Raw genomic sequence first — 288358 nt, forward strand, 5'->3', positions numbered from 1 at the left:
GCGGTAGTTTCTTTGTACTGTCATATTGAGCTGCTAAGCAGTATGAACATAGGGATCAACTATTCTTAATTTCTATGCAGTTACACACAATATACATGTTAAGGAGGTATTCCCATCTCATAGTGTGTGTGCTTCATTTTGAAAAGTTCTAGGAAGTTTGGTCCTATACCTTTGTGTATCGTCAGTTGCTGTAATATGGTAATGTAAGGCCCCTTTCACACTTGCGTGCTTTTGACGCGCAGAACTTGCATTGCACTCTGACCCATTGTAGCCAATGGGTCTTTTCAGACTTGCATTCTTTTTCACGCACACACGTGCGTTTTTTTTTTTTTAGGTTTAAATCTCGACATGCTCTACTTTTGCAAGTCACGCGCGTGAAAGAACGCACCATACAAGTCTATGGAGATGCATCAAAAACGCATTGCACTCTGAGACACTTGCAAGTGCATTACAGCAAGTGCAATGCGTTTTTCACGCATCAATTGCCATAGAAAAGATAGAGCTCAGTCCTGAGTCCATTTCACGCGCATTTTCTGCGCGTGAAAAACGCATTGAAATTGCATCCAAAACGCGCATGAAAAACCGAGACAGTGACTGAAAACTGGTTGCACTCTGATGCAAAATGTGTGTTTTTCACTGACCAAACCCTGATCGCACCTTGATCAAACTCTGATGTGAAATGCAACGCGAGTGTGGAAGGGGCCTAAGGGTTGCTGTATAGTCATACACATAGTCATACCAGAACCCAAGCCATAAAGTTTACATCGAAAATGTTCTCCATGTAGATCACCATGGTGATGTGATGGGTCCACACTATTGCTGGCAATGAGTTCCCATGTACAGTACTTGATGGTCTTTGGCTGTCATTCTACCACCACATTTTCATTAATGAAATTTCTAGTCTTCATTGTGCAATTATTTAACCAGTATCTTCTTATGATCATCTGTTACCCTCAACAGATATGGACAAGATGTTCAAGATGAGCGAAAAGATCCTACTGTTGTGTGTTGGAGAGGCTGGTGACACTGTGCAGTTCGCAGAATACATTCAGAAGAATGTACAACTGTACAAAATGAGGAATGGTGAGTAGCATGTTTTATATGTTGATGGCCTGTACTGTCTCAAGCTTTCAAATCAACTAGACTTATCACGGTGTCTGCTACTGGATCATAAATCTTGGCAGCTTTAGACTGTCAAATCAAAGTGTATACCATTTGTTAGGTAGCTTTATATGTACTTTAATTCTGGAACAATTGTCACACACAGGTCTAATTATATTTGTGATAAGTGCTCCTTCAAAGTGTGTGTGCTAAGGAGTAACTGTAAAATTAATGAGAAAAAATGGTTTTAGCACAGCTGAAGAGAGCCTTTGACAATTATTCCAACAGTATCTGTATCATGCTACTGGCTTCTTCCTAGTTTTCTTAAAAAAATCATATTGAGCTATTCCTCAAGTGGTCAGCACTTCCTGGTTATGACATCAGCTAAGGGCACTGAGGGCATTCACATAAATCAGGTAAGCATGTTTGTAATTGGCTAACATAAAGCATTTGATGACCTCAAATGCTTGTGACCTCACCCAAGGTCCTGTTTTCTTGCACTCCTCTACTATTGTCCCTCCCAAAAAGCCTCCTCTCATCTCCACCTCTCCTATATGGATTCCAATGGTTCCCAGGAAGCTTAGCCTGGGAAGACATGGTAAAGCCTCTGCTAGCAGCTAAAAACCTGCAGATGGCTAGTTAGAGTATATTGGAGTATTGCTTATTTTTGCTTAGTGCAGAGGCAGGCAAAAGTTTTTATATATTAGTTGTTCTTCAAATAAAATTTGCTGCATCTGCTCAAATTTGCACTTCAACCTCCATTTCACTAATGAATGCACATGTAGTAAAATCGTATAAGGGTATATTGCTCTTGTCCTGCTCGGACGCCCCTCCCGTCTAATACTCCCCTTACCTTATGCCTCCTTACTCATCACAGTTTGTCATGTGACCAGAGTGACATCATCTCAGGGCCTTTACCCTCTTAACAATAGTAAACTGTACCTCATGCATGTATCTGACCACATGAAGTCACAGCAACCTCCATGGACTTCTACTCCCTTCCATCCTCTATGGAGGATGCTGTGATTTTATGTAATCACATAAATGGTGTACAGTTTGCTACTATTAGAAGGCTAAAGGACCTGAAATGTCACTCTGGTCACATGTCATGAATGTAACACAAGGCATTGTGTAAAAAAAAAAAATTGACACAATATTTCCCATCTGTACATAGTGCTTTATGTCACTCGTTGAATATTAGCAGACAGTGCCTAAGTACAAGGGGCAAAGCAGTTATTTAAAGAGACGTCAAGCTGTCAGTCAGAATAAGGGTGCATGGTTCATTGCCAGAGAGAGAAGAGTCACAGATACCAGATATAAGCCAGAAGCTGATATGCATATCAGAAAAATGTCTAATTAAGGTACAGTACCTCACTTGCAGCTAATTTTAGGTGATATGGGGAGGACATGTAACCCTTTATCATGGGGCATTGTTAGTCAAGGTGGTGAAAATCTGGTGACCGTTGCTCTTTAAGGCCTCTTCCACACTTGCCAGTTTGACGCACTGAACTTGCATCACACTCGCAGCGAGTGCTTCCTGGATCTCCCGGCCCGAACGCTGCAAACCGGAACTGAACTCGGCATGTCAGTTCAGTTCCCGTTTGCAGCGTTTGGGCTAGGCGATCCAGGCAGCACTTGCTGCGAGTGTGATGCGAGTTTAGCGCATCACACTCTGGGAAGGGGCCTAACTCTGTTTTCTTTGAAATATTGCATAAAGGGTGTGCTTGTAGAGCTGCACGGAATATACTGAACAAAATCACTCACGTTTACTACAAATTCCATACTCTTTCTACAGTAAAAATGCTGCTCAGAAATGTAGAAGAGTATTTTTACTCTGCCCAAAAAAAAATTGTGACCTCTGCTAGTTTAGGTTTGTCTCCTATCCTGCTGTCAAAGGGGCTGTTTATGCCAAAACCTGGTGTACGTGTCTGTCACTTTGTTTGTATGCAGAAACAGGACTGAACCTGATTTGACAACCTGATATGGAAAAGACAAACCAAGTAATAGGTGTAAACTTTTCATCTGTATCAACTATTGATAAACCTGTCTATTCCAGATGAGAGGGTGTTGGTAAATCTCCCTCCATTATTATTGATCTGTAATCTCATGGTGTTATTACTCACACTGAAAACCTGCTTTTTGTTTTAGGTTATGAGTTGTCTCCCTCAGCAGCTGCAAATTTCACACGCAGGAATCTAGCGGACTATTTGAGAAGTCGGGTGAGTTATTAAAGATTTTGTTTCCTTACCCAACTGCTCAACTAAGCTGAATTTACATATGATGTTAAAAGTTCCAGAACTTGAACTGTACTGTACACCCAGCATCATGTAGGCAAATAACAGAAAAGATGAGATTGTTGTGGCTAGAAATACAGCCAATACATGAACTGTAATATAAATGTAAAAGTGTCCTGGTGGGAATTGGTCCAAATTGGAAGACTAAAACTGTGATAACCGCAAAGCCAAAATTTTAATCAATGTGAGAACCTGTTAAATTTCTACGGTACAAAAAAAAAAAAAGTAAATAAATAAATGGTCTCCCATCAGTGTGTGCTGCTTGGGAACTATGAGGATTTTTAATGGGCAGGAACTTTTTAAACAAAATCTCTGCAGAAATTCCATTAACTATTTAATCTATTAAGAAAGACAGTAGCGGATAAAAGTAGGCTTTGTACCCACAATTCACACCGGACCGAATTTGAGCAATTGACTGTTTTGGTGAAATCCTGACAGATTAAAAAAAAAAAGGGGGGGGGGGGGTTGAGCAAGTGTACCAGTCTAAGTTTGTGGTCTTTAGTATGGTTTTACAGGGCAGCTGCAGATACGTAGAAAAATATCTTATTGTGTACCCAGGAAACCAACAGAAGGGTGGTTGGAGATGTGTGTATGTGCGTGCCATGAGATGGACTCTGTCCCAGATGGACTGGATGATTGGGCAGGACCAGAAGCTTTGACACATGGCAGCCGCATCTGCCCCATACATGGAACATGCTGGTGACGTGATGTTTCCACGTGGTAGGTGCCAAGGCATGGGACATGTAGCCCCTGTGGGCAATCTTAAGAAACAGCAGACTGTATATTGGGTATTTGGCATGGAAATGTAAGATGCCACGTGATTTAAAATCAGTTGGTCCAACTATAGCCACACCTTTTTATTGCACAAGTCATAATATTGTCTCTTTCCAATATGTTCTTGCAAGTGGCCTTCAGATACAGAGCACCTATTGAGCCCTAGAACAGTATTCATGCGCACGCAAGTTCTTTAATTTTATCTGCATCTTGTCCTATGCTCGGTCTTTGTGATTGGCTTATATTTGTCCTTGTATATTTGGTCTGTAATTTTTCTTTTTAATTGCCTTCTGAACACAGAACAAAGTATTGACCTGGCTTGACCCATGATTGGACAGAGCATGGGAGTGGTAAAGCAGCAGTGTTTGCACAAAGTGATAGAACCTGATGGGATTTAATCCTCTACTAAAGATTTTTTAACATGGATCAATGAAAAACTATATATAACTTTAAATTATTGCACTACCTACTTAAGCTGCTTTTACAGAAATATATGCCATGATCAGGTCGGGACCACAATATACGGTCATGTGAAAGGGACCTTACTTTGTATACTGTTTCCTTGTGCTGAAATATGAATGTTTATAATGTAATCTTACTACCGATCTCTGGGGCCATAAGGTCAAAATTTACAACACTGGGATCTTTAACCCCTTCCCGACATTTGACGTAATAGTACTGCATGGCGGGAGGTGCGTTCCCGCAAAATGCAGTATTATTACGTCAAGCTTCTGGCGCCGGCTCCTGAACGGAGCCGGCGCCAGAAGCTGCGGGTGTCGGCTATATATTATAGCCGACACCTGCCTCTAACACCCGCGATCGGAGATTTCTCCGATCGCGGGTGTTAACCCCTAACACGCCGCGGTCGCGCTGACCGCGGCGTGTCAGAGGCATTTAAATGTAATGTGAGGGTAATCGGACCCCCCCGCGGCGCTTACCGGGGGGGTCCGCTGCTCCGATCGCAGCCCCGGGACTGCCGGTGCCCGGGGCTGCGAGATCTTCATCCGGAAGCCGGGTCCTGCCTTCTGGCAGGACCCGGCTGTAAGACACTGGGCATGCGCAGCATGCTCAGTGTCTTACATTACACAGTGCAATACATCTGTATTGCACTGTGTAACCTGTAAAATAGCTTGAACAAGTGATCAGAAGATCACTTGTTCAAGCTTAGATGCCATTATCTGTAAAAAAAAGTTAAAACAATAAATAAAGGTTTTTTAAAATAAAAATAAATAATAAAAGAAAGTGAAAGTCCCCCCAAACACCACATTTCCCTTTACACAAGTAATAAAGTATAAAATACACTAAATCACAAAAAAAAAACACTTATTTGGTATCGCCGCGTCCGTAACAATATGTACAATAAATCCTAATCATAATTGGACCCTCTAGGTGAACGTGGTAAAAAAAAAACCCCAAAAACTTGCCAAAAATTAAAACTTTTTATCAAATTGCTTTACAAAAAATGTTCTAAAAAGTGATCCGAAAAAGTTACAAGCGCCAAAATGATATCACTGAAAAGAACAACTTGTCACGCAAAAAATAAGCTCACAACCAGCTCCGTCAACCAAAAAATACTATAGTTATGCCACTATAAAGATGGCAATACTAAAACAAATGCAATTTTTTCTATTCTAGTTTTCCTTCAATAAAATTGGACAAATAAAAATAAAACTATATAAATGAGGTATCACCGTAATCGTAGTGATCCGTAGAATAAAGATAATATATTATTGTTATGCTACAGCGAACACCCCCCCCAAAAATGCTAAAAATCCAAAATAAGAATTGATGATTTTATTTTCCTCCACACGAAAAAAGTTAATAAAATTGCTTTGATAAGCTAAACACCCTCTAAAATAAAGTTTTTTTTTACAGTGCATCGCGTCTCGCAAAAAATAAGCCCTTATTTGTCTAAATTGCTTAAAAAATAAAGATTGTATAGCCTATTCCCAACGCGCGTTGTAATAGAACGGTGCGGCGGGTAGTGACTTGCCAACACCGGTCAGACACAGTGATCGGGGTAAGACTGCGGCTGTTCCTGACAGCCATCCATCCTGCCCCATGGACCAGAAGGGTTACGTCCCCCCCACACACCCCCAGTTTATTATCGCTGCTATTGGCTCATCAATTCAGACGAGCCAATAGCAGCGAATTTACTTTTGACGTCAGTAATACCGGTCACCATGTCTGTAGACACGGTGATCGGAGCAGGGTGGCGGCTGTTCCTGACAGCCACCGATTTTACCTTGTGGTTCAGAGGGGTTTTGTTGCCCCCCTCTGTCCATGTTTGCCGCTATTGGCTGGTCGATTTGGTCCAGCTAAAAGCAGCAATATTCGTCACAATGGGCATCGCTAGGGTGAATAAGAGCAACACTTGGCGATAATTTCCCTACTAAAATGAAGATATGGTACAAAAGCGCTGGCCGTGCACATTGTACAGATTACGCTGTACAACTCTTATGTGCTGTTCCAATGTGCACGCCCTGCCGTATCATTTCTCCGTTTTCAAGAGGAAGATATTAGGAAACTAATATTGGGACAAGAAGGACGGGGCCCCTGTACCTCTGGTTTAGATGTTCCTGTATTTTGTCAGGGCAGCATTTTCACGGTAAATTCTGCTGCTTCTAAAGGAAGGACTCAGAAAAGAGTTTGTTCCAAAAGAGGAGTAAGGATGGACACTATATACTAAGGATGGACACTATATACTAAGGATGGACACTATATACTACTAAGAGACCTGCGACAACTCCAAGTGTGACAAAAGTTTAGATGGTCCCCTGGTCTATTCTACCTCCTTATACGCAACACATTCACAATTCACGCCCAACCTGTTGTGAATTCAGTAAAATGAATAATTTAACAACTGGTAGGTCACGTTGCTCCCTATACCCCTCCATTATTTCATAAGGGGCGCCACATAACGGGCACTGAACGTTCCAGAAATAATTGCAATTTCCATCTTGGACTGCATTGCACATCATATTTGGAAACCACCTATATGTTCAAATGCTCATTTCACGACGTGTATTACACTACACCACATATTACACCTTGCTAAATTCCCCAAGGGGTGTACATTCAACAATTAGGGTCACTTTTCGGGTTTTCCTCTGTTTTGGTACCACTACGGCTCTCCAAATGTATCCTGACACATGTGAAGGATTTCTTGCAAATTTGGCCTCTAAAAGACAAACATCCCTCTTTTCCTCTACTGTGCGCCCATAAAGCATTTTATATGCACATGTGGGGTACTTCTACACTCAGGAGAAATAGTTTTACACCTTTTTCGGGGTTATTTAATATATTATCCCTTGTGGCTTACAAAAATTAGGAGTAAAGTGACATTTATAGGAAAATTTTCACCTTTTTAATGTTTAGGGCCTAATTGGATCATTCACCTGTAGGGTCAAATACATATATTACACATTGCAAAATTCTCTAAGGGGTGTGTGTTCAAAAATTAGGGTCACTTTTCGGATTCTTATCTGTTTTATACCACTAGGGTTCTCCAAATGCATGTCAAACATTTCTGTCAAATTTGGCTTCTAAAAGGCAAACATTCCCCTTCCCTTTTACTGTGCGCCCATACAACATTTTATATACACATGTGGGGTACTTCTACACTCGAGAGAAATAGGTTTACACATTTTAAGGGGTTATTACATTTTTTTTATCCCTTGTGGCTATAAAAAATTAGGGGTACAATGACCTTTATAAGAAAATGTTCACCTTTGTCCTATTTAAGCCCTAATTAAATCAAACACCTATATGGACAAATACTCATATTACACCTTACTAAATTCTCTAAGGGGTGTGCTTTCCAAAATGGTGACACTTGTTGGGGTTCCCCTCTGTTTTGGTACCACTACGGCTCTCTAAATGCATCCTGACACATGTAAAGGATGTCTGTCAAATTTGGCTTCTAAAAGGCCAACGCCCCTCTTTCCCTTCTGAGCTTCACTGCGTACCCATACAACATTTTATTTGCATGTGTGGGGCAATTTTATACTCGGGAGAAATGCTAGTACACATTTTTTGGGGTTATTTTATCTTTAATGCCTTATGGGATACAAAAATTAGCCGTAAAAGTGACTTTTTTGGGAAAATGTTCATCTTTTTCCTTTTAGGGACCTAATTGAAGCAAACACCTGTGGGGGAAAATACACATATTACACCTTGCTAAATTCTCCAAAGGGTGCACTTTCCAAAATGGTGACATTTGTTGGGGTTCCCCTCTGTTTTGGTACCACTAGGGCTCTCCAAATGCATCCTGACACATGTAATGGATGATTGTCAAATCTGGCTTCTAAAAGGCCAAAGCCCCTCCTTCCCTTCTGAGCCCTACTGTGTACCCATACAACACTTTATATGCAAAAGTGGTGCAGTTCTGTGCTTAGGAGAAATAGTTTTACACATTTATGGGAGTTGTTTCATCTTTTATCCCTTGTGGCTTACAAAAATTTGGGGTAAAAGTGACTTTTTTGAGAATATTTTCAACTTTTTTCCCTTTTGGGGCCTAATTGAATCAAACACCTGTTTGGGCAAATACACAAATTACACGTTGCTAAACTCTCCAAGGGGTGTACTTTCCAGAATGGTGTCTCTTGTTGGGGCTTTCCTCTGTTTTGGTACCATTAGGGCTCTCCAAATTCATCCTGACACATGAAAACTTTTTCAGCCATATTTGCCCTGCAAAAACGAAACAACGCTCTTTCCATTCCAAGTGCCCCCCTGTGCCCGTACAGCAGGGTACAGTGACAAAATGGGCATTGGCATGCTCAGGAGGAATTGCCCTAAACATGGTAAAATGCATTTTCCTTTTTAACCCATTGTGAAGGTGCAAATTTTAGTGTTCAATGAATCTATTGTAAGATAAAATTACATTTCTGTAATTTCACTTTCATTTATCTTTCACCCTCATGAAACGCTCAAAGGGTTAACAAAATTCCCAAAGGTTGTTATGAATATTTTGAGGGGTGTAGTTTCTAAAATGGTGTCATTTGTGGGGGTTTTCTATCATGTAGGCCTTATAAAGTCACTTCTAACTAAACTGACCCTCCAAAAGTAGGTTTTGATGATTTTCGTGAAAATCTGAAAAATTGCACCTAAAGTTATAAGCCTCCTAGCATCCTAAAAAAAGGAAAAGATGTTTGAAAAATGATGCCAAGTTAAAGCAGACATATGGAAAATGTTAGTTATGAAGTTATTTTAGTGATATGACTAACTTTCCAAAAAGTAGAAAATTTTGAATTTTGAAAACATTGTTTTTTTCAAAATTTTTGGCAAATTTCCATTTATTTCATAAATAAATACTAAACATATTGATTAAATTTCTCGACCAACATGAAGTACAATGTGTCACGAAAAAACAATCTCAAAATCAACTGGATATGTTAAAGCGTTCCAAAGTTATAACCACTTAAATAGACACATGTCAGATTTTAAAAAATGGGCCGTGTCAGGAAGGTGAATAGTGGCTTCAGCGTTAAGGGGTTAATAGACTAATTTGGTAAGCTCTGTTCTGCGCTGCGGAATCTGTTGACGCTATATATAAGGAATTATTATTAGTGATTTCAAAATGCATTAATAAGATTGATATATATTGTGCACCAGGAGTTGCAACTTGACAAGCCATGATAAATTCTGTCTCAGTCTCTCAATCCATTATGTCTACTTTCCTGAGTACAATTCTCTGTGTGCACACACTTACATGGAAAGCTATCAATCAATGAGTAGAACTGCCCATTGGACTCCTAATCGGAGGTTAGATACTAAAATTACCAAATTATCCATCAATCTGTTCAGCTAAACTTGGTCTACAATTTTCAGACTGGCCCTTTTGTTAGGGCTCATTGAGACAGTTGTGTCTGTGTCATGTCCCCAAGAAACGCGTCTGGTTGCAATGCATGTTGTTTCTGTGTCAGTGATCTGTATGGTATCTGTTTTTTCTGAAAAAAAAAAAACTCATGTTTTGGACAGAAAAATACCTGATTTTCAGAGGAAAACTGCACTCCAAGGTTTTTTTTTTTTTGGTATATGCAGACCCATTGACTATGTGGTCCGCATGTCAGAAAACAGGTGTAAATGGCCACATAGAATGGGTCAGTATGCTATCTGCAAAAAGCATAGGTAGCATACGCACGTCTGAGAGGGTCCAAATCCCGGATAAAGTTATTCAACCAAAGGTTTTACAGTGCATCATTTCACCCTTTCAATGACATTTCTGTAGTTTTGTTGTAAATCTATTATGTGGTGCTTCTTCTGCTTTCCATAGACAGACTGCTGTTTGGAAACGGAACAGCATGCCCCTCGTATGCCCTCTCCCCCTGTATTATTTAGCTACAGTTTAATGTTATTGTGGTGCTTACATGACCCCGAGAAACAGATGGTGCAGGTAAAGCTGTGACTTTTAAATATCCTGTCTCCCAAGTGCTGAAATCCATTTGCTCCACACCGAAAGTTAATATCGCTAACGAGGGTAATTGAACGCCCGTTTTGGCAAACACATTTAGCAGGATGTGATATGGTGCCACGTTCCATCTCCTACTCTTTATTCATAGGCATGGTCACCCTCCCCCCAGTCTCCATAGAAGCTCTGCTTTGCCCATCTCGGTCTCCACTATGCCTACACTCACCCCACCTGTTCCAGATGGGCAACTCAGTAGGGGGACACTGGCAGAGGCAGATGTGTTTGCATGCCGGAGATGCAGCTCTCTACCACTGCAGATGGTGATGCCTGGGAGGGAGTGGGGTGTGTAAACTATTGTTAAAGATCACATGGTGTTCATGGTTCCTGCTGTTATAACTATATAACCTCTGATGCAGCAGAATGAAGCTGTGTATTCAAATAAGGTTCATCCTAAAATTAAGTTCATAAAGCTGCTATGGGAGAACTGAGCAGGTGACATGCTCTCTTATATATATATATCTGCTTAAAATTTGGTAACTGGAATTGGAAAGTCCGTGACTTGAAATACATGGATAACTCTGAAGTACCAAATTTTCAAACATACCCTAAAAACCCAGCTTTTCAGTCAGGACTCTCACATTCCCTAACTGCATGTAACTTTGTACTATTACATAGGTTTCTCTGCATACTGATGCACCCTGTTTTCAGTACATATCTATAGCTGATCGTGACTGCTTCAGTCAGCATTATTTATTTATCTATTTAAAGGGGTATTCTCGTCTGGGCACTCACATCTAGATTCATTAATCTGCCATATGTAAACATTTTTTCAATTAGATGTTATTAAAAAAAATGTTCCTGTGTGAAGATAATTTCTCACAAATGTAGTCATATTGTCCCTTAAAAACAAGATGGCTTCCTCGGATACGGCCACCTCTGCTGAAGGGATTGCACAAAGAAACAAATTGTTTTTGTATGTGAAATATCCAGGAGTTACTGCATGTCCCCCAGCCGTCCTGTGGTAATGATTGCTGAATCCAGGTGGTCAGGCAGGACTCAATAGTGCATGTCTGGCCACCGCTGCCAGATTGGGAGGTGGTCGTATCCGAGGAAGCTATCTCGTTTCTAAGGGACAACATGACTACATTTGTGAGAAATTATCTTCACACAGGAACATTTTTTTTTTAATAACATCCAATTGAAGAAATGTTTATTTGTGGAAAATGAATTTAATTAAATGTAAATGCCCAGATGGGAATACCCCTTTAATACTCAAAAGAATGGCCCCTCTTCAGGATAGGCAGGGCTCTCACTCCAATTGTTTGTTCCGATTATGTTATTACTCGCTAATGTCTTGTAATTGTATTTTTAACCCATGATCTCTACAGCTTTGTCTAATCTAACGGCACTATGTAAATGAATACAATATTGAGAGTTTGGGATTTAGAGGGCACTTGCTCAATAATATTTGTAGTTTTCTTCAGTCTTGTTCTTTTATTGAAGACAAAACATATGCTATTGTACATATCAAAGGAGAGGGAGTGATGCATACAGTGCATAGTTCAAGCTACTGCTGTTTCGCGCTTCCGTATTGTGACTCCAGTCCAGCAGTAACTTAATATGGAACTTAGAAGTGCAGCTCCCTTGCTGTATAGTGGCTTTTGCTGCAAACTGCACTTATGGGACTCTGAACACTTCCCCAGACGTTCCATAGAAACAAACTTGTTCTATACTTTGTATGGGGAACTTTCAGTTTCCAATTTTCTCCCAATTGCTGAGGTTCCCAGTGGTTGGAGAATCTCGGCTTTCAAATCAAAATCAATACTTTTTTTTTTTAACAGATTGACATAAGAGGGAACTCTAGAAAGGCTATCTCTTCTTGTTCTACCTGAGGGTGCTGCTAGTTTAGTAGGGTAAATGCTGGTGAAGGAGTCCCTTGACTTAATATTCAAGGGATATGAAAATACACATAGTCAGAGCCAATAACACACATTTCTCTGTGTATTCTCATTGAGTTTGGCACAAGCTCCAACCTGTAATGTCATAAGTTGGATGTTTGTCTCTCTAACCATTGCTGACACAGTTGCAGTATCACAGGTGTAAATTCCCCAGCCCCTACGTGTCTCTCTGGGGGATCTGACACTGAGACAGCGTTGCTATCTCGCTCTTGGAAAGAGACGTGCTAAGCAGTGAGTACCTGCTGAGTGTAGAGGAATCGCAGGATCAGCAAAATACGCTGAAGACTTTTTTTTTTTCCAGGGGTTGCCGAATAAAGACGACTCCCTAAGTAACCATAGCAGGTAGTATACAGTATGATTGGTGGGGCCTTCGTTACTGACAGCTTTTTAATGTATTATTATACATATGTGGGAGATTTCTATTTATTTCTATTAAGTGATCACATCGGTACTTTTATGTCCATTGAACTAGATAGTAATGCTGATGGGTTTAGCGATGAGCAGAGGAAGATGCTCTAATTCCAAGGATACCATTTTAATTGTTCTCCAACCTGTATTCAAGGAAGCAAATGTGGCTAAGGTCAACACATTTCATGTAGTAAATGTTTCTTTGGTCAGTATCATTTTACAACTTTATATAGCATCATTCTTACTTGCATGTATTTCTTATCTGAATTGCATAAAGTCACACCTGCCACATAGGTTCCATCAAAAGCCTCCTCAGCCTATTCAGTCAAAAATCTTGAGGAGAAAATTCCAGTAATTTACCCATTTTGCCAAGGAAATAGGTTGACCACTGACTCTAGCTTAACGCAACAATAACTTTGAGTAACCTACTACTTTCGAATAATGAAACTCATTGCATTTTTTTGTTTGTTTGTTGCCTCTTTCCTATGTGCCGATTCCGGCTCGCTGAAACACTATGCATATTGCATTGTATAAGCAATGAGGCAGGGATGTGCCAACTTTTGACCTAGGTTGAATAAGATTATTGTTACTTTGCGCCCGCCCTTGTGTGTGTCACTTTCTCTGTGCTGGCTTCCTGCTGTGCTAGTTTCTTCCTGTTCCCTCTCCCCATTCTCTGTTGCCACGTTTGCTACTGTTATTTTGCCTTCCGCCAGATGTCTCACCGCTGTCAGTCACCACCCCTGTGCCGCCTCACCGTACGGCATGTCTTAGTGTCTCTTGTCACCACTGCACCCCTGGAGCTGAGAACTCGGTGGAATTTCACGCTCTGCTACATCACAAACGTAATTCAGTGTTGTAGAAAAAATAATGGGCTTCAGAGGCTTGTTTATATTGCATTATAAGATGATATGAATCCTGCTATGTTTATGGAACATTGAATATGATTTTTATTTTTTATATCGCCAGCCAAAAAAAAGACAGCTTAAAGCGCTTAGATCCTGCTTGTTGCCATAGACTGTTAATAGAAGGGCAGGAGATGTGCTTGACCATTTATACCACTACCTGGATGTGAATTTGTGACCAATCCAGCTGTTGACAACTTTGACTACAAAACTCATTCATGACTAGTCTTGCAGGATTGATTAGGGTGTAAAAAAAACATGGATACTTTCCTTTTAAAAACAATTCTTCTCCTGACCATGGTTAGTGCGTGGTATTGACACTAAGCTTTGTCCATTTCTATACAACTAGGCTGCCATACTGGATGTTTCATCCCCAGACAACCCCCTTAAAACTGCAAACCTTTTTACTGTCTACAGAAAAGAATAATTGTTTTATCTGTGTGCCACCCTTTTAATTCAGTGGATTGCAAATGGACATATTAATTTCTATTGGCTCACACACCTGGTTTCCACAGCTCTATGTATATGCAAACTGCACACCCGCAGAAGCCAGAGGAGGTCCTATTCCTACCTGAATTTGCGGCCGGGGACTGAGTGGACTTCATATGTGGATGACAAAAGGGCCACAAACAGACCTCAAATCTGTTCTTTGCAGCACAGTGTTCTTGTACAAGTCGGTTAGACATAACGGCATTCTTTGTTATGCTATATGCTGCTTTATTATGTAATGTAACAATAAACTGGACATATGGATTATAGGAAGTGGTCAGAAAGCTATCATTTAACTATTGCGTGCTTTTGGTAAAACTCAGACAGTTCATCCCTTGTGCCCGAGCATGTCAAACGGAAGTCTGACATGGTAAGTGGCACAGATGTATTGGTTTAATTAAAACTGCCTCACACCCTTTTATTTATGCCTGAGCTTCTCACACATGCAGAAAGCTGGCATCTCGAGAGTCGCACAAACCTTTAGCGAGACATCTCCTGCACCGCTCTTTAAACACTGAGACCCCCCCTCCTCCCCATTCCTCCTCCTGTTAATTGTGATTGAGTCTCGGATGTGTAGGCATAAATAAATGTTAGAGCGGCTAATTAAATTATAGGATCTGGAGAGCCAGTGCTAGAACTGCAGCATCTTGTGCCCACGCCTGGCCTAGCTACCAGAGGCATCAACATCTGACCCTCGCGGCCATGTGCTACTGTCATTTCTTTTATAGATGCTCCACCTTTTTTTATTTAATTTTTTTTTTTTTAACCATTTTATGGATAAGTTGCCTAGGAAGAATAGTTGAGCAGGTATTTAGACATCAGCTGTGTAAAGTATAGTCACCGTAAGGTGGCTGATGGCAATGATGTAGTCTGGAGCAGACTTACTAAAGTCCCTAATGCTGGATAACACTTTGGTGCAGCGTAACTTTACACCTCCTATAAGTTGGCTTGGTTTACGCCCTAAAAATGTGCACTATTTTTTGTGCCTTTACACATCATTGTCATTCGGGCCACTCCCATTTTCTGCAAATTTGTGATACACATAATAAGTTCCAGAAACCCTTCATAAATGTGGTAAGCAATTCTTCAACAGCTTTTGGTGCATTATTGTGAACAGGTTGATTTTTATAGTGTTTCACAGGGGTGTGAAACAGATTTAATACCAGACAGTAGCCTAAAGGCTCTGTTTTTGGGGCAATAATGCACCGTGCCTTACCCTACAAACCCTGCTTTGGTATATGAAATATATTGTTATTTATAGAGCACCATGGAATTAATGGTGTTCTATAATCGGTAAGAGGTTCACGTACATTATATTTAGACAAGAACAAATGCAAGTACAAATACAAAACTACAGTTATCAGGAGCCAAGTGAGATCATTTACAATGTGTGCAGAATTATAAGGCAAGTGTATTTGGGAGGAAAAGGTTTTATTTTCGGAAGTTGAAGTGTGAAATTTTTTATTTTTTTTTTAGATTTGGCTATCTTAGGAGTATATCTGTGCAGGTAACTATTACTGTGCAGAATTATTAGGCAACTTAAAGGGAACCTGTCAACAGATCGATTTTTGGCACTCCCCCAGTCCCCACAGAACATAGTACATAAACTGCTAATGAGTTTTTATATATAAAAAATAGGTTTTACAGAAAAAAGATATGTTACATAGTACCTTTCGATGCCATGTGCTCTGTGACTAGGCACTTGTCCCCTGGGAGTGGGGTATAGAGGAGCATATCCACCCCCCACTCTTGGGAAACCGCACCTCCACATGTCCTTTTCAAATAGTCTGTTCTGTTTAGTCTATGTTAAGTTTTAGAAAACAGGAAGAGAAGGAGAATATGGCTGATGGACACACTGGAATGCTGGCTAGATGGAAGGAGATATCTGGACCAGAAATAACAATCTGTGTGTCTTCTGCATAGGAGTGGTATTAAAAGCTGTGGGACTTAATGAGGTGTCCGAGACCAGAGGTGTAGATAGTAAAAAGTAGGGGTCCCAGGACAGAACCTTCAGTGCAATAGAGAGATGGTACAACTTTAGGATGTGTCCACTAGAAGTTCCTTCTCTATATTTCTTTTGGGAACATTCTGCCAACTTGTTGACTATAAGTCTTGTTTTCTAAGTTTAGCATTAACCATGTTTGCCTGCAACACACATCGAGTTTAGTTCGCATCTAATGCCTTCCCACGTTGTGTTGTTGTATCATGGCTACCTTTGCCGGTGAGACAGCATTTGGGTGCTGTCCTGCCAGCTCCGAGGTTGCAGAATAGATCCATAAAGATGTCTGATGGAGTGTTGTACAGAACAAGCACAGGTAAATAGGTAACCTGAAAATAGTAATAGTAACTTTAGTACTCCTCTGTTCATTGGAATTATAATTTCTGTAGTAAAAATGCATCAACAGTAGGTTGAGTAAATAGTTGTACTATTCATTTCTATCTTTGCAGACCCCCTACCATGTTAACTTGCTGCTGGCTGGTTACGATGAACATGACGGGCCATCACTCTATTATATGGATTATCTAGCAGCTCTGGCAAAGGCACCTTTTGCAGCTCATGGTTATGGAGCCTATCTTACACTCAGCATCCTTGACCGCTACTACAAGCCAGGTATGAACAGCTTTCTACTTGTGAAAATGGGTTGTCTCAAATAATCCGGTCTCGTAGAAACGAGGTGTACCACAACAGATTGTGGCGAGAAAATAAAAACTTATGATACCCTTATGATGGCATTAAATTGACAGCACTAAATTTTTCAATGAAAAAAGTAAGTTGTACTGACCCATGAAGTAGGTCCAAAGTGTGATATGAGCTATTAATGTCAGATATTTTCGTGGTATAGGTTTCCAACATCATGGAAATTAAATACTGATGGTGATGGTCTTGTGTTCTTCTTTCATTCACCATAGGGTAATTTATAACGGACATAATGCTTATGTGACCCTGGCTTTATTTTGCACCCTAGGTTTCAAGACACTTGTGGAGTTTTCCTTTGTTTTATTTACTTAATTTTTTTTTTTTTATATGATTATGTTGATGTTAATAGGAAACCAAATAAAAAAGGAGTTGGAATAAAAATATGCTAATGTGCTGTTTGACTTTAAAACCTTTCTTTTATTTCTTTATAAGCTAAAATTGCACAAATACTAGGAACGCTCAGAAATACACTGGCCAGCTGATTATCTGTCCAGTCTGTGCAGACGTGACTGATGGTAGAATGGATTTTCTGATGACAGATTGTAAATTTTCTCATGAACTGAGTAAATATCACAGTTTCAAAGCTAATGGTTTTTATCAATGTTAGTTTTGAAGCAATTTTTTAATGGTTATCACTCAAGGGAATGTGGGACCTAGAGGTAGCAGTGTATAGTTGGTTACAAAAGATTGCTTTGCGTTGCAGCCCTCCAAACATGTTATACCAGTGCTGAGAAGTTAGTGTGATAACACCCACACCTTGCTGGGGCACAGAGTGTAGAGAACCCCCTGGTGGGACCTTGGTATCGCCTACACCCTCCAGTCCCTCAGGTCTCATTCTCTGTCATGCTATCAATCAATCATTGCTAGTCTCCAGCACCCTTTCATTGCTGTATACTCTTGATTACAAATAGGAGGTCCGTCCTCTCCTTTCCTACACAGACCTGAAAGAGAGACCTTTATTACTACAGAGTAATTATTAATGAAGCTGAGTTTTAACCTATGGCATCGCCTCATTGATTATGGATGGTAGTCAGTACCATTTAATATTACAATTTCTGTATTAAATCTTGGATGGACAGGTTTTCTCATAAGTTTTGGACCTGGGAAAGTGTGCAGTAAAGGGTTACATAAAGATATTGTTGGGCTTTCCTTTGACTTTTCCCTCAACTTATTTATTCAGTAACTAATCCATATGATAAGTTACATGAATAAACACAAGATGTAGAATATAAATATTTTATTGAACAAATGGAAACAAACACTACAGCGGTTAAAAACTATTAAAATCTATTTTAAACAAGCAAATAACACATTGGGGTGAGTCTGTTGGGTACAGCCCACCAACCACCCTTCCCACTAGAAATTATGGTTTTGTATCTTACTTGTACATTTATCATTTTATATTTCTATGATAACACAGTATATTTTGTGATTGAATAAATAGGACAATAGAGATCAGCGAATGCAAGTATTGCTAAATGATCATGATAAAAAGAAATGTATGTGACTATATCAAAGCCCATACAAAATAGATGCGCCTGTGAAGGTCCAATACATGATCACCTAATGGGAACAATGAAATGCGAATGATATCATTATATAAAAAGATAAGAAAATTACAACAGTCATAGCCTGGATCTATGAGTAAGTGTCCCTGGATTATCATGCTTGATTACATGGTAGTCTTAGTTTGTGCTTGTATCCTTGGAGCTTAAACCTTATCAAATTTATAAGGGCATTTCCTATAAATATAGATAGACTATATCGCATGGGCGTCCTGGATATATATAACTGGGGTGTAGTATATCTTATACGCAAATTTGGACTGAATTTGAAAATCAAGAGTACAAACAATGTTATGAATAAAGGGCCCCTCTACCACCGCCCATTCCTCCTTTATTAAATCTGATATATTCCCCATTTCAAAAAGACTCTAGCAAAAGGACTGGACCCTATGCTCTCCACAGAGAAAATGTTTAAAAAAAAAAACAAAAAAAAACCATAAGATTGTATAAGCGGTTTTACTAGATCAGTGGTCCTGGTAGGTCCTCTAATTTAGAAAAGCCAGCCTATAGAGACAGCGAGCCAAATTGTGCGTTTTTTCAGAGCAGGATATGAAAAAGGTGTATAGTTAGAGGACAGAATTGGACCAAATTAATATAGGATGTTTTTTTTCTTTTTTATAGTGATAATGGGAGTCCTAGGGATCAGGCACCTATCCTCTGGTTGGGGGATGCGTAGTTCTTTTAAAGTTGTTTCTACTGATACTAGGACTTTTTCTAGTAGTCAGATGACGTCACATGTTGTTTATCCAACTTTTTATAGTAGCTCTGCCAGAAAACAAACAAGCCTTAAATCAATACTACTCAGCATGAAGTGGATAGTAAAGTCGGCTGCCCCACCTTTAAGCCACTCATTGTAGCCTGGGGTGGTGCATTCAAATTATTTGGTAGCTCTCAGAAGGTGGTGCTTTCCTCCCAGAAGTCCAAGATTGGAATTCCGTCATGCCTCCCTCACCTACATAACTAATTGATTAGCATTAAGGTTATTGGAGGATTTGTTACATATGGAACAAATTTCTTTCCCATGAAAGCCATAAAAGGGAACTACAATCGGAATGTGTGCACTTTATGATGGCGGCAAACTTATGGTTTCCTATTAAAGGTTTCACTCTGCTGATCCTTCTCCTAAAAATCTGTCTGCTGATTTATTTATTTATTTTAATGTGATCTCTTCTTATGTGATTTTCCCTGGTAAAGGTCTCATATAGGAAATGACTAACTAAAAGGGATTATGGTTTCCACATTCATGCTTAGTTTGGTTATGCATGCATGTGTTTTCAATGGGGTAGGGGAATTAACTGCTGTCGGCAATAGCAGAATTTCTCCATTGGAAGCAGAGGTCCGTGGGTGTACCTTCTCATCCTCTACCTCCATAGTTGGCACTCCTCAAACTTCTTTTATTTTATCAGTTTAATAGACATCAGCTAAAATTGTTGAGCCCCAAATTCGTTCCATGTACCCATTTCTGACTCGCAAACAAGACAAAGGACTTGTGAGAGTCAGAAATGTGTAGCTAAAACTAATTTTGGGCTCTGTAAATTGGTGTAAATATCATTATTCTGTTTATGGATTAACTATTTTTAGACTTTCCCCTACATTTGTCAAATTAGCATATATTCATTGGAATTAAGTTACTGGGTACAAAATCACCTTCTGGCTTATTTTTTCATTCCAGATCTGACGCGTGAAGAGGCAGTAGAACTTCTAAAGAAATGTATTGCAGAGGTAAGAAAACTGCTCCTATTACAAAATACTTCATATACCATGTGTTAAAAATGGCGTAGTTTATTGAAAATTACATTCCTCTGGAGCTGGATTTATGTGCCTTTCCCATAGCCCGATATCAGATGGATGATGTGGTTGTCCATCTATACTTTTATCCAGGGGCATTTTAAGAGTTGATAATAATTATGGCCCTGCAGGGTTTTGTTTTTTTTAAATGGTGCCGTATAGGCTGCCTGTAAAATAGATTTAGTGTAACTGCTGGGTTAAACATAAATTCAACACAGTAGATCATTTTCAGTCAGTTTCTTGGGATAAGCAGAAAAAAACACAACCAATTATAGAGGTGCTATTTGGGACACTTTTGACATTGTGATAGGCTAGCACTACGTTTATAGTATATTAAAAAAAAAAAACATGTTTATCCCATAATAAAACCACCTATAATAATCTTTATATGGTGCCATCAAATTCTGCAGCACTTTACAAATCATAGGGGACATGTACAAATATAATATTACATTATAGAGTACAAACAGTCATAAGGAGTGAGGGCCCTGCTCGCAAGAGCTTACAGCCTAAGGATAACAACTGCGAAAATAACCCCTAGCTTTTTTTTTCAGCCTCTTTGGAGTAGCGTAAATGGCTATATCTCCTTAACACAGTTCTGGAGTCCGTATAAAGAGAATTTCCTCTTTAATTTTACAACAGAAGTACACAGTACAGAAGTTTCAGCCAGAAGAAGATGATTAGATTTGTATCAATTGGAGTTTTGTTCATGGGGGAAAAACACCTCCATGAAAATAAACTTATTTTATAGAGCAAAAAATAATATAAGGCCCTGTCTAATTTTCAAAGAAACTCCTGTAGAGTAAGAGGCATCCTCTTACAGCCTTGTACAAGTTCAGCTTTTGAGCCTAGTCATAATATTTGTGTTTACCTGCATAATGCAATGTTAACAACCTGCTATTTTTAGCCTTTAACCCAGTTTCTGACTCCTTTGCATTCATTTAATTTATGTTAACACCTTGTGAGAAGGAGCTGCTTGCTTACGCACACCTTTTTTTTTTGTTTTTGTCTTTCAGCTCCAGAAGCGGTTTATCCTGAGCCTTCCTTCATTCACTGTGCGGGTCATTGATAAGGATGGGATCCATGAGCTGGACTCCATTCCTGCATCAAGTGTATAATCCTTTTGCTGTTTTTTTTTGTTTTTTTTACTTTGCTTTCTACCACTCTTGAAACTTGTTTCAATAAAGTATTTCAATGAAGTGTGGAACTAAGAAAATATTGAATTGGTCTGATTTTTATTTAATAACCCTCTCCTGCCTCCAACCTGTTAATCCACATAATAATTAACAGAGCCCTGAGCAGCCAGGGAGTAAATTTACAGTCCTCTTTAACAGCAGATTGTACTTTGTAGGAAGTCTCCTGCAGTGTGGGTAACTGATATTATCAGCTTCTTCTAAAAAAAAAAAAAAAAAAAAAATTTGTTCTTTGCTATAATAGCTACTTTGTATATTGGCAAAAGCATGCATGTTTGGTATCATTGTAAATGAACAAAGGGATTATGCTGTACTGTCAAGTGTTTTTTTTTTTGTTTAAAGAATTTTAAATTGTAAAAGGCAAACTGCTGTTCCTATTTTTGTTAAGTTTCTCCTAAAAGCTTAGGCAAAAAATATTTCCAACGATACCTGTAACTTGCTGCTGACTTCTTCGTAGCCTTAGGTACAGCTTCATATCTATAATCCCTTCTAATGAATTCATATTTGGCTTCTTTTGAAGTGGGCAGGGCTTCCTGGTTGTAACATCAGCTAAAGACACTGAGGACAGGACAGCATGTTTGAAATTGGATGACCTGATGAATGTGATGAGTCACATGCTTGTGTCATCACTCAAGGTCCTGTGTGCTTTTTTTGTTTGTTTTTTGCCAGCAATTGTGAGGACTGCTATTTACCTTCACATATAGCAGGCTGCCAATGGAAATATGTCCTTCCCAACAGGCTCCGCCCAAGCTCCTTTCGTTTTCAGCAGTTCAGTGCGGATTCCCATTGTTACCAGGAAGCATAACAGAAGGATTGCAGACTGCGGTAGGACAAGGTAGTCGCCAAATGCCAGTAGATGGCGATTTAGAGTAAATTAGAGAATTGCTTATTTTTGCTTGGTGCAGAGAATGAAATTTTCTTTGATTCGGGCATAAGAAGATCTTTTTCCTGAAAGGGTTACGATTTGTAGGTTACATACAATCATCAACATTTTGAACTTGAGGGTTTTTTTTTAAACCCATCCTTTCAAAAGCCATATTTTTTAAAAATTATTCTCCGATGACTGGGACATTGAGGGTTTGTTTTGCACGTAACAAATTTTACTTCCTAGTGGCTCAATTTAATATTCCATGCAACGTACCAGGAAGCTGAAAAAAAAAAAAAATTCTAAATGCGATGACCATGCTCTATTTTAATGGCTTTCACTGTTTGCTCCAAATGACTCCGTGCTGCAGCGTTACAGGCTGTTTCAGTTAGCAGAACATCACCCCTGCTCTCTCCCTCTTCCCTCTGCTTGTGTAATCTAGCAGCAGCAGGAAGGGGGAGATGCCTGTTCTGCTCATTGTAATAACCAGTGAAAAGACATCACTGATTGGTTGTCGTAACTCCCCCAGAACCCCTTAGGCTCGCTCATTTTAAAAGTTGATTGGAAAAGAATGGAGGCCATGGATAACAAATATATGATGATTGCCACTGTCACAGTGTCTATATCTGTGAGCAAGTGTCCCTGGTTTATCATACTTGATTTTGATGGTAGATTGCATTTAAGCATCCACCATGTATGAAGAGAGCTCAGCCTGTGAGCCCTCTCTATACCCCCATTTTGGCCAACATGATGTCACATCAGTTAGGGCCCTCTTTGGAGCCTCATAGAGTTGGATAGTCTTGGCTCCTCAGAGAGCTAAATTATCATGGGATATTGCTCTTCAACCACCTTTCCCTTTCTGAATAGTGATTACCGTGTGTCAGATACTCTACTCTCCACAAGAGAAAGAACAGCAGAAAAAAGGGTACAGAGAAAGCTGAAGTAGCAATTTGCTGCCTTTTTGACTTTCAGGCTAGATTTGTTGGCAGTGGTTTGTCACTGATACTGACACAGACTACCTTCTGTTAACACCTAGTGATAGTGCTAAGAATATCAGGACTACTCACATGAGTTTCAGTGTTCTCTATAGATATTCACTTCAAAATTTCTATAAGCAGGAGGAACTGTTCCTACTTCCACAAACCCTAATTTGCATATTGTGCTGCTTCACTTCGTACAGGATTCTTATGTGAAGCTCTTCATATGGGGGAGATTAAGACACCGATCTGAACCTATTCACCTTTTATAGAAATGTTATTCATTCCTTAAGTTCCATAAGGTTTTTGCTTTGTTAAATGATGGGAACATGACATGCCGTTCTTTAATGTCTAATTTCTAAAACTGTTCTACGAGAGATGTATAGTCTGTAAGATCCTATTTATTAGATTTCAACTTCCAGAATCTCACTTTGGGGATGGCCTGTTAGCTCTAACTGGAAGTTCTCAGACTGATTTCATTTACTGTCATCCACAGCAGGTGATTAATAAACATAAAACAATTACCCATTTCCCACACACCACCCTCTATCCTCACGCCCTGGCAGTAGCAGAGGGCGGAGGGTGATGGAGCGAGGCAACATATGTTGTGCCTGGGGATAGGATCTCAAATGTCCCTTCCCCCACTGGCAAAGAGAAACTGGGGTGACACTCTTACAACCTGTCTGGTCGACACTAAAATAAAACGTACTACTTCATTACAGTGCAAATATTATAAATATTCAATGTATCCAACTGTATCTTGAGAGCCACAGCAGTCTCGAGTTCATTTGAAAGTGTTTTAACAATGTATTATATAAAGTTACACATAGATTGGGGTTGCAATTTGATTTTCTAAAGACAAGCCATTTATGTTAAGTGTGAAACGGCCTCACCTCCATGATCTTCATATTTTTGTGTCCCAAATCAAGAAATTTACTGGGCGTTGTCGTACAGGAGCATGTTTGTAGATGCATGTGGAGCGTGGCACTTAGAAATGTTGTTCTGCAAGCCTGCAACCTGTGATATGGAGGGCCTGTGCAGGCAGCACAGTCATATTATTACAGCCGCTTGCACAGGGTCACAGGCGGTATAGGACTACTTCTACCAGGGCATTTAAAGGCGTATTCCCACGAAGACCAGATTCTTTAATATATTCAGGATAAAAAAAAAAAATAAGATTCTCTTAATTCACTGTTAAAAGAAATACAGAATTTCACAAGTTTAATTCCAACCTGCCTCTATCAGTCCTGGTGGTTAAAATTTTGGTTGTCCCTGGATGCGACTAAATCTTCTGACTGGTTGGATTCTTCTCATGGATAGCTTCTCCTGTTTGCACACTGCAGTGCTCTCTGCATCCTTTCCATCCCCCCTGCATTACAAGACCTGCTCAGACACAGACACTAGCTGTGTGCAGACACTTACTCTACTAGCTACAGGCAAGATAAGGTCTTTATCCAGGAGGGAGGCATATAGCAGAGCCGACTCTGTGTGTGCTATTGGTTGATTAAGCAGAACAGGCTGTGCGTTTTATTGATTAGGTGAGGGAGCAGAGTGTGTTATTGTGTTAGCATTTCATGGATCTCATCATCACTGATCTATGTCTACTAGCATCTGACACAGAAAAAGAAAGATGAATTTTCACAAGCTAAATAAAAGTGTAGATGAACATTGTACCCTAACAATCCAAGCACAGTGTCTGCACACAGCATTTCATAGCAGAGGAATCATGAAGTCTCTGCTTAGAGAGTCCCCACCTACACTCTGGAATATTACACTGACCATCACTGAGTTATAGGAGCTAAAACTTCAATAAAACTGAGCAGAATTGTAAAGTATGGGGGTTAAAAATTATCTGTATTTTGGAAACCTCACTAGGGCATTAGTGATTTGAGTACTTTGTTTCATGGGCAAACCGTTTTAATATATTGTATTATTTGGGAGAACTTTGTATATTTCACAAAGAATATTTGTGGCACTGCTTACATTATAATTTGTTAATCTATCATCATTTATTTTGGTGCACTGTTAGGCCCGTTTGAGACAATCAGGCTCCAATCACAAGTGATAACCCCTTACACACCCCGATCAAACATGACCGTGGTGTAGAAGGGTGCACCCCCTAAGGATCGCCCCCCCCCCCTCCTCCTGGGTCTGAATGTAAAGTGTCTTGAGCATGCATGAGCCTGCCAGACAGTTTACACTGCTCTACAATGAATTAGTTTTGTAGAGCAGTGTATTGGACTAGAGCATCACTAGTTCAAGTTTCTATAAGTAAAAAAAAAAAAAAGTTTAAAACATCAAAATAAATAAAACTATAAGGCCCTAAAATGTCACTTTCCCATACAGATAAAAAAAATACAAATCCAAAAAAAAAAACCCACATATTTGGTATTGCCGCGTCCACAACACTCTGTATAATAAAACAGAATCGTTACTGGATCCGCTTGGTAAACCCAAAAAAACATTCCGAAAATTATAATAATGATTTTTAATTAATACCCTAAAAATGCTGTAAAAAGTGATTTAAAAATGTTATGCGTGCTAAAATAAGACCACTAAAAAGAACTCTCGACTTCCGGTTCCGGCGCTGATGGAAGCGGCACCGTAGTTCAGAGCTCCGGAACTCCACCGCCGCAAACCCGCTCCCGACCGCTAAATTACACCCGCCGGTCACCTCTGACGGAGGAGCAAGACCTGCACCGATCTGCCAGACAGTATATGGAGCGCTATTTGCTCCGCAGCGGCCAGAAACCCTCGCAAACCCTGGGTAGAGGAGACACGGCAGCCAGCCCTGCGCCGATAGAGCAGAACCACGCGCCTATTGACCAAGTGAGTTATACGCAGACAATCAGCGTCACCAGATGAAGAGACAGAAAGGAGAAGAGGAGTTAATACTGGCATAGATTACCAGCTACTGGCTAGTGAGGTCAGCAAATGCCTGGCACCAGACCTAGAATAAATATATAAATAGCGATACAGCATAGAAAAGGTTAGCAAGAAGAAGACTCAGACGGGTTACGATACAGCTTCAGATGGCTACAGATGTTCTTAGTGTATCATGTGTATACGCCCCAAACACAGACCAGGAATCTTTCTTCATCTCTCTTAGAGACGCATTAAATGGTGACACTACAACTTGGAAAATAGTGAGAGGGGATTTTAATGATGTAATGGAGGCACAAGAGGACCGTGACAGAGGGGGGAGACCGAGGAGGGGCCACGTGGAGAAATCGACCCCACTTTCTAGATTACAACAAGCGGTGGCTCTGGAAGATATTTGGAGACTGCAACACCCCCATGATAGGGAGTACTCCCACTATTCTCACCCCCACAACTCATGGTCTAGAATAGACTATTTCTTTATCTCGGATAGTCTGCTAAGGAGGGTCCAGGCAACTCAGTTGGAAAACATGGTAATTTCCGATCACTCCCCAGGGACATTAGATCTAGCGGATGTGTGTCCCAAAGGAGCGGACTACCTGTGGTGATTCCCGACGTTTTTAGCGTGAGATGAGAGCTTCATAGTCTTAATGAAGGGGTGGTGACTGGAGTTCATAGAGGGAAATGGGGTGCACGAGACTGACTCCTCACTATATTGGGAGTCTGGCAAAATGTACCTTAGGGGTCGCATTATGGATTATGTCAAAGCATTAAAAAAAAAAAAAAGCAGAACAGTACAGGAAAACAAGCGGTGCGCAAAGCATATACAGCTTTCTTGGGAAACACAACGCAGGCTAACAAGGAGGCATGGACCCAGGCGCAAAGGGATTAAATGATTTGGGCAGAAAGGAAGGAGAGTTTTGTCAGGTCCCAGCTGCAGCTAGATCTGCACAAATTTGGTGACAAGTCCGGAAAACTGCTTGCGAACCTGGCTAAGGGCAGAAAATCGGGGTCTCGCATACTGAAACTCAAAAATAGCGGAGGAACACTACACGCAGACCCGGTAAAGATTACTTCCATTTTGGGAGACTATTATGCCGCACTGTATGTTGACACACTAGGGGGAGAACGACGGGGGGAAGGGTTCCTCCAACGAGTAAAACATGGTGACTCCTGAGCAATTGCAGTTATTAAATGCCCCGATTTCCGCAGAGGAAATTCAGCACACAATTAAAAACATGCCGAATGGCAAAGCACCGGGACCGGATGGATACCCGGGAGAATACTATAAGGCCATGCACGAACAAGTAACACCGATATTTACAAGTCTATTCACTAAACTAGGACAGGGTGCTCCCCTCTCAAAGCATATAAACACAGCATACATAAAACTAATTCCAAAAGAGGGGAAGAGCTCAGAAGAACCGGCCTCGTACAGGCCAATATCATTAATAAATGTGGACCTAAAGCTCATATCTAAAATATTTGCAAACAGGTTGGCTACGATGTTACACGCACTACTAACACCATACCAGGCAGGAGTTACTCAGTGCCGCTCGGCGGTCACAAATGTTCGTAGAGTTCTAGTGGCCCTGGACGTGTCTTCCGGACTACCTCAAGGTGCGAGGTCGCCTGCCCTGGTCACTCTAGATGCAGAAAAGGCGTTTGATAATGTGCGTTGGGAGTGGCTAGGGCAGGTGCTGGATGTAATGGGCTTTGAGGGAGCTTTTCACACATACTTGGGAACACTTTACCGAAATGCGTGGGAAAGGATACACACTCCAGGTTTTTTATCGAAGCCCTTTCCACTACAAAAGGGTACACGTCAGGGGTGCCCCCTCTCCCCGCTCCTTTTCAACATAGCCCTAGAACCGATGGCATGGTTATTGACCGAGACACAACTTTTCAAAGGAATAAGAGTAGGTAACTCCTCACTCAGGGCAGCTTTTTTTGCAGAAGACATTGTCCTGTTCATGGCGAATCCACAATCACAGTTACCGGCACTTTTACAGGTATTCAATGAATATGCAGAGATCGCAGGGTACCGCTTAAACAGGGAAAAATGTGAGGTCCTCTTTCTAGGGGGTTCACACCAACAAGGAACACAGGCCACTAGGATAGGAGAAATACCAGTCGCTCCCTAGATACTTAGGGAAAAAATAGGCAAGACTCCGGATTCTATATATCGCCTAAACTACCCACTCTCTTTAACAAAATATCACAGGAACTGCGGCAATGGCAGACGTTGCCTCTCTCCTTATTGAGGAGAAATCATCTGGTAAAGATGATGAGTATCTCCAAGTTGCTATACCCCATGCAAACAATCCCGCATTTACTGAGACACAAAGACATCATGAGCCTTAACAAGGAAATATCACACTTCCTGTGGCGGGGGAAACAACCACGCATCGGGTTTTCAAAACTGACCATGACAAAGGACCAGGGGGAATGAACATGCCCGATATTAGATGCTACAATCTAGCTCGTTTAACACGACGCGTACTGGACTGGCTAAAAGACAGTAATTACTACTCAGACACGAAACTGGAATCTGAATACTGTTCCCCATGAGATCCCTGTACCGTATTGCATGTCCAGATAAGTTCCCTACCACCGGAGATCAAATCCTCGACCATTCTGAGGGACACAATGGCGGCTTGGAAGGCGTTAAGGAAAATTTTCCATCTCCCATGGATGATTTCAAAATACTTGCCCTTATGGAACCATCCGACCTTCCTGCAGGGCCGCCAAAGTAGATTATTTGTAGCATGGAGGGAGAAGGGGATTCATACAATTAAAGACCTACTTCATATACAGGAGCACAGATGGATGACGAGGAGGAAGTAATACAGAAATATGACCTGACGGGTGATCAGACAATGCAGTTTGCACAGGTGACAAATTTCTGCCTGAACAGGATCCGAGACATGACACTAGAAGGAACAGAAAATGACTTTGACTGGATTCTGAAATTCCCCATGCAAACGGGAGGCATATCCATATTATATCAATACATCCGAAAGAGGCTGGGAGCTAAAGAACTCGCTTTCACCATTTGGGGCAGACAGCTTCGGGTGGAAGGCATAGGGGAAAGAATCCTTAAGGGGTGGCAGGCGGTCAGGAACAATGTAATTAATGAAAGGTGGAGGGACACCCAGTTCCGCATAATGCATAGGGCAATCTATGCCTTCAACCTGGCCCCCTCCCCAGCATTCCCAGAAAGAAAAGTGGAATGCCCAAATGCCGGGAGCCAGGTACTGACTTGTACCATGGTCTATGGGATTGCCCTCAGTCCAGAGAGTTTTGGACGGAGGTGCATAGATTGGGCACCTCACTGTGGGGCAGTGAGATCCAAACGGACCCGATCACATACCTGTTCCACTATGACATAGGTCAGGAAGATGAGTCCCAACCCACGTCAGGAGTGTTGCCAAAACTATTTCATGTAGTCAGCCTGGTAGCAAAGAGATGCCTCCTGCAGCACTGGCTGGAGCCAAGGGTCCCCCCGGTATCCACAGTTCGGGATCAAATGACCCAACTCTTTTACTTAGAATGGTTGGAGGCAGAAAAGGCCAAATCCAAATTGACGGGGAAGCTTTTTAAGAGATGGAAGGGTTTCCTGGCACATCACGTCTACCCAGGGGAACGAGATAGCATTTTCCAGCCATTCACGCTTACTCAATGGTATTTGATGGAACAATTAAGGGGCACACTCAGGAACTGAGGGATACCTGCTTAGGTACTACTGAAGGGGAAAAAGAAGACTTCGGAAGGTTTAGGTCTAGGAGACCCCTATATGGGTGTGAACCTCTCACAGGTGTATGGAGAAGTTAAGAAGTTGGACAGACAAATTAAATATCGAGTTCGAGGGATTAATGCAAGGATATTCAAAGTAATAAATATGGTGTTTTCAAACTCGATAAATTTATATGTAGTATACTTTGTTGCTCATTTGACCTGCAAGTCAAATACCGATACTATGGCACTGCTGAGTTCTATGTAATGAATGGCCTGTGAGCCATATATGTGTGGAGTAATTGTTTGTACTGAAAAATAAAAATAAATAAAACATTTAAAAAAAAAAGAACTCTCCTCACAAAAAATATATTATTTTTATGATTTAAAAAGTACACTCACATTCCCTGGCTGGTCTGTGTATCAGGGTTTTCCAATAAATGAATCATACCATGATTGAGCTGAAACGCGTAAGTCTCTGCCACTACAACCTACACAATTCATGCACATGACACGTGCATTTTTTTAAATGGATACCGAATAAAGCTATTTTGGATTTTACCTTCAAGTGCTCCGGCTTTCTTCATTTTTCCTTGGATCTATTATTTGTATGGTATGGTGAATCATCAAAAATACAAAACAAAAAAATCTTACTAAAAATGGATGATTTTCCATTTTCTCCACCAACAAAAAGTTCATAAAATCTTATCAATTAGCTATATATACACTCACCGGCCACTTTATTAGGTACACCTGTCCAACTGCTCGTTAACACTTAATTTCTAATCAGCCAATCACATGGCGGCAACTCAGTGCATTTAGGCATGTAGACATGGTCAAGACAATCTCCTGCAGTTCAAACCGAGCATCAGTATGGGGAAGAAAGGTGATTTGAGTGCCTTTGAACGTGGCATGGTTGTTGGTGCCAGAAGGGCTGGTCTGAGTATTTCAGAAACTGCTGATCTACTGGGATTTTCAAGCACAACCATCTCTAAGGTTTACAGAGAATGGTCCGAAAAAGAAAAACATCCAGTGAGCAGCAGTTCTGTGGGTGGAAATGCCTTGTTGATACCAGAGGTCAGAGGAAAATGGGCAGACCACACCACATAGTGAATTAAATTAGTTATCAATAGCAGTAATCTTGTATTTGTTATCCATGGCCTCCTTCCTTACAAAATAAACTTGTAATATTATGCTAATGTGTCAGAAGTAGTGATGAACTGAGTCGAATGTTCTGAGTTTTACTGAAAAATCTATTGCTAGAATGGAGGTAGAAAATAGAGAATTACAGGAGAAGGTTACTGACTTAGAGGACCGCTCTAGAAAATGTAATGTCAGATTGGTGGGCTTCACAGAGGATGTTGAACATTGCGGGTTGAGGTCTATAGAACTCAAACAGAAGTCGGGGTTAGGTTTACCCCATCTGGTAACAACCATAGCCCTTCTAGCTCATTAGCATAAATCAGATTTTAAAAGGAAGGAAGCAATGCATAACAAATATAAAAAGACCACAGTCACAATGTCTGGATTGAAGAGTAACTCATAGATCCAGACACCATGACTGTGATAACCCTCTTATATATGTTATCCGTGGCCTCCTTCATTCAAAAATCAACTTTTAAAATTAAAGTAATGAGCGTGAGGATGATGGTAGAATTTATTTAAGCTTAAAGGGGTATTCCCATTTCAGCAAATAAATGTTATTGTTGGAGTAATGAAAAGTTATACAGTTTTCCAATACACTTGCTTGCTGTCCTGCTATTCATTACTCCCAGTGGATATAAATCTGACCATGGTCGCACCGATGCAGGGCACTTTATAACCCGCAGCTCTGATTGCTCTCTATGAGACTAAAGAGCCGTGGACCTGTGTGACCAAGGTCAGATTTCTGTCCACTGGAAATAAACAATGAAGCTTTTTATAAAATCTAAGCAAACAGATCCAGAAAATTATTGGAATTGACACATTGGGGGTCATTTACTAAGGGCCAGATTCGCGTTTTCTCGACGTGTTACCCGAATATTTCCGATTTGCGCCGATTGTACCTGAATTGCCCCGGGTTTTTGGCGCACCGGAGCTGGCATGCGCGCGACAGAAATCGGGGGCGTGGCCGAACGAAAACCCGACGTATTCGGAAAAACCGCCGCATTTAAAAAAAAAATTGTGTCGCGAAAATTTCACTCACCTTCATCCTGGATAGGCCGGTGTATTTCGAGGCATTCCAGCAGACTTCAGCGCAGCAGCGCCACCTGGTGGACGGCGGAGGAACTGCTTTGATGAATCCCGGCCGGCCCCGAATCCAGTGCAGAGAACGCGCCGCTGGATCGCGAACGGACCGGGTAAGTAAATCTGCCCCATTATGTTGGAATATTGTATCATTTCTCATTATACAAACAATAACGTTAGTTTACTGAAATGGAAATACTCCTTTAAGTTGTAAGACCAGACACAGTCTATGAACAAGAGTGGTACTGTTTTGTTAGAAAAAGCAGACTTTTTTGTTTGTAATTTAAAGGAAACCTAACAAAACAGTTCCACTCTTGTTTATAGGCTGTGTCTAGTCTGAACTACAGTGGTAGCAGCCATAGCAGCTACTGTGGGGCCTATAGTGTCAGGGTCCCCCGGCATCCAATATTCCAAGAATATTGGAAGTACATTATTATATACATATTATGCTGCACATATTATAGAATTATATATATATATATATGTATATGTATATATATGTATATATATATATATATAATCAGTGCACGTCTTCTGCAGTACACAGTATAAATTGGCAACTCATATGTCAGGCAAGAGGGAGGGGACAGTAGAATCTCTTATCTCTAATTCCTGCCATTTACTTCCCCCATGTGGTCAGCTGCTACTGGGACAAATCTGAGTAGGTATATAAATGTGTGAACATACAAATTTGTATATTTCTGATGGCATAGGGGGGCCTCATGCAGAAGTCTGCCTGTCTTTCCTAGTTACGCCCCTGTTAGTATAATTATTAAAGTTGGTTTTAGAAAAGAAGGAGGCCATAGAAAACAAATATACGTAGATTATCACAGTCACAGTGTCTGGATCTATGAGGAAGTGTCCCTGGTTTATGAGGCTTGATTTTGATGGTAGTTTTTCTTTAAATACCAAACACAGCCTATAGGCAAAAAAGGTGTTAGTTACAGACAGAAATTGGCACAGACTTTTTAAAAAACATTTTTATTAATAATTTTTGGGGAAGTTCTTTCATTTGTGTGTTATCTTTTTTTTTTTTTTTAAACAACAACAGATATCTGTGCTATAAGAAACCCTTAAGGATGCATGGACACCCCAAACACAAGAGTGGGGAAATATCCCAAATTATAATACCCCCAAAACTCACCTAGCTTATAAATAGCTTGCACTGAACATCGTTACAATGTTCCCATTGAATTACACATAAATAAATATTTACAAAAGTCTCTGTTTAACAAGGGCAGAAAGTGGCATATTCTCTTCAGTGGAGCTTCCAGTCTTGACAGTGCTTGCCAGCAGGGCTGATGTCTGCTGTTCATGCAAAATGGAGAGTATAGTGGTGAAAATCACGGCATCTTGGAGAACATTCCGCCCAGTACGTTGCTGTCCCAACATTTGGGGTGCAAAGTAACATGTATAGAAGATATTTATATAGTCAGACTTTCAGATCAGTAGGTCAACTCTGATGGTCTCATATATAAATAGGAAAATGTATGGCTCTTCTGTAGGTAAAAACTATTTTCTGGCAGTGACATATTCTGGAACACATATTCTACATATTGCAAGCAGCATGGATACTTTTGGCTGTTGAGATTTTGAGTTCTTCATCGGAGCAGTTTATAAATGGTGCCTTCAGAGGCTTTCCCAGTATAACCACTTCTTTGAATTAATCCTATCATTCCATATTAATCTTATTAAACAGGAAGTAACTCACACTCGAGTAATATTTTAGTATGATGAAATATTGCACATAGATGAGCTCTTTAAAGCCTACTTTTCTCTAATCAACACTGTGGTTTTATGATACACTGCTTGGTTGTTTATATCCCCCTCCTTTCATGGTTTTATTTGCTGGAAACATCCTAACACCCTAACATGGCAGGATCCCTCCACTAATAGTTTTTACTCAATATGAGTAAAAAGTAAATTGAGAAGAGCTAAATATCTCGATTCATTCCATCAGCAAAGTTAGAATAATCTGGAGTAGCTGAGGATTCAATTACTGACTTCCAAAATAGTGGTGTACAATAGAAATGTCAATTTATGTCTTTGACCTATATGACCTTAATGCAAGTAGTTCTACTGGGGGGGTTACATTTTGAAGAAGGTGGGACATATTTAGAGATTACGTCTGTAGAATTCAACCTGTTGTTTTGCAACGCTTCCAGTGTGCCACTTAAATAAATAGGTCTTACGGGGGAGATTTATCATCGAGCTCAGCTTTCATTTTATAAACAGCCATGGGGATATGAAAGCAGAGCTCTGTATAGTTGTCATGGGCAACTAGAACAGTTATTCTCTAAGAGAATTATGATAAATATCCCTCTATGTGTCTATGTGTACTGTGGATGTGGCTATAAAACTTTAAGAGTTGTTTACTTTGGAAGAGTCACATTGTTCATTGCATGGATGGTGTGTTTATCATATTGTTACTATGTAGTAGCAAGTACAAGTTATTTTTGCTGTCTGTGTGCATGTAATATTACTGAAAGGTGCAAGTAATGTAATGTAATGTATCTTCATATCTTCCACAAGTACCATGATATTTTGAGGTCTGCTCAGTTTTCTCTCTCTCTTTACAATATGGATCCACCTTACAAGGTATATCTGTAACTCTGTGATATGAAATCATTCTGCCTTTACACATTAGTTTCCACCACTGGGACTTAATCTTGGTTTCCAAGAGATCTATCTTACTTTCAAGCCCTCTTCAGGAAGGTTATATTGGATTATTTCCTATGTTTAAGTTCTTTCTCTGTAGGTTTGGAATCCCCTGCAGAATGCCCATTCCCCGTGCTGTTCATGAAGATTTTATCCATGCCTTTAAGAGACTCAAGTAGGTAGTTCTGGAAGGCAGTGAGCGCTGCACATATGGCTGGTCCTCCAAAGCCATGAGTGATTAGACTGAAGTGAGTCAAGCAGCTCTGTACTCCAGGCTCCAGGATAATAGATGGACGGCTGTTTCCCAATGGAGAGCGATCCTGGGCTAATAAGTCAGAAAACTCTTTACAAATCTGCCTAAAATGTATAACTTTGTATTAGAAAATGGCATGTCCATTAAGTACATGAAAAATAACTGCATCAAGAACATCGACAATTACCAACACATTCCATAGTTTTACTACAAACCATTTGCTGTCCGGATTTCACCGACCAGCCACTGTGTAAAGGAATAGTGATATATGATGCAAGGAGCCCCTGCTTCTCCTATAAAAACAGGTGTGTTAAACTGCAGGGAAGCAGGGACTCCTTGTATCATATATCACTGTATCATATATCATCCTCTGCATTGTGGTTGGTCTGTAAAATCTGGGGAGCGCATGGTCCATTTTTCATGGACTGACCATGGCTGTGTACCATTGGATTAACTGTAAAGATCCATATCCTATACATATTTTGTTTTATGTCGTGTGTTTTTAGTACCGTATGTTTCAGATTTTTTTATGTCTGTAAATTAGGTCATTATGTAAATTGTTTAAATGTTTGGTTGTGACAAACAAAATTTTCCTTAGGGGATAATAAAGTATTATTATTATTATTATTATATGTTTAACCCCTTAACGCTGAAGCCACTTTTCACCTTCCTGACACGGCCCATTTTTTCAAATCTGCCCTGTGTCACTATAAATGGTTATAACTTCGGAACGCTTTAACATATACAAGTGATTTTAAAATTGTTTTCTTGTGACGCTTTGTACTTCATGTCAGTTGAAAAATTTTGGTGTTTTGTTTTGCATTTATTTATGAGAAAATCAGATGTTTGGTGAAAATTTGGAAAAATTCTTGATTTTCGAACTTCAAAATGTTCTTCTTTTTCCATACATAGTCATAACCGCAAAAAAACGTAATAACTAACATTCACTAAATGTCTAATTTATGTGGACATGTTTTTTTATGCATACTCTTATATTTGTAGGATGTTATGGGCCTTTGAACGTTAGGTGCGATTTTTCACATTTTCATAAAAAACGCTAAATCCTGCTATTGAGGGACCTGCTCAGGTTTTAAATCACTTTGAGAGGCCTAAATAAAAGTAAAACCCCATAAATTACCCCATTATAGAAACTACACCCCTCAACGTACGTAAAACAACTTTTATGAAGTTTATTAACCCTTTAATTATTTTACAGGGGTTAAAACAAAATCGGATACAATTTTGAAAGTAAACTTTTTTGGCTAAATGAATGTGTTTTTCAAAAAATTTACAAATTCTCAGTGGATAAAATACCAAAACGCTCCACAAAATTTGATACTCAATCCCTCCGGCGTATAACAATACCCCATATGTGGTGGTAACCTGCTGTATGGGCACACGCCAGGGCATCGAAGGGAAGCTGCGCCATTCAGAGCAGATTATGCATTGTCACTTTTTATTGGCTATACAATCTTTATTTTTTTGGCAATTTGGACATATAAGGGCTTATTTTTTGCGACATGAGATGCACTTTACAAATAATTAATTTTCGTGGGTCATTAGCTTATTGAAGAGATTTTATTAACTCTTGAATGTATGGTTGAAAAGAAAATTGTCAATTTTGGTTTACTTTTTTTTCGTATTTTTTGGGGGTCGTACACCGTACACTAAAAATACTATATTATCCTTATTCTATAGGTTATTACGATTATGGTGATACCTCATTTATACAGTTTTTCATTTATTTTTACAATTTTACTGGATAAAAACTAATATAGAGGAAATCTCATTTGTTTTTGCATCGCCATCTTTTCGGAGACGTAACTTTAATATTTTTTGGTTTACAGAGCTAGTTTTGGGCTTATTTTTTACAAGTTGAGTTGTTCTTTTCAGTGGTACCATTTTGGCGCACATAACTTTTTTTGATCACTTTTTAGAACATTTTTGTGTAGAGATTTTATGAAAAATGTACATTTTTGGCGTTTTTTACGGGTTTTGTTTTTACAGCGTTCACCGAGCGGGTCCAGTAATGTTTCTGAGTTATTGTACGGATTATTACGGACGCGGCGATACCAAATATGTGGGTTTTTTTGGCGATTTTGTGTTTTTTTCACTTTATTGCATGTGTATAGGGAATATTTGTGTTTAGGGGACTTTAACTTTATTTAATTAATTCTTTTTATTAAAAAATGATTTTATGTAGTGTTTTTAACATTTTTTTATTAACTTTTACAGGTTAGCTTGAACAAGTGATCCACTGATCACTTGTTCAAGCTCTTCTTCACATTACACAGTGTAATACAGATGCATTACACTGTGTAATGTAACACACTGAGCATGCTGCGCATGCTCAGTGTGTTACAGCCGGGTCCTGCCAGAAGGCACGGACCCGGGGCTGCGATGGGAGCAGCGGACCCCCCCGGTAAGCGCCGCGGGGGGTCCGATTCTTCTCAAATGCCCCTAGCACGCCGCGGTCATCGCGACCGCGGCGTGTCAGGGGTTAACACTCGCGATCGGAGAAATCTCCGATCGCGGGTGTTAGAGGCGGGTGTCGGCTATAATATATAGCTGACACCTGCAGCTTCTGGCGCGGGCTCCGTTCTGGAGCCCGCGCCAGAAGCATGACGTACTATTACCGCACTTTGCGGGAACGCACCTCCCGCCATGCAGTAATAGTACGTCAAATGTCGGGAAGGGGTTAAATTATCTTTTCTAAGGCCACATTATATGTTCCTGGTCCCTAGAACAGTTTTTTGCATTAATCACACATCCAGGGTGCGACAAAAAGGGCGGAATGGTGGAATATCTCGTGAAAAACACATGTGATTGAAAAACTAAAAAATCCCAAAAAAAATTTTGTACAGGAGGTTTTAATTTTTGTAAATGTATGAAAACATTATAAAACCTACACAAATTTGCTATTGCACCGACCGAAAGAATAAAGTAGACATGTCACTTGGGGCACTAACTGAAAGCTCTAAAAAAAAGCTTTCAGTGCATGGCATAGAATAATAAATACTGTCACTATGAAGTGCAATTTGTTGAAAACAAGACCTCACAGAGCTCTTTACATGTAAAAATAAAAAAGTTACAGATTTTTTGAAGGTGGGGAGTGAAAAATGGAAATGGAAAAACAAAAAAGGGCCAGTTCGTTAAAGGGTTAAAATCTTAAATGGGAACCCTTCTTATTTAAATTGCAGATTTGGATTTTTCCAGGAAAAACTACATTGATTTGACCTTGGTCTTTTTCAATTTTGGTGACACTGGCACTGTAATTGGCAAAAAAATCGAAAATGGTGCAAAAACGTTGGAAAGGGGAATATTTTGATAGACATCAGATCCAAAATCTGAAATAGACGGATGCAATATTTTTCTCAAAGCTATTCAATGTTACCAAATTCGAGCACTTAATCTAGAGCATTCAATATTTGTAAACTTTGTAGCCAGCAAGAAAAATCCCGATCTTCAGAGGGGAGGAGACTTCAGTTAATCACGTTCTCCTATGAGTGAGAGGCAAGGGGACTCAAACCAGCAACCGAAGAGAACAGGAAACTACTACAGTCTACGTCGTTCCTAAGTTAAGCTGAATGTAGCTTCTACATAAGAAATTACACTCCCCCCACCTCACCCGTGGGAGTTGAAAATACAGGGTCAACTTTAGCATAATTGGATAGATTTTTAAGAAATATTTGTCAATTATTATTTTGTTTTTTCATGTGTATTTCTCTAGATATCCCCATTTTGGAACATTTTTTTTCCATTTTGATTTTCTGCCTTTACAGCTGAAAATGTATTTTTTGCTGGGGAATCCGAATCTGCGATAAAAAAAGAGGGGGTTCCCATTTAAGATTTCCAAGGGGTAGGGGACCTTGTTTGGTATTATTGGATAGTTTAAAAAAAATAAAAATAGACAAGTATATTTTTGGTTTTAGCATTTTTAGCAGTCTTTTTCCAAGCTGAACAAATTTTGTTTGTTTTAGTCTCTCATTCCACTTTATCTAGTTGTGTTATTTTCCGACCCTCTCTAACTCTTCTATAAACCTTTTAAAATGTGGAGGCCTACTCTAGATCCCATATTCAAGTTAATATGCTACAAAGGGACCTGAGATTTGCATTCCTCAGTTTATACATCCTAAAATCTTAATTGCTGCTGCAGCTGCAATTGAGATTAAGTATTGACATATTCATGTTTATACTTTTACTTCATAAATGTAATTTTTCATTATATGTGGTAGTAATAGATATCCACTCCATACCCTTTAGTATTATAGTCATTAGTTAATACTTACTTTGTAGCAAGAAGCATGTTTTTCCGTGTGTGGAGCTCAGTAGGATCAGAATGTTGTCTACATAGGTATTCTGCAGCAGCTTTTGCTGGAAATTCTGTCTCGCAAACATAGCCAAAATCTCTGGCTAGATGGACAGCTTCACCTTCAAATGAGAAAAATCTTATGAGTACCATATTATCAAGTCCCATCTAAACCAATCCCTACATCTAACCCCCCACAAAAAAATAATACAAGTCAGTCTTTTGTGTTGGCATATTTACATTCATTGGAGGAATTTATCAGGCCCTGGTCTTCAAAATTTTGGTTAAAATGTCACAAAAACAATGCTTTAGAAATGTTGAGCAAGTTATAGTAACACAAAGTTGAGCTAACTTTAAAACTTCCCCTTCTTATAAATCTTCACCATTGTGTGTTAAAGAATATAGATATTTGCATTAGTGCTAGGTCATTACAGCACCAATTGTAGGGAACTTTTATAAATCATCAAACTAACCCATTCTGCAGACCTTAGCTAATTCATTATAGTTTCACAATGTGAACTTTCCTGGAGGGACTCAGCTTGCCCTTGTCTGGTGACCCCTAAGTAACATCATCATCAATGGTGCGGTGTCATTGAGGTTAAACCAATCCTTCTCTACATATGAAGTACTATATTTATATAATATTCAGTTTTACTCTCTGTTTATCTCTTTTTATTCTTCACAAACTAACTACACATGATTAAAAGTAATTCTGCATATTAGCCCAAGGCACAATGATTTGCATAAACACTGAATGAAAGAGAGGACATATTCTGTCTGCTGAAAACTGCTGTTGATTAGGAGACTGGTGTCATAAACTAAGCGGCTTTCATATTCTGCCCAGGGTGCCACAATGATAGATTAACACTACACTGTCTATCTTGCACACCACTTCCTCTGGAACTTATAGTTAAAAATTATTTACTAAAAAAAATGGGTGATCAACACTGAATAAACTATTCCTTCACAGAAAACTACCTGAGAAATGACAAATCAGGTTTTTTACTACTTTCTGCTAAAGTCTGAGCTGTGACTCTATGCTAAGAAAAATAAGAAAAGTGGCTATAAAGTAAGGACTGACATTTCCCTGTGATAAATAACTGATCTCAAGCTTGTTCCAACACAATAAGGAATGTGAAACTGTCTAAAAGTTAGACAGTGTAAGGTTACACTAGACAGTCTTAAACTTTTAAAGAGTATCAAAGTATCTCATGCTGAATGATCGCTCACGCTAGTCTAGACTAACTCGACTAAGCAGAGCCAGATTAGGGCTGCATTCACATGGAGTTATGCCCGCCCTGCCGTAGCCGGGCGGGCACACATCAGGAGTTCTGGAGAGGAGGAGAGGTGAGTGCTGCTAACCCCTTCCCTCTCCATACAAACTAATGCTGCATGGAAGTTCTTTTGGCAGAAGATCTTTTTTTGCAGCCATGGTACTCACCGTTGCCATAGTGCCAATGGCGTATATCCGACCGGCTGGATATATATACATATATATATGTTAATCTGAATATACTCTAAGACTGCCGTGGGCCTTGGGCAGTATGAATATTCCTACACTTCCTACATATGGTACAAGAATCTAGCTTCTTTAGGAATTGAGGATGTATCCCTTCTGCCTGCCTTCAATCTGCAATTTCAGAGCTCTTGTGTACATGTGTATAGAGAGCAGGAACATGTGTACACCGATTTTATGGGTGAAGGTCCTTCTAAGTATAAAACGTTGTAGGTAGTTTGGGTGGCAATGGGACCCCAGAATGCTTGGGTCCCGGCTACCACCCAAACTACCTATATTATAATCCCCTACTGCGGCTAAGTTTATGCCATAAAAAACCAAAAAAATGTGATGCCAAGCACATTTTACTTAGTATTTCTCAAATGAGAAGGAGTAAAGATGAGTCAACTTCTGAAGAGAAGACTCAGGTTTCCTGCAGGCTGTCAGTGAACCACGCCTACTTCTTTAGATTGACAGCTCAGTGTGTCTTCAAATCTCAGCCTGAGCAGACAGATATTTATATTTATATTTGACCCATGGTATTTCTTACCTTCAACAAGAGAAGTCAGTAGAGTCACATTGGCAGCTTTACGTCTTCCAGCTGGCAAATTCAAACCAATTTTTTCCAACCTCTCCCGAAGACAACGACCCCCATTCTTTGATTTTGCCCTGCAAACAAAAAGATGTACCTGTTAAGAAAGCTAAATATCACCTCGTACATATTATTAATTTAGACTAAACTCATAAGGACAGGGTTAATAAACAGCATTCTACAGTTTTTTTTAAATCAACAATAAACTTTATTAAGGACACTTTGGAGATACAATTTACAGAACAGACAAGAACAAATAATAATAAATCAGATCCTTTTTACTGAGCCTGGACAATCCTTTTGATTTAAACCTCACAGTTTTTCTTTAACAGTGTTCAGCAATAGTCAATTTATAACATGTAAGATCTTCATTATGAATTTCTGGCTAAAATACCCATTTGGTTACACACATTTCAGACTATCTTCAATGGTAAAATGGCCTGCACAGGTATTTAAGTAGTGGGTGCATTGTGATTGTGTCGCACGAGACCCTTTTCTTGGTGCAGCGACCAATGCGACACAAATTAAGGGGGGTGCCATCGGACAGACGGACTGATTTGGACTGAGCGCGGGATTTAACTTTCAAATTGTGTTGCAAGCCCAAGCACTTAGATGCACCACTAAATAGATGGTGAACTCTGTTGGACCTGAGCGCGGAAGCGATACATTCATGATATTAGGCGCACAATCTTAGTGAATCGCGGCAGAGTGCATTAGAGTCGGATAATACACTCTCTGTGAACTCCGGTGACCGGGTAAATAAATGTGCCCAAAGGCTTCAACCTACTACAAATTACATTTAAAGGAAATCTACCATCAAAATCCATCATGATAAACCAGGGACACTTACTCAAAGATTATTGTGGTAATCTTCTTATATTTTTTATCCATGGCTTCCTTCTAAAATCAACTTTTGAATTTAGGCTAATGAGCGAGAAGGGCTCTGGGGTGCATTACTGGGGTCCCTCCATGTTGAAGCTTTACAAGTTGTTACACTGTCTCCTATACCACTCCTTCAGCACTTCCTCCTTCCCTCCGCATGTTGTAATCTCACAGCAGCAGAGAAAGTTTCAGCTCTGCTATCATCCCTCAGAGCTCTTTGGTTTGGTTAATTAGCATATTTTTAGGAAAGAGGCCATGGATAACAAATATAAGAAGATTCCCATAGTCACAGAGTCTAGATGTATAAGCAATGGCAGTATTTTAGTGTGACAGTATATGAATAATATTCACTTACCTCCTTAATACTCCTCCTAGCAAAGAAGCATTAAGACACTCAGGTGGTGACAGACGTCTCTGGACCTCACCCACTGTGACCTTGTATTTGGAAGTGGAACTGAGTAGAGACAACCTTCCGGGGACAGAACAGAACACCTCATTTGGATTTGATACACCTCCTATGAGACCTTCTTTATTCAAACTGAGGGAGGACATCATGCTGCTGCTGTTTTTGGATGGCATCGGAACTGTGGAGTAAAAAACAGATTGGGAATCGGTCAGTCTCTTCCTCAACTGGTCAAACATTAGATTAGACTATTTATACATGAGATGTTCAGATATGTATACTGGATAAATGAATGCATTTGTCATTTATTCTGTCGTTCCTGTAATGTATTGCAGTTAAGCAATATTTTTTTCTACAACCTTGAATACACCGTATACATTATAGAGAACATATACGTGCACCATTAGCTTTTGGAGAGAAAAGGCCAACCCTGCTTGGTCCTATTCCTACTGCCAGTGAGTAGGAACAACTCAGTGCATTTAGGCATGTAGACATGGTCAAGACAATCTCCTGCAGTTCAAACCGAGCATCAGTATGGGGAAGAAAGGTGATTTGAGTGCCTTTGAACGTGGCATGGTTGTTGGTGCCAGAAGGGCTGGTCTGAGTATTTCAGAAACTGCTGATCTACTGAAATTTTCACGCACAACCATCTCTAGGGTTTACAGAGAATGGTCCGAAAAAGAAAAAACATCCAGTGAGCGGCAGTTCTTTGGGCAGAAATGCCTTGTTGATGCCAGAGGTCAGAGGAGAATGGGCAGACTGGTTCAAGCTGATAGAAAGGCAACAGTGACTCAAATCGCCACCCGTTACAACCAAGGTAGGCAGAAGAGCATCTCTGAATGCACAGTACGTCGAACTTTGAGGCAGATGGGCTACAGCAGCAGAAGACCACACCGGGTGCCACTCCAAGAACAGGAAACTGAGGCTACAATTTGCACAAGCTCATCGAAATTGGACAGTAGAAGATTGGAAAAGCGTTGCCTGGTCTGATGAGTCTCGATTTCTGCTGCGACATTCGGATGGTAGGGTCAGAATTTGGCGTCAACAACATGAAAGCATGGATCCATCCTGCCTTGTATCAACAGTTCAGGCTGGTGGTGAGGTCATGGTGTGGGGAATATTTTATTGGCACTCTTTGGGCCCCTTGGTACCAATTGAGCATCGTTGCAACGCCACAGCCTACTGAGTATTGTTGCTGACCATGTCCATCCCTTTATGACCACAATGTACCCAACATCTGATGGCTACTTTCAGCAGGATAATGCGCCATGTCATAAAGCTGGAATCATCTCAGATTGGTTTCTTGAACATGACAATGAGTTCACTGTACTCAAATGGCCTCCACAGTCACCAGATCTCAATCCAATAGAGCATCTTTGGGATGTGGTGGAACGGGAGATTCGCATCATGGATGTGCAGCCGACAAATCTGCGGCAACTGTGTGATGTCATCATGTCAATATGGACCAAAATCTCTAATGCTTCCAGCAACTTGTTGAATCTATGCCACGAAGAATTGAGGCAGTTCTGAAGGCAAAAGGGGGTCTAACCTGTTACTAGCATAGTGTACCTAATAAAGTGGCCGGTGAGTGTATAAAAAAAACATAGTTGTGAAGATGAAGATCATTCTATTTGTATATGCTTATATATTATACCAACTGTATATCCATAGGGCTAAATAAAATAGTGTGGCAGAATCAGTAAGGTTCCTTTTAGGGAAACTGTATAACAGAGGCTGCAATGGAGCAAACATGACACAATAACAGTGAGTTCCAATGATGAATGTTTTGCATTTTGCATAAATTGCATAAGAGTTACATTTTATTTTAAGAACTAATATGGAAACTCACAGTACTACTTGCATAAAAGTATTGTGAAATAAAGGCAGCAGGGGGAGGCAGTTATAATACAGGGCCATTGTACAGGAACAGTACATGGGCCCCTTATTATCCCATATCTTTTCATAAAGCATTATTCCTGTGTAGCTCTGACAATATGTTATTACTTGATTGTAATTACTTGACATGTAATTCATTAGCTCTGGCATTTACATACAAACTAGTAGACAATAGGAAGCATTACAAGGGGAATAAGGGGCTAACTTAACTATTGCACCCGAGTATCTCTGCCCATATAATTATTTCAGAATCTGGAAAGTAGTGTAGTAGTCAGAGATTTAGTAAGTTGTCCTGTCGTTTGATTTGCAATTTTCTTATAGAGCTACCAATAAGGCTGCTTATCTACAGAGGCAATGTCTACATCTGATATGACTGATCACTGAAGCCACAATGGGGGAATTTGTCATATCTTGTACACCAGTCTTCTGGCATACAAGCCATGAAAAAGTTGAATTTCCTGGAGCATGACAGGGAATTGTGACTTATTTTCCCCCTATGCCACTGGCATGCCTTGTGGACTCGGAGTGGGCCCCTACCCAGCTCATTAACTATAGACAAGAGCCTGGCACAAGTTTTAAAACAATTCTAGTACCTTGTGAAGAACTAATCCAGGCTGTAGCCTCTTAGTATATCCGGCACAATGTATGTTGGTGTGGGGAGTATGGTGATTGTCGCACAATGTAACCAGTCATAATAAATTCTGCCATAATCTACATTTACTGTACTACTCCTATCCTTTTGCTACCAGAGATTCAGTCATCTGTCTGGATGCATGACCCAAATTAGACATTTTATCAGTTACCAATGACTTCGAACCAGCACTGATAAGTATGAGACATGGATAGATCAGATGTCACTATTTGCTGGCACTTTCTGTAGATATCCGCCTGTCTTGATAGATTTAATATACCGACACAGACTATGATACATACATTACTTTTGGAGAGCCTGGTAAAGATTTAGAATTGGATTTATTGGATATTTTAAACTTAATATTAATATTTTGCGGCGATTACAGCTGCAAGATCCTTGGGGTATCAGGTCTCAGTTTTGCACATCGAGAAACTGAAAGTCTTGTCCATTCTTCCTTGGAAAACAGCTTGAGCTCAGGGAGGATGGATGGAGAGCTTTTGTGAACAGCAGTTTTCAGCCCTTTCCACAGATTCTCAATTGCATTCAGGTCTGGACTTTGACTTGGCCATTCTAACAGCTGGATACATTTATTTGTGAACCATTGCATTGCACATTTTGCATTATGTTTGGGATCATTGTTTTGTTAGAAGATTAATCTCCATCTCAGTCTCAGGTCTTTTGCAGACGCCAACAGGTTATCTTACAGAATGGTCCTATATTTGACTCCATCCATCCTCCCATCAATTTTAACCATCTTCCATGTCCCTGCTGAAGAAAAGCAGGCCCAAACCATGATGCCAGTAAGGATGGTGTGTTCAGGGTGATGAGCTGTGTTGCTCATATCGTTTGGCATTGTGGTCAAAAAGTTCCATTTTGGTTTCATCTGACCAAAGCACCTTCTTCCACATGTTTGGTGTCTCTCTGGCGGCTGGTGGCAAACTTTAATCAAGACTTTTTATGGTTATCTTTGAGAAATGGCTTTCTTCTTGCCACTCTTCTATAAAGGCCAGATTTGTACAGTTTCCTATGGATAGACTTTCCCACCTCAGCTGTAGATCTCTGCAGTTCATCCAGAGTGATTATGGATCTCTTAGCTACATCTCTGATCAGTGTTATCCTTGTTTGAGATGAAAGCTTAGAGGGATGGTCGGGTCTTGGTAGATTTGTAGTGGTCTGATACTCCTTCCATTTCAATATGATCGCTTATGCAGTGCCCCTTGATATGTTTACAGTTTGTAAAATCTTTTTGTATCCAATTCAGCTTTACACTTCTCCACAACAGTATCACAGACCTGCCTGGTGTGTTCCTTGGTCTTCATGATGCAGAAACCTGAGGCTTTCACAGAGACTTCATTACACAAAGGTGGATTATATTTATCATCATCAGTCATTTAGGACAACATTGGATCATTCAGAGATCCTCATTAAACTTCTGGAGTGAGTTTGTTGCACTGAAAGGGGCCAAATAATATTGCACACCCCACTTTTCAGTTTATTCAGTTTAGGTTTAAATATCCAATAAATTCTGTTCCACTTCACAATTGTGTCCCAGTTGTTGTTGACTCGTCACCAAAAAATTACAATTTTAAATCTAAAATGTGGCAAAAGGTAGAAAATGGGGCAAAATACTTTCGCAAGGCACTGTATGTAGCTGTCAGATTAAAACCTCAAATATTGGTATTGGATATCCACAATTAATATGAATATACTGGGATGTTATAAATCTTAGTATGTCTCATTATCCAACAATTACATAGAAAGATACAACAAAGTGCAATTCAGTTTCCTGTAACACAGACAGGTGAGCAGGGATGATGCAAGAACAATATGACAATGGATAAGCCAGCAATTTAATTGTGTCTGACAATTATAGGGGTTGTGATCTAATCACTAAGGGCTCTTGGGCAACAGCTACACACATTAAAGAAACACATTTCCCTGAAATGAAGGAGGAGACACTTGCAATTGATAATTTAAGCTGTTCTATGAATAAGAATTACTCCAGGATTAAACTTACATTTGTTTCAGAAAAACAAAGATACTTATTTCTAAGGTATAATACAAAGTTTACTATTATCATCTGGACTATTGATTTATGCAATATGGTTAAAAGTTAAGATACACTTTAAATATGTTTCATTCTCATTATTTAGAGATCCCTTGTGAATTGCATCATCTTTTTAGAAGTGAAAGAGATTTGGAGCAGGCCAATGCTTTTCGTTCACAGTAACCTAATGTCATATGGTTGTAACATCCTACTGCTGCAGGCTACAGTGATCTATAGTAATGTAATGTCATACAAACACACTTTAAACACAGGTGCTGAGGGGTTGAAGGAAAGGGTACTCATGGGACCAATGCAATTTCGAGTTCCTGTCTAATGTTACAATGGTAACTAAATACGGTGAAATGATGTGTTTAAATATCATGTCAGATAGAAGCAGTTAATGTTGCACAATGCATAAATACATATAGCGCTTCTTACTATAAAATGCAGAATAAAGAGTGAATTATGCTTTTGTCGGAGGATTGTTATTTTCACCAGTTTTGTAAAATGTGTAGGTTATTAACGGCATATAACAACACAGTTAAAGTGACTGCTCCAATGAGTCACATATCATCATTTCCTCTATTCTATAGTCTTGTGTAGGGTTTTATTACCTTAGTTACTGTCAATTTCATCTGGACTAATCTGAAAGATATTCATGTTAGTTAGATGCCGTTGCTGACAGTAATAACTGTTAACAGTGCTGTTTGTTGGCCAGAAGAATGAGTTTTATCCACTTATACAATGTTTTTAGTGATCACCCTATAAACTTTCAGCCCTGGAAATGATAGTGTTAACAACCTACACTGTTTGATGTTTGTTACTGATTTGCAGCCAATTAGCCAAGAAGCACTGCCTGGCAAATTTCCATAGGCCTATGACTTTAACTCTTAAATTCCTATAGTATATATTGTAGATGCAACAGGAGGTTGGATTTTTTCAGAATGAACAAATTTTGGGTTTTGTGTACAGCAGGACCTCCTGGAAATGCCTTATATAGATGGATGCCTTTGATTTTTACAAAGCCATCCTATACTACATGATAATTATTATCAAAATTATGAAAAGACTACAACTTATAACACAAAATTAGAATATAGTAAACAAAAAGGAAAAAAGTTGTTATAAAAAAGCTTTTTATACCCTTTCTTTACTGACTAACAGCTACATTAGTTATTAAATATAAATGAGTTATATACAAATCTAAATTCTGAATATCTGAGAGACAAATCTGCTGTAATCCATCCCCTCCAGCCATCCATTACCAGTGGAATTTTTCCATCCATATACATAATAAATTGAATAACAATGTGTGTACATTCAGCTATTACAGTAACAGTATTGCATATTTCACATGCTGGAGGGGTTGAGCAGGCAGATACATTACATCAGGTGCTATGTGCGCTGCTCTAATTGATAGATCTTGGTCCCAAGAGTTTGTGTAATGTGAGAAATAACTCCCCTTCTCTCTGCTCCACTATCTCCATTGCTACATCTGCCATGGGAGGGACTCTGACTAACAAGGGGCCATAAAGATGCAAGTACATATATTACTAGATGCTAGATATTCTGAGATAATAATATATACTAATGCATGTGAGGCAGAAAAAGCACAAACCCATGATATAGCCCAGTGACCACCAATTATACATCTTATTTTCCATATTGTAAAAAGCTGTAAAATATTTCTTGGCAGATAAATTTTATGTGACAATAGTGTATAGTAGCATTGCTGGACATTTTTACTTCAGTTACCCAGTGTGTACTCCATTTACCTTAATGTAAAAACAGATGTTTCTCTAAAAAATATATGATTTTCATTTACTTTTTCCACTCACAGTACACATAATTCAGGTGTGCATTCCATGGTGGACTAGATGGTGGGCTAAGATGCCAATGTGAACACGCTTATAGTAAACTGAATATTGTATGTTTAACATTTTGAATATATTCAGCAGCTATGCAATCCACAAGTTTGCATCATAAAACATTAGGCAGAAATAAATAAACTGAATGGTTGTGGATTTTATAGCATTGAAGAGGATGTCATCTGCAATAAGCATGTGTAAATTGATATATGCTGATTATTTAAAATCTGCACCATGTGTCAATTTATGCTACAGGAAAAATCTGTAGATGAGTGCACATGAGATTTAGTAATGTTATTTACTATGCAAGTACAGTACTATAATAGACTACATTCCTAAATTGTGTGAACAAACCTTTAAAGGGGAATTTGAGAAGAGAAAAACCGATTTAAAATGCTGCTAAATAAATGACCAAATACTCACCTCTCCCCAATCCCTAGTTGCTCAGGGAACTGCTGGACTTTACTTTCTCATGTGTCATCACACATTCAAAATGGCTTCAAAAGCATTTACTCTGTATTTAGAGACATTGGAAAGTAAGGGCCAGCAGGACCTGACAGCATCTGAAAAAAACTACACATGAATGAAAGAATGTGTTTTTAGTTGCCACCTTTTTGCATTTAGAGAAATGTTTGCTTCCCTGGGACTGCTTTTTAGAGTAGGGTCGGAATCACCAAAGGTTAGGTTCAACAAGATTGCAGGTGGCTAACCCTCAGTGGTTTACAGTATCAACCTAGTGAATGGGATTTACACAAATCTCATCCATATGCATTAAAGGAACTGCATAAAACTCTTGTTTTAAGCTGCAGCATGTCAATAATTGCAATGCAAAGGTTGAAGGCCAAGGCCGCTTTCTCCTTCTCAATAACTACTCTAATGGGTATGACTAAGGACAGCTTTTGTCCGAAACGCATCACCTGTATTTTTTCTCTCCCTTTACTCTCGTGATGTCACATTTTTAATATGTAACCAATAAAGCTCTAAAGAAGATTTTTCACTTTTAACAGTTGCCTGTGCGGATTTCCTTTATATTTTTCTCTATTGTTGAAGGCCAAGGCCTGTGACAAAGGATGATCAAATGGAAACCTGTCCTCAACATCAATTGACAAAAATAGTACCTAGCCTAGCAAACCATCAGGAATTGCATTTATTTTCCCCTTTATGCTAACACCACACTGAGGGATTGTGGCTGGGATTGAAACCTCAATGGTCCCTAGTTATAGGACTTGGTGTACAAATATATGCCAGCGCAATCAGCTACCCTATACATCATTAGACCAAAGCCTCCTGATGTATCTGGTGGCACCAGAAGGGGTGGGACTTTCATCATACACCAATGCACAAAGCGCCGGCGTATGATAGATGTCCCCCTTTTGCCTAGACCCACCCAAAAGGACATCTGGACTAATGTCTACCTCATGGTCCTTGAATGTACAACAATTTATGTACTAAGAGACAATGATTATATGCTCTACACTGCACTTTTTATCACCAATTGTGATTGTATATTCATGGATATGACATTTAAAATACATAATCAGAAAAAAAAATATTTTTATCAAGGAATATACACTTAATCTGTGTGTAACCAGTAAAAGCATATCCTCAAACAATTGCATAATATGGGCCTACAGACACATGAGCTTTGCCAGACCGTAAGCTCGTAATTCAGACTTTATCTTTATCAAAGTTCCCTGATGTCTGCCCAGGACAAAAATCCTTCTCTGCTCCTGATAATTACTACCAGATCCATAAACCAATTAAACACTTTATAAAGGAAACTTAAAGTCTCCCAAATATATACACAGCTTGCAAATTGTGTCTATCTGGCTTCATTTATATACCATTTAAAATGCATTTGCTTAGTTATATTAGCGTTCCTAATACTCTAGCTCATGGACTCTTTAGACCTCTTCTGTCTTAGATACTATAATGCATGCATCACATGCATATACAATAGGCATATCTGGGCACATAAATTGTGTAGCTGTTACAGAATAACCAGAATCCACTACAGCAAATATACCATAGTGCAGTGCAGCTAGCCAGCATTACAGATGTTAGTCAGCGAACCTGTAAACATATGCGGTTCATACAATGTAAGCCAAGAATGACTTTCAAATTGTTTTTGGCCCACACCACTAAAATCCAACCGATTAACTAGACTTGTAAGATTCCTGGCACATTGCATAGCCAAAACGAAGGATACTTGCTGCCTGCTCCAGGCCTGTATTCCTACATTTCAAAATCTAGTCTTAAAGAAATGGACTTGGGGTATCTAAATGGATCAATGGAACTACATCTAAGAAGCCAGACTATTCTGCCTTGGCATAAGTAGGGTTAAATAGTCAAAAAGAACAGCCATTTTCCTAGCCTCTACTAATCAGCTCTCTGGAAGTCCTTAGTTGTGACATTGTTAGTGGTTTATGAGGCAGTAAATGCAGGGGAACAGAGGGGAGGATTTGGGGATATGAGACTGGTCTCCCGTAATTAGTTTTAATAGCAAAATCCGGGACTCTGTGAGAGGCCGGAGGTTTGATCATAAGGCTGGGCAGGAAATTGAAGCAGACAGTACAGATTGGAAAAGTATTCCCCAAAATCTTGAGCCTGTAAGCACACAGCAAGGAAACGAAGCAGTGACGAAGCACCGACACTGCTGCACTCTACATTCCAGGCATGTCTTGGTATTTTACTGTAAAGGCCATTCCATAATCAGTTACATACATTTAGCTCCAAGAAAAAGAGGACAGGAAGGAGGGACTCTGGGTCATCCTGAATGTGGGTGTCATATGTTCTCAAAAACTCGCATGTTTATGTTTCTTATTTCCCTATATACATTGATACCCCCAAGTCATTGACCAATGAGAGCTCACCAAAAACAAAATGACCAAATACAACAAAACAAAATTGTTATAAGCAGAGATATGAATTAAAATAAAACTTTAAACTCTAATAACAGTATACATAAAAATGAAAATAAACACAAATATGGTGGATAAAATAAACTAGTATATAAATGCATATCTGCTGCACAGCCAACAAAATAACAGTATTATATTTGGATGATGATTCTTCTTTGACAAATAGTATAAAAGCTTTAGGACAAATTTATGTATGTTTCTTCTCTTCTAGGAGACATTTATTACGTTTGATCACAACAGACTTATAGTGACCATAAGACGACATTATTAGCTTTATTTTAGCATCTATAGATTTTTCCTGTGACATAAAAACTTACTATAAAATTTTTGACAAGTTAATATCTCAACTAAAGTCCCATATTTCAGTAAAATACATTTAGAGAAAATACAGAATAAAAAACATGTTATCAAATTAATATCAAAAATAGTATAGTAAAATGTATAGAAAGATGTAACCCTTGTGTACAATATACATTATATGTGCTACTGCTACCACTCCTTTACTCTACTAATATTAATCATAATTTTATTTCATTACATTACAGGGATGATTCTGTAAGTGTTTTATTTGGTAATGAAGTTTCTTGTGAAAAGAAGGTTCTAATGCCTTCTACATCTCTTCTTGTTTACAATATTTCAGAAATAATGAGTGTGTATTATTATTGAAGAATCAGGTGATATACTATCAATTGCAGATTCTACTTGTAAAGGGAAATTATCCATAAAGGTACATTACTTCAGCCTGACTGGTCATCTCTGGTAATATCAGTAGAACACTTACCTTTTTTGATGACAGACTGGTCCAGTAAACTGATACCTGACTCATCCACCACCTGGTCAATAAGGAGATAGTGTAAATGTATGTTTTTTTCCATAAATTGTGAAATAATATAAACAGTACAAGTATATAAGAAGGGAAGATAACTGGCAATGTAAAGTTTACATAAGAATGCACATACCCATGCAGACCAGTTTTGCAGGAGAGTATCTATTTACCATTGTTTGTGATATTTATAATATACATTAACATATTCATAACTGATAAATACCCATAATTAAAATAACCAATGAATAGACCTAGCAAAGGATCTGATAACACCCGGAAAAGCAGAAGGGTAATAAAGATGATTATGTGATACCTAACACTGCTACAGCTGTGCACAGGCTATGCTATGCTTTAGAATGCTAGTATGTCTATTATTATTCTGGTCAATAGGTATATGTACACATAGTTCACTCCCCCTTTCCAACCTCATGACCCCCTCTCCCTCATATGGCCTGGGATGTCGGTATGCTATACAAGTATCTACTCACTATAAGAAGTTTTGACACCTGAATTCTGGTAAAGATTATGATTTCCTTGGTGATAGGATAAAAACATACAGTTTCTGGTTGAATAAATGTATTTCTATAAGGAATTAAGAATACTTCCCTTAACTCAACATATAGCAACAGTATCATATATCTGTTTGTCTATGAAATGATTACATACCCAAGTTATTTTAACATAGACAATCCCATATAAACATATCGCATTCTTCTTATTAGACAACTACTGCAATTTTTTTTTAATAACGACTGTTTTAAATGTATCAATTAAAGTTTTTTTGTTAATATGATGATTACATCCTTTTAAAGAAAAACAAACTTAAAAATAGATTTTCTATAATTTCCCGTAGTTTATTGTAGGTAAGTAGAAAACATAAATATCAAAGTGTCGTTGTATGAAGAAATTTTTTTCGGAAATATAGATTTATAGACGTCAAGTACAGTATTCAACAATTACTAACTCAAATATGAGAAATGATCACATTTTAGGACAAAAAAGAAAACTAAAGGATGCAGATAATCATCCCAAAATACATAATATGCTAACATGTCCAAAATAACGAACACACAAGTTACTAAATAGATGTAAGGGAAAATGTGCCTTAGTATTATATGTGTAAATACATAGCAAAATGCGAAAGAAGAGTGAAAGCTAGAGAGATGAAATAGACTAATAGATTGTTAGATAGATCGTTGGTAGGTAGATAGATAATTGGTAGTTGGGTAGGTAGATAAGACTGGTAGATCGAACAACAGATAGATAGATAGATAGATAGATAGATAGATAGATAGATAGATAGATAGATAGATAGGCAGATAGAACACTTGATCGGTAGATTAATTATTGGTACATAGATATATACTTTGTTACTTTGTTTCCCTCAAACAAAATGATAATTAATTATAACGGGAAATTATAACTGCAAATTCAGGGGATATGAAGCTAACGTTGTGTTAAATGTCGCATTGACAAAATGAATAGTCGGTCCTGATATCTTCAGATGATAAATAAAATGAAATAAAATACGGTACGTGTGAGAATTCCTTTATAGGAAACAATATTGTATAATTGGCTACATTTGTCTCATCCCCTTGTTTCAAAAACTGAAAGTTTGTTTATTTCGTTGTGCTGTGCCCCAGGGCTTAGCATGAAAGTAGTCTAAGGAAAATGTGCTCAAAGAGTTAAATGATTTTCTGTAAATTCCCTAAGCAATTAGATAATTATAAAGAAAGGAAGGATGAGAGCAATAGAGCAACACTACTGCACACAATCTACAATCTACCGCACTACGCAGAGTTCACTACACATGCAATGCGATATATACTTCTACATGTAAAATAATACACACCATACTTTCTACAGCAATACACAGAGTACACAACGCATACTTAGTAAATTACTCAATAATATACGTACTCCTGTACATAATAATACAGGACGTATTCCTACATATATAACTCACACACATTCAATACAGGACATACTCCTATAGTTATAATTCAAACAAATTAAAAAAATAGGTATACTGCAAACAAAAGAAAAAAATGTATACATATATAATAAAACAGCTTGAAGTTTCAAACTACTTGAAGGAGCTAGCACCCACAGTAACAGTTATTTATTTATATATACGTACAGTACATATCACATACAATACCAGTCAGATTTTTACAGACTGTTCTTCTGAACGTTGTAATAAAACACGTTTGAGAATATACTTGTACATGTGTATACCTCACTTCTATATCATATAATGTTATAGAACAGAATATAACTGATATTTATCAACTACTACATACGATATAATCTTAAAACATGTCTATGTAGTATTGAACCATAATAAATTGGACCCGGTATCTGTGGCATTCCTCTAAAGATGAGCATTATTAGATTATATATTATCCATTACTAACCACCGGGCAGGGGACATTATATGCTGCGTTTATTACTAGTGGTAAGTAGGGTAATGTGAACACTGTATCCCCCCACCATGTAACATGCTTATATACGGTTATGCTCTTGGCTATAGGTCTTGTATCCTTACCTGCATGTCTTCTATGTTGTGATGTGACAGCGCATGTAGAGACAGGGCACTCTCTGCCAAGCTGTGCCCACCATCTCCCAGCCCGGACAGCAGGCGGGGAACCCCCCCATAGTCCCTTCTTGGGTCCAGACTGAGCCCCCTGTGAGCCTGAGAGAGCAGACCTGCGTCTTCCTGGCGACTTCTCTGCGTGTGCCATGCCTGCTGCTGGTGCTGATGAATTGGGTTTATGCCAGAGTAGGGGTCTCCCAGATGGGGGTATCCAGGCTCCTGGGTCTGGGAGTAAGACAGTGGAGGCTGTGGGTACGGAGGAGGAAAGTAAGGGGGCTGGAAATCAGATGCTGGAGTGTGGCAGAGCGGGGGAGCTGAGGAGTATGCCCCCTGGTTCAGCGAGGAAAGCTGGGACAGGCGCCCACCGCTGGCAGCTCCATTCAGGGCATCAGAGCGCTCCTAGAACACGGAGGAAGATAGGATTATATTATGAGCCTGTCTGGGTCCAGAAGCTGACAATCTAATCACATCCCACTCTGTCACCATATATAGTCACATCATCCCAAGACATTTTTACTGCTTATAGAACTTTCTTAACTGTAACAAAGCAAGACCATATATAGCACATAACCTGTAGTCATAAAGCAACTAGTACACTAAAAGCCACCAATAATAGGGACTTCTTATGTCACCATCACGTCTACAACACTTCAACCTATCTATCCCTTCAGTATCCATCTTTCTATCATAGTGAATCATGCATCTGTGTATGACATCCTCTCTGGCTTCATCCTGTCAAATCTCAAAAGTAAAATTAGAACATCACAAAACACCAATTAAAAGCAGCTGCCATCTGATCATGTTGGCCCTTCCTAAGTAAATATAAATATGTATATAAAGGTAGATAGAGAGATAGATAGATAGATAGAGAGATATCAGATAATAACTAGTTATTGTTTCAGAAGTCACCCACTACTCACCATGGCAGAGTATGCGTGGACTAACATGTGGGCAGCGGAGTTGGCAGCAGGGTCCCGTAAAAATGGATGAAGAATAAGAAGATCTGGTGAGAATGTGACTACAGGTCTTTAGGATCAGAGACAAGGAGCTGTATCCATAGGGATGAGTCTAGTACAGAGGCTGTTCCCGAGTCCTCCTGCTCCTCTGCACTCTCTTTCTCTGAGCCTGAGGCATCTCCATACACTCCAGATATAGACGCGGGAGCGCGCCGGGGGGTCAGGAGCGCGCCTTAAAGAGACAGCGCCGCGGATTTCAGCACCCCCTTCCCATGTAGAATTTTTATTTGGTTAGTCTACGGTAAGCATGTCTATACAAAGGAAAAGGGGCTGATTAACCCGGTGATCTAATGGCTAGGAATGAGACATTGCTGGTAGTGTAAATATTAATTATTATATCCTTTTGTTACAATTTATAATTAGAAAATTGCCATATAATGGATTTTTATGCCATTTCCAAGATAATTATTTTGTAATCTATGTATTATTGATATTTTTTATGAAGATATATTCCACGACTAGGATATAACTAAACAAGTATTTATTTATTTATTTATTTAATCAACAGTTTAGCGATCCCATTCTTGCAATGCCTCCTCTGTAAGTAATGTACCGATCGCCGGAGGATAATGGAGTCAGCATTGTATTTCCTAAACAATGTTAGTGTAAATCTGTGAAAGGAAACCTCAGTTAACATGTCAGTGTATGGTGGCTGGATACTCTGGGTTAACATATTTGTCCTTCCTCTGTGCTGGGGATAGGGAATCATCTGGTCTGAATAAAACAGATGCAGATCTGGGGCTGACACAACCACAAAACATCCCAACAGTTACTGTAAATTGGGCTTGAATCAGAAGAGACGTAGGAATAAACTATAGAGGGAGCAGGGTACATCCCGTCTCTTATTGTGGTGCTCTTAGTAATGATAGACACATAACATCTCACCCTATAGAACTGAACTGAAAACATATGCAGAACCTCAGGCCAAGACAGAAATTAACATAAAATATATGTATAGCTGTGAAGCCCTATAGACATTAGATGTCATTAGATGTGACATGCATGTCTGACACAGATATGCTACCATACACATATATGATATATGATATATATATATTACATACTTTATACTGTTTATGAATGAGAGAATACAGGATATTGCAGCATGACAGACAATCAAGTAAACTGACATCTTGATGCATAATCGGGACTTTGATACAACCACTCAAGATGAAATTCCGCCATGATGGCAAGAATAGTGGAACTAGGCTGGGGGAAAAGGGCAGGCTCAGAAATTTCTATAATAAATATTTATTTAACTAGCACCATCATATTCTGCAGCACTTTACAGATCATGGGGTACATAAACAAACAACATAAGATTTTACAGAGCCATAACATGAATTTTGGGGATAGAGCAATATGTAATAAAAATATTTTTGTATTAATAATAGATGGAAGTTGGAGAAATATAAGAAATTATAGGAAGGAACTCACAAAAATGCTAACTGATGAGCAATAAAAGCTTCAATTTGTGAAATTAGCCCAAATGATATTACAAAAATACAAAATTATGCAGAACACATGGTATAGCACAATACAGAGCATTTAAATAAAAGAAAAGGGCAGTCCCTTTTCTTTTATTTAGATGCTCTGTATTGTGTATATACACAATAGCTAAATAATGCAGCCCTTTATTACATGCAGTATTAGTGAAGGGATATAACTTATAAGGAATCATTACCACAAAGCATAAAATGCAAAAACAATATTACATCAACCTCCCTAGTAAAGTAATATTGCCAATATGAGGAGCTCAACACATACTCTTGTAAACTTGGCTGATCAGTTGCCACCCCTAGCAATGGCATGGTTATATGAAGCAATGGGGATAGGAAGAGTGCCCTGCTCACAACAACTTACAATCTATGAGATATGTCCTATGTGAATGCAACTAATTTTCCCTGTAGTCATAAGGCAATATTTTAATGAATCCTTATATCAGAATGGAAACTTACACAGAGAAAAAGTTTCATGGAAAGATGCACCTCTATGGTATCCTGGATCCAAGTCTCATTTTATTAAAAGAGGAATTTTGCACCAGTATAATGGACAAGCATCATAGTTCAATTCACACCAAATTACACCTGCTGTCAGTGGAGAGTTGGAAGGGTTTTATATCCATGGGTGGTTGGGTGGTCCTGCAATTGGCAGGTTTGATCAGTATACAAAGGTATGTGTTTAGCCTAATCACACATACAGTTCTGTGGAGGATCTCGGTATAAATTTTAAGATAAGCACAACAGCAGATATACTGTAAAAGTGAGAAGTGACCGTCTTTCCACAACAGCTTTTTTTGCAAAAAATAACGAAGCAGTTATTAATGCATTTGCTTTGCGCTAAATCTTGAAGTGTATCCAGCTCAAAGGTGTCATTACATTCTCATTTTCTGATAATAAAAGAATTAATACAGGTTGTCCAAAACTTTACACCTCCTATTGGTTGACATAGGTAATGGCAAAAGTTTGGAGCAGGATATTGAAAGCCACAATATTTTCATATCAGCCATGCTAAACCCTTATAAAAGTGAAATTGAAGAAATGTCCTTAACTTAGATGCATCAAACCCTGTAATCTGTGCCTAAATGTGCTATTCCTCAAAAGTTGCATGGAAAACTGTGACATTTTGCAAAAAAGGTTGTCTATAAAACCAATCTTAGTCTTCTTTCTTTTTGAATACCCACCCTGCAATAAGCTAATAAAAAATTGCAAGTGTGAATCCAGCCCAAATGCGGAAAGATTATGTGGATACTAACAAAAAGCATATTGACAATGAAGACCACCAAAACAGCATACAGCAGAGGCTCCTTAGCTGCATACTTGCTCGCAGTGCTTTGGAAAGTGGGGTTTCTTGTGAGATATTTTGCAGTTAATAAATTGGAGAAACATTGCATTACCTCTTCCATAGATTTCTATTAGACATTATATTTTCTGTGATTTCTAATATTAGGCAAGTATAAGTAGGCCTTTAAGTAAGTAATAAGCTTCCAGGACTGTAATATATAAAGAAATATAATATGTTCATGGACAGTACAGAACATAGAAGAATCCGTTACACTCAGCTCCAATATTTTACTGTAATTGTTGGCGCCCCAGGCAGCACTAGCAGTTATACAAAGGGACATGTGGATTCTTCTATCCATTTATTGTGAATAGATTCACACCCCTCCCATCCCTAATCCTTTGAAGTCCCTTGTTGTGAATCCCGTGCATTTACCACTCAGTGAGCGCCAGAGGGCTGACTTTATACTTGGTCACAAGTATTGTGTACGGGGAGGTGGCCTCTGCTAAACCCACACTAGAAATTACTGTGTACTTCTTTATGGTTGTTAGTTTTATGCTGTTTACGCATATAGATTAATAGATAGATGTAATACATTGCAGAATATTGATATTATAAGAAAACTAACAGCAGCAGTAAGAGAGTAAAAGATTACAAATGTGGGACCTAAATGCAGAAGGAACCATTAAGCATATCGGATTAATGCAAGTTTTAGCATTGTATGGTGCAATGTTTTATGACTAAAATAGTTCTTGTTTCAGTTTGTCATTGCAACACATTTAAGATATTTCTTTTCTTTCAATGGAGGAAACTCAAATCTTGGCAGAGATGATGCTACTTTTTTATGATATAGATTAGACCAGCAATGGCTGACTTGTGTCTTTTCCTTCTGAAAGAGAATTACTGGTGAGGGTATTATACCAGGTAATGTCAAAAAGCTTCTTGATAGTCAAACATTGATCTATTAGAAGCACAAAAGGCATAGTTTTTATTTTTTCCACTTTGGATGTTGTATTTGTAAATGTTATTCCTCAAAGGCCTTCAAACTCATTAAATGAAACATTTCTGAATCTGCCAATCTCAATTTGGCTGATCATCTAATGTGTTTGGGGCCACCTGGCTCTCCACTGATGGTAGATACAAATCAGGCCAATTAGAATTTAACTGCCTGAGCCTGAATTTTACACGGCCAGTTTCCACGCTGAACAGGCCACGTCCACGCTGGGCAGGTCTGTCAAGTGGATTGAAAGAAGAGGGAGAAGCCATGGCATGGTGAAAATAGTTCTTCCCGGGGCACTCCTGGTGTATGCATGTGAACAGGATCCCCAGGTAGATGATAGAGGGGAGGCCCTTGATCTTAGCGGCAGCAAGGGATCAAACGTAGACAAGAGATGCAGAACATCAACTCACAGTTCCTTTATTCTAGAACACAAACACAGCAAAGGTAACAGACCAATGTAACAATCCAATCTGTCCAGGTCCAAGGTAGCTGGTTGGATAATGTCTGGCAACGGATGCTCACAGCCTAGTTTCTGTAGCTTTAGGCTGGAGAGTTTAGGAGCTGCTTTGGCAGCAATCCTAGGCAGGCTCTGTCAGGGATGCAGAGCTGCAGGCAGGGGCGCACCTGCCATGAGGCAAGTTGAGCATCTCGTCTCAGGCGGCGCGCCTCCTGCTCAACGAGGGGGCGGCACCGGCCGGCACTGAGCTCCCGGGCCGCACGCCGGACGGGACCGCGTTGCAGCCCACCTTGCTCCCCGACGCTGCCGGCACCTTGCGCCCGCCCCCCGACGCCGCCGGCACCGAGCTTCCGCCCCCCTGCCTGCATCAAACTCCCCCACTCCCCGTATACTTTTGGTCCCGCCCATAACTCCGCTCCCGGCTCCCCCTCCATTCCCTTCTCAACCCCGCTGCGCTCATGTCTCCCCTCCCCCCTCCAGGCTCCCTGCTTCCCCCGCCCCCGCTCAAGTTCCAGGCTCCGTTACCGCTCTCCCCCCCTCAAGGCTCTCGGCTCCCGGCTCCCCCTCCATCCCGTCTGAACCCCCGCTCACGCCCCCCCCCCCTTCCCCGCTCCTGGCTCTCGACCTACCCGCTCCCGGCTCACGCACTGCGCCACCGCCGCTGCAGGACAAGGCCCCGAACTTTCCAAAAACAGGTAAGGTTACTTTATATTTATATATTTATATATATGTGTGTGTAATATGTATATATATGTGTAACATGTGTTTATATATGTGTAACGTGTTTATATATATATATATATATATATATATGTGTGTGTGTGTGTGTATATATATATATATATATATATATATATATATATATATATGTGTGTATATATATGTAATGTGTGTGTGTATATATATATATGTGTGTATATATATATATGTATGTAATATGTGTGTGTATATATATATATATATATATATATATATATATATGTATGTAATATGTGTGTGTATATATATATATATATATGTAATATGTGTGTATATATGTTATATATGTGTGTGTATATATGTATATGTGTATATATGTTTGTGTGTGTATATGCTGTATCTACTGTTTGTTTATGTGTATATATGCTGTATGTATATGCAGCATTTGTACTACATGGTGGTATTCTGTATGCATTTTATACTACTTGGTGGTACACTGTATCTATTTTATACTACTTGGTGGCACGCTGGATGCATTTTATACTACATGGCGGCACGCTGGATGCATTTTATACTACTTGGTGGCACGCTGTATGCATTTTATACTACACGGCGGTATGCTGTTTGCATTTTATACTACATGGTGATACGCTGTATGTATTTTATACTACATGGTGGTACGCTGTATGCATTTTATACTACATGGCTGTACTCTGGATGCATTTTATACTACATGCGATATGCTGTATGTATTTTATACTACATGGCGGTATGCTGTATGTATTTTATAGTACATGATGGTACGCTGTATGCATTTTATAGTACATGGCGATACGCTGTATGCATTTTATACCACATGGTGATAATCTGTATGCATTTTATACCACATGGGGGGAGGCTGTATGCATTTTATACTACATGGTGATACGCTGTATGCATTTTATACTACATGGCAGTACGCTGTATGCATTTTATACTACATGGCTGTACGCTGGATGCATTTTATACTACATGGCTGTACTCTGGATGCATTTTATACTACATGGCGATATGCTGTATGTATTTTATACTACATGGCGGTATGCTGTATGCATTTTATAGTACATGATGGTACGCTGTATGCATTTTATAGTACATGGCGATACGCTGTATGCATTTTATACCACATGGTGATAAGCTGTATGCATTTTATACCACATGGTGATAAGCTGTATGCATTTTATACCACATGGCGGTACGCTGTATGCATTTTATACTATATGGCGGTACGCGGTATGCATTTTATACTACATGGCGGTACGCTATATGCATTTTATACCCGCTGTATGCATTTTGCATTGCTTTATTTTTACACCAAACCAATATGATGGATCTGGTCCTGACACTCCCTGATATATCACATATATTGGCGGGGGGGGGGGGGGAGGGGGCGTCTCTCTATGGCTCGCCTCAGGCAGCAGACAGGCTTGGTACACCCCTGGCTGCAGGAGGCCTGATGTCTTTAGACCCTGTGTCTTACAAGCATTCACAGACACTCCTCTAATCACTGGATCTCCACACTGCTCTTATATGGAACTTTCCAGCTACAGGGAGTTTGAAATAAACTTCACCTGTGGGGTAGAGAGTCCAGCATCCAACAAGGGAGCTTATCACAGGATTGGATTGACATAGATCAAACATGACACATCATTGGTCAATATAAATTTTGTCTTCTCAGGAAGATATTGCAGCTGTAATACCTGTTATGGTCAGTAGATACATTAAGGAATTAAAGAGAATCTGTCAGGCAAATTAACCCACCAAAACTAAATATATTTCATAAACTGGCATTAGAAAGCATTAGAAAGCATTGCCCCTATCCCTACTGGCTCATTTATATAATAAAGAATGATTAATGTATGAATTGACTATATAAAGGCTGGGATGGAATCCTTGTGAGCTGATCTAGCAGGAAGTGATGACAGAATTAGTTACAGAAACCTGATGACAGGTGTCCTTTAACCCCTTAAGGACGCAGCCATTTTGCAGGTTAAGGCTCAGCCCGATTTTTTGGATTCTGACCTGCGTCGCTTTATATGGTTATAACTTTTGAACACTGTTACTTATCAAAACGATTCTGAGATTGTTTTTTCCCCACATGTTGTACTTCATTTTAGTGGTAAATTTTGGCTGATAAGTTTTGCGTTTATTTACAAAAAAAAAGAAAATATGATAAATTTTTTGAAAAATTTGCCATTTTCGAAATTCAAAATCATTGCGTTTTCAGGCAGATAGATTTACCACCTAAATAAGTTGCTGAATAACATTTCCCATTTGTCTACTTTACATTTTCATAATTTTTGATATGTCTGGATAATTTATTTTGATGTCACGCGGCTTACAAAAAGAATATCGCTTTTCCGGATTTTCAGAATTGACTATTTTGGGGATAAATACAGTTTGGAATGAAATTTTACATATTTAGCATCAAAACCCCTATATAACCAACCCATTTTCAAATCTGCACCCCTCAAGCTATCAGAAACCGCTTTTACGAAGATTGTTAACCCCTTGAGATCTTCATAGTAATTGAATCAAAATGGAGGTGAAATTTAGAATGGTCAAATTGTTCCCTTATACGTTCATTTAGCACTAAAATTTACACATTTCCAAAATATAAAAAGAGAAAACTCACCATACAATTTGTTCTGCAATTTCTCCTGAGTACAAAGACCCCCCACATGTGGCCGTTACTTGTTTTATGGGCGCACAGCGAGACGCAGAAGGGAAGGAGCGCCCTGCAGCTGCCAGGATTTTAGTTTCCTCATTGGCCCCTTTTGAAGGCTATAAAATTTTCGCTTTTGCGTTATTGGGGCCATGTGATGCCATTTTTTTTGCGCAATGAGATGCTTTTTCCATTGTTACCATTTTGGGGTTGGTATCACCTATTGTTGAAAATTTAGGAACTTTTTTTGAGGGCAGGAGTAGAAAAGCATCAATTCTGTACTGGATTTTTTACTCTTTTTTTTTTTGGTGTTCACCGTATAGACTAATAATCATGTTATCTTTATTCTATGGGTCGATTCGATTACGGGGATACCAGACTTGAATATATTTTCTTACGTTTTACTAAATTTGTCAAACAAAACCCTAATGTGGGGAAAAATCTATCATTTATGTATTGCCGTCTTCCAAGTGGCATAACATTGTTACTTTTTTGGCTACGGAGCTGGTTGATGGCTTATTTTTTGCGGGACATGTTGTGCTTTGCACCAGTATCATGTCGGAGTACACATGGTTTTTTGATCGCATTTTATAGCATTTTTTGTGGGATTGAATAGCTAAAAATCATAATTTTTGGAAGGTTTATAGCAGTTTTTTTTTACGGCGTTTATCGTGGGGGTTCAATAATGATTACTTAGTTACTTACTAACATTTCCCATATCTCAACTTTATGTTTTTATCATTTTCTTTTCAAGTTCTTTTTTTCTTATTTGATATTTTTCCCCAAAATGTCTACATTTAAATTTTTGGGATCATTTTTGCTTTAAATGAGTTTGAAATATAAAATTGTTAGAATCCCACTATGGATCCCCCCTTTTTAAAAGTATACCCTTCAAACTAATAACCATTTGAGAGCTGCATATTAATTAAAACAAAATGGAGGATTTTATCCCTAAAATTTACATATTTCCAAAAGATAAAACATAAAACCCATTTTAAAATTTGTTATGCAATTTCTCCTGAGTAGGGCACACAGCCAGCCACAGAAAGGAAGGAGCACCCTGCAGCTGCCAGTTTTATCCTATAGAACTAAGTGGATTTTAGTTTCCTCTTTGGCACTCTTTTGTAGGCTATAAAATTTAAGTTTTTCCATTACTGGGGCCATGTGTGGGCAATTTTTTTCCTCAGATTCTCATACCCATATGCTGGTACGGTCCTGGTCTTCTTCTGATGCTAGGCTGGATTGCGTCAGTATTTCCTGCATGATGAAGGCATTGCTGCTGTGGACTGGCCTACCTGTTCCCCAGACCTAAATCCAACTGAGCACCATTAGGAAAATCATGTCTTATTCCATCCACCAACACCTTGACTGATACTTTGATCCAGGTCTGGGATGAAATCCCTCAGTAGAAGATTATCTTCTTCATCATGAGAATGCCTAGTTATTGTAGTAAGGTCATACAGGCATATGGAGGTCCACAATACTGAGCATAATTTCCTTGTCTTGAGGCACTTTCACTGAAGTTGGATCAGTCTGATATTTGATTTTGATTGATCGTTTTTATGTACTATTGTTCTCAAAACATTCCACTGTCGGTGATGGCGAACCTTTTAGAGACAGAGTGCCCAAACTACAACCAAAACCCACTTATATGTCACAAAGTGCCAACATGACAATTTAAGCAGTAACTTATTTATCCTAGCTGTATCACAGGTTTCAATCGTATTTGCATCCCGAGGACATCAATACAATAATAAGAAGATGGAGAAATTTGGATTGTAGCTTCCCTTCAGGGTCTCCTGAAGAGGCAAAATCAGGGGACCCAGAGCAGGAGCTCCAATGACAATTCATCTCTATTCACACCTTCTCACTCCATCTGTAGTACTGGCAGCCAAGGATTTCCCTTTAAAATAGCACCGAGCATGGCACGTCCAGGGCCGTCTTGGACCACAGGAGCCTTGAGTCCTGCCTGGCAAACTCTGTGGTGGGGTAAAGACCTGGGTGCTCACAGAAAGGGCTTTGAGTGCTACCTCTGGCACCCGTGCCATAGGTTCGCCACCACTGACCTATGTAATAAACTAGAATATTTCATTAATTTAAATCTAGCATGTGGTATTTTAGTTTTTCCTTTATATTTTTCAGCAGTTTTGTGAAGTCTTTACTATAAAGGATACTCACATCAATGTACATAAAACTCTTCTGTAAAGAAATGAAAAAGTACAATGCACTGTATATTGCTAATTTTATTGTGTGAAATAAAGGGAAAGGTCATATGACATCGGAGAAATTGCGCTGATAATATACACAAGAGAATGAGAAAAGTGTTAAATAAGAACATTTTCAGTGGAATGTAAAATTGGAATGAATAATTGGAGCTTGAATGAATGTATAAATGTTGTTACTGGCCAGTATTATATTGATGTGATCTACTATATTAAAAAGAAATCTGTGTTATCTGAGGTCCTCTGCAGAGTATTGGTTTCTAAACCGGTCCTCTAATATCATGTCTCAGTGCACAAGGATATTAACACTTTTTTATGTTCAATTCACACTAGCATTAGATCCCATGAGAGACAGAACTGTCTAGTTATTTTTATTTGGAATTGTGTTCCTTACTTTTCGTTTTTCATTTATGAAAATTGTGTTGAGTCCTTGGAATATAATGTGTCTGTAGCCATACTCTATTTATGTGTTGTAAATCATAAATTAAAATTATTGCTCTCAATGATATGGTAACTGAATGTCTCTTCACACTCTTCTCCTTGTTCATAGCTGCTGTCAAATTTTTCTGTTTCACCTTGTTAAGTTTTTCCCTTTAGGAATACCTATATGTATCATATACAACCTTCTGCAACCACAAAGAAATACACATTCCACCTGCTATAGCTGTAAAGAGGAAATAACAATTACGAGGTTCTGCAGCAGCTGCAGTATGTACTAAAGGCTATTTTAGGGTGCAGTCACACGCAATAGTAGCATTCAGGGGTGGTTTTCTGCTTGATCGCTTATGCATTTCCAGAGAAATTCATGCAAACTTTTTTCTTTTTTTTTCTTTCTTTTGTGCGACTTTTTAGCAAACTTGCGCCTTTCCTTTTGAGATTTGTGTTGTCATTTCACAATGTTCATCATGTTTTATTTCAGTGGAGTGCCTGATTTCCGGATATGAACGTCGGAAAAAGTCACAATTTTTGCAGAAATAACCTCCAGTCCATAGAAGGTGTAGGCGAAGGGTTGCGTAAACATTTGAGACTTTTGTGCAGCTTTTCAGACAAAAGTTTCAAAAAAAGCAACACTCACATGCCTCATTTATCAATCACTAAGATAAATCAGGTAAGCCCAAAACCTTACAAAAAAATCCTAAAAACTAAACACACATTTCCAGACTTAAGATAAATGTCCCCCCTGGTGTCTTGTATTGTTCAAATGCAAGCCACTGCGCACTAGTTACTGATCGCATGCGTTTCACTAGGAACGCAAAGGTGATCGGGTTGAGGCCAGACAACGGGCACAAGTGTTGTGTTTGTAAACGTAATTCTAACACCATATGCAACCGCACCCTTAGTGTGATCCAACACGTAGCGTTTTGATTCCGTTTTGTTATGGAATCAAAGCGCACTGGGGTGCTTTGTACAAAATTAAGAGAGAGTATTATATGTTGCTGAGTTGCATTAGAGTGTGTTATATTGGTCCATTAGAGGGTTGGCCGCAAAAAGGGGGATTATACTATGAAGCCATTAAGGTCAATATTATACTAAATTTGATGGGCAATAGGTGTGGTTTGCTGCACAAAAACTTTTAGCACCGAATATAGGTATGCACTTGTAACTACTTGTTACAGTTTTAACAGTATTTTTAATAAAGAAACATCTACAATCATTTACTTTCACTGGTGTGTGGAGTCGAAGCTTACGTATTGCGGGAACATTTTTAATACTTATGTTTTGAAAATAAGTCTTATTTCAGACGAACTAGCGCCAAAAATAATGAATGCCCCCCTAATGTCTATATTAATATTGATGACCTATTCTAATCATAGGTTGTTAATATGTATTACCTGGAAAACTCCTTGTAAAGAGAATTGAGAATGGCGAGGACAACCAAACAGTCTGAGATCTGGAAGACAAGAATAGAACATTTTATAAACCAGAACATGACTATACAAGACCATGGAAAGATGCCCTGGATACTGTACCTGAGGGGAAATAAAACAGTACTGATACCCATTGTTCAGGGAACATTACTTCTCGAAATGGTGATGAGAGACAACATTGTTTTAAGGTGAGGTATTTCATGAGGATGATGTGAAACTCAGAATTACATGGACACATTGCAATATGAGCTCACATGACATAAATTAATGTCAGTGCCTCTTATCCACAGAGCTCAGCGATTACATATGTGTCACCTGTCCATGCTGAACATGGTCTTTAAGTAGAGATGAGTAGACCGGTTGTCTACATTTCGGTTTAGTTGCATGACCTGGACATAATACCGGATTGGTGATCAACCAGCCCCCCTCCGGGCATCATAGTCATGGCTAGGTGCAAGAGGCGTCTGTTTGCCAGATTGGCTGTTCGGCAACCAGTCCAGCATTATATCTGAGTTGTTCCGCCAAACCCGAACATGGACATCGGTTCCGCTTATATCTATCTATAAGGCATGTATCTCAAGTAACATTTTCATTGTATTTCACAGTGCACAAATTATTTGTTGAAAGCTGGGGGCTTCCAAAAAAAAATCTCTAGTTATGAATGAACAGTGAAGAATATAGAAATAATCATCAGAAAGTATTAATCACAGGACTTACTTCTACTACAAAATTGTTTATTCAGTCCTTTAGCTATATCTTCTCATAGGATAGCTGGAAGACAAACTTTATGACAGCCATAACTGTTTTACCCACTGTTCAAAAACTTGTGAACGTTAAATTCCCCTAGTAAAGCCATATTACAATCCCTGCCGTAGGCTACATTCACACGAACGTATGGGGGACATATATACGGCCAACGTCAGGGGCGTTGCTAGGGTGGTAAAAGATCTGGGCCATGGGCCCCAATGCATGTGTATCGCACTTTCAGTATTGCCCACTCCTGTACATAACCCCCTCACATTTGGTTGTGCCAATAACAACTTTACTGAGGGTATATACAGCTACAGAAACACCAGAGAAATCCCTACTGGTTACATCCAGTGCCTGCAGGTGACGCGTTCTCCATTAGGCCCTGCATCACCACATCTTATGTTCCTCATTGTCCCTACATCTTGGTTCAATGACAGTGTTATCCTGCTGCTGCCCCTATCAAGCTCCCCCAAATACTGTAAGGCAGCACTCACACTTTGTCTTGCATTTAAACAACACCAGGTGTTTTTTACCCATTACACGTATTTCACTGGAAAACATGAGATAAAACCGAGGCCTGTCCTAGGGTCACATGTGAACGTACCCCAAGAAATGTGCCCCTCAAAGTTACCCCCAGTAATGTGCCCTAAACAGCTAAACAGCCCCCCGAGTAATGTAATCTAAACAGCCCCCCAGTAATGTCCCCCACACAGCTACCCCCAGTAATGTCCCTCAAACAGCTACCTTCAGTAATGTCCCCACACAACCCCCCCAGTAATGTCCCCACACAAACCCCCAAGAAGTAATGTTCCCCACACAGACCCGAGAAAGTAATGTACCCACACAGCCCCCCAGTAAGTAATGTCGGTCATGTGATCATGACATCATCACAGGTCCTTCAACCTCCAGGAGAAGACATGTCCTATCTTTCAACGAAGTACGGCGCTGGGCCCTATGTTACTCTATGGAGAGGGGCGGGGTGAGCGGTGCTCTCCCCCTGCTCCTCTCCTCGGCGCTGTATGCCCACTGTACTACAGTCCCTACTCTATTTATCACAGCATGCTTTTAGAATAAAATACTTTTAAGAAACTACATATGATGGAATATACCTTTATTAATTTGGGAAACTCTTATTGTGCCTCTTTATAAAGTAACAAGGATGTGATGGTACAGTAGTTGGTTAATACAATTTAACAAGTTAGAATTGCTGCAAGGTATTTGTGAAATTTGTGGTGTGATTATATATTTTTACCACACAATTTCCCAGAAGCAACAGGTTATTTTTTTAAATCTGACATTGTTATGCATAATGCAGGACTTCAGGGGGTGGTAAATTACACAGGACTCTTTGTTCCTTTAGGCATGACCCTTAAGACCCTGCAGTGGACCAACAAAAATATGTTGCAATTCTGATACCATTTGCATCCACATTGCATTTATGCCTTAAAGGAGTATGCAGAGTAGCCTCTGCAGTTAATTTACATATTACTAAAATAAAGTTTTTAACAAGTAAGGTTAGGTTCCAGGATTATTAAATTACATTTTAGGACAAAGGCAAGCAGGGGGAATCTACCATCAGATCTACTTCTGATGGTAGAACCCTCATGGTAATTAAGCATTTTGGATACTTGGTGATAAAGCAGGAAGTCTAACACCATGCACCAAAAATTGTTCAACATTTTGTGACTAAATTCAATGAATAGTTTGTATAAACTTAAACTACAAAGTTTAAATTGTCATCCTGCACTGCCATAAAGTTGGAACACTGTTATGACTGTTTAGTTTGGACAGGATTAGTATTTTCATTTATTTTAGAGTTTTTAAATATTTTAGTATTTTTAGTTTAGTATTTTTAGTATTTTTTAAGGTTTTGGTCTTTTCTTTTTTTTAGGATTTTTAGAAAGCTCTATTATTTTTGTTTTATTTTAGCTGTCATACAAACCAGGTATTTGCATAGGGCAGATGTTACATACCGATAGTGAAAATCCATACAAACATCCAGAGCTTTCAAAAAGTTGCATGAACATGTGATGATCACATCATTTTTTCATACAATGGATACACTACACGGCCACTACAAAATGGTACAATTTACACACATACTTTGTTATGAGACTGTTAAAATTCACTTACTATGAGAAAAAAAAGTTGCACCAGTAAAATCATGTGCAGGTCATATGGGTCTTATGTCATCCAGGCCTGCTATACATAGTGTATAGAGTATACAAGTCAGGGTCACCATCAGAAAGGAAGTTCATATTTCATCAACTAGCTTTAACATTGTGTTCATATAAATGAAAGGAGCATATGTAAAGCATGAAGCTTTCCAATGCACATGTAGCCAGAGAGCAGAGAAATTCTATTGTTCTACTGTTCAGCTGTGTAGTCAGCTTACATATTGACTAGATCTCCAATTAACGCTTCGTTTCCCTTTGTTACACTGTTATTAATTAACATCAGCCATCCCAGTGAAATGAGCACAAGTTGCTGCTTCTGGTATCCAAAAGAATAAGAACGTGGCATGCCCCATTGAACTCTGTGAGCACAGAGGTTGTCTTTCCTGAAGGCACTGCCCCTGGGTGAAAACATCTCCATAAACATGGAAGACTATACGGCAATGCGCACAGTCTGCCATGTGCATGAATGACTACAGTAACCATAGATATGATAATATTTTACACAATAAAACTATGTTACCATAATGATGGAATCCTATTAAAGTCATGTATTAAATATGTAGGAACATGTGCATTTTGTATTTGATTTTGCACATGATACGTTAATATATGTTCTTACAGGAATCATTATTAATATTGGTATTACAGTGGATTGACGGTTAGTGTTTTATTTAAATAGAAACTTTGCAGAAAAAAGCGCCTCATTCTCCACTGAGACTTTTGTCATTATCCTTTTTTCACATCTTATTTGCTCTTCACTTTAATATTTCTGCTGAATTCTTTCTTGCAGGTAAAATGGACAGAAGCTTACCGAGGTGTCAAAATACACAGTATTAATCCAACCACTGCTGCATTAAAGGTTTGTGCATTTTTTTCTACGCCTCTGTGTTTTCTCCCACACTCCAAAAACAAAATGGTTTTCTATAAACTTGGGTTTAATGTGTCCTAGAGAGAGAAATTAAAATACAAGCCCCACTGGGGACAGGTACTGCTGTGATAAAAATCTCTGTTGGCAACAAGAAATAAATAAATGACTGCCCGTCTATCTGAGGCATAACCACAGGGAGTGCAGAGTTTGTAGTCATGCTGGGCTGTGGAGCCCTAGAGGTCCTTTTGCCCAGTAAAGAGGCCAATACTATAAATGACTTGTGTTAGCAGAAGGGAGATTTTACAGATCTACAAGTTTCCCCTATGAGAGTATTTTTATTTTAGACAACGTAGCCAACCTCACATGAACTCCTTGTTTTTGTTTCACACATCAAAATATAATGAATGAGAACAAGCTAGAATCAGCGTTTTCCATCTGCGCTGTGGCAGTGGCACGGCCCACACTAGTCAGTCGTCCACAGTGAAGGCACACTTGGCTTTCAGGACTAATTCGCTGTGATGTGTGATAGGCATTAACAAACACAGCCCACATTACATTTAATTTCATCCCAGCAATTCCCCCTGCAGCTAGATTTGGCTTCATTTTCATTTTGCTACAAATTCCCACAACTCTGCTCCCTTTGATTTCCAGGTTTAATTAACAATGCTCATTAAAATTAATTTTATTCTTGTCTTTTAATATCACTCTAGCACCTGTCTATTGATCGAGGTTTTGCTAGTTCCTAGCTCAGCTATATGGTAGGAATGGCTTGCCAGTCTTGTTAGGCTATCATTTTCAGGGGGAACTTACATTTTGTAAGAATCTGTTTCATTTGAAGAGAGTAGCATTGGATTTGACATGCTAAAATGGATGCTTATTTTCCACTTAAAGCTTGAAACCACCGCAGCTACAGGGACTGTTTATCTATGAGCGTCTCTGTGTTTTCCGGCTGTACCAAATCTAGAGTAATGTTTGTAGAAATTCCAATTTAACACAAATTCCCACAATCTCTGCGTATTAAATCTGGTTATTATGAGAAGCGTTTTCCTTTTGTCTTCTGTCTTGGTTGTCTAAGTCAGCAATGCCCCTGCCCTTAGGGCTCACATCCTGTACCTATCCGTAATGAATAAGAAACAGACAAAGGGAACATTTAGGAATAGCACAGATAACTGTGTAATATTGGCACACTGTTAACCAAAGAACAGAGATCAAATATTTCCTTTAATTGTAATGGAAAATTAGAAATTGGGACTTATGTAAGATAGCTCTTATAAAAATCAGTATGTATGATGGCTTTATGTGGTGCTATGTGACATGCATTTATCATACAATATTTGAAAATCTTTAAATTTGTCAACAGTCATATTATAGCATCCAACTTTTACCACACACATGGATACAGACAAATAAAGAAATCTAAATAGCCTTTCACTAAATTCAGGAATAATGTTAGTGGAGTAATCTGAATGAGCTCTGCTATACTTAATGATTAATTCACCCTTGTCTTTTTTTTTTAATTAAACTTTAGGCCAACTTCACACTTAGGTAAAATTGGACATGGAAGCTGCAGAAGATCTAAGGTTACTTTTATGTGTTTTCTGCTACAAGACACTGATGTTATACTAAAGTTATACAAATTGTTCATAATGCATATAAATTACATAGTGTGCAATGGGGCAAATTTACCATAAGAAAGTAGCATGCTGACAAATAACCTAAATAAGATGCTTTTAGAAGGTGTTGTGGCCTATGCTAAATAATATCTAAACTAAAGCTTTGAGAAAAATAAAGTAAACTCTGTTTGGACTATATGTCAAATAGAAATGACAACAGAAATGATCTCAGAGTAGCAATTGCTGCAAATAGATCTGGTAAGGGTTATATTGCCATTTCCAAACAGAGACTATCATTCTACAGTAAGAAACATTATTCACAAGAGGAAAACATTCAGGAAAATGAAAACTGAGCCAATTCAACCCACAGTGGGCTAGACATTTAAAACAAGGGCTATGTATTAATTTCAATTGGTCTCAGTTATAATGTTGATGTTTTCAGGTTATAACATGGAAAATATAAAGCTCAGAGCCACATTTGGGAAAAAAACACACAAAACAGAATGCCACATAGCACCTCGTAAGCAAATGGCGGAGGGCTTATGCAGCCATACCTTGTAATTATTGGGACAATGTATCCAACAGTCAGATGTGAGGCCATCTATCCAATAGCTAAAGTGTGCCAAAACTGGACAAATCTTCAACAGAATGGCTGAAAAAGTTCAGACCTCAGAGAATGTACATTTGCTCCACATGATGTGGGAATGTCCCTGTCTGGGCTCATTCTGGAGGGAGGTACTGGATCGCATGAAGACTTTGTATGGCATAGAACTTCACACTACCCCTACAGTATGTATCATGGGTCTGCTTGGGCATCGGATGAAAGTGGTGTTAAGCTACAAAGGGTTCGGATCCTGTATCAGGCGAGGAAACGTATTGCATATCATTGGATCCAGGCTGCCCCTTGTTCTATACAAGAATACATAAATAAGATGAATAAGGTTATAAGGTTAGAGGTAGAAGGGTTACCTAAAAAAGAAAAGGAAGGGGGAGAGTAGGTTTGAACAGATTTGGGGTCTCTGGTTGGACTCGCCAGGTCCAGCATCTGACATTTACATGGAAACACGTTTTCTGCATTGCTGTAATTTGTATTATTATGTAAATGATCAAAGTGACCCACAATGTTGGATTTTCTATTGGCAAACACCCGCTTTCTCCTCTGGTCTTACTGACACTTGTACTTCTCTTTATATTCCTGTATGTGATCCTGGACCCATTGTACATTGTATGTATCTCCTGTGATTTTTACTGTATTTGTCACTGCTGTGCGGCTGTCTCTAGGCATGGGTACTGTGTTTTTTTGTTTGTAATGTTAAATTTGAAACACATTCAATAAAAAAGATTTGATTAAAAAACGAAAAAGTCCAGACCTCAACCAAATTACAGGGTTGTGAAATGCTGTAAATGAACTAATGCCTGCAAAACTCAATCACTTGAAGAACAGTGGACAAAATTCCTATAGATCAATGTTTGAAACTAATACATTTATACAGAAAATAATTACTTCAAGTTAAAGTGATTTTACACATCATGGATCTATAATCTGAACTTGGTGTTTTATTCACAGTTTCTGCATGTTGGAAAGATTTTGGTAAATAAATAATGAAATGGTGAAATCTGTGTGTTGTTAAGATATTTATCAAATGAAAACAACACCGAAGGGAAGGGCAAATAAATTTTCCATTTAGGGGCCCAGGAAAGCATAGCGACAGTTTCAGATTCAGCATTTTGCATGTAGCACAAAAAATTAAGAAAAAAACAGTTTATCATACACTATATGTAATATAGTTACTGTAAATGTACCTGCAACTTTACTTTTCTAAACTATAGATTGGGGAAGGTGTTCATTAAAAATTTAGAGAGTCACTCAGGGTTGTACTGTTTTTGTGAAGGCTTGTGGAAACTATGGTGCAAGGGCTCCCTCTTGTGGAAACATGGAGGAGTTGCAAGATCATAGTTGAGTATCAGATGTTTTTGTTCAGATTTATTAAGCCAAATTTTGCACAAACCAGATTCTCACATAAAACTACAACTTGTTCTTATCCTTATCCTTGCTCTTTGCCAAGCTTAGATACAAATATAAATACAGACATCAAGGGCCCTTTTAGGCTGCAATTAAAACGGTCAGGTCCATACCACCTGTGGATCTCAGTGTATGCAAAGTCTTGCAAACCTCTTATCATCCTCAATGTGACATGGTGTTGGAGTAGAAAGCTAATGCAAAGTCGGAGCTGACTTGCCCCTCTCATGAGAAAGAATCGATGTTAGCCACAAGGTGTCTACCGAGAGGGTCATAAAATTAGTGATGCTCTGGAAGCTCAACAGGTTAAGCATGACTACAGTTATAAGAGGGCCATTGGGGGAGATATTGCACAGACAAACGAGCACATTCAGACAACCTACAGGGGGGAGACAGGATCCGGGTGGGAAGGGTTTACTGAGGCTAGAGGGGGCAAAGGGTTGGGTAGGTAAGGTGGGGGGGGGGGAGTTGTGACGTTGTGGTTACAGGCCTGGCGGGGAACCTCCTTTTAATAAGTCTTTGAATCTCTTGGATTCAATTGCATTCTGAGATATTGGGAGATATAACACCGATATAGTATAGATGAGGTAAAGAAGTACTGGGCCACTAACTTCCACCCCAAAACAGACAAACAACAAAAAATAGCACCAAAAAATTATAATGGAATAATAATAAATATTCAAACACCGTGGTCAAAATCAATAACTTTTATTAATCGATGTTCAAGTTAAAACAGACAAACACTAGGAGCAGCAGGTTGTAAATTAGTAGAACATGTGGATGTATCCCTGTATATAATAAAGTGCCATACAATATAAAGACCAAATAGGTTCTGGAATAACCTGAATACAATGCAAACAGGGCAACAAGACCCTTAAAACCCCTTGATTGGAGAAGGCATAAATAGAGGGAACATAAAATGGAGTACATATACAAACCACAAAGGCTGTGAGCAACCGCCCCGACACATGTTTCGCCCTACGCTGATTTTTAGTTGTCATGGAGAAAGCTACACATTGATTTCTTGTTGCATGACACGGAGCAGTTCCTCCCCTGTGTGACTTTGTTCGCCCAGGCAAACCGCTGTGCCCTGCACATGTATGGTATGATGGAGCAGCACTTGTGGAGGCTGAGGTGGTGGTGGAGAAGGAGGAGGCGGACACTGGTGCAGGAGCAGCAGTTTGACAAAGTGGAGGAGAAAGCACCGTCTCTTGTTGAAGCTGTTGGTGTGGCTGGGTGGGAAGCACATTCACCCAGTGGGCTGTAAAGAAAATGTACTGGCTCTGACCATAGTTACAGCTCCACACGTCCGTGCTGGCGTGCACCTTGGTAGAAACTGATAAGCTCAAGGACTGGCCCACCTTCTGTTGTACATATTGGTGAAGGGCTGGCAGTGCCTTTTTGGAAAAAAAATTGCGGCTTGGAACTCTCCACCTTGGTTCGGCACAAGTCATTAATTCGCTGAAGGATGCAGAGTCCACGACTTGGAAAGGGAGAGACTGCAGTACCAACAACTTCGACAAGAGCACGGTCAGCTTCTGCACCTTAGGATGGCTGGACGCATAGAGTTGTCTCTTTGTAATCGCCTAGCTCAACGACTGCTGGCGCCATGCGTAGCCAGGAGCAGGAGCATCTGGACCGGGAGATGATGTCAAAGACAAACAGCTCCCTTCAGCAGACGTGCTGGAGCCTTGACTTGCTGAAACAGCATGTGTGCTACTAGGTGCTGCTGCTGTTGCTGCGCCTGCAGGATGGACCACATCTGATACCCTTTTTATCCCAGGCAATTGGATGGTGACGCTGCATGTGTTGGTGCAGGGCCATGGCACCAATGTTAGTTCCCTGGCCACGCTTCACTTTCTGCCCGCAGATACGATCAGCTTCATCATCGTCAATTTGGCGTTTCCCGGTCACTGCTATTCTCCTCACCGGTGTCAGTATGCACAGGCTGCCTACTGCAGGAAGCAGCAGAAGTCTGCCCCACCTCTTCACTGCCAAGCAGCTGCTGACTGTCCTTAAACACTTTGTCCTCGATGAATAGTGGTGCTGAGCCCAGACCACCTAGTAGCTCTCTGGCTGCGGGAAAGGAACAGGACAGAGGCTGGTTGAGGACAGGTGAGGGCTGCTGACCTGCTCCTGGGCCATGCCAACTAATTGTTGTATCTGAGGAACCCACGGACTCTGGGGCTGGGGTTGTCAGATGTTATATTTGAGGAATTGGATGACCTAGTCAACCATTCAACAACTTTTGGGTTGTTGATCAACACACTGGCGCTAGATGACAACAGCAGTTCTGCCCTCACAGAGTCACCCCTGCTGCGACATCCCCTTACTGTGCTGCTGCCTTTCTGCCTGACATAGTGGTTTATAAACTATGTGGATTTCACACGTAAACCTGGCTGTAAACTATAGCCCCAAAAAGGTATGGCAATGTGTGTTATACAGATATCCCACAACTGACACTGTAATTTCAGCAAAAATCTCTGTATAAACTATGTTGATTTCACATGTAAATCTGGCTGTAAACTATAGCCCAAAAAAGGTATGGCAATGTGCAATATACAGATACCCCACAATTGACACTGTAATTTCAGCGCAAATCACTGTATAAACTACCGTATATACCCGAGTATAAGGCAACCCGAGTACAAGCGAGGGCCCCAATTTTACCACCAAAAACTAGGAAAACCTATTGACTTGAGTATAAGCCGAGGGTGGGAAATGCATTGGTCTCAGCTTCCCAGTATATAGTATACTTTTACCATATTTTGACTCCAATAACTTGGAGTTGGAGTTGGCCGAGGTACCATTTTTTCAAGGATGAGCTGACACTTCCAATGCTACTTTTTATTATCTTTTTTATGCGTTGCGAAACAGCAAAAAAGTGTCAATTCGGACATTAGTTTCGCATGGAAGTCAGTGAAGCTACGCGTGCGACACAAAAGCGACACAGACACTTCATAAATACCTGTGCAATGTGCAACGTTTTAGCCTAGAAGAATGTGCACAGTCTGACAAAAGTCCGGCACAAAGCCCTTAGTAAATAAGCCCCATTGTATTGTGTGATGCGGTTGTGTAGGGCACTGTCATGGTTCTGCTGTTTATGCATTCTATCTCCCTCTAGTGGCAAGCACGCAGATTGCATGCTGTCATGATTCTGCATTCTGACTCCCCCTGGTGGCGAATATACAGATTGTTCACTGTACTCCCTGTGGTGGCTGGTGCTCTGCACTGCAGCCCTATCATGCATGGGGATGGGCTATAAATGTGTTTCCTGTGCCAATTGACTTTGCTCAAGTAGTAGGTCAATACCTGGTGCTCTCACCCTCTGCCTGCTCTGTGTTACTGGGACTTCCAGCCCTGGTGTTTGTGGCCAGTATCCTGCAACTTGTTCATGCCCGACTCCAGAATCTGCTCCACCATCTATTTTTCCTCAGCCCGGACTCATATCAGCCAAAACCTTTCAAGCTTTTACCACCTGCCGCTTCCCTAAAAGCTTAGCATCCTACAAGCCCCTGTTAGCAAAATCCATCCTGTTTTGCGGCGGGCTTTGGGGGTTGTAGACTCTACACGTTGGCACTTATAAGTGCTTAGGGAAGCTGGCAAAACGGATTTTCGTCTGACCTGCAAGGCAAGTGGCTGCCGGGACAGGCACAGATTTGCCCCAGCACAATAATAAAAAATTTAAAGTTCTTGTGTGTGCTTAGGCCCAATTCAATGCTATAATCAAGGATGTTACTAGCACTATGAGTTTAATCACTGTTGAATACAGTATCTGGAATCTAGTAAAACCACCAAAAATACTTTTCTCTGTGATGGTATTACCGTAAATGCTATTTCTTCCATTATCTTAGCCAGCCCAAACTAGCTAATGTTTCGAATACCTAAGTTACCTAAGTAACTGTTCTGTTGGGGCAGAAGTCAGAATATCATCCAGATACGAAATTAATCCCCCTTAAAGAGGAAAAACGGCACTAGGAGCTGTTTACTAGAGTAAGCAGCTCCTAGTGTGAAAACAAACGCAGCAGTGTTGCAATGTTAGCGTTATCAGAAACCTCCGATAACGCTTACAAACACTGCTGCTATATATATTAGGCAGTGCCTGAAACCGCCCCCTCATGAATACGCCGGACTACTTTGAGAGCGGTCCGACGTATCTGGTACAATAACTTCCTTCTAAAGCAATGTGAGTATTTCTGTCTCTATCACTGTCTGATTTGTTATCATCATATATCTTCTTAGAGGAAGATTGCTGAATTTCAGTCTTTAGCCTGTGGCTATCAGTGCCCTGATCTTGGGTAGGAAGATAAATCTTCTCAGTCTTGGTAAAACCAATCCCACCGGAATCCTGGCACCATTGGTCACTTCTGTTGGAATTGTAGGGGTGAAACAGAAAACCACTTCCACAGTGTCTCTCCTTTTGAAATGACCTTGAGTCTTTTTTTGCCCAGGAAAAGACGGACCCAGGTGGTAATATCTCAGCTCAGCTGGAATACTTTTTTCCTAGTCTAAAGCCTTTTCCAGTATATTGTCCAACTCTTCTTAAAACAGACAATCCCCTTCACACTGTAGTTTGCAGAGTTTATTTTTTGATCTTATAGCTCCACTTTTAAAGCTCAACCCATATCACTTTTCTAGACGTTCCTGATGTCATGTGGTGCGTCAATACTTTGGCGCAGAATGGCCATGGAATTTCCCCACTATTTTTTAAGTAGGCTTTCTGTTTTTTATTCATCCGGTCTTTTAGAAGACCTAAAACTTCAAATAGCAAAGACATTTTTCTGGAAATCTTCAGGTGCATCTTCTTTCTGCCTCCCAAATGCTTTCATCATCTTATGCAATGTTTTTCAGGATCTCTCCACTCCTTTTTGATTAAGGCATCCACAATAGAGGTTGTGGCAAAGGAATAGGTGGCACTCTAGATTTTGAGGGATGAGGCTCTGTGGAGGCTTTTTTTCTACAAGTAGAACATTTGTTAGGTAGTTTAGGAGGCTATAAGGTATCATGTATAAAACAAAAAGAATATAGCATGAGTAAGGGAAAATAATCTATTTTACCCAATATACTCGGGGGACTCAGGGAAGCAGCAGCAGGACCCCCAGGCTGAGATGTGTCAGTAGGAGCAGGTACACTCAACATAGCACTAATAGCACTTTATATATTTTAATTTGCCAGTAAAATCACGCCTCCTATCTGACCCGCCGTGAAGCAACCAGACCACCAATAGCAGGCCATCTCCTAAAAACAGCTGGGCTGCGTCACAGCCCCGCCTCTATTAGAGAACAGAGCTGCATTTACGGCCAAGAAAAGGCCCTGCTCTGAGTTTTTTCTCACATTATTGTTTTCAGCTTAATGACCAGACTCACTTTTCAGAATCTGACATGCGTCACAATAATTGGTTATAACTTCGAAACGCTTTAACATATCCAGGTGATTAATATTGTTTTCTTGTGAAACATTGTACTTTATGTTAGCTGAACAATTTAAGTGATAAGTTTTGCATTTCGTTTTGAAAAAAAAAAATGAAAATTTGGAAACAATTCTCAAAAATTCTTAATTTTCAAAGTTGTAAATGTTCTGCGTTCCAGTAAGATAGTGAGACCACCAAAATAGCTTAACTAAACTAACTTTTCTAGAATGTCCGCTTTATGATGACATGGTTTTTTATGTGTCATCTAATTTTTCTAGGATGTTATTGATGTTATGGCTTAGAAGTTTAGGTGCAATTTTTCTCATTTTCATGAAAATCGTCAAGACTCGCATTTTGAGGAACAACTTAGATTTCAATTGAATTTGAGATGCCGAAATAATAAAACCCTATGAATTAACACCACTATAAAAATAACATTCCCCTTAATATATGTAAAAAAAAAAACTCTTACGAAGTCTTAACCCTTTGAGTGCTTCAAATGGGTTAAACCCATATGGATGTGCAATTTAGAAACTTTTTTTGGGGGAAAATACATTCATTTAGGCCAAGAATTACACTTTCACAATGAATTAAATGATGAAATGCTCTGCAAAGTTTAATACCCAATTCTCCCAAGTGTACAAATCCCCCATATTCTTTATTTTCTGGTTCACTACAATTACATTAATAACCTTATTTTCTTATTTTTGCTCAATTTTACTCAGTAAAACCAATATTGAAGAAAATCACATTTGCTTCAGTATCAAAAACTTTTCAGGGGCAAACTTCTGTAATTTTGTTTTTTTTGTTGACAGAGCCGGTTAATGGCTTATTTTTTGCAGGTTGTTCTTTTTATGGATACCATTTTGGGAACTTTTTTTAATAGCTTATTAGAAAAATTTTTGTGAGGGCATTTGATGAAAAATTATATACCATGTATACTCGAGTATAAGCCGTCCCACATATAAGCCGGAGAACCAATTTTAACACAAAAAAAAATGTAAAACCTATTGACTTGAGTATAAGCCTGGGGTGTGAAATGCATTGGTGCCAACCCATGCCCTCCATTATATAGCCAGTCTCCTGTCCCCCGTCGGTATATAGCCGGCGCGTACCCAAAGAATATAGTCTGCCTCCTGCTCCTAGTAGCCAGCCCATGCCTCCTAGTATATAGCCAGCGCCCCCCAGTATATAGCCATGCCATTCCTTCAACCAACAAACACCTAGTATGTAACCAGCCAGCCCCTGCCCCCCCCTTCCTCCTACCCCCGTATATAGCCAGTATCAGCCGCCGTTAGCACTAAAAAAAAAAAAAAAAGGAAAGCCAAAACTCACCTTTCCGGCACTCTTGCGGTTCTTGTGCTTCTTCCTCAGTAGAGGCAGGTCCATGCGCGCCAGCCACACACACTATGACATCAGCCGCCGCTGACATCATAGGTTTTTCTTGACTTGAGAATAAGCTGCGTTTGTTTTCAGCTGAAAAACTCTGCTTATACTCCAGTATATATTCGGTATTAAAGGAAGTTCCTTGTGTTGTTTTTTTTTTTTTTATAATGCCGTTCACTGTGCAGGTTCAATATTGCTTAGGATTCATTGTACATGTATTTCTTTGCATTTTATATACTTTATGTGGTTGTTCTATGTAACGGAGGTGATTAGGGGATTTATTTATTTTTTATTATATAATTTTTACTTTTTTTTTTTTTTACTTTTTAAATTTATTCTACACTTGGGCTTAAACAAGTATTTGTCCGGTCGCTTGTTTAGGCCGTTACACTGCAATACACACATATTGCAGTGTGTAATGTAAGTAACTAAGTATGATGACACATGCTCATTTAGTTAAAGCCAGGAGGCAGAACCTGGCGTGCAGAGGACCTGGCAGGATCCCGAGTTGCAGCAGGATGAATCGGATCCCCTGGTAAGCTCACCTGGAGGGGTCTAATCCAGAAGTCATACACGGACATGCTTGACCGCAACGTGTAAGTGGTTAAACACCCAGGATTAGAGGTTTTCCGAGTCCAGGTAATGTGATAACACAGCCCGACACCGTCGCTTACAGGAGGCAATCTCCTGCAATCATCTTCTGGTGAGCCAACGTAGAAAGCACCTTTAATGGCCACCGTAAAAACACAATACGGCAGTCATTAAGGGGTTAAGGAATATTTCCCAATAAGAGAGAATTGGGATATACTTCAGAAATTTAGCAAGGGACTGTAAAATGACAAAGGGGGACAAAACAGTATACTGAAATATAGCGTTGGGAGTCTTTCACAAAAGGGGTCATCCCAATTAGTCTCCCTCAGTTGGAGAGAGAAGGTCATATCAATGAGGTCCCCGACTTCTGAACAAGTGCCACTGAGCCCACCCACTTCTAAGCATAGATGATGTCACTACTTATTAACTCTTAATATGGGGAAAAAATGTGGGAACAATTCTCCAAGAGACTTTATTGGTCTGCTCCAGACCATTGTCTATGGGCATAAGGCTGCTCTAAAGCATATAACTAAATGCTGTTAACACAGCTCAACCAAGATGGCAGCCAAATAATCATGTACAGAAAACAAAATCAATAATTAAAATAAAATAAATTAATACAGATTAGTACAAAGAGATGTATTTTGTTATCTGGTTTTAATAAGTCAAAAGGAAAATGAGTGACTAAAAGTAAAAAGTAAGTGCTCAGACCATTTCAGATAAGCATTGTTCCAGGGCAGCCATGCCGTATACATTTGCCTTCTCTGCACCTCCATGATGCTGAATGAGCTCTCTGCAGGGTCCACTGATCTGAGCCAACTGGGTCAGAAGGGTCTGCAGTGAAGTTACCAGCTCTAAGTCCACAGATTGTGGCGAAACTTTTTCCAGCAGAAGCAGCAAGTCCTGAAACCAACCAGATGTAAGCACCAGAGAGGACAACCAGGGCAACAAAGGAAGACAGGCACAGAAAGCTTGTAGCCCCAGGAACCACAATTCAGAGATGTCGGCCCATGCTACAGCATAGTCATCGCGGAGGGCAATGCTTTGTTTGTCTTCATCAGGTTCACCCGACACCACGTGGCAGCGGCTTAAGAATTTAATTACTGCCAAAAAGAAATCTCGAGAGACACTTTCTTGACAAACTGAAACAAGAAATTGGTTTGAATGTTTAATTGTATCAGATATAATGAATAAATTACATAAAACTGTATAACTAAATAGAAATAAATTGTATTCCCTGAGCAATATAGCGGAGAACTTGAATAATGGGTTTAACCCTTCTGTGACTATGGATCAATTTTTGCAGTTTTGTTCTGCTCTTCTTCTTCAAATGATGATATCTTTGGAAATGCTTTACAAAATAATTTCTTGGGATCAGCTTCACATATCATAACAATGTTTACTTTGTTATTTTCTTGATGTGAGACTTTAACAATGTAGAATAGTTTTATTAATTAAATATTTATTCTTTATACAATAAACAAATCTAAAAAAATATGCTTTTTTGTCCATTTTCCCAATAAGTTTCAAAAGTAACAAAATTTTATAAACCTTTACCAAAATATGTAAAAAAACAGGTACAGCATCAATCAACCTTCCCCAGGTTTAGCTAGAAATGCATAGGGTATAGGTGCTTCTGCTGTGTCTCACTGCAGCTCCCTCCTTCTCCATTCTGCCTACAGTGGACATGCTGGAGGGGGGGCTGACTTCAAACAGTTATATCTTGTGAACCATGGCAGCTGGAAACACATATAAAAATATATTTAAAAAAAAGGAAACTATACTTTAACCCCTTAACGACCTGGCCCTTTGTTTTTTTCATTTCCATTTTTCACTACCCACCTTCAAAAATCTACAACTTTTTATTTTCACGTGTAAAGAGCTCTGTGGCAGCTTGTTTTCTGCGCAACAAAGTGCACTTCATATTGTTGGTATTTAATATTCCATTCCGTGTAGTGGGGAGCAGGGAAAAAAATTCCAAATGCAGTGGACTTGGATTTTATGGCTTTCACTGTGCGCCCCAAATGACAGGTTTACTTTATTCTTTAGGTTGGTACAATCACGCGGATACCAAATTTGTTTAGGATTTATAATGTTTTTATACAAATACAAAAAGAAAAAACGTCATTATATTTTGATAGATCAGGCATTTTCGGATGCGGCAATACCGTTTATTTATATTAGTTCTAGGGAAAGGGGGGTGATTTGAATTTCTATTTTTTATTATAATTTTTTTCTTAACTTTTTTTTTTTTTTTTTTACTATTTATCCGACTCCCTAGGGTACTTTATGGTAAGATTGATCAGACAACCTAGGCTTATACTGTCATACTAAAGTATATGGGGATTTCCCTCCTCATTAATTATAGTGTGCAATTAGCACATTGTAATGAATGGGTTAAAACAAGACAGCCTCGGGTCTTTGGAAGACTACGATCTCCGGCAAGATGGCGGCGCCCATGCTAGCACCGATCGCAGGTGTTACCGGTAAGTCTTTGCTGCAATATGCATCAGGAAGAGGTTAATATCTCTTTTAACATCATATAGGATCGCGTTTCTATGTATCACAGAACTGGAGATATCCAATGTTAAAGTTACTGTCGGGAATGGAGAGTTGAATATAGAAATCACTTTTTTTTCTTTAACAGTGAAAATCTCCAGTTATGTGCATAAGCCACTGACATTAAATTCATACACGTGCAGTTAATGCATATATACCTGTATGGTAGTCATTTATGGGTTAAACATGCTTAATCTATTGTTCTTTTAAAGGTTCATTTTTTTGCCCATAAAGCATGGGAATTTTTCTGAGCCTTGTGTCCACAGATACAAACAGTCGGTGTGCCACCCAATTTTGCGGATTCACAAAAAACAAAAAAAAAGGGAAGGCAGGCAGATCACGTCAGTAGTTTGTCCAAACCCCTTGGAATGTCACATGATTATGTTACTTAGCAACTGATTTGCAAATAAGGACAGCACATGAAGGACACCTGTGTGGGATTTGTATTTTTCACATTCCCATAGACCAGTGGTGGCGAACCTATGGCACTCAGAGACCTGTCTGTTGGCATACGGACTGTCTCCCAAACATGGCATCTTCCTGCAGTCTCAGGCAGTGCCCTGCTTTTTTAAAGTGACCCATCCTGTGCTCTCTCGTCCTTTCCAAAGTTTGACAAGTTGTGGACAGGGTCAGATTGGAATTGCTACTGTCTAAATTGCTGTGTTGCCACTTTTGGAAAAGCTAGTGTGTCTCATTTTGAGCACTCTATGTCTAAAATGTTCGCCATCACTGCCATAGACCCCTATAAGAGGGCAGAACTGCAATCACGGCTAAGAGTAAGACCTGCTCCAAGTTTTTTCTCAGGGGCACTAGGCTCATGGGACTGAGAAAACCACAGCAGTGTGTATGAACGCACAGATATACTTCGGAATCTAATCTAGCCACAAAAACAACGGCTAGAGCAGGAGTGAAATATACAATTGTGTGCATGAGAGCCAAGATAAGTTTCATCAGCTGTTGTTACCTGGAGACGAAGCTAGTAGCCGGCTCATCATCAGTCCCAGAGTGGACATATTCGCCACTAGAATGAGTTGATTTTCCTTTATCAATTGCAAAGGAAGAGACTGCATGAGAAGTTTCAGAAGGTCCACGAAGCAGGGTTCCTGACTGGAGGATGTGAAAACAAAAGAAATGAATTATATTGGTGAATCCATGTAAGTAATAATATGAGTATAACAGAAATAATGTAATTTCCATAATTCATTTATGTGAGGTGTAGTGAACCTTTAATGAACAATAGACTGAGACATATGATTATAAGCCGGCTCCACCAGTGGGATCTTACAAACGTGCCTGAAGGAAGTATGCTGGCTGCAGCAACATGTCCTCTGCATAGAGAGGATCTAGAATTAGGTTTTTGCCAAGTGGGCATTAACTAATAAGTGGTACTTGGCTGCATCCAACTTGACTTGTACTTCTTATACTGTATTATAATGGAATAGTACCAGTGAAGCGCCTATTTAGGCATACCTCAGAGAAATGGCTTAGAAGTCACATGGCACACAAACATTGAGCAAATAAAGAACAAGTACAACAGGTAAGACCAGTGGAAGAGATATATACTGCTGGAGGCTGGATTTATACATGTAGATAAACAAAAGACAAATTTAAGAGCTTTCATTATAATTCCACTCTGGTTTTTACTTACAGCAAGAAAAAAATGGACTTTAAAAACTTTCAAATTAGCCTTATCTAGTGGACACCAAAAGAAAGAAAATTAACATTTAGCTTTCATATCCACATTCATATTGCTCAAAAATCTGCATGTAAAAGTATATCCCTAAATTCTCCAGATAATGTGGAATTAAAACTATGGGAAAGTGTCTGATCTCATACCTACCAAACAAGAATTGGCTCTGTCACCACTAGATTGAGGAAGACCCCACAGCAGCTCTGCAGACTCAGTTGGGCTTCCGATTTACTTTCAGGGGTAAGCTCTTCTTCACACGATAATATCTGCCACTTTAGCTGGTAGTATTCACAGAGCAGGGCAGGAACTCCTTCCGAGATAAGGATTTTTCGTGAAGTCTCTTCAGCGCTCAGGTGGCATAGAGCAGGTAGAAGGAACCTGGAGGAAGAAGAAATAACAGGTGCTTTATCTTGTTGAGAAATATAATTTGATATGTTATAGTCAAGAGGTGTAAGACTTAGCACTCATGCACAATAATGATCTTTTTCTGTGTGGTACCATGTGATTTCCATGGGCTCAAACACTTGGCACTGGTTTCCACAACCCATATGCAAGCTTACTGCCTGAGCTGCAAAACTCAGAGCCGGTCCTATTCCTGTCTGTGTTTGTGGCTCAGGCTTTTCAGTAGTCAATAGCATCAGAGAGGACCTCACAAAACTTTGACAAATGGGTGGCAAACAAAGGACCATGGATCCATTGTTTGAAGTCCATGAAATGCACCCATTCACATGGATCTGTAGCACACTAGTATAGTATAGGTGTAGCTTGCACACTAGTATAAGGGGATCCTGCCGCACTCTGGATACACAAGAATATATATTAAATGCAGCAGGAAGGCCGGGGTTCACATCATAAGTATGGTTCCCAAAAGCCCTTTCACGCAAGGTCTCTTAAGATTGGTGCTCTGTTCAATCCTAAAAAGACAATGCCGTTCAGGGAGAAGAGGAATGGCACTCATCCTTGAAATCTTCAGGCTTTTGAAGCCTGTCAATTTGAGTGGCATCAACCACCCACGCTGCTGAATACGGCAAGTAAAGCCCTTGTAACACGCACGCCTGCTCCTCTGGCTCTTCCTTCTCCCTCTGCCTGCTGTAATATTACAGCAGCAAGGAGTATTAGTACTGTGCTGCCACAATATTTCTGGCAGACAGAGGGAGGGAGAGAGACAAGTAAGAGGAACAGCGCTTCAGGTGGCATGTAACAGCAAGAGCCCAATGGGGTTCTGTTACACCCCCTTCAGCGCTTACACTTCATTTGCATAAGGTTAAAAGTACATTTTAGTACCTTAAGATGTCAGGATTGTGTATGGAAGCTTCTCAGAACTGAAGATATCCACTCAAAGTTACAGTAAAAAATGTAAATTTTTATATAAAGATTTCTATTTCTGAGTGTAACATTAAGGCTACATTCACACTAACGTATGGGGGACGTATATACGGCCGACGTATATACGGCCGATATACGCCCCCCATAGGCAGCAATGGGCGCACGGCGCCCTACGGGAGCGGTACAGTGCAGCACACGTGCGGCACCGTACCGTTCCGTACCCGGGAAAAAGATAGGACCTGTCCTATCTTTTCCCGTAATACGGCGCCGTGCGCTCACCTCCTCCTCCTCTCCCCGTACACTGCCGTTGCCCGCTACGGTACGGGCGGGCAACGGCAGTGTGAATATAGCCTAACAGTGGACATCTCCTTTTCTGTGAAACACAATCTTAATATTGAATAGAGGGGGGATTCTCCTATTTAATAGGACACCATATGTTTTATATATGTTGTGTTTTATACATCTGTAGCTGAACCTGAATAAGGTGGATGGGATCATGATGTACATATGTATAACATATTTTACTAAACTTTATTAAGTTTTACTACTTATTACAAAATCTTTAATCGAAAAAAAAAAATAACAAAAAATTCTTATTTTTTTCCACATTTGTAGTCATTTATTTAATTTTCTAAAGTAAAATAAAAATGCAATTAATAGACCGATCCTATCAAGTGAAAGTCTCACAAGTCATGAAAAAAAAAAAAATCGTTAATTGATTGTTATAATTGTATGTTGTGATGTAAAGCTTTACCAAATATATTGTCAGATAAAAAAAAAGAGCAGGACAGAACAAAAGAAAAAAAAATGGCATGGACATTCAGGAATCAATGACCATTGATCAAAAAATGGTTAAGTACAGGAGCAATGCTCCTGATAAACATATTACTGTGTTCACGCTGCTGGGAATGAATGGTTGATACCAGTCAAATATTCCCTTGTGAGTTTTATATTGAACAATAAAGAATTCATGAGATTTTTTTTTAAAAAAAAGGCTCCATTGGTGTTAATGGCACCTGGAGCCCCTCAGGCTCATATGCACACAATCTTTCATCCTGGTGGTAGACGCCCTTTAATGGAAGAAATCTTCAAATAATCCATGGCACCTTTGCAACAACATACTACACAGGTCAGAAGAACAGGTTAGAAAATTAGGGTTTAGATTAAACATATCTTACTACCTTATGGCATCTCCAGGCCACAAGCCACCCCAGCTGCTGCTCAGCAATGCCATCTCAGATGCTTCTTTCAGCTGGTTCCTGTAGGCAACTCCTCGTTGAAACCATGTTTGCATGTAATGGACAAGAAAAGGCAGAAGCTGGATGACCTCCTGCCTAAGACAGGACGTTTCTTCGGCAAGCCAGACTCCAAGCAATCTGACTGAAGCCAGTAGAAATGGATCCTCCATTCTCTCCCAACCCACCTAAATTGAAACAAATCATAATTAAGGTAATCTGCAATACAGAACAATACACATTTGTTCAGTGAACAACCATGTTCCTGTCTCACAAGGTGGGGCTGGCTGGGCTGGCTGTATACTACAGGGGGCTGGTTGGGCTGGCTGTATACTACAGGGGGCTGGCTGTATACTACAGGGGGCTGGCTGTATACTACAGGGGGCTGGTTGGGCTGGCTGTATACTACAGGGGGCTGGTTGGGCTGGCTGTATACTACAGGGGGCTGGTTGGGCTGGCTGTATACTACAGGGGGCTGGTTGGGCTGGCTGTATACTACAGGGGGCAGGTTGGGCTGGCTGTATACTACAGGGGGCAGGTTGGGCTGGCTGTATACTACAGGGGGCAGGTTGGGCTGGCTGTATACTACAGGGGGCAGGTTGGGCTGGCTGTATACTACAGGGGGCAGGTTGGGCTGGCTGTATACTACAGGGGGCAGGTTGGGCTGGCTGTATACTACAGGGGGCAGGTTGGGCTGGCTGTATACTACAGGGGGCAGGTTGGGCTGGCTGTATACTACAGGGGGCAGGTTGGGCTGACTGTATACTACAGGGGGCAGGTTGGGCTGGCTGTATACTACAGGGGGCAGGTTGGGCTGACTGTATACTACAGGGGGCAGGCTGACTGTATACTACAGGGGGCAGGCTGACTGTATACTACAGGGGGCAGGCTGACTGTATACTACAGGGGGCAGGCTGACTGTATACTACAGGGGGCAGGCTGACTGTATACTACAGGGGGCAGGCTGACTGTATACTACAGGGGGCAGGCTGACTGTATACTACAGGGGGCAGGCTGACTGTATACTACAGGGGGCAGGCTGACTGTATACTACAGGGGGCAGGCTGACTGTATACTACAGGGGGCAGGCTGACTGTATACTACAGGGGGCAGGCTGACTGTATACTACAGGGGGCAGGCTGACTGTATACTACAGGGGGCAGGCTGACTGTATACTACAGGGGGCAGGCTGACTGTATACTACAGGGGGCAGGCTGACTGTATACTACAGGGGGCAGGCTGACTGTATACTACAGGGGGCAGGCTGACTGTATACTACAGGGGGCAGGCTGACTGTATACTACAGTGGGCAGGCTGACTGTATACTACAGGGGGCAGGTTGACTGTATACTACAGGGGGCAGGTTGACTGTATACTACAGGGGGCAGGTTGACTGTATACTACAGGGGGCAGGTTGACTGTATACTACAGGGGGCAGGTTGACTGTATACTACAGGGGGCAGGCTGACTGTATACTACAGGAGGCTGGTTGGCTATATACTACTGGAAGCTGGCTGGCTATATACTACTGGGGGCTTGCTGGGTATATACTGGGAGGCTGTGATCAATGCATTTCCCTCCCTCGGCTTATACTCAAGTCAATAGGTTTTCCCAGTTTTTGGTGGTAAAATTAGGGGTCTCGGCTTATACTCGGGTCGGCTTATACTTGTGTATATATACGGTATATAAAGCAATACAAGTAATCTCATCAGGAAAGTGGAGAACTGGAGATATGGGCAGTTAAAGGATATCTACCACCAGAATAACTGATGGTAGACTGCTATAACTTACTTGCATTTTATCTCTCCTAGGGAGAGTAAAATGTTTTCTTAAATACTGGAAGAGCAGGATTCTTCAGGAAAGTCACCCAGAAGTCTGAAAGTCTTGGCGCATGCAAGTTGATACTTTCTTAGCATAGCCGGTTGGATAGCAAGGAAAGTAACAACACACATACGCGAGACTCGCAGACCGATTGGTTGCCTCACCGCCTGTCTGTGAGATCGACGGGCAGGACCAGGTTATGATTGAGAGTTAGGGCGTGCGTTAACAGACAGTGACGTAAAGTGGTTTATTTACATATTTTTATAAAAGTTGTTTTGTCCCCTAAAAGAAATACCAAGCAAGTAAGTTGTGCTTTACTGCCCAAAATAGGAGCTCTCAGCTTGTTTGAGCTTAGGCAAAGGGCAACTCTTTTCATATGACTTTGGGGGAGATTTTTTTTTCTTTATAGGTCAAATGGTGAGAATACACATAAAGAGGGAAAGAAAAAAAAAAAAAGGGAAAATTTTCTACCTGACCTTAGGGAGCTAGTGAAAGGTTCCTTTTATAGAGTTTATCCACTTATTTCCCCTCAACAAGATAAAGGATACACGGCTGACCAATTGCACCCCATGAATGGTCAATATGTTCTTGATGGGAAGCAATGGGCCATTCATACCAGTGTTCCATTTATATGGAGCACTAAGGGGCTGGTAGGATATTTGTTTTGCTAGTTGTGCGAGATATGTTATCATATAAACAGTTGATCCAAACACAATCCAAACATACCTGCTTCAAATAGTACATTACAGCTGCACAAGCCTCCTGCATGACCTGGAGGAGCTGCAGCTTCTGTTCTTCTCTAAGCAATGGATGGTACTCTTCTTTTGTACACTCATGAATACCCATCTCAATAAGGGCATAACATGCTGTGGCTGCAGCTTGTCTTGAATTCAGTGGCATGGGGTCTTCCAGTGCCATTCTCACCTCCACACATGCCAAGTTGACCAACAGAGACAAGAATTTAGCTTTTTCTACTTTGCTGTCAATCCTGATCCAAGAGGATCCATAAGTGTTGGAAAGGCATGCTGCCAGCTTAAATGCCGGGTCCCGTTGCGAAACACTAAGCTTACTACTAAGGATTTTAAGTAAACCTTTTGATAGATGATTTAGGCAGTTTGTGCCCCAAGAGGTCTCAATCAAATATGGAGAGGGAGGAAGGAATACCGGAAGTATTTCTGCTAAGTGAAATTTACGGGAGTCCCCCTCATTGTCAAAGTCTTCACTAAGTTTAACCAGCAAACACTGAAGTTCATTACGGCTTCTCTTCCAACACCTGTCTGACAGAGACGTGAGTAATGCTGTAAGTATTCTGAGGGCTTGTGTCCATCCGTGACTCTGCTTTATATAAGCTTCACAAAGAGAAGATACAGTGCCAGCAGAAACTAAGTGCTTTGGCCCCTCAGGAGAGGCAAGGATCCCAAAAATACATTGGTAGGCATCCTCTATTATACAGGTCAAGTCTTTCATGTCTTCATGGCAGGAGATGTTCAGAGTTTCATTCAGAATTGGAATTTTATTGATAACTTGTATATGTGAAGCAAGAGATGGGTCTGTGCAGAAACAAGCTAAAAGAGTCAACCCCAGGCCTCGATACAAGTAGTCAGGGCATCCTTCAGGTGTCACCTTGGAAAATAAAAGGCGATTTGGGAAAGTGAAACCAACTGCATCAAAGATCCGATGTCGTGTTTCATTGTCCAGTTCTTGTGCACGGGCACATTTCGTTACCTGAAGGAATAATTAAAAGAATATTTATACCAGGAACGGTGGCAAGTTTGAACTTATAGGTCACATTTAGACGCATTTACAAGATTAAGGCACTCTTATTCAAACTGCTGATACATCAAACAGTGCAGATGCAGGTAGCAAGAGAATCTTATTCTGGAAATCAAAGGTCTTGACAGTACAGATATTTGCTCCCTAAACAGCCAGATCATACACACAGACTTGTGCAATCTTTGTGGAATTAATACAGACATTTGTAGAAACCTATCCTTGTAAATCTAATAACCATACTGTAATAATGTATTCAATATGAGATGAAATTGCTGGGAAAAATCACAGAAGACTACAATGTGGTCCCAGCACTGGTCTAAGTTATGAAAAGATATGATGATTTCTATACATGACTATGTCTGCAATATATGAACTATACTCTACTTGTCAATTAACCAGGCCAGGATGCTTGGGCCTTAAAACAGCACCCACATGAACAAGACATGCTATTAAAACCTAATAATTTGGAGGTCAGGAAAAGGTGATGTCCTGTATAGCTGAGATCACATCTGGAAACATACATCTTGTTATACACATAAAAGAAAATGTTACATAATTCATATTTCAGCCACCATCTTTTCTCTAATAACTCCATCCAAGGCCAAGTAGTTACTGTATCAAAGGCAAACAAATGGCTCACCAGCAACAGGGAAGAATTAAAGGGGTTGTCCGAGACCTATGAAAAACAGATATGTGGCCGAGGGGAGCTGCCTAAAAAAATACACTAGTACTTACCTCAGTTGTCCCTCCCGGTGTCCTGCACCGCTGCCTCTCCGGGCTGTGCCACTGTTTGTTTACAGGGACACAGTAGCTGCACCAGCCACCTGTCCACCGCCCACCTGTCCCCATATTTCAGGGCCTGATACAGCATTGGGAATGGTTTCAAGTGGCAGGCTGGAAGCTGGTCTAAAGGCTACTTCCGTGCCCCTGTAAACAAACTGGGACATCAGGAGGGACCACGGTGGTAAGTACAAGTTTATTTTATTAGGCAGTGACCCCTCCAGCCACATAGGTCTCAGACAACCCCTTTAAATAATTCCCATGTTATTACCGTTCACATTTAGTATGTATGTGTGGTGGACATTATGAGAGAAACGATTTAAGACCAAGTTCCTAGGATGCCTACATGGAAAGATATTATCAGAAGCATAAAGGCATAAAACATTAACATACACCATGGGGGGATGTTGGAATCTTACGGTACCAAAGCAAAATTTTTTGGGGGAACCATAATGGATAAATTGAACGCTTAATTTCTGCTTCCCCAGGTACAAGACTTATAACGACATGTTATTTTTGGTACGATTCTCTTTATCTTTTAGTGTGATAACCCCTTGTGTGATAATCCCACTGTCTAAAACCCTTTATAAATGTGGTGCAGGCAGTTGTTTATTGCAAATTACCATAAATCTTCCCCCTGTGTCTTACCTGACCACGTACGAGCCTGGCAGCCGCTGCTCAGAACATGGGACATGTCCTATATTTTTCTGTTTTACAGTGACAGCCATTCGGGCTTTATAAAAAAAAAAAAAAAAGGTGAGGAAAGAGGAGCACTCACCTACTCACTCTCCTGCAGCCGGGCATGCTCACCCAGGTTACGTCCTGAGCAAGTACACATTCGGGTGCAAGAGGCTTTATAGTGTATTAGGCATTTTCTCAGTGTAAGGTATCTCCTCAGCCTTATACGAGTAATGGCAGCTAAAATCAGGTCTTGGAGGGAGGAGAGATGTGAGAGGCCGATCCAGTGTGACCTGGCTGGCTCTCTTCCAGTACCTATGTCTTTGATTCTTACACTAAATTTCCCATGTTCCTAAAAATGCAGAATATCACAGTAACATGTGACTATTGACAGCAGAAAGTAAACACACAACATAAAGGGGACACCGTCTAAGTTGTTGTTTTACCAAAGAGGACCTGCCACCCAAAATTTCGGCACTAGGAGCTGCTAACTAAAGTAAGCAGCTCCTAGGGCTTAAACAAATGCCGCAGTGTTCGAAGGATAGCGTTTCTGGAAATCTCCGATAACGCTATCTAACACTGCGGCGGGGTACAATGTAATCATCGGACTGCTCGCAAAGCGGTCCAATATATTCATGTGGGGGCGGGGTTGGGCCGGGGTTAGGGGCGGTGACTGCCGCATGATGCGCGGCAGTCACCACCGGCTTATGGAGCGAGCGGGGCGGTCCGGGATAGAGGACCCCGCCTCAGTGTTAGATAGCGTTGCCGGAGATTTCCGGTAACGCTCTCCTTCTAACACTGTGGCGTTTGTTTAAGCAGTGCCGAAATTTTAGGTGACAGGTCCTCTTTAACACCAAACCTCACAAGGTTACTGACTAGTGTGTGTGTGTGGGAAGGTTGTAGAGTTTAGAGACTAAAGTCATATTCAAGGGTGAAAACTGATGTGTGTTTCAGCAGCCATATTTATTTAAGGACAATACTTTCATGTATAATCTGAGAGAAATCAAAGACTGTCTTATACATAGAGCAACATGTCCCAAGTATAGGCTATCAAATAAATAAAACCAGCTCTGGCACTGCCAGCATTAACCACATGTTTACAGCTTCAAGGGAGAAACGAAAAAATATATTTTAGCCCTGGATGTGGAAAATAAAAAGAACAGTAATATTGTAAAAGGTTTTCTTACCAGAAGCAGAGCCGCAAACTGCTCACTGTCATTCTTTGCTGTTCGAAGAACTTCCAAGCAACGTTCAAGGGTAGAATTCTGGGTGCTGTCACCTATTGGTGCCTCCGTTCCACTAGACATTTTTTAGCTATCATAAGATGAAGAAATCAGCAACATCAGCAGCCATAACACAAGAGACCATGGGGGAGATGTAGCAGAAGTGTCAGAGCGCAGCTTTAATTTTATAAACAGTTGTGGGAAACTGAAAACTGAGCTTTGATTGCTTTCCATAGGCCACTAGAATAGTTCTGCTCTTAGACATCTGATAAATCTCCCCCTATAAGCATCTAAGATAACCCCCTCCTAAGAAACCTAGTACATTACGTCATCCACATGGTCAATACAATTAGAAAAAAACTATGCTAAAATATCTACACTGAAAAGTCACCTGGAACACAGCACCACAAAGGTCTGGATGGATTGCTATAAAGCATCCAGGTTATAAGAGCTATAGGCTATGTATACATTTGTATGTATAGGGAAAGTCATGTCCCCAGCAGGTTTGCATCATACATTTTGCTTTCCTCTAGACTTCTCCCAGTTGTGGCCCAAGGTATATATCTTCTTGGGGCTGAATTCTGATCAGACTGACCACCTATCAGCTAAGCTTCGGTGAGAGGTGACAACCCATACGTATTACAGATCATCCTGTCACTCGCAGTTCTGCCGCATGGATATCTCTATTACACACCCGAGGCACATACCTTCCGTAACCTGCGAAATCCGCGCTCCGTGCACTGACTCCTCCCGGCTCCCGTCCCCTCTCCTCCTGCAGCTGCACATGTGTGTTCCGGCCTCCCTTCCCTACAACACTTCCGCTATACGGCTCCACCAATGCCAGAGGTAGACAGTGTCCTGAGGGGGTACCATGGTAACCGACGCCATGCTGGAGACAGTGAGAGGAAGCCCTGGCATTAGCACAAGCCCCCACTTCCGGGAGGAGGAGGAGGGAACTGGCTGGGGATAGGGGGAGGGGCTCCGGGTGTAGCTGGTGGACAGCGACAGGTACGGCAGGACAGCGCACCACATCCCAGAGCGTCCGGCCACTGAGAGGTATGTGTGGTGCATGGCATCCCAGCACGGGAGACCTATGGCAGTGCTGCTCCCTTATTATACAGTTTTTGCAGTGTGGAGTCTCCTGCACCTGTTGTGTGTGACATAGGATGGCTGGCAGGTAATGCCCGCTGTGTTTAGGGGGATAGTGTGCAGATGTCCTTAATACAATGAACGCCCAACAACATGTACAAGGAGCCACAGTTTTGTGATTAACATCTTATACTACAGGCTGGCTGACGACCCCCTTATGCCACAGGCTGGCTGACGACCCCCTTATGCCGCAGGCTGGCTGACGACCCCCTTATGCCGCAGGCTGGCTGACGACCCCCCTATGCCGCAGGCTGGCTGACGACCCCCCTATGCCGCAGGCTGGCTGACGACCCCCCTATGCCGCAGGCTGGCTGACGACCCCCCTATGCCGCAGGCTGGCTGACGACCCCCCTATGCCGCAGGCTGGCTGACGACCCCCCTATGCCGCAGGCTGGCTGACGACCCCCCTATGCCGCAGGCTGGCTGACGACCCCCCTATGCCGCAGGCTGGCTGACGACCCCCCTATGCCGCAGGCTGGCTGACGACCCCCCTATGCCGCAGGCTGGCTGACGACCCCCCTATGCCGCAGGCTGGCTGACGACCCCCCTATGCCGCAGGCTGGCTGACGACCCCCCTATGCCGCAGGCTGGCTGACGACCCCCCTATGCCGCAGGCTGGCTGACGACCCCCCTATGCCGCAGGCTGGCTGACGACCCCCCTATGCCGCAGGCTGGCTGACGACCCCCCTATGCCCAATTTGCCCCGTCATTCCTGGGCACTAATTCTGTCATGACTTACACCTTATCCCACCTAGTTGTGGGCATACACAAGACATTTGGATTCTTTTTTGGTGCCAGTCCTCCACGATGGCTCATATATTTATGGACTACAACCAGTTAGTCTCTTAAACTATCATTTTTTAACAGATTTTCAATTTAAATTTTAAGTAGTGGGTACAGTATGTCCAATGGAATATACACAAGGGGTAGATGTGGACATGAAGGGTGATTGTAAATGCACCCACAGCTATCCATTAATGTGTGGGGGCTCTTACACTTTATCAACCCTTCCAGTGTATCAGTAAATTATCCTGGTTGTTGCTAAAGTTGTGTTTTATAAACATGGAGCAAGTCACTTGGCACAGGACCCCGTACTATAATCAACGCTATAATCTTCGGTGCTCATAGGGACCTAAAGGATTTACCATTGTTCCCTAGAGATCATGGGAAATACTTTATACTTGTTATGTGACGTCTTCTTTCTATTTTTATTTTGCAGCTCAATAAAGATTTTGATGCTGAAGTAGAGTTTTACTCAAGAATCAGAATTCCTGTTGGAAGCTACTGTCTTACTGTCATCTCTTTGGGGTTAACAATGGTTCCACTGCCACCCCATGAATAAGATATTGTTGAGCAGCTGACATGATTCAGGTGAGATATGTAGTTGTTTTCTATTCCTTATGGACAGGCTTTTCAAATCACTTAAGTGTATGGTGGCTCATGCCAAATGTACATTGGATTATTTTATAATTGTGATACATATACTCATTGGGAAGCTGTAGTATAAGGATCTATTCACATACACTGTACTTTAATGTGGAAAAATGCAGTATGGAAAATACAGGCGGTCCCCTTACCCAACTTACAGACGACCCCTAGTTACAAATGGACCTCCGGATCTTGGTAATTTACTGTACTTTATCCCAGGCTAAAATGAACAGCTGTAACAGTTATCAAAGGTGACAGCAATGAAGCCTTATTGTTGATTCTGGTTCATATGAGAATCCAATATTTTTAAAATAAAATTGTCACAGAGACAAAAACATTTTGGCTGGGGTTACAATTCTAAAATATACAGTTCCGACTTGCATACAAATTCAACTTAAGAACAAACCTACAGACCCTATCTGGTACGTAACCCTGTACAGGCAAATTTACCCAAGAAGGTGTTATGATCCCTATTATTATTGACACAAGGGAGCAAAATATGCTGATTCACCATGCATTTTGCTCCAGATTTTATAAATGCTTCTCCTCTTCTGTTGAAAGGAAAGATGTGCTGCATATCCCTGGCAGAATTTAAAACTTTTTCCCTGTAGAAAAATGAATACTATTACAAATTTACTGCAGATTTTCCATGCAGTATATTCACTGCATTTATTCTGCACACTACACAGACAAATTGAACATAATGGGGCACATTTACTTACCCGGCCCATTCGCGATCCAGCGGCGCGTTCTCTGCACAGGATTCGGGTCCGGCTGGGATTTAAGATGGTAGTTCCTCCGCCGTCCACCAGGTGGCGCTGCAGCGCCAAAAATAATCTTAACGCCCCGGAATGCACCATCCCATAGAAGGTGAAGGTGAGCGCTCCCCAAGCGACACATTTTCGGCATTTAAATGCGGCGGTTTTTCCGAATACGTCGGGTTTTCGTTCGGCCACGCCCCCCCGATTTCTGTCGCGCGCATGCCGGCCCCGATGCGCCACAATCCGATCGCGTGCGCCAAAAACCCGGGGCAATTCATGTACAAGCGGCGCAAATCGGAAATATTCGGATAACACGTCGGGAAAACGCGAATCGGGCCCTTAGTAAATGACCCCCAATGCGTTTCTTCATGAATCTGGCGCTCCCTGCACTGCCCCGACAGAATGCACTAACTTTGTTTTGGTGTGCCTTTAACACAGGGTTGCGGCACACTTTTGTTGGACTTTGCATGATATGAACGCCCATCAGTGACGAAATATGGCAGCAAAGACTTACCGGTAACACCCGTGCTAACCCGCATGGCGGCACATGGGTGCCACCAGCTTGTTGGAGATTGTCACTCCCCGGGACGTCATCGGGGAGTGCCGATTGGTTGCCATGACAGCCTCTGGTCTTCGTTACAATTTGCTAATTGCATAGTGTAATGAATGAGGCTGAAAACCCCATGAACTGCCATACTGTAGTATGGCAGTATATGATAGGATCAATCAGACAACCTAGGGTTAAAGTACCCTAGGGAGTCTGAAAAATAGTAAAAGTAAAATTCAAAAAAAGTAAAAAAAAAAATTTTTTAGAAAAAAACCCTAAAAATTAAAATCACCCCCTTTCTCTAGAACTGATATAAATAAACAGTAAAAATCATAAGCACTCAGGTATCGCCACATCCGAAAATGCCCGATCTATCAAAATATAATAACGGCTTTTCACTGCGTTTAACCCCGTAACTGAAAATAGCTCCCGAATTGCTAGCATTGAAAACTTCATCAGAAGTCGCTAAAAATGACACCACCCACAGCTCCTACACCAAAATATGAGAAAGTTATTAGCGCCAGAAGATGTATGAAAACATTATAAAACCTATACAAATTTGGTATCCCCGTAATCTCAATGGCCCAAAGAATAAAGTAGACATGTCATTTGTGAAAATTAGAGAGAAGAGAGCATGTGTCATGTAGCAAAAAACAATAATACTTTATTTCAATACATATATAGACATAAAGCAAACATCAATCAAAAAATAATAATAATTAAAATTCTTTGTATAGCGCACACAGATCACGCAGCGCTGCACAAAGCATGTCAAATTGGTTAAAAAAGGATAAAAACATTTAAAAAGGATGCAAACATGGTGCACCCATGAATGAAGAACCAACTGGAGCCTGACACCTGATAATGTCAGGTCATCCAGACCTGGGCCCCCAACAAACAAACCCCACAACACTAACTACAAGATATAAATGCATTGCAGGTGTGTATAAGCTGGAGTAGAGTCACCACAGCCAGCAGATCTGGCATGAGGGTGTGCAACAATCTGTGCACTCACTGTGCATGATATCCGTCCATGCCCGCACTGACCAATGATGGAATATGATGCAAAGATCCAAAAACGCAAGCCAATGCCAATAAGTATTACCACAAAAGGTGCGAGATGGAGATGAGGGCCCAGGAGGACAGTAACACACTGAGCCGGGCAACTCCCCGCTGCCGCGTCTACCCTTCACTGGCTTGAAGGTGGCGGATTGGGGAATATGATTACAAGTGGTGAAGAGTCCCTGATAAATATCCCCCTACGTCCATATGGGATCGATGTTCGGAAGATTTACATTCTGGATTTGTATAAGAGCACAAGTAAAGTGAATGACATTTGAACAAAACTGTTTGGGAGGAAAATTACTTGAAATTGACTTGCGCGGATTCTAAATGTACATTAAATTTATGGTGTAGATTTTTTGCTAAATATTTCACAATTAGATTGAATTTAATGATATGATACATGGTAAAATCTTCATAATTGGACATATGCTGAAGCTGCGCATGTGAAGTGGAATGGTTACTGGAGAACAGGACCTGTAGCTAATGGAGTATGTTCTGACAAGATCTGGAAAATCCTGCTGCGTATACATACATTGTTCTGTAAAACTTTGGCTGAAGAAGGTACAAATGACTGATCTGATCAACTGCTTAAATAAGGAAGAGCTGGCCATTTCTAGCCAGTGAGGCAGTCCAAAGATATCTACCTAAACATTTGGGTACTAGTATTTCTAGGCACATTGGGGCAGATTTAACATTCAGCAGGTATTTAAGTTGTGTTTGGAAGCCTTTTTGGAGTATTTTATACGACAGTGTTATTACACTGCTTTAGGCAGTGTGGTACATGTTGTTTTATCTTGACATGTTGGATTACTTCTTTACCTGTTCTTGTGAATGTAAATGTGTCTTGCAACACTAAAGAAAAAAAATTGTGATAAGATGTCTCAAAATGGAGTGGATTATTTAATCCCAAAAAAGGCAAACTTTATTTTTTTTACCTTAAAAGACTAACAAATGATTGGCTGTTTAGCTTCTATCATTTTTAAAATAATGATAAAGTTTTATTTCTATAGCACCATCATTTTTTAGCTCTGTACAGATCAATGTTTAGCTGTATTGTAAGAGGACTTGTCTCAATCACAAGAATCTTTGTTATCTTCATCTTATCTCAATCTTAAGAGACCTGAGAGAAGGCTTTATTATTCATTTTGTTCTCCCGTGACTGCGCCTTTTAAACACACCAAATTGTGTTGGATGATAGTATTCAATGGTATATGGAACTTTCTACGTGCAGTTCATTTGCTTTTGTTTATTTTAAAACCGTTTTTGACTTGCATCTGAAACAGCTCAAGGATCCTTTTGTGTTGTGAGTCATGTATGACAGAATATTTACCATAGTGTGTAAACAAGGAGGTGGAAAATAATTGTTCCACATCAAATAAAGGTAACTCTGTTTTATAATGTAATATAAGGACACACCTTTAGAAATGATGCCACTTACACACTGAGCGTCTCTAGTAGATCTACTATCTAGGAACATGTTGCTTTGTATTGTACTATGCAGTATGTCAATCTAATAGATTCTGTCATCATCAGTTGTCTTCATGTCTTGGAGCTGTTAATACATTGACAATGGATGCTTCTACTGACCTTCCTGTGTATCAGTATAGTTAGTTTACTCTTGCTATTCTTACTTGGAAAATAACTACCCAATATATTTAAGTACATTTATTCACAAGTTTAACAAAGCCATGGTTTATTGAATACATTGAATTTCTAAGTAAATTTCACTCAGGGGATGAAATGTAAAGCCTTATAATCAGACCATGGGATTTTTTTCTTGTAGCTGTAAACCCCAGGAAGCAGGCAGACCTGCTCTGAGTGCTGAAACAGGATGAGGATACCACAGAGTCGGATTTCAGCCCTTAGAAGAACCCTTAAGCCTTCCATCCCTGCCAGGCAGATGAAAAGATTAGCTTAGTGGATTGCTTTCATATCAAGTATTAGGAGCTAACAAAGCTCAATTAAAGGGCATTGAGCATTTAGAACCATGTTTACCATGTACATATTCTTACAGTGTTCTTCTCTGTAAATATGTTTATAATCTGGCTAATGAAGAGTCCAGAATACAGTTGGCCATCTGTGTTGAGATGTTTCACACATGTTAGAGGAGGATGGCATTAAAGGGATTGTTTAGTTGCATCAATGTTTCCCCTATGCAAATGATAAGGTATAACTTGCTGATTGGTGGGGGGCTTGTTGAACGTAAACAATTAATGAAAGCTAGTCATATATCTGTTGTAAGAGTTTGTGTAAGATACTGACAAAAGATGATGTCCCAGCTTATCTACACCTATCTATAGACCACAGTGCGTTAACTCCATCATCACTATTGCTGGCTATGGCCATGAGAAGGCTTCAAAGTATCACTAGATGCTGTTACTTGAGCACAGGCAAGATAGAAGCCCATGTGATAATAGAAGAAAAATAGAAGAAAAAAATAAAGTCCGAAAATAAAAGCAGTTTAAAAAAGTTATATATTTTGTCACCTGGTTTACTATTGGAGACTCATTCCCTTTAAGTATTTGGCGTCCGTTGTGTTTTCTTAGCGTGTCAATTCTTGTGTTATGATTTCTTGTGAGAACCTTTTCATCTTCAGCACAAATTTTAGGGGATCTTGGTCTTCCCATATAGTGTCAGTAAGCAAGTGTGTGGCCTGGTCATCCGCCTCACTGTGGCTTGTGGCCCTGAGAAATATAATATTTGATTGATGTATAGTTCTGCAGCATATTTACAGTGTTGGCCACAAAATATGTGTAAGAGCTTATTTGTATGTTACACCTTCAACAGAGACCAACTTTGTGATGCCATGTTCAGCTAGGAAATGAGGAGAAGGGCAAGTACTTTGCTCACTTTGGAGCACTAGTTGTGCAGACCCTATCGGACAGAAGTTACAAGGGATCACATCCTCATGATCAGTGGAGATTTCATTGTTGGATCCTCACGGATCGAAATGATCGCTTATGCTGTTATGGAATATCTAAGTATTTAAGTGAATTTTGGGAATAAATGGCTGCCTTCTGTTGCATTGTAGCAGGTGTACATTGTGACATATATTGCTTTTGGAGGAAAATGCAATCCACTTGAACTATTTTATTGTGTTTCTCACTCTCCATAAGCTACATGTGTGCTTTTAACTGTAATTGTTCCATCACTTGGCAAATATTTATTTCACAGCGGCACTCATACCATCTGAAGTGATGTGCTGAACATTGTGCTCACCTTGAACAGCTCCTGTCATCACCTCTTCTCTGACGCCCAGTGATATGTAACTAGGCCCGGAGCAGCCGCCATGCACCTGTACTCCTCATTGTCTTTAACTGGTGTTTTCTGGGTAAGCCTGGAAAATCTTTTCTTGGAAAGAAAATTGTACTTTAAATGTTTGCAAATTCAACATTTGAAAGTCTTGGGCCTATTTGGGGGAATTAAACTATGCAATTACAATTGAGAAATGTAGTGAAATTGAGGTCATAGACAAACTGATTGATTACTTTATTAGCCAAAGGGATCTGACTGGTGGTCATACACATATGTCTGTGGTGTTAGGGTAGCATATTAAGCGTAATGTTAAAAGTTGATTTTAGAAGAAACAAAGCCATGGACAACAAGATTATAACACAATTACCGCAGTCATAGTGCCTGGATCTATGAGTAAATGTCTCTGGTTTATCATGCTTGATTTTGATTTGTAAATTTCCTTTAAATATTTCTAGTTGCCCATGGCAGCAGTCACAGCTCGGGTTTCATTTTACCAGTGCTCATGAATATTTTAAAGGGGAGCTGTGATTGGATGCCATGGGCAACTACAAATATTCTGACTTTCAGACAGCTTGATAAATCTGCCCCTTTATGCCGGCGCTGACTGCCAGGCTTCATACGGCGGTCAACACCTCCTCGTACCACTCCCTCATGAATATGCTGGACTGCTGTAAGCTTGGTCCGGTGTTCTGAAGGCTACATAGGGCAGTGTTTGCTACCTTTATCGGAAGGTTCCAATAAAACTAGCAATTTAACACTGCTATCACTCTGGTAGGGCTAGGAAGCTTCTGACTTTAGTAGCTGCTCCTAGATAGGTCCTCTTTAACCACCAGCATCAAAGATTGTTTTTATCAGAATTAATTGTTCTCATTGTCTAAAAAAGACTGGTTCCCTTTTAAGGGTTTTTGGACCATTTCTAGGCCGTAGACAAACTAATAGCTGGTCTAAATAAGACTTCACAGTCTTAAACTACTTCAGACTAATCATCCAATATTTAAAACGGTTGCATAAACATCATAAAACATACCACCAATAATTAAAAGTTGGCACTTAAACCTCAACAACAGTCTGGTCTGTATTTATTATGGTAAAGTACAGTGACAGAATTGTTCATTTGTCCTTAATCTTTAAAGGTTGTTTAAATCCTATAATAATTCTGTATTTTACCTCATTTACATGTCATCTTGTTCTTCCAAAGCAGTGTCCCAGCTAACTCTCTAATGCCCCTCCAATCCAGCCTTAACTCTGCTGCCCGTCTAATCCATCTCTCGCTTCACTTCTCTCTGTCTCTCCACTGGTTACATTTTGCACAAATTGAGTTTAAAATATTAACCAAGAGTTACAAAGCCGCCCATAACATGTCCCCTCCGTAAATATCTCTGATCTAATCTGCCAATACCATCCCGCAAGAAATCTGCACTCATCACAGGATCTTCTGCTTCACTCTGTCTACTTTTCTCACAATTATCTCCAGGATTCCTCCAGTGCATCCTCCGTACAAATTGTGTTAGACTACCCACACCTTCCAAACCTTCAAACGTAAGCTGAAAAGCTATCTGCTTAGGACCTTCTGTAAGACACAATTGAGGACATTTCCATAAAGTGTCGGTGTCTATTTCTGGTGCCAAGACCATTTTCTGTCTCTGGGACCAAAATCTGTCCCGAGCTCCAGAAATATGTCTAGCAGTCGGAGAACCAGCTGAGCACCCTGCTCTGGAGTGGTGCAATGGCCACTGCGGCAATGCATAGTGGTTGACCTTGTCCAGCAGATAGTCCAGTCAGAATTGGACACCAGAAGGACAGGCAGCAGAGATCCTAATGTGGTGAGTGTTTTGCCAACAGCATCCTAACAGCCATCTACACTTAATCGTACAATTAATCCAAAATCTATGATAACAATTGCAGTGGAACGCAATTTGATTTTAAACACCACTTTTCAATAGTAAGTTCCCTGCAGCACGGTTTTGTGTCCCTGCTAGACCAAATTTCTTTTGGTCTACTTTCCGCCAGTTTATAGCATCCAAAAACTGCTATGACACACATTAATTGTGTCGGAGCAGGCTGTAAAAGTCACTTTTTTTTCTGGCAGGGGAAAACAGAACATGTGGTGAGAGTACCACAAAACTGGTGGAAACGCCATAGTAAATGTCCCGCAATAACCCCATTACTTTGCTCCCTCACCTTGTGTCTCCATCTTTTCTACCATATAGATTGTCATCCCTCACAGGCAGAGTCCTCCTCCCTCTTGTTCCAGATCTCTGTAGTTTTTGTATTTTGTAATTGTATTTCTTCTTGCCTTAATGTAATGTATGTGAACCCCTTTCTTAGTGTATAGGATCATGGAATTAATGGTGTTTTATAAATAATAATAAAAATGATGATTCCCCTCAAAAAAAGGCCATAGATAAGCATTGTGACCTCAGTTTCTAGTATACCATTGTTTGAAAATGTTTATTTCTGTGTTCGTAATGTAATTATAAGTAAGGAAACCTATGTAAACCCTTGAATATGTTCCAATGGTGTTTTGTAATTTTCTAATCTATTATCCACAATTTTTTTTTTGTATGTTTAAACTTTCGACATGCAAAGCAAAGATAATTGAGTTTGCACTGCACCACAGGAATAAAACCAGGAGTGGGGAGCATTGGCAGGCTGCCTGGCACAGATCATCTTCTCCTTGGACAGATAATCTGTTGTCCTGTGTGTGCTATGTATAGGAACTGCTGTACCAGCAGACACAGAGCACAGGCTAGTGCAGCTTGTCTGCCCTTTTGTTGTGTTTAAATTGAGTCTATGTATTGTGTTGATTCCCTTCTTCCGTCTGCCTAGTTAAACTATTACCTGGAAAAAGGAGACTGTAGATCAGAATCATTTATTCATTTGTGTCAGAAATGGGGCTACACTTCCAGGCTGGCTGTGTTTGCTATTGCAGCCTAGTTCTATTTAGTTCTGGTACATTTTGTCTATCCCGTCCCCTCTTGTATGAAGCTATGCACCATTTAAAGCAAACTCGTCTAAAGCTAGACACTCCACAATTTACTACATTTTATGCCAAGGTCGGGTTGCAACCACAATGATAAATCTGTTGCTACTAAAGAATACTGACATGATTCTATTTTGTTAACAAATGAAATAGGAAATTGGGATTGTTGATCTTGAAGTGATTTGAAGTGTTTAATCTTCTGTGTTTTATCAGATCAGTATCTTGATCCTAGTGACTATTCTAACGTAGTTTTAGAATGATTTATGATTACTTGTATTATTATTTGGGTATTCTGTATGAATCCCAGAAATTAGCCTTATTGTGATATTGTTATCAGCAATGTATTTATGCTTCAGTCCTATCAACTTGTAGCATTATTCCTGCACTATTTATTGGGTGAACAAACTACAATTTCTAGCCCAATACTCCCTGTAGTCCCATTATTTATATGAAGTATTCTAGCAACTTAGAACCAAAATACTATGATACAGTAGATGGAATTGTAGTACTGTAGTATTCCCTGAGTAATATGCTTAATCAACAAACTCCACCGTAATTAAGACTAATATTCTCACTATACACAACATCAATTGTATTTTTATATGTAAAATCTGGGGAAAGGATTTTTTTCTTTAAATAAAAGTGGTTTTAGTAGCCAGTCAATGGATAGCACATACAATAATTCTGTGTTGCAGAATATTGTTATTTTGATAAGGTACAGTCCCTTCCTTCCTGTGCCATGTTAAAAAAGTCACTTTTTACCGGAAATGTGTCTTGGACTCTGTAGATCAGTGGATCATGCTGTGACCCCGCAATACAGTTCCTCATGCTGTGGTGACCCCAAACCATGCAAGTCACAGTAAAATTGCGGCTCCGATGGCTTTAGGCGACCCCCGGTTTTGTCCGTTCGACCCCCGCTGGGGTCCCGACCCACAGGTTGAGAACCACTGCTGTAGATCCTAAACACATGCTTCTTTAACTCCCTGTATCTCCACTTCCATAGCTCACAGAATCATGATCCAATTTGATAGATGAGATTCTCACCCCTAAAATTATATCCTAAGTTTGGTTCTAGGTGCTTTAGAGACCAAGTTAGTGGTAATTCCCCCTTCAACCTGTCAGTGTGACTCCTTGCATGTATATGACTTTGGAATGAGTTTGAGTAAAGAGGGGCGACAATTTTGTTTTGGAGATAAGCAAGGCAGATGCATATGAAGAAGAAGAATTAGGATACTTTTATTGCACAGGAATGAATCCCTGTAATTAGAGTTTTTTCCTTTACGAGTAAAATAAAAGAGGGAATACTAAACATGTGCCATATGTTATGTGTGGAGGAAGTGTTTGTTTAGTGGTTTAAAATTTTTTGACAGGTTGCCTTTGAGAGTATGTTATAATAGAGAGTTGCAAGTTAAAGGGACAATCCAGTTAAATTTAATTCATTGAATAATCATGGTACAGGGTCTAAAGGAGGAACATTTACATTCTAGAACTTTGCTAGAAACTAGCATCATGCTCTACACCAGGGGTAGGGAACCTATGGCTCGGGAGCAAGATGTGGCTCTTTTGTTGGCTGCATCTGGCTCTCAGACAGATCTCTAATAAATAGTGATGGCTGCTGTGTGTCTCTTAGACTGTTCACAGGCAGCAATGTTTCTGCTGCCTACGTCCTTTGTATGACCCAGGTGCCATCGCCGCCATCATCTAAGACTGGGTCAAAGAGAAGAGCGTGGGAGCGATGAGGAACTGGCTGCAGGGAGTGCTGGGAAGTGAATATTCTTTTTTTTTTTTTTTTTTTGCTGTGCCTACCTATCTACTGGGAGTATGTGCTATGGGCAGCACCAATCAGCGGCGCACTATCCCTTTAAATATGCAAGCACCGGCACTCGCCTACTGGAGCCCAAAAGTGGTGAGTTGAGTGAGCTCGGAAAGGGGCGCCGCCACGGAGAGGGGCACGGGTGTGCATGCGATCGAGACGTAGATCGCAGGGGCACCTGTGACGCTGGGACTACCAATCTACTGGGGGGCATATGGTACGGCTCTCTTGGAATAACATTTTAAAATGTGTGGCGTTCATGGCTCTATCAGCCAAAAAGGTTCCTGACCCTTGCTTTACATTGTTAGATTTTGGGAGCAGGGTCCACACTCCTATTGTTCTATGTGACTGTTTCTACTTTATAATGTCCTATTTTATTTGTATATGTACCCTATGAGTTGTAAAATGCTACAGAAAATGATGGCACAATATAAAGAAAGATTATTACTATGCTCCTCTTTTTGGGCCCTGAACAAAGGTATATCCAATTGGTAAGATCACAAAGGTTCTTTTTTCACTCATTAATGTACACTCTGCACCCCATCAGAAAATTTGCAAAAGTATCTACATTTTGTTTTTGTTTTTTTCTGTCAAGATTGGGTGCAGAGTGTACATTAACGATTCAACCCCCCCACCCCCCTTTTGTGCTTATCAAATGGCTACAATCAAACAGAGTGAAAAGTTTAAAGGAGTCTGAATATGTTGCGTACCCACTGTATTTCATTAAATCAGCTGTGACTGGAGTCTTCCTTTAAGTTTGCAGGATTCCTGTCAGGGTCTTCTCTGCTTTTTCCTTGCTAAAATAACTCATAGAATTACTAATGATACGTATAGTAATAACTTCCTGCAGGGATTGAATGTAACTTATGTATAGGACAGTGCATAGGGGATATCCCTGTGTATATAAGCCCGAATGGTTGGGAGCAAGTGTAGAATGCCCTGAGCATGTTATGTGTGCCCTGAGTAAACATGTAGCAGGTGTCTATCATACTAGGGCACTGTGACACTGCACAACACATTGAGATCCTGTCTACAGTCGCTCTATTACTGATATGCTCAGCCCTTTGTGCTCTCATGTGACTTAACCATTACTCATTTTTCTGGAATAAAGTTCACATTTTCAGCTTCCCATATGCTTTATTTACCTCACAAGATATTCGATCATTCTAAGTGTGCACATTTAGTTGTGCAGTTGTATATAGTGTCAGAAATCATAGGAGTATTTACAGGGAAAGAAGGGCACATAAAAGCACATCATGCACCCTTTACATGAGATGCTGTCTCCTGGGATTTCCTTCATTACAAGCAGCTGTTCCATTCGAGTCAACATCCCAGGGGAGTTCAAGTTTGTTATTAACTATTTGCTATTCCAAACCTATAAGATATTTCCGACAATTCCCGGATCCAGTGTAGCTGTACATCCAATAAACCAGATTTCTTTGTTTTTTCCATAAGTTTCAGAATATTTGTCAATAATAATAATAATCTTTATTTATATAGTGCCATCAAATTATGCTGCACATTACAAATCATAGGGGACATATACAAATATAATATTACATTACAGAGTACAAACAGTCATATGGAACAATTTGAGTGAGGGCCCTGGTCACAAGAGCTTACATTCCATGAGCATGAAGGGAAAGGACATATAATGGATTACTAAAGAGAGAGTTGACATTTCATGCAGTTAGTGAGTGTGATAGGCTTTCCTAAAAAGATGGGTTTTAAGAGCACGTTTGAAACTTTGGAGGGTGGGTATTGCAGAAAATTGGTGCAGCTCGGGAGAAGTCCTGGAGACAAGCATGAGAGGTTCGAATTATGGTAGAGATTACTCTAGTATCAGTGGCAGATCATGGGTTGGGTGATAGACTGAGATGAGAGAAGAGAGGTAGGGAGGTGTAGCATTAAGCAGTGCTTTGTGGATGAGGGTTATTACTTTAAACTGAATTCGGAAGGAGACAGGCAGCCAGTGCAGTGATTGGCACAGACTGGAGGCAGACCCTGGCTGCTGCATTAAGAATAGATTGTAGAGGAGAGAGTTTAGTGAGTGGAAGACCAGTTAGTAGGGAGTTACAGTAGTCGAGAGTAAATCAGCGCAACAATTAGCATTTTAGAAGTTTCAATTGTCAGAAATGTTAAATATCTGAAAACGTAAAATATCTGTAGAAGCTGTATTATAAAAATATTGAACTATTAATTTGCATTTAGGAAGTTAATTTTCTGAAAAAACGTCTACTCTTTACATATGATTTTCCTTTTTTTAGACTCAGAAATTCATTGGAAGACACAATGGAGAATTTCCTCAAAAACATGCTGACATCTGACTCTACAGCAAAATCAAGACACCCTCGAGTGAGACCAGTGACCTGCATGACGCAGCTACACCTGCTGTACTCTTTAACATGCTTCAGCATTCTCTTCTCCATAACAGGTGATTCCTTCTATACGAAAGTAACCTAGGAATTCTGTACTGTTATTAGTCTACATAAAGCAAGCAATCCAAACTGTGGGATTGTTCTTAGTACGCAGCATGCACACATTGTGTTTGAATTATGTGTTAAAATGTAATTCAAGCGCATCAGGAAGGTGCTACTTCCAAATAATGCAGATGCCTTTAAACCAAAACGCAATGCATGTTTTGACAGTTAATACAAGACATGTTGCTTGGTTCCAAACACAACAGTTAGGTCTACACACATCTAAGTTCCCTCCGTGATTGAATTGTGTTTCTAGTACAGTTTGTGTCATCAGAAACTGAATGCTTATGGAGTACAATTAGTGAGACAGGCAATTGTGCTAACACTTCTAATCGAATAGCCAGATAGAAGAGTGTAGTGAGTGAGTTTTGGAGAAGGGAGGCTAACTTGAATTGTTGCCCCCTCCATGTGAGAGGGATGGGAGCTAGAGAACGGGTGACACTAGAAGTAAAACACAACCTATGAGATTACTATCTCTCTGAATAAGGGAAACACTGACTACTCACTAATCAACGTTAAAATATATGTGTAGTCAGACTTGTAACAATAACTCAGCAAAATGATAATTTTAACCTTATTTCTTTGGCTAATGTGCACTATTTTAACTAATAAAAGTTATTCTTTAGTAACAAATGGGTTAATTTGCCCTATTGGGGTCTTGGTTGAAAATCCTAATAGCAATTCAAACACAACAAGAGTACATGGCATTAGTTGATCATTTATACAATGTGCCTGGCACAGATTGCAAGTCCTTCACAAGAGAGTCCTCCCCAAAGGTGTCTGCGTTTTGATTACATGTTGCTACATACCATGGTCAAAACATATATGTGCTTGTGGGGTTTTTTATTCTGATGTGCTTGCCTTTAAAAATGCAATCTAAGCGTTTAGTGTGAACCTAGCCTCAGCACTTCTACCACGACAGCTACTTGCTCAAAAGCTTCCCCTATCATATAATGTAACCTTTCCCTCTTCAAATCTTGTCCATGTGTACTACCTTTTTCTGTTCTTTGCCTCTTTCTACTCGCAGCAGTTGCACAAGCTAAACCAGAAGTGGCATCAGCAAAGAACTCTTGTCACAGCTTCCAGTTTAGCTTCAGTAGCCTTGGTGGATAGAAAGAGGCAGCGCACAATTAAAGATAATGCACATGCACAAGATTTGAAGAGAGGTTACTTTATGAGATGGGGGAAGCTTCACTGTGCATACAGGCCATGGGTTATTTATTCTTGGAACAATTGTACCTATTGATTCCAGTTCTTTTTGTGGCTCTCACAGGTGTTCCTTGGAAAAATCTTCTAATAATTATTTTCACTTTTCTGTCTGAAATTATGCAGGAAGCGCCTAGTCATAACAAGTTTATAGTAAAATAAGGTTCTTTCCAATTCTGGGTTATGATCCCAACAGTACTCACTGGATCCTCCAGTAGTTTAGAAATGCGTTTTTTTTTGGGGGGGGGGGTGGGGGGTGGGGGGGGGGATACAGGTCCTCTTTAAATATTAAAAAGGTAATTTATTAAAAACTTTTATTAGCTTTTCCTTCTTTATTAGATGATAGGGTAAGTACAGGAGGGAAAACTGACACACCTGTAAAAGCAAAAAGAAAGGAAGAATAAAAGGACAAAGAAACATTTTATAAATTATAAAGTTCACTATTATTATCTGCACTATTGATTTTTGCAGTTTGGGTAAACATATCGTTTGTAAAATAAAGTAAAAGACAACTGCAACAGAGTGCAGATACAACTACATCAGAAAAAAATGCATTGTGTTTCTGAAGCAAAGTCAAAATGCATCCTGAGAAAGGTCATTTCAAACCTTTTTTTTTAATCCATACCCAGTTCTAGTGGGCATTGTGGACTGAGCCCTCTCCTTATAGTGCAGGAGTCTGCTCTATTATACATATAACTGCTCAATCTGTGCTAGCACTAACAGTTGCGGCTTGTGACTACTATCATATTTGTTCTTGTTGCTGCCCCCATGGCTACTGGATACCCTAATGGCAAATAATTAAAGGGGATATTCTCATCTGGACATTCACATTTAATTTAATTCATTTGCCATATATAAACATTTCTTCAATTGGATGTTATTAAAAAAAATGTCCCTGTGTGACGATAATTTCTCATAAATGTAGCCATGTTGTCCTTTAGAAACAAGATGGCTTCCTCGGATAAGACCACCTCAAAATTTGTCAGCGGTGGCCAGACATGTACTATTGCGCCCTGCCTGACCACCTGGCTTCAGCAATCATTACCACAGGACGGCTGTGGGATATGCAGTAACTCCCGGACATTTCATATACAAAACTCTTTTGTTTCTTTGTGCAATAACTCCATCAGAGGTGGTCATATCCAAGGACACAGTCTTGTTTCTTTGGGACCATATCACTACATTTATGAGAAATTATCTTCACACAGGTAAAAACATTTTAATAACATCTAATTGAAGAAATGTATATGTATGGCAGATTAATGAAACTGAATGTGAATGCCCAGATGAGAATACCCCTTTAAGTGATAAACAGCATGTGACGTCCCGACCCCTTAAGGGTACGCAAAGTCAATTAGTTGACCACACAGGGTCCAGTGGCACAGGAAGTGAGACAGGGTTGTCCACACAACCTCCGGTATGTCACAAAACTTGCTCACAACCCTGAATGGCTGACAGACCCCTTTCATATGGATCAGTGAACTAGAGCCTTATCAGCGTTGTAGTCTGCCTCCAAGTTTTGTTATACAGAAGACCAGTCCATAATGGGATTATATCAGGCTAGAAGTCAACCCAGATAGTGTATCTAAACCTGCGATATGGAGCTAGAAATTCATCGACTGAGATAAAAGAACAACTCAGATTAAATTTATATATTTAATTGCATTAAGGCAACACTAGAAAAAACAATGCACACACTTAATTTCTAATCAGCCAATCACATGGCGGCAACTCAGTGCATTTAGGCATGTACATGGTCAAGACAATCGCCTGCAGTTCAAACCGAGCATCAGTATGGGGAAGAAAGGTGATTTGAGTGCCTTTGAACGTGGCATGGTTGTTGGTGCCAGAAGGGCTGGTCTGAGTATTTCAGAAACTGCTGATCTACTGGTATTTTCACGCACAACCATCTCTAGGGTTTACAGAGAATGGTCCAAAAAGAAAAAACATCCAGTGAGCGGCAGTTCTGTGGGCGGAAATGCCTTGTTGATGCCAGAGGTCAGAGGAGAATGGGCAGACTGGTTCGAGCTGATAGAAAGGCAACAGTAGCGCCACCTGTTACAACCAAGGTAGGCAGAAGAGCATCTCTGAACGCACAGTACGTCGAACTTTGAGGCAGATGGGCTACAGCAGCAGAAGACCAGGGTTCCACTCCTTTCAGCTAAGAACAGGAAACTGAGGCTACAATTTGCACAAGCTCATCGAAATTGGACAGTAGAAGATTGTAAAAACGTTGCCTGGTCTGATGAGTCTCGATTTCTGCTGTGACATTCGGATGGTAGGGTCAGAATTTGGCGTCAACAACTTGAAAGCATGGATCCATCCTGCCTTGTATCAACGGTTCAGGCAGATGGTGGTGGTGTGATGGTGTGTGGAATATTTTATTGGCACTCTTTGGGCCCCTTGGTACCAATTGAGCATCGTTGCAACGCCACAGCCTACCTGAGTATTGTTGCTGACCATGTCCCTCCCTTTATGACCACAATGTACCCAACATCTGATGGCTACTTTCAGCAGGATAATGCGCCATGTCATAAAGCTGGAATCATCTCAGACTGGTTTCTTGAACATGACAATGAGTTCACTGTACTCAAATGGCCTCCACAGTCACCAGATCTCAATCCAATAGAGCATCTTTGGGATGTGGTGGAACGGGAGATTCGCATCATGGATGTGCAGCCGACAAATCTGCGGCAACTGTGTGATGCCATCATGTCAATATGGACCAAAATGTCTGAGGAATGCTTCCAGCACCTTGTTGAATCTATGCCACGAAGAATTGAGGCAGTTCTGAAGGCAAAAGGGGGTCCAACCCGTTACTAGCATGGTGTACCTAATAAAGTGGCCGGTGAGTGTATACAGTGTATAATTTAAAAGCAGAGTATAAGCATCCAATAAAAGTATGGTCAGCACTTTTTTCCTACTTTTTTTATGTGATCTTGTGTTGTAATTATCCCCCAGACCAATGGCCAAGGTAGCCCATTTATTTTTATGGGCTGTTTTGCTACACACACCTGCTCCAAGTTGGGTGCAAGGAGCGCCTCTTGCCTGGATCAGCTCAAGAGCCATGGATAATTCTAACTTCTCAATGGGAGGTCATTGTACTACGGTTCTGGTCTCATCAGACCCGTCCGGATCTCCAATATCTTTTAAGATCCTGAACATGATCCATGTAATGTGCTCCCACTCAGAGTACTTATCTCTTCATCCAAGGCCTCCACAATAGTTAGAGACGCAGGTGCACATTTGCCCCACTGCCCAGATCTCAGAAATGTCCCTCGTATCAGGCTGTGGTGGACAATACTTCCATAACCGTCACATTAAGTTATTCACCAGTTATTCAATGATTCTGCCCAAGGTATGAATTGGCTTGCACCCCTAGATAATTAGCCTATCAATTTTGTATTCAGGATTAGGCCAGGGGAGATGAGGGGTGGTTCTGTTCTATTAAAAGACCTGACAAGTGCCCTCCGCTTTGCTGTATACTTCTATATCTTTATCACACAACATATAAGAATTAAAGGGGATGTGAAGTGGCACTTCTAGGGTTCTGTTGTACGGCACTGCTTGTAATGGCCTATTTTTGTCTATTGAGCATTATATGTTCTTCCTGTTGTCAAAAACTAGTGGAAATCATATTTAATTCTAAATTTATAAAACGGTTTCTGTTCTTCAAGCATTTCAAGGGTTAATGTTTCCTTGCAACCATGGGCATCCTAAATTCAGACTTGCACACATTCTGTCACCTCACATGAACATCCCTGGTATATGAAGTGGAATCAGGTCACAGCCTCCCCCTAAAGTGTTTGTGTGGTGGGGGAAGGGCCCAATCTCCTTGTATTTTACATCCAAGTCTGTCTGATGAGCCGTGACAGAGAGATGGCGCCAAGTGATGTCAACATGACTGACTGGGGGGATTTTTTAATATTTTGAAATGGAGCTGTTAGGTATAGTCTAGAGATGGGGCTATGGGCATGAAACCAACCCTGCCAATATGAATTTGGCTGAGACTCCAACTGAGGCTTGTTCTCTCTTTACTTTTCACTCCAACATAGGTGGGAGAAGTAGTTCTTTGTATGGGTGGACTGACTTACAACCAGCTAAAAATATCCAGTCTTATCTAAGAGAAGAAAATAATCTCAATCTACACCCACTTACCTGCTGTGAATAGAAGTTTTGTTTGACTGTGAGCAAGCATACATTTATGTATTCTTTCACCATTTATTATTAACAGCAACAATAAGGCTTTCACTCACTCAGGAATTATGACCTGGCACTTTATTAACCATATCGAAAAGCAGTATACAGCTATGTAGGCTGCATATGTCTGACTAGACACTCCGTGGATGTATATAGTTTGGGTTCACATGTGTGATACACGTGTGTGTGTGTGTGTGTGTGTGTGTATATACCAGAGTTGATTCACTAGGCTCACAAATTTATTTTGTGGATCTAGAGTGCAGTATGTATTGTCATTTGAACCTTACAATTTATTATACATGTATATACTCGAGTATAAGCCGACCTGAGTATAAACTGAGGTACCTAATTTTAACACAAAAAACTGGAAAAAACTATTGACTCGAGTATAAGCCGAAGGGTAGGAAATGCATTGGTCCTAGCCTGCCCCAGTATGCAGCCAGTAGCCCCTGTCCTCCAGTATACAGCCCCTGTCCTCCAGTATACAGCCCCTGTCCTCCAGTATACAGCACCCCTGCCCTCCAGTATACAGCACCCCTGCCCTCCAGTATACAGAACCCCTGCCCTCCAGTATACAGAACCCCTGCCCTCCAGTATACAGAACCCCTGCCCCCCAGTATACAGAACCCCTGCCCCCCAGTATACAGAACCCCTGCCCCCCAGTATACAGAACCCATGCCAGCCCCTGCCCCCCCAGTATACAGAACCCCTGCCCAGCCTATAAGTAAAAAAAGTGTAGTCACCTTCCGACGCCATCCCGGGAGGTCCTCTTCTGTCCAGCGATGCTCCGCCTCCCTCTCTCCGTGCGGTGCCATCGTTCGAGCTATGACATCAGTGGTCATCGCCTTCGGCACACACTGTGATGTCAGCAAGCCGCTGACGTCACAGCTCAATCAACAGCAGCGCACAGAGAGAGGGAGCCGGACAGTCATTGGACAGTAGAGGACCTCCCGGGGTGGTGTTGGAAGGGGAGTGCGCTTTTTTTTTTTTGGATAGACTAGAGTATAAGCTGAGTTACGGTTTTTCAGCACATTTTTTTTGTGCTGAAAAACTCGGCTTATACTCGAGTATATACGGTAGTTTGGTTCTTTATGGTGAGCCTGACAACACTTTAATACTTGTTGGTTATTAGCACCTTAAATAGCCATGGATCTGAAAACCAGTATTTTATTTCATAATGACAAAGAATTGCAACATAGCCTGGAGACAAACTTTCAGTATGCAGGCCCATTAGTACACAGACATGTGCATACAAATCCCCTCCATAGTGTATATTACATGTGCATGCTCTGACATCCTTACATCATACAGGAGCTCCAAATATTGCTATATCTACTTTACATCCATCCTATATAAATCTACACCATATATATGTAAGTGGAATATGATGCAGGTTCAAGAGCTGATGTGTTACAAAGTAGACAACAGTGATTTCTAAAACTCATTGTGACAGTTGTGTGTGCATGTTCAGTATTTTTAGAGTTTTATATATTAAAATAGCTATTTTACTATCATATTTGCTGTGTGTTGTGGGTTGAGGTAAGCTATTTATCTGCATAATGTCCTTTGGCAATTAAATGGGTTTTTCCATCAAGCATAAATATAGTGTATGTTGTGTCACAGAATAATTTCTATAATGACAGATCTACTTTGAATGTTATAACCTTTTAGTGTTAATTCACTTTTTTTGTTTTCACAGATGCCATCCAAAGCAGTTCTGCATGCCAGAGAGGTAGTATTCTATTTGGTTTTGGTCTGAGGACTAAGAATGATACACACTACTTGAGTGTGGCTGATGGGCCCCACTCTCTGCACTCCTGCCATGAGTCTTGCTGTCAGAGTCACTCCTGCAATGTATTCTGGATGTTAAAGGGCATGTGCATCCTTGCTAACTGTAGGACTCCACAAAATTGTTTAACAAGAAAGATAATCTCTAGAGACTCTCTGTTGGTTCAAATTTTTAAAGACGGCACATCATGGACTTCACTATTTTACCACATTTCAGATAATTTAATAAGTAGAGAGGCATATGATGGAAGGTTACACAGGAGCATGTGGAATACAGGGGCACATCGGAGACATAAAAGACAAGTAGGGGATGGAAAACGGGAAAAAGAACAACAAGCTTTAGAAAAAACCCTGTCAGGGCAAGAACTGACAGCAAAGAAGAACCAGCAAGATGACTTGAAAAGCTTGGGAGCAAACCAAATAGCAAAGGTAAGTAAATTATTTTCTTATGTAAACTGTATACATAAGGGGATTTAAAACATTACCCCCAACTGTTATGAATTATTAATGAAAAATACAATGAGATAACAGCAATCTTTTTAGTCACTAATCGCTGTTCCACTGGCAAGAAAGTTCTAACCTTGGAGCCAAGGTCTCCACAGGACCATAAAATGTACCCTTTAATACCAAGACTCTAACAGCAAGTCCCTTAAAGTGTACCACACCTTTTTTCATCAGTTACCCCTTTATAGGTAATTTGTAGCTGTCAAATATGTAATCTGAGGACACCTAGCTCCTGTGACTACTTCCTTTCACTCCATCAGCGTAGAACTTTGAATTAAAGAAGAGATTCATCAAAGGTCTTAGAGAGAAAGGTAGGGAGAAAGTTTTCCAATTTACCATATATACTTGAATATAAACCGACCCGAGTATAAGCGGAGGCCCCTTAATTTTGCCACAAAAACTGGGAAAACTTATTGACTCGAGTATAAGCGTGTAAAGTAGAAGTGTAAAATACAGCCGCTACAATGTAATAAAATATCCAGTAGACTCCCCTCATTAATAAAATGTCCAGTAGACTCCCCTCATTCATACAAAGTCCAGCAGGGGACCCTCATTCATACAAAGTCCAGCAGGGGACCCTCATTCATACAAAGTCCAGCAGGGGACCCTCATTCATACAATGTCCAGCAGGGGACCCTCATTCATACAATGTCCAGCAGGGGACCCTCATTCATACAATGTCCAGCAGGGGACCCTCATTCATACAATGTCCAGCAGGGGACCCTCATTCATACAATGTCCAGCAGGGGACCCTCATTCATACAATGTCCAGCAGGGGACCCTCATTCATACAATGTCCAGCAGGGGACCCTCATTCATACAATGTCCAGCAGGGGACCCTCATTCATACAATGTCCAGCAGGGGACCCTCATTCATACAATGTCCAGCAGGGGACCCTCATTCATACAATGTCCAGCAGGGGACCCTCATTCATACAATGTCCAGCAGGGGACCCTCATTCATACAATGTCCAGCAGGGGACCCTCATTCATACAATGTCCAGCAGGGGACCCTCATTCATACAATGTCCAGCAGGGGACCCTCATTCATACAATGTCCAGCAGGGGACCCTCATTCATACAATGTCCAGCAGGGGACCCTCATTCATACAATGTCCAGCAGGGGACCCTCATTCATACAATGTCCAGCAGGGGACCCTCATTCATACAATGTCCAGCAGGGGACCCTCATTCATACAATGTCCAGCAGGGGACCCTCATTCATACAATGTCCAGCAGGGGACCCTCATTCATACAATGTCCAGCAGGGGACCCTCATTCATACAATGTCCAGCAGGGGACCCTCATTCATACAATGTCCAGCAGGGGACCCTCATTCATACAATGTCCAGCAGGGGACCCTCATTCATACAATGTCCAGCAGGGGACCCTCATTCATACAATGTCCAGCAGGGGACCCTCATTCATACAATGTCCAGCAGGGGACCCTCATTCATACAATGTCCAGCAGGGGACCCTCATTCATACAATGTCCAGCAGGGGACCCTCATTCATACAATGTCCAGCAGGGGACCCTCATTCATACAATGTCCAGCAGGGGACCCTCATTCATACAATGTCCAGCAGGGGACCCTCATTCATACAATGTCCAGCAGGGGACCCTCATTCATACAATGTCCAGCAGGGGACCCTCATTCATACAATGTCCAGCAGGGGACCCTCATTCATACAATGTCCAGCAGGGGACCCTCATTCATACAATGTCCAGCAGGGGACCCTCATTCATACAATGTCCAGCAGGGGACCCTCATTCATACAATGTCCAGCAGGGGACCCTCATTCATACAATGTCCAGCAGGGGACCCTCATTCATACAATGTCCAGCAGGGGACCCTCATTCATACAATGTCCAGCAGGGGACCCTCATTCATACAATGTCCAGCAGGGGACCCTCATTCATACAATGTCCAGCAGGGGACCCTCATTCATACAATGTCCAGCAGGGGACCCTCATTCATACAATGTCCAGCAGGGGACCCTCATTCATACAATGTCCAGCAGGGGACCCTCATTCATACAATGTCCAGCAGGGGACCCTCATTCATACAATGTCCAGCAGGGGACCCTCATTCATACAATGTCCAGCAGGGAACCCTCATTCATACAATGTCCAGCAGGGGACCCTCATTCATACAATGTCCAGCAGGGGACCCTCATTCATACAATGTCCAGCAGGGGACCCTCATTCATACAATGTCCAGCAGGGGACCCTCATTCATACAATGTCCAGCAGGGGACCCTCATTCATACAATGTCCAGCAGGGGACCCTCATTCATACAATGTCCAGCAGGGGACCCTCATTCATACAATGTCCAGCAGGGGACCCTCATTACTATAATGTATAGTAGAGGCCCCTTAAAAATAATATTCTCTGTACTTGCCTTCTCTTATCTCTATACCTTCTCTTCTCCCTGTCTTTGACATGCCTCTGCCAGGAAGCTGAAGAGAGAGGAAGAAGCCAGAATAATAGATATATATAGTGTAATAGATAGATATACATATATTTGTCTCACACTCGAGTATAAGCCAAGTGGGGGCTTTATCAGCAAAAATTATGCTTGGTATGTACGGTAAAGTTAGGGACTGATAAAGTACAGTTTTGAGATATTGGGGTTTATTTACTAAGGGCCGCATTTGCTTTAGTTTTGCCGACTTTTCAGGGATCGCACTTGCAATTACGCCGGGTTTCACACGACACAAATCTTGGGGCGGGCCGTCAGACAATCTGACGAATTCTGACTATGCGCAGGATTTATCATTTTTTCTTGCATCCACTGCACTTAACATACACCGGGAGGAAGATGGTGAACTCCGGCGGACCTGAGCGGGGAAGCGACACGTGCAGGAAATCGGGCGCATATCTTCATGAATCGCGGCAGAGTTCATCCACGACGGACAGTCCGGATTGGGGATTGCGCAGGGACCAGGTAAGTAAATGTGTTCCATTACATCCCACACATACTGAGTTGGATTTGATGGCCCTGTCACCACATTGAAGTTTTACTGTGTTCCTATTACCTTTACTGAACATTTTTTGCATTTTTCTGCTTAAAGAACCATTTCCATTAGGGAATATCATACCGTGCCATGAACTGGCTTACTATGTTGGTATAAGTGATGAATGTAAAAGTAACATCCACATGTACCCAAGTTTTCTCAGTAGAAGGATCATTTTGATCCTGCCTCTGCCAACCTTGCTGTTTATCCTGCTCCTATCTCTTCCTTATACAAGTGTAACACATGGCACTAAGCCATTCCAATATTGTGAAATTAAACTTGATTCCTTCAGACCGTGCTGCCTGCCTCTATTTTTCCCAGTTCTGATACTGATGTGACCATTGACACTGTGGGGGACATTTATCATGTCTTGTCTACCAATTTTCTAGCAAACAAGGCATGAAAAGTTGCAATCCAGAAATTGTGTCTATTTGTCGGTTTTCTGACCCGCACACCACTTTCTCCAAGAGTTGGAGGACTGTTGCCCCCTTCCCACCCTGAGTAAAAAAAGTAGACATCAATATGTGAATATAGACAGGTTCTCTTTCAACTTATTCCACCTTAGTGCTCCTCCTGGAATAATTAGAATATGTAGAGTGCCTTCTGGATTGAATACTTTTACAGTTGTCCCCCTTTCCCTGAGTTAACTATAAGATAAATCGTGCCCCCCACAATAATAAACTGCCCCTCCTTTGCTAATATATCCTTAACTGGAATCTCCCTCAGTTTATACTGACCCTTATGGAACAACACATGTTGCAAAATGATTTCATCATGTGGTCTGTGCCACAAAGAGGTATCCGCATCAACTGCAGTCAACTGTATCTGCATCTTAAAGTTGTTAATACAATTTCTTCATGTAGCCATACGAATAAGTAAGTAGCCTATTCTAGATGCATTGAGTACTATATACATACCCTCTTAAATGCATTATGTTTACCCCCGCATAATGGACAACATCTGTGGCCCTACTCTAAATAGTCTAATGGTGGGATATATATGCATAATAAAGCTTATTTGACTAAGATGTACGTTAAGATTGAGAAGTCCATATGCTACATTGTTGTGCACTGTGATGAAATCCATTGTTCTTATTGTAAACATAAATGAAGAGCTACCCAGAATTTTATTAGTTTTATCAGATGTCATCTTGCAACCAGGATGTGGGTATTAGCCAATATAAATAACATTGGGCCTCTCAGAAACCGGACCTGCTGAAGTTGTGCAGTAACACTGCCTGGCATATAATAGCACTGGCACATGTAAAATGTTAACCCTTTGCGTTGCATCCCTTTTCCGTTTTTGTGTTTTCGTTTTATGCTTCTTTTCACCCACAAGCCAGAACTATTTTTTATTTTTCCGTTTACTGAGATGAATGCAGGCTTGTTTTCTGGGGAACAAATTGTACTTTCTAGGGGTGCCATTTAATATTCCTTGCAATGTACTTGGAAAGCTGAAAAAAAGGTTGTAAAATTCTATTGTGCTATTTTCTTTGCAAAGGACTGCCTCCCATGGGGCTCCACAGAAGAATACCTTTAATCTGTTCACAAATGACCCTGTGGATGGATAGTAAAGGGTCCTTCTTTGCAGATGATATGAAAATGTATTGTAAAATTTAACATAAAAACTTCAATATCCTGAGTACATGGCAGATGAGATTTAGTGTTGATAAATATAAAGTAATGCATATAGACCTCAGTTAAGATCATAAATGGTGGAGAAAAAGAGAGACTTTGGTATTCTGGTTTCAAGCTAAGCAGTGGTACTCAATGGCAAGCTGCAGCTCCAAATAAAATGTTAGGGTGTACAAAAGGAGATAAAAACTAGGAATCCAGTTTTGGGTCTGTTATGTTTGGAAAATCAATTCATCAGAAGTGATCTGATCTACATGTGCAAACATCTTGCACATAAGTTATTCTTTCTGAAAATGACCCGAGGATATACACTGTGTTCTGAGGAAAGAAGGCTAAGACATTTTACTTAGGAACGGATTTGTTATAGTTAAACTATGGAGGACCCTACCGCATGCCGTAGTAATGGTAGAACTTGTGGTAGCATTTAAGAAAGGGCTAGTTGTGTTTTTAATAACAAATGGCATTTATAGTTATAGATCCATCAATGCACATTGGTAATGATTAGTTTGTTGCAGTTTATGGCAACAAACTATGAGAGTTGGGCTTCTGGATGGAAATGTTGATCCAGGGAATGTTCTGATTGCCACATTTTATTTAATTTTTGCTTGCTACCTAAAAATATTATTTTTTGTTTTATTTGTAGTTAAATTTACAAAAAGTGGAAAAGAAGCCTTTTTTGTAATTTTCAAATTAGAATTTTAGAATTTAGAATTTTCTAGTGTGTGACAATCATTTTGATATATAATATGTATAGTCTCTGGCAACCATGGTAACTATTGAGATGTTTTATAGTATAGAAGGGGATTGTTTTTTCTTTTATTGATTAAAAATTAATGCATGTTTTAAAATATTTATTAATATGTTGTGCTTGTGTGTGTTTTTACTTTGAACCGTGTGTACTCGAGTATAAGCCGACCCAAGTATAAGCCGAGGCCCCTAATTTTACCACAAAAACCTGGAAAAAGCTATTGACTTGAATATAAGCCGAGGGTGGGAAATGCATTGGTCACAGCCTCCCCAGTATATAGCCTGCCAGACCCTGCCCCCCAGTATATCGCCTGCCAGCCCATATCCCCCAGTATATAGCCTGCCCCAGTATATAGCCAGCAGCGGGGGAAGCCGGAAAGGTGAGTCTTGATATATTTTTTTTACTTGAGTATAAGCCGAGTTCGGGTTTTCAGCACATTTTTTTTGTGCTGAAAAACTAGGCTTATACTCGAGTATATATGGATGTCCCCTATGAGCTCACAAAAAGATGTAGCAATAAACTCAAGGGTCTGTGGCTTCACCTGACACGAAGAGAACTGATCATTAGTGCAGGAGCAGGAGAAACTGAAGTGAGGTTGCTTTTGTCTTTTGTCAGCCGGGAGTCTCAAACTGAAAAATCTAATATTCAGTTCTATTCTCTAAAAACTGTTGCCTTGACATGTTGTAGTTAAAAGTCAACCAATTACAATAAAAACTGTTCTACCTATGGATGATAATAAGGCTTTTATTAGGAGGAATTTGGTCTTTCCTGTACCCTAAAATGTATAGGACTGGGCCCATAAATGAGAGCTTCAATTAGCTCCCTTTATTATAGCCCATCTGCATCAATTTACTTTACAATTACACATGGTACAAGACAGGGGTGTCCTCCAAAAAGGGGATTGTGATTGGCAAAGAGGCGCGCAAATGTGGATGACTTTTTTTTTTATATCATCGCTTAGTACCTCTCTGCCTGATGTAATGGCTAAATTTAAGACATGCTCAAGACTATATTTATACAAACGTTAACAATAGTAAATCGGAATTGTGAAACATCACATTAGGACACAGAGACCTCTCTTGTCTAAAATAAAATTACCAGTTATGTGGTCCAATAGCTCAGACATATCATGATAATATACAGTACAAACCAAAAGTTTGGACACACCTTCTCATTCAAAGAGTTTTCTGTATTTTCCTGACTATAAAAATTGTAGATTCACACTGAAGGCATCAAAACTATGAATTAACACATGTGGAATTCTATACTTAACAAAAAATTGTGAAACTGAAAATGTCTTATATTCTAGGTTCTTCAAAGTAGCCACCTTTTGCTATGATTATTGCCTTGTACTCTCTTAGCATTCTCTTGATGAGCTTCAAAAGGTAGTCGCAATACTTTAAGAAATGAAAGTGTCCCCAACTGCAGTTGCAAAAACCATCAAACGCAGCAGACACATCTCTACAACGACTGTTAAGAGGAGACTGTGTGCAGCAGGCCATCATGGTAAAATAGCTGCTAGGAAACCACTGCTAAGAACAGGCAACAAGCAGAAGAGACTTGTTTGGGCTAAAGAACACATGAAATGGACATAAAACAAGTGGAAATCTGTGCTTTGGTCTGAGGAGTCCAAATTTGAGATGTGATGCAAAAAGGTGAACGAATGGACTCTACATGTCTGATTCCCTCCTTGAAGCATGGAGGAGGAGGTGTGTTGGTGTGGGGGTACTTTAATGGTGACGGTGTTGTGGATTTATTCAAAATTGAAGCTGTACTGAACCAGCATGGTTACCACAGCATCTTGCAGCGGCGTGCTCTTCCCACCGGTTTGCGTTTAGGTGGACCATCATTTATTTTTTAACAGGACAATGACCCCAAACACACTTCCAGGCTGTGTAAGGGCTATTTGACCAAGAAGGATAGTGATGGGGTGCTATGACAGATGACCTGGCCTCCCCAGTCACCAGACCTGAACCCAATCGAGATGGTTTGGGGTAAGCTGGACCGCAGAGTGAAGGCAAAAGAGCCAACAAGTGACCTTTTATCCCTGGGAACTCCTTCAAGATTGTTGGAAGAGCATTTCAGGTGACTACCTCTTGAACCTCATCAAGAGAATGCCAAGAGTGTGCAAAACTGTAATCAAAGCCAAAGGTGGCTATTCATAGTTTTGATGCCTTCAGTGTAAATCTACTCTCTGAATGAGAAGGTGTGTTCAAACGTTGGTCTGTACTGAACTTCCAAGAATGTTACCTATTTGCAATCTCTCCTGATTCTTATACCAAAATGTTTTTTGTTAAAATATTCATAATAATAATGTCCATTATTTGGCATGAGAACAAAGCTTGAGTATCTAAAACTAATTCACAACTACAAGAGGGGGGATAATCGGTACCAGACACATTCAAATACTATATTGCAGTTCAATACCGATGAGTAGGGAGCTATAGTAATCTAGGCAAGAGCAAGTCAGTGCGACAATTAATGTTTTAGAAGTTTTAGTTCAGTCTTTGAGAGATTAGACAGAATATGTTAGGGTCCTAACAACATTTGAGCATAGGTGTTTAGGGAAGGGAAATATTGTCCACTTATTGGGGGGGGGGGGATTCATTAAGACTGGCAGTCCTGCACCCATATCCATTAAGAGGCTTCGGTCTCTTAGTAAATTTGTATGCAAACTCTATAGTATCCACCAGCTTTCCTGTCTGCTTCTCGCTCAAAGTGCTCCAAAGTGGCGTACGGGTCTGGGAAACCGCAAATCTGGCGGGGAGGGGGAGATTCAAGTGCCTTCAATGCTAGAAAACTGTCTCAAAAGGCATAATAAATCTCCCCATTGCCTATTATATATGCAATGTTGATTACACCACCCTTAAATACTAGGCTGGGATTTATAAATAAATGGGGCAGACCAGAGGTTAACAATCTCTGAAGCTCAGTAAATTAAGGAGGAGTAAGGAGTGACCTTATTCAGGCGAGCATTGATCCTTGTTTCAAGTGATTCTTGTATCATTCTTATGGAGGGGATCAGGAGAGAGAAGGTTTTTTTTCTATTTTCCTCTTTCTTTGTTAGGGTGTATTTTTTTTCTTTTGATGTATTTTGGGGTGTAATGTCATGGACTGATGTATATATGGATGATGTTACTGTCTATGCATATGTACAATTGTGTAAATATAGATGTTTTAAATAAAAAAAAACAGCTAAAGCAATAAAAGAATTTTACAATGAGTCCAGAACAGTGTGACTTCATCAGGGAACATATAAACTTGAGTAGAAGTGTCAACAGATCGGACACTTCAACCGTGTATCATTTCTCTTGTGGTTTGTTTTCACATTTTGCTAACAGGGTAGTTGGGTCTCCAAGGTCATGTCCTTGGCACCCCAGGCACCACTATTTCTTTCTGGACCACTGCCCTCTGAGTCGGATAAACAGGAGATTTATCATGTGAGATGCACAGGTGACACTGAACGAAGAGGAAAGTGTCAGGAATAGCAGTTCACTATGTTCTGAGGACATAAACTGCCTTATTAACATACAAATTAGGGGATCTTGATAATGGACCATATATAATCTTATAGCTGAAAAAGTGACCTTTCTGGAACTTTACAGTATTTTTACAGTATCTTATTTTATTTTTGCAGCCAAATATCTCCTCTTTGATGCCGACTATTGTCCCACCATCTGAACGCTCAGTCACTAGAAGTCTGCTAAACAGTATCAATGCCACAGATTCATCGTCACTTGATGGCTCACCAACTACCGATAGAGGGAATCCCATTGTGTTTACTCTTGCACCAAACTTGGTTCCAGGGAACAGCAGCACTCATCCATCCTCTGTTCCCACCAGCTCGACAGCACCAGGTAGGCAAACTGTGACCTTTCTATCATGCGTGGATGTTATATTTATATTTCTGACACATGTACCAAGTATATGGTTCGGGCCTTTAAAGGAAATCTCCTTTTCTTCTTTTTTTTTTCTTCGCATAAATCATGTTTACTGTTTTCTAGAATATACAGGGAAAACAAAAGGGGTACAAAAATCCTCAAGAAATTGTTTCTCATAATGATAATGCATATATCTATTCCAAATGCATCTCGATTTTGGGGGACTGAGTGGAAGGAAGGTGGGGGGGGGGAGAGGGAGGGGAACATGCATGTAGAAAACCTCTTTGTACACTTTGAAACATACATAACATATAAACACATGAATATTATCATGCTTGATGTTGATGGTAGATTTCCTTTAATTACGGAACAGTGGATACAGAAAGTATTCAGACTACTTTAAATTTTTGTTGCATTGCAGCCAATTGATAAGATCAAAAAAGTTCACTCTACACCCCATCTTGACAGAAAAAAAAAACAGATGTAGATATTTTTCTCATTTATTAAACAAGTAAAATCACAAGGTCATAACTAATCAAACCCTTTGCTCATTATTGAGTAGAAGCTCCTTTTGAGCTATTACAGCCATGAGTCTTCTTGGGAATGATGCAATTTGTTTTTTACACCTGGAATTGGGCATCCTCTGCCATTCTTCCTTGCAGATCCTCTCCAGTTCCCTCATGTTGGATGGTGAACATTGGTGGACAGCCATATTTAAGTCTCTCCAGTGATTCTCAATTGGGTTTAGGTCATGGCTCTGGGTGGACCAGTCAAGAATCGTCAGAGTTGTTCTGAAACCACTACTTTGTTATTTTAGCTGTGTACTTAGGGTCATTGTCTTGTTGGAACCGTTGGTCCAGTCTGAGGTCCAGAGCAATCTGGAAGAGGTTTTCATCCAGGATATCTCTGTACATGGCCGCATTCATCTTCAATTGCAACCAGTTTTTGGTGTTCCTGCACCATGTTTCATTGTTGGGATTGTATTTGGCAGGTCATGAGCAGTGCCCGGTTTTCTCCTCACATACCACTTATAATTAACACTAAAAGTTCAATCTTCATCTCATCAGACCAGAGAATCTTATTTCTCATAGTCTGGGAATCCTTCATCTGTTTTTTTGCTAATTCTATGTAGGCTTTCAAATGTCTTGAACTGAGGAAAGGCTTCCCTCTGCACACTCTGCCATAAAGCCCAGCCGTGTGAAGGGATGCGGTGATAGTTAACTTTGTGGAACTTTCTCCCATCTCTCAGTTACATCTTTGAAGCTCAGCTACAGTGATCTTGGATTTCTTCTTTACCTCTCTCAATGCTCTTCTGCCACAATTGCTAAGTTTAGCTGAGTTGTGGTCGTCCCAAACTTCTTCCATTTATGGATTATGGAGGCCACTGTGCTCTTGAGGACCTTGAGTGCTGCAGAAATTCTTTTGTAGCCTTCCTTAGACCTCATGATACTTGTGCTCTGACATGCACTGTGAGGTCTTATCAAGACAGGTGTGTACCTTTCCTAATCAAATCCAATCAGTTTAATTAAACACAGCTGGACTATAATGAAGGAGTAGAACCATCTCAAGAAGGATAAGAAGAAAATGGACAGCATGTCAGTTTGGCTCTTTCACATTGGCTTTGGTGCTTAGCTTCAGTCTATTGCGTTTTGTCTTCATCGTGTCTCTCTTTTTCTTCTGTTTTGTCTCTGTGTCCGCAAAATACTGAAGGTTTAAAGGAGTATTCCGGGAATATGAACGTCTGACACAAAAACCCATGAATAAATGAATACAACAATACTCAATGTCATTAGTCACAAAACAGAGCTTAAATAGTTTGATTTTATGATTTACAAAATTTATGTCCAAAGTAGGTGGAGTTATCACTAAGATGGCCGCCACTGGAAGCTCCAAGTTCCATGATCCTTTAGTTCTCAGTAACTCATCCTCCCTCTTATCCTCTGCTCCCGGTGATGATGTAACAGACTTTCTTGCTCTATTACCATAGTAATGATGTGTAACTGCCATCCCTGCACTTCGCCACAACACTGGTCATACTGGATGCCCTGCAACCAACCGACTACAGCCAAACGTAGTAGTGATCACATGACCTGCTCAGGCAGGTGCAGGACATGTGATGTGGACATGTGACCAGCAGCCATCTTCTGTCATGTGTCTGCTCCGCAACGGACCGCGCTGGGGGAAATTAACGAACTGATTAAAGGGCCAGTAGTATTTTGATTCTTCATTACAGTCTATGTCACCGGCATTTTCTGCTAAGGGGGGCACAATTTTAAATAACAACTAATTACACATTAGCTTATATTTTGAGTACCCATTTGTATATGAATAATGCTTATTCCTGGAATGCCCCTGTAACATTGCTTTGAACACATCACACCTGGTGTTTCAGCCTCCTCAGTGAAAAAAAAACATGTTTCATAATTTTTTTTTGCAGATGCATAGACTTCTATTGCATTCCGTGATCCGCATCCGTGAAAAAGAAAATTGGACATGTTTCATATTTTTTTCAATTTTTTTTAATGATACAAGCCAATGTGAAAACACCCATAGAAAACAATGGCTTTGTGAGGCATCCGTGGAAATCACTGAACCTTAGATGTGAAAGAAAGGGTCTGAATACTTATGTGAAATGTCAATTTTCTTGTTTAATGAATTAGCAAAAATATCTAAGTTTCTGTTTTTAGGTCAAGATGGGGTGCAGAGTATACTTTAATGATTTTACCAATTGGTTGCAATGAAACAAAGAGTTACAAATTTAAAGGGGCCTGAATACTTTCTGTACCCTCTGTATGTTGTTGCATACATTAGCACATAACCTGCCTCAGAAGTGGATTTAGTTGCAAAAAGCAAAATCAGCAAAGTGTGAATAATGTATTTTGAGGTAACCTACCAAAGGGATTTAGATATTTGACATATCTTGGGGGAGTTCCTTTTCAGCCAGCTTTGTTGCAGGGAGGACACCATTAGCTTTGAAATGGAGTACTTTTTTTGTTCCAGCTGTTCTAGGGAATGACTGCTTTCCCATATCCCAGACCAGGGGGCACCCCTGCAGCCAATAATTACCATTCAGGATCTGCTTACATTGTCTTATGTCCCTGGTGTCCTGAAATTGATTGTCTTCTGCATGAAAGACTTTCTTTTTGTTCTTTATCTAATATTGCAATAGAATATTCCCTTGCCTTTTGCTTGATCCTTTTGCCAAACCATAAGTAACAAAAAATGAGGAAGGTAGGCATTTTCTCATTTATTTGACACACTTTCCTTTGCGTTTCCTTCCTTCCATACCTTTTATCTTCCCTTGAGATTTAATAGTTAATTGAGGTGTTCCAAATGCAGTCTTTTTATGATGAACATACTGCAAGTCTTGGGATTACAGTGTGGACCCATATTCTGCTGATTTTGCATTTTCTTATATTGTGACCATCTATAGAGGTAACTATTGTTTTATCACATAAAAGGACATATTGCCAACACCAGAGCTTAATGTTTACAATGGTGAAACATTTACTATGCAAAGAGTTGTCTTCTTATGGTAAATATTTAATTATATCTTCAAAATATATTCCCAAAATTGCAATATATTATATAGAGAATTTATGAAATCTGCCTAATAGAAAAAGCAATCAGTAATGGTGCATTTTCTATAATTGATTCTTAGAAAGAAGTATGTATTTTTGTCTGTTTCATAAATCTCTGCTTTTGTATTTAAGAAAAAAGGTTTACATCTGTAGCCACCATGTGCACCACTAGTACAACAAGCTGTGTTGGAAAAATAAGCTTACTTTACCCATTGAGGGAGATTTATTAGAAGTATCTTACAGCAGAACTGTTTAGTTGCCCATGGCAACCAATCAAAGCTCCGCTTTCATTTTCCCACCACTGTTTACAAAATGAAAGCTGAGCTCTGATTGGTTGCCATGGGCAACTTGAACAGTTCTGCTCTAAGGCACGTATGATAAATCTCCTCATATGTGGATAGGGCCTTTGTTTTGTATGTAGATTGTAGTTGATTTGACGATAAAAATACCACGATTCATCATTTTATTCTTTATATAAATTCATGATTTAAACATATTTTAATACTTGTGGGTTTGGCAGAAAATGAGATGGAGCCTAAAAATGTTAGTAATTTTGGCTAATTTCGTGACAAAGACTAAGCCAACTAATTTAAGATGTAATGTAAGACTAGTCATTCTAAAGTTATGTCAAATTATTTATTTGGTATTAGGCCTTCTGCACATGACGGAGTGTGCCTTGCACGCAGCAAACAGGGAAATGCGATAACTTGCGGAGTAAGCTGTCCTCCCTCCTATCTTCTTTGGGCATGACCACATAGAAAGTAATGGGGCATTGTGTTAGCCACAAAAAAAAGGGCTAGCACATGGCTTCGTTAGACGTTTGTGTGCATGAGGTCTTAGATATTGATAAACGTGGTGCGGCTTAAAGGAGATCTACCATTTGTTTTTATGCATTGTGAACCAAACATACCTTGAGAATGCTGTAGCTACACTGATGCAGGTACATATCTTGTTTAATCCCTGAACTGAGTGGCTTCAGCCTTGTCCCGCCCAGCATAAGCCGAGAATACGTCATCACTATGTTGTCCCTGACAGGAAAAAGTAATCAATCGCTGCACCATCCCCCATCTGCTGTGTATGAGTCATCCAACTCAGGTTGATTAGTCCTGTCTGGACAGTTCAGGCAACTCTTTTATGTACAACAGCCAGCCTGCGCCCAGATATCCCAAGTTCCTGAATATTATAATTGTTTTTTGAGCAAAACCACTTAGATCAGGGATTAAACAAGATATTTTTCTGCATCAGTGTAGCTACATCATTCTTTAGGTATGTTTGGTTCACATGGCATGAAAACAAATGGTAGATTTCCTTTAAAACCACCTTGTCTGATTTAGAGTATTTATAAATCCATCCTTTACTTTCACACAAATATGAAACACAAGCAAGCGACATTCCCTTTATAAACCCGTATATAAAGCTCTATGGTACAGCTAGTAGCATATAGTAGATTGTGTTATCCTTTATCATTGTAGTGTTGGTTGAGTGGAATAAAATAATATTTATCGTCAGCTAAACCTGTCAGGGTAAAGTGCTTTCATAAAGGTTATATTAAAGTTTAATCATCTTCCCCTGTGATGCTTTATTTGGTCCTTGGTGAAAGGTTTCCATGTCTGTAGTTAAATGTCAGCTGATCCCATAGCCCTTCACCCTGCACTTTGGTATGTTTGGATTTTATTTCTGTCATGTTTTCTTCCTGTTATCTAAAGATTGTGCTGCCTTAATCGTGCGCTATATAGTCTACTAATAGGCCTCACAAGACCATGTTGATTTAAGACCATGTATCTAGAATAAGCTGGATCCCTGTGTGTGCATTGAAGGGCATATAGCAGTGATGGCAAACCTTATAAAGACAGAGTGCCCAAACTACAACCAAAACCCAGACATGTTTTGCAAAGTGCTAACATGGTTATTTAAAGGGATTGTCCACTATAATCAAATAATTGATAATGTTTGTGTAATTAAAAGTTACACAATTTTCCAATATAATTGCTATTTCACTTTCTCACACTTTTCTAGATCTTTGCTTGCTTTCATTTTATAGAAAGTTTGTGTTTACTTCCAAAGGATAGAAATTGTTACATAGTCTTTGTGATGGATACACCAATTGCTCATTGGGATAATAACGGCTCGCGCACCTGTGTGTCCATTACATGATCATGGACATATCTCTATCCGCTGGAAGTAGAGGATAGAGGACTGTAAGAAGAGATCTAGAAAACCATGGGGAGTTGATACAGAAAGTATATTGTAAAATTGTATAGCTTTTCATTACACAAACAATATCAATTATTTGATGAAAGTAGACAACCTCTTTAAGCAGTAACTTATTGCTCTGCCACATGTTTGAATTGCGTCAGCAACATATGGACACCAATACAGTAGAGAAAAAGTGGAGAAATTTGGTGGAATCATTGTAGATTTTCTCCACAGTCCCCTAATCAAGAGGAATCAGGGGTTCTAGAGCAAAAGCTCACATGGTAATCCAGCTCTGTTCCCCTCCCCCATGCATGGAGCGTTACTTGCTCTGGAGCAGGCAGAAAATGAAAAGCAACACAGCTCAACTACGCAGCATCAGATAAATAAAATGGCACAGCTGGAACCCCCAGCAAAGATGCACGAGACAGGTGTGGACGTGACACAGCCGGAACCCTCTCAGACAAGCGATAACATAGCAGGGGACCCGGACTATCAGACCTTAGCCAAAGAGGTGGCTGAGTGTTTGGCGCCAGACCTGATTAATACCCTGACCTCAGCCCTACAGAACACACTGGCAGAATTGAAAGAGCGGGTACAAGGAATTGAGACACGAGTTACCACTACACAGGGCCAAATACAAGAAACTTTTGACAATATATGCTCCCTGCAAACAAGCCAGCAACGTTTTGAACAAATAACCAATGGCTTGCTAAACCGTATTGAGGATCTGGAAAATGGGTCTTGTAGGAGCAACCTGCGTATAGTAGGGCTCCTAGAGGAGATATATGCTAGCATGCTGAATCAAATATTTGAGAAGGATTTGCCCCAAGCCCTTGAAGTGGGACTGCGAAGAACTGTCGGGACCGTGTAGGTCCTATTAGGTGGCCATAAGCAGAAAATTCAGCTCAGACTACAAAGCCACGACAGGCCATTGTGAAGTTCTTAAATTACTTTAATGAAGTAAAGTTCTTAAATTAGATTTTGAGGGCATATAGGAGCCTCCGTCTACCACTACACATCAGAAATCATAAAGTGCTGTTATTCGCCGACTTCTCTCAAGAGGTGACAAGACGTGAAAGATGTTTGGCCCACTATGTACTTCACTAGCCTCAAAAAATGTATGCTTTCAGCTAGCATATCCAGCCACTCTCTGTATCCAGCGATGGGACTCGATACTCGTTCACTGCCCCGCAAAAGGCAGCAGCATTAGTGGACAGGTTGCTGTTGGACGCCCTACCTCAAAAGAAAAGAGCAAGGAGATGATCCACCTGCTTGAATGACGTTCACAGGGACACAAGAGTTAATGTCTGTGACAGGGGTAATTCCTGTAAATCTAGGAGCGGATAGGTGATCAACTGAGAGGGTGGAGGAGGGACAGTTAAGGCAAGCCTAAATCTACCAACTGTATCGCACCAAGGACGATCCGAGCCATGCGTTTGGTCTCTTGGAATGTGAAGGGACTAAGATCCCCACAGAAACGGATATTGATCCTTGACGTCTGAATCAGACAGTGTGCCATAGAAAATAGTCGTCGGCGACTTTAACTCGGTGATGGTTCCACAAGAGGATAGGGAAAGGGAAGACCAGCTATCACGTGACATAAGAACCTCCACATCGCATTTGCACAGCCTTACCCACTAGAATGGAGAATACATGGCGGTTTCACAACCAGCATTTACCAGGGATAATGCGTATACTCAGGTTTCAGGATTAACCACACCAAAGTGAAATACTATTCTTGGGACACAGGAAGCTTGGCGGGCCCCTCCCAATGTCAGTTTGGGTCATACCTGTAGCAGGATCTTGGGTAAGGTATTTGGGGATCAAGATAGGAAGTACCCCTGACTCAATCTATAGACTCCATTATTCCCCCTTGTTCCAAAAAATAAGCCAATAACTTAGGCGGTGGGTAAATTTGCTGCTGCCTCTATTGGGGAGAGTGAATTTATTAAAAATTATGTCCATCTCTACGCTTCTATATCGCCTACAGACGATCCCACTACAGTTGACACATAGGGACATACTGACCTTGAACAAAGAGTTTACACTCTTTCTTTGGCAGTGATGCCGTCTACGTATCAGCCTGCAAAAGCTAATGCTAACAAAAGAAAAAGGAGGTCTGAACTTACCGAATGTTAGGGGGTATAACTTGGCTTGTATTCTCTGACACATAAAGGATTGGTTGATTAAGACTAGTCACCACTCTGATTTACTGGCTGAATCGGAGTATTGTCACCACTGGGATTTGCCCACACTGCTACATGTACCTCTAGGGAAAGTTCAGATCAAAAGGGCAGTGACATACAAAGATACCTTAGCAGCTTGGAAGGCGGTCCATTTCTAAATATTTACCTACCCTTGGAATCCCGAGTTCACGCCAGGTAGACAAAGACGACTATTCGTGGAATGGAGGGAGAAAGGCGTCCAGGTGGCCAAAGATTTGATGAACGTGCAGAAGCACAGGTGGCTCACTAGAGAAGAGGTTGTGTCCAATTATTATTTAATGGGGCACCAATTTTTTTTCATTATGCTCAGGTGGGGGCTTCCTCCCTTTGCATCTTAGAGAGGTGAAAGAGGAGGCGAAGAGGGCAGATTTTGATGTGATGCTAGACCTGCCCATTTCGAAAGGTAGTATTTCGACCTGGGACAGACCTCTACCATGGGCTGTGGGATTGCCCACGATCAAAAGACTATTGGGAAGAGATACAGCAAATGTGAAATAGGATGTGTGGTTACACGATTCCTAGAGACCCGATATTGCACATATTTAATTACACTGGGAGAGAGGAGAAACAAACCCCACAAATAGAGATACCAGGATTTTTTCATACCCTATGTCTGACAGCCAAACGATGTCAGTTACAGAACTGGCTAAAACCTCAGATTCCGATAATATCTAGAGTTCTAGAGCAACTGAGAAAACTTTTCTACTTGAAGAGACTGGACGCAGATAGACAAATCTAAATTGACTCAGAAACTGTTTTGTAAATGGAGATGTTTCTTCACCACCTACTTTACACAGGCTGAGAGGTTCTCCTTGATGCAACCCTTCACCCTTAACCAGTGGTATCTAACAGGAAACATTAGATTTGGTTTTAGTTGAGAAGCAGAGCAGTGAGTGGAGAGTTTGTAATGTAGAGGAAGAAAGGAAATCTGTAGTACAGAAGACGAATGAATTTAACTGACTGAGCTGTAAAAGGCTCAATTGAAAAAGATATATTTCAAGGGACCTGTGAGTTTCCTACAAGCCATGTTGTATGTTTCCAATGTTTTAAAGGACCTGCAAGTCCTTCAAGTATTTTTTGTTGTATGTGACTAAAAGAAGAACATAAATAAAAGTTTATATAAAGAAACTGAACACTGCACATCTTGGGCTTCCTAGGACTGCAGGTGGAGTCTTGTTTGGTGAACTCTGTGCTGGGCTGACAGCTTGGGTGCCCACAAAGATGAGTGACACCTCACCTTCACTAGTATGAAGCCTAGAGAATAACCATTCAAATTTAAAATAAGGATTACCTGTAATATAATATCATATATTGGTTGTCCAACCAAACTTGCCTCCTGTCATGGGACTTTTTTTTTTTTAAATGTACCATCACTTCTGAAGTTTATTCTGCTGAGGTTGTGCATAGCCCATTATTATACTTGTGCAGATATGAGCTTTATGTATTATTTTGGTTTTTTTTCTAGTCACCAATAAGCTGGTCGTATCTGCTGGGGATAGCGTTGAGGTCACCTTACCGAAAAATGCTGTTCAACTGAATGCTTTTGTCCTTCCTGAACCTCCTGAAGGTAATGCCATCTGTTTGTATGCACTCGTATCCATTCAGAATGTTGCCCTTTTCTGTATTATTGCGACATCTTTTTCCTCTTCCTCCTGATATGATCAGCATATACGTTAAAGAGGGCAAATTTCCGACTAGATTTTCAGTCGTAAAAATGTGGCGTATCAGAATGTAGTGACATACTATAAGCTATTTCAATTGTTATTGGCTCCGTGTGCACACAGTTCACAAAGGTCAGATCTGTCAGGTTTTTATTTTTTTTTTCAATCCCAGTAAGGCTTTTATTCTTATACTCTATAGAGCAGAACTACACACTGCACATATGTGGTCCATGATAGCGCAACAGACACAGGCAGAAAACAGTGTTACCAGAGTATAACATTTACCATGGCAGCTAATGGCTTTGTAGCTCGATAATATACAAGATGGTTTGCCATCTATAATATTGTATTTATAATTATTAACTTACATTACCTATGCCATGAATATCTTTACAAGTAAAATTTTCTGTTGCCCATGAAATAACAACAATTCTGAACCTTGTTTTCTCATAACCCTTAATTGTGCCAACCTTGCTTTATTCTTATGGAAATGTATAATAATAATTTGACAATTAAGTGTTTCCAATAAGGGGCGTCCTCCTACTGGTAAGATATTAGCTGTAGTGGCGGCTATGTAGCCCAGTCATTTCACTATGCGGCTGCCAACTCTGTCAGCATCCAGAAAATACAAAGTGTACTGCAATGATGGAGAACGGACCACAAGACTCCTCACTCCCTGCTGCTGTATGTGGCAGAGGCTGGCTGGAGAATTTCTACTGTGAGGGACCGGGAAAAGGTACAAATCTGATGCAATATCACTGCAAATGGGTGCAAAGGGGGGTAGCTACAAAAAGGAAGCATCAGATGTAAAAGAGGGCTACAGAAAGGAGGCTAAAAGTGAAGGGGCAAAGAAAGTGAGGCAGAAGGTGTGGGAACACCAAAAAGGAAGCAGACTGTGGAGGGGCATTATAGCCTCATAAGGAGTTGCCGCTATAGAAATGGAGTATTTTTAGTGGGGGACAAACAAGAGAAGGGGCATTATGTGTTTAGGGGCTGTGGAAATGGGGGCATTATAAGGGGTGACCAATAAATAAAGGTAATTGCATATTATGGTGGGGCCTAAAAGGTGCTCCCACACAAGTGGGATGGAGTTGGGCAAGTCAATATATTTTGATGAAGAGGTAACTGTAAGTTGTGGGGGCCTATATTCTTGCATACTACATTTTAGGTTAAAATGGGAAAGGGATATATTCATAGCCAAATGTTGGGATGGGTCCCAGTCATTTCTGGTTGCACCCCTGGTACTCACAGTGGCTAATCAGGGATGGTAGATATAAGACTGTGCAGGGTCTGCACCCCTTTAGCAAAAGTAATAGTGACACCCATAAATTAATTTATAAACTTTTAGGAAGTATAATGCAACATAAAATTTGTAAAAAGGCTATCTATGTTGTCATTGTTATTTTCTTAGAAATACAAGTATTTACTGAAATAGAATTGACAAATGAGGTTCCAGGTACTCTTTAAGTAGGAAAATATCCTTTTGGCCCCTCTCCCATCTTTATTTTCTCATGACATGCTTGACTTGATTAAAAAGCTGTTTTTCCAGCTCGTGACCATTCAGCTGACATTAAGAACTGGTTATGTTGCTTTAGGAACATAGTTTTTTTACAGGAAAATTAAAGTGTCATGTTATGGAAGATGGAGCTTGTTAACTCTTATTAGCTGTTATCCTGCCTGTAGATCTTCAATATTGAATACTTTTTTAATTTATTGATTGAAGAACGAATCATGATAAAACTGGCTATACATGAATAAGCTGAAATACTGTCTCCGTAAGGAGAGCTCTTACTTCCCGTCCATAACGCAAAGGGGCACATTTACCAAAAACAGTGCAAACTGCACATAGTGTAGGAGGGTGCCAGATTCATGAATTGTGGTGCCAGTTCTTCATGAATCTGGTGCTCTCTGTTTTGCCCCAACAGAGTTCACCTTTAACATGGGGCTTGCAACATACTGCTGTCAGACTTTGTATGTTGAATACGGCGCATGGTCCAGCTGTGCACCAGAACGCATGAAGAATTGTGCAGCCACTACACAAGCATGGTCTGACAGTGCAGCGGAATGCCCATTTCAGTGACAAAATTTGTGTCGCATGAAGAATTGTGCAGCCATGACACGCTGTGTGCACATAAAAGAATGTGAAAAGTCTGACAGAAAACTGGCGCAAGGTCCACAGTAAATTTCCCCCAAAAGTAAAAGTGGTCACATCTGTTAATGATCAATTATGAGCTGCATATGATACATATGCTATAATGCTGTTGTGCTTAATTTTTCACCTACTTCTTCTTCATTGTCTTCTAGTTTTTGCTAACTAAACAGTCAGTGTTTTTTGTCATGTACTGTTTTTACGGTTTTATTGACTTCAGTTTAAGACCTTCTGTGGACCAGATGATTTAATATACGAAACCAAAGAATTGTCATGCATGTTGGACAGTGCTATTATTGACACATATGCTATAGGGTAAGGTATTTGTGTCTGTTTCTCCCCTTAGCCACACACACACACACACACCCACACCCACACACCCAGCCTTTCCCCCTCCTGCCGGGCAGCACTGTTATGCATGGACACAGGCAACGTGACATCATCATGGGGCGTCTGCGTCCTCCAGAACCATAGAGCAGCGCTACAGTGAGGATAGTGATATGAATCGCGCCAGTGGCAGGTCCGTACTGCTTGTGGGTGATTCGGTGTGTTTCCCCAAATCCCCCACAGCTGTTTTGCCGCCTGTTTCAGGGCTCCTTATCTGCCACCTGAGGCAAAATTTTCATCCCGCCTGTCGCACCTCTATGTGGCTATGGAAAGTTACCCTCACTTGCCTTACCGTACATAGCTCTAATATGAATTTCTTGCCAAACCTTTTTCTACTAACCATGACTGAGGAGACCAAAATTAACTTTTTTCAACTGACGAAAGGGTACCTGTCATGAGAAATTGGCCTAATAAACCTCTACCTGTATGTTGTCACGCAGTTGACCCAGCTGGGTGGCATCATCCAAAAAAAATCAACTTTGAAGTGAGATGTAAGTTGCATGTATGAAGTCAGGAAGTCGAGCTATCCCTGCTTCTGAACAACTCCACCCATGTAATCGACATCATGTGCTGGACTTCTGGAGATCTAATCAATGATGTCCCTGGACATAGTACCATCAATTACAGTGAAGGGGTTGTTCTAAGGCTTGACTTCAGTGTTAGAGTCTCCGACTCCTTGACTTCATAAAACCAATTTACATCTTACTTCGAAGTTGATTTCCTAGATAATGCCACCACACGAAGCCATGAAACAAATATGATCTAGAAGCTGCTCAGCTGCTTGACAACATACAGGTAGTGGCTTATTTAGGCCAATTTCTCATGACAGTTTCCCTTTAAGCGTTCTTATCAGTCTAGGAGCATTAAAGGAAATCTACCATCAAAATCAAGCATCACAAACCACGGACACTAACTCATAGATCCAGGCACTGTGACTGTGGCAATTTTCCCATATTTATTATCCATAGCTCCTTCCTTCAAAATCTCCAAAAATCTACATCCTAGACCTAGAATACAGGCAGTAAAAACATTAAAGTTTGGTGCAAAAATCGGAAAACAGAGAAAAGGGTATACATAGTGTGGGGAATTTATGAATGTGTCATATGGTCCTACAGTGCAGACCTTGACAAGAGTAGCTATTTACTGTGCCAGATTTATCAGTGTGATGATGAATACTGTTGCAGTTTAAGGGTAAATTCACACACGGTATGCCCGTCGTGTGTACCGCCGTGTATATGCATACCACCCTGTTCTGGAGAGGAGGTGGTGGCCCCTCCCCCCTCCATAAGAGACAGCAGCGCATGGCCGCACACTAGGGAAAAGATAGAGCAGGCTCTTTCTTTTCACGGTGTGCAGTGTGGAACGGTGCCACACGTGTGGCCGCCATTGCCGTCTATGGGGACGTATATCTAGCCGCATATACATGTCCATAGACGGCTGTCTGAATGAACCCTTAGGATGTTGAGTTTTACTTTTAGACCTGCTTTATGCTGTGGCGCACCTGCCCTATTTGTCATCCAAGTTGGAAAAGTGTCAAGAAATGACCTAGAAGCCTTGATAAATGTGGTTCTTTGCATTTTATATGTATCCTTTGGCGCAAACCCGGCAGAAGTCCTGCTCAGAAGGATTAATGCATTGTGTATCGTCGTAATTATACTGACCTAAAGAAAAAGGTGATATGTTATGTACTCTACATAACCAGCAGTGCAAAATATACAGTATGTTGCTTTTGATAAAGTCACTCATCTTACCACGAACATGTGTGTGCCAAAAACACTCCTACCCCTAACTGCAGTCACCCTAAATGGTTGCTTTATTTTTCTGTAAGGTATTTGTGTAGCTGCACAGCTCCAGTATCTATTACAAGTGGCATAAATCACTAGGGAACTGAATACAATGCCTAGGCTGTTATAACTTTTCTTAAGTAGCGGCTACCGGCTCTTGTATCCTATGCCAGAAACCTCATAATCGCACTGGTCTTCCATCCACAATTGTATTTTCTGTTGATTTGTACACTAACTCTATTCTTCTTATTCTTTGGAGTGTGATAAACTTACAAGAACCTGTAATGACTGTCGCTGGTCCTTTGTAGAAAGAAGCACACACTAGGGCACTTGCAGACATTGGGGCTTTGCATAATACTAGCATGCTACTCCTATGTTTACGCCAGTATACTGAAGTGGCGGAAATAGTTTTGTGCAACTTTTGAGCAATGAAAAGTTTCAAAAGCCCTCTCTGCAGCTTTTTTTTGCGTCAGAAAAGCCCAGCAAAACCAATGATAAATCTCCCCCATTGTTGTGGTATGCTTATTTGCTTCAACATATAAAAAACCAAAAAGCTGTTTTCAAGGTGTTAGATTTGGGCAAACCAGGTAACCTAAACAGATGTCCATAAGTGTCCGTACAGAGGCCACTTTTCTTTTTCTGGGGAATTTCTGCCACACAGCTGTACTAGAACACAAACTGCTGTTTAAGACTGAATGAAAGTTCACTTGACTGTTTAGGGGGCGCCCATGATTAGCAACCAGATCACGACCCCCCCCCCCCCCCCCCCATAGACTTCTATGGCTCCTGGTCATAGCGCGGAGGAGGGGTGAAGAGAACTTACCCCTCCAGCTTCTCCTCCCCGTCCTGTGCTAGCACATGGCAATCTGAAAAGCAGCCTTACCTAGATTTACTCAACAGAGTACTAGATGGCTGCATCACAGAATGAGCTAATAAAGAATAATCTTTTTTACGTTGTTCATTATTCTGATCTATGCATTTTAAACCTATATTTATTATATATTTACTTTACCTACAGGAAACGCCTATACATATGACTGGATGTTAATCACTCATCCTACAGATTACAGTGGGGAGATGGAGGGGAAACGCTCTCAATCCCTGAAGTTGTCAAAGGTAAGTCCCAAAACCACACGCTCACCCTCCAAACCGGCTGTGTAGTGCACTTACACCTCAATTTAAACATGAAAATGACTTCCTAAAAGTATTATTCGGGATGAAGAATCTGGGACCAATAGCAGACATGGCTCTAAAATAACATTCTGTTAGGTGACTGCTGTAGCCTAATACTAGGGAAGTATAACCTATATTGTTTTACAACTGCCCAGGAAAATCCCTTTTATGCTGTATTATTAACCGTTGTATATACATTATACTGAATGTACACTGTCCACTTTAACATAAAAATATATATTTACTCCATGAGGACAAACCCGCAATCTCTGACTTCCATGGAATTGCTCTAATTGCCTTCATTTAGGTACCTGCTGCCTTTCTCCCACAACTTCAATTACAACTACACTCATTTGGGGAATGTATCAATCTGGTGAAGGGTCTGCAAGTGCAAAGTCAGACAACACTAGTCTTTTGCTGCGCCAGATTTTAAAACTAAAAGTGTGAAAAAAATGGCTTTATACATTCCCCCATTATGTCATGCACTCATTAATACCCATACCCACAGACTAACCAGCAGCTATTCAGTAACACCGCAGCCATACCATATAAATCAATGTGCTATACCCAAAGGGGCAGATTTATCACACTGTCTAAAAGTCAGAATATTTCTAGTTGCCCATGGCAACCAATCACAGTTCCCCTATAAAATATTCATGAGCACTGGTAAAATGAAAGCTGAGCTGTGATTCATTGCCATGGGCAACTAGAAATATTCTGACATTCAGACAGCTTGATAAATCTACCCCAAAATGTTTACAACTTGCACACCTTTTTCTATAGAGGCCCTTCTCAAAGTTCACCAACAAGTTTATCTTTATATATTTGGTTCTGTTAGGGCTTTTGTGAGCCAGCCAACCAATATAGAGGATATATGCAACCACAAGTTTACAAAGCTCACTGGCAACAGGATCCTCCCTATGCCCCAGAACACATGCTTAAGGGGATAAAGAGTATTAATACTATGACACTACACCAAATGCTTTTAGGTCCAAGCCAACAAAAGCACAGGTGCAAAATCCATTGAACAATATTCTGACCCTAATCCCAAACAAAAAATTGTTAGTCTTGAATACCCTGTCTTTACAGAGTTATTCTGTGGGCACCCTCTCTAGTACTGTAACTCCAGCTGCTGACATAAATCAGTCTCTTGTCTGTCCCTATGCTTCTTCATTTCTAATTGAGGTAAAGAGTGCATCCTCACATCTGTGCTACAGGAATTGGATATATATATAGCATACCTGCTTTATTACAGAAGTATACTACTCTTTCACTTTGTCATGTATAGAATGACTGCTTAAGTCCTCCATTGTAAAAGTATTTTCCCTCTACCAGCTCACAGCAGGTCTGTACAAGTTCAAAGTCATTGTGGATGGTGAGAACTCGCATGGAGAAGGGTTTGTAAATGTCACAGTCAAACCAGGTGAGACATCATCTGAAAATGTACACATCTGTTTATAAAGTTTGACTATTTTCTCTGAATATAAGTTTCTTTTTCTTAGAACCACGAGTAAACCAACCTCCAGTAGCAATTGTGTCCCCGCGTTATCAGGAAATCTCTTTGCCTACCACCTCTACTGTCATTGATGGCAGCCGTAAGTCTATCTGTTTTTTTAAGTAATTCTGTCAGTTGAACACACATACCAGGGTCAGTGCCATCACAGACTGGCTATACAATGGCTATGTCCCCAGGGCATATTACTAAAACGGATTAAAAGAACACTTTTCATATTAAACGTCAACTCCGAGGTTATAGAGCAGAGACACTAGTCTACAATTCATTGCTTTCAGTCTAAGAAGTGACTATATGTAAATGACCTCTAGGGGTTACACGCTTAAACAACTAGCATACGTGTAATTATATGTTTCCAGAGAGCACTGATGATGCGAAAATTGTTAGTTACCACTGGGAAGAGCTGAAGGGTCCTTTAAGAGAGGAAAAAATCACAGCAGACACTCCCATCTTAAAACTAACAAATCTCGTACCTGGAAATTATACTTTCAGGTAAGACTTATTTTATTATAATGTAAGAGAGATCCAAGATAAGACTGTATTTGTACAAAGCTGAAAAATGTATGGTTTCCTTAACATGTGTCAGTATGCAATATATACCCAGTATTGTGGGCATGTTGTGGTGGGCCCTGGTCAATAGTCATTCAGTGTTATGTTTGAAGCTTGTATTCTGAATATTTATTCTTTTGTACATCACTTTAAAGCTGTTTTTCGTCCCAATTTTCAGGTTGACAGTCGAAGACTCTGATGGTGCAAAAAATTCTACCACTGCCAACCTGACAGTAAACAAAGCTGTTGACTATCCGCCTGTGGCAAATGCAGGCGCCAACCAAGTCATTACACTGCCCAGAAATTCCATTGTCTTGTATGGGAACCTTAGCACAGATGATCATGGTATTGTCAGCTATGAGTGGTCTTTGAGTCCCAACAGCAAAGGAAAAGTTATGGAGATGCAGGTGAGATAAAGCTGATAATAAAGAGGGCATCTCTGGTATACTCTGATGTCAGGATATATTAGGGACTTGCCTTCTTGTTACAGCGGATGGTAACTTCTGGTTTGCAATTTCATACATTTCTGAAGAGAAAGGAGGGAAGGTGTCTTCAGTTAGCCTTCTACTACTACAGATATAGAAAGTATCACAGCACTACTTTTTGTGTTCTGCAGGACACACAGGATACTCTATGAATGTTTGATATTTGGCGGCGTCATCTCCTATCTGCTATAGTAAATAGAGCCACTTTTTTAAAAAAAAGTTTTTATTCCACTGCACAGGGTGTTAGGACATCAACTCTTCAGCTGTCAGCTCTGCAAGAAGGTGACTATACATTTCAGCTGACTGTAACAGACTCTGCAGGACAGCAGTCTACAAGTGAAGTGACTGTCATTGTACAGCCTGGTAAGACTATTTTCATGTCTTTGGAAGACGTAAATATAAGTCACCATCACATTAGTTGTTTTTCTGCAAACCACAGCAATTTTCATATCTTTCAGAAAACAACAAGCCACCTCAGGCAGATGCTGGACCAGACAAAGAACTCACTCAACCTGTCGATAGCACTACTCTCGATGGTAGCCGAAGTACAGATGATCAGAAGATTGTGTCCTATCTTTGGGAGAAAACTCTGTGAGTATTTGCATTAACAGCAGGAATAATGACAGAATTTAGCTTTACCTTATGTAATGTAAAACAAATCTGTGCAGTGACCATAAAGTCTAAAACTTACATTTAGTTATAGGCAGCTCAGGCAAACACAATGAGAACTGATGAACATGAAGCCAGGTATTATTATTTTCCTTTTAAAGAATAGGCAATCACACATGTATGAGGGCGGTTCAATACGTACCCGTGTTAGAAATGAAGACACCATTTTCAATATTTTTTTTTCCCCCCTTTTAGAAAGATCTCGTTCCTGCCATTTTTTTTACAACATCCACAAAATAGGATTTGTCGAACTCTCCAAGATATGCCTCTCTCTCGGCGATGACTTCCTCGTTTGAGCTAAATTTTTTCCCGCAAGCCACTTCTTCATGTTAGGGAACAAGAAAAAGTCGCAGGGAGCCTGATTGGGTGAATACAGGGGTTGCGGCAGTAATTCATAACGCAATTCATGCAGTTTGGCGGCGACAACTCTGGATGAATGTGCTGGTGTGTTATCATATTGAAACAGCCCAATAATTCACTGTATTATTGTCCAGTGATCGTTCTACCTTTTTTGAAAAAATCCATGTGGATTACGTCGTTCGCATCCCAAAATATCGTCACCACGACCGCTCAGGCCGATGGGACCATCTTCACCTTCTTTGGGGCAAATTCACCAGGAGAAATCCATTGTTTTAATTGTTGCTTAGTTTCTGGTGTGTAATGATGAATCCAGGTTTCATCAACTCGATACAAAAACTCCTTTGGATCCAAAAACTGCTTCAAAGTCAACAGCCGCATCTGCTTGTTGTCCACCATGAACAATTGTGGCACCCATCGGGCCGACAATTTTTTCATTGCCAACTTATCATGTAAAATATTAATTGGCGTTCCGGTCAACACACCTACAGCCTCTGCTGCTTCACACACTTTAGTTCGTTGATCAGCATGTATCATGTCGCTGACTTTTTGATGATTTCCTCGGTAACCACGTCTGCCGGGCATCCTGGTCGCTCCTCAATAAATAAACGGATGTTCGACCACATTAAATTTCGTTAAACCAATATCTAACTGTGGTCATAGATGGCGAAGTGTCCCCATAAACAGCATCCAACTTTGCTTTTATCGCCTCACATTTTTTCCCATCCAAAAACAAAAAGAGAATTACCAAAACGATACTGCTCTTTTTTCATATTAGTGAAAATCACAAAACACGTCTTAATCAAATGGCTGCCAAATCCAAACTAACCTATCAATCAGTCTGCAATTTGTTTTGCCGTCGTTTGATACATAATAATAATCTTTATTTATATAGCGCCATCAAATTTTGTAGCGCTTTACAAATCATAGGGGACATATACTACTATATTACATTACAAAGAACAAACAGTCATATGGAACAATAGGAGTGAGGGCCCTACTCACAAGAGCTTACAGACTATGAGGATGAGGGTGTTGACACAAGAGGTTGTATAATGGTCCAGCCATGGCAACACAGGATGATAACACCAACTTCCCTCAGGAACGCCTTCTGTCATCAAACACGGGTACTTATTGAACCACGGGGTTGACTACTAATAATAACAAACTTTACCAGTGTAAATAATAAGGTCACACGTATTGAATTACGGCGGGTCAACCTCCAGCAGCAGGACTTGGGACGCCTTGTGATGCCTCATGTTCTGATGGCTCTCGATGGAGTTAATTTTATGCTAAAATTAGCATAATTTTAAGTTGATTTTAGAATGAATTAGGCCATGGATAACAAATAAGAAGATAACCACAGACACGGTTCCTGGATCTATGAGTAAGTGTCCCTGGTTTATCATGCTTTAATTTGATGGTAGATTTTCTATTTGAACTAATAAATCTGACCCTTTGCTGGTCACTGATGTCATTTCACAGGCTGTTACAATGAACGGTGCAGGGGAAGGGTGAGACCATGTTCTGCTCATTATGAGTGAAAAGTCATCATTAAGTGTCAAATGGGTTTTCCAGGACTAAAGGTTCTTAGGATAACACTACTGTTGTGGCATCTTCACTTCTTACCAAAGCCCATACCATACCATAGTGGCTGTGGTTGGCTATGCAGTTCTGCCCCATTCACTTGAATGTGACTTTATAGGCAGGTGTGGTATACACCTTAACATCACTGCTATTTCAAATGGCTGTGACGAATGTGACATTGATAAATTTTCCTAAGTAGTCCTAAAAAAACCCTTTAAGGGTGGTGTCATCAGCGGTTTAAACGCACCGAAAACAAATGCATATTTGCATGTTTATCAAACATTTGGCTGGTTTGAATCTGTTTTTCTTCATTTGTGGAAGTTTAAACAGCTGTGAACATGTTAATACGGAATTTAAACCAGCCAAACGCATAGTAAACAGGCAAAACCGTATGTGTTTTCAGTACATTTAAAAATGGATCAAGAACAGTTAAAGAATGCATTGTGTGACAGCACCTTTAGAGTGATAGTGTAGCAGAGATTTTTTTTTTACGCACCTTTAGTCACACATGTCTTCATAAAACTTGCGTAAAGTGAATATATAGGTGCTAATTTAAAGGGGTTGGCCAATTTCAATAAATCTGTTGCATGTACATGTGTCTCTACCTTTTGCGAGAGCTTCAGCTTTTCTCTGTTCTCACCATGCAGCCCTCTGCATCACTCACTGCTCCAGCCCATCCTCATGGCATCTCCCAATGTGTCACTCTTTAAGTGTCCGTCCTTACTAATGGACATTGACAAGACAATAAACAGAGCAGGGAAAAGTTGAGACATGTTCTGTTCATTGTAACAACAAGTGAAAAGACATCACTGAGGGGCTCTAGTACGGCTCATTAGATTAATTTTAAAACTTAATTGTAGAAGGATGTAATCAATGAATAGCCGATATATAAATATCACCAACGTCATGGTGCCTGCGTAAGTGTTCCTGGCTTATCGTGCTTGATTTCGTGGCAGATTTTCTTTAAGGCTGTAAAGGCACATGGGCCATTTTGATGATACTTGCATTTCTGATCGTGGCTACTCCTGGTTATTTTCTTTTTATTAATAAGCAACTTTCATTTTAATTCAGGGGCCCAGAAGGTGTGAAAATTGAAAATGCTAATAGTAGCATTGCCACAGTTACCGGCCTTCAGGTTGGAAAGTATGAGTTTACACTAACAGTTACAGATGAACGGGGCTTACAAGACAAAGCTACAGTCAGTGTAATTGTGAAAGAAGGTGAGAATTTGTAATTCCTAATCAGGAAATTAAGAGGTTGGTCAAGATTATTTACATTTTTTTTCCAGAAACTTTACCATTTTATCCATGTGGTTGGTATTGCAGTTTAGCCACATAGCTGAGCTTTTGTACCAAAAATGGGCATGTATGTTGGTGTTTTTAGAAATAAATAGCAGACCCCTTATATCATTTAAGACATTTGCAATTTTACTAATAAGTTAGATGGGGCAAACTTAACTGTTCTGAATCGTACATCCTAAGGTGTATTCTAGTCTTGTTAGAACCTATTTGCCTTGCGTTTTGCAAAAATAGCATGCGCCACATTTTTGTGTATGTTGCTGAATCATAGACCATGTCCAAATTGCTTAATCAATTTTCAAAATTTTCAAATGTCTATAAAAAATACATTTGGTGACATGGATTACACCACAATTGCAATTCATTCATTTGTGAATCTGTCCCAATGCCTGTAGACACGCATCTTACCAGACTAGAAATATTTTCCTTTTCTTTTTTTTTTTACAAATATATAATCATTTATTATTTCCCTTTGCAGAGATAAATAAACCACCAATGGCAGAGATTGCTGGGAATGTTGTAATTACGTTGCCAACCAATACAGCAGAATTGGATGGATCAAAATCCACAGATGATAAAGGCATTGTCAGCTACCAGTGGCAGCGGGATGAAAGCAGCCCAGCAGCTGGGGTAACTTGGATCCATATTAGATGCAGTTTATTGAAACTGTAGGGGGGAAAAAAAGCTAAACTTTTTTGATGTTTCAAATTTAATGTGCAGTGTTAGGGGCTCTTTCACACTGGTATTATTTTTCAGGCCTTTATTTTTCATCTGATTGCTTGTTCATGATAATACTCTCCAAAACTGAGGTATTGCAGGGTATTAGCAGCGTCGGCCTATGCACATGCATAGACTGACACTGTGCCTTTAAGATGACGTCACAGACGCCATCTTTCAGGCAGTGCCTATAGGCAGCCTGATCGGACCCCGCGGCATATAACTGGTTAAACACCCGCGATCGGAGCCCACTCCGACCATGGGTGTTACACTCGGGTGTCGGCTATTAGTTACAGCCAGCACCCCATGTATCCCAATGCCGATTCTTGAGCTGAACCGGCATCATATGTCGGACGCAGAGCGCTAAGGGGTTAAGAATGTTCTTCCGAACCGTTGATCATTTTATGACTCTTGTAATGCAGTGTATAAGAACTGACAGACCCTTTCTCTAAAGAGTTAAAGGGGTTGTCCACTTTCAGAAAATAATTTATATTGTTTGTGTAAGGAAAAGTTATACAATTTTCCAATATACTTTCTATATCAGTTTCTCACCATTTTATAGACCTCTGCTTGCTTTGCTTCTATTGAAAGCTTCTCCATTTACTTCCAGGGGATAGAGATCTGTCCATGGTGATGTGATGGACCACACAACTCCTATTACTCTCAGTGATAATAACGGCTCGTGTACTTGCATGTCCATCACATCACCATGGAAAGATTCTATCCACTGGAAGTAAATGGAGAAGCTTTCTATAGAAGTACAGCAAGCAGAGTTCTAGAAAACCATGAGGCATTGATACAGAAAGTATATAGAAAAATGTATAACTTTTCATTACACGAGTAATATTTATTTACTGAAAGTGGCCGACCCCTTTAACTTTCTGCTCTTCTCTGCTACCATCAAGCATTTGCTGATAAATTTTAAACATCAAGCATTGTACTAGCAGATAGTAGGAGATGAGTGCTGCTTATTCACATCCTAATTCATTGTGTTCACAGTTTATTACTTTTTATATTGCACTTTTCAATAGGTTTATGAAACTAAAATATTTGTAATCTGTTTTTGGTTTTGCCTATTTTTGCAAAGGCTAAAATCCCAGAGTTTATTTGACAGCTTGTAAATCACACATAGAAGTGTTTGGTCTCCACTGTTTGACTGGTCTTCTAAACATCTCAACTCGGGCATTACACTGCAAGGTGACGGGCTGGAAAAGACGGTGATGTGGCAGTCATTAAGGTTCACCGATGTTTCTCTCCTTGCAGGAGGTGTTGAATAACTCTGATCATCATGCGGTTCTATTTCTATCTAACCTTGTTGAAGGAACCTACACTTTTCACTTAAAGGTGACAGATGCGAAAGGAGAATACGCCAATGACAGGGCTACTGTAGAGGTAAAACCAGGTAGGTGACATCCATTTATATTAATACATGTATTCTGGGCCTAGCAGTGTTTATCTTTCTACAGTACAGTTGTATATGCAGGCAGCTCAGCTACCAAGCTTTAATGGGAACCCATCAGCAAAAACTGACGGCAAAAAAAAAAAAAAAAATGCTAACAGTGTATTGTGGAAAATGCTTTTGCAAATGAACTTGAGGAGCTCTGATACATTTGCATAACTTAAGACTTTTTTTCTTAAAAACAAGGGCATAGGTCGGTTTACAATCCTTGATCCTGGTGGTAGATGCCCTTTAACACTTTCCAGATTGTCTCTTTCATGGCCCTGTGGCCCATCCAGAAAATCTCCTTTGAAGTGAGATTTAAATTGGTTGTATAAAGTCATGTAGAGTTCACCACATTTTTCATAAATACTGCTAGTGACAGTTTGCTAATGTTAGGAGGCTAAAGTACCCGAGATGATGTCACCCTGGTCACATGACATTACTGCCGTATGCTGAGAAAGCATGGGGATGAGTTGCTGGATTCAGATATCACTGGATACCAGGTCAGTTAGTTAATAGGGCTTTAAGGGAACCTGCCACTAGCTGTTTTTGTGAAAAAAAGTGTGTGATTACTTTTAATGTGCATGAGATACGTTACGTGCTGAGGTATTCATTGCTCTTTTCATCAACAACACCTTATTCCCTTTGCTCTAGTTAGGGGATAAGATGTTTTACTAAGTCAACCCCTTTAGATCTGAATCAGAATGATATAAACTATCATTTAGCATTTCATTCACGTGCCAAAATTTTGCCAGATTAAAATTTTATAAGAAAATAGCAGACATAAATGAACACAAGGTTAGGAGACTTTAGTTAACTCAGAAACTTATAGTTGTTTTAGTCTAGTCAGTTAAAGATGACCTTTCACCACTTCCATCAACTCTTTGCACCTAGGTTCAATTTTGCTTATTCTTTGTTATACTTTGTTGTTAGATATATATTTTTCTTTCTAGTACATCATAATATAATTTTGTAGTTGCCTTTCCTACAGTACAAATTTTGCATCACTTCTGTTCTATAGATCCCATGAAAAATAACCTGGTGGAAATGATTTTGGATGTGAGTGTCAGCCAGCTAACTGAAAGACAGAAGGGAATGTTTATGCGCCAAATTGGGGTTCTTCTAGGGGTCTTAGATTCTGACATCACTGTGCAGAAGATCCAGCAGTATACGGAAAAAAGGTATATGCTGATGTTTTTTTAAGTTTATACATAAAATTACATTGCAAATCATGTCTTTACATTGTATGTTCTTCTTCTTCTCTTCACTGCTCACTAAGCACTGTACTTTGTATTATATAGCGGCTTCGTTCATTATAACCCCTTCCCGCTTTTGGACATTCCTGAACATCCTGGTGGTGTTGCGGGTGTATGAAGAGGGGTAATGGGTTGAGACCTTGTCATGCATTTTGATGCTAGCACCAATCGCAGGTGTTATTCATTTAAATGCCGCCAGCACGTGTGTGCCGTCTTCCACAGGCACATACATATCCTTGGAGACTCTTTGAGACTCCACAGCCTGTCACTTAGATACCGGTCGTCTGCAAAACCACCATATACTGCAATACTGCTGTATTGCTGCATACGGTAGGAACAATCAGGGCTCCTAGGGTTCAGGTTCCCTAAAAATAAACAAAATAATAAACATGTTAGGTATCACCTCATCGCAAAATGCCCTAGCAAAATAGGAAACAATAATTCCCAGTGGTAAATAACGGCAAAATGTGCGAACAGCATTTTTTCTGCTACTCCACAACAAGTAAAATTGTGAATAACAAGTGATGATAAAGTCACACTCCCCAAAGTGGTAGCAATAAAAAAAATCAGCTTATTAGCATAAGAATATGGTGAAACTAAGAATTTTTCTTTCATTTTCACAATTTTGGGCATTATTCTTCTTCAGCAATTATAAACCAAAAGCAGAAGTGCAATCTGATAGAAAGATGTGCCGCTACTGGTTTTCGCTTAGACTATTAGCCCTCATGCAGACAACCATATATGGAGCTCTCGACTGCCATTGACTTGCATTATGCGTGGTTACGATACGGTAAACTTCATGCAAATTAAAGGCGGTCCCATTCCTGTCCATATTTCGGTGCTCACCCCTCCCATCTTCACCTGTGCAAAACAAGTCGCAAACAATACAGGCAGTCCCCGGGTTACGTACAAGATAGGGTCTGTAGGTTTGTTCTTAAAGGAAACCTACCACTTCTGAAGGTAGGTATGAGATGCAAACACCGGGCACCAGCTCAGGGTGAGCTGGTGCCGGTGCTTAGTCTCGTTAGTGTTAAAACCGCGGTATCGCGGTTTTAACACTTTTTAAACTTTATAGTAGAAACTGCTTCGGCGCTGCGCGCGACCGTGCGCGCGCAACGCCTGCGGCATTTCCAATGTAGGCGCGCGCACGATCGTGCGCACGCAGCGCCGAAGCAGTTTCTGCTAGAAAGTTTAAAAAGTGTTAAAAACGCGATACCGCGGTTTTAACACTAACGAGACTAAGCACCGGCACCAGCTCACCCTGAGCTGGTGCCCGGTGTTTGCATCTCATACCTACCTTCAGAAGTGGTAGGTTTCCTTTAAGTTGAATTTGTATGTAAGTCGGAACTGTATATTTTATCATTGTAAACCCAGCCAAAATTTTTTGGGTTTCTGTGACAATTGAATTTTAAAAATGTTGGATTGTCATAAGAACCAGGATTAACACTGAAGCTTAATTGCATACATCATTTATAACTGTTACAGCTGTTTATTGTAGGCTGGGACTAAAGTACAGTAAATTACCAAATTCCAGGGGTCCGTTTGTAACTAGGGGGTCATCTGTAAGTTGGGTGTTCTTAAGTAGGGGACCGCCTGTACCCTGTTTGGGGCCTGTTACAGCATACGGTAATTTGCAGAAAGCCTCAAGGTGGCCTTACAATAAGGCTGCAAAAATATTTAAGGGGGTTGTTAATTTTTAGCAAATATTTATACAATGAAAAGTTATACATTTTAATACAATATTCATTCTGTATCATTTCCTTATGGTTTTCTATCTTTTTTCCTGCTGTTATTTATAATTGAGTTCCATTGGATAAGTAGCTAATACATAAACAGTATAAAATTGTGCATTTTTAATTTTACAAACAATGTAAATATGAATGTATTTGCTGAAACTGACAGCTCACACTTGAGTTTTCCCAACTGTAATATTGGTATGTACAACATTGATATTTTGTTAACTTGTAAACAATGCTGCTGTTCTTTATGCTTTGTATCCTTTACCATAACCATATGGTAAAATACATTTTAGGTAAATTTGTCTGTATTTCATCTTATTTTGCCTTTTAGCACGAAAGTGGTTTTCTTTGTCAAGAATCAGCCTCCTCACTTAGTCATGAAGGGATACCAGGTTGCCTGCACACTTCGCAATGAACTGCGCAAACAGCAAAGTGATTTCCTCATCTTTAAAGCTCTTGAGATTGATACATTCAGTAAGTGAACAATGAAATTCTCTTTTAAAAATTTCAAGGTGTAATCTGAAAATGCTATTTATTTTGCTTAAAAGCAGATAAATGTTCATGTGAAACATAGCAGCCTAAATATATTCTACAAATGGAAAAGCGCTTGATGCAAACAACGAAAAGTACTCTAGAGCATTCACATAACTTCTTCTACTCCCTTTTAAAAAATAGATAAAAAGAATATCTGCCTTCCTGCCACAAAACTACTTCTGTGTAAGGTAGCAATCCCTGTGTCATCATCATTATCTGCTCTTTGATGTGCTAGCTCTATTCCTCCTCCCCACCCTCATGCAGCTGAGAGCTGACCAAATGCTCCAAACAAATCATCTACAGGAGGGCAGATATATCTATAGTGAAAAAAGTAACTATAATCGGTTGGATTCTCTTTAGCAGAGACCAACAATACCATGATTAGTGGGGTCTAACTTTCTACTGTTGTCATTAAGAAGATGCAATACCTCAAGCATTACCTTATATACTCGAGTATAAGCCTAGTTTTTTAGCACAAAAAAATGTGCTGAAAACCCAAACTCGGCTTATACTCGAGTAAAAAATATATATGTTTTACAAGGTTTTTGTGGTAAAATTAGGGGCCTCGGCTTATACTTGGGTTGGCTTATACTCGAGTATATACGGTAATCCTGAAAGCATCATGTCATCTTTACTATGTGGTGTAGAAAATGTAATCATAGGAACAAAAAAGCCATGTTTTCAAATAAAAATTGTCCTAACACTTATTTTTCTTTCCTTCAGGAAAGAAAAGGTTCTATGAGCAATGAGCAACTAACCAATATATCTATGATATCTATGTGCAAATATTCATTAAAAGGGAATGAATCAGGATCACAATTTTTATCCTAATGGCAGGTTTTGACTTTTTAATACTAATTATACTAAATATACCTGGCTCCCTTTCCCTCCCTTCTGCAGGTGTGAGCTGACAGAGATTTTTTTTTCGAGCACAGGACTCAATGCAGTTCTCTGTTAGGGAGCCATGTATACTTTTATCTACTTGGAAGTGAGTGGAAGCAGTAATGTTAATTTTAAAAGCAGTTTGGAAGTAAATATTAGAAAATCTATGGGAACCTGTCATTAGGTGAAAATGTGTAATCCTGATGACGAGTTCCCTTCAACTAAATTTCCCAATTCTAGTTTAAGCGCCAACAACAGGCCCAAGACTATAGAGGAGCTATGGAGAAAATTTCAACAATGCTTTTCTACAGTGCAGCGTCAGAAGTAGTTTGCAGGGCCAAGCATCCTGCTTGTACCTGAAGGGTGCCAATGGTGTTTCAGCCAGCAAGCCAGCCCCCTGTAGCATACAGCCAGCAAGCCAGCCCCCTGTAGCATACAGCCAGCAAGCCAGCCCCCTGTAGCATACAGCCAGCAAGCCAGCCCCCTGTAGCATACAGCCAGCAAGCCAGCCCCCTGTAGCATACAGCCAGCAAGCCAGCCCCCTGTAGCATACAGCCAGCAAGCCAGCCCCCTGTAGCATACAGCCAGCAAGCCAGCCCCCTGTGGCATACAGCCAGCAAGCCAGCCCCCTGTGGCATACAGCCAGCAAGCCAGCCCCCTGTAGCATACAGCCAGCAAGCCAGCCCCCTGTAGCATACAGCCAGCAAGCCAGCCCCCTGTAGCATACAGCCAGCAAGCCAGCCCCCTGTAGCATACAGCCAGCCCCCTGTAGCATACAGCCAGCCCCCTGTAGCATACGGCCAGCCCGCCAGCCCCCTGTAGCATACGGCCAGCAAGCCCGCCCCCTGTAGCATACGGCCAGCAAGCCAGCCCCCTGTAGCATACGGCCAGCAAGCCAGCCCCCTGTAGCATACGGCCAGCAAGCCAGCCCCCTGTAGCATACATCCAGCAAGCCAGCCCCCTGTAGCATACAGCCAGCAAGCCAGCCCCCTGTAGCATACAGCCAGCAAGCCAGCCCCCTGTAGCATACGGCCAGCCCGCCAGCCCCCTGTAGCATACGGCCAGCCCCCTGTAGCATACGGCCAGCCCGCCAGCCCCCTGTAGCATACGGCCAGCCCCCCGTAGCATACAGCCAGCCCCCAGTTTGCCCAGCACAAAAAAAAATAAATAAATTTACATACTGACCTTATGGTGCTTCCGATGCTCGGCGTGGCTCCCCGATACTCTTGTCCCTTTGGCTCCTCTTCTTTCTTCTCTCTGCTGTAACAGCCAGCAGAGGCGCATCCATGCGCTCGGCCGTCGCATACTATGACGTAACCACTTGGGACATGGCCAATTTGGACATTACGTGATTTAGGTTCAATGATAAAGGCAGAAAAATAATGCTAGATTTGTGTTCTTTTTAAATATACTGCAAATAAAGGGATGATAAAAGTTCCACAGAAGGAAATATGAGACCCAAAATTGTACTATTAAAACTACATTTTGTCTGGAAAAAAAGACGCTATACATCTATAGTAACAGAAAAGTATAAAGGTTATAGTTCTTAGAAAGAATTGTCAAAATTGGCATTAACATGGTGCTGAGACAAGGGGTTAATAACTCATTTTCTGGCAGCTAATTCACAGTTGATTAAGAATGTAGAATCCTTGATGTTGGAGAGTTTGATACCAAAGAAGGATACACTCATATTTCAACGTTCAAAAAAGATTTAAAAATGTGTGTTTTTCGTAAATGTATATACTTGGCAGAATTGTTACAGCTATTATATTTTCTCTTCAGCGTGTCAGTTAAATTGTTCTATGCATGGCCACTGTAATTCCTTCACCAAGCGATGTGTATGTGACCCCTTCTGGATGGAGAACTTTATACGTAGTCAGTTTGGTGATGGCGAGAGTAACTGTGGTAAGACTTTTTTTTATATCCCTGTTTATTCATGTGCAGAACAAGTACATTTTCTTGGAATTTTTATTATTGCATTGCATCTATTATTGACAAAAGATTACTTCCTACTACTAGATCAATCCACAAGTAAAGCAGCATTAGGTAGGACTCTTTATAAGCTTTTTCAGACCTTTTCAGGTTTCACAGCAGAGTATCAGGAGACTGAAGAGTATTTTGCATGCAGGACTTTCTTTTCTGTTATCTTTTAAAAGACTTCAACGCTAATGTAAACTCAGCCTCACACTTTAGTCTTGGTCTGTTTCTATTCTTTTTTTTTTTATTTTAGCAACAGAAAACATATTTTATGGTGTAGGAAAATAAAAAAGATAAGAAAATAATTACCAAAAATTCTTATGAACTGACATTACTTTACATACAGATCACAATGTATCTGCTTTTATTACCCTTCAGATTGGAGTGTGCTGTATGTGGTTATCACAAGCTTCCTGAGTGTGGTGGGATTGGGACTTCTAGTCTGGTGCACAATCTGTTGCTGTAGAAGGTGAGTGGGGCCTCCATTTGCAAATTTGTTTTGTTGGTAAAGTGAATTCCATTGTGTGATTTGATGTGATAAAATACTACCCTGTTTCCCCAAAAATAAGAGCGTGTCTTATATTAATTTTTGCTCCTAAACAGGCACGATGTCTTATTTTTAGGGGCTCTCTTATATTTCCATAAAAAATAATTCACATTTATTGTTGGACAAAAAAAATCAACTTCTCTAACATCCTTATAACTCTCCAAACTTATTTCATGCAGAATTTCTTGTGGCTCCATTTATATTGGAATCATTTGCCCCAATCTCTCATGTTTAGCAATAGCACTTTTCTTAAATGATCCCCTTTATGTCAGCACTTCTTGTCCGGGTAGCTGCTTGCATCACATTTGCAGTGCAGCATTCAGAGATTTTATCCCATGGTTTCTGCCCGCATGTCACAACCTCTTGTGGTATCTAAATGATCTACTAATACTTATGTACAACACGGGGGCAGCAGGCGCAATGGCTGCAGCTAGGTCTTATTTTCAGGAGATTCTACTAGGTCTCATTTTCGGGGATGTTTTATTTTAGGGGAAACAGGGGTATTTTAAATCGGCATAAGCTTGCAACAATTTTATGGTATTGGGCCTCCCAACCTTTAGTAATGATATGGGGTGATCAAACACCTGATAATTTGTTCTCAGGATAGATAAGCACCTTTAAGAGGTTTGTGGCAATGGTTCTCACTATAAGGTCATATAATTGTTGAATTTTCTTTCTTTCTCTTTTTGTTTTTTTAAGATGTATGGCAGAATAGTTCTTCTATGCAATCTATTCTGCAAAGACGGATAGTTTCAACAAATAAAATAACCAATTTGACCTGAAGATTTGGATTTTATCAGTTTCAATAAATAACATTTATCTGTGTATTATTGTATTACAGAACTGAAACATGGTGTAGTTATGTACAAGTAGATCTGTAACTAAGGATTAAATTAAAGAAATTAGAGCTAAAAATATGGCACGGTGTGGAGCTAGGGCATCTACTAGCAGTTTGGTCCAAATAAAGCTTCACACATTGTTGAGTAACCTCTCCGGAGAGCTGTGTAACCATACCTTTGTATGTTGTTAGTAGCAACAGAACTGTGAAAAATGTATTTATATTTCTGATTTGTAGCTGGCCTTAGTGCACTGTGCTGCCCTCTTGTGAGAAATCTCACAGCACAGCAGGCTTTAATTTAGATATCTAGAAGCTAGAACATTTTATAAAATAAACTTCCTTAATCTATATTTATTTCATGCTTGTAGGAAAAAGGGAAAACCGAAAAGGAAAAGCAGATATAAAATGTTGGAAGCTACAGATGACCAAGAAAGTATGGAGCTGAAATCAAGCATCAAAACTGGTAATTATGCATTGGGAGGATAGTAGAGATAAAATTCCATTGGTGTTGTCAGAACACAAGCACTGTTCTGGTGGCTTGTGTATTGTACTTTTCTCTGTCTATTGGTTTTTTTTTGCAAATGTTATATGCCCTCACTCATTCTAATTCCCTTTTCTGCTAAGTCACAACTTTTTTCCAAGAACAAGGTCTCTCCTTCATGTAAGTCCCAAAATGTTTTTCAAAAGAAATTTGGGTAAATTTTTCAAGCCATGCAATCCTGAATAGTGGCATTACCCATTTGCAGAAGAGGGTTTGAGGGTTTCCATCTTTCTGTTCTATCTGTGTAATTATTTTGCATTTTACACTGTTCATTTCATTCAATAGCTGGGTGGTGTGGAAAGTGGCCTAACATCTCAGGACAAGGGAAAGGTCTATTGTGTGACAGCAACATAGTTACTAGTGATGGTTAGCCAGATTCCTATAACACATTTATAATACAGAACATGATTATTCAGCCACCTCTCATGTGGAAGCAAATAATGAGAAGGATATTACACTATCCCCCGGTAAGCAGAGATGGGATTGTCTGCAGCTTCTCAAGGCTGGACTCCTAATCTCTCATTTCATAGAGATTGCAGTCAGGTGAAGGATGCTGGGTTGGAAAATATTTTTTTTTTCAACCCAGCTTGGTTACATTATTGGGCACTTTATGTCATGTGACTAGGGTGATGTCATGTAAGGTCCTTTACCCATTTACATTTGCAACGTCGACCCCATGTATGTATCTGAAATCACAGCATGCCTCCATGGAAATCTACTAATCCCCATGGAGGCATGCTGTGATTTCAGATTTAATGTGAACAAATACATACATGAGATAGATGTTGCAAATGTAACTAGGGGTCTATGGGACCCCGTCACTAGCTACATTTGTGAAAATGTGGTGACAGGTTTCCTTTAAACTGCAAATAGATGTTAAATTTGCTTAACAGTTACTTCAGCAAACTGACTTGTTAATCTCCCCCTATGTTTTGAAGCCACTGCTCTCCTCACCAAAGTATTGCAGGGACTGCTAATAAAGCATTGCCGAAGGGGAAAAAAAATTATTCCATTACATGTATCTCTCTGAAAAGGAAATGATTTGGGCAATAAAATTATATTATGAAACTTCTATTAATGGCTTTTCTTGATAATACAAGATTACTTATTTGATACCTACAAGAAAGAGGGCCAATTTCCACATCAGAATAAAAATATAATTTTAATCACACTTATAAAATGAAGCACATAAGTAGAACATACCAATATCACCTAATAGGATTGATACTACATACAAACGGCATCAAAGGCAAATAATGTAGTCAGCAGACTGAAATAAATTGCAAAGCAATATGCAAGCTCTGAGATGTATAGTATATGTTAAACAGGGCATTTCATAAAGACAGACCCATTTTCAAGCAGCTGGCCGGACAAACTTATTTTCATTATTCTAAATTCAAATATTATTTTGGGTATTCCATTCAAAATGCGGTTTAACCCCTTAGTGCTCCGTGGCGGATATATGCGCCGCGGAGTGCGGTGAATTAACGCTGAGTGGTGGATATATCCGCCACTGAGCTGATGCCGGCTCGGCTCTGGATCGGAGCCGAACCGGCATCGGAAACACTGGGTGCCGGCTGTAACTAATAGCCGGCACCCCAGTGTAATACCCGGGGTCGGAGCGGGCTCCGATCGTGGGTGTTTAACTGTTAAATGTCGCGGTCAAAGCGATCACGGCATTTAACCTGCCTTTGGGGGGGGGGGGTCTTTCCCCCACGAACGGCTCCCCCGCGCCGTTTTCGGGGGGGGGGGGCGACTATCGTTGCTATGGATCCGATCTGTTCCCCAGCACTGCCTGCAGGCACTGCTAGTAAGATGGCGTCAATGACGTCATCTTACAGGCAGAGTGTCAGCCTATGCATGTGCATAGGCTGACACTGCTAATACCTTGCAATACGTCAGTATTGCAGAGTATTAGCATGAACAAGCAATAAGATGATTGCTTGTTCATGTCGCATGGTGTAACAAGTAAAAAAAAAAAAGTTTTTCACTAAAAAATAAAGTAATAAATCCAATAAAAATGTCCATAAGCCCCGTAACATATAAAGAGATATATAACCCCAAAAAAGCCTAAATCATAACACAAACCCCACATATATAGTATCACTGCGTCCGTAACAACCTGTAGTATAAAAGTAAATCATTATTGAAGCCGTATGATGAATGCCGTAAAAAAAAAAAAAACTGCTAAAATCCCTCCAAAAATTATAATTTTTACCTATTCAATCCCACAAAAAATGCAATAAAAAGTGATCAAAAACAAATGTACTTCAGAATGATACAGTTGAAATGTACAACATTTCCCGCAAAAAAGCAAGCTATCAACCAGCCAAAAAATAAAAAATGTTGTGCCACTTGGAAGACGGCGATGCAAAAATGATAGATTTTTTTTCCCACATTAGAGTTTGACAAATTTAGTAAAACGTAAGAAAAAATATTCATGTTTGTATCCCCGTAATCGTACTGACCCATAGAATAACGTTAACATGATTATTAGGCTTTATAGAGTGAACACCAAAAACAAAAGTAAAAAATCCAGTACAGAATTGAAGCTTTTACTACTCCTGTCCTAAAAAAAAGTTCCTAAATTTTCCACAATAGTCGATACCAACCCCAAAATGGTAACATTGGAAAAAGCATCTCATTTTAAGGGGTTAAAATCCATCAATCTGTCTTTAACGTTTGATTTCTCTTCTTTCCATTAGGTGTAAAACTGAAACCTTCAGTCCAGAACACAAGTTTGATGCACTCTGAATCCGAGCTGGACAGTGATGACAATACTTATACTTGGTCGGATCGTGAGAAAGGCAAACTCCTCAGGCCTCAGAATGGTTCCTTGCGTAATGGACAAGCCTCTTATAAAAACAAAAACCAAAGAGAGGAGTTGTTATAGCAAAGGCTCTTTAAACACTGGAAGTCATTTCATTTTTTGCAGGATAGTGCAAGTTGTCCCGCTGTCCTCATCACTACTGCTGGTTACTCTGTGGACAAAGCTGCTACCCTGAACTGCTTAAAGAAATGGATATTTTTGATGAAATATCATCTCCTTTGCTCTTCTTAGAGCACTAAGGCTGGACATACTTGAAGTGGAATTTTTAATTGGGGTAAACTACTGGATTTATGCTAATAGATTTTTTTTTTAAATAATTAAGTAATTTAATTCTTTTTCTGCACAATTTCTTGGGTTACCAAAGCCCCAAGAAAGAGCCACACTGTTAAATGTAACTGAGTATAAATGCACTACTGTGCCACGTTCTCACTGGCAATGAAGGATAAAATGTGAATCGCACTGGGCTTACCTGAGCGCCCAACCTCTGTTCTTTTCTTACAGTCTAAAACAACATACTGCTTGTTCATTTTGTAACACATACTTTTCTAGAAAAGTTATTTTGACTCCTATGTTGTCACTGATATGAATCATCAGTGAGTATGAAGGAAATAAATATGAAAACCGAACCTGGTTTATTCAGACAAAGTAACCTATTACACTGGATGGTGTTCAATAAAGTCAAACAACAAGTTAACTGTTTTATTTCTGTTCAGAAAAATCGAAAACCATCAAAGCTGTTTCAATGCTCTTGATATTCATTGTAAATAAAATAAGGAAATATTGTTGACATGACCTGCATTAGGTATTGTGGAGGATAGGAGAATATAACATTATGTCAGCAATCATAGCTTTATTAGCAATGTTTGAGAGGCAGGACATAAGGTGGCTTTAGCGGCCTATTTTGAACCAAAGTAGACATCCCCACAAAGGAATTCCCTTAGACGTACGGTAATTTAATAACAAAATAAACTTTTTATGTTTATTTCAATTGAGCACAAGTGCTTCCTGAAGTATTACCAGAGCCCAACCAGGGTTCTCTAGTTGTTACACGCATCCTGAAGTGCTTGTAACCCGCCTCCCTCACCCGCCAGTCATAGCAACTCGTCCCTTTTTTGTTTTTTCATTTCTATTTTTAACTTCCCACCTACAAAAATCTATAACTTTTTTTATTTTCCATGTACAGACAGTATTTATTATTCCAATCTGTGAATTGGAAAGTGGGATAAAAAATTCCAAATGCGATGAAGTTAGTGAAAGCACTTTTGCACCATTTTCTTGTAGGCTTGGTTTTTACAGCTTTCAATGCACGCTCGAAATGACGTGTCTCCTTTATTCTTTGGTTCAGTACAATCATGGGAATACCGCTTATGTATAAAGGTTTTATAGTGTTTTAATACATCTTAAAAAATTAAAGCCTTGAAAACCTGCAAAAGTGTTGTTTTGAATATTTTGCGTTCAACATCGTGAATAACCATTTTTAGATTCTGATAGTTCGGACTATTAAGACGCAGCAATACATATGATTTTATTTGTTTATTTTTATATTCGTTCTATGGAAAGGGGGTAATTAACTATTTTTTAGACATTCTAGGGTACTTAAAACCGAGGGAGTCTGATTGTATTGCAATGTATGAAATCTTCTAAAAGACTGCAGGCTGTTATGGTGACTAATTGATTGTCACTCCTTGATGACAATACAGGGAATGACATCAAAGCCAATATGGTGGAGCCGTCATGGTGAGTGTTGGCTGTGGTCCAACCTGGCAGGTCTGCATATAGACGCCATTATCTTGGATGGCCGATCGGCGCCTCCCCTGGTGTCATCGGTTGCCAGCTGGGAGCTTTTTAAAGGGGCAGGGCATTTCACTGTTAGGGGGGCGGCAGGGCATTTCATTATTAGGGGGAGCTTCAGGGCATTTCATTACTAGGGAGACTGCTACAGGGTATTTCATTATAGGTGGTGCATGGGGCATTTCCTTATTTGGGAGATTGCTGGGCATTTCATTACTGGGGGAGGCTGTGACCAATGCATATAGCACCTTAGGCTCATACTCAAGTCAATACGTTTTCCCAGTTTTTTGTGGTAAAATTAGGGGCCTCTGCTTATACTCTAGTATATATTGTAATTACACCACATTTAGAATTTTATTTCCAGCTTCCCAATAACATGAATAACAGAATGGAATATTCAATGGAGCCACTATCCTCATTGCCTCATTTAGCTTTGTAAATGGCAAAATTTAATAAGATACAGCTTGTGGAAGGAGCAGAGTTAATGGGGTAAAATCTTGTGACCGAGTCCTTTCAAATGGTGGTTTCAAATGTGGGCCAACATATTGAATTTAATCCATGAGGCCATGTGGGACAGCAATCTGTTTTTATAAGATATGGGTGCCTTTCTAGTATTGAAGCATATTGTATGAGCAATAACCCCTTAGCCTTCAACCACCCTCTTAAACATATGTATAAGTGATCAAAAGTTTGTACAGTCCGTAAAAAGGTATCAATTAAAAAGTTAGCATGTCCTGCAAAAAATTACACATTACACTTCTCTATAAGTTATAGTAGTTTATTTTTTTTTATATATAAATTTGGTTTCTCTGTGATCGAACTGAACCAAATAAAGGAGGTGTATTATTATGACTACAATAAGAAAGTCATGAAGTCATTTTAAAGTCATAAAAACGAAGGCAACACAGGATAAGGCCTAACTATTTGATCAGTGATGAGATCCCCCAAAGATCACGAGAACAAGATTCGATGTACCCTTTGTTGCTCCCGGAGATGAGCGGAGCAGCCGGTCACGCATGGCCACATTCATCTCTATGAAGCTGACGGAGATAGGAGAGTACAGCGCTCTGCAATCTCTGTCAGCTCCATAGAGATGAACGGAGCAGTCGGCTATGAGCAATCTGGTTCTCCGCTCATCTTTGGGTGTGACAAGGGGTCAGATGGGAGTGCATCGGATCTCCTGTTCTTGTGATCTGTGGGGGTCACATCACTGAGACTCCCATCGATCAGCAAGTTTTGTGGGAAAACTCCTTTAGGTGCAGAAAGTAGTGTCAACTTTTATGAAAACATATCTTAACAGCAAACCTTGGAATAAATTCTCTCTGTTTCACAAACCGTATCATCAGTCCATACATGGCAATTGAGTTCACTACCCATACTCAACTTAATTAAGTTCCCAGCATATGAACAAAGAAAATACATGGGGGTGAGCCTGCAGCTCTGTCGTTTTACCCACTAAATAGCAAAACCAGGTGGGCAAATTCCCCTTATAAGCACCCCCTCTGCTGATATACTGGTTGCCCCACCATGTGCTACTAGGTGAGTTGCCAAAGATAGAAGGCAGAAGGTCATGGGAAGAAGAGGACTCTGAGGACAGCTTAGGAGCCACACCAGCCATGTTTCAATTTGCATGTCTTACACCAGCCAAGGGACTGCTGCGCCCTCTCTCCCCAGCACTGTCATGTGGGGATAGAAATACGCTGCCATAATCTTCCAACTAAGCGGGACTTCCAACAGCTGGTTTCAGAAGTGTAGACTTGCTGTTCTGAAATATCGGTGGTCTGACAAAATTTACAGCCACTTGGAAGATCTGGACAACAGAGGGAGGTGCAACAAGATTAGGATCAGAGGTCTCCCAGAGACGATCCCTGACGCAGATATACCATGAGTACTGGTGTAAATCTTTAACAAGCTACTGGGGGAGCAGGCTCCCCACAGGATAAAATTGCATTAGGCAAACACGGAGCACTTGTTTTGCAGTGTCCATGACTTCACGGTGAAAGAGGTGATCATGGGAAAAGCAAGGGGTATTAAATACCTGGACTTTGCTGGGGCTCGCATCCAACTATATCAAGTCCTTTCCTGGGTCACACTACAGAAACAGAAAGACATCTATGCCCCACGCTTGCTGTGCTCCTGGACCATCAACTGCCCTATAGTTGGGGCTACCCATTTGCTTTAATTGCCTGCAGAAATGGCAGCTCAGCGACCCTGCGGTCATATGCGGACTTACAACACTTTTGCAAAGCACTGGAGATTCCGGAGCCACAGCTGACAGATTGGGAGGTGGGACTGCTTCCCCCTTCTCCTTCCCCCGCCTGGCATCCTGTGCGCTCCAGGAAACGATGTCCTCCAGGGTTGGGATCTTCAACTACAGCCTTCCCTACTGGTCCATCTCAGGGTTGACGGGTGACCATTGCCGTCTTCGAACTTTCCCACTTCTGAGGCGTATGGCTGCATTCTCTGTCATCAGGAACAATATTATTTTGTTAAGCTGTTAAATGGTGGTTATGTAGTGCTGCAAATGTCTTATATTGACAGCCTACTTTAGTCTGTCTGGGGGTGGGACGGGAGCAACCTAGCTCCCTCTGTCCCCGCTGGACTATGGTATACCTCCACTTGACATAGTTTCCCCCACGGGATCCTGTTGGATTTCCAGTGACTTGACCATCAGAAATATTTCTCCAGACCGGGTACTTGGTCATTTAATAATATTATTCATTTACCTAACAACTGCCGGGTAAGCATGACTTTGACACTGGAAATAATCCCTTCCCTGGTCATTATGGTTAACTGTGCGACAATAAATGCATAGGACCTTAACTCTAATGTTAAGTGCCTGTGAGAGCTTAGACTGCTTAAACTGAGGTGGCTTTCATTCAGGAGACTCACTTTGGCCAAGCAGGTGCCTTCAATTTTCCCCGACAGCATTTCCTGCAGGCCTACTCAGCCTCTCAGAATCAGAAGAGGGTGGGTGTCACAATTCTAGTATCACATACATGCCCCATTACAATCTCCTTTACCCAGGTTGACCCAAAAGGGAGGTTATCACAGTGGGTTCACTAAGGTGCCACAAAATTATATTATGCAACATTTATGCCCCAAACACAGCCCAAATTCCCTTTCTAAGACTGGTATTATGAAAAATATAGTTGCTCCCTCCAGCAACATTGTTACTGGGAGGGTATTTTGTGAGATTGTCCTTTCTCTTTCTTCTCCCACCTACATGATTGTCATACCCGTATCGACTATTTTTTCGGAAATATAATCGGTCTGCGTCTCTTCCGCTCGGCAGAGGTCGGTACGATCTCTTGGTCAGACCATGCGCCCATCTTGGTAACCCTCTCACACTCCATACTGCTGACTAAACTATGCAGATGGAGGCTAAATGAGTTCTTGATTAAGGACCCTGAGATCCGTGAACAACTGCGGGCAGCGAAGCACACATTTTTCACCAGGGATGGTCTCTATATTTCATCAGAAACAGCATTGTGGGAGGCACATATAGTAGTGGTGAGTGGGGAGTGCATGGCCCTATCCTCAAGATTAAACTGCCTCTGGCTTAACGACTATCTTTTAAAAGATGTTCTTTGCCTAACTGAGATTAAAAATGCCATAGAAGGATTCAAGTCTGGCAACTTAATTGACCACACTAAAATGTAGGGTATTTATGTCTCAAGGGGCTTGATTCAAGAGACAAAATGGCCTATTTAAAACCCTATTATCCACTTTGACCTCCTTGAATCTGCCAATAAACAACAAAAAACTATGTATTTAGAGCAGAACTGTCCTCTGTTAGACAACAAATTTAGCAAATCCTAGATAAGAAAACCCTTTGCGCAAGGGATCACTTACACTATGGCTTTTTGAGTACAGCAAGAAATGCGGGATGTGGGGCGTTACTGTCCCAGTGTAACGCCCCACGAGCGCCAGTGTATGATAAATTTCGCCCAATGACTCTATCAAGGGTTCCATCACAAAATGGCCATCTTCACGGATGACTTGCTGCTATATGTCTCACAACCTCGTATATCACTTCCAACAATAATGGTGGAGTTCAAAATCTTTTCCGAACTGTCCAATTTTAAGGTGAACCTCACTAAGTCCGAATGTCAACCTTTCAGACACTTTGGTGGGAGACATCAAGGCTGATTTTCCCTTAGCTGGGTTGAGGCTGCCATTATGTACCTGGGAGTACAAATTCCAACTGATCTGACTAATCTTTTACAGGCTAATTACCAGCCCCTTTTAGCCTCAATTGAAAAGGAACTCCTTGCTTGGAAGGGCTTACCGCTCTCATGGTTTGGAAGGATTAGCGTGATTAAAATGGACATACTACCAAAGATGCTCTATTTTTTCCAAACAATCCCCTTATGCATGGCACTCCCTTTATTTATCAGACTTAAACGGGTGATCTCAAGCTTTATATGGGATTCCACTAGACCGCGGAAGTCAGACAACCTCCTCACCAGACCTGAAGAGTTAGGAGGGGCGGGATTGCCTGATCTTGGCTTATATTACAAAGCCTCCTTGCTAGCCTGTCTGGCAGATGCAGTTTTGAGCTTGTCCTCTAGGCTTTGGGTGATCCCGACACCCCTGTTTGCGTCTCTATGGCTTCCTGCCACAAATTCGTGACATGTCATCCCCTCACACGCCCCTATACAAAACACTCTTTGGTAGCTGGGACAAGATGAGGAAAAGACTTAATAAAACCTCCATACCCAGCCCTACGACACCAATATTGCTAGATCCTAGGTGTCCTTTGCTAGATTTAAACCCTGAGCACTTTTGTCTCGGTGATACAGGTACGTCATGCACTGGAGGGCCGTGACATACACTTCCGGGAAAGGTGGTTCCCCACAGACATGAGAGGTAGCAGATGGTTTATGGCCAATCAATTGCATAGAACATTCTCTGAGGAAGAGTGGGATAAAGCTACCGTCTGGACCCATAAACTCTCCGTCAGACACAAATACTGGAGACAAATTTCAAAATAATGGCTAGGTGGTACCGAAGTCCAGCAAAGCTATATAAGATGTTCCCATCGGTATCTGATACCTGCTGGAGATGCAACCAGGAACATGGTTCCATGCTGCATATATGATGATCCTGCCCTGGGGTTAGAGACCTGTGAGGAGAGGTCATTGCACTTTACAATAAACCATGGTCAGATAATATTACACCAACTCCAAAGATTGGGCTGTTGTCTATGATTCCTGGCTCAATTTCAACAATAAAAAAAGGCTTTTTGAGGCACTGCCACTCGCCAGATTATCCCCAGACTCTGGGAGTCAAGCGTATGCCCCACCAGAGCTCAGTGGGTAGAAGCCCTAAATCATATCATGAGAATGGAGGAGATGAGAGTTACAGAGGGGTTGGCGGATTCTCAGATCACTAGGTTCGCCAAGATTTGGTCCCCTTGGATTGATTTCCGCAGCTCGACGGAATTTGCCTCTTGGGTAAGAGGTTGCTGACCTTTACCATGACATTTGCCTTCCAGGTACGAATTAAGCAGTGGACAACTTTGAATTCTGCTTTTATCCTCATTTCCCCTCCTCTTTCCCCTATGTGTTCTCCCCCGTAGTTTTCTCTTTTAACCCTCCCCTGACCTTGACCATTCCCAAGTGCGTTTTCCTATGTCTTTCTGTGTACTATATGTTAAGTGTGGTAGCTGTTTAGTATATGTTCCTCAAATGGCATAGATTTCACATTTTACATATTATTATGAACCTTTGACTTCTATACTATGAGGCATCCATTTGTAATCAGTTTAGCTTTTAGTTGCTATATGTCTCTGTTTGTACTGCTATAAATGACATCTGTATCTAATTCATCTTTGAACCTGAGAACATCATAATTACTCATATGTCATTGTCGAATTTCAATAAAGTTTATTGAACATAAAAAAGACTGCATCGGCTTACTATCACAAAATAGCAAAGACAACCCGGGAATTGGAGGATAAAATGGTGTCCCACCAGAATATGGGCCTTGATAGCTGCACGCGCTCATCTGCGCAATTACGCCTACCAAAAAGTTGAGAAGCTTCTCACTTTTTCGAAACAACACTATTATAAAAATAAGGCCCATACGCTACTAGCTCATTTGCTGGCAGAAACCCACACTACCTCCCCCCCCCCCTAAGCAGGTAAAGACGAGGCGGGAGTCCTTAGATACCACTTTTGGGATATTGCACGCCTACTCCACGACTATTATACTAACCTATATTACCTCTCTAGTGGCCTCCCGAGACGCGACTGCGAGACAGCAGAGGGTCTAGAGGATCTGGCAACCCATATGCTTTATTTGTTCAACACCTTCCTAGATGGGACTCGCCCGCACTGTGACATGTTATCCTCACTGATAACAAAGCCAGAAAAGGACCCGACTGACTGTAGTAATGCCAATTGTGCTATTAAACTCCTATTTAAAGATCTTTACCCACATCTTGGCTAACAGGCTTAATGCCTGGCTCCCATCGCTGATCAACAAAGATCAGGTTGGATTCATCCCATGGCGGCAGGGTTCGGAAAATACAAGAATGTAATAGATCTTATTGATCTACTTAATATGGAATCCCACTCAGTGTTGCTTCTTAGCCTTGATACGGAAAAGGCATTCGAACGGGTCCCTTCCTGAAATTCGGGGAACATTTCCACAGAAATAGTTTGCTTCCCCCATGTGATGTCGGACCCCCTCCCTATTTTAAATAGCACCATGCACAGGTGCCCACTCTCCCTGCTGATATTCAACCTCTGTATTGAACCCCTGGCAGCCAAAAGCAGATTGTGCCTGGATATTAGGGGAACACGGGTTAGGGACAAGGAGTTCAAAATTTCATTATTTGTGGATGATAATTTTCTCACCCTGTCCTCTTCAAATACTTCTCTCCTAGTCTTGCATACAGCACTACTAGCATATGGCCGTCTAGCAGGATATAAAGTAAATACTTCTAAAACGGAAGCTCTCAATATGCCTTACCGGAAAGTGGCTTTGTTACAGCAGAACTTCCTCTTTCAATGGAAAACAACATCTCTCAAGTATTTGGGAATACAGTTAACCCCTTCTACTCCTCAATATTTAGGGCTAATTACCCCAACCTGTTTCGGAATTCAAAATCTCTGCTGAATAAGTGGCGGGCACATCACATATCACTGTTTGGTCGAGTGGCTACGGTTAAAATGACATGGCTTCCTAAACTATTATGCTATTTCCACACTTTACCGGTTAAGAGGCCCCACAGTGAGCTTAAGGCCTTACAAGGCGCCATCTTTCATTTTATTTGGGACAATAGGCGTCACAGAATGCCAAATTCGGTTATGCTTGTCCCCAAAGCCCGGGAAAGGGGTCTTTTGGTTCCAGATATAATGCATTATTTTTGGGCGATGCAATTGCACTGGCAACTGCTGCACTGGACAATTTCAGCTGCATACGCTAAATGGGTGGAGATTGAAAAATTGTGGATGGCATCTATACACCCCAACGGCCTAAGCCTACCCATACCTTACTGGGCCCTCTGGCTGGTGTGGCAGATGTGCAAAAAGCACTTTAACCTATTTGCCTGCTGCTCTCCTATGGTGTCAGTGTTGTTTCATCCAGACATACCCAAAAGCCTAACAGCGACCATGGTGAGAAATTGGTCTAGAGCTGGAATTTTCCATCTGGCGGACATGGTTGAACCCCTCACACTGGAATTACGACAATTTAGTTACCTTTCAGCAGCATCACAATTTACTCAGAGGGGAATGGTATCGCTACTGCCAGGATTTACCGAATTTAGAGATTGTGTAGAAGGGGTCCTTCGGTACAAGGTACTATATCCTCGATTTATCAGATAATTTCCACCCTGGGGGAAGGTTTTTACCTTGTACACAAATACATGCTAGGATGGGAAGCAGCTACTAATAGAATGGTCACACCTGCCATGTGGCACATCATAAGGGTAAAAGGACTTCCAAATCCTCTATTTGTACTACTTCCAAAGAAACCCAAGGTATTAATGCATTGGTACCATACCCATGCACTTTTAAATGCACTTAGGCCCCTTCCACACTAGCGAGTGTGATGCGATGAACTCGCATCACACTCGCAACGCAAGCTGCCGGGAACGCACGCCCGAACGCTGCACCGCGGGAGTGAACTGACATGCTGAGTTCACTCCCGCGGTGCAGCGTTCGGGCCGTGCGTTCCCGGCAGCTTGCGTTGCGAGTGTGATGCGAGTTCATCGCATCACACTCGCTAGTGTGGAAGGGGCCTTAATCCCACTGTGCCTTCTGTTTGCTGGAGGTGTATGACAGAGGTAGGCACACTATACCACTTTTTTTCTACTTGTCCCCTCACTGTCTCTTTTTGGGAGTGGGTAAAGAATCTAACAGAAGTCCTATTGGGCTCCTGAGTGAGACTAGACCCGTTAGTATATATCCTTAATGTTCCTCCTCCATGCAAAAACATTTAGCCAAACTGTTTCTGAGCCAAGTGTTTAATAGCAAGAGCCTGGAAGCAGACAGCTCCCCTGTCCGAATCTGACTTGGTCACTCGGTTGAAGGAAATCTGCGCTTTGGAGTGCATGACAGCCTCCCTTAATTTTACACTAGAGGCATTTGATAAATTCTGGGAACCATGGGAGTCCTTCAGTGCTCGCAAGGGCATGAAATTGCCTGAATGGTTTCTGACGTATAACTAACCCCCTCCTCCCCAACCAGGGCTCTCTAAACTTTACACCTGTACCTCAGTGGATTTATTGCAGTCCTGGGACATATCCCCGTCACCATTTTCCATTGTCTGTCTAGTTGTGTTTTGGGTTCTGTGTTAGTATGGGTTCTGAGTTATTATCTGTTATCTCTTGGTTTTTCTCAACAGTTCAGTATCCATAACGATCGCTATCATTGCTTTACTGTTACTTAAACCATTGAGACCTGATGGGTTCATATATATGGCAATGTTCTGCTACATAATAAATAGTGTACAACTTTTAGCTTTGCTTGATGCAGATATTGAGGTTAAAGAGATGGCAGTATTTACTGCCTGCATGTGAAGAAGTAGATGGGGGATTATACTGCCTTGCCTGATATACTGGGGCTTATTTACTAAGGGTCCCACTGCCACATTTCCGTTCGATTTTCCGACTTTTCGGGGATTTAGAAGGGCATTGTATCGCATGCGATCGGATTTTGGTGCAAATCAGGGGGCGGGCCATCGGGCGATCAGATGGATTCGGAGAAACCGCGGGATTTAACTTCAAAATTGTGTCGCAAGCAAAGCACTTACATGCACAGGGAAAAATATGGTGAACTCCGGCGGACCTGATTGGGGAAGCAACACGTGCAGGATATCAGCTGCAAGATCTTAGTGAATCATGGCAGAGTGCACCTTGGGAAATGCGCATGGACGGGTAAGTAAATCTGGCCCACTATCTGCCGTAATGTAAGCATGTTTTTTATTCTATTATATGCTTTGTCTTTTCTTTTTGTGAAAATTGAAAAATGTAATAAAAAATTTACAAAAAAATCTGCTAGGAAGGGTTACATACTGTGGCTTTCTTGCAATTTTTTCGTAATTTTACAGAGAAATAACAACAAATCTATATGTTTAATGCATTTACCACAAAAAGTGTGAAAAAAAATCAGTAAAAAATTGCTAAAATGTTTATTTAGGAACTAAATTTAGATCTTCATTAGGAAAAAAAGGGAACTAAAATATTATATAATTATAATATATTATATTTTTAACCATTAATTACTGTTTTACACCATTGTAATGTTTTAAAAATTACTATTTTGTTTTTCAAAAATACTATTACAGCTCTTTTTTCATTTTTCAGGCCGCATTCACACATCCATGCAACTGGGAGTGGCTTGGCCAAAATACATATGCGTTTTTACTAAAACACATATGTTTTGAAATGAGCACCACATGTTTTATATTCTGCAGGATACAAGTGCGGGGTTGTGGATCAGGTAGAATCCAGGCAGGATCCAGGCTCAGGTACCCTGATCAATCTGGGTACAGATTCAGGGGGCAATCACACTTGACATTTGCGGTCATTTTTTCTTTAGTGATGGAAGTGTAAGCAGCTGTGTTAACATTCACAGCTGCTTACTCTTCCAGCAATAAAGAAAAAAAAGCCATAGCCACCCTCCAGTGACAGCACCCTCCAGCGAAGCAGAAACAGAAAGGATAACTAGCATTGAGTAAACTGTGAATTAGCTATTTATCAAGTTCCTGGACACTGTCCTAGCAGACCTATCACACAACCCACAGCGGAGACTAACACTGTGCTCCAGAATGACCCACTTATCTTTCCAGGGAAAAGATACTGCTAGGAAACTGTCCATCATAGTTTCCAGCAAGACCGCCCTGGGTTTGTCTAACAAGCTCAAAAGCCTGCAACCAGAACCATTCAGAGAGTTCAGACAGTGTAAGGCTAGGTATACATTACGTTATTTGCCATACGTTGCAAGGACACATCCTCCTTCGTATGGCACAGATGTATCCCACTGTATGTCTATACTGTGGAATATGCCGCTCGGAGACCCTCCTATCCCCTGAATGCAGATAGAGAAGTGTGCATAGGCAGCATCCAACGATTAGCTGCCGCCGATGAATGGGGTGTTCGCCCAGTGAGGTCACTGTCCTAATATGGACAGTGACATCCCCGGGTCCTACCAAGCGAGGTATGAGCTTGGCGGGGCTGTGGGGCCAGATGCAATACTCTGCATCTGTTCCACATAGCTGTACGTTGCCATCGCTAAGCACAAAGGTCAGAGGCTGTAGGATAAGGAGTATGCCTCCATCTGCCACTATTTGTCAATATATACGCTAAGCAAATATGTTGGGCACTTACCATATATAAAAACATGCTGTGAACTCAACCTAAGAAGGAGTCAACAGATATCTTGGCCAACCAATACCTCATGTAATGCTTGGGTAATTTGAGAGTGGATTGGGAGGGCAAAGAAAAATAAGAAGATGAGAGATGATGAAGATATGAAGATGTGGACTAGTAGAATCTAGTTTGAGAAATAAGCAGATGCATCATGGAATGTTATGGAGGTGTAGATAGCAATAAGCACTGCTAATGCATATGTGAATTTACAGATAGGACGAATACTAGTATAAAATACATTCAAAAACTGCTAAATATGGTAAACATATGATAAACATAAAACTGCCTTACAACCAGTGGTAAATATAAGCCTCTCTGTTGCTATAGAAAGTCTACCCATCCAGGGCTGCCAATAGGAATGTCCTCCTCCCTGAGCACATTAGTTTTTCATCTTTTACTGCTACATAAGTTTAAGACACCCATGGGCCCTGAGCTGCAAAGTGTGGCCTCCATAACAGTCACAAATTTTTAGATCATCTGATGTTTAATGCATAAAAACAGTGATATAACAAAACTTGGTACACAGAAACTATAAGATAACTAAACATATTGTATTGGGACAGCACCAAAACCAACCTTACTACATGGATATAGCACCGGAAACAAGCTTACAGCACAAATATAGTACCAGAACTGTGAAAACTACATATATACATTATCATAACTAAGACTATTACATAGATTCAGGACCAGAACCAAGCTTACTATATAGATACATTACCAGAACCATGATTACTAAATAGATTCAGGACCAGTACCAACAAACAAGAAAAACTGAAATATAGACGGTTCCCTACTTAAAAACAACCGACTTACACACGACCCCTAGTTACAAACAGACCTCTGGATTTTGGTAATTTACTGTACTTTAGCCTTAGGTATACAAAAAGAGTTATCTAAAGTGTCAGCAATTAAGCTTTACATACAAATTCAACTTAAGAACAAACCTACAGAACCTATCTTGTACGTAACCCGGGGACTGCCTGTATCACATAAGTATTCAGACCCTTTACTCAGTATTGAGTAGAACCTTTTGAGTTAGTATAGCCACGAGTCTTCTTGAGAATGATACAACAAGTTTTTCACACCTGGATTTGGGGATGTTATGCCATTCTTCCTTGCAGATCCTCTCCAGTTGGATGGTGGCTCTTTGTGGACAGCCATTTTCAAGTTTCAAGTTTCTCCAGAGATACTCAGTTGGGTTGAGGTCAGGGCTCTGGCTGGGACATTCAGGAATGGTGACAGAGTTGTTCTGAAGTTACGCCTTTGTTACTTTAGCTGTATTCTTATGGTCATTGCCTTGTTGGAAGGGAAACCTTTGGCCAAGTCTGAGGTCCAGAGCACTCTGGAAGAAGTTTTTATCCAGGATATCTCTGTACTTGGCCGCATTCATCTTTACTTCAATTGCAACCAGTCGTCCACTCCCTGCCCCCATAGCATGATGCTGTCACCACCAAGTGTCACTGTTGGGATTGTATTTGGCAGGTGATGAGCAGTGCCACACGTACCGCTTAGAATTAACACCAAAAAGTTCAATCTTCATCTCATTAGACCAGAGAACTGTATGAGGCTTTCATATGTCTTCCACTAAGAAGAGGATTCTGTCGGCACACTGACATAAAGCCCCAATTGATCAAGGGATGCGGTGATAGTTGATTTTTTGGAACTTTCTCACATCTCCCTACTGCATCTCTGGAGCTCAGCCTCTGGTCTGATAAGATGAAGATTTAACTTTTTGGTGTTAATTCTATGCGGTATGTGTAGAGAAAACCAGCCACTGCTTATCACCGGCCAAATACAATCCCAACAGTGAAATGAGGTGTTAGCAGCATCGGGGGTGTATTTCAGCTGCAGGAACAGGACGACTGGTTGTAATTGAAGGAAAGATGAATGCGGCCAAGTACAGAGCTATCCCGGATGAAATCCTCTTCCAGAATGCTCTGGGTCTCAGACTGGGTCGAAGGTTTCCCTTCCAACAAGACAATGATCCTAATCACACAGCTAAAATAACAAAGGAGTGGCTTCAGAAAAATATGACCATTCTTAACTGGCCAAGCCAGAGCCCTGAACCCAATTGAGTATCTCTGGAGAATCTTGGATGTCCAACAATGGTCACTATCCAACCTGAGGGAACTGGAAAGGAACTCCAAGGGACAATGGAGGATCCCTAAAATCCAGGTGTAAAAGATTTCTTGCATTATTCCCCAGAAGAGTCAGATCTGTACTATGTACACCTATTCTGTGTACATAAGCACAACATAGTACTACTACTCCTATCATTTATATTTATCGGCACAGTACTAATACTGTATACAGCATAGGAGTAGTACAGTCACAGTGCCTAAAAATGGTACCCAACAGTCACAAGACCCCCCACACAGTAGCCGATATAGTAACATTGCACCCACACAGTAGCCAATATAGAAACAGTGCCCCCACAAATTAGCTGATATAGTAGCAATGCCTCCACAGCAGCCAAATAGTTAAGTGCCCCTACACAGAAGCCATTACAGTAACATTGCCTCCACCCAGTAGCCAATATAGTAACATTGCCCCCAAAAAGTAGCCAATATAAAAATGGTATTCCCGCACAGTAGGTGATATAGTAGCAATGCCTCAACATGTGCCAAAATAGTAAGTGCCCCACACATTGTATTTTTTAACTCAAGCCAGTGATAGTGTTTTTTTTGTGAATTGTTTCTCTACAAACTAACCTTTTCTGTACTTTATATGCATTTTTAGTATAGTCAAAGCTCTCACCCACAGTAGCTAATCTATTCAAAGTCCCTCTCACAGAAGCCAATAGTCAAAGCCATCCCCAGTACCAGCAACCCCCAGCAGCCATTAGTCTCAGTGATGCCCTACAGTAGCCAGTAGTCACAGTGATGCCCCCAGTAGCCACAATTTTGCCAGCTAGAGTCTTAACTACAGGCTTCCACAAATTGTCGAGAATTGGGTGGATCCCTCCCCTACCTGTCCTGCTGTTAGCTGGACCTGGTCAGACAGACATTCGAGGCAGGGGTGGACTGCCAATATACCTTACCGGAAAACTTCCAGATGAATTAGGCAGGTGTTTTGGGACTCTTTAAATACCATCATATGCTATAAGGCAGCTCTCTTCTTCTGCAACTCTGTGACAGGCACCAGACCCTGCCCTGTCTTTTGTGTTGTAGGAGCAGACCCTGCAGTTTCATGCTGTTTGCAGAGCCAGGCTAACCCTTTTGTTTAAAACAGGTATCAGGACCCAGCAGAGTCTGAGCTGTAGTCTGCACTGTTCCCTCCTGCCCTCTCACACAGCGCTGGACATGAAGAGGAGACAGGTTAACCCTGCTCAGCCCAGCAACAGCAGAAGAAATGGTAGAAGCTGCTTTACAAGGGAGGCAATGAGGGCAGACTTAATTAGTGCGGTCAGTGATATTAGTACTGTAGATATTAAATATACAGTAGGTACGGAAAGTATTCAGCTTGCAGCTAATTGGTAAATCAAAAAAGTTCTTCTTTATTGGTCACTAATGTACACTCTGCATCCCATCTTGACAGAAAAAAATGAAATGTAGATATTTTTTTATAATTTATTAACCCCTTTAGGGCCCGTATATGCTCGAGTATAAGCCGAACTGAGTGTAAGCCAGCCCCCAGTAGTATACAGCCAGCCAGCCCCCTGTATTATATAGCCAGCCAGCCTCTGTAGTATATAGCCAGCCAACCCCCTGTCGTATATAGCCTGCCAGCCCCCTGTAGTATATAGCCTGCCCCTGTAGTATATAGCCAGCCTGGCCCTGTACTATATAGCCAACCCCTGCCCCCCGGTATATAGCCAGCCAGCCCCTGCCCCAGTATATAGCCTGCCAGCCCCTGCCCCAATAAATAGCCAGCAGCCCCTGTGCCCCAGTATACAGCAAACCCCCTAACCTCTGATGTAGCGGACTCCCCCCCCGTTATACAGCCCCCCCACAATACAGCCGGCCCCCCGCCCCATTATACAGCCACTCCCCCGTTCTGTTGTACAGCCGCTCGCCCACCCCGTTATACAACCGCCCCCACACCTTTATACAGCCGGCCCCCCCGCCCCATTATACAGCCGCCCCCCCTCCCCATTGTACAGCCGGCCCCCGCCCCGTTATACAGCCGGCCCTCCCCCCGCTATACAGCCTCCCACCCCGTTATGCAGATGGTCCCCGTCGCGTTATGCGGACAGTTGATTAAAAAAAAGAAATTCAAAACTCACCTTTCTGGCCCCCATGCAGGTCTTCTGTGCAATCCGTCGGTCAGCGGCAGGATCGCCGATCGACGTCGCATGGATCTGCCGATGACCGATGGATCACGCAGAAGATCTGCAGGGCCGCCGAAAAGGTGAGTTTACTTTTTTTTTTACTTGAGGATAAGCTGAGTTTGGGTTTTTCAGCAAATTTTTTGTACTGAAAAACACGGCTTACACTCGAGTATATATGGTATGTGATTAGAACTTTAGAACGCTTTAATGGTGATTTTCAAATTGTCTTTTTTTGACATGTTGTATTTCACCTTCGTCGTATATATTTTGGTTGAAATGTTTTGCATTTATTTATGGAAAAATTCAAAATTTGGTGAAAATTTTGAAAAATTATCAATTTTCTGATTTCTAAATGTTATGCTCATCATACAGATAGGCTAACCTCCCAAATAGGTTACTAACTAACAATAACTATATGCCTGCTATATGTTGACTTCATTTTGTTTAATGTAATCTTAATTTATTAGGTTGTTAGGAAGCTTACAAATCGATCAGCAATTTCCAGATTTTCCAAAATTTAAGAGTCAATTATTTTAGACATTTGTTGCTGCAAGCAATCTGTATCCATAAAAAATTGTTGGACTGCCAAATTATTGGACTTGTTGAATCCTAAATTTGGTCACCAGACCGACCTAGACTCCATTTTGTCATTCCTAAGAGCAAAGTTAGACTTAATTTCTGGTTTCTGGCATTTTGTGGTCTTTGTGATGTGTACAACCCTGTTGATCATCTTCTCCAGGACTGGGTCACTCTGAGGCTCGTCCGAATGTGTTTATCTATGCTGGAAGAGGAACCGAACTGGACCAGGTGGTTTTGGGTTCATCTAATTGTTGCTCAGCATCCTATGAAGAGTCACTGCAATTTAATAGAACCTCTGATATCTGGATACAAAGGAGGGGCCTCTGCTTGTGAGGGGGTCAATCTGTCTGGGCTGGGGGGAGGGTGGTCTCTGCCTGTGGGGGGGAGGGGGGCATCTGTCTGGGCTGGGGATCTCTGACTGTGGGTGGGGGGCATCTGTCTGGGCTGCGGGTCTCTGTCTATGGGAGGAGGAGGGCATCTGTCTGTGCTGGGGGTTTATCTCTATGGGGGGGAGGGGGCCATCTGTCTGGGTTCGGGGTCTCTGCCTGTGTAGATGTATTACTGGAGGCTGTATACATAGATGGCTGTATATATAGATGTATTAATAGGGGGGCTAGGGGATGTATATGTAGAGGTATTACTGGGGGGTTGTCGGCTGTATATATAGATGTATTACTGGGGGGGTTGGCGGCTGTATATGTAGATGTATTACTGGGGGGGTTGGTGGCTGTATATGTAGATGTATTACTGGGGGGGTTGGCGGGTGTATATGTAGATGTATTACTGGAGGGGTTGGTGGCTGTATATGTAGATGTATTGCTGGGGGGGTTGGCGGGTGTATATGTCATACCTCCCAATATTTGTGAAAGGGAAAGAGGGATAAAATGGCGGCACGCGTACCCACACCCCCAATCACTCCCTGGCCACGCCCCAAATTTTAGCCATATTATAATAATAAAAATAAAAAAATTATCCTCATTGGGATTTGAACCCAGAACCTGCAGTGCTCATGTACAGTAATAACACAGCGCCTCAACCCACTGAGCTATAACCTCAGTGATTAACAAGGTAGAGAATTTTGGTAACTAAGAACTATGACTACCGTTACACTGTGACACAGAATTACTGCCTTGGTATATAGGGAGGGATCTTCTCAGAGGTTATTGTAATTATTGAGACTATTATTATGGAGATGATTATTATTATTTTTACTATTATTAATAATCATCTCCATAATAATAAAAATAATAAAATTTATAATAATAATAGTCTCAATAATTACAATAATAATCTCTGAGAAGATCCCTCTCTATATATCAGTGCATTAGTCTGTGTCACAGTGTAAATGGCAGATAACACTTCTTAGTTACCAGAAATCCTTAGCTCTGTATCACTGGGCTTATAGCTCAGTTAGTTAAGCTCCTGTCTATGGTGCACAAGGTCCCAGGTTTGAATCTCAGCCTGGCCAAAACTTTATGTAATTAAATAAAGAGCTTGTGTCTGGGGAAACCCTGGAGACCATATATGGACAGATACTGATCTGACCTGATGACGTGGTCCCTGCTCTCTCTGCTAAGCCGACACTTCTCTGAAAAGGATTCCCTGTCCGATGTCTGCTCTGGGGAACCCTAGGAGATGCAGTGACCATATATGGACAGATGGTGATCTGAACCTGATGACGTGGTCCCTGCTCTCTCACTAAGCCCGACACTTCTCTGAAAAGGATTCCCTCCCGATGTCTGCTCTGGGGAACCCTAGGAGATGCAGTGACCATATATGGATAGAGATCTGAAGCTGATGACGTGGTCCCTGCTCTCCGCTAAGCCCGACACTTCTCTGAAAAGGATTCCCTACCGATGTCTGAAGAAGCCATTCTGTACTGTCAGTTCTGGCTTTCAAAGTATTTACTATGGGGACACAGCAGCGGGACCTGGGGGGAGAATCCGTGACAATCTCATAGCTGCCCGTGACGTGGGGCAGAGGTACGAAAAACGGGAAAGTCCCGTCAAAATCGGGACGGTTGGGAGCTATGTATATGTAGATTTATTACTGGGGGGTTGGGGGATGTATATGTAGATGTTTTACTGGAGGGTTGGGTGATGTATATGTAGATGCATTACTGGGGGGTTGGCGGCTGTATATGTAGATGTATTACTGGGGGTTTGGGGGAAGTATTACTGGGAGGTTGGAGGATGTAGATGTAGATGTATTACTGGGGGGTTGGCAGCTGTATATGTAGATGCATTACTGGGGGGTGGGATGGGGGATGTATATTTAGATGTATTAGTGGAAGGTTGGGGGAAGTATATGTAAATGTATTACTGGGCGGTAGCCAGCTATATGTAGATGTATTACTGGGGGGTTGGGGGAAGTACTACTGGGAGGTTGGTGGATGTAGATGTATCACTGGGGGGTTGGCAGCTGTATATGTAGATGCATTACTGGGGGGTGGGTTGGGGGATGTATATGTAGATGTATTACTGGGCGGTAGCCAGCTGTATGTAGATGTATTACTGGGGGATAGTAGATAGTGAGCAGAAGGACATGTATGTATGCTGCATTCCATTGGGTCCTCCACCACATTTTGCGTGCAGGGGCTCCCACCAACCTTAATCCAGCCCTGGGCATTCAATGTGTTAATTTTTCATAGTTGAGAACCAAAAAACCATGAGAGCAAAACAGAACTGCCATCTGGTGGTAGCAGCCTGTTTTACGGAAAAAGTTTTTATATATCTTTGCAGACGTATGCAACTATCTGGAGGGGTTCATCTCAAGTCCTTTCAGTTGCTGACTATTGTGTCATTGCTCTCTGAATGATATCGACCGCAATCAACTTGGCCCTCTGAGGTTTCCACTATTCTGTGGGTATCCTATAATTGGTATAGTGTCATTGATTAATTGGCAATTCAGGGTTACACGTCTGTTCACACACACTAGCACACTGGTCTAAAAAAACCCCACTATTTTACAACCCCAGAGTATTGGTTTGTAATCTCAGCCGACCCATCCTTGCTAAATTGGCCATTCAGGGTTACGCGTCTGTTCACACACACTAACACACTGATCTCACACAAAACACAAGGGCACATTCACCTACCTGTCCGACAGAGTTCACCTGAAGTCCATTGTCCTACCGGAATGTACTGTGCTGCGGTTCACCAAGATCGTGAGCCCGATATCCTGCATGTGTCGCTTCCCCGCTCATGTCCGCCGGAGATCACCTTCTTCTTCCGGGTGCATGTGCAACACCCTCGCCGATGCAAGGCAGAGAGGTGGTTGCGAATATGTCCCACCATGTAGCTTGCAGCCTGTGTAGGGTCTGATCAGCCCCACAGCATGTCACTACATAACCACTACATGACACTGATGAACACTGCAGAGGTGGAGCCTGCCTGGTAAGGCAGGAGTTAATTGTTTTCTGTGATGTAATTCCAGCAACCAATCACGTGTTATACTGTATGTCTGTGAGCTGAGATGTAATTGGAGGAGTAGCCACCACCTGACCAGGGGGAGTAACAAAACCCCTGGTCAGGAAACTTCTAGAAGTCAGTTCTCTCTCAGAAGAGAGTGCAGTGTGAGGAGAGAGTTTTCTCCCTCAGATCATAGTAGAGACTCTGAAGAATCTGTGCAGCCAGCACACCAGACAAGAGCAGGTGAGCCCAGCTCCCTGCCTGAGTGTAGTGAGTTAGTGAGTGAGGAAAGGGGTATCATCCTACCTTCAAGGGTGATATCTGAAGCAACCCAGGACAAGCTGAAGCATCCTACTAGGACACAGCTATCTCCCAGCCTGCCCTTTGCATCCAGGCTGATGATACATCCTGTGGCTCCCTCCAACTACATCTCCAGCATTCCACCATTCTGTTAAAGCACGTTGCTACGGTTCCTGTCGGTTCCAATAAAGAACTGTAAGTTATTTTTGTTCAACGTCTGCCTCCGTCTGGTCCCTGCTACTACGGCTGTCACCATCACGGGCACCCTATCCACTACACTGGGACTCATACTCCAGACCCCAAAGGGTTGCCCCAGGGAGAACCGCTATAGCAGCCTCTCCCTCATCATTTCTTGCCAACACCACCCTGCTGGAGACCTGCCAGGCTGTAGGACATCCCCATACCAAGGACTTCCCCATACCAAGCACCATGACACTAGCGTGCCTAGGCCGCAACCGCCAGCCACTCAGGTACTGTGGGCCCCGGCTGACTCCAGGCCCCAAGAAAAGGCTAGGCCCCCGTGGGGGATGTTGCACATGTAAGTGCAAAATCCGATCGCTTTCGACACAATCCCCTGTTAAATACCTGTCCCAGCAGCTCAAATCCCGAAAATGTCGGGAAGACCAACGGAAATGCGATCCGCGGACGCTTAGTAAATAAGACCCACTATTTCACATCCCTAGAGTAGTGATTGTTATTTCAGCCGACCCACCTTAGCTTAATTGGCCATTCAGGGTTACGTGTCTGTTCACACACACTCACACACTGGTTACACAAAACACTATTTCACAACTATTGGTGTCAGTGCCTGTCCAGCAAACGCGCAACCACAACCAGGCTTGGCGCTAGCTGTCAGACTAGGTAAGCGGTGGCGAACTCACCCTGCGATGTCCCTGCGGGATAAGGCCCCGCCTAAAGCAGATAAACCACCCCGATAAGGGCGAACCCACTATCAGGAACCTAACTGATGGTCCCTGAGTGACCCTACAAGATGAAAACTTCATCTGGCAGCTGCTGGATGGTGGAGTGGACAGGTAACAAGAATACTGCGATAGACTAGTGTTCACACTGATGCACAGAATACTAACACAGGACTGAACAGGGACAAAACAACAGAAATATACAGGTCTTCGGGCAGATTATACACAGGTCAGGTCAAGATCAAGATCAAGCAGATTATATACAGGTCAGGTTCAGATACAGGGAGACAAGTGGAGACAGGTCAAGATCAAGATGGCTTCATATACCAATCACACGGCTGGCTGTCACTGATGACATTGACGGATACAATCCTCTCCCAAAGGGGTGTGTCTGGACCAAACAGAGAGGAGCTCTGCCGCTTGAACTGCCATTACCTGCGTGATTGCCACACCCTCCACACCCAGTAGTTAAAGACCTGTCCATTCTCGGCCTCCCAGAAGTAGGCAGTACAACCAGCCAGGTAGGCAGGTCCTGCGAAACCAGATCAGGGGACGGCCATGCATGAGAGAGCATGGGGCGGGACTACTACCTCCATGTGTCACCAAGCGAAACTCCATATGTGTCACTCGGTTTCATAGTGTTGATGGTGAATGGTCATCTGGGGGTTTTTTTTTCGGCACACTAGGTTCATTAGGTGATAGGGATGCGATAAACATGATGGGCGCATCATGATTTCCCCTTAATGGAGCCTGTCAATGGGTTATTTTATTGTACTTATTTTTCTTCACTTCATTATGAGTACCTGCTGGGTTTTCACCATTTGACAGATGGTTTCCAGGACTTAGCATGGGAAACACATTCAGCTGAAGAAGCAGTCTCACTCAGGGTCTCAGTTCTTTAATTACAAGCAATACTTCTCAGTGGTCCTGTTGCCTTTGGCTGACAGCAACTACCAGTTTGTAGCTATTGGAGCTATGGGAGCTCTGCTGATGCAGTGGTGTTCCGGGCTTCCAGAATGGGTGACTGGCTTTGCTCCAATCAGCTCACCATTCCAGAGCCAATAGCTGTGCCCCCCCATCTCCTGCTAATATTGTGACATTTCATCTCCCCCTCATATTCAGTCCCCCTCGTATTGTGACCCCTTATCTCCTCCTCGTATTGTGTCCTCCCATCTCCCACTCATATTGTGGCCTTTCATCCCCTCTCATATTCTGTCCCTGCCCATCATATTGTGGCCCCTCACCTCTCCCTCATATGGTGACCCCCTCATCTCTCCCTCATATTGTAGCTCTCTGTCATAGTCTGGTCACCTACATCTCCTCATATTGTGGCCCTTCATCTCTCCCTCATATTGTGACCACGGTCATCTCCTCATCATATTGTGGCTTCTCATCTACTCCTCATCTTGTGGGTCCCCCCTCATCTATCCCTTATAATGTGGCCCCGTCATATCTCCATCATATTGTGGCCTCTCATCTCCCCCTCATATTGTTGCCCCCCTCATATTGTGGCCCCTCATCTTTCATTCATATTGTGATCTCTCATCCCCGCCTCGTATTGTACCCCCCTTCATCTTGCTCATATTGTGGCCCCTCATCTCCCCCTCATATTGTAGCCCCCTCATCTCCCCCTCATATTGTGGCTTCTCATCTCTCCTTCATATTCTGGCCTCTTACTTAGCTCATACTATCCAGGGTGGTAACAGTAGTAGATTATAATATTGGCATTTATGGGCAACAGCTCAGGACCCACAAAATCTCCAAATTTATTACTGACATACTTAGAGATAATAAGGAAAGTGTCTTCAACCAGCACTCCATATAAGCACTGCACAGTACTACCATTACTACCACCATACGGGCAAATAAACACTGTGAAGGTCACCTGGACTGTATGAAAATTGTAAGACCCACATGTACTTCTTACCCAAATGTAAGAAAAATAAGAGTAGTAAATATATAGTGTGTGTAAATATATACATAAATAGTACTTTACAGTCTCCATATCTAACCCAAATGTCATACTTAGCCCAATAGTAACAGTACATTGCATTGATCATATTTAAAGGATGATTTCCATCAAAGTAATCATGGTATAATTGCATGCATGTACCTGTTTGCAAATATAACTGCAAGCTGCTTATGTATTGGCAGTTGGATCAGTGATAAAATACAGTTTTATTGTCTGTTGCATATTATTTCAAATTACACACATAAATGTATCATAACTGGAAAGTAATGAACTTACCCGTCCCGTCGCGATCCCTGAGGTGCGTTGTCCGACGAGGATTCGGAGCTGCAGCGATTCACTAAGATCCCGCGACCAATTTCCTGCATGTGTCGCTTCCCCGCTGCGGTCCGCCGGAGTTCACCATCTTCTCCCTGGTGGATGTAAGTGCTTGGCTTGCGACACAATTTGAATGTTAAATCCTGCACTTAGTCCGAATCAGTGGGGTTGCGGGTTGGGTCGGGTTGGGTTGCGCCACAATCCGATCGCGCGCGCCAAAAACCCCAGTTAAATGCGGTGCAAATCGGAAATTGCCGGGAAACCCGACGAAAATGCGGTCCGCAGGCCCTTAGTAAATGTGCCCCAGAGTGTTCGACACATTTCTGTTGAGTCGCTGTATTAAATGTGGTGCACAGTCCAAACCTCCACTGGAACGCTCCTTCAGGTGCAGAATTTTTTCAGTTTTGTAGTGCGTCGCCCATAATGCAACCACGGCACAATATTGGCGCATACACTTTATAAATAATGTACATGTACAAGCAGTTTACCTGTTCTTTTCAGTGCAAAGTCATACAAAAAACGGGTGCTAACACTTTAATAAATGTGGCCCTATATATCTCATGCATACATATATTAAAATAACTACAATTTATACTTTACTTTCTCTAACTTTTTTTAAATGTATTTTACCTTTTTAGTACTCTATCTTTACACACACAAAAGCCACATCTGCTATTTTGTGAACTTCTTTTGACCTTCAAAATGAATAGTCTTTGTGAAGGATAAAAGGATAGACAATACCATATGCCACCCTCCTGTCCTCTAGTCAGCATCCTTCAAAGTTTGTTGATGTTTCTTGTAGATCCAAATGCTTTTTGTAAAGTAAAATGATGCCTGGAAGGCTTCAACGTACACTTTTTGTGTACAATAAATACATACTATTAATTTTATAAAGATGGAGTAAAAAGTAGCTCTTTGTATTATAGTTTCTTCATATCCAATAGGAAACACAAATTCTAAATTGAATGTGATTTGCTTTCCGTTTTGATTATTTTTACCCTAAGCCAATCAGCCTATTTCTATACATAGAGTCCCCAATTTAAGAACACCCGACTTACAGACAGACAACCCCTAGTTACAAAAGGACCTCTGGATGTTGGCAATTTACTGTACTTTAACCCTAGGCTGCAATGATCAACTGTAACAGTTATCAAAGGTGTCTACAATTTATTGTTAATCCCAGTTCTTATGACAACCCACAATGCTACTATTAATAGGATTGCACAGCCTTTTGATCACATTTTTTATAATTTGCAAAATGGCAAAAAATGTGAATTTTCGTCTTCAGGCGCTATTTTCCGTTACTGGGTTAAATGCCGGGCATAAACATTATTATATTTTGATAGATCAGACATTTTGGGATGCGGCGATACCTAACATACCTAAAGTGTTTATTTCTATTTATTCCAGTTCTTGGGAAAGGGAGTGATTTTAATTTTTAGGTTTTTTTTTTTTTTACTATTTTTCAGACCTCCTAAGGTACTTTAACCATAGGCTGCCTGATTGATCCCACCATATATTGCCATACAATATGGCAGTATATGGGGATTTTCTACATCATCTATTACTATTTGAAATCTCAAATTGTAATAGATGGTGCAAAAAGAGACAACCTCGGCTCTTTGTGCAATGATCTTAGTCAAGATGGTGGTGCCCACACGCCGTTGGCTCTTTATTGCTGCCAGCAGCTTTGTTGACGGCAATTGACGGGTTAACACAGCACCGATGGTAGGGGTTACCGGCAAGTATTTGCTGCAATGTGCAGTAAACACTTACCGGCTGTGTAGGGGGCTCAGCCCGTTAGCCCTCTCCAATAACCTGCAGCCAGTGTGTGACATACTACTACCTCAAGCCTCCTTAAGGGGTTAAGAGGTGTATCCCACTTGATGAAATAGATGCATCCCTGCACCAGAAACTAAAGAATTTAACAGTATATACAAATTTAATATAAATACAGTATAATATTATAAATTATAAGACAAATCAAATCCTAACTGTCAGAGATTTAAGCTTTTCATTTATAACTTTTTCTGACACACTCACTTTTCTGAATAGTGTTGGCAGTGCCCTATATACCCCAAAACAGACTTCCATCAATTTTTGACTGCTGTCATTCATTTTACATCTAATCTCAAAGACCATCACTTTAGTATATAATTTATTTGCAACCCCTACCCTATTATCTTATTATATTACTACCAAACCATGTGCAACACACCTGCCAATGCACAGGCAGGTAAGTAGTTGCGAACAGCACCCTCTCCAGGTCAGGAACTGTTAAGGGGAGTTGCAAACCCTCTAGGAAGGTTCTAGAACCTGAATATTGTGTAATTGCAGCTGTAGATACTGCCTGGAAAGGCAACAGTTAACTGGTGTATGTAATTAGCCAATGATCTGCCTGTTATGTCAGGTGGAATGTGATTGGAGAGATGCTGACCAAGGGAAGTATAAAAACCCATGTTAGGTGAGAGCACATGGTCTTAGTCTGTCTGTCTCAGTAGAGACAAGAGGAGAGAGTGCAGTACACCTTCAGCCCCAGGAACCTTTAATGCCTCAGGCCTACTGCCTGGCACACAGGGTGAGTCTGGTGACTTGAGCCCAGAACTGCAGCTTCCACAACTTGGACTCAGTTCCATCTGAACCAGACCAGCCTGCATCTACTATCAGGCTGTGTGCATCTTTTCTGCGGACCAACCCTACATGAGCATCCCAGCAACAACAAATCTGCTGTTAATCGTGTTTGACCGTTGCCTGCTGTTCAATAAAGAACTGTAAGTTGATTTGCACAACATTGCCTCTGTCTGATCCCTGGAACAGCTGGGCTCCCCCATCCATTACCCAGGGGCTCATCCTACAGACACTCAGGGGTTGCCCCAGGGAGAAACCAATGCATCAGCCTCTCCCTCCATATTTCTTGCACACACCACGTGCTGAAGACCTGCCAGGCTGTAGGTCAGCCCTCCGGTCCCCACACCAAGCACTGTGACCACAGCGTGCCCATGGATGCACTAGCCAGCTACTCCAGTATTCTGGGCCCCAGCTGCCTCCAGGACACCAAGAAAAGGCTAGGCCCCGTGGGCGATGTTGCACATGCCTCTCATACCTCAGCCCTGTCAATTCCTTCTACCCCTTCCTCATCATAGTATTCACTATCGCTAGCAGGCACTGCCGCGGTGTACAACAGAAACGCCAGACCACGCTCAGGGCATATTCATGAGGGGGAACTAGGAGGCGGTGACTGCCGCATGAACCTGGCAATTACCACCGGCCTATGGAGGAGCAGTCTGGGGGAGAAGTATCGTCTCATGAATACGCCAGACTGCTTTGAGCTTGGTCCGTTGTTCCTATTGTACAGCGCGGCAGTGTCTGCTAGCTTTATCAGAGGGTTCCAATAAAGCTAGAAGTGTAATCATTTAGAAAGCAGCTCCTAGTGCCTTTTTTATGGGTGACAGGATCTCTTTAATACCATATTATCCATTCTTTTTTCCAATCCTTAAAGGGGTATTCTCGTCTGGGCATTCACATTCAGTTTGATAAATCTTCCATATATAAACATTTCTTCAATTAGATGTTATTAAAAAAAATGTTCCTGTGTGAAGAAAATTTCTCATAAATGTAGTCATATGGTCCCTTAAAAACGAGATAGCTTCCTCGGATACGGCCACCTCTGCTGGATGGATTTCACAAATAAACAAAAAGTTTTTGTATATGAAATGTCAGGGAGTTACTGCATGTCCTCCAGCCGTCCTGTGTTAATGATCGCTGAATCCAGGAGGTCAGACAGGACTCATTAGCGCATATCTGGCCACTGCTGCAAAAATGTGATGTGGTCGTATCCGAGGAAGCTATCTCGTTTCTAAGCGACAACATGGCTACATTTATGAGAAATTATCTTCACACGGGAACATTATTTTTAATAACATCCAATTGAAGAAATGTTTATACATGGAAGATTAGTGAAACTGAATGTGAATGCCCAGATGAGAATACCCCTTTAATCCTAGGTGGGTTTCTGTTCTTCCAATTATATAAAATTACCTATCTCGCCATCAGCAGACCTTTCATAGCATATATCTTTTTATTTCTTCCCCTTATTCCAATTTTTGGGCCCAAGATACTTACCTTTGCTTCATTTGGTACAATACATTCAAATGACAATTGTAAACTCTCGAGTATTTCCTCCCAAAAACGAAATAATTTTGGGCATCTCCATATCATATGAATTAGGTCCGTATATCTACCAAATCACACCTAGGACATTTTTCTACTTTATCTTGCCTGATTCTATTCAAAAGTTAATGGCTATAGAAAACTCATAGGGACTTATTTACTAAAGGTTGCGCTGCTCACTTTTGTCAGGGATTACACAGGTATTTAACAAGTGTCAGCGCTGGGATTTTGGTGCACGCGATCCTTTTTTGGCGCAGCTGCGCTGGCTTCCATGCGACACAATTTAGGGGGCGTGCCATCGGACGATCGGCCTGATTCAGACTGAGTCCAGGAAACTTTCAAATTGATCTTTTTTCCTCAATGTGATCTTCAAATTAACTTTCAGATCTTTTTCCATTTTTTATAACAATAAAAAGCAGGACTAACCAACTCCCCATTATCCAACAACATCTTGCCTTTTGGTTTAACCTAAACACATTAAGAAGGGCATGTTGTTCTTCTTTAAATTCACACTTGGCCAAGGACACATCAAAGTTATATCTAATCTGAGAATACAGTAACCAATCTCCAACTCCCAATCCAAACTGCAGTGACGACTCCTCCAATGTATTTAACCTATTCACCCCCACTATCTGGTGCACAAATAATACCTCCCTTTCTTGCCAGAATCTGGACCCTTCAATAGGGGCCCGCGTCCAATCCCCATCACCCAAAAGCTTCTTCAATCTTTTTCCCGAACCCATTGCATTAATGTAAATAATGAATAGTGATTTTTTAATTCTTCCTTAATCAGAACTTTGGATCCCAATAGGTTATACCTCTCCAGATATTCATATTTCGACCTAACGTCAAACATTTTTTTCCATATTACAATCACCTATATAAGTATGTAGCAATAGATTATTTTCCATAGTCTGGGAGGGTTAACCCTCCTTCTTCAATCAGTGCATATAGGTTTCTCAAACGTATCTGTGTCCTCTTGCCCCCTATACTAAATTCCTAATTATAATATCTAATAACTTGAACACTTTTTTTGCTATCACTAGTGGACTATTCTGAAAAACAAAAAGAACTTGTGGCAATATCATAATTTTGCATAGGACCAATCTTGCTGCCAGGGATAGATTAATTTTTTTCAAATGTCTTCAGTTCCATGCAGCACAACCCCTCATGGCGCCCCTAAAAATACCACAGTCACTTACAGTATAATGGATTGTGTTCATTAATATAGATTATCCTCTATTCCCCACATAAAACATCCTTTATATAGACCCAGAATAAATTATAGTAAGTACAGCACCCAAAATTATATGTACCACACACCCTGAACTACTCCTTGACAAAGATTAATTGTGAATCGAAACGTTGCACTTTTTTCTATGCCTGTGTGAATAAAGGTTTAACCTTTTTTCATCATATTGGATGCTGTGGCCTTCTCTCCTATTTTTGTCTTGGACTATGGATCCTGCACACTAGGACCCTGGGCTGCGTGCATCAAACAAACAGCTATTGGCAAATAGATTGGTTGCTGTCTTTTTTCTTTTTTTTTACACCCTGAACTACAGCACTCAGCTAATTTATATACACAACCATTTTATTTATATACAGTTCCCCTAATGTATTTATAACAGCCCCATATAGATAATTAAATGATACACAGCCTTCCCCATTATATAAACAGTCCCCCAGTATATTCATACCCCTGTATATACACAGGCTACTCCAGTCTATACACAGCCTCCCCTTGTATACATCCCCCCCCTAAGTATATAGACAGCTTCCTCGTGTATACACAACAACCCCCCCCCCAAAGAAATAAAAATAATAAATCAGCTACATATCTCCGGTTACACTCCCATGCAGCCATTGCCGTCCTCATCGTCTCCTCTTCTCCCTTCGAAGGCTATGTGCAGGGATGCAGGAAGCGTGATATAACACGTGAACAGAGCGGCGCAGAAAAACAGACCTGCGCTGCTCTGTATATTATTTGTGTGTGTGTTCTTAAAGAAACAGCCACAATTTATTTCATGGCGGGTGATTTTTATAAAAAAAAAGGCTTTAAAAATTATACAAATGAGCCTGAGGGGTTCCAGGCCACATTAACACCTATGGAGCCAAGGGCCCCTAAGGCTTATTTGCATCATGTTAAAAGCCTTTAAAAAAAATATGCAAAAAAAACCCCAAAACAGGGCAAAATAAGCAAAAATAAGAGCAGATCTTGGCAGAGGGGACACTTGGGTTACAATCCTTCGTCCTTGTGGTAGATGTCCTTTAAATAGATCACTGAATTACAGCTACACTTCAGTAGTAAAATTTCTGAAGAAGGAACCATAACTGATTTAATGAGCCATTCGCAGTTTCACCGAAGAAATTCTACTCAGACCACTTTCCAAAACAGACTTCCCTTATATATAGCCTGTGTCTTGCCATTTAACCTCACTGTAGAATCACAGTCAAGTATTCACATTTGACATTTAGGTCTATGGGGCTACTGATTTAGTGCTTATTCAGCTCTGCTTTTGCAGTACCAAAGATTTTAAAAGGGAACTGTAACATACATGTTTGATCAATACTCTGTGCCACATTCTCTTTATTTTGGTCTTGCAGAAATCAGACTTATATAATGGATGGAAATCCCATTCTTTGGGAACCATCATTGAATATCTTTCCCCGCATTCAGTGACAATCACACAGGTGCTGAATGTAATACAATAATTCCTTACACACGTGATCCTCACATGACCATTACGCATGTTTTCATCCAATTGAAATAGACATAGATTTGGGGCCAACAGAGATTTTAATAATGGCAAGGAACTCATACAGAAAGTCCCACACTTCTCATTAAAGGCTGATTACACTTTGTTAGAATGCTAGAATCATCCTTTAAGTTTTTATAGATTGTATTTTTTTTGAAGACCAGATAATTTGAAAAACACATTATTTCTTTTTACAATAGGTAAATAAGCTATTTACTATACTGGTACCTTCAACCTGTATAAGTTAATATATTTCCTTGATATACTGTTTCAATTAACACCACATTCTTCATTGTTTTCTATGCATTTTGTACATGCAAACCCAGATAAACACTACCTTCAATTTTCAGAATTTAGGTGTCTAGATGTCATTTTGACATAAATTAGAACTGGGCTCTGAAATTAAAAATCTCTTGTACTTTTAGGGGAGCAAACAAAATGGAAGCAATTAAAATGTGTTGCTGTTCCTTTAAGAGTATGTTGCTGGTGAAACGATTGCATAAAGTGCGCAGGCGCAGAACCCTCCTCCCCACGCATGGCTGTTTGCTTAGTTCCCGCCCTTCAACCTTGCGCTTGCGTACTTTCCAGGGTCTACGGACTGAACCATCTCATCAATTAGAAATGGGGGGATTCAGACCGAGTTCATAAAAGCATTCGGTGTCCGCTGGCTTACGCATGGCATTTCCTGCATAGTTTCTCGGTAGATAGTGTCAGCGACAGACCACGCTGATGACATGGTGAGGCCATATTGTCTGAATGGGCAGGTGTGTGAGCTCAAATTAGAAAATTGTTTGTCCCCCTCTCATTGCCGTGGAACTGTCTTGACCCGCCCACCTCTCACCCCCTCTGCGGAGTGTTGCAGTTGGACGGGTCCGGGGCCGACATGGCGGAGCGGCGGGACACAGAACCCGGGTTGGCCGGGGGGTAAGGACCGGTTTTTGGGGAGTGGCCAACCGGGAGAGCACTAGAGCTGGGAAAAGGCGGGCTGGAAACCTGCGCACATTCATAGCCAGGTCTCTGGTACCTTGTGTATGTGACCCGCGCTGCACCCACACTCCTGTGTCTACTGTATGGATGTGTATTCGGTGCTCATTGAGTTGTGTGTAATTGGTGGCCTCGTGTGTATTGAGCCTGATGGCTTCCCCCCCAGTGCAGGCAGAGTTTGCCCACACATCCCTTGTGGATGTACAATGCTGCCCATGGACGAGTATGCCAGTATTGTGCTTCCCAGTGGATGTCAGGGTGTTTTGACTCTGTTCACACTTTGGCTGCTCCTAGGTTCCTTATTGCTGTTATGACTGAAAATGAGAGCTTCAGCTATTAATGACTTCAACCCCAAAAGGGATTTCTCAGACTTCTGAATCTCTTTCAGCCAATTGTGGTTTGGTAAACACTGTGCTGATCAGGGGCTAGCATCCTTACTGGCTGATTGATGGTAGGCACCCAGGGCTGATGATGGCACAGCCTCCAATTATTGTCCATGATGCTGCCAGATTTCCAATGTTGAAGGAACAGTCAGTAGATTTTAGTTCACAGATAACCCACTTGTTTTACTTATAGTGTTGACCATTCTAATCATTCGCCTTAAAAACTGTGTTGTAGAATCGTGTCAGGAGTAAAGTCTGAGTAGAAGCCCAGCTATACTCACTTAGTTTGCACTGGTTTATTCACAAATTACTTATAGGGGTTCTCACACCTTTTGAGGTCCCGCTACCCTGTGTAGATTAAAATCTGATCAGTTGGATTCCTGTTCTAAATAATTGTTGGAGCAGCAGTTCCAGGGTAAGGCCTGCTGCTTCATTCAGTACTTTGGGAATGTTGGAAATTGCCTGGCACAGCGTCTTGTTATCACTGGATTATCAGCGCTATTCTTGGCAATTAATGACATTTCTTTAGTATTGAATTTGCTGCAGCACACACACCTGTACATTTATTGGTGATGATGGGACTCCTGTTTTGAAATATTTTTGGGGATAATCACAACCCCTTTAACTGCAGATGCACTAGAATCTGCTGGATTCTTCTCAGAAATCCACCATAATACATAGACAAAATTCTAAAACCATTTTGACAGGGACATGTTTTAGAGTAGTGGTGGCAAACCTATGGCACGGGTGCCAGAGGTGGCACTCAGAGCCCTTTCTGTGGGCACCCAGCACAGAATTTGCCAGATAGGACTCAAGTCTTCCTCCTTGCTCGGTGCTATTTTAAAGTGACACCTACTTGGCTTCCAGGACTACAGGAGGAGCAAGAAGGTGTGGACAGGGATGGATTCTTGCTGGAGCTCCTGCTTTGGGTCCCCTGATTCTTCCTCTTCAGGGGACCCTGGAGGGAAGCTGCAATCCAAATGTCTTCTGCATTCTATTGTATTGGTGTCCTCAGGACGCCAATATGATTGAAATATGCGAAACAGCAGAGATCAATAGGTTACTACTCAAATTGTCCTGTTGGCACTTTGCGACATGACAATTTTTGGTTGTAGTTTGGGTACTCTGTATCTAAAAGGTTCGCCATCAGTGTTTTAGAGCCATCAATTTCAGATGAGTGAGGTCCTGACACCCAGTATGCCCCTGGTCAGCTGTTACCAGAAACCCATTTTTAGCACCCCCCAGTCCCCATAGAGTATTGTACATACACTGACAAACAGTTTTTGTATGAAAAATCAGTTTTACAAAAAAAAGTTTTATATATTAAGTTACAATACCATGTGCCCTGTGAGTAGTCAATTCGCCCCCTGGGCAGGGCTGAAGAGGAGTGGTTCCCCCACCCCACTTCTCCTCCGTGTGTGATTTACAAATGACTAATACCAGCCCTCACCCCACCTTCTTCCGTTATTGTCACGCCCCCCCCAACAGACGTCACCAATCCATGTCCGCATCATGCATTCTCGCACCTGTGTGGTCAGCATGTTGTGCAACATGTATCCGGACATACGCAGATGAAGTAGAGCAAGCTGCAAATGCGCCACGCTACGCGGCCGTGCAGGAGTTGCTACGTACTTTGCGTAGCTCCTGACGCCTCAGTGTCTAGCTGTGGGGTGTCTACATCTTAATTTCATATGCTTGTATCTGAGCTATAGAAAGACCTAGGGGCAGCATGGTGGCTTATTGGTAAGCATTACAGCCTTGCAGTGCTGGGGACCCGGGTTCAACTCCCAGGGTCAACATCTGCAAAGAGTGTGTATGTTCTCTCTGTGTTTGCGTGGGTTTCCTCCCACTCTCCAAAACATACTAGTAGGTTGATTAGATTGTGAGCCCCATGGGGACAGGGAAGGATTTGACATGCTCTGTGCAGCGCTGCATAATCTGTGTGCCCTATATAAATAAATAATTATTATTAAGACCTGTGACCAGGACAGCACAGGCTAAAAGCAGAAATCCCCTGAAGGAGCAGCATTGGGGAGAAAGAGAATAAAAAGTAAAAATTACCCTACTGCAGAGCTTCCATTGGTGACGCTCCGCAGCTTACTCTGATGATGCCCCGTTCATTGCATACATGCTGGCTGGGTCTATGTCTGCCTCAGCAGTCCTGATAAGTATTTGCTTCATTTTCACTAAAGCAGAATAGCTCTTCAAAGAAAAGGCTGCAGCTCAAGTATTGTGACCTGTGAATTGTTGCTCATCAATTAGCCTCAAGGAAACCCATTTTTTTGGATGGAGCAGAGCAGACCAAGGCAGTGGAAAGGGCAGCCCTGGTTCATAAGCGCATATACCATTTCCATGCTGGTGTGCTTGGTGTAGGTGATTGGGTCCCAGATGAGGTTCTCTATGAAGATAAGGTATTTTCATAGCCATGTGGCGGATGGTGATGAACTGGTTGTTATCCTGGCACCTTCCGATGCCACTTGGCACCACCCTTGCTAAAACCTTCCAATCCTGACATTTTCAAAAGTCTGACAAAAGCCTCTGGGAAATGCAGTATATTAAAGAAAATCTACCATCAAAATCCATCATGAAAAACCGTACTCGTATATCTTGGCACTGTGACGGTGGTAATCTTCTTATATTTGTTATCCAATGCCTCCTTCCTTCTAAAATGATCTTATGCTAATGAGCTAGATGGGCATTCAATAGTTATGTTTTTCAAATAAATGGAGTGAAAAAAGAATGTGTAACAGCTTCTCTTAATGATATGATTACCCATTAAACACTTGTTTTTGGCTTCCAAAACTGCATCTGAAAAACTGAACATGTGAGTGCACCCTCATTGGTGTCTTTCACTGTTTGTTACAATGATCAGAGCAGGTCTCCGCTCCCCCTGCACTTCCCTCTGCTGCTAGATTGCATAGGCAGGGGGAGGGTGAGACATGGTCTGCTCTTGTAAGATCAAGTGAAAATACATCATTGAGGGTCTCTGGAAACGCCCTCGGAGCCCCTCAGGATCATTAACATAATTGAGAACGTTGATTTTAGAAGGAAGGATGCCATGAATAACAGATATAAGAAGATTACCACAGTCACAGTGCCTGGATCTATGAGTAAGTGTCCCTGGTTTATCATGCTGGTTTTTGATTGTGAGATTTTGTATAGGTGCGGCACATGTTATGTATATTGGGTTATGGCAGTGTATATCTAGCCACACACATGGTATGAGCAGTATGGTTCTGGAGTGAAAGATGTGAACACACACCATCTGTGGCAAGTGTGACTCTTATCTGCCCTCATGACTCCTTATGTAATTTGCATATTTCATTCAATTCATTCTTTCTCTGTGTAATGCTGCAGAATATAAAGTAGATAATTGTGATCCTGTGCTTTATAGGTCGATGACAGGTTGTGGGCCTAAGACCCCTTTCACACTAGCATTTTTATGTGCGAGTTTGTGTTTTTTTGACATGTAGAACTCGCATTGCACTCTGATCCTGTATTGGATGGGTTTTGTCAGACTTGCATTGTTTTTCATGCACACGCGCACATTTTTATTTTAATGCTTTGGAGACACATACAAGTTCAATAAGTTTTTCTCTCAACAATTGCCGTAGAAAAAATAGACCACAGTCTTGTGCTTTTTATGTGTGTTGTCTGTGCATGAAAAACACTAATGAATCGCATCAAAATCTGATGAAAATCATAGGGGAAAACACCAGTTTTTCATGCATTAAACGTGAAGTGATCTGCAATGCAAATAAAATCCCATTGCAGATTCCTCTTCAATGCTTTTTTTTTTACCTTTCATCTATGTTTATGTCCATGTTAATTTGTGGACCGTGATATGTGTTGTGTGGATTGTTGTATGCTAAAACCAACTTGTATACAAGTGTTACCTTATGGTAATTGTGCAAGCCACAATTTTTCTCTGTCAAATGAATAGAGAAATGGCTTCCAGAAAGTTAAATCAGATGAATAGGGAACACCATATAAAGAATCTGATGGTTGTGAGGATCCATGAGGTATGTGATTGTGCATCTGCAATTGTCTTCCTTCACAAATGATGCACTGATTTTATTTCTGCAAGTTGGGCTGGGTTGTTAGATGAATTCATCTGAATATTTCATCCAACATACGATGTTGGGAGCTCATCCCTCAACTTGATGAGCGCATAGAGCAGTGGTGGCGAACCTATGGCACGGGTGCCAAAGATGGCACTCGGAGCACTCTCTGTGGACACCCAGGCCATCAACCCAGCACAGAGTCTCCAGACAGAACTCAGAACCTCCTCTTGCAGTCCCTTGTCACCCAGGATGCACTGTGATCAGTGCTATTTTAAAGCTACACATCCTTAGCTGTCTGGGACTACAGGAGGAGCAAAGAAGTGCAGACAAGGCTGCATTATTATTGGAGCTCCTGCTCTGGGCCACACAATGGGAAGCTACAATGGTAATCTGAGTTTCTCCTCTTTTCTTTCAACTGCATTGGTGTCCTTGGAAGTCAAAATCTAAGTTTGGGGAAAGAGAAAAGATGTTGTATAAACTCACTGAATGGTTCCGTAAGGCTCAGTTCCATTTTCCCCTCCTTTTCGTTGTCATTTATTTGCTATTATCATGGAAAAGAGTAATGGTCACCACTAGTGGTGGTGTGAACATAGCCTAAGCATAATTGTATTGTTTTTTTTTCCATACAGGTTGAAATATGGATTCCAGCATTAATAACAGAGAAAAGCTTGAGGTTTTAGGAAGTTCTTACAAGAAGCAGACTGCAAAGGTACCAGAAGAATCTTTATTGGATGAAAATTATTTTATGAACTCCAAGGTGCTGACGGAAATTCCAGGTATTACTAGTGAGGATGAGCAGGATTATTTGCTGACAGCCAGCACCTCTTCAGCACTACACACCCTACAGAGTATGGAAAAAGAGAGGACTACTACAGAGCACAAAACAGAAGGTGAAAGGGAAATTCTTATCAGTAACCTGGGACTAACTGATTTCCTTCCTCAGCTAAGCAAAGATTCCATGCTACAACCTCAGCTAAGCAAAGATTCCATGCTACAAACCATCCAAAAAGACTTGAGTTTATCCAGAGAGAGAGTGGTCCAAGAGTCCTATATACCCAAGCAGTCAGGCCGGCCAGGGATATTCCAAGATAAGTTCTCTAGAGAATCAGATTCCAGATCAAAAGGAAGTTTTGACACAAATCAAGGTAAATTGCATTACCTATCTAACAATATCGACATGTTATGTTAAGGTGTTTTCCATCTTGTAGGTTTTTTAAAAGTTTAAAGGGAACTCTCAGCAGGTTTCACAACAGGATAATAGTATATGGCTGAAGGTTCCATTAAACACAACACTGGCGTGTATTTGAGGAAGATATCTGCTTTTTTTATTTTTGAGAAATCACATTTTGAAAAGGTTTCTGCCTCTATTAAACTTCTGGAGCCAGAATCGTGGAGTCACCAGTGAAAACACAGGCATCTGAAGTTGAATAGATATTTTAGACACATACATGTTTTTGTTGTGTGTTGATGGGACTTGAAGCAGCATGCCATTAACCTGGTATGTGAAATCCTGTTGACAGATTCCCTTTAAACCCATTCAAATTGGGCTGGATCCAGCACAGCCGCTCTGTTGGTCCATGCATAGTAAGGAATTGTGACTATTTCCCCCTAACGCCACCTCCATGTCAAGTAAAATGGCCCGCTGGATACATAAGGAGGCCTGGAGCCTCTCAATATATCTAGCGCATACCAGGGTTTACATCACATGCTGGTGCACCATGAACCCATTGACGGGGTGTTTTTCTTTTGACTGTAGTGAACTTGATATTTATGTATAATAAATGTTTGAGAACAAAAGAAATGAGACTGGTAAAATCAACATAATAAAGCTGATCGTGCAGAATCAAGCTGAATTTAATATTTAGCAGGTCAATTTCCTAGACTTTACTATGAAGTCTATGTTGTGGGAGTGCTGGGGAGAGTGTAGTTTGGGGAGGAGACATTGTATTCCCATCTGTTCCCTGTCAATCAGAAGATACCCTTTAACCCCTTCAGGTCTAAGCCATTTAAGGGTCTGAGGACCAGGCCTAATTTTTTAAATTTGCCCTGTGTCATTATAGGAGGTTGTACCTTTGTGACGCTTTAACATATCCAGGGGACTTTGAGATTGATTTCTACTCACACATTGTACATTATACAGCAGGAAAACACCCGCGAGCTAGCACTGATCGCAGGTGTTTCTGGTAAGCCTTTGTTGCACTATGCAGCAAAGACTTACGGCTATGGAGAGGGCTTGGCCCGCGAGCCCTCTCCATGCACTGGGACCCTGCATGTGACGTAAGGGACTTTCAGAGGCCTAAATAGCAGTAAAACCCTGTAAATTATGCAATTTTAGTAACTGCACACTTCAGTGTGTGAAAAAACAACTTTAAGAATTGTGTTAACCCTTAAGATGTTTCACAGGGGTTAAAACAAAATGGAGATAGAATTTACAAGCTGTAAATTTTTTTTTTTTTTTTAGACAATGTATTAATTTTGGCCAAAAATAAAAAAAATCGTCACAAAGTATGAAATGACGAGAAAACTCCACACAGTTTGATACCCAGTTTCACCCGAGTATGAGGATGCCCCATATATGTTGGTAAACTGCTGTACGGTCCCACGGCCGGGCATAGAACGGAAGAAGCCATTGTATGGAAAGGGACTTCAGGGGACTTTTATTTATTTATTTTTTTTCACTGTTTTATTTTGTCCCAGGGTGGAACATGAACAAGTGATCATTTGGTCACTTGTTCATTGTATGATACTGAAATACTAATGTATTGCAGCATTTTGCATAGGCTGATATTAGCACTCTTATCGATCGGCGCAGCGATGCACTATAGACGCCGCGGTCACACTGACCCCGGCGTCTATAGGGCTAAACAGGCGGGAACGCTTTAGTCATGGTCGCGGCTGTTACTGAGGGATCCCGGCTACCGGGAACTGCAGGGATCGCACAGGCTCAGCTTCTGATTGCCGTTAACGTGCGGGAACTACCCGCATCCTATGATGTAAAATCACGTGCGGGAAGGGGTTAAAACTTGCAAATTTTTATTGTTTTATTGGTTGGTTTGCCTTGCATGTGGCATTGAATCCTTTATATGAATGGATCGCTGAATGGTTTTACAATTTCTTCTCAATAAATTACAATATCAGCAAAAAGTTTTTTTTTACAGTAATTAATTTCAGAATGTGAAACTCCTATATTAGCTTACAGCCATGGAAAACCCAAAAGTCATTATCTTAAAATTTTTTTACAGTTGGTCTTGTATGATATTCACATTTTCTAACACAGAAATTTTGGTCAAAAGTATCTACAATAAATGCACTCAATACTTGGTTGGGGCTCCTTTTGCATGAATCTATGCAGGGTGGCATGGAGGCAATCCACTTACGGCACTGCAGAGGTGTTAAAGAAGCCCAGGTTGCCTTGATAGTAGCCATCAACTCATCTGGGTCTGGTGTCTCCCATCTTCTTGACAATACTCCATAGATTCATGGGGTTAAGGTCAGGGGAGTTTGCTAGCTAATCAAGCACAGAGCTATTGAGCAGGTATTGGTACTTTTGGCATTGTGGAAATGAAAATTCCTTCTCCAAAAAACTTGCTGGCAGAGGAAAACATGAAGTGCTTTAAAATTTCCTGGTAGATGGCTGCACTGACTTTGGTCTTGATAAAGCACAGTTGTCCTACACCAGCAGATGACATGGCTCCGTAAACCATCACTGATTGTGGAAACCTCACTCTAGACATGGGTTGTGCCTCTCCACTCTTCCTCCATACTCTGGGACCTTGATTTCCAAATAAAATGCAAAATTAACTTTCACCTGAAAACAACCCTCTGGACCAGTGAGCAACAGTCTGGTTCTTTTTCTCTTTGGCACAGGTAAGACACTTCTGACATTGTCTATTGGTCAGGAGATCCTCCACACATCGAATGTGACATTTGTAGTCCATGTCCTGGATACCATTGTGTGTGGTGGCTCTTGAAGCCCTTACTCAAGCAGCAGTCCACTCCCTGTGAATCTTCCCCCAAATTTTTGAATGGCCTTTTTTTAAGAATCCTATCAATCCAATCTTATCCCGGTTGCTTGTGCACCTTTTTATACCACACTTTTTCCTTCCACTCAACTTGCCATTAATATGCTTTGATACAGCATTACTGCCTTCTGGACATCTGTCAAGTCAACAGTCTTCACCATGATTGTGTTGCGTTCTCAACCAGACTAAGAACCTTTTACAATGTTTCGGAAAACTTTGCAGGTGTTAATTATTCAAATTTTCTGAGATAATGAATTTTGGGTTTTGCTTGGCTGTCAGCCATAATCATCAGCATTAACATAAATAAATAAACACTTGAAAATGTTCAGTGTTTGCAATGACTCTATAAGAATTTCACTTTTTGAATGAACCCTTTCACGACCCTTGACGTAATAGCACGTCACAGGTCGGCTGCAGGTGCATGGAGAGTGTGTTAACCCGCACATCGCTGCCAGCAGAGCTACCGGAGGCTTGTTGCGCCGTCATCTTGTTGGAAATCGTCGCAATCCGTTGCCATGACAGCCTGGAGTCTGCTGCAATGGATTTCCAAGGTCACAAGTCTTTAGTTGTCCCCAGTGAGCAGAGGTTGAGGCTAACGCATTGTGCTCAGTCCCATAAAAATGGTGTTGAAGAGGTTAACGCTGGTTATGATAAAGAGCTGTCAAAATACACTGGTGGAGATTTATTATGCCGCCGCCTACCAGTTTTCTGGCAGATGGGGCACATGAATCTCCCCTTCGTACTAGTTTCTCCGACCGGCACACGTCTTTGGGTGGGCAGGTCAGGGAAACTCCAGGACTGTTAGATTCGCCATAGTCTCTGCCGCAAAACCGCCAGAGACTATAGTGCAGGGGTCCCCAAACTTTTTACATAGGGGGCCGTTCACGGTCCCTCTCAGACCGTTGAAGGTCTGGACTAAAGTAAAAAAAAAATAAGAAATTCCTCTGTACATTGCACATATCTTATACTGCTCCTCCATCATTAAAGGGAACCTACCACCACGAATCTACCTATAAAGGTAGATCGGGTGGTAGGTGGATGTAAGGGACGTGAGGATTAGCTCTTTTTAGAGCTAATCCTCACGCCCCCGCTAACTTTTGGTACACTTTCTTGAGCTAATATGTAAATTTTGTTATGCGGCTACTGGGGCGTGGAATAGCCGGCACGAGGCTACACAGTGTTGCGCCCCTGTTGCGTGCGGCGCGCAGCTTCTCGTAGCTGCGCGCCCTCGTCCGTCATGATGGCGTTCTGCGCATGCGCAGAACGCAGGCCGACAGCTGAGCAGTCCCAGCTCCGAGGCCGGAGCTACTGCGCCGCACGCAACAGGGTAGGAGGTGTAATGTGGCTACTGGGGCGTGGAGTAGCCGCGCTGTGTAGCCTCGTGCTCGGCTACTCCACGCCCCAGTAGCCGCATAACGAAATTTACATATTAGCTCAATAAAGTGTACCAAAAGTTAGCGGGGACGTGAGGATTAGCTCTAAAAAGAGCTATCCTCACGTCCCTTACATCCACCTACCACCCGATCTACCTTTATAGGTAGATTGGTGGTAGGTTCTCTTTAATTATTGTCTATACTGCCCCTCCATCATTTAATTATTTTCTATACTGCCCCTCCGTCATAAATTATTTCCTATACTGCCCCTCCGTCATAAATTATTTCCTATACTGCCCCTCCGTCATTAATTATTTCCTATACTGCCCCTCCGTCATTAATTATTCCCTATACTGCCCCTCCGTCATTAATTATTCCCTATACTGCCCCTCCGTCATTAATTATTCCCTATACTGCCCCTCCGTCATTAATTATTCCCTATACTGCCCCTCCGTCATTAATTATTCCCTATACTGCCCCTCCGTCATTAATTATTCCCTATACTGCCCCTCCGTCATTAATTATTCCCTATACTGCCCCTCCGTCATTAATTATTCCCTATACTGCCCCTCCGTCATTAATTATTCCCTATACTGCCCCTCCGTCATTAATTATTCCCTACACTGCCCCTCTGTCATTAATTATTCCCTACACTGCCCCTCTGTCATTAATTATTCCCTACACTGCCCCTCTGTCATTAATTATTCCCTACACTGCCCCTCCGTCATTAATTATTCCCTACACTGCCCCTCCGTCATTAATTATTCCCTACACTGCCCCTCCGTCATTAATTATTCCCTACACTGCCCCTCCGTCATTAATTATTCCCTACACTGCCCCTCCGTCATTAATTATTCCCTACACTGCCCCTCCGTCATTAATTATTCCCTACACTGCCCCTCCGTCATTAATTATTCCCTACACTGCCCCTCCGTCATTAATTATTCCCTACACTGCCCCTCCGTCATTAATTATTCCCTACACTGCCCCTCCGTCATTAATTATTCCCTACACTGCCCCTCCGTCATTAATTATTCCCTACACTGCCCCTCCGTCATTAATTATTCCCTACACTGCCCCTCCGTCATTAATTATTCCCTACACTGCCCCTCCTTTAAAACGCCAGTCTTAATGAATTCTCCCCAACTTTTTCATACTTTGGTGTACGGAGCGGTGCGAGGTGTCATTTCTTGCAAAATGATCTGACATTTACATTGCTACCATTTTGAGGACTGTGCAACATTTGGATCACTTTTTATAAAATTTTTTATGTGATGTAAAATGGTATAAAAGTTGCGTTACGGATATTTGGGCGCTATTTTCTGTTAAGTGGTTCCCTGCTGGGAATAATCGTTTTTATATTTTGATCAGGCATTTTGGGACGCGGCAATACCTAATGTGTTTGGGATTTCTACTGTTTATTTAGTTTTGTATATGAACATGGTCCAGCTCAAATCCACTAAAACTTGTCGTTTAATTGAAACTTGTTTACTTTATTCATGGCAAGTTTTTAAATTTTGTTTTATATCAGTTTTAGGGAAAGGGTGGTGATATGAATTTTTAATACTTTATACATTTTTAAAAAATTTTCACTATTTCTTAGACCCTCTAAGGTATTTTAACCCTAGATCGTTCCTACCATATACTGCAATACTACTATATTGCAGTACAAGTCGGTCCCCTACTTAAGGACACCAGACTTAGACGGACCCCTCTGCCCACTGTGACCCCTGTTGAAGCTTTCTGAATGCTTTACTATTGTCCCAGGTTACAATGATCAGCTATAAGGTGTCTGTAATGAAGCTTTATTGATAATCCTTGGTCCAATTACAGCAAAAAATTTTGAAACTCCAATTGTCACTGGGGCAGAAAAAAAAATTGTCTGGATCTACAATTATAAAATATACAGTTGGACCCTGTATTGTATGTAAACTGGGGACTGCCTGTATATGGAGTTTTTACATAGGATTCATTACAATAATCCACTGGTTCATTGTAGCAAATCTACTGAAACCATGCAGCATCTGTTCTGACAAAGGCCTAAGGCTGTCATGGCAACCGATCAAGGCTCTCCGATAATGTTCAGGGGAGCATCAAAGTCAACAAAGATGGCAGCGCCCCGTCTTTTTAAATGCCATCGGCAAACAAGGGGTTAACACCCGCAAGCACCGACCAGTGGGTGGGTTTTAACGATGGGTCTTTGCTGCAATATACAGCAAAGCCCATCTCTGTATGAACCCGTGAGCCCTCTTCATACACCCTTCATAGCTCTCCAGATATATCAGTTGCAGAGCGTGAAGGGGTTAATAACCAGTTGTCCTGAATCCTTTCCCACTTAAAGGGAACCTGTCATCAGAAATTGACCTACTCCCCTTCCAGTTTGTTGTCAATCATATTAACACCTCCTGTGGTTGCATAAGCTCACCTCTCTGACTTTATACATGTACTATTGTAGTTTATAAAATGGAGCCAAGAACTGTCCTGTACAAGTTACAGAATGCAGTCATAAAAAATGAAAGTGCTGACAGCCATTTCAGGGCGGTTTTCCCAGCTGTACATTATCCGCAGTGTGACTGGAACATAGAACTCTTCTTGACAATGGAGTCTACCTTCTTCACAGTTATGTTTAGATGGATGTGCAATTTTCAAATATGTTTAACTTCAATCACAATTGTATTCTCTTTCAGGTCAAATGGAGGAAACCTCACGAGGACAGTTGGCTGCACAAGCCCCAGATAGCAATTTTAGGGTAATGTGCTCATTTTGTGATTTTTTGGGACTTGTTATCAATATTTATTATATTTAGTGTAGACTTCAGTGAGTCAACAGTCGGCTCACTCACGTGGGTTGTGTAGTCTTGTGTGATCCATGAAAGAGGGTGCACGGATAGAAACCGCCGTGTCGATCAGCAAAGGAATTTCCAGTAGGCAAACGGAAAAGAATTGTATCCAGCACTCCAGAGCATGGAATTAAAACTTCATTTATTACTTCATAATAAAAATAGGTACTTGGGGCATAATTCAAATGCAGGCAGTGGTCATCTACTGTTCTGTGTCACCTAGAAACACAATAAGATAATAATTAATAAAAAATAATAATTTTAAAGAGAATCTCCTGTTTAATGGGACACCAGAATTTAGTTTTAGCTGCCATGGTTAAGGACATGTGACCATTTGAAGTGTGCCCCGTCCAGCCTGTCAGTTGAAGGCAGAATGGAGAAGGGAGATGCAGGGAAACACTTTTAAAAAGTATATTCCTGTTAACTAGGGAAAGGTATTACATATTTACAACATATTTTGGCAAAGGTTTATACAATTTTGCTACCTATTTATAAAAAAAAAAAAAAACATTAATGGGAAAATTACAAAAAGCATTTTATTTCATGTTATTTGTTCGCTAATTCTATAAATACCTAATATACCCGTGTATAAGCCGAGTTTTTCAGCACAAAAAATGTTCTGAAAAACGTCCCCTCGGCTTATACACGAGTCTACTTCAAAAAAAATGGGCACTTAAAAAAATAAACTTAAATACTCACCCTCCGATGTCAGCGCGGCTCCCCGATGTCAGCGTGTTCCGTCTTCTTTCTTGTCCGCGGCTCTTCTTCTTTCTTCCGGCATGGACGCGACCATGTTTTCTTTGTGGCCGCGCATACTATGACGTCAGCAGCGGCCGCGTCATAGTATGCGCATGCTAGAAGAAAACATGGCCGCGTCCATGCTGGAAGAGAGAAGAGGAGCCGCGGAGAAGAAAGAAGACGGGATGCACTGACATCGGGGACATCGGTAAGCCGCGCCGACATCTGAGGGTGAGTATTTATGTTTATTTTTTAAGGGCCGTGGGGGCAGGCTGGCTGTATACTACTAGGGGCTTGCTGTATACTACTAGGGGCTTGCTGTATTCCCACCCTCGGCTTGTACTCGAGTCAGTAGTTTTTCCCAGTTTTTGGTGGTAAAATTAGGGGTCTCTGCTTATACTCGGGTCGGCTTATACTCGAGTATATACGGTAATAAAACCACTTATGAACAATATTTATTCTAAAACGTAATTCTCACATATCATGAGAAAAGTAAAAATTATTATATGTAAAGCTGTTCAAAGACAACATTATTTACAATGGGGCATACCAGAACTGAAAATAATTTACCTGGACATTCATTTACCAATTACACCCAGTCACATAAAGGGGTTATTACATTTTTTTTTTTTAAATTTCCCTTTTACAGAGCCATATGAGGGCTTGTTATCTGCGCAATAAATTGTACTTCCTAGTGGCACCATTTAATATTCTATTCCATGTGCTGGTAGACTGGAAGAAAAAAAAAATTGCACCGAGAACACGGGTTAAATGTACTCTTGTCGCTCCACGAGATGAGCGAATCAGCCGGTCGCGCATGTGTCGGGCTGCCCTGTTCATCTCTATGTAGCTGACTGAAATTGCTGAGCACCGTACTCCTGTGTATAAGGCCTAACTTGTTTCATTGGGAACACCCCTTTAAACCTCTTCATGCTCTGCGACGGATATATTCGCCATTGAGCTATGAAGGTCTGAGCCCTCTTCATACAGAGATGGGCTTTGCTGCATATCGCAGCAAATACCTGTTGCTTACACCCACAGTCAGATGGCGGTTGTTAACCTCCGCGTCCCTCCTCCTCCCTGATGCCGTTTGTCTTTGCTGGCGGCAGACAAGAGGTTATCAGTTAACAGCCTCAGGTCTCACTACATGGTTTCTGAAGATTCATTACAATGAGCCAGTGGATTATTGTAATGAATCTTATGCAAAAACGCCATACACTGCAATACTGTAGTATTGCATTATATGGTAGGAACAATCAGACCATCTAGGATTAAAATACCCTAGGGGTCTAAGAAATGGTAAGAAAAAAAGTCTAAAAAATGAAAAAATTTAAATTATAAAATATTAAAAATGTAAATACCCTTAAACTGCTATAAAACTAAATAAACAGTAAAAATCACAAATGCATTAGGTATCGCCGCGTCCCAAAGTGCCCGATCTATCAAAATATAAAAAATGCTATTGGCGGCGGTGACCTCCATAACGGAAAATAGCGCCCAAATGTCCGAAACTCGTCTTTTACACCATTTTGCATCACAAAAAAAAATGTTAGAAAAATTGATCAAATTGCACAGTCCTCAAAATAGTAGCAATGAAAATGTTGGCTCAGTTTGCAAAAAACGACTCCTTGCGCAGCTCCGTACACCGAAGTATGAAAAGCTATTAGCGTCAGAAGATGGTGATTTTTCTTTTTCGTACACATTCATTTAATTTTTGAAAATGTATTAAAACGCAATAAAACCTAACCATAAATTTGGTTGTAAAAGTCTTAAAAACTGAGCCCACAAGATAGTCACATGTGTTTTTTTTATCCAATTTTTACACATTTCGAAATTTTTTCCAGCTTCCCAGTACACGGCACGGAATGATAAATAACATCTTGAAGTTAAATTTATTATGCTCAAAATAAGCCCTCCCACAGGAAAAAGTTAGGGTATTTTGCGCTCATTTCTTGCTCTCCACCTACAAAAATCCATGTGTCCTTAAGGGGTTAAACATCTCCACTCACTCATTGTTCATAGGTTCAAAAAGATAGAGGGTGCGGTCTCTCCACAGGTAACATAAATTGATGGGGGTGATATATAATAATCTATGTTTAGTAGTGCTGTCATTAGTGCAGTGGACAAGTGATCTATCATAAAGAAATGAGACTAATCCAACCAAAGTCTACAAGACAAAGAAAACCAGAAACATCAGCCTCTGCTGTTTTTTCCAACGGAGGCATCAAAGGTGTGTCAAGGTGTTACAGAATGTCGGCTTCTTTAGCTCCCTATTTAGTGAGTTTGTTAAAGCTCCAGAAAGCAGACTAGCATCAATCGTCTGAGCAGTGCAGGAAATACTAGACTGAATACATATGTAGAAGTTCCATATTAATTCCGAATTTGTTTTATTATCAGGAGCCTGGTTACAGCTACAGCAGCAAGTCACCAATGGGTGAAAGTTTAGGAAGCTCGTACACTTCAGGTGTCAGGATAAAAGAGGAGCCAATGGATGAAGATTATGATAGGGCACTGGCGCCCCCACCCAGCTTTGTAGACAAAGTCAAAGATGAACCAGATAATTCGGAGGTAAGGGACATCTGAAATCAGATTTTGTTTCATATAAAACAAAGTTATTACATATCCTTACAAAATGCATTATTTTCCACTGTCCCGTTTTCCATCTTTTGTGTGACGTTTTTTTATTAGCTTTGGGTGCTTAAGAGAATGTTGGACGAACAATTGTACAGCTAACCTATATTGAAGGTTGGTTAATAAGTGCCACTCTGCTGATTATGGCATAGAATTCTGTATCTATTCCCCATTGTTCATTACTTTTGGTTCTCTAAAGTCAGATGGGTGAGACCAAGTTGTCTGCTCTAGCCCAGGACCACACATCTAGCAGTAGAGAGCCTAATAAGTTAGTTTTGGTACCCAATATGCTCATTTGGTTTTCTGCTGTTAGGTGGGTGGTCCTGGTCAAGAGCAGGCAGCCTAATGGTAGAGATATGAAAATAATAACCTTTGTAACTCAAAGATGAGAAGGGCTGGAGAGGATTCCAACTACTCAGAAATCAGTGAAGTAGCACCTAATAAAAGATGCAAATAGTTGGGTTGGTAACGATTGTGAAGGATCCTTGCACATCCTTACACTTTCACTTGATCCTTACACTTGCACATCATGTAATATTTTTGTTTCAGGAATATTCCCAGCAACCAAAAACTTCTGAAGGCGAACTTAAAATTAGTGCAGTGTTTTCAGTCAGTGGCAGTCCCTTGGGTGAGTAATATTGACTTTTTTGGAATGTATAACTTAAAGTTGGTTTTATTTAATTACTTGTGTAGGTGAAAGCATTACCGTATTTTTCGGGCTATAAGGCGCACCGGATTATAAGGCACACCAACAATAAATGCCTGCTAAAATGTCTAGGTTTATATATAAGGCGCACCGGATTATAAGGATGAATGACCAGCAGGTGGCAGACCTGTGCACAGTACAAGGCAGCTGTTGTCTGCAAGTACAGTTCATATATAAGGCACACTGGTCTATAAGGCTCACCTTTGATTTCTGAGATAATCTAAGGTTTTTTTTGTGTGCCTTATAGTCCAAAAAATACGGTATATGAAAATGGTTTCTATCACAAAGCGATGGCATATTGATAGAATATGCCGTTATCTCCTGATCAGAGAGGATTCACCTTGTTGTCCCGTCATAAATACTCCTTAGACTTTGTTCTATACCTAGTGGAGCTGTCATGTTCCTCTTCACTGTCAAGTTTTACATATTTCTTAGAATCAATGTGTGGTTCAATAAAATCCTTTTTTTTTTTTTTTTTTTTTTTTTTAAATTGAATCTTTCACTACACATACGGAAATAAAATTCCATGGGTAACTTGCCTAACCCTTAATGTTGAGCAGTATATTCTAGAGGAAACTTGCATGGTCATTAGATGTTTGTCAAATACCGACCACTAAATCGACATTGCCTATATAAATGTAAAATTAAGTAACTTTCCCCCCAAATGTACCAGTCTAATCTGCATAATGTTTCTGAATCTGAAAGTTACTGATAATTTGTCATCCAAATGTTCCCTAGACACATAACAATCTGTACAATTTTAAGCAGACGCTTGACAATATAAGTCATTGAGATATGCAGAACAAAATTCTTGAATCAGAGATGCAACCTCGCTCTCACTACTGCTATTATGTGTTTTGGTTGCCATTTGATATGACCATAAACCTAGTCCTGACTATGGTCAGAATAGTCTTACTGTGTCATTCCTATTCACTTACTGGGTCATATTCCCCTCACATGAACTCAGATCTCCTGTACTGCAGGAGCAATGGGAGGGACAGGAGGCATTTCCTGTCCAGCAGTGTGTAGAGGAAATGAGCTTTACAGTCAAGATGAGTGTCTATATCTGAGGTGGGCGCAGAGCTAAATGTGTGTTTGATTAGGTAGCAGAGCTGAGTTTATTAGCAATCTTATACCCATCTCATAACTCTGATCCATTTCATATCTCTTTATCTTTGTGTGTAAAGGCAAAACTGCAGGGGTAGCAGCCATAGCAGCTGCTACAAGGCCCACAGTGTCAGGGGCCAACCAACCTTCCACACTAAAGAATGGAGGATGTGCACCATCAAAGACATATTATGCTGCACATTGTACAGTTTGACATGTATAAAACAGTACACATCTTCCATAGTACACACTGAGCCAAATAAGAAATGCATGGTGAGGGAACAGCAGAAAGGTGGGACTAGGAATCTCTCTAGCATCCTGATATCTACTTCCCTCATGTAGTAAGCAGCTTCTTGGCTGCTTAAAGTCAGATCTATGTCCTCTGACCCCCCCCCCCCCCACATGGGATAAGACTACCTGACAGTGAGTATGTACATTTGTGTGTATAGATGTTTATATGCTGTGTGTGTAACTTGTATATGCTGTATGTATGTGTGTGTGTGTGATGTCTGTAAGCTTCATGTGTGTAATAAATATAAAATATGAGAATATGCTGTGTGTTTATACTGTATGTGTAGTAATATGATATACACTCACCGGCCACTTTATTAGGTACACCTGTCCAACTGCTCGTTAACACTTAATTTCTAATCAGCCAATCACATGGCGGCAACTCAGTGCATTTAGGCATGTAGACATGGTCAAGACAATCTCCTGCAGCTCAAACCGAGCATCAGTATGGGGAAGAAAGGTGATTTGAGTGCCTTTGAACGTGGCATGGTTGTTGGTGCCAGAAGGGCTGGTCTGAGTATTTCAGAAACTGCTGATCTACTGGGATTTTCACGCACAACCATCTCTAGGGTTTACAGAGAATGGTCAGAAAAAGAAAAAACATCCAGTGAGCGGCAGTTCTGTGGGCGGAAATGCCTTGTTGATGTCAGAGGAGAATGGGCAGACTGGTTCGAGCTGATAGAAAGGCAACGATGACTCAAATCGCCACCCGTTACAACCAAGGTAGGCAGAAGAGCATCTTTGAACGCACAGTACGTCGAACTTTGAGGCAGATGGGCTACAGCAGCAGAAGATCACACCGGGTGCCACTCCTTCCAGCTAAGAACAGGAAACTGAGGCTACAATTTGCACAAGCTCATCGAAATTGGACAGTAGAAGATTGGAAAAACGTTGCCTGGTCTGATGAGTCTCGATTTCTGCTGTGACATTCGGATGGTAGGGTCAGAATTTGGCGTCAACAACATGAAAGCATGGATCCATCCTGCCTTCTATCAACGGTTCAGGCTGATGGTGAGGTCATGGTGTGGGGAATATTTTATTGGCACTCTTTGGGCCCCTTGGTACCAATTGAGCATCGTTACAACGCCACAGCCTACCTGAGTATTGTTGCTGACCATGTCCATCCCTTTATGACCACAATGTACCCAACATCTGATGGCTACTTTCAGCAGGATAATGCGCCATGTCATAAAGCTGGAATCATCTCAGACTGGATTCTTGAACAAGACAATGATGTCACTGTACTCAAATGGCCTCCACAGTCACCAGATCTTAATCCAATAGATCATCTTTGGGATGTGGTGGAACGGGAGATTCGCATCATGGATGTGCAGCCGACAAATCTGCGGCAACTGTGTGATGCCATCATGTCAATATGGGCCAAAATCTCTGAGGAATGTTTCCAGCACCTTGTTGAATCTATGCCACGAAGAATTGAGGCCGTTCTGAAGGCAAAAGGGGGTCCAACCCGTTACTAGCATGGTGTACCTAATAAAGTGGCCGGTGAGTGTATATAGTACATCTGTAAAGTTCTGGAGCTCTTTATTGATATGTAAATTGAAGCCAGAAGTTCTTTTGCCATCCTGAGTATATTTAAGAATTTTGTCTTTGTGGGAATACCCCTTTGAGGGGATATATACCAGGTATTAAAATCTACTACTTATACTTTTTTTTTTCCTGATTGTGGATTTTAATATTCTATTTTAGGTACATAATTATGGGCACTGCCATCTTGCTGCAGCTTGTTCTATTATCTGACAGCTGTTTAATAGATATCTGCACATCGGTTCTCATGACCACAGAAAGCCTCATACCCTTTAAATGAAGGCTGGATATGTGTTCTAGTATTTAGGTGTAATACTCCTTTGTTTGTGTATGTGGTCTATTTGTTTTTTGTCATCACCTGCATGTAACAATACAATTTTGTAGTTTTTAAACTAACTGTATGGTGATTCACATATTCTGCAATAGCCCCCCAGCTTTCCAGTGGATTGCAAACACCCCTGAGCTCCCCGGGAGTGAACAAATCTGTCCCAGCAGTTCCAGCTGTCCCTCCACCCTCTGTCAGAGTTTCCTGTTCAGGATGCAAAAAGATTCTTCAGAAGGGACAGACTGCATACCAGCGGAAGGGATCTACACAGCTCTTCTGTTCCACCCTTTGCCTTACTGGCTACACTGTACCTCCCTCCCCAAGGCCAGTTCCTGCTGCCAAGAGAACCTGCTCCAGCTGTTCAAAGTAAGTAGCAATTCCATTTAACTTCACATCATACTACTTTCAGAACTTACCATTGGTTGATTTGGTTTGTGACTTCTCTTTTGCCTGGGAACTGGAAAATCCCAATAATTTGTTCACCTATTTAGTTTTTATTATTAGCAAATCTGTTTGGGAAAATCTAGTAAATAAAATTGTATATTCATAATATTTCCCCTCCATTCATATATTTTGTGTGTTTTTTCTTCAGATTTATTGTAGATCCCAAGGATGTTATTACAGCTCAGTTTGACAATCCTAGTGGAAGTAAGGACTTCTGCAGTCAGGCCTGTCTGTCATCCTATGAGTTGAAGAGGAAGGCTACAGTTACAATTCACACAAATAGCATTTCTACTAAGTGCAGTGTGTGTCTGAAAAATGCAGTGGTAAGTAGTCGACTCCAAAAGGTCTGTGCAAAACTTTGACATAGTGTTTTTCAATAATTACCATCCACCAAACTGCAGTACCAGATTCCAATGTGCTGAGGGTATATAGTCGTAGGACTGATTTCCTGCTGATTTTTACATTTCCCCATTTACATTGCAAATAGTTAAATCTACAGTCATCTACCGTATTTCACCGTGGGCAAAGTGTTTTTCAGGAAGAGAAACTATTCTTTACTGTGAAACTGCGATTGGCTCATTAAATCAGTTATTGTTATGCTGCAATTTATAAGCAATGAATCTTAAATCTGCACCGCTGGGTCAGTTTGTGCTTCAGCTATTTTTGGGAAACTTGTTGGTTTGTTGAGATTTGTTCCAATGGCTTGGAAATCCCTACATATAAGATATTGCAGCCAGTGGAGTATCAGTTCAGGTTTTTAGGTGGATCCCTCCAATAAGCGTCCCTCCAATAAGCGTACTGTAATAATTTTTTTTTTTTTTTTTTTTACAATCATCGCTGCTTTTGTCTCTACAGCGCAGAGGTGCGGGGAGTGTATAAAGAGGGCTCACGGGCTGAGTCCTCTTCATACACAGGGGGTGTTTGTTGTATATTGCAGCAAACCCCCACCGCTAAAAAAACGCAGTTGGTGCTTGCACCGATTGTGGTTATTAACCCTTCCACTGACAAAGCTGGTGGCATTTATAAGATTTTTATAAGATCTTTCTTTAGATCGTTGCTCCCCCAAACGTCATCAGGGGGCAACGATCGGTTGCCATGACAACCTTGGGTCTTGGTCAGACCCGGGGCTGCATTGTTTCTGTTACAATGAGCCAGTGGCTCAGTCCGTTTAAAAACCGTGCATTTTTGAATGTTTACCATGCTTTTGGCTGCTTTGAACCTGTTTATCTTAATTTCTAGTGTAGGCAGCTGTGAAACAGATTAAAACCAGCCAAACATGTGGTAAACATTCAAAAATGCAGTTTAAAAATGCTTGCTTTTTTAAATGGACTGAAAACACATGGTTTAAAACGGTCCAAAAACGTGACATGTGGCATCACCCTAAGGACACAAGTATTTTATACATAGAAATAAGGTTCTCCCTAATTTAACCCCTTACCGACACGCGCCGTAATAGTAATGGGTCACGGCCTGAGCCCTCTCCATAGCCGGCAAGTCTTTTCTGCATGTTGTAGCAAAGACATACCGGTAACAGGGGGTTTTAATTTTTGGAAATTTATGAAAACATTATAAAACCTTTACAAATTTAGTATCCCCGTGATCGCACCAACCCAAAGAATGAAGTAGACATGTCATTTGTGGCGTACAATGAAAGCCATAAAATCTAAGCCCAGAAGAAAACGGCACAAATGCGTTTTTTAACTGCATTTGGAATTTTTTTCCCGCTTCCCAGTACACGACATGGAAAATTAAATAGCATCACTATGAAGTGCAATGTGTTATGCAGAAAAAAATGAGCTGTTTAAGTGTAAAAATAAAAAAAGTTATAGATTTATATCTTTATTGAGGAGATGGAATGTTGAACCTGTACCATGGATGTATAAAATCACTGAAATTTCCAGGAGTGCTGCTTCTCTACGTCTGTTTGGTTATACACCTGGGAGTCTGGTGTACCTGAGGCTTGCACCCTAATTGGGATATCACCTAATACTCCTGTGGAGCTCCACAGCTTGTGTTTTTTTTATAATTTAATAAATGTGCAAATGGAAGAAAAATTATTAAAATATATATATATTTTTTTTTTTGCTTTTAGATCCGTCATGAAGTAAATTACCAGAATGTCGTTCACAAGCTTTGTAGTGATGTCTGCTTCTCTAAATTTCGCTCTGCCAACAACCTGACTATGAACTGTTGTGAGAATTGTGGGGGATATTGTTATAGCGGCTCTGGACAGTGCCACTTGCTGAACATTGATGGCCAGTGCAAAAAGTTTTGCAGTTCCATTTGTGTGACTGCCTTCAAGCAGGTGAATACAGAAGAGCTCCTAATTCTGTCTTCAGAATAGTTTGTGGTTTTTTTTAGAGTCGTGTGGGCAATCAAATAGAGATTCACAGTATATAGATCTGTCTGTAATAAAGGGACGAGTGAGCTATTGCATAAAGGAAATCTACCATCAAAATCAATCCTGATAAACTAGGGGGAAAATTCTCATAGAGCCATTGTTACTGGTAATCTTCTTATATTTATTCTCCATGGCCCCCTTCCTTCCAAAATCAACTTTTATAATTATTACAATGAGTCTGGGGGGTGTTGCCAAAGACCCTCTGTGCTGTAACTTCACAGGCTGTTGCAGTGAGCAGAGTAGGTCTCCCCTCCCCCTGCACGTCCTGCTGCTGCTAGATTACACTAGCACTTTGGGGCTCTGTTTAATATCTCACATTGGGGCACGAGCGCCAGCGTATGATAGCCCCGCCGCTCCTGGATGCCCCCCTTCTTGCCCCACTGGAGTGAAGATGGCGGAGAGAGCAAAATAATAGCAAGTGCTCTGATGTGGGACAGAGGCCCTGATAAATATGCCCCGGTGTCTGGATCTGAGAGTTAGTTTCCCTGGTTGACCATGCTTGATTTTGATTGATTTTCTTTAACGAAAAACATGTGAAATACATAAAGTGTCTGTTTAGATGAACCATAGTGTACACATTTATACAGATCAAATTAAAAGGATTAAAATTTTTGGTTTCTTTATTGTGAACTTTTTTTTCATTAGAAATCTGCGAAGATCACTCCATGTGCATTGTGTAAAACATTACGTTCATCAGCAGAAATGATAGAGAACACCAACAGTGCGGGACGCACTGAGCTCTACTGCTCTGTAAACTGCTTGTCTGCCTACAGAGTACAGAGTGTCACATCATCAGGTATATTTCTTTGTCTTTCAGCCTAAATGACATGTTTAAAAGTTTAACCTACGATATTAAAAAATGTTTTAAAGATGGCTTTTCAACACATTCTCTATTCCCAACTCTTCACATTCTTTGGGGGGACACTTATGGGGGCAGGGCCTGGCATTGAATTCTTTGCCAGTGCAGTTGGCCACTTTAATACACCAGGTTGTGCCGAAGGGGCTTTCAGCAAACCCTGTCTCACAGTAAATGTTCCCCTTTATGTCCATTTCTCCACAGATACTGTAGCTCCCACCACCATAATTTTTTAGTTTAATATTTTTGAATTGCTACTGTCATATTGGTGGAGCCAGCAAGTTTGCTTCATTCTGCTGTATAAGTAACATAACTTTATTTTCTAGGTCAGTACAAGGAGATGAGATCCTGTCTATGTGCTTTTCTTTTTTTTTTTCTTGCTGAATAAGTTCTAGCTTTTATTGGTGCCATTTGGGCTCAACCGCACAGTGGGTAAACAAAAACCAGCCATTTAAAAGAAAAAAAGATTTGATTTCACCTTTGGGGATAAATAATGTACTATACATATATGGGGGAATTCTGGCCTTCAAGTCACCAAAAAGTTTCAATTTCTGGTGCAAATTGCAACTTTTTATCCTGCTTTGCCTCTTGCATCAAGTGTGCTGGGATTTTCCTGTGATTAGGAAAAAGTTAACCATCTTGAGTAATGGACTGAAAATGAAGCTGCATTTTTCTTTCACCCATCTACTATAATGACTGAAGAAATGTAAACTTTCAGTTTCTTTGCGTTTATAAACTATATATTTATGATAGCTCTGTGGAAATGACTTATTGCTTTTCTAATTAAAAGGCATACAGATTCAGTGTAACAGCTGCAAAATGATGGCCGTACCCCAGTATCATTTGGCAATGTCTGATGGGAGCATCCGAAATTTCTGCACTTACAACTGTGTGGTGTCATTTCAGGTGAGCCTAAAAAATAAAAGATGAGTAAAGAAATATGCTAAAATGCTATGCAAATGATGGTATAGTAAATCCTCAATTGTATAACTTTAGTTTACACTATCACTCTGTCTTATATCATTTATCTTTACAGAACCTATTCAGCAAGTCTACAAGCATGAACTCCTCCGTGGTGCCTCTGTCTCAAGGCCAAGTGATTATGAGCGTCAATGCTGGGGCAGCAACCCAAGCTGGAAATAGCACGCCATCTGTGGTCTCTGCTACTTCAACGTCGTCCTCTTCAACAGTTAGTAGTTCAGCAGCTGCTGGTTTGCAGAGACTAGCTGCGGCACAATCGCAATCCCAGCAACAACAAAATGCTTTTTCACGTCTGTCTGTGAAGTTGAGGTGCCTGCAGTGCAGCCGGCTATTTGCCAATAAACCTGAACTTTTGGATTACAAGGTACAAGCTAGGGCAAAAGAAAGGTTGCATTTGTGGTTTTTCTCCATTGTTTATTTTATCAAAACCCCACCATCTTGTTTCCCTCCATGTAAAATGCATTTGTTTCAACAATTATAGATTTTATTTATTTATTTTAATCAGAATTTTTTTTCATTGAAAATGTTTTCAAACAAAAGCACATGGGAAGCCACAAAGGACATAAGTAGAATGTGGGGAGAGAAAGGATGGTTCTGTACTGAGACCTGCAGCCTGTGCTGGAGTGAATGTAGAATAGTTGATACAGCACTTGGGGAGGGATTAGTTTGTAGGCAATATACTTCTTATTAATCTAGTTGCACTGCAAGACTCCAGAAGGAGCTGTTGCCTTTTGTGCAAGGTATCAAGGAAATGGTAGTCTCAGCATGTTAACTAACACTACATAAAATTGTGTGCAGGCAGAGCTCACATTAATGCCTGTACAAGTGTCATAGACGCTTACACAGGCAGTTTTACTCCTCAATAAAAGACCCACACAGAAAAGTCTTTGTGGGACCTTTCTCCCTTCTCACCCTGCATGACCCCCAATAAAAGCTGGAGCATAGTTACTCATCAGACCACTCCCCTGTAAACTGGTGCCCCAGTTAAGAAAGGATTTAAATGTAAAAAGGATTATTAAAAATAAGAAAATACAAGCCTAGAAATGTGCTACAACATGTGGGTGTGATTTTCAAACTTTTATTTCCTATAAAGTAAATTCATGTTTAAAATCAAACATGATAATCCAGGGACATATACTCATAGATCCAGGCACCGTGACTGTGTTGACAACTTCGGGACCAGATCTAGCCCCAACTAGAGACAGTTCCTCGTCCTATATATGTATCCCCTAAGTGGCCAATAGTTTAAGAGATAAGCTTAACATTAAACTCAAGCACGATAAACCAGGAGCACTTGCTTATAGATTCAGGCACTGTGACTGTGGTAATCTTATATTTGTTTTCCATTGCCTCCTTCCTCCTAAATAAACTTTTAAAATTATGCTAAGGAGCCTGAAGGCTCCTCTGTTCCTAAGCTTCACAGGCTGTTATACTGTGCAGGAGGACTTCTCTCCCCCACTGTGTGCTGAAACTTTGATGCTGTTACAGCAGACAGAGGAAACGGCGGGAGATAAAGCCAAAAGTTAATGCACAGCATGGGGCGTCTTGGATGTGCTTTTACTTTTGGATTTTTGGGGATTTTAACCGATGTAGATCCATATACACAGACATGTGTACATAGAGCCTAAGTATGGTTACCACTGTGCAGAAAAAACATGAGTGCCGATCACTCGGAACATTGGAGATGAGCGGAACCATAGTTTTAGTTTTGGTTTGGTCACACGACCCAGACTTATTGCCAGATGGGTGTCCTCCTGGCCAATAATGGCCTTGACTTGTAGCTATTTGCGTCCGTTGCCAGATTGTTTTTATGGCCAATACAGCAATATGTCAGGGTTGCACGGCCGAACCAGAATGGAAACTATGGATTCGCTAATCTATAATCAATATGCCTAATTATATGAATGTAAAACTGGATTTATAAAATGAGTATGTGTTTAGTGTTGACATAGTAAATATTTTGAAATAGATTTTATATAGTCTGTGTTCATTTTAGGGTAAAATGCATCAATTTTGTGGAAAAGCATGCTGTGATGAATACAAAAAAATTAATTTAGTGATGGCCATGTGTGAATACTGCAAAATAGAGAAGACCATCAAGGAGATTGTACGCTTCTCAGGAATTGAGAAGGTGTTCTGCAGTGAAGGTAAGCTACATCAAAATTAAGCATGATAAACCAGGGACACTTGCTCATAGATTTAGGCACTATGACAGACCAGGGATAACAATAATAAGCCAAGTTGTCTGGATCAATGAGTAAATACGAGTATACGTGAATAAAGCCGCTTCTCTATGCTTTTTTTTTTTTTTCTTTCTTTTTTTGCTCTTCCTCCTGTTTATCTGAAAACTTTCAGATATAAGAAAGCTAATGGTTAACTCTTTGCTAAGAAAACATGTCATTTGATTTTGTTCTCGGAGGAGAATAGATTATCCATAGACTGTCTGCAAATAGTTCACAATTTATCGGGCTCTGCTTAAAACTGCTTAAATACGGAAGAAAGGTAGCTGGATAAGGAGGACACATGGAAAAAAGGGGGTTTTTAAGGGGTTTTTTTCCATGTATAATGTAGTCTGTGCCTACTTCAGATCATAAGATCTTGTTATGTATGATTGTCTGAAGTACAATTCTGGAATTGAAGGAAATCTTTAACATGTGTCCATTTCTGCAGGTTGCAAGCTGCTATACAAGCATGATCTTTCAAAAAAGTGGGGAAATTACTGTAAAATGTGTAGTTATTGCTGCCAGACCTCTTCAAAGTTGGTGCGAAATCATTTTGGAGGGAAATTGGAGGAGTTCTGCGGGGAAGAGTGCATGTCAAAGTATACGGTATTGTTTTACCAGGTAAAAGACGAGCAAAAGGTTAATAGCTTATAAATTTATTAAAACAAGAACCGAGCGAGCAATGTGCATTTTTTTTCACTACAAAATTACTTTGTATTTGTCTTTACTAGATGGGAAAATGTGAAAGCTGCAAGCGACAAGGCAAGCTGAATGAGTCTCTGAGATGGAGAGGGGAGATGAAGCACTTCTGTAATCTGATGTGTGTTCTCGTCTTCTGCAATCAGCAAAGCACAGCAGAGCCCACACCAGTTAACAATACAGGTAAGAAATGTTTCTCCAAGTACAGGTTTGGAACTATTATCCCTCAATACATAACACAGACTGTATAAACACACATAAGCTAACAGATGCTATTAGAACACCATGCAGAATTTCTTTCTGATTTGTGATTAAATGTAGTAATAATAATAATCATCTTTATATAGTGCCATCAAATTCCATAGCGCTATACAAATCATAGGGACATATACAAATATAATAATACATTACAGTGTACAAATTGTCAAATGGAACAATAGGAGTGAGGGCCCTGCTCACAAGAGCTTACATTCTATGAGGATGGAGCGGGTGACGGAAGAGGTAAAGAATTTGTATAATGGTCCAGCCATTATTTATAAGAGAACAGTACAAAATGAATATGAATAAAAATTCTGCTGCTTGAACCAGTCATCAGCTGCCATCTTATATACAAGGTGCAAGGTGAAAGTGACTACAGAGAAGCCTGGAACTTGGGATATATCTGGTGTTTCCCGGATAACAGATTGGAGGAGAACACAGGAAGGATTAGTAAAGAGAGAGTTGACATATCCTACAGTTAGCAAGTGTGATAGGCTTGCTTAAAGAGATGGGTTTTAGATGAGTGAACAAGGTAAGGTACCGGAGGGAAGGGGATTATTGGGGGGAGTGAATTAGTGAATGCCCCAAGGTATGTGACAGGTGGCTGCACCTTTGCTATTAGTAAGGAGTGAAGAGTATCAAAGAGCCTTTGGGGTTGTTAGAGAGAAAGGATATTAGATTAGTAAAATAGACCAGTTTAGCAAGGTGAAGGCAGAGTTATAGGTTTCTAGCATAAATTTGTAGAAAGTCTGCAGTGTGTAATTTTCTCCACAGACGTTCGCCCATCTGGGAGCAGTATCGAAGAAAATGAGTTTTGTCTGTGTGCTTAGGATGCCTGCATCTGTGTTGAAAATATTGGATAAAGAGTGGTGCCATCTCCTCTAGGGCACTTCTGACAGTATGATTATAGTGGTTTGTAGCCAGGTTTGGACAGGTGAAAGAGGAGATGGGGACAGTGCAGACTGTAAGGTTTCTGTGAGTTGATGAATATCAATGGCACGTGGGTTCCGGTATGAGCGGCGAAGGGTCATAGGATTCAGATATTGAAGAAAGTCGGGAGAAGACTAAGTCTTGGATGTTACCCTCATAATGAGTGGCAGGAATCAGAGAGTTGAGAGACCTAGAGAATTGGTTAGTGCTAAGAGCTGAGGGCGGGTGGGGAAACAGGAGTGTTCATAGGGATTTTAGTCTCCCATGATGATGTTTGAAATGTCACAGGATAGAAAGTGAGGAAGCCAAGAGGCAAAGTGGTCAAGGAACTGATAGGGTGAGCTGGGAGGACGGAATACTACAGCCACACAAGGAGAGACTGTATGGAAAAATCTGGTATGGAAAGTAAGAGAGGGTACTGGAGGAATGACCTGGAAAGTGCAACTTGAAGAGAGTAGCATGCCTATCTCTCCTCTCTGCCTATTCTCAAGCAATGAGAAAAGTGTAAGCCGCCATAAGACATAACTGCAAGGGAGGCAAAGTCATCCAGCTGGATCCATGTTTCTGTGATGGCCGCAGGTCAAAACACTTAGAAAGAGGTCATGAACAGATTTTAGTTTATTACACACACAACAAGCATTCCATAGGGCACGCTTACATATACACTGAATCTTTATAAGGTTGGTAGGGTTTCTATGTGAAGTGTTAAATTAAGCATTATGTGGGCCGCGTTAGGAGAGATGTCCCCTGCAGCAAGCAGGAGGAGAAAAAGAAGATGCTTCAAAGATTTATAAGAAGTTATTTCTTGCTTTACAACAAAACACTGTGATAGGATAGTATGGTTACATAAAGTATAGAGTGTGTGAGTTGTGCAATAGCGGTACAGTTAGTTTGAGTTGGTCATTTTATGGAATTACAACAGGAGAACTGGAATACTAAATTTATTATATCATAATTATACTAAAATTATTGTATCATAATTGTCATATTCCACCCCCTATGCATAAGTATTCTGTAAGTCCTTTATTACTGAATAGGGAGAGAGATGCACACATGCACAGATACGTCTCAGTTTTTGTGGAAAAATGTGCGTTTAATATGTTGGGTTGAAAAATATATTCTGTTGTGTGTACAGTGAGAATTATTAAAAATTTTACGCCTAGTCCACTGCTTTTTTTTTATATTTTATACAAATAATGCTCTTTTTTCTGTTAGTATTTTACTAAAGCGACATTGTGTTGTGGTGTTTTTAGCATCTAATGTTCCAATGGTCCAAGCCGTTCCAGCTTCCACAGGCTCCTCTGGCGCTAAAGACTCCACTCCAGTTATTGCCAATGTGGTGTCCCTTGCAAGTGCTCCTGCAGCACAACCTACAGCAAACTCCAATAATGTCTTACAAGGTATGTGCACAACATAATATACTATTTCATGAATACTTATATGTATGCCATTTAATGGAGTGTTATTCTATTGCAAAGATAATATTTGTTTTAGTCACTTGTATGAATTTTATTTATTTTTTTAGGTGCTGTTCCTACTGTAACGCCAAAAATAATTGGAGATGTAAGTTTAAATTTTTTGTGGAGACATTTTATTTTTTTGCAGTTGTAGTCTTCCTTTATTTTGGTTTGTTGTTAACATTTATGTTTTTTTGGGGTCTTCCAGGCAAGTACTCAGACAGATGCCCTGAAACTTCCTCCTTCACAGCCCCCACGCCTCTTGAAAAACAAGGCCCTGCTCTGCAAACCTATCACACAAACCAAGGCAACCTCATGCAAACCTCACACACAGCACAAGGATTGTCAGACAGGTATCCTCAGGATGTTGGAGGTTCTCATTTGATTTTGTTTGATGTTCCAAACTGTTGTGCATCACAGACTAAGTCCTAGCTTACGCAGTTTGCTCTTTGCTGTTAATACCAGATGCGCTATTCCTCCAAAGGCCAAGTAATTTCAGTGGGCACCATTTAACATCTTCACGACTGCCATACAGCTGTACATGTCATAACCGCACATACCCTGCGCTAGGGTTGCACCCATACCAGAATTTTCAGTTTGATACAATGACTGGAAAAGTATCTCGATACCGATACAATACTTTTGATGAAAATAAAAAAAGCGCCATTATAGCAAATCCAGCACCGTCCCACATTCTCTGCGCTTGGTACTTGTTGTATGATTGCACAGCGGTTGTAGAAGGGAAGGAGGGCCATGCAGTAGCCACTTTTGCCCTATAAGATGAAACGGTTTTTAGTAAACTGTAAAATATGTTTTTTCCGATGATGTGGCAATACGAGGGCTTATTTTTTGTGAAATGAGTTGCATTTTTCAGTGATGCTATTTTGACTATGCACTATTGATTAAATTATAAGATCTTATTTTTTGGGCAAGAGGGTTAGGAAATACATCAATTCTGTAATAGATTTTTGAGCTTTGTGTTTACCGTATAACATGATAAGCATGCTACCTTCAATCTATGGGTTACTACTATTACGGTGATACCGTATTTCTATTTTTTCCCTTAATTGTGGCATATTTTTATTATTTTATTGATTTATTTTTATTTAAAAAAATATTTTTTTCTTTAACTGTCCCACTGTGGGACACGAACAAGCAATTGTCCGATTACTTGTTCATTATAATACGCTGCAACACATTAGTATTGCAGGGTTTTATTACTGAGCGACAGAATCCTACAGACCCTTACTAGTTAGGGAAACGATTGGCACCCCATAAAAAGAGCATGAGGGTGCCGGTCATGGGAGGAGGAAGGAATTTAAAGAACCACTGTTAAACACCCGTGGTTGTTCTGCAGTTACATTGCCCGCATCAACTCAGCAGCGCCTATACCTGTCTCTGAGCGTGAAGGAAGATCGTAGGAAGGGATTAAAGTATAAAAAAAGAATAAAAAGTATACATACAGTGAGGGGCGCTGCGGCCACACAAATGAGGGGCGCTGAGGCCATGTTCCTTTCTTCTTCACAGAGTTCTCTGCCGCGTGTAACACGTTGTGCCCGTGGCCATTTTGCTAATAAAGGGAGAGGGGATTAGAAATTTCCATGAACTAATCAAAGTTTTCCTGAAATTCTAAACTAATTCCGATTCATTGGAATCGATTCGCCCATCTCTAGTCACAATACAAAGGCTATAAAATTTTTATTTTTTTGTTAATGTGAACACATGAGGGCTTATTATTTGCGGGTTGAGATACACTTGTATCAATCATTTTAGAGGTCTATAGCTTATTCATGAGATTTTGTTCTGGTTGAGGGCTTATTTTTTTGCGAAAAGGAGGTTGTTGTTTTTTTTTTCAGTCGTATCATATTAAAGCGCATAACTTTTTTTTATCACTTTTCTGAACATTTTTTGTGATGGTATTCTATGAAAAATTGTATATTACAGGAAGTTTTAAATATATATATATATTTTTTACGTCTTTCACCGAGCAGGTTTAATATTGATATAGATTTGTTATACAGATTAATACGGACGCGGTGATGCACGTGAAATATGTAAACTTTTTTGTGTGTTTTGTATACATTTATTTGTATTTTATATGTAATTAAATTAGTCTTACATGTCATAATAAACAATTAAGTAAAAATTGATGCTAAAAAGTTGTTCCAAAGATATCATTATTTAAAAAAGAGCGTAATAGAATTGCAGTTAACTTATTGCAAACAATTTTGAGATTATTTGAATTCTTTTTTGACTGTTTTCTCAATCTTGTTGGTTTTCTACCCTACAGAAGATGATGGGAAGCCACAAATTTTGGTGCTTCCAGTACCTGTGCCAGTTTTTATTCCTGTTCCCATGCACTTGTATACTCAGTTTGCTCCAGTTCCACTAAGTGTACCACTCCCAGTAAGTTTTTCTTTTTTTAATTATTTTAAAGTGGTTATCCTGCTTTTTAATCTTAAACATTCATATCTTTTTATACATATTTTTGAAAGTGGCTAGCCCCTTTAATTTTACAGCTTATATTCTTTGATTCTTTCTTTCAAGATTTGTTGCAAAATGATCTTGATACCATTTTCCCCCCATTTCTAATAAAAAAGGTCCCTGTTCCAATGTTGATTCCTACCACTCTTGATAATGCTGACAAGATTATAGATGCAATTGAGGACCTCAAGGAAAAAGTTCCATCTGATCCTTTTGAGGCAGATATCCTTCAGATGGCAGAAATGATTGCAGAAGATGAGGAAAAGGAGAAAACGCTATCCCATGGAGGTCAGTAATCATCAATTCCACAAATAGGAATCCATGTAATACAGACAATTTATTTAGATTGTGTGCTAATCTAGTAACAAGCTTCATTAATGTAAAAAGGGTTATTTTTCCTGCTTTGTTCTACTCACACTTGCCTATGTTCATTAATCGGCTTTCCCCCTCTTGTCAAAATTTCACTTGATTTATGTTCCTACAGAACTGAATTGCCAAGTGAGATTCCATATGTATATGAGTTAAGCTTTAGACTCCTGTCATCAATTCTTTGCAGGAAATTGGGGTGACATACAGACATTTATTGTTTTGATTTATGTCGTGCTGAGATCTAATTTGGCACCCAACAATGCACTATCCTAATTGGATAGTAGCAGAAGCCCGGGTGTATCCTGAAAGTCAGTTTTTGCTAGTCATTAGTGTGTATGTATTTTTCCATGCATTTGTTTTATGCAATCTGAGTTCTGTAGTCAGAAACGCATGCAGAACACACACATGAAAAACACTAGTGTGAAAGGGGCCTAACCCTTTAGACGCTCCAGTCAGTACTGACTGCAGGTTCTCTAAAAATTCTAAGAGGCCATTCCCCCCGCAATGTCACCTTCAGGATATGATCAGAGGATTCCGATTTCTCATGTACTTGTGATTTCCAGATCAGGGTAGCACATACAGTGGAGACCTGGAATCTGAAGCCGTATCAACTCCACACAGCTGGGAAGATGAACTAAACCACTACACTCTTAAATCCAACAACCTGCAAGATCCAGAGGCAGAGATTCGGCAACTCTCTAGAGTGGGAATTGAGCAAGACCTGGAACTAGACTTCCCAATAGGTTGGTCTTTTTAGTATTGTTGACCAGTTGGAAAATTGAAAAAAATATGACGTGTAACCAAGATATTTCATGTTTGTCAATATAGCTTTCATTTAAAGACTTTATTTTCAAAAAGCATAAGAACATACAAAAAGCAAACACCCGCATGAGGGAAGTATCATTAGTATCATTAAAGTATGTGTATTAAAGGTGCGAGACATGATAAAACGCATCAAACAGTAATGCAAATACAGATTGAGAACAGTCCTGATAAAAAGGTGCCCTTTACCTAGGGCAGTGATGGCTAACCTATGGCACTGGTACCAGAGGTGGCACTCGGAGCCCTTTCTGTGGGCACTCAGGCTATCACCAGAGATGACTCCAGGTATCTTCCTGCAGTCAGACAGCCCAGGACTTGCTTTGCACAGAGCTATTTTAAAGTGACAGCTGTACCTGGGACTATTTTCTGCTTTATTGGTGTCCTCAGGGGGCTGGTATCAATGAAAACTGTGACATAGAAGGGAGTATAAATCACAAATTAAATTTCTGTGTTGGCACTTTGCGATAAATAAGCGGGTCTTTGTTGTAGTTTGGGCACTCGGCCTCTAAAAGGTTCGCCATCACTGCCCTAGGGCATTGGATACATATTCACACAACCACTCACAACAGACATACAAAAGCTATTCCTCCAACTGAAAAACTGTTTAATAAAGAAGAGTGGATTTAAAAAAACAAAAGCTATTCCTCCTCCACGTTTGAGGCAGTCTGGGCTGCCAATCATACATCCAAAATCAAAGATGATCTATCCGGAGTACCTCTGGCAGCGTAGGTGAGCTTCTAAATCCGCATTGATGAGTGAGTTTCATTCAGTAAGGGATGGAAGCTTAGGTGGTTTGCAATTCAGCAAGAACTCTTTCCTACCATAGAAGATTAGTAAACGAAGAAGAGCCATCTCAAATTTATCCTGAAGAATATCCATTCCCTGTGCTAGAAGACACCTGAGCGAAGTAGACCCAAATCCCCATTACTTGTAGGTAGGAATGAATGAATGTCCATCCTGAATAGATGTGCATTCCCAAACCATGTGAAAAAAAAAAAAAAAAACAGTTTATGTCAATATAGTTAAAGGGAATCTACAGTGTTGTACTGATTGACCACAAGCAAGTTTGGTCCGAGAAAATTGCTCTGTGTGCTGGCAGAATTTCTTATTCCGAACTTGGTATCACTGGAGTAATGCCCAATTTGCCCATTAGCAACCAGCCTAACCAGAAACTGAACAAATGAATAGCTTGCAGTAACTGCAAAATAAAAACTTTCGAATGTGATAACAGGATGAATTTCTGACATGCAGGGAAATGCTCCCCTTCTCTTTTTAATCTGAGGAAAGTCTCTTTTTAGAAATCCTCCTCCCGAGATCTCCATGAATCTAGATCTATATAGTTATCTCCATTTATTAGTAGTTTGATTTATGAGAACTTTAACCCCTTAACGCCGAAGCCACTTTTCACCTTCCTGACACGGCCCATTTTTTTCAAAATTGTTTTCTCGTGACACATTGTACTTCATGCTAGTTGAAAAATTTTGGTGGTATGTTTTGCATTTATTTATGAAAAAATCATATATTTGGTGAAAATTTGGAAAAATTCTCAATTTTTGATCTTCAAAATGTTCTACTTTTTCCACATATAGTTATAACAGCAAAAAAACTTAATAACTAACATTCACCGAATGTCTAATTTATGTGGACAAGGTTTTTTATGCATACTCTTATTTTTGTAGGATGTTATGAGGCTTTGAATGTTAGGTGCGATTTTTCACATTTTCATAAAAACGCAAAATCCTGCTATTGAGGGACCTGCTCAGGTTTCAAGTCACTTTGAGAGGCCTAAATAAAAGTAAAACCCCATAAATTACCCCATTATAGAAACTACACCCCTCAACGTACGTATAACAACTTTTATGAAGTTTGTTAACCCTTTAATTGTTTTACAGGGGTTAAAACAATATCGGATACTATTTTGAAAGTATTTTTTTTTTTTTTTGGCCAAATTAATGTGTTTTTCAAAAAATTTACAAATTCTCAGTGGATACAGTACCAAAACTCTCCACAAAATTTGATACCCAATCTCTCCCGCGTATAACAACCCCCCATATGTGGTGGTAACCTGCTGTATGGGCACACGCCAGGGCATCGAAGGGAAGCTGCGCCATTCAGAGCAGATTATGCATTGTCACTTTTTATTGGCTATACAATTTTATTTTTTTGGCAATTTGGACATATAAGGGCTTATTTTTTGCGACATGAGATGCACTTTACAAATACTTCATTTTAGTGGGTCATTAGCTTATTGATGAGATTTTATTAACTCTTGCTTGTATGGGTGAAAAGAAAATTGTCAATTTTGGTTTCCTTTCTTTTTGTATTTTTTGGGGATCGTACACCGTACACTAAAACTACTATATTATCTTTATTCTTCAGATCACTACGATTACAGTGATACCTCATTTATATAGTTTTTCATTTATTTTTACAATTTTACTGGAAAAAAACGAATATAAAGAAAATCTCATTTGTTTTTGCATTGCCATCTTTTCGGAGATATAACCAGACAGAGCTGGTTTAGGGCTTATTTTTTACGTGTTGAGTTGTCCTTTTAAGTGGTACCATTTTGGCGCAAATAACTTTTTTTGATCACTTTTTAGAACATTTTTGTGAACAGATTTTATGAAAAATGTACATTTTTGGCGAGTTTTTCGTGTTTTGCTTTTACGGCACTCACCGAGCTGGCCCAATAATGTTTCTGAGTTATTGTACGGATTGTTACGGACGCGGACACGTTTTTTCACTTTATTGCATGTATATAGGGAATATTTGTGTTTAGGGGACTTTAACTTTATTTAATTCTTTTTATTAATAAATGTTTTAATTTAATGTTTTGAACTTTTTTTATTTACTTTTAAAGTAAAGTAAAAGTAAAGATTCTTGTCAAATCTCCGATCGCGGGTGTTAGAGCTGGGTGTCAGCTATAATATATAGCCGACACCCGCAGCTTCTGGCCCCGTTCAGGAGCCGGGGCCAGAAGTTTGGCGCAATAGTACTGCATTTTGCGGGAACGCACCTCCCACGATGCAGTACTATTACATCAAATGTCGGGAAGGGGTTAAGAATATCCTTACTCTAATAACAGGTAAGTTTGTGAGCTCAGAATGCATCTCTGATGCCAAAGGTCCTGACACTTTTAAATATCACAGGGATTTTTTTTTTAAAGAATCAGCAGTGTCCAGGTAAGAAAAGACTGGGAGCATATTCTACCATGTCAGAATTAACTTCCTGAAAAGAACAAAGAAAGAAGGGGACAAATGTAGCCTTATTGAGAATTTCACAAGAAATTCTGGTTTTAACGTAACTTCTTTCTTTTATTCTTTCATGAGTTATTTACAAGTTTTTAACCAATTATAAAATGTGTTTAAAGTGCTGCCCATTGTGTTGGATTGTCAATTCTAGCTCAGGCTTCCAGTATCCGTTGTTTCAGATGCTACACCTCTCGTATGTTCACAGCATAGATATTTGCCTTCAGATGATCCCAAAGGTCTGAGAATTCCTATATGGACAGTTCCCTGGAAAGTGGATTGCTTCTCATGGGCCAGTTGAATGGCCACCGAGATCTCCCAAACTGACCCACTCAGACTTTTATCTTTGGAGTCATTTAAAGGAAATTGTCTATGCTATGAAGATAAGAGATGTGCAGCATCTGAAACTGGGAGCCTGTGCTAGCATTTCTTCTGTGGTGGTGCAATCAGTGTGTCAAAAATGGGAGAAGAGGGTTGCATTGACAATGCCCAATGGGCAGCACTTTGGAAACATTATAAGTAGTCCTAAACTTGTAAATAACTGAAAGAATAAAGCATAAAGTTACTTTAAAACTAGGCATATAATTATTTTTCTTGTAGAACATCAAACTTCCCATTGGAAAAAAAAAGTTGGATCCGGAATGGCGACTTCAAAATGGCCACCATGATCAACACCCATATTGAAAAGTTTCCCCCTTCCATATAGTAATTTGCCACAGAAGTTGATATCGCCAACCATTCACATTTTATTTGGTTGTATCCATATAAATGGCCCACCCGCTAGATCATAGGTAGATCTGGCGTTCTGACACAGCCGGATGCAGAGTACTGCAGTGAGACTCTCATTCAAGTGAATGTGCTTTCAGCTGCCTCCAGTGCAGCTTATCAATGGAGTTGCTCTCATTAATCTTGTGTTGTAATAGTGAAATAGTCTATTTTAATTTCTAATATATATATCAGATAAATAATTATTTTTTTAACCAATCACAGAAGCATTTGACCCGTTAAGTAAAGGTTCAAGTTTCTTAGGCCGGACCCGAGGAAGACGAAAACATCGGGATGGCTTCCCTCAGCCAAAACGCCGGGTGAGTACACGCTGTGTTGCTTTATCTGGAAAAAATAACCAAACTCATGTATTCACTTTTAACTATGCCATATAAAATATAAATGTTGTATTTCTTACCAGCTATTATTGACTGTCTCACCATTTGTAGAAATTAGGTGTCTTTTAGTTACTCGCCTTCAGTGAGGTGTCTTCTCACTAGTAGCTGATATTAGCCATTTTCCCTACTACATTTCACATAATTTTTTAATCCAATATCATTTCCCTATTTTCTTTTAAAGGGACGCAAAAAATCAGTGGTTGCTGTTGATCCACGAAACCTTATGCAAGGATCTTACCCTGGATGTTCTGCATTGGGTTCTACGTTAAAATACATGTATGGTGTAAATGCCTGGAAGAATTGGGTACGCTGGAAAAACTCGCAGGAAGAACCAGAAGACATTAAGTTTGGAGGTAAATTATATGTTTATCGGAACTCAGATCATGTTCTCTGTTGCTTTTTCCTATTTACCACTTTGTTTTCTCACAGTGCGACCTGTGAAGCTAAAAGAAGAGATTCTCTCATGCACTTTTGCTGAACTTAGTTATGGCTTGTGCCAGTTTATCCATGAAGTACGTCGGCCAAATGGAGAGAAATACAATGCAGATAGCATCCTGTACCTGTGCCTTGGTGTTCAACAGGTATTTGGGACAATTTGGTATTTTTTTCTGGGATAAATACATTTGATATTTGTGCAAATTTGCTGTCAAATTTGTCATGAACTGCACACACTTTGGGCACACAAGTACACAAACTCACCAATTTATTGCTGTTCCAGAATCCACTCTTTTGGAAACGTTTGACACTAGACTTTTCAACATGGCTTCAAGGGTTTCTTTTCTGCTAGGTCGCGTTGTTTCTAACACAGCAGAGGGGACTGAGAATGAAATGGCAAGCATGAGGCAGTTGTGTAAAGGCACAGCCTCTCTGTGGAAGGCTTCCAGTAGACTCACATTTAATGGCACCAATGTCAGCATCCCTTCAATACTTATGGGAATCCCAGAAATATGTTACTTCATCTACAACATTTTGACACACTCACTTTATATATTCTGTGTTCTCTTTCCTGATGCTAGTTGATGTTGCATTCACATGCTCTCTCTGTTTTTCTAGTATCTATTTGAGAATGGAAGGATAGATAATATTTTTACAGAACCCTATTCCAGATTTATGATGGAACTTACAAAGCTATTGAAAAGCTGGAACCCACCTGTGTTACCCAATGGTAAGGCAATTGAACAGACACACCATATTATATATTATGTGTATTTTTCAAGCATACCTAATTTTAGCTGACTTGTTTTATTTTGTTCCAGCTTTCATATTTTCGAGGATTGAAGAGGAACATTTATGGGAGTGCAAGCAACTGGGTGCCTACTCGCCTATTATCCTTCTCAATACCCTACTCTTCTTCACCACCAAATTCTTCCAACTGAAGACTGTGACTGAACACCAGCAGCTTTCGTTTGCCTATGTTATGAGACGTACAAAAACTCTAAAATACAACACCAAGACCACATACCTGCGTTTCATGCCTCCTTTCCCGAAGTCTGAACTAGAGCATGGTGTGTTTTGAAGTTTCTATACAAGTCCAGTGCTATTGTATGCTTCTAAGTTGCATTCAGCTATAAATCAGTATGTTTTAGCTGGCAAGTACACATGAATAGAGGAAACATTTCCCAAACCAGGCTTTTTGACCCTTCCCCTATTCTCTCCTAATCTAACCTTTCTATTTTAAATTTGGTTTTAAAGCAAATGCTTTATTCCCACCAGTGCTGGTCACTGCTCATCTATTATTTCTTGTAAGGTGATATTAAAGCTTCTCAGTGAATGTGAGTGCCTTAGAGAAGTAGCTTTCCATGTCATCCACATCCAGGTTTCCAGGTCATACATACAGTATTATAACAAGAAATATTTATAATGTTTTGCAGAGAAATTGGCAGGTGGCAAAAGGAAGAGGTTAGACGAAGAAGATGGACAGTTTGTCATGGAAATGGCAGAAAACACAGATAACCCCCTCAGGTGCCCAGTCAGACTGTATGAATTTTACTTGTCCAAATGGTAAGTGGCTAGACTACAATGTGAGAACTGTTCCTGAACACTAATTGCTTTAAATCATTCAACACTATCGTAGTGAATCTTTATCCGTCTTTGGCATCTTCCTGCAATTTTGATTCAAAGTGTAAAATTTTTATTAAAAATACATAAAATTTGACTCTCCCTGACACCGTAATAGAAGCTACCATAGTCTTACTCCTTAAAATGAGAAGAATCCATTAGACTGTGGCTCCTACTGGCCCATTACCCTGTTGAACACCGATTACAAGTTTCTACACAATTAAATAGGGTTACACTCTCACTCATACAACCCAACCAATCAGAATTCATGCCTGGTAGGTCCACCACAGATAACAACAGACAGGTTCATGTAGTTTCACAAATCCGCCAACAATATAACGAAGACTGGGTCTTAGCTTCCCTTGACACAACAAAGGCCTTCGATTTTGTTATCTTTTTTAAAGATATTTATTGGATATAAGAAATGTTGTACAGTTAACATTGGAAATACAACGTTCAGTAAGCACATGTTTGACTTATCGAGCAGATATATTGTAGTGAGATATAACTTCTTTCTACCCGGAATAGAATGGCATTTTCTAATGGGATGTCTTCAAAAATTTTAATTTGGACCCCGGTCCTGCCGATGGGTCTCTATTTTATATCAATCCCCCAAAAGTAATTTACTGATCAATGGAGATATTTCCCCGGAATTCCCCATATGTAGAGGCACCCGGCATGTCTGTTCTCTGTCGTCCTTGATATTCGCACTGGGGATAAAATTTCTTGCTTTTAAACTTCGCAGTGACACTGTATATACAGGTATATCCATAGGCCCCAGGAAGGATAGAGTTGGTCTATATGCAGACGATATGATACTGTTCATTTCTAATCCCTCCACTTCCCTACCAAGAGCTATTGCTATCATTGATTAATTTGGCACTCATTCCATTTACAGGTGAACTGGACCAAATCAGTATACATGCCAATGGGTATTTTACTATGTCAAGTCCCTTCTTTCATCTCGGGACTAAAAGCAGTCACATCCTTTAAATATTTAGGAATGCTCATCTTCAAAACTCATCAGCACACATTACAGCAGATTACGAACCCCCTACTGACATTCGGCAGAACAAAATTCAAAGCCTTGAAATCCCTTCCTCTATCAGTAGCCGGACATATAAATTTAGTTAAAATGATAATCCTACCCAAGTGTCTCTACTTGCTTTAACATTCTGCGATCCCGATACCAAAAACTTTCTTTAAGGAACTGCATTCCTGGGGGAATTCTAGGTCTAAACTTATTATGGCAACCCTGCAGCGACCAAAATCAGAGGCTGGTATGGCACTTCCGGACTTCTACTTGTACTACCTAGCAGGGCATCTACAAATATATTCCATTGGGTATAGGGAGATCATCTCCCCAACTCCGAGCACCACCTATGCCAATACAGACTACAAGCTACAGACTCTGTGGTCCATACTGGAGGGCTCCCCATGGCTTCAGCTACCCCTATAACCAGTGCACAAAATGGCAATTCAGGTCTGGAACGCAGCCAAATCCATAACTCATTTTACTGCTACCGTAGCTGATATGCCCCTATCTCCAATTGCGACATGCTGTGTCAGCACAATTCCCTAGTGCAACCCCACCCTTTTCTAAATACCCACTGATTTACGTATACAAAACACAAGGCCCAAGAGGTTTGGTCTCGACTGTATACACGCACCTCATATCACAAAATGTTGAGCATTCCCCACTGTGGGTACTGGCAGATGGAGGATACTCATCCCTTCTCTTCAGGATGAGACGGATAAGGAGATTCTTTCTTCCAATCTCAAGGTTTCCCCCTCAGTGAGACACAACTCTATATAGTACACCAGGCATATCTCACTCCAATATGTCTCTACAGAATGGGACGTGCACCCCACACTGCCTGTCCATGATGTAGCTCCCTGGAAGCTGATTTCTGGCACATGTACTGGGTGTGTCCCCCCATCGTACAATTTTGGAAATGGGTAACTACTTTCCTTTCTGTTTTACTCTCCTTGAGAGTGTGTTTCAGCCCCAAAATATGCCTGATTGGATTATTGTTAGAAGAGACCTGGTCACACGATCATAGAATCTTTCTACAAGAATCCCTTTTAATGGCCAGAAAATGTTTTGCTATGAGATGGTACAATCCCAAAACTCCCACACTGAAGATGTAAAAATCTAAAATTAATCCGATGCTCCACTATGAATCTCTATGAATTTTCAAGCACAGGAACTGCCTGTATGAATTTACTCATATATGGGGAACTTCTCCTAAATGTAATCGATGAACACGTGTAGAGTTCAGAAATGCCTTATAGTAATATGTTCAAATGAATAAATCATAACATCACTAAAACGGAAATAACTAAATATCTGCTTTAAGCTAGAAAGGCGATTGCATTTGCCTTGAATAACAGTTGACAGCCTTGTACAACCCTCATGTAACTTTGTGACAAACAATAAAAAATGCATTGAAATTGCCATGAAAACATTAGTTTTTACATAAAGCTCACATCAAAGCAGAGGTTTACGCACAAATAGGCATTTTAAATTATAAGACAAAGTGAGTATGTATATCTAGATACCACCATACACAACATCAACAAGAATTTACTCTCCCAAAAATGGTTAAACAAAAGCCATGCCATATTTGATTGCAATCCACAAATGTGTTTAAAAATCTGTTAAAGATATATTACACACAATGTAAGAAGCTCCTATACCTGTGGTGGCGAACCTATGGCACGGATGCCAGAGGTGGCAATCAGAGCCCTTTCTGCGGGAACTCAGGCCATTGTCCAAGGACAGAGTTCACCAAACACTGAATCTTCCTGCTGTACCAGGCAACTTAAGAGATGGTACTCATTATTGCCTGGAACTGTAGGGAAAGTAAGAAGGGTAAGAGCTGCATTATCTTTGGAGGTCATCCTGCTGGACCACCATTCTTCCTCTACAGAAAGACCCTACAGAGAACCTACAATAGTCTGAATTTGCCCTCCTGTCATCTGTATTGGTGGCCTCAATGGGGCAAGACAATTGAAAGGTGTGGAAGAACAGGCAGCAATAAGTTACTATACAAAATTCCATGCTGGCAATTCACAGTAAATACAGTAAGTGGATTTTGGTTGTAGTTTGGGCACTTAGTCTGTAAAAGGTTTGCCGTCACTGTCCTATACTGTTAAAATCCAATTTTTTTCAGAAATAGCCATCTACCATGTATACAAAAATAACTTTTACATTTATACATACTGCAACCTTCATGCAACTTTGCAGCAAACATTAATAAAATGCATGAAAATTCGAAATTTCCTCTAAAATATGTTTGAATCCAGAATACTTTATATAAAGAAAATACACTTTCCTAAAATCAGTAAGATGTGAGGAGTTCATACATTCCACACGTGTATATTCACCAAAGTATGCAGCAAAAGGAACGTTAAATACACAGGGGGGGACAAACATTTTTTTGCAGATAATGTCACTGAGCGTGGAGCTCCAAACTTGCTGAAAGATTCTAAACAAGATTGTTCCGTTAGAGACTTTCTCCCATTAATAGGGTCATCTAAATAGGATGCTGTGTCAGCTTGGATGTTGATATAAATGAATAATGGATGTAGATGCAATTTTTTAAAACCAAATTTTATTGTGGTCAGTTGCAATATATTCCTACTATGCAGGAATTGGAGAGAGAAGCGACAGTATACTTTGGCAGACTAACGCATTTTTCTGCTCTGCTGAACTAAGCCAACACCTACATTATCCATTGTATACATTTGGGAATGTAAGCCCTCCATTTATGTGCCACCATAATTTATTACTAAATATGATTCTTATAATCTTTTCTTCTTCTTGCAGCTCTGAGAGTGTGAAGCAGCGCAGCGATGTCTTCTACCTTCAGCCAGAACGCTCTTGTGTTCCCAACAGCCCCATGTGGTTCTCAACAATGCCTATTGATCCAGGCACATTGGATAGCATGTTAACTCGTATACTCATGGTTAGAGAAGTTCATGAAGAGCTGACCAAAGCAAAAGAGGACTCGGAAGGGGAATTGTCAGATTAAAGTGACACAAGATGCCCTACCTTGAAACCATAGATGGCTTCTGACTATAATGGGGCAAGCGCTAAACTGTGAATATAACATTTTTTCACTTGGACTTGTGCACTGCCCTCTTTCTCCCAAGAGCCCTTCCCGTGTGTAAATGGAAATTTTGAACTACTGGGAACATATACTATACTGTCCATGATTTCTGTGGCAGAGGAATAGGCCTAGAGATGGGCAAATGACTCCTAAGATCACACACCCAAAACAAGGTGTTAGACCCAAAATAGGAACTGTAACTTCTTTTTTTTAACTGGAGTAAAAAGATATGGAGATGAATTTTAGCTCTTTCTGTGTAAAAGTCTGATAATGTTCTGGTAGGAAACGGCAGAAAGGGTTTACAAAGGAGTCTCTTCTCTTTTTGAATGACACTGAAAGTGGGTGCATTGAGCTGTTACCTACTTTATATTAATGAATCATATAAACCATGTTGAAAGGCCTCTTGACCTTTTTTTTCTCCCAGACACTTTTTAGGCGCAAGTGAACAGTTCACACATTGCAGTTCTTTCTATGTTTTTACAATAAACCGTGCAACAACCCGCACTTAATATAGGTAGTCTATTTCTTTAGACCACAATGGCAGACAACACAGCCCTGTCTGTGTATGTCAGTCCAGGAGCCTGTTCAGTTTGGGTGGTTAGCTGGAGCATTTTCCCTCATGTTTGACCCATGGCTTGTATGTGTACACTAAGTTACACGTAGCAAAGTGAAGCAAATTGAGGGACTTGATTTTATTGTCTTCTCTTTAAAGAAAAACATAGTGTGCAGTGTTCAGCCCCAATTGTTGCTGCTGCAGAAATCGCCTCAATGAAAACCCATATGTGTAAATGTTGTGCTTTCAACATTATAACGGTTTGACGGTTAGCAATGTAATAAAAAGAATACTGAAGTTAATGTACATCCTCTATTGTTGATGTGACCGATACCAACAGAGCAGATTATTTTATGTAAATGTCTGCTTACTAAAAGAAACCCTAGAAAGGATCTTCTTAACACCTGGCAGTAACACCTCGAACCAGAGAAGAATAAGGAAACTTGACTTGGACCTGGTTTTTTTTAGAACTTAAGAAAAAAAATGGACTTTATAGTGTTTATAAATAATAGAAAACCTGGTCACCCAGCACAGGTCACACAAGATTGATTTGTGGCTGGGGTCAAGCAAGAACTCTGTATGTTACTGTTAATTCATTACACTCTTTTCTATCAGAGGGGACCTAGACAAGTTTGTAGTGTATTATGTTCCTATCCCCTTGTATTTTAAAGGGTAGTAATGACTCATTTTCTCTTTTTATTTCTTCCCTTTTTTCCTTGTTTTAGCAGTTACAGTTTAATATTAAAGACAAAGAGTAGTCCCATTTTGTGTATTTGTTCTTATCCTGCTTGTACAATAAATCACTGATTTGTGTTTTTAATGTGCAGAGATTTGTTTGGTTTTAAAGCACAATTTTAAAAAGTATTGTATAAATGCTGAGCAAATGCATCAGAATTAAAGATGAACACGTTTTGTAACTAGCAAAATGTGTTTTGCATAAACACCTTAAGGACATAATTTATTTTTACCATTGGGACTGCCATGAGGCTACACCTTTAGAACAGTTGCCCAATTGATTTTGAGAGGCTTTTTTTAGTGACCTGTATTTTTCCCTAGTGGTACATTTTGGTTCATATGTTTTGTGTTTATTTGTGAAATAATGAAAATTTGGTGGAGATTTTGAAAAATTTGTCATCCTAAACACTATCAGACAATCTAATCAACAAAATATTGACCATTTGTCTGTTTTACGTTGGCATAATTTTTTTTATTTTATTTTAATACGATGTTAGGAAATTTTTTAGAAACATTCCACACTCCGTCAACCCATATTTAAAAAAATGCACCCCATAAACTATTCACAATAGCTTTTGGTAAGCTGGTTAACCCATTTAAAGAGAACCTTTCACCAGGAATGTCAATTTTAGTTGGTGACAGGCTGCAGCTTCTTTCCCATCCTACCAAGACTCCCCATACGCTGCTGGCAGGGAACCAGTTAATGTCAATTAAACACGTATTTTTCGGACTATAAGACTCACTGGACCATAAGAAAAATAAGAAATTTTTTTTCCCCCAAATAGTGTGCTAAAATATTTAATAAAGTAACAGTAAAGTAACGGTGCCGTACGGAGCCGTGCAGCCATGTTTCACTTTGGAGAGGGGTAGGGGGCGAGCAGCCCTCGCCCCCTCCCCCTCTCCCGGGGATCAATGTTTGCCAGCCGTGCTATGGTACGGCGGGCACACGTTCATGTGAGTGTAGCCTAAGAGGACTGTGTAGGGGATACTTTTATTAGGAGTCATTGTGTGACATTTGGTGAAGTTTTAATAGTGTACTGTGTTCGGGAAGAATTAATGGGGACACTTTATTAGGGGACATTTTATGGGACACGGTTACCTGATGCTGAAGGATGACTCCCGTGCTGACACTACAAGTGTTCTATTAGATACAGCCCTATACAAAACACTTGGTGGTTGGGGGGGAAGTGTTGTTACTTTGACCCAACACTGATTTGGCTAGGGCTTGGCTAGCATCAAGCTCAGCCAGTGTTGGTGGCAGAATTAGTGATGGGAATTATAGAATTATGTTGACACGTAGTCAGGGGGTCTCAAGAGTTACCAGGGTTGTATAGGTATGAGTATATGTGACAAATTCTCACAAGAGCTTACAATCTATGAGGAGGAGGAGGACACAGGGTGACAATGCTTGTACAATGGTCACAAGAGCTTACAATCTATTAGGAGGAGGACGCAGGGTGACAATGCTTGTACAATGGTCACAAGAGCTTACAATCTACTAGGAGGAGGGGCACTGGCAGTGACAATGCTTGCACAATGGCCACAAAAGCTTACAATCTATGAGGAGGAGGACACAGGAGTTGACAGGGCTTGTACAATGGTCACAAGAGCTTACAATCTATGAGGAGGAGGAGGAGGACACAGGAGGCAACATAGACTGTAAGCTCATATGACCTTGTACAAGCACTGTTTGGGAATTGTTCAGTTTCACACACCTGTGAGAACAGCACAGGAGCAGAGAAGTACTGGTCACATTTCCTGTCCCATCTTTAGTGTTATTTGATGCTGGGACTCTGGGAGAAGATAGTGATCTGTCCGGCATCAGTCACAGTGAGTGCTCCGTGCTGAGGGGGAGTGGCTTCTGCTTCCCTTCATCAGATAACCTGGAAGTGGTGTCAGTCAGTGTGCATTGAATGTGATTACTGAGCTCCACTGCTCACAGAAACCAGCAGACGGCAGCTGTGTGTTGAGCCGAGTTCAGAGCAGTGTGCTGCTAGAGCTGAGCTCCACACTGCCCCTGCGCTTACTGCCATGTGCCATCCTCCATTCCCTCCTGCAGTGGAGGGCTGAGACGCCGGAACACATCTACATTCGGACTATAAGACGCACCAGTTTTTTCCCCATCTTCTTTATAGTCCAAAAAATACGCTAAATTACTGATTTAGAATGCTGACAAAGGCATTTTTAAAATCGGTATAGCATAGGCCATTAGAACCTGACACCAGCTAAAAATGACATTGCTGGTGACAGGTTCACTTAATTCTCTGATGAATTAAAACAAAATAGGGAATTTTTTTTACAATAAAACTAGCATGTACACATTCTTCCAGGATGTTGTATGGCTCAGAAGGGAAGGAGCATAATTGAGCTTTTTGGAGGGAAGTTTTTGATGAAATTGTTTTCAGGTGACCTGACATAAGTCCCAGAACACATTACTCAATTTATAAAACAGACACGTCCGTTTACAAAAGTAAAATGCGTCTTGTACCCCTTGATGGGTTTATTTCTGAAATGGGATTTTATTTGTTCTGATATCTCAGGGGCTCTTTAAAGCATAACAAAATTTTCATTAAAATAGTATAAATTAATATTGCCTCTGATAATACAAATATACCGTATATACTCGTGTATAAGCCGAGTTTTTCAGCACAAAAAATGTGGTGAAAAATATCCCCTTTGGCTTATACATGAGTCTATTTAAAAAAAAAAAAAAATTCCCACTTAAAAAAAAAACTTGTAAGGGCTGTGAGGGCAGGCTGTATACTACATGGGGGCAGGCAGTATACTAGGGGCTGCTGTATACTACATGGGGGCAGGCAGTATACTACATGGGGCTGGCTGTATACTACTAGGGGCTGCTGTATACTACATGGCTGGCAGGCTGTATAATACTAGGGGCTGCTGTATACTACATGGGGGCAGGCTGGCTATATACTACATGGGGGAATGCTGGCTGTATACTACTTGGAGCTGGCTGACTATATACTACTGGGGGCTGGCTGGCCATATACTGGGGAAGGGGGTTTGACCAATGCATTTCCCACCCTCAGCTTATACTCGAGTCAGTAGTTTTTCCCAGTTTTTGGTGGTAAAATTAGGGGTCTCGGCTTATACTCGGGTCGGCTTATACTTGAGTATATGTACATAAGACACCAATGTAATTTTTAGAGTGAACAGGTAGAGTAGTGCTGCACAGACCTGCCTGTGTGCACTGCTCTGAATGGCACAGGCCATCATGATGTTATAAAGCTTTTTGGGTAGTTTAACTTAGTGCCTGAAAAGCAGAACATTTCAAATTGAATGAAAAATTACAAATTTTTCCGAACCTTTGCCATATTTTATCATGAAGTACAATGTGTCTTGAGAAAACAGTCTCAAAATCACCTGGATATGTTAAAGCGTTCCATAGTTATAACCAATCATGGTGACACATGTCAGATTCTAAAAATCTAAACTGGTGATTAAGCTGAAAACAAGCGGGTTAAGATGTGAACCTATGAAAAAGTCACAATTTTGTCGCAAGTTGTGGTTAAAAAAGTCACAAATAAACTCCAGTCCTGAACAGGCATAAGCAAAACTTAAGAAGGGGTTGCAGAAGAGTTTGCTACTTGTTTTTTTTTTACTTTTTGCAACTTTTTGATAAAATGTTGCAAAAAAACAAAGACTCAGCTGCCCGATATTAACCTCTAAAGTAAATCAAAAAAGTTAAAAAACCTGGCAAAACCAAGTGTGAATGCAGCCTAGGACCACGTTCACAAGATGCAATTGAATAGCTTTTAACCCCTTAACGCTGAAGCCACTTTTCACCTTCCTGACACGGCCCATTTCTTCAAATCTGCCCTGTGTCTCTATAAATGGTAATAACTTCGGAACACTTTAACATATCAAAGTGATTTTGAAATTGTTTACACTTTGAAATTGTGACACTTTGTACTTCATGTTAGTTGAAAAATTTTGGTGATATGCATTGAGTTTATTTATGAAAAAAAACAGATATTTGGTGAAGATTTGGAAAAAGTCTTGATTTTTGAAATTGAAAATGTGCTACTTTTTCCATACGTAGTCATAACAGCAAAAAACTACATAACTGCTTTATGTATCTGTTTTTTAATGCATTCTCCCATTTTTGAAAGATGTTATGGGACTTTGAACTTTAGGTACGATTTCTCAAATTTTCATAAAAAAACCTTTAATTATTTTACAGGGGATAAAACAAAATCGGATGCAATTTTGGATTTTACATTTTTTGGCTAAAGAATGTGTTTTTCAAAAAATGTACAAATTCTCAGTGGATAAAATACCAAAACGCTCCACAAAGTTTGATACTCAATTTCTCCTGAGTTTAACAGTACCCCATATGTGGTGGTAACCTGCTGCATGGGCACACGCCAGGGCATTGAAGGGAAGCTGCGCCATTCAGAGCAGATTATGCATTGTCACTTTATATTGGCTATACAATCTTTATTTTTTGGGAAATTTGGACACATAAGGGCTTATTTTTTGCGAAATTAAATACACTTTACAAATACTTAATTTAAGTGGGTCTTTAGCTTATTGATGAGATTTTATTAACTCTTAAATCGATGCAGGAAAAAATCGTAAATTTTGGTTTCCTTTCTTCTTGTATTTTTTGGGGTCATTCACCGTACCATAAAAATACTATATTATCTTTATTCTATGGATCACTACGGTTATGGTGATACCTCATTTATATAGTTTTTTAATATATTTTTACAATTTTACTGAATAAAAACTAATACAGAGAAAATCGCATTTATTTTCGTATTGCCATCTTTGCGGAGATATAACGCTAGTATTTTTTGGTTGACAGAGCTGGTTTAGGGCTTATTTTTTGCGTGTTCAGTTGTCCTTTTCAGTGATACCATTCTGGCGCACATAACTTTTCTTGATCACTTTTTAGAAAATTTTTGTGAAGGGATTTAATGAAAAATGTACATTTTTGGTACGGATTGTATTATTGTATGGATTGTTAAGGACACTGCGATGCCAAATATGTGGGGTTTTTTCTGGTGATTTTGTGTTTTTTTACTTTATTAGATTTGTATAGGGAATGTTTGTGTTTATGGGACTTTAACTTTATTTAACCCCTAGGGGACACAGCCTATTTTGGCCTTAAGGACGCGGCCCCATTCTTCAAATCTAACCTGTGTCACTATAAGTGGTTATAGCTTTGGAACGCTATGAGATATCCAGGGGATTTTTAGATTGTTTTCTCGTGACACATTGTACTTCAAATTAGTTTAAAAATTTGGATGATATCTTTTGTGTTTAGTTATGAAAAAAAACTAAATTTGGAAAAAATTTGGAAAAATTCTTTATTTTCAACGTTCTAAATTCTCTACTTTTGATGCAGATAGTCATAGCTCCCAAATAAATTCATAACTTACATTTCCCAAATGTCTGCTTTATGTAGGATGGTTTTTTAAGATTCCACATATTTTACTAGAATGTTATGAGGCTCAGAATTTAGGTATCATTTTTCACATTTTTTGTAAAATCACCAAAACCCGCATTTAGATGTACCTGCTCAACTTCTAATTGACACTGAGAGGCCTAAATAATAGTAAGACTCGTAAATTACCCCATTGTGGAAACTACACACCTCAACGTATGAAAAACCACTTTTAAGAAGTTTGTTAACGCTTTACGTGTTTTATAGGGGTTAAAACAAAATGGAGGTGCAGTCTGCAAATTGTAATATTTTTTCACAATACACCCATTTTGGGTGGAAAATTAAACATTTACAATGGATTAAATGAATAAAGGCTCCACAAAGTTTGTTACCCAATTTCTCCCGTGTACACGGATACTCTACATGTGGTGGTAACCTGCTGTATGGGCGCACGGCCGGGCATAGAAGGGAAGGAGGCGCCATCCAGAGCAGATTTTCTATGTCACATTGTACAGGCTATAATTTTTTTCTTTTTTTTAATGTGGACCTATAGGGGCTTATTTCTTTTGCCACATGAGATGCACTTTTCTGGTACGTAATTTGGGGGAATCTATAGGCTAATTGGTGAGATTTTATTAACTCTTTGTTGGTGGAGGAAATGAAAATCATCACTTTTCAGGAAGATTTTTATGGGTTTTTTTTTTTGCCCGTTTACCATACCATAAAAATAGTATATTATTTTTATTCTATGGGTCGCCACGATTACAAAAAGACCTCATTTATATAGATTTTTTATTTTTTTCCCATTTTTACTGCATAAAAAGTAATTTGGCAAAAATGTTGTTAATTTTAGCATCACCGTCTTTCATATGCATAACTTTTTTATTTTTTGCCTCGCAAATCTGTTTAAGGGCTTATTTTTTGCGAGAAGGATTGTTCTTTTTAGTGGTCTTATTTTAGAGTGCATAACATTTTTTAAATCCCTTTTTAGAGCATTTTTATAGGGTATTAATTGAAAATGATCTTTTTTCTGGAGCTTTTTTTTGTTTTGTTTTTTACGGGGTTCACTTTGCGGATCTAATAACGATTCTGTTTTATTATGCAGATTGTTACGGACGCAGGGATACCAAATATGTGGGGTTTTGTGTATTTTATTCAATTGTACTGAATAAAAACCAATTTGGAGAAAATCTTGTTCATTTTAGCATCACCATCTTTTCATATGCATAACTTTTTTATTTTTCGGCTGACAAATCTAGTTAGGGGCTTATTTTTTGCGAGAAGAGTTGTTCTTTTTAGTGGGCTTATTTTGGAGTGCATAACATTTTTGAAATTACTTTTTAGAGCATTTTTTGATAGGGTATAATTAAAAATTATCTTTTTTCGGAAAGTTTTTGCGGTTTTTTTTCTACGGCGTGTACCGTGCGGGTCCAGTAACGATTCTGTTTTATTATACAGATTGTTACGGACGCGGCAATACCAAATATGCGGGGTTTTTTGTGTTTTTTATACTTTATTAAGTGTTTTTATGGGAAAGTGACATTTTAGGGGCTTATATTTTTATGTATTTATTTTTTATTTATTATAATGTGTAGTGTTAAGTGTTTTTGCATATTTTTACTTATACATACTTGAACTTAAACCAGTGATGCTCTGATCACTGGTTTAAGTTCAATACACTGCTCTACAATACTATTTTATTGTAGAGCAGTGTAAACTGTCTGAGCAAGCTTGCGCATGCTCAGACAGTTTACAGCCAGACCCGGAAGGGGTCTGGCTGCCATGGAGACCGGGCAGCTCCGGGGCACATGCCAGTCCTCGGAGCTGCCCAGAAGTGGATCGGATCCCCCGGTAAGCGGCACGGGGGATCCGATCCACAGCGCCGCGGTCATGTTTGACCGCGGCGTGTAAGGGGTTAACACCCGCGATCGGAGCCGGCTCCGATCGCGGGTGTTAGCGCAGGCTGTCAGCTGTACTAGACGGTGCCAGAAGCAGGACGTTATAGAACGTCCCCGTGCGCTAAGCATCTAGCCCCGGGGACGTACTATAACGTCCTGGTGCGCCTAGGGGTTAATTAATTCTTTTTATTAATAAATGTTTATATTAAGTGTTTTTAACCTTTTTTTTTTTTTACTTTTACAGGTTGACTGGAACAAGTGACCCTCTGAAGAAGCCGCACATCCCTGGGGCACTGGCAGACCCCGGGGACGCTAGTGGACGATCGAACCCCCTCGGTAAGCGCCGAGGGGGGACACACAACACGGCAAAACAGTTATAATATAAAAGGGAGAAAAATAACAGAAACTTACAACTCAAAGTAAATCCTGATTCCCTGGAGGTGGGAGAAATAAGGAACACACTCAGCTTGTCAGGCAGCCTCCATAGTGTGAACGCCATTTCCTGTATTTCATATTGTTTTATATCTTCTCAGTTTGGTTCAGGTTTCAGAACCGCCCATTCATTAATTAGTCCACAGGGTCATTCAGCATTGGGCAGAGCGTTAATGAGGGGGGAGAGTCCAGGAATATTTAAACAGTCTTTTGTTTCTAAATCCTGATGCAGAAGGGAGGGGGGGTAGGAGAGACCAAATGTCCTTTGGGGTCTGAACAGACCAGTCTTCAGTTCAGAGGTTATCAGGCTGTAAACGCTCCAGGATGTCATAAAAGCTGCCTGGACACTTCAGTAGATGCCAATTGTCATTTTTTTAAACAAAGTTTGTAATTACCCTATAGTTGAACCAATATTATACCATCACAATTAATGTCTCCTTGACAAATACACTTTATTGAGAATTAACACATGATATACTGGCTTTGCCTTGAACTTTGTCAAGTACACTCTGAGTCTATACGTTTTCTTTGTAATATGAGAAACGGGCGCCAAATATCCATTGGCCTGGTAATATCGTACATGAGTGAGCTTGTCTGAAGCAAACAACACAACGTTATACTACGTCCCCGGGGCTACATGCTGAGCGCACCGGTACGTAGTATAACGTTCTGCTTCTGGCGCGGCTCACGAACGGAGCCGGCACCAGAAGCAGCGGCTGTCAGCTGTCTAACACAGATGACAGCCTGCGCTCACACCCTTGATCGGAGCCGACTCCGATCGCGGGTGTTAACCCCCTTACACGCCGTGGTGTAAGGGTGTTTGCGCTATGGATCGGATCCCACCACGCCGCTTACCGGGGGATCCGATCCACTTCTGGGCAGCTCCGAGGACTGGCATGTGCCCCGGAGCTGCCCGGTCTCCCTGGCAGTCAGACCCCTTCCGGGTCTGACTGCAAACTGTCTGAGCGTGTGCGAGCATGCCAGACAGATTACACTGCTCTAAAATAAAATAGTATTGTTAAGCAGTGTATTGAATTTGAACCAGCGATCAGAGCATCACTGGTTCAAGTATGTATAATTAAAAAAAAGTGAAAAACACTAAACACTACACATAAATAAAAAATAAATACATTAAAATATAAGCCCCTAAAATGTCACTTTCCCATAAAAACACTTAATAAAGTATAAAAAAAACACAAAAAAACCCCGCATATTTGGTATTGCAATCGTTACTGGACCCGCACGGTAAACGCCGGAGGAAAAAAAAAACGCAAAAACGTTCCGAAAAAAGATCAAATTTAATTAATACCCTATAAAAAAATGCTCTAAAAAGTGATTTGAAAAATGTTATGCACTCTAAAATAAGCCCACTCAAAAGAATAACTCTTCTCGCAAAAAATAAGCCCTTAAAGGGGTTGTCCGAGTTCTTGAAAAAAAGCTAAAAGTGGCCGGGACAGGGCTGCTTAAAAAAAAATAAAGCTGTACTTACCTCCCGGTGCCCTCCCGTATCCAGCGCTGCTGTCACTCCGGTCCGGGCGCCATGTAAACAAACATGGCCGCAGGAGCAGCGCTGGATTCAGTTCCGGCCGGACCCGACAACCTTCCGGCCCCCATACACAATGCTGTGTATAGGGACGGATAGGCGTGCCCGGCCACGGCCGGCCGGAAGCTGAATCCAGCGCTGCTCCGGCGGCCATGTTTGTTTACATGGCGCCCAGAGCGACAGCAGCGCTGGATAAGGGAGGGCACCGGGAGGTAAGTACATCTTTATTTTTTTTAAGCAGCCCTGTCCCGGCCACTTTTAGCTTTTTTTCAAGAACTCGGACAACCCCTTTAACCAGATTTGTCAGCCGAAAAATAAAAAAGTTATGCATATGAAAAGATGGTGATGCAAAAATGAACAAGATTTTCTCCAAATTAGTTTTTATTCAGTACAATTGAATAAAATACACAAACTCCCCACATATTTGGTATCCCTGCGTCCGTAACAATCTGCATAATAAAACAGAATCGTTATTAGAACCGCAAAGTGAACCCCGTAAAAAAAAAAAAAAAAAAAAAGGCTCCAAAAAAAAGATAATTTTCAATTAATACCCTATAAAAAATGCTCTGAAAAGTGATTAAAAAATTGTTATGCACTCTAAAATAAGACCACTAAAAAGAATAATCCTTCTCGCAAAAAATAAACCCTTAAACAGATTTGTGAGGTGAAAAATAAAAAAGTTATGCATATGAAAGACGGTGATGCTAAAATTAACAACATTTTTGCCAAATCACTTTTTATACAGTAAAAATGGAAAAAAATAAAATCTATATAAATGAGATCTTTTCGTAATCGTGGCGACCCATAGAACAAAAATAATATACTATTTTTATGGTATGGTTAACAACCAAAAAAAAAAAAAAAATTTCCTAAAAATTGATGATTTTCATTTTCTCCACCAACAAAGAGTTAATAAAATCTCACCAATTATCTATAGATGCCCCAAAATTACCTACCAGAAAAGGGCATCTCATGTGGCAAAAGAAATAAGCCCCTATAGGTCCACATTAAAAAAAAGAAAAAAAATTATAGCCTGTACAATGTGATCTAATCTGGATGGCGCCTCCTTATCTTCTATGCCGTGCGCCCATACAGCAGGTTACCACCACATATAGGGTATCAGCGCACTCGGGAGGAATTGGGTATCAAACTTTGTGGAGCCTTTTTTCATTTAATCCATTGTAAATGTTTAATTTTCCACCCAAAATTAGTGTATTGTGAAAAAATATTAGAATTTGCAGACTGCACCTCCATTTTGTTTTAGTCCCTATAAAACACCTAAAGGGTTAACAAACTTCTTAAAAGTGGTTTTTCATATGTTGAGGGGTGTAGTTTCCCCTCCCATCTCATCCTGTGGGCCCCATTAGCTCATCCCCAAGCTCATAATGTGCTACTCTATACCCCCTTCATATACCCCCACCCTTCTCATATTGAGGCAATTGTGGCATCTCATCTTCCACTCACCTTTTGGCCACTCATATTATGCTACCCTCACCCTAACCCCATATTGTGGCCCCTAATCCGGTGGGCCCCCTCTCTACCCCATCTGCTTGTTTCAACTGTAAAAAAACAAAAACACATTCACTTTTCCCGTTACCTGCCAGCTCTCATCTTCCTGCTGTCTGTGTGCAAGATATCATCAAATTGTGGCTGCCGGCCTCACCTCACAGATGCAGCAGGTGAACAGTAAGGATGCATAGAGCTCACAGCTCTCTGCACCATCAACAGAACTGCAGCGGGAGGCGGAGTCAGCAGTATTTTCACTGGTATACCAGTGGGCCAGACCAACCGTGCCCATCTTTGAGAGGAATAATTTTTTTTGCCATACAAACACCAGCAACTTATTTTGTACACTTCTGTGTATGGTGTAGGAGAGAGTGTGTTATAGTGGGATATTATAGTACATTCGGTTCAGACGGGGATGTTTCTGGAATCCATATTCCAGCCATTTGTGAGGAATCTTCCAGAGACTTCATTTGATATGATAATGGAGTGTAGGAGCCAGGAACACAGCTGCAGACAATGGTCAGGGGATGTGAACAGGTGTTGTGATGTGAAGGTAACAACTGGTGTGATGTAAGACCATTGTATATATACCGTATATTCCGGCGTATAAGACGACCTGGTGTATAAGACAACCCCCCTACTTTCCTGTTTAAAATATAGTGTTTAAGATATATTCGCGGTATAAGACTACCTCTTTTCCAACGCATACAAAACACCGGTAAAAATTTTAAAAAAACAGATTTGAATTTAACATGGTCCTTTTTTTCATTTAAATTCTTATGACATGCAGGTATATAGCAGGAAAACTGTCGCTCATAAACATAAGGCATACAACAACAACATTACCATCGTCCATTTTACTGTAAATGTTACCATACTGTACCTTAAATTTTTATTTTATTAAATATTCCATGCCATGTACTCAGAAGCGGGAAAAAATTTCCAAATGCAATGAAAATGGTGAAAAAACGCATTTGCGCCATTTTCTTGTGGGCTTGGATATTACGTCTTTCACTGAGCGCCCCAAATGACATGTCTACTTTATTCTTTGGGTCGGTACGATTAAGGGGGTACCAAATTTGTATAGGTTTTATAATGTTTTCATACATTTACAAAAATGAAAACCTCCTGTACAAAAATAATTTTTTAGATTTTGCCAACTTCTGGCGCTAATAACTTTTTTATACTTTGGTGTACGGAGCTGTGGATGGTGTCATTTTTTGCGAAATTTGATAATATTTTCAATGATATCATTTTTAGGACTGTACGACCTTTTAATCACTTTTTATAGATTTTTTTATATTTTTCAAAATGGCAAAAAAGTGCCATTTTCGACTTTGGGCGCTATTTTCCGTTACGCGGTTAAACGCATTGAAAAGCCGTTATCATATTTTGATAGATCGGACATTTTCAGACGCGTCGATACCCGATGTGTTTATGATTTTTACTGTTTATTTATATTTATGTCAGTTCTAGGGAAAGGGGGGTGATTTGAAATTTTAGGTTTTTTGATTATATATATATTTTTTTTTTACTTTTTTTTATTTTTATTTACACTATTTTTCAGACTCCCTAGGGTAACTTTAACCCTAGGTTGTCTGATCGATCCTACCATATACTGCCATACTACAGTATATGTGCTATCAGCACATTGTAATGAAGGGGTTAAAACGAAATAGCCTCGGGTCTTCGGAAGAAGACGGAAGATTTTTCTGTCTTCAAAAGTCGTCTCATACGCCGGAATATACGGTAAATTGTGCCTTAGTGTCCTTAGTATCTGGGTAGAAATTTGCCATCCTGCTGTTACCCTGTGAACATCACAGTAATAAACCTACAACTGAGCGGCCTGCTTGGATCCTTATTGTCAAATCTTGAGAATCTGCAACTGTGGACATACACTCACCAGCCACTTTATTAGGTACACCATGCTAGTAACGGGTTGGACCCCCTTTTGCCTTCAGAACTGCCTCAATTCTTCGTGGCGTAGATTCAACAAGGTGCTGGAAGCATTCCTCAGAGATTTTGGTTCATATTGACAGGATGGCATCACACAGTTGCCGCAGATTTGTCGGCTGCACATCCATGATGCGAATCTCCAGTTCCACCACATCCCAAAGATGCTCTATTGGATTGAGATCTGGTGACTGTGGAGGCCATTTGAGTACAGTGAACTCATTGTCATGTTCAAGAAACCAGTCTGAGATGATTCCAGCTTTATGACATGGCGCATTATCCTGCTGAAAGTAGCCATCAGATGTTGGGTACATTATGGTCATAAAGGGATGGACATGGTCAGCAACAATACTCAGGTAGGCTGTGGCGTTGCAACAATGCTCAATTGGTACCAAGGGGCCCAAAGAGTGCCAAGAAAATATTCCCCACACCATGACACCACCACCACCAGCCTGAACCGTTGATGCAAGGCAGGATGGATCCATGCTTTCATGTTGTTGACGCCAAATTCTGACCCTACCATCCGAATGTCGCAGCAGAAATCGAGACTCATCAGACCAGGCAACGTTTTTCCAATCTTCTACTGTCCAATTTCGATGAGCTTGTGCAAATTGTAGCCTCAGTTTCCTGTTCTTAGCTGAAAGGAGTGGCACCCGGTGTGGTCTTCTGCTGCTGTAGCCCATCTGCCTCAAAGTTCGACGTACTGTGCGTTTAGAGGTGCTCTTCTGCCTACCTTGGTTGTAACGGGTGGCGATTTGAGTCACTGTTGCCTTTCTAACAGCTCGAACCAGTCTGCCCATTCTCCTCTGTCCTCTTGCATCAACAAGGCATTTCCGTCCACAGAACTGCCGCTCACTGGATGTTTTTTCTTTTTTGGACCATTCTCAGTAAACCCTAGAGATGGTTGTGCGTGAAAATCCCAGTAGATCAGCAGTTTCTGAAATACTCAGACCAGCCCTTCTGGCACCAACAACCATGCCATGTTCAAAGGCCTCAAATCACCTTTCTTCCCCATACTGATGCTCGGTTTGAACTGCAGGAGATTGTCTTGACCATGTCTACATGCCTAAATGCACTGAGGTGCCGCCATGTGATTGGCTGATTAGAAATTAAGTGTTAACGAGCAGTTTGACAGGTGTACCTAATAAAGTGGCCGGTGAGTGTAATCCCTAGTGGGTGAGTCAGTCGGCACTCACACGAGCCAGAAACAACTTATTAATTTCATAGATAAAACATATCAACTCCGACATATGGAACAGTGAAATTTTTATAGAACAAAATCTGTCTTTTTTATTGACACAATTTTGGAAACTGTAAGGGTACCTGCACATTGTCTGGATTTGATAGGGACTTTGGACTTTATAGGAAACCTACCATTTGAATTGATGCATTATGAAGCAAACATACCTTAAAGGGGTATTCCCATCTGGGCATTTACATTTAATTGAATTAATTTGCCATATGTAAACATTTCTCCAATTGGATGTTATTAAAAAAAATGTTCCTGTGTGCAGATAATTTCTCATAAATGTAGTCATATGGTCCCTTAGAAACGAGATAGCTTCCTCTGATACGGCCACCTCTGCTGGAGAGATTGCACAAAGAAACAAAATATTTTTGCATATGAAATGTCTGGGAATTACTGTATGTCCCACAGCCGTCCTGTGGTAATGATTGCTGAATCCAGGTGGTCAGGCAGAACTCAATAACGCATGTCTGGCCACTGCTGTCTAAATGTGAGGTCGTCGTATCCGAGGAAGCTATTTTGTTTCTAAGGGACAGAATGACTACATTTATGAGAAATTATCTTCACACAGGAACATTTTTTTTAATAACATGCAGTTGAAGAAACGTTTATATGTAAATGTCCAGATGGGAATACCCCTTTAAATGCTGTAGCTACACTGATACGGGATCATATCTTGGTTAATCCCTGTGCTGAGTGGTTTTGTTGATAAAACAATTATCATAGTTTATACGGTTGAAAAAAGACACTTGTCCATCAAGTTCAACCAAGGAAGGGAAGGGATTGGATGAGGAAGGGATTTAGGGGAAACATTTCTATATAACATAACCATCAATGTTATTTAGGTGTAAAAAGGCATCTAGACCCTTCCTGAAGCTCTCTACTGTCCCTGCTGTGACCAGCACCTGAGGCAGGCTATTCCATAGATTGACAGTTCTCATAGTAAAGAAGCCCTGTCGCCTCCGGTGATTAAACCTTGATTTCTCCAAACCGAGACAGTGCCCCCTCGTCTTTTGATTTGATTTTATCTGAAACAACTTACCACCATATCTTTTGTATGGACCATTCATATATTTATAGAAATCAATCATGTCAAATAAATATAGTTGTTTTAATCTTTCCTCAAAACTAAGACCCTCCATACCCCTTATCATTTTTTGGCTCTACGATGAACCCTCTCCAGCTCCAGGCCATCCTTTTTATGGACCGGTGCCCAGAACTGGACAGCAGGTGAGGCCTTGTACAGTGGTAATATTACATCCCTATCCTGAGAGTCCATACCACTTTTGATAAATTACAAGATCCTACTGGCTTTAGAGGCAGCTAATTGACATTGCATGCTGTTATTCAATTTATGATCTACTTGTACCCCTAGGTCCTTCTCAACAAGGGACTCTCCCAGATTTACTCCCCCAAGGACATATGTTGCCTGTGGATTATTAGTCCCCAGGTGCATAACCTTACATTTATCCACACTGAACCTCATTCGTCAAGTGGATGACCAAACACTGTTTGTCCAAGTCAGCCTGCAGCCTATGAACATCCTCCATAGACTGTATTACACTACACAGCTTGGTGTCATCTGTAAAAATAGACAGTGTGCTATTAATTCCTACCTTAATTATAAAATTATGATAATGAAGCAGTCTCACTTCTGTGGCTGGCTCAGTGCTTCAACTAGCACATTAGTTATACACTGCTTCACAGGATGATATAATCCCTAGGTTGTGCATGAAGGCAGAATAATCAATTGCTGCACCATCCCCAAGTTGCTGTGTATGAGTGATCCAGCTCAGGTTTATTTGTCCTGTCTGGACTAAGTGTCGTGTGCAATACAAGATCTGTGTAACTTGTGCATACAATCCAGCTTTCTCAATGTCCTGAATGTTATAATTGTTTTTTTCAGCTAAACCACTCAACTCAGGGATTAACCAAGATATGATCCTGCATCAGTATAGCTACAGTATTCTCAAGGTATGTTTGCTTCATAATGCATCAAATCAAATGGTAGGTTACCTTTAAGTGAAAATGTCCTCAAGGGGTCTTTCGTGACCTCATGGTGGACATGTAAAGTAAAAACACACACAAAAAATATTAACATAAATTCATAAAAATATGCTGCGCTTGCCTGAGACTATACATATTATATATCTAAACAACCAAGACAAAATAGAGTTCATTTTGAGTTAATACGAAAATGTTCTAAAAAACCACAGCAACAATTTTTAAAGTAGCACACACACAAAAAAAAAAAAAAAAAAAACAGTTATGGCACTTAAACTGCCGCTTATGAAAATTGCTAAAAATGTCTGGTCACTAGAGCCTTTTAGGCCATGTCACTAAGTGGTTAAGGGTGTTGTCAGCGTTTTGATTCTGTTTTAAAATGGAAATAAAAAGCATGGGGGTAGGCCACCTAAGATCGCATAAACATTTGTAGGCAAATGCATGCTATCGGCAACCAGCGACCAGGGGGGTTGACACATGCGATCGGCCGTGGCTAGCCCAAACATTAAAAAAAAAAAAAAAACACACCGATAGCCGGGGAGTGGAGCTCGGCCTGATTATGTATACATCACCTTGAAACGCATACGATTGGTTTACAGCACCCTGTGATTCCCAACATTTAAATGCAAGACACTGGGTTCTGGTTATCCATGTGTTTCTATAGAGCCGCATATGCGATGGGGCCGAGGCCCTCCCCTGGGAGTTTGTAAATACAAATCCAACTGTGGACATACATTTATATTTGAAGTGAAAAGACAAATGCAGTGTTGAATCTAAAAGTTGTCCTATTGTCTTGGGCGCTCCCTCAAGTGTGGGCTAGTTATCCTATCACTGGCGTGAGGGATATGGTAGGGCACCTTCCGCTTGAACATTAGAGCGCAGTGGGGCGAGGAAGCGCTCACTCCCGCCATTCAGCGTCTGAGGGTCACGTGTCCTGCGCGCGCTCTGCAGCCGGTTGCCTGGTGGTGAAGATACAGGCAGCCTCTTGTAGGAAGTGGCGTAGTGCTGAGGCTGGAAGCAACCGGAAAAAGCCGGATGTGAGCGCCGCCCGCGTGTCGTGACAGAGGAGCCGCTGAGGGAATTTGGTGGTGTTCAGGCGCAAAAGCGGTATGTGGATAGCACAAATGTAGAAGCGCTGTGCTGGGTGGAGGGAGAGCCGGTCTCGGTGCGGCGGCAGCGCCTGTAGACCGGAGGCCACATAGCGAGGGTGTAGCTGCAGTGCCAATCACTAGTAATGCAGTCTTTGTATTATCTCTACTACTGCCGCATCAGCTGTTGAGGACCCTCCTGACCTGAGGATGACGGACCATTGTTAGGCTTTTTTTTGGTTAGTTGCCCTAGAACAAAGAAGCCTAAGGTTATATTCTCACCTCTTGTTTTAGTACACGGCTAGTGTGTATGCCAGGGAAGCTTTCAACATGCATGCTCATATACTATCTCATCCAAAAAACACGTTGAATCCTGCTGCTCCTTTAGTAATAAAACATTCAGCAGAGGACATGGGGGGGGGGGGGGATTAGATGTCAGTGTATGGCCTCCATCCCTGGCCGCTGCTGAGCATGTACTGTGGGTGTTTATCAAGTGATGTAACTCTCCATATAAGAGGGGAGCCCCCGAACAGCAGCAGCAGCAGCAAAATCCCTTGAAGTCGAATTTCCTCCACAACCCCTTTCCTACACAGCCCCTTTATACGGATTGCAAGGTGTTCCCACGGTCAGACATTTGGATGCTAATAATAATAATTCTTTATTTATATAGATAAATGCCATTTAGTCTCTTCACTGGTTGTAGCTGTGGGCATAATCTAAATGTTAAATTTCCATGTCTAAAAGGACCAGTTAGATGTGTCCCAGGTAGCAAACCTAAGTGTTGATACAAGCTGGTGCTGTTGCATCTTTGTCATTATTGGAGATGAGCAGACCCAAATCAAATTAGAGCCATGGCTAGTTGTTAGGGGCATCAATTGGTTGGCTACCAATACTGGCCAGGTCAGGCGGCAGAACTTGAATGTCGGGTCCACTGATCTTTAGTCAAGATATTATTTCCCCATCACCAAGACGGCACCAACCAAGAGTGGCTGACCCTCCCCTGAGCATTAAGGACACTCCCTCTTTCTAACCTGAGTGGTTTCCTGTCCCTGGAAGGAGACCTGAGGGTCTGTCAGGTGAAGAGGACAGAAGTCCTTTTTAGGTTACTTTGTTAGGTCCCTTCAGTAGGGTCAGGATAGCGGCTGTTTCGGGTCTTTCGACATGGGTCCTGCTGTGGTGTGAGATGTATCCGGCATCTCTAGAGGCTTGTTTCGGAGTAGAGCATATGCATCGCCAATCGTTCGACTTCAAGCACATTATAGACATGGATTTGTTTCTTTTATGGTTTGTTGACGGGTGCTGTGTGTGAATGTGGCCTTAAAGGAAACCTACCACTTGAAGTGGCAGGTATAAGGGGGAACTACCGAGCACCAGCTCAGGGTGAGCTGGTGCCGGAGCTTATTTTTGTTAGTGTTTTAAACCGCAGTATCGCGGTTTAAAACACTTTTTAAACTGTATGGCCGAAGCTGCTTTGGCGCAGGGAGTTACGCGCTCGGCGCACCATGCGCGCGACCGTGCACGCGGCTACATAGGAAGTGAATGAGAGCCGCGGGCATGGTCGCGCGCATGGTGCTCCGAGCTCGTACCTGCCTGCGCCGAAGCAGCTTCGGCCATAAAGTTTAAAAAGTGTTTTAAACCGCGATACTGCGGTTTAAAACACTAACAAAAATAAGCTCCGGCACCAGCTCACCCTGAGCTGGTGCTCGGTAGTTCCCTCTTATACCTGCCACTTCAAGTGGTAGGTTTCCTTTAAGGTTTGAGGCTGAAATTCCTCCTCAAAGATTGACATTCATCTTTACCTTTCTAAGACATGAGATTTTTAAAGGATCTTCTGGACAGAAATGCTGTTTTACAAAAGACCTGTGTGGCTTAGTTTATAACTCTGATTTTGTGGGGATCTGAGGGAAACAATTTTTAGCTCAAAGAAGAGTGCCAGTTACTAGAGGCTCTATAGGAACCTGTCACTAGTTGTATTTGTGAAAAATGTGGTGTCAGGCTGTGAAAACACAGTAGTTTGACAATTAATGGATTCAGACAACTGCTAACAGTTAATCCAGTAGAATAATAATTCTTCTTATGACCGGAGCTCAAAACCCAAATGACGATCCATGCACGATTCCTCCTTATTTATGTGCCAAACACAAGGGATCACTTTCAGGGATAAGTCACCGTTCAGACCAGAAACCGCAAATGTTTTCACTCCTGTCCTAGTCTCCTCCACTCACTGTATATGAGAGACATATCCAGACATAGTGTAGACAGTTTCACAATTTTAAAACTTTTTGGGCAAGGATTGGCGTCCTCATGGAGTTACTTTTGATATGCACATTTTTTATCTAGATATGTGAGTAGAACTTGAATAAAAAGTTTAAAATTGTGAAACTGTCTACACTATGTCTGGATATGTCTCTCATTATACAGTGAGTGGAGGAGACTTGCAAAGGAGTGAAAACATTTGCGGTTTCTGGTCTGAACGGTGACTTATCCCTGAAAGTGATCCCTTGTGTTTGGCACATAAGGAATCGTGCATGGATCATCATTTGGGTTTTGAGCTCCGGTCATAAGAAGAATTATTATTCTACAGGATTACCTAATAGTGGATGTTTGCTGGATCCATCTAGGACCGTTGTGGATAGCTCATAGGAGAGAAGGTGCGGCACCACGCAATACAACTGCTAACAGTAAGTGGGGAAAAAAAGTTTTTGTGTTTTCATTCATATTCTCTGAAAGAAACCAAAATGAAACTTACTTTTTTCACTAAAATGAACTGTGGACCGCTTTTCCTCTGTCCACACAACACCACTCACAACATCTCACAAGTCTAGCCTTTGGATTCTTTCTGCTAATGAGAGGTTTGGTGCTGAGTGGGTTTTCAGCCCAAATGCTCTTAAAAGTTTTGACACTGTGTGACGTGACAGATCCTTAACTTGTTCTGTGATGAACTGGCAAGCAATTCCTGTTGCAGTGTTGAAACGATTACCCATGGAGATTCTGCACATTATTGTGTTCTCGCCAAATTTGTATTTCAAGGGCGCCCAGCCTTCTTGGGAATCTGAATGTTTGTGAAAGCAGATTCACAGTGACCAACTTCTCTTGCTATAGCTGATGGGATCGTCCCTATATAATTATTAATACTACATGCTGATGACACACAGTTTTGTTTGTAATAGTTTGCCTCTAAGCACTACAGCATGTCTACATTGGTGAGCTGATATTGCCCTCTGTAATAACTGTATTATGAAATCCTGTGTGTTGTCTCGTCAGAACTGGTGCAATGGCTCGTGGACAGCAAAAGATCCAGTCGCAACAGAAGAATGCCAAGAAGCAGGCAGAGAAGAAAAAGCATGGCAATGACCAGAAAGCTGCAGCTAAAGCAGCCCTGGTCTTCACTTGTCCTGTGTGCAGGGTAAGGGGTACTTCCTCTTGATCAGAACTTGTGTTCATATTTCACAGTGTGGGCTGTAATTGGCCCAGATTAAAGGGGTATTCCTATTTCAGTTTTATTGTTTGTATAATGAAAAGTTATGAAATTTTCTGTATCAATTCCTCGACATATTTTGGATCTCTGCTTGCTGTCATTCTATAGAAAGCTTCTATTTTTACTTTTAGTGGACAGAAATGCTGTCATTCTATAAAAAGCTTCTAGGTTTAATTTTAGTGGACAGAAATCTGACCATGGTCACACAGGTGCACTGCTCTTCTTATCGCACAGGACTAATTGCACTCTATGACACTAATGAGCAGTGCACCTATGTGACCATGGTCAGATTTCTGTCCACTGGAAGTAAATATTGAAGCTTTCTATAGAATGACAGCAAGCAGAGATCTAGAGAACAGTGAAGAATTAATACATAATGTATATTGGAAAATTGTGTAACTTTTTATTGCATAAACAATTACATTATTTTGCCGAAATGGGAATACCCCTTTAAGCTGCATCTCCTGGAAACATTTATACATATTACTACAATTACGGCAATAGCAAATAGCATACATGTAAAATTGTATTTGATGTGCATGGTGAACGGCAAAAAAGGCCAAAATTGCAGGGTTTTTTTTGTTGATCTCCTACAGAAATGTTTAAGTTTCTAAAAGGACATCTACCACAAGGATGAAAGATTGTATGCAAATGAGCCTGAGGGGTTCCAGGCTCCATTAACACCTATTGAGCCTAGAGCCCCCCAGGCTAATTATTTGTGGTACATAAAGCTCCATTCAAAAATGCAACTGGTTTGGCAAAGACCACCCCTCCATACAGTAACTACATCAGAGAAATTAAGTTATTGACTTTGGAAAAGAAAATGAAAAAAAAATAGACCCTTTGCTGCTGATGCTTTTTCAAACACCTGATGGCTCCACAGGTGGCAGTTATCTTGCCACGTGCCACCTGCATTTACATTTTGCTGCAGACTTTGCACATGCCACTTAACATTGTACAGACCGTTTCACTTCTTAAAAAATGTATTATGTATCTAAAAAGGCAGATGTTGCCCTGTAGTTTAGGGGCAATGAGTACACTTACAAACTGCTAGTGCAGCTCTTGCAATTTCACACAGGTGAAAGGAGATGTGACTTGGGAGCTGTGATGTGGTGCCTGCAACTGACTCGCTCTGTATGTCCTATGTGCCCAAGCAGTGTCTGTATGATGAGCTGTGCATTGCTGCTGTGTTGCGGCTGGTGCAGCTACCAAACCACACACAGAACCAACCGATGGTTCTGTACTGCACATGTGGTAAGGATTTATACAACTTCCTAGCTACATTCTTTGTTAAAAAGCTTCAGCAGAAGTCAAGTTCCAGTGGAAGTTATGATACTGCATCTTATAATTACTGAGGCAACTGGCCTGGTAAGGCACTGGGAGCTAAGGCTACTCCACGACCCAGTAGCCTCTCTGCAGTTAATTTACATATTACTAAAAGATTTTAAAAAGTTAGGTTATTAAACTACAGATTGGGGCAGAGGCAGGCAGGAGGAATCTACCATCAGATCTACTTCTGATAGTAGATTCCTTGTGGTAAATATCCTTTAAGTGTCAGATTTACAGATAGTGGTCCATGTCCTTTTTCCCATTCTCTTTAGCCTGTTTGGTGCCTATTTTATATTAAATACTGTTGATGTACATTAACTCCTTGGCACATTAGGACATACATGTACTTCAGGAAATGCGATGTGTTGAGGGAGCTCTGCTGTATTTAAAAGTCCCGGCTGTTTAACCCCATATGGAGTAGCGCCGGGTACTTGCCCAGCACTGCCAGACCATCCTGACCACTGTAATGGAGATCGGGTGATGCCCTGATATAGAGCTGCTCCCGATCTCCCAGAGAGGAGAGGCTCCATACTGCTCTGATATTGGGAGAATGGGGACACATGCTGTGCTGGGACAGGGTAAGAAGGGGGGAAGTGTGTGGGGTTCTGTGTGTACAGCTGTGCTGTGTGTTGATGCAGAGCTGTGTGTGCTGTGCTTTAGTGCGACCAAAAGGGATATTTTAATTGGTGTAAAATATATTTTTGCTTTTTTGGAAGCCTAAATCTGGGGTGTGTCTTAGTCTGAAAAATATGGTAAATAGTGTAAACTCAAATCATGTACTCCCATCCCCATGTGGGGTGACCCAGAGGAAGACTGCCAAGCTGGCGATATGTGTATGGGGTATAAGACCCATTTGGGTCACCCTACATGGGCATGTGAGGACGTCATTTGAGTACACACTATTTACCAGCTAACTATTATTGTAATTGTGGCTATCTCGTTTCAAAGGGACAACATGGCTACATTTATGAGAAATTATCTTCACACAGGAACATTTTTTTTTTAATAACATCAAATTGAATGAATGTTTACATATGGAAAAGGAATGAAATTAAATGTAAATGCCCAGATGGGAATACCCCTTTAACTAAAAATACTAGTGCAATTGAGATGAGACCATTAAATGTTACACAAGTTCTGTACATGCTTGACTTTAAATATATGTTTTGTTTTCTCCCAGACACAGATGCCAGACCCAAAAACTTTCAAGCAGCATTTTGAAAGCAAACACCCTAAGTCTCCAATGCCTCCAGAATTAGTAGATGTGCAGGCATAACCTGAAAAATATGGTAAGAAATGAAAAGCTTTGTCAGTTCCGTTTTTTTTTTAAAGGAAATCTACCATTTGTTTTTATGCGTTATGAACCAAAGGTACCTTGAGGATGTTGGAGCTTGTTTAATACCTGATCCAAGTGGTTTTGCTCAAAAAATTACAATGATAAAATTCAGGATTTTGGTAAAGCTATATTGCATGCAGTCTGCCGTTCATAAACAGATTACACAAAGCTTACTGAACTGTCCAGACAGGACTAATCAACCTGACCTGGAGGACTCAGCATACCTTGAGATTTCCTTTTAAATGGGTATTCTCATCTCGGCATTCACATTTAATTTCATTAATCTGCCATATATATACATTTCTTAATTTGGATGTTTGGAAAAAAAAAAAAATTCCCCATGTGGAGGAATATTTACATTTGGCAAATGAAATTAATGGTAAATGCCCAGATGGGAATAACCCTTTAACTACAGGGGATGAAGATTCCTTTCTCTTATAAGCTGACAAGTTTGTTCAGCATGATGGTCTATTTCTAGATCTCCATGTGTATAGAAATGTGTGAAAGTTTTACCTTATTCATTTTTCTCTTGCATCTTCTAGGGATATCCTCAGTTAATGAATGCACTGAATGGATTGGACTGAGCATCTGAAAGACGTTTCTTCTGCAAATCCGGACACATCTACCTATTTTATGTTAAATTGAGTGTGTCTGGACTTTGATATTGCAAGTTGTGGATTTTATATCCTGTCTTATACAGGCTTTTGTCAGATCTTTCTTCGCCACAAGGAGCCGTTCTAACCTTTTTTTTTTTTTGTTGTTTATAGAGTTGAGTGGTTTCTTTACCCCTTGTAGATGGGCTATGACTGAAGAATAAACCATTTATATAAATTACTTGCTGTGCAATAAACACTAAACAGGTTTTTCTAATAATCGGTATTACCCAATGCTTCCTTGGTTGGTCATGATGGAGCATTCTGGTCACCTTGGAGACAGAGCAATATATAAACTTTATTTTTTATTTAATTGCATTCCAGTGCAAACCTTCATGGTTATCCTTTAACTTGTTTATATCTCTAATAACACATTGTATGTACAGATTATCGCTATACTGTGCCAATACTTTGCACATAACCTTTATCACACCAGCCCTACCAGAGGGAAAAACCACTTGAAAAAAAATATATCCTGATCATCTTTACTAGAAATATATTTTTTGCTTTTGAGGTTTTTATTTTTAACTTGTTATTCCTCTTTTGTTATCACTCCAGTTACTTCAGACTTCAGTTACAAAATATTTTGACATTCTATACAAAAAATTTTGTTTACAATCTTACCAAATTTAAGGCAGTGATAAATGTGAGGGACACTAAGAAATTTCTTTTTGTTTTATTGATTGCTTTTTCTTTTTTTTTTTTTAACTTTTTGGGTTTAAAATTGGAAGATGTGAAGTGTAGAAAACCCATTGGCCTCTTAATACAAGCAAAAAATTTCTCAGTATTCTAGGATTGAAAACTTTAACTTAATTTCTAATTTTCTGTGTATGTTACAATAGTATTTTGTGTAACAATCTTTAATAAATCTCAATTTGAATTGTTTTTAATATTTTAAAGCCTCTTTTGTGATTCATCTATATATAATGATACAGCCCTTTCCGCATTCCAAATGAACTAATTTTTGTGAATCATGGCTCTGTTTTCTGCAAGACTAATTTATACTTTCTAGTGTCACAATTTAAAATACAATTTTTTTTATCGTGGAGAGAAAATTCATATGCGGTGAAAAAGTGCAGCTGCGCTTTTTGATTATGGGTTATTCTTTTACACTTTGGTGTACTTCTTATGATCAGTATGATCACAATTGCCAATTTATTTTTTTTTGTAACATTCTAACAGCTTTAAAATATTTCAATAGTTTGAGAAAAAAATGTAGAACCGTATGCCATATATTTTTTTTTTTTTATATACCGCCGTTTAGAGCTATGTAAATGTTTTGTGTTTTTTGGGGTTTGTTTTTTTTCAGTATGAGCTCTCATTTTCACTGATCATTTTGGGACTGGTACAACCCTTTCATTAATTTTAATGAAGGGCTATTCCACAGGGGCACTCCACTTAAAGGCCCCTAATAGAGTGGTCTACATTGGACCCCATTTTGGGGTTCTTCTTAATTTGGAACCTTACTATATATGATTTTATGGGATTTACACAGTGAAGGGGTAAAACCTTTTAATAAATTTATTATTATTATTTATTTTTTATTTTTGAATGATTAAAGGTAGGCCTTTATTTGCAAATTTTAAGCTGGCTATATACTGGCGGTGGAGGAAGCTGTCTGGCTATATACTGCGGGCGGGAGCTGGCTATATACTGTATAAACATATATTGTACGGCTTTTGCAGAATTATATTTGAAAATGTGGCGCTAATGGCTCTCTCAGCCAAAAAGGTTCCTGACCCCTTGATCTAGCGCAGTGATTTTCAACCTGTGCGCGACACATGGTTGAGTGTGCCGCGAGGAAAGTTCCCCGAACTATGGTGCCCCGGTGTAGTGCTGCCGCCGCGCCCCGTGTTTCTGCCCCATACTTGCCTACAAGCCCCGCGTCGACGATCCGCCCATCTTCTGTAGCTCCTGCACCGTGCGGCCCATGTCACGTGACTGACGCGACCTGACGTCAGGTCGCGTAAGTCACGTGACCAGAGGCGCGCGGTGCAGGAGCTACAGAAGGTGGGCGGATCGCCATTAGGAGTGAAGGTACGCGGAAGAAGACATCAAGGGTAAGTATATAAGGTTATTATTTGTATAGGGAAGGCAGCTAGGGCCTTTTTTTTTATTAGTAAAGGGAGGCCGCTAGGGCCTTTTAATTAGTAAAGGGAGGCCGCTAGGGCCTTTTAATCAGTAAAGGGAAGGCAGCTAGGGTCTTTTTTTTTTTATTAGTAAAGGGAGGCCGCTAGGGCCTTTTAATTAGTAAAGGGAGGCCGCTAGGGGCTCTTAACTAATAAAGGGAGGCCTTTTATGACTGTTTTAGTGTCATTTTGTGCTATTTTGGTTGGTGGTGTGCCCAGGATTTTCTAAGTATAAAAAGTGTGCCGCGGCTCAAAAAAGGTTGAAAATCACTGATCTAGCGGATACTACCATGATGGCTCTACTATAAATATATGTTGAGAGGAGACTACTTTGTGGAATTGACATGCATTCCTGTGGTATTGTTAACAAGGTTGCAAGCACTGATCTGCTCTCATGGCTGTACTTTTCTTCACATATGAATGTATCAGATTGACTGACTGGCTTTCACATACATGCCAAGGATTTATCGGTTATTTTCCTGCAGGTTAGCACCTCAGTGGCCATGGATTTATCTGATATGTCCTGGTTTCTCCAAAACTTTGGATTGATGGTAACTAGAATCACAGTTCATATCCACTATTAAAGTGAAATTTGGGCGTGTGACTTTCATATACAGATCTCACTTTTAAATGTCAGCAGTTTAACCAGTTCGCGACCGCCCGCCGGCGGCTGTCAGGTCGCGCTGCATGGAGAGGGCTCATGGGCTGAACCCTCTCCATAGCCGGTAAGTCTTTGCTGCATATTGCAGCAAAGGCTTACCGGTAACATCTGCGATCGGTGCTAGCACCGATCGTGGGTGTTATCGCAGCGGTGGCTGCCGGCAGCCTCAAAAAGATAGCGGCACATGGGCGCCGTCATCTTACCTGGGATCGCCGCTCCTAGTGACGTCATCGGGGAGCGGTGATCCGTCTCCATGGTAGCCTCGGGTCTTCCGAAGACCCGAGGCTATTTCGTTTTAACCCCTTCATTACAATGTGCTGATAGCACATTGTTATGAATGAGGAGGAAAATCGATCAGGATAGGATCGATCAGACAACCTAGGGTTAAAGTACCCTAGGGAGTCTGAAAAATAGTAAAAATAAAAAAAAAAAATTATAATAAAAAAACCTAAAATTTCAAATCCCTTTCCCTAGAACTGACATAAATATAAACAGTAAAAATCATAAACACATTAGTTATCGACGTGTCCGAAAATGCCCGATCTATCAAAATATGATAACGGTTTTTCAATGCGTTTAACCCTGTAACGGAAAATAGCGCCCAAAGTTGAAAATGGCACTTTTTGCCATTTTGAAAAATATAAAAAAAATCTATAAAAAGTGATCAAAAGGTCGTACAGTCCTAAAAATGATATCATTGAAAATATTATCAAATTTCGCAAAAAATGACACCACCCACAGCTCCGTACAACAAAGTATAAAAAAGTTATTAGCGCCAGAAGTTGGCAAAATAAAAAAAAAACAAATTTTTGTACAGGAGGTTTTAATTTTTGTAAATGTATGAAAACATTATAAAACCTACACATATTTGGTATCCCCTTAATCGTACTGACCCAAAGAATAAAGTAGACGTCATTTGGGGCGCTCAGTGAAAGGCGTAATGTCCAAGCCCACAACAAAATGGCGTCAATGCGTTTTTTCACCATTTTCACTGCATTTGGATTTTTTTTCCCGCTTCAGAGTACATGGCATGGAATATTTAATACCATCACTAAGAAGTGCAATTTGTTACGCAGAAAACAAGCCGTCACACAGCTCTTTACGTGTAAAAATAAAAAAAGTTATAGATTTTTGAAGGTGGGGAGTGAAAAATGGACATGAAAAATCAGGAAAGGGCCCGGGTCCTTAACCGGTTAAATATTTGACACCTCAACTCTCCTTTTCCAGGTGGCCCTGGAACTGTGATTCTAGGTACCACTAATCCAGTGTTCTAGCCCTCTGATTTGGCTGCACTAGAGCTGCCATAGAGTTACACTGTTACACAGGCTTCATGAATACAGTGAAAGTGAATTAAATGTTTACAACATAATTAACATTCTATATTAACATTACCAGGACAACCTCTACCATACATACAATAAATTGTCATAAAAACAAAAGCTCTCCCTACAAAATGCTCTTTACTTCAATGAAAACACATATGCAATCGGACTGAGCAGTTGCCTCACAGACTTAAAGGGGTATTCCAGGAATATGAACGTCTAATACAAAAACCCATGATGCTATAAATAAATGACAAAATGGAGCTTAAATAGTTTGATTTTATGATACACTAAATTTTATAGCCTCTCTAAAGTTATCACTAAGATGGCCGCCACTGGAAACTACAAGTCCCAAGATCCTTTAGTTCCTAGTAACTCCTCCTACCTCTTATCCTCTGCTCCTAGTGATGATCTAACAGGTTTTCTTGCTATGTTACCATAGTAATGATGTGTAACTGCCATCACCACAACACTTGCCATACTGGATGCAGTGCAACCAACCCACTACAGCCAAATGTAGTGGTGATCACATGACAAGGCCCTTTTGACGAATCCGGCCTGCAGCCTTTTGTTGACTGGCCCGGCACCTTCTGCTGGCGCATAGTCACTGTCTCAGTGACCGACTACAATGGCAGCAGAGCGCGCTGATCGCTCTTGCATTGATGTTCAAGTGTAGGTACGCTGTGCTGCTACTTACGCATGAACGTCACAGCCCTGCCACTTTTACCTTGCTTTGGCTGTGTGGCGCACCTACCTCTCATCACCGCTTCATAATATACGGACAGTAGCCACACCCCAATGGCTACTCCTGTGAGAGACAGTTACCCCTGTGAGAGATGGCGACCTAAAGCTGAGAAAGAAGAAGATACAGAGTGGGTGCCACCTGTGTGAAATTTGTTTGGGATATCTCTAGTTTACATAAAAATTTGTTGTGCTCACCTTCTCTTGTTGTACAATCACAAGCGTGGGTGAAAACTATTTGGTGAGTCTTGCAGCCTTCCTGGTCTCCGTGATGAGGGATCATCTGGGGAGCATGTGTCAAGGGGAGGGTGTTTGCGGCGCCATTGACTCAGAACAAAACCTTTGTCTTATATTAAGGTTTCTTTATTAGGGGGGGCGTGGCCTGATGCCGGACTGAGCGGACGCGCGCCGCGGAGCTCCCGGGACCCGACACCCTATCTCCCTTCCCAGGCAGCCATCCCTCACCTGTGCCACCTCTCTCCTGCTCCGCTGTGCCCCGCACACCTGCCGCTGTCCACCGGCACCGATCTTGAAGCGGCTGTGGACTCCGCACCGCTCCCCGGCATCCCCCTGCAGCCGGCCACGTGACCAGCGCGGCGGCCCGATCCTAGCCGCCCGGTACCGCGGCAGGTACACAGCGCTGCTTTGATCACCGGGGAAATCATCCTCCTCCCCTGCAGCCCGAAACACCGCTTCCACCACCGGAGGCACCGTGACAGCTCCAGCCAGCACTGCATCCTGCCGGAGGCGCCATTTTGTGGGACTCCCCTGCGCTGCCTGAGGCCTAGGCGCGCAGGGTTAACCCTGACACTGCCAGACTGAGCCGGGACCAGGTAGGGAAGTAATTCCCCTGTTGCTGCCCACCTCTGCCCTGGGGACCCCTAGTTGTGCAGCCCAGCACTGAGTCCTCCATACTCCCAGTGATCCCCTGCTCCTGGGTTCTGCTTTATATTAACCCTCGCAGTGCCGCTGCAATACTCCACGTGGGTTTGTACTGTATCTCTGCTAATTACAGGACGCTAGGCTCCTCGATTGTTTATCACTGGCCCCCCTGCCCAGACGCCATGGGTAACCGGAGGAGAACGGCTAAAATGCTCAAAGCAGCGTCTGCGCCTCCATCGGATGATGAATCCGTCCATGAAGATCCTCCATTCCAGTCCCTGGAACCCCTGGACGCGCAGGATTGCTCCACATCCCAAGCCGTTCTTGCGCAGATACAGTCGAATGCTGCTAAAAAGTTGGGGAGATTCTCCCGCACACAGCCCTGCTCTCCTCAGGGGTCCCCAAACTCCTCTCCCTCCCTCTTTGAAGGCTCCCAGAGCCCGCCGCAGCTTGTAAGCTATGAAGAGGGCGATGATCCGCCTGACGCGGCCACGGAGTTGGATCGAAAATTTGCAGAGGTGCTGGCGGCCATTAACGGATGCCAATCCAAACTGGTCACCAAGGTGGATGAGCTGCGACAGGACTTTGTTCTATTACGACATGATGTCCACAAAGCCAAAGAGCGAATCACCGAAACTGAACGCAGAATATCTGAGGTGGAGGATGTCCAGAGGCCTATGCCGACGCAGATCAGAGAGCTCCAGCGCCAAATGTCTGCATCCATCGACAGAGCTGATGACCTCGAAAACCGCCTGCGACGGAACAACGTCAGAGTGGTTGGCCTCCCCGAAAAAGTGGAGGGGTCTGACCCGGTATCCTTTTTTGAAAATTGGCTCAAAAATATGCTGCCTGCAGATACCTTCTCCCCGTTCTTCACAGTGGAAAGGGCCCATCGTGTGCCATCCCGCCCTGGCCCTCCAGGGGGCAATCCAAGACCCTTCCTGGCCCGGCTGCTGCACTTTAGGGACAGGGACTCTATCCTCAGGGCTGTCCGTACCAAGGGAGAAATTCTCTATGCCAATAGCAGAGTGTCCTTCTACCCTGATTTCTCTGCATCCGTCAGGAAACAGCGAGCACAATTTACTGAGGTCCGTGCCCGTCTCCGTGACAAGGGGTATAAATACTCCATGATGTATCCTTCCAAGCTCCGAATTGTGGACGGACAGAAGACTCGTTTCTTCACCTGCCCAACCGAAGCACTTCACTGGGCTGATGCAGCCCCTCGGGCTCCTGCTGGAAGGCCCGCACCTCCTGAGTGACTGGACTCACATATCCTTTTATCTGATATGCAATGTCAGTGCTGGACTTAGTCCTGATTAGATATTTAGGGGTCCCAGATCACTATTACAGGTTTCTACTATCTGTTTACATACTACGTGCCTCACAAAATGTACCCTGTGACTGATTGCGTTCTATTTTTTGGTCATATCGACCAGTGCGCCACACATGGCGCTTTTCCCTCTCCCTCCTCCTCTCCCTCCGCCCTCCTCCCTCTCCCTCCTCCCCCCTTTCCTGTTACCACTACCTCCCTACGTCTCCCTCCTTTCTCCCCCCCCCTCCCCTATCTCCTCTTTGGTTCTCGCAAAATATGGCTGCCTAATAACCTCCTGATCATCTATTCATTAAGGGTTGAAGGTCCCGGGGCAAATGGTGTAGGTTTGTCTTGAGTTAGGGACCACTGTTCTACTATTTGACTGTTAGTGGGTATAGGTCTACACTACTGCTGTTAGGGTGCTAGACAGGGGGTTTGTATTCTTGGGATTGTTAGTTCAGTTCTGTTATATTTGTTATGCTCACTGTTGTCTGTCTGTCTATGTCTTTGTGGTATGAAAGGATGAATGCTTGGTTGCTCACGTCTCCTTCCCCACACCCCTTTCCCTTCCGCTAAGATGTCTTCACTTAAGGTAATGAGTTGGAATGTGAGGGGACTTAACTCCAAATTCAAGAGGGCCCTGATGTTAGATGTCATTAAGCGTCAGGCCCCCCATATTGTATGTATCCAAGAGACACACCTTACGGGTCAGAAAGTCCTGTCTCTGAAGCGGGCCTGGGTGGCTAGAGGTTATCATTCCTCCTACTCTGTCTACGCCAGGGGAGTGTCCATACTCATATCCAAAGCGCTTCCCATAGAGGTCATACAGGTAGCACCGGATCACTTTGGCCGTTTTGTGATCGTACATTGCGCCTTGTGGGGCTTTACCTTTACTATAGCGTCTATTTATGTCCCACCTCCCTTTGATCCAGCAGTATTGCACCTAATATCCAGTAAACTGGATACTCTGTATACTCTGCATTGGTGACTTCAATGCTGTCCCTAATCCCTCCTTAGATCGTACAAGTGGTCTGGACACAGGCTCGGTCCGTCTGAATGAGTGGCTCACTTCTCTAGACCTCGCCGATGTTTGGCGTAGTAAACACCCTCAAGAGAGAGAATATTCATTTTATTCCTCTGTTCATAAGAGCTTCTCTAGGATTGACCTGGCCTTTGTCTCCCCTGATATGATGCAGCACGTTGATCAGGTATCCTATTGCCCGCGCAGTGCATCAGACCACTCCGCCTTATTCATCAGTCTCCTTATAGGCCCCCCCAGCGACTCCCGCTTATGGCGCCTGCACCCGGCTTGGCTCCTATCCCCAGCGGTCCAGAGTACTGTTAGGGCAGCGCACAGCGAGTTCTGGGATGTACACTCAACCCATCCTGATCCTCTTCTAGTCTGGGACTCGTACAAGTCCTCGGTGCGGGGAGCATTCATGTCGGGGGTAGCTGGCCATAGGAAGTCCTTAAATGCGCAGGAGGAGAGGCTGACCGCTGCGCTGGTGACCGCAGAAAAGGACTATCTGGAGAAACCTACTCCAGGGAATAAAAAGACTTGGGCTCAGGCGCAGAGGAACCATTTAGCTGTAGTGAAGGAGCGCACCAGCAAGCGCCTGCAAGCCAGGGAAGCGTCCATCTTTGAATTCGGAGATAAAAATGGGAAGCTGCTTGCGTATCTCTCGCGGGCTGAACGTCCTTGTGCTTCCGTTCCCTCTATTATTGATGGTAACGGAGCCTTGATTACTGAACCCCGGGCCATTAACATGGTATTTTATGAATTCTATTCCTCTCTTTACAGCTCCAGATTGTCCGCCTCTTCCGTCGAGATTTCCAGATTCCTTGACAGTCTTCCACTATGGAGGCTCACACCGGCACAGTCATCGGAGCTTGATGCCCCGCTCTCGGCGGAGGAGGTGGAACTGGCCATCCAATCGCTGCCCCCCGGTAAGACACCTGGACTTGATGGGCTGGGAGGTGAGTGGTATAGGGATAACTGTGAGACTCTGGTCCCCCTTCTCCTTAGCCTGTACTCCGATGCGTTTGACAGCGGTTCCCTCCCCGACTCCATGCGAGAGGCCCTTATTGTAGTTCTTCCCAAGCCTGGCAAGGACCCTCTGCTTCCCGACTCATACCGTCCAATTTCCCTCCTAAACTCAGATGTTAAGATATTAGCAAAAATTCTGGCGACAAGACTTAACAAAGTAATATTATCCTTGGTTCACCCGGACCAGACGGGCTTTATGCCTGGGAGGGGAACTGACATAAATATACAAAGACTACACCTGAACATTGCAGAGGCAGAGAGGTCTCCAGACCCTGGGTTTATATTATCCTTAGACAATTGTAAGGCGTTTGACTCTGTAGAGTGGACATATTTATGGACCCTCTTGCCTAGAATGGGTTTTGGCCCTCGATTTACAGCATTAGTTAAACTACTGTATAATGACCCCAAGGCTAGGATACGGACTAATCTTAACATCTCACCTACTCTCCCTATGGCCAGGGGCACTAGACAGGGTTGCCCACTCTCTCCCCTCCTCTTCGCACTCGCCATTGAACCCCTTGCTGTGGCGATCCGCCACTCTGAGGGCATTAAGGGCATAACTAGAGGTACTATTATTGAGAAGGTATCTCTCTATGCTGATGATACACTTGTATATCTTGGAGATGTGGGCCCCTCTCTGGAATCCCTTCTGTCCTTGATAGAACGCTATGGGGGGTTCTCAGGCCTTCGGGTTAACTGGGACAAATCAGCCCTCTTTCCCTTATCTGATATAGGGGTACACTCCCTCCCCGTCCCAGTCCAGGTGGTGTCCACCTTTAAATATCTGGGAGTCCAGGTATCACGCAAGGTCCAGGCATTTACAGAGTTAAACATTACACCCCTGATAACTGCAACTGAATCGCGTCTAAAAGCCTGGTCCACTCTCCCCCTGTCTTTGTATGGGCGTATTAACATATTTAAAATGATTTTTCTTCCAAAATTCTTATACCTTTTTCACGCTTGTCCTATACTGCTTCCTAAGAGCCTGTTTAAACGCATAGACGGCAGTCTCAGGTCCTTCTACTGGCAGAGTAGTGCCCCACGATTCAGTTTAGCGCTGCTTCAGGCTCCCAAGGCTAGGGGTGGACTGGCTGCCCCGGATCTGTATCTTTATTACCTGGCTTCCCAGCTAGTATATGCCCAGTGGTGGATAGATATAGACATGGGTAATGCAGCTACTGCACTGGCTGGTGCCCTGGTAGGTTCCTACGAGGCCCTTACAAACCTGCTGTACAGATACAAGTCCCCATCTGATACCCCACTTCCCCTACGTACGGTAGCGGTGTGCTGGCGTAGGGCACAATCCCTGGTAGACACAGGCAGCTCTCCCCCTCTCTCGCCTAGGACTCCATTGTGGCTCAATCCGTGGCTCTCTGACTTCCTCTCCCTCCCGGGCTGGACAATGTGGGGGGCGGCGGGGGTGAAATTTGTAGGCCAGCTATTATCTCCGGAAGCAGAATTACTCAGCTTTAACGAGTTAAGGGAGAGACATACTGTACCCAATATGGCTAGCTTCCATTACACGCAACTGCGACACGCATTCAAAGCCCAATTCGGCTCCTTCAGCCTGACAGTGAAATTCTCCAAACTAGAGACTCTGATGAGTACCCCGGACCTCCCTAAGCCACTCACTCAGTGCTATGCTCTTCTACAAGAGCAAAAGTCCAGACCATTTGATAGAGCCTGTGAACGCTGGAGACAGGATATCCCTGACCTGTCAGATGATGACTGGAGGGAGGTCGAACTGTCCTACTTCACATCTGTAGTGAGCGCGAGGGACTTCCTGATCCAATCTAAATTCCTCCATCGAGTATATTTCACCCCTGCTAGATTATTCCGCATGGGAGCAATGCCCAATGACCTTTGCTTTCGCTGTCAGGCTGAAGTCGGATCCTTCCTGCACTGTGTCTGGTCCTGCCCTAGGGTTCTTGTCTTCTGGTCCGAAGTGCTGGAATTCCTAGGTCTACACTTTGACTTCCCACGCTTACTGTCTCCCTCTGTGTGTCTCCTCGGCATCGTAAATGAAGTTATCAATGGCCACTATGACAAAATTTTCTTTAGGTTTGTATTATACTACGCCCGAAAAGTGGTGGTGATGACCTGGAAGGACCAGGAGCCCCCTCCATTAAAAAGATGGATACTACTTATTAACAGTGTCATTCCCCACTACCGGTCCCTGTATACCAACAGGAAGTGTCCCCAGAAGTTTGATCGCATCTGGTCCAGATGGTGCGCGACTCCCCATACAGCCTTATAATCCCATGTGATATACACTCCTCTCCATGATGAAGGAGACTGAGCGTGCTGGTATGTGTGTGTGTGTGTGACTGATTGTCTATGTGTCAATAGTTATTTGTGTTGTATCAGGATGTCTGGCTGTAGTATCCTGCTGTCATTTACTGTAATATCCCTCGGTTAGTTTTGAAACGCAGTAAGAACCTGACTGTTACCATGGCTGTTGCTTAATAATCCTGTAATGGGGGGAAAGAAATATGTGACAGACAATCTTGTTCTTCGACTTTGTTTATTTTAATTGTATAAAATTTCAAAATTGCAAAAATAAATTCTTTTAAAAAAAAAGGTTTCTTTATTAGCTTTAGACAAGATGCATTTCGAGCCCGGACCAGGCTCTTCCTCAGTTACATGAAGCATACATAAAAATCAGAGTGTTTGGCTTAAAAACCTCTCCACTTGGCGGGAAGTTCATATACTGCTGATGTAATTGTGATGTCATAATTTAAATAAACACAGTGGGGGAGATTTATCATAAGTCTCTTAGAGCTCATCTGCTCTAGTTGCCCATGAGAACCAATCAGAGCTCATCTTGCATTTTTCCACAGCTATTTATAAAATGAAAGATGAGCTCTGATTGGTGATTGATTCCCCAGTGCGTAGTATTTGTCCATTGATAAAATTAGTCATGTGATAATACAACATTAAAAACTATAAAACACCATCTAGTAACTAAAATCAAATATAATACACACAGGCTAGTGGTTGCATATAAATAACCTTCACAATATTTGTACAATACCTAAAAATGTCATTATTGAAAGAATATGGGCAAGGTGATCTATAATGGGATTTAAAACTCAGCGATGTTGAGTTAAAGTTGTCGCTGTCAGAGGTACTCCCGTAATTTAAGGTGTAAACCTGAGTATTGGAACCACCTTCTTGTTTTATTCCGTGATCGGACACTTTAGCGATCATCCGCGTCTGTTGGACTACGGCGTGGTCCAAAAAGGTCAGTCGGTGAAATGTCGCATATCGTGTAGGCGAGAGGCTCAGAGTCAAAGAATCAATTCTTATGAACTGATGGCGAGGTGGTAAGTTTTAATAAAAAGGTGAGAAGGTATAGTTAAGTGGTAGCCGGGCTAATTCTGTAGATTGTGTGGACTGGGATGGACGGAGAGAGGTCATTCTATTTGGATCTGGTTTGTATAAGTCAGTGCAGTCTCCGTCATTTCATTAAGGCCGGATGGTTTGAGGGTGTTGAGTTTATAGATCCAATAGATCTTTTTTTTTTTTTTTTTTTAAGGTCCCGAACCTGTTATTGGTTTCAGGGCTGAGGTCTTTATTATATTGCAGCATAAGCATTGGGGTTTACTACATTTTGAGCTACCTTTTCTAGCTACTCTCCAGCCAAAAAAGACCACAAACGAAAAAACAAAGGACTTTCTAACCAATTGAAATTTATCACCACCTACAGTAAAGATAATCAGAGTCTTCTGAGGATTTTGAAGACACACAGCCCAATTTAAAATTTGAGCTACTACTAACCAAAATGGTACCAGAAAAAATCTCCTGTACATATAGGAAAGTGCCTACAATAAACAATATATTAGCTCCAAGCATCCCCAAACAATACAAAGTCAATACAGAATCTCTGACCACACGAAAACGTAGCTCAACGTAGCTCAAAATGTGGCAAACCCCAATGCTTATGTTACAATATAATAAACCTCAGATCCAACACCACTGGTGAAATATTCACCTTGAAATATTCACCTTGAAATTCAGCTTAAACTGGAGTAGCAAATATGTTATTTATCTTATTGAGTGCCAATGTAGCCTACAATATGTGGGGAGAACAACCCAAGGCCTACATTGCAGGGTCAATCAACATAGGTACAATATTGAGCATAAGGTTTTCAATCATGGACTGTCTAAACATTGTAAATTAAAACATAAAGGCAAAGGGAAGATAAACATCATCCCGATCGACTACATTGGTTCTGAAACCAATAATAGGTTCGGGACCTTAAAGAAAAAAAAAGAAAAAGATCTATTGAATCTATAAACTCAACACCCTCAAACCATCCGGCCTTAATGAAATGACGGAGACTGCACTGACTTATACAAACCAGATACAGATAGAATGACCTCTCTCCGTCCAACCCAGTCCACACAATATACAGAATTAGCCCGGCTACCACTTAACTATACCTTCTCACCTTTTTATTAAAACTTACCACCTCGCTATCAGTTCATAAGAATTTATTTCCGTGACTCCGAGCTGCTGGCCTACGCGATAAGCGACACTTCGCCGTCTGACCTTTTTGGACCACGCCGGCTTCCGTAGTCCAACATACGCGGATGATCACTAAAGTTTATGGAATAAAACAAGAAGGTGGTTCCCAGGGGCATAACTACAGCGGTAGCAGCCATAGCAGCCGCTATGGGGCCCACAGTGTCAGGGGGCCCCGTCATCCGACTTGACACTAAAGAATGAAGAATGTGCACCATTATTTACATATTATGCTGCACATTGTGGTATATATATTGTTTATGTGTGTGTATCTTTGATGTGTATATGCTGTATGTGTATATGGTATATGGTGTGTATAAATACAGTACTTTATGTGGTTTATGTAAGCTGTATGTCTGTACTGTATGTACTGTATGTGTGTATATGGGAGGTGTATATGCTCTATATGTGTGTAACAGTGTATAAATGTGTATGTATGTGTGATGAACTGTATGTTTATGTATATAGCAATGTAATATATGTATATTTTTAAGCTGGCAGGCGGCCCCTTTCAGAAGCCTGCTATGGGGCCCTGCCTCTCCTAATTACGCCACAGGTGGTTCCAATACTCAGGTTTACACCTTAAATTACGGGAGTACCTCTGACAGTGACAACTTTAACTCAACATTGCGGAGTTTTAAATCCCATTATAGATCCCCTTGCCCATATTTCTTTTAATATTGACATTTTTAGGTATTGTACAAATATTGTGAAGGTTATTTATATGCAACCACTAGCCTGTGTGTATTATATTTGATTTTAGTTACAAGATTATGTTTTATAGTTTTTAATGTTGTATTATCACATGACTGTGTTTATTTACATTATGACATCACGATTACGTCAGCTGTGTATGAACTTCCCGCCAAGTGGAGAGGTTTATAAGCCAGCCACTCTGATTTTAATGTATGATTCATGTAACTGAGGAAGAGCCTGATCCGGGCTCAAAACGTGTCTTGCCTAAAGCTAATAAAGAAACCTTAATATAAGACAAAGGTTCTGTTCCCAGTACCTGGCGCTGCAAACACCCTGGAGACAGCTTACCTACCCAAGAGTTGGCTACTGGGCAAATCCTGTGAGAGATGGATACCTAGGATACCCCTGTGACAGATGGCTGTCACATCCTGTGAGAGATGGTCATAAAACAATAGGTAAGTCTAAAATCTTAATTTTAATATAGCTTAATTGCTGTGCTTGTATTTTGATGGTTTCTCAGATTTATTTAACGTTATGTTCAGCTTTCTGAGTGGTTTTAGAAGGGGCATTATGATGGTATTGCTTTATTAATATAACTACTAAACAGCTCACCTAACTGTTGAGACGTATCTACCATTTGTACAGTACTAAAATGACAATCGTTCCTTTTAAGGCAACCATAAAGCTGATGAGTTTGACACCCCTGAATTAGAGGATAGATTCTTCTCCTGAGGAGACCATGCCTCTAGAATCCAGCTGTCCCTCTTCATGGGCACCCGTGTCGAAGAAGGAGGCAATACTCCAGTTACTGTATTAGGCGGAAGTAACAGAGTTCCGAAATGAAACCTTGGGACCCCACTTTAAATCTGTTCTGGTATGGGAGAGATACATCATAATTTTGCTGCATAAAGAAAATTGGAATTCCATCTAGAGAGCTTATGCTTTGACTAAACTCTTATATGGGCTTTTGCTCTTCGAACTCTTTGAGTTCTTGATGATGTGAATAGGAAACCATAATTCTGATGTATATTTCAGAAGTATCAATGACTAGGATTTGTATCCCTGGAATGTCATCTAGCTCTGCCATATTCTAAACATCCTGGACTGGGATTGAGGATCGAGACACTTTACTGGAGGAACAATGGTGAGTAAATGTTTCTGCTTCGGAATCTCCTTCTTTGGTGAAAGAATAATCTCTTCAGAGGAAACTGCTGACTTTCCCTTATCCCTACCAAATCATTTTTTGTCACCATTCCTCATCGAGCCCTGCAGATACATCTTTAGAAGGACCTGGATAACGCTGTTTAGCAGGTTTGCTTTGTCCAAGCTGAAGGTGTATAGTCAGACCCGGGTGACAAGGGAGAACTTCAGTGACTGGGAAGTAAAATAATCATTGTCCCACTGGTGATTTCAGTATAATCTCCTTATTCAGTAGGAATATCCTCCTATTGGTCATCAGGTTCCAATCTGTTGAAAGTCAACTATTGTAGAGCAAGAAATATGTGGAAATAGACATCTAGAAGAGGAGGAATACACCGCCCCCCCCCATTTCTGTTGCATGAAAGCTGCCGCCGCTGCCGCCGCAGTCCGATTGTGTGTGAAACAATCCCCTTCTAAATACCTGTCCCAGCGGCGCAAATCCCAAATACTGTGAACAGTCCGACAGAAATGCGATCCGCGGACCCTTAGTAAATAAGCCCCAATGTGCTTAGATTATGAGGGTACAGTTTTATATATACTTTCATTTAGTCTCTGAACATTCATTAGTATTTGCACACATAGAAAGAGAGATAAATGCTCAGGTGTGTAATATCTACCTGCTGAATGCTCAGGTCTAATATCTATATCACTGATGTGAACTTGAACATGAGATGCATATTACACATGACATTCTCAGTTCTGCTGTATACCGCAGTCCCCTGGATAAAGACCTTATCTGTCTGTAGCCTGTAGATTTACTCTCCTCACACTGCCAGGAAGTCTGTGTGTGTGAGCTTTTCCTGGAGTGCAAGACAGGAGAACAATGGGACACATTTACTAAGAATGTGGGAAACTGCACTAAAAGTTCTCTGCCCGTGTATAATGCTTGGTGCACCAGAAATCATGAATCTGTCACTTTCCTGCAGTGGCCCAACAGAGTTCACCAACTTTTTTGTGGTACACCTTTAACACAGGTTGTGCGACAGACTTTGCATGTTAAATCCGGCGCATGGTCTGATTGAGCGCTGGAATGCCCCCTAATTTGTGTCGCATAGTGGCTAGCACAGCTGCTCCACAAAAGGGTCTTGTGCGACTTAATAGTGGCACGGACACTTCCTAAATACCTGTGCATACAGGTATCCCTAGTACAACATTTTCTCCTAGGGCCCTAGGTCTGAGCAGCCCAAACCTGGGAAAGCTTAATTTACCAATACAGGCGGTCCCCTACTTAAGGACACCCGACTTACAGGCGACCTACAATTAAAGACGGACCCCTCTGCCCACTGTGACCTCTGGTGAAGCTCACTGGATGCTATACTATAGTCCCAGACTGCAATGATCAGCTTTAAGGTGTCTGTAATGAAGTTTATTGCTAATCCATGGTCCAATTACAGCAAAAAAATTTGAAACACCAATTGTCACTGGGCAAAAAAAAATTTTGTCTGGATCTACCATTATAAAATATACAGTTCCGACTTACATACAAATTCAACTTAAGAACAAACCTACGGACCCTATCTTGTATGTAACCCGGGGACTGCCTGTATACCGATCTCAGGTACAGGCGGTACCCTACTTAAGGACACCCAACTTACAGACAACCCATAGTTACAGACAGACCCCTCTGACCCCTGGTAAAGCTTTCTGAATGCTTTACTATAGTCCCAGACTGCAATAATCAGCTGTAAGGTATCTGTAATTAAGCTTTATTTATAATCCTTGGTCCCATTACAGCAAAAAATGTTTAAACTCCAGTTGTCACTGGGGCTAATTTTTTTTTGTCTGGGTCTACCATTATATAATATATAGTTTCGACTTGCATACAAATTCAACTTAAGAACAAACCTCCAGACCCTATCTTGTACGTAACCCGGGGACTGCCTGTAATTCCTTATTACATACTTGATAGAGTAAGCTGCGTACCGTGTATATACTGTACATAATGGGGCTCATGGGCTCAATGGGACCGTACAAACGTTGGATATTCTGCCGATTACGGATATTCCGACGATTTTGCGCCTCATTTAAAAGGGGATTGTGGTGCATGCGATCGGATTATGGCGCAAACGCTGGTTTTCATGCGACACAAATCGCATTCAGCAGGTAGATATGGCACACCAGAGCATTCAGCAGGTAGATATGGCACACCTGAGCATTCAGCAGGTATATATGGCATACCTGAGCATTCATCAAATAGATATTTCACACCTGAGCATTCAGGATGTTGATATTACACACCTGAACATTTATCAAGTTGATATTACACACCTCAGCATTTATTAAGTAGATATTTTAGACCTGAGCATTCATCAAATAGATATTTCACACCTGAGCATTCAGCAGGTAGAAATTACACACCTAAGCATTTATGAAGTAGATATGGCACACATGAGCATTCAGCGGGTAGATATGGCACACCTGAGCATTCGCCAGGTAGATATGGCACACCTGAGCATTCACCAGGTAGATATGGCACACCTGAGCATTCGCCAGGTAGATATGGCACACCTGAGCATTCACCAGGTAGATATGGCACACCTGAGCATTCAGCGGGTAGATATGGCACACCTGAGCATTCACTAGGTAGATATGGCACACCTGAGCATTCACCAGGTAGATATGGCACACCAGAGCATTCAGCGGGTAGATATGGCACACCTGAGTATTCAGCAGGTAGATATGGCACACTTAAGCATTCAGCAGGTAGATATGACACACCTGAGCATTCGCCAGGTAGATATGGCACACCTGAGCATTCAGCAGGTAGATATGGCACACCTGAGAATTCAGCAGGTAGATATGACACACCTGAGCATTCAGCAGGTAGATATGGCACACCAGAGCATTCAGCAGGTAGACATGGCACACCTGAGTATTCAGCAGGTAGATATGGCACACCTGAGCATTCAGCAGGTAGATAGGGCACACCTGAGCATTCAGCAGGTAGATATGGCACACCAGAGCATTCAGCAGGTAGATAGGGCACACCTGAGTATTCAGCAGGTAGATATGGCACACCTAAGCATTCATCAGGTAGATATGACACACCTGAGCATTCAGCAGGTAGATATGGCACACCTGAGCATTCACCAGGTAGATATGGCACACCTGAGCATTCAGCAGGTAGATATGGCACACCTAAGCATTCAGCAGGTAGATATGGCACACCAGAGTATTCACCAGGTAGATATGGCACACCTAAGCATTCAGCGGGTAGATATGGCACACCTGAGCATTCACTAGGTAGATATGGCACACCTGAGCATTCAGCAGGTAGATATGGCACACCTGAGCATTCAGCAGGTAGATATGGCACACCTGAGCATTCAGCAGGTAGATATGGCACACCAGAGCATTCAGCGGGTAGATATTGCACACCAGAGCATTCAGCAGGTAGATATGGCACACCAGAGCAATCAGCAGGTAGATATGGCACACCTGAGCATTCAGCAGGTAGATATGGCACACCAGAGCATTCAGCAGGTAGATATGGCACACCTGAGCATTCAGCAGGTAGATATGGCACACCTGAGCATTCAGCAGGTAGATATGGCACACCAGAGCATTCAGCGGGTAGATATTGCACACCAGAGCATTCAGCAGGTAGATATGGCACACCAGAGCATTCAGCAGGTAGATATGGCACCCCTGAGCATTCATCAAATAGATATTTCACACCTGAGCATTCCTTTTTTTTTTTTTAAACAATTTTACCGCATTTTAATTTTTTTCCCACTTCCCAGTACACAGCATGGAATATAAAATACTGTCACTTTAAAGTACAATTTGTTAGGCAGAAAATAACCCATTACACAGCTCTTTTTATGAAAAAATAAAAAAGGTATTGATATTACAAATACACATATCTATTACACATTACTCACACATGCAGTACATACACCCATCACACAAACATGCATTATACATATGTATATAGCATACGTTACTGTACATACATACTGTTCCTACATTACTGTGCGTACACACTGCCCATGCATACTGCACATAAACACTGTACATGCACACTGCACATGCATTACTGTACATACACATATTGCATATTTTCACACAAATACTCATGGTATATATGTACAAATCATATATGCATACATGACACGCACTCAAACACATATTTACCTCTCCAAATGACACACTGTAAGTTGAACTTGGAGGATAGAAGTGCGCTGGTGCTGGATTTTCTTAACTGCTGCTTTCGACTCTGCAAATGCCTGACTGGTGTCACAATATACACGCCAGGGAGTCGGGGGAAAAGCAGCGCTGCCTACATTATGTGGCCTCTGCTGCTGGGAACAGCATGGACCTCACAGGCGTCCGGCAGGCAGCTCCACGACCTGGGGTTGGGGAGCGGAGCCTCTGCGTTGGGCACAGGAAGCTTCCTGCACAGCAGTAATGGGCAGCTAAGCCTCAGACAGGGTGGCCCGTGCCTGTCACAGCTGCTCCACATGTGCTTTCTACTTGTGCAGTTGCAGCACATGGAAGAGCCGCGGGCCCTTCTGTAACAGGGCTTGGTAGTACGCCCCTGCTAAGCCCTTATACTGCAGGATACATAGAGGGTGACCTGAATATTCTGTGATGAACCTTAAGAGAAAGAATAAATGCAAGGTGTATATGTGCTCCTGCCTTATATAGGTGGAGTCAGCAAAGGAATTTAATCCCTTATCGACATGTGATGTAATAGTACGTCACATGTCGGCTCCGGGTATATGGAGAGGGCTCGCTGGAGAAGGCTTCCCTGGAACTGATATTAATATAAATAAACAGTAAAAATCATAAAAATGTTAGGTATCGCATCGTCCCAAAATGTCCAAATATATTAACAGTTATTCCCAGCGTTTAACCCTGTAAAGGAAAATAGTCGAAAATGCCACTTTCTTGCAATTTTGAACAATATAAAAAATTCAATCAAAAGGCTGTACAGTCCTTAAAATGGTAGCATTGAAAACGTCATCAAAAGTCTCATGTTTTATGTAGTAAAGCATGTTTTCATGCATTTTTTTAATAATTTGAGATATGGGCTGTCAACTGTTGGCCTGCTTTCATATAAAATATATAGGTTTTAGGTGTGTATTAATATTTTTTTAAAGATATATAACTGTATTTTTATAGAATGTTTTACATTTTCTTCCAGTATGAGTCAGAAAGATGAGTATCTCAAAGGACATCTACCATCAGGATCAAGCAAACTTACATACTGGTTTATACCCCCTATGGCAGGATCCACTCTTGCTTAAGTTCCTATGCCCTCGTTTTAAGAATTATGCAAATTAGCCTGAGGGGCTCCATTGAGCCTGGAACCCATCAGGCTTATTTGGACAATTTTAAAAGCGTTTAAAAAAAACAGGGGAAAGGAAGCAAAAGAAGAACAGAGGGGGCACACACCAATATGTCAGTGTACTTGGTTTACAATACTTGATTCTAATGGTAGATGTCAATGAACTCTACAAAAATGTATCTAAAACAAATTCTTGTATTTTTGGGGCACACTTTTTTGTCCATAAAATTCAATTTTTATGCATTGTTTAATAAAAAAAATTACACTTTGAATAAAAATTGTGTGACAGTGCCTCTGTCATTTTGAAAATGGTATTGTATCATCTGTGCCAAAGTCCTACTCTTTCCACAGAGTGTGGCTTAGGTGACGTTAATATTCCCTTTGTGTTTTGTGTGTCTGGACTGTCACTTCGGTAGCTGATGTGTTGTGATTGATTGAGCTATATGCATCTCTCTGCAGCCCAGCCGTGTCCAACAAGGATTACTAAAGTGATGGACGGCTGATCCAGTCAGCTGCTGAAGGTATGTCCAGGAACCCCTTTATTTATTTTCCCAGTCCGTATTGCTGATATTGATTTTCTATTCTGTGTATCCGACCTCTGCTTCATTACTCGACCTCTCTCTAGCGATTCGTGCACCTTTGCCACCATCTTAGTTTTGATCTGCTACCTGTCCACTCCATCATCCAGGAGCTATCAGAAGAAGCAGCTCTAAAATTAGGATTATACTGATTTTACTGGTCCTGGAAACTGCATGGAGGGCCTAGCAGATGAAGTGGTGTCCAATCTATAGAGCCGTATGAAGGGCCTAGCAGGATATCTGATTTAACCAACCAAATCCATGCTCTCTCAATGTCTGGTCCTGCTGTACCTTTTGCTGTAGCAGCAGTAAGTAAAGATGTTCCTTCTGGATCGTTTCATGGGTGACAGAGAGAAATCTAAAACTTCTGTAGTCGTGCCTGCTGTGTTTCCATATAAATTATGTTCCCTCTCAAGTTCAGATAGTAGGAGTAGATATCTCACTGTCACAGGGAGACCCCAGACCTGGGCGCCTGAAACCTCCTCCTGGAGCTGAGGAGTGGTTATCCCTGGATAGATTTTTTCACTCCTTGGGATCCATTTATGCTGTACCGAACCATGTTGTGCTTGTGGAATCCCAACTCCTATTCATCCAGCATGGCAGACACTCTGCTGAGGAGTTTTGTATGAAGTTACGTAAGCACTGTGCTACTCTGAATTGGTGTGAATCCTCTTTGAAGGCACTCTTTAAAAGGGGATTTAGTTATGGATGCCTGGGTGGGTCATCCTGATCCCAGTTCTTTAGAATTAACTATGGCTCTAGCAGTCCATATTGACCGCAGACTCAGAGATAGTGTTACCATCTTCTCATTCTAAAAATTCTGTTCCTCATACTGTCCCTGAACCTATGGAACTGAGAAGCAAGGGCGCTAATGCGGAAGAGGAAACATCATTTGTAGAATTCCTTTTGTCTTTACTGCAGAAAGTTTGGTCATTTCCTTCAGCACTGCTCCCCATAACCTAGGAAATCTTCAGAAAATCTACAGTGCCTGGGTGGTACCCAGGTACCCTTTGTGTTTGATCCTAAGAATCAATTGCCAATCACCTTGAACATCAAAAATAAGTTTGTGGCTGTACAGGCCCTCATAGATAATGGGTCTGGCACCAATTTTGTTGATTTTTAATTTGTCTCGGCTTGAGGCCTGAAGTTGGTTAAACTGTATCCTCCTTACCTTGTTACAGGAGCAGATTCTGCCCCTTTAAGGAGGGGTAATGGTTATTTAAAGACTCCTCAAGTTTCCATGG

At 40.9% G+C, this 288358-nt stretch overlaps 5 protein-coding genes across 10 annotated transcripts in view; 4 read left to right on the top strand and 1 right to left on the bottom strand.

The window, feature by feature from the left end:
- The window catches only part of PSMB2 (proteasome 20S subunit beta 2), a 22898-nt gene extending 1289 nt beyond the window's left edge, over positions 1–21609 (top strand). Inside the window, exons 2-6 of the mRNA XM_072136846.1 lie at positions 961–1083; positions 3250–3320; positions 16784–16946; positions 20271–20320; positions 21403–21609. Coding sequence (XP_071992947.1) covers positions 961–1083; positions 3250–3320; positions 16784–16946; positions 20271–20320; positions 21403–21504 — 509 coding nt within the window. The 3' untranslated portion in view covers positions 21505–21609. The remainder of the gene's footprint in view (positions 1–960; positions 1084–3249; positions 3321–16783; positions 16947–20270; positions 20321–21402) is intronic.
- An 11654-nt stretch (positions 21610–33263) lies between these two features.
- On the bottom strand, positions 33264–97334 carry LOC140118667 (transcription factor AP-2-epsilon). Of its 4 annotated transcripts, none has more exons than XM_072136849.1 (13): positions 96997–97334; positions 96254–96380; positions 92562–93560; positions 89961–90202; positions 87604–87831; positions 86728–86870; positions 68354–68412; positions 55595–56041; positions 53002–53053; positions 42807–43035; positions 41528–41646; positions 39463–39604; positions 33264–35277 (listed from the first exon to the last, which is right to left on the bottom strand). In XM_072136849.1, exons 2-13 carry the CDS (start codon positions 96371–96373, stop codon positions 34989–34991), a joined length of 3069 nt encoding a protein of 1022 aa, XP_071992950.1. In that variant the 5' UTR covers positions 96374–96380; positions 96997–97334; the 3' UTR covers positions 33264–34988. The 4 variants fall into 4 exon arrangements, with proteins under 4 accessions (XP_071992950.1, XP_071992951.1, XP_071992953.1 ...); XM_072136850.1 differs by lacking the exon at positions 96997–97334 and adding an exon at positions 96806–96945; XM_072136852.1 differs by lacking the exons at positions 68354–68412; positions 86728–86870; positions 87604–87831; ... (2 more) ...; positions 96254–96380; positions 96997–97334 and adding an exon at positions 56563–56771.
- KIAA0319L (KIAA0319 like) lies at positions 97195–164360 on the top strand. 2 transcript variants are annotated; one of them, XM_072136847.1, is made up of 22 exons: positions 97195–97345; positions 98658–98809; positions 111558–111724; positions 118876–119393; positions 128507–128726; positions 138218–138319; positions 143752–143849; positions 145242–145329; positions 145409–145501; positions 145779–145911; positions 146147–146375; positions 146693–146816; positions 146912–147044; positions 150138–150286; positions 150843–150994; positions 152345–152483; positions 153544–153703; positions 155849–155991; positions 158716–158838; positions 159289–159379; positions 160664–160758; positions 163542–164360. In XM_072136847.1, the coding sequence occupies exons 3-22, from the start codon at positions 111583–111585 to the stop codon at positions 163727–163729; spliced, it is 3120 nt and encodes a 1039-aa protein (XP_071992948.1). In that variant the 5' UTR covers positions 97195–97345; positions 98658–98809; positions 111558–111582; the 3' UTR covers positions 163730–164360. The 2 variants fall into 2 exon arrangements, with proteins under 2 accessions (XP_071992948.1, XP_071992949.1); XM_072136848.1 differs by lacking the exons at positions 97195–97345; positions 98658–98809; positions 118876–119393 and having other exon boundaries at positions 111586–111724.
- Positions 164361–196018: 31658 nt separating this feature from the next.
- ZMYM4 (zinc finger MYM-type containing 4) lies at positions 196019–241931 on the top strand. The gene is given in 27 exon segments (XM_072136853.1): positions 196019–196069; positions 201101–201616; positions 208554–208615; positions 211841–212011; positions 212624–212702; positions 216150–216414; positions 216641–216815; positions 218585–218797; positions 219539–219689; positions 220540–220655; positions 220786–221094; positions 222727–222877; positions 223401–223573; positions 223684–223834; positions 226093–226239; positions 226365–226402; positions 226505–226649; positions 228587–228702; positions 228897–229068; positions 229713–229892; positions 234213–234307; positions 234567–234779; positions 234781–234966; positions 235439–235550; positions 235642–235890; positions 236257–236386; positions 240276–241931. Coding segments are annotated over 26 exon segments (4512 nt in total). The 5' UTR covers positions 196019–196069; positions 201101–201108; the 3' UTR covers positions 240481–241931.
- A 16794-nt stretch (positions 241932–258725) lies between these two features.
- Positions 258726–266610, top strand: LOC140118669 (zinc finger protein 706-like). Of its 2 annotated transcripts, none has more exons than XM_072136854.1 (4): positions 258726–258948; positions 262194–262335; positions 264917–265025; positions 265615–266610. In XM_072136854.1, the coding sequence occupies exons 2-3, from the start codon at positions 262204–262206 to the stop codon at positions 265010–265012; spliced, it is 228 nt and encodes a 75-aa protein (XP_071992955.1). In that variant the 5' UTR covers positions 258726–258948; positions 262194–262203; the 3' UTR covers positions 265013–265025; positions 265615–266610. The 2 variants fall into 2 exon arrangements, with proteins under 2 accessions (XP_071992955.1, XP_071992956.1); XM_072136855.1 differs by lacking the exon at positions 258726–258948 and adding an exon at positions 261407–261610.
- The last annotated feature ends 21748 nt before the right edge of the window (positions 266611–288358 follow it).

Source organism: Engystomops pustulosus, chromosome 2 (genome assembly GCF_040894005.1).
Source record: "Engystomops pustulosus chromosome 2, aEngPut4.maternal, whole genome shotgun sequence".
Taxonomy (NCBI): domain Eukaryota; kingdom Metazoa; phylum Chordata; class Amphibia; order Anura; family Leptodactylidae; genus Engystomops; species Engystomops pustulosus.

Bases quoted from the DNA above. Each gene is read 5' to 3' on its own strand.
- LOC140118667 (XM_072136849.1), bottom strand. From the start codon at position 96,373: ATGTCTAGTGGAACGGAGGCACCAATAGGTGACAGCACCCAGAATTCT. The intron at 90,203-92,561 runs GTATGTTTGGAT...GTTTCAATTTAG, and splicing joins TAATGTACTATTTGAAGCAG to GTGGGTTGGGAGAGAATGGA. The intron at 53,054-55,594 runs GTAAGGATACAA...CTTATTGACCAG, and splicing joins ACAACATAGAAGACATGCAG to GTGGTGGATGAGTCAGGTAT.
- LOC140118669 (XM_072136854.1), top strand. From the start codon at position 262,204: ATGGCTCGTGGACAGCAAAAGATCCAGTCGCAACAGAAGAATGCCAAG. The intron at 262,336-264,916 runs GTAAGGGGTACT...GTTTTCTCCCAG, and splicing joins TCACTTGTCCTGTGTGCAGG to ACACAGATGCCAGACCCAAA.
- KIAA0319L (XM_072136847.1), top strand. From the start codon at position 111,583: ATGGAGAATTTCCTCAAAAACATGCTGACATCTGACTCTACAGCAAAA. The intron at 145,912-146,146 runs GTAAGACTTATT...CCCAATTTTCAG, and splicing joins CCTGGAAATTATACTTTCAG to GTTGACAGTCGAAGACTCTG. The intron at 146,376-146,692 runs GTGAGATAAAGC...TCCACTGCACAG, and splicing joins GAAAAGTTATGGAGATGCAG to GGTGTTAGGACATCAACTCT.